The sequence below is a fragment of the Indicator indicator genome, chromosome 23 (genome assembly GCF_027791375.1).
Source record: "Indicator indicator isolate 239-I01 chromosome 23, UM_Iind_1.1, whole genome shotgun sequence".
NCBI lineage: Eukaryota > Metazoa > Chordata > Aves > Piciformes > Indicatoridae > Indicator > Indicator indicator.
Window position 1 is genome coordinate 12,436,810 of NC_072032.1, and position 285,280 is coordinate 12,722,089.

Here is a 285,280-nt window from a genome sequence, read left to right on the forward strand (position 1 = left end):
GCATTCACCTTCAGGGAATGGCTTGATTAGATTCCTGCTGCCTACCTCGGACAGACGGTTTTAATGTCAACTACTTCATTTAAAAATAAATAAAATGGAAAGATAAAACAGTTACTTTTTCCCCCCAACCTCTTTTCTTGTTAGCTGCTGCTACCACCACGTGTTTCCATTCTGCTCTCCCAAAAACTCAAGTTTATTTTTTGTGGGCCTTTTCTTGACCTCACAATTTCTACCAGAAGCATTATTATTATTATTATTATTATTATTATTATTATTATTATTATTATTATTATTATTATTATCTGCTTATATCAGAATCCAGGATTTTCCTGGATTTCCCACAGCCTGGCCTTAGTACCAGCCTACCATAGTTGTGAGACCAAAAGAAACCAAAGTCAGACTTAGAATTTCACAGGATCCCAGCATGATGGGGTTGGAAGGGACCTTTGGAGATCATCTAGTCCAACTCCTTGCTAAATCAGGGGCACCCACAGCAGGCTGCACAAATAATTTCATTCATTTCAAAAGCAATTGATGTGAAATGTGCTGTCTAGCTTGAACAATAATGTGCTTTCTCAGCTTTATTTAGGCAGATTTTAGGTACACAAGTCTCTATTTTCCCTGTTTAAAACTGCAGCATGTAATGGAGGACACCAACTACACCCCCTTAAAAAGCATCACCTGAGAAAACGAACTGCATTTGTGGAGTGATGGACCATGAAGATGCAGCAAAGACCAGCAGCTTGAGTGCAATTGTTCTGACATCAACCATTCTCCACTGAGACAAGGCAGGCACCTGGGACATCAGCAGCAATCAGAAGTTCATCTGCAGTGCCTTCAGACTAAATTCATTTTCAGACCCCACTACTAGCCTAGAACTGCTGCAGTCACAAAGCCAGATGCTTTGCCTTCAGTTCAATCTGTATCATAGAATCATAGCATGACAGAAAAGTTTAGGTTGGAAAGGATCATCTAGTTCCAACCCCCCTGCCATGGGCAGGGACATCTTGCACTAGACAATATTACTTGAATGCTTCCAAGCATAGGGTATGCACAACATCTGTGGACAACCTGGGCCAGTTCCTCATTACCCTCACAGTAAAGAATTTCTTCCTTCCATCTAATCTAAATCTCCCTCTTTTACTTCAAAACCATCAGCCCTTGTACTCTCACTACACTCTCTGATAAAAAGTCCCTCCCCGTCTTTCCTGTAGGTATATAAAAGCTGCAATAAAGTCTCCCTGGAGCCTTCTCCTCTCCAGGCTGAACAACCCCAACTCTCTCAGTCTGTTCTCAGAGAGGAGCTTTCCCAGCCCACTGATCATCTTTGTGGCCCTTTGAGAACAATGACAAATGCAAGACTTCAGCTGAAGCTCCATGGGCAGCCAAGTGAGCCCAAGAGCTCTGCTTCTCTCCTTGGCAACGTTTTCTTCTCAAGCCCTTCTTCCACCTCTCTCGTTCTATCAACCATACAGTCCTACATTCCCCTCCTAACTCTGGCCACAACAGACAGAGCCCTGGAGCAGGCTGCTCAGAGAGGTGGTAGAGTCTCCTATTCTGGAAGGACCCAAAATCCACCTGGATGTGATCCTGGGCAAGCTGCTGTGGGTGCCCCTGCCTTAGCAGAGGGGGTTGGAGGAGATGATCTCCAGAGATCCCTTCCAACCCTCCCCATGCTGTGATTCTCTGATTCTACACCACCTTACTTCCCTAACATGGTAGGAACCCATCAATATGCAAAGAACAAGATTTTCTTTCTCTTTATCTCTTATACTATAGCAATTTAAATCATATCTCTCTCTGCAATCCTTAAAAAAAGGTCTGTCAAATACTGCTATTACAAAATCCTGGGCCTCAGCACAATGACATAAGAAACACATGGATACAGACTGTTAATCTTTCAACACAGATTGAGAATCTTTCAACTGGTTGGGAAACCACAACTCCTTTGTCCCTGTACCACCGTGCTCCTGAACACCCCACCAAGTGTTCCTCTGAAGCCACAGGGGAAAAAAAAAGCCATGTACTTAACCACTGTGTGATTAAAACCAGAGTGGTTGAGAGGATAATATTAGACACACAGGCAGAGACAGCACAAAAATGAACCCAAGTAGCCATCTCCCTACATAGACACATGGTGAGAACTGATCTGAAGAATGTTATCTACATGGGTCATAAATAATGAGGATTTGCCTACTCTGTTTTACATAAAGGCAGCGAAAACTGGGTGGGTCTAGAGCTCTACCAAATAGAACAAATTTGCAATGGACTTAAATGGTGATAGTAATAAAAAAAAAAATGAAAAAAAAAGTTAAATTTTGTTTAGAAATGCCCTGCCTAATAGGAGACACTCATCCACCACTAAACACACACACAAAACATGACATCACCTTCTAAAGAGGCATACCCCTTTTTTGGCAATAGCATCTCTTTGTTCAGGGCTTTTTTTCTTTTTATTCACAAACCCTCTAACTCTGTAAACCTGCAAACCATTTTATTTACAAACCCCCTTCTTTACTTGCTTCCCTGGTGAGCACCAGCTCCAAACACACCACAGAGCAGACGAAAACTCTGAAGTATGTGGAAGAACTCCAAGAATTATCTCTGGCCCTTTCCTATTCTTTATATAGTCTTGAGAATTTTTCCATTCCTGTTTGGGACTGGGGGCAGAGGAGGAGGGAAAGGGATTGTTTTGTTTTAAGTTATTTTTAATGAACTGCCTGGTATCTGCTGACTGCTTGGGAAATTTATTGCAAACACTGGCCTCCCTGCCTCCATCTGGGCTGAAATAAAACCGGCACGAGAACGAACCCTGAGCAGAGAAAAAAATGAACGGATGCCATGCCGGGTTACAGATGCTGTCTGCATCTCCCAGTGGAGCTCAGAAGCTTGCAGATGTTCACAGAGAGTCTGAAATGTTCTCATGACAACTCTCAAACAGGATCTCAGATTACAAAAATCACTCATGAAGAGAGAAGCTTCAGTGGAAACCATTTTCTCTTCCAACGTTTTGTTTTGGGGTTTTTTTTTTGCATTTTGTTACTGATCCTGAATTCTTAGCTACTTCCCAGCTATAAACAAACACCAAGCTCTTTCTAAACAAACAAGATTAGTTTATTCAAATGTTTATTACCTGAAAAGGTCATTTTCCCTTCCTTCTTATGATGTTTCGTTCCTAACTGCAGGCAGGGAGGGATCATGGCCATCACAGAACAGCCATGTTCATGTATTCCAAGCAAACACAACGACCTCCATTTCTCTCTCTCCGTGCAGAATTTCCTATTTCCTATTTCTCAGGCATGCTGTCTGAGAAGTAAAAATGCTTTTCTGCCCTCCTCAAACAAAACATCCCAGCCATTTTGTTTTTTTCAAACACAGAAGCCATAGCAAAGCACTGTTAACAGCCGGGCAGCTTGCTTATGTGAAATTTACATGCAGCGTCCCAGACACCCCATTACCGACTCCAGGCTAGTGAATGCTTCCATGTATTGTGTTTTAACTATTGAAAGCATCAAGCACTTCAGTTCCTGGCTTGTTCTTTGTAATTTTCAGGCATTTCAGATAATACACTGTAGCTTAACACACGCACACGGGTGCACCTTAAGATGCTAAAAGGAAATAGAGCTCTAACAACCTAAGGATACCTGAGCTGACACCCGAGCTGCCATCGAGCCATAGCTACCACCTAACACATCCCCACACCACATCTCCTCACATGCTTTTCTCCATCTTTTTGAAGCTCAGAGAATGTTGTTGCCTCAAGCAGCTCTCCAGAAGCCACCCAGCAGGTGCCCGCACAAACACACAATCTCCTTTCTCTCCATAATCCCTCAACCTCTCCCAAACCTCTGCTCTCCCTACCCTAATTCGGCTTTCCCACCTTTCACAAGCCCTTTTTCCCTACTTCCAAGGTGAGATAGTTGTGGGACTCCACATCTATCCCTTCCCAAAGCCAGGCTTAGCTCCCCACAATCAGATCACCAGACCTGCCTGCCTCTGAGGCCCCCGAACAGCTCTTTCTATCCATTGCAGCCTCCCACACATCCTCTCCCGGTGGGATTCAGGATTCACCAGTAAGGCCAAGCCAGGCCTTTGCCTGCCATGCTGTCAAGGCCACCAGCACTTCTCTCCCAGGAGCCACACACAAAACAAACCTGCCCTCAGAACACCTCAGCCCTTTTCCCACAACCCCAGCCCCTCCAATGATGCTCTTAATGCTCCAGTCTGCCACAACCACTCCAACCACCTTCACCACCCCAAATCCTCCTGCAACATTACCAAAAGCGCTCAAAGGCCCCTGCACACCAGAAAACCTCTCCTTCGTGTCCCCAACCCCCTAATCTAACCTGCCCCTGCACCTCCCAAGCCCCTAAGGCCCCATCCTCCTCACCCCAATGCAACTGACAACCTGTTTTCTTCCCCATCACCACCGTGAGTGCTCCAAACACCCCTCTGAACACCCCACCAAGCCCCTTAACGCCCCCAACCCCTTCCCATCAGCTGCCCCAAAACGCACAGCATCCTCCCCGCTCAGTAGCGCCCCCAGCTCCCTTAATAACCCTGCTCCTCTGTGAATATCCTTAACGCCCCCAGCCTCCCTCACACTGCCCCCCAGCATCCTGCCCGCAGCCCCCGCAGCGCAGAGCCCCCAAAGCTCGGCCCCTCCCTGTCAGCTCCCCAGCGCTCCCTCAACGCCATATCCTCGACAGCTCTCCCCTCCAGCCCCATTTCCTCCCGGCCCCTCCGTTACCTGACGAAGGCCTCGGCGGCGCGGGGGCGGCGCGGCGAGGGGCGCGGAGCCGGCGGGAGGAGCGCGGAGCGGCCGCACAGCGCCATGGCGACGGCGAAGCGGCGACAGCGGCAGCAGGCAACCGACAGCTCCCCGGCCTCCGCCCCGTCTCGCCTCGCTCCGCACGTACCACCGCGTTCCCTGCCGCGGGGGGAGTGAACGGAACTGCGAGACGGCCGCGGCACTGCCGCTCTCACCGCCTGCCCCGCCGCGCAGCCTTCAGCCTGGGCTTCTCCTCTCGGCAGAGGGAGCACGGCTGGAAAGGCGTCGACCGGCGGCAGCAGCCGGGCAAACACAGCGCGCAGTACGGCTGCCTCCCCTATCCGCCAGGCATGGGTTCGACCAAGTCCTACCCCCCTTTCCCCCGCGTACACACCTCCTCGCTCTGCACACCCCCGCCGACCATGGCTGCGTTCAAACGGTCCCGTTCTGCCCACCCCCCACCCCGCCCACTTTCCCCACCCGGCACGCCGTGGCGTGGACTCGACCGGCCCGACGGAGCCCCGCGGGGCGGTGTGCCATGGGCCCTGTCAGACCCCAGTGGGACGAGCTGGCACGGACCCTTCAGACCCCCGCGGGACACGGACCGCCCCGAGCACTCCAGATACCCACGGGACGGTGTGACATGGACCTCCCAGACTCTCCCCGGAGCCTCGCCGGACGCTGTGCCACCAATTCCCCGGCTCCTACCTCCCGGCGCTCCACGGGCCGGTGTGACACAGACCCCCGGCCGCTCCCTTTCTCAACCCTGCAGGACAGTGTGTCCTGAAGTCCCCCAGAGCTCTGCGAGACGATGTGACACGGACCCCCGGCACCTTCCAGACCTCCTCCTCACGCCGCCTAAAGCTCCAAGGATGCGCTGGAGCCACGACACCTCCACCCCCAACACTGCCCCCCAAACTCCTTACACCACGTGGAATGCCCTGGCTGCCCGTGTACCCCCCAGCACCGCACTGCCCATCTAAACCCCTCCTGAATTGCCATTCACCACAGAGCCATGCCCTGAAACGTAGGCAGCCGTGTCCAGGCACCCCGCTGGGGTGAGTCACCAGCACTTCCACCATGTCTTATTAACTCTCTCTCCAAAAGAGCCCCTCTGTCCAAGCAGGACCCATCTGGTACCAGCACAACCACCTTCGGCAGCACCTTTTCTTTGCTTTGCATCCGAAATTCGGGATGCAAGGAGAGCAAAGCCCCGGCACCTCCTGCATCCTGCCCTGTCCTGCCCAGCTTGCAAGTGCCAACCCCACCACAGCCTCGAGCCTTCACCCCTCCCTCTTCCCCATTTTATTGTTGCTGTCTTTCCACCATCCCCCGGGGCCTGCATGTTGCATCACTGCCCAAAAATGTGAGCCAGAACACCCAGTTTTCAACTCAGTAATGCTAGAGCAGGGATTTTAGGTCCTGCACATGAACACCTCCAAGTATCCACCATTAAAGGACTGAGCTCAACAGAGTGAGAGGAAGGATCTGGAGACAGGGTTTAATGAACCATGCAGGGACACCGGGAATCTAATAACCACGGGATCCCAGCGTGGCAGGGGCTGGAAGGCACACCTCTGGAGATCATTTAATCCAACCCACCCACTAACACAGGGTCACCCATAGCAGTTTGCCCAGGATCACAAGATCCAGGAGGGTTTGGAATCTCTCCAGAGGAGAAGACTCCACAACCTCTCTGGGCCACCTGCTCCAGGCCTCCAGCACCCTCACACCAAAGAACATTTTTCTCTTTGCAGATGGAACCTCCTGAGTTCCAGTTTGTGCCTATTACCCCTTGTGCTGTCAATGGGCACCACTGAAACTCTAACCCCATCCTCTTGTCTTCTTCCCTTTAGCTCTTGCTGAGCATCACACAGATCCCCTCTGAGGCTGCTCTTCTCCAGGCTCAGCAGCACCAGGGCTCTCAGCCTTTCCTCCTCCCAGAGGTGCTCCAGTCCCCTCAGCACCTTTGCAGCCTCTGCTGGATTCTCCCCAGTAGTTCTCTGTCTCTCTGCTGTGGGGAACCCATCCTTCTCTTCCTGCCTCATCATCATAGCCTGCAGGAAAGGAAACCTCAAAACAAGCTGTTAAGTAAGCTTTAAGGAAATTCAGATTTGCTGTCACTACTGTCATCCCCCCATGCAGTGCTTTACCCTCCCAGAAAGCTCCACATTAATTTGTGATGGTCAAGCTCTCCACACTCATTGCAGCTCCCATTAGTCACCCTGGCTCCTCATCCATGGTGGAGAGCAAGATAAGATGACTTATCTGCATCATATTTTACTGCCACTACTGCCCAGAGCTCTACATCTGCAGCTACTGGGTGTGATGCACACATGGGCTGCTCAGAGCAACCTCCTCTGCTCTACAATGGATCCCAACACAAAGGGGGGGGCACAGGAGGAGTGACAGAGGGCTCTGCACCCCATGCACACCTCACTCATTTCACTGCAGGTGATAACATGTTCTAAAGTGTTCTCTATTCTCCCCCCCACCCCACCCCCCCCAAATCAAACTGGACTTTGCTCACTGCCATGGTGCAGAGAAAATAAATACAGCGGGCCATGACCCAGCTACCCTGGGGCAACCAGGATGCATTTGAGCTGGACCACTGGTAAAGTTCAGTTGGTTTTGATGGACAGGTGTCCTGAGGTGACACCACCCAGCCCTGTCTCCTGTGCTGACAGGGTGTTGGCACCGTCTCCATCCTGAGCTCTCCCTGTTCTTGAAGCCCCTGGACATGCTTTGAAGTGAGCTTGCTAGGGCAACATCAGGAACCGAAGCATTGAAAGGAAACCAGACCCCTTGGTGTTGGTCAGCACTGCTAGAACACCTTGGCTTCCCTCCACAAAGTCCCTAAAACCTGTCCCTCCTGTCTCTATCCATATGCTGAATGGGGCAGTCTGCTGCAGAACTTCAGCCAGTTGCCCCTGTCCTAGCTCATGAACCTCCAGCCTCTGAAAGGCTTCTGCCAGGCTTCCTCTGATTCCTTCCAAGGGGCAATGTCCTACCAATGTGTTCTTATCCCTGCACTGTCTTTAAAATTTGGGTGCTGTGTGAAGTCCCTTCCATCTTCTCCTTGGCATGCAACCATGACCCTGATGGCCATGATCCATCACCACAGGGGCATTCATGTGTTTGTTCAGGGGTGTGCAGAGCTACAAATCCCCCTCCCTCCCAAAAAATAAAATCAAGACCATGGTGAGAGGAGAAAGGGATCTCCCCAGGACAGGATCTTGTGCAATTTTACCTCCAAGGCTTTTCTTTCAGCCAACAAGGGAAGACATCTTGCATCACTGGAGCACTTCACTAGGCTGCCACCTGTAGCCTTGCCCTTGGGTGCAGGGCAATGCAAAAACAGATTGACAAACACCCAACAGAGAGCTCAGGCTTCCTGGAGGAGGAGTGATGTGGAAGGGAAGAGGTGTCTGGCAGCACAGCAGGGAAAGGACACAACACCAACTATTGTTCCTGCTTCCTGAGCTTTTGCTGTCCCACCATTGTTCCACATTTTGAAGGCTGCAAAAGCTGAATGAAATCCATAAAAATGGCCAATGAAAGGAAGAGGAAAAGCAGAGTGCTTTGGAAAGGGAGGAAAGCTACTGCTGGTATTTCTTGATGGTCTTCCTGAACTAGAAGTTGTCCAACAGTAGACCACTAAAATCTGGGTACCTAAGTACAACACAGGGCTACGGAGATGCTGAAGGGCCTGGAGCATCTCTGGAGAAGGAAAGGCTGAGAGCCCTGGGACTGTTGAGCCTGGAGAAGAGCAGCCCCAGAGGGGATCTGTAAAATTCTCAGCAAGAGCTAAAGGGCAAGGGGCAAGAGGCTAGGACTAGACTCTTGTCAGTGGTGCCCAGTGACAGGACAAGGGGCAATGGGCACAAACTGGAACCCAGGAGGTTCCATCTGAACAGGAGGAAAAAATTCTTTGCTGTGAGGGTGTTGGAGCCCTGTAGCAGGCTGCCCAGAGAGGTTGTGGAGTCTCCTCCTCTGGAGAGATTCCAAACCCACCTGGACATTGACATTTAGATCCTGGGCAAGCTGCTGTGCATGACCCTTCTTTCACAGGGGTTGGATTAGATGATCTCCAGAGGTCCCTTCCAACCACCCCATGCTGGGATTCTTTGTGATTCCCACTGTCAGCTTGCAGATTCCTATGAACCAAAAATCCATCTTGTGCTGCTTTCAAGTTCTTTTTCCTGATCCCTACGTAGCATCAAAATACAAGGAGCCCTTTCCCCACCATAACAGAGCTTGTCAGGAAATCAGAATTCATGGAGAGAAAAAATGAGATGGGCTGTACTTGGATGGTAAGCAAACAAGACAGTCCTCCCCTTCTGTGCCTCCTAAGAATTGGGTTCTCTCCCTTTTATGAGATCCTGTTGAATTTATGAGATCCCATAAAGGTTTTAAAAAGAGTCCATCCTCCAGGCACTGTCCCAAGAGCTGCAGATGTTCATGCCAGGAAGAAACTTGCTGCCTGCAGAGCTGTTCATGACAAATTTATGGGTAGCACCAGACAGGGATAAAACAAGACTGTAACAAAATTTCCCACTTGTTACCTCAGGAGTCAAAATTAACTGAATTATGATGATGATAGAAAAACCTCCTACTCCATTTATCCAAGTTCCTCTGGCTAAGAGATCTAAGTCTTTCTCAAGTGCTATTTTGAGAGGAGAGAGATTAAGATTTCCTCTACCCTTAAATGATTGTTTAATTCTGATTGCAGAAGGCAGCCCCCAAGTCAAAGAAAACAAAAGGCAGAGTTCTTTCTCCAGCAAGCTGACATCTGCAGGTTTATACCACCATGAATCTGGCACTGTGCACCCATCAAACACAGGGTGGAGATGCAGGAGATCATGGAGACATGACACACTGAGATCCTGTGAGCACAGGAAATGTACCACAAACATAGCAGAACTGACCCAGAGTTACCCAAAGTCTTTTTTCTTACAGCCCCTGCTCTTTGTAAACGAGGAGTCCAGCAAAGAGAGAGATGAGGATGACTCTGAACTGGAAGGGATTTAGAATCACTAACTTACACAAGCACAAACTGGTTTGGATCAGAAGGGACCTTTAAAGCTAACCCAGTCCAACCCCCTGCAGTCAGCAGGGACATCTGCAACTAGAGCAGGTTGCTCAGAGACCCAAACAAACTGACCTGGCATGAATCCAGGATGGGGCATCTACCACCTCTCTGGGCAACCTGGGCCAGGGTCTCATCACCCTCAGGGTAAAAAAAAAAACAAAACAAAACAAAACAAAAACAAAAACACCCAAACCAAACCAAAACACACACACACAAACACACCCCCAAACACTTCCTGACCTTTATTCTGAATCTTCCTCTTTCAGTTTCAGAACATCATCCCTTTTCTTGCCACGACCAACCCTGTTAAAAGTCTGTCCCCAGCTTTCTTATCAGAAAGCCTCCCTGGAGCCTTCTCCAGGATGAACATCCCCAACTCTCTCAGCTTGGCCTCACAGCAGAGGGCTTCCAGCGCCCCCAGCATTGCTATGTCCTCCCCTGGCCCTGCTCCAACAAGTGCCTGTCTGTGCTGAGGACTCCAGAGCTGGCCCCAGCACTGCAGGTAGAGTCTGAGCAGAGCAGAGGGACAGAATCCCCTCCCTGCCCCTGCTGCCCACACTGCTGGGGATCAGCCCAGGACAGGCTGGGGCTGGGCTGTGAGCACTCAGTGCCAGCTCATGTCCTGCCTTTCACCCAGCAGCACCCTGGGACCTACTCCTCTCTTATAGCCACCCCCTACCCACCCATCCTCAGCTTGACTGATGTCCTCCCTCTGGGTGGCCAGCAGCTCTCTGCAGCAACCAGCCCTACACCCATCTTCTTTTCCCCTCCTTTTGATTTACTCATTTCAGCCTGAGATGAGTAGAGGAAGCCAGGAACTGCAATGCTTGCTGTGTGGCCTCCCCTGCATCTTGTTATCTCCAGGAGCAACTTCCATCTCTCCCATCCCACTTCCTCTGGGGTTCAGATCCCTCCCCTCACTGTGCTTCTCCCTTCCAGGAGCCTCCTCTGCATGCTGCCTGGGGATACACACCTTCAAGCCAGCATCATCTGATTGCACAGCTCTCCAGCTCAAGTCTCTGCCTGTTGGCCTCGACCATCAGGCTGGGGAGGGGCTGCAACTTCAGGCAATATAAAGTCTTCAAAAGCTGAATATGTAAGTGAAAAGCATCTCAGATATGTCACAGCTCCTCAGCTGATGGTCCTAGAGATCTCTGGACTCCTCCAAAGGGGCCCACAGAAGGGGACTAAGAAAGCCAACTTGCCCTAACACTTCACAACCCTTTCCATGAAGAAATTGTTCCTAATGTCCAACCTAAACCTCCCCTGGTGCAATTGAAGGGCATTTCTTTTGTCCTATGATTTATTACCTGGGAGAAGAGACCAACCCTCACTTGGTTCCAACTTCCTTTCAGGGACTGGTAGAGAGTGAGGAGGTCTTCCCTGATCTTCCTTTTCTCCAGGCTGAACAACCCCAGTTCCCTCACCAGACCCTTCATCAGCTTTGTTGCCCTTCTATGGACACATTCCAGCTCCTCAATGTCCTTCTTGGAGTGAGGGACCCAAAATGGAAGCCAGTATTCAAGTTGCAGCCTCACCAGTACCAAGTACAGGAGACAATTCCTGGCCACACTATTTCTGATCCAGGCCAGGATGCTGTTTGCCTCCTTGACCACCTGAGCACACCTCAATCAATCTCCTTTTGAACCTCTTTCATGGCAAAATGCAGTTCCTGACCAGGTTCTCTGCAGAGTTTCCTGGATCTCCAATGAATCCATACCTTGGTGACCAACTTCATTGCCCACCCTGCTGTTGGATCCAGGGGAAGGAAACAGCAATGAGATCACTTGGAAAGCTGTTTGGTTTCTGATTTGCTTGCCCAGTGGAAAGCTGAGAGTCTGCTCAGGAAACACTGAGCAGCTATTGCCTTCACCCACAGCAACACCTTACTCATCTGCACTCATCTGTGAAATGAAGATTAGGATTATCAAACCCAGCATCACTCCATCCTTTTCTTCCATCCACAGCAGGAAGGCTGACCTCACAGGGAGAGCTTCTGGTGGCCTTTCAGTGCTTGAATGAGTAGATGGAAAAACTGAGGAGAGACCTTGTATCAGGGCTTGTTGTGACAGGACAAGGGCTGATGGTTTGAAACTGAAAGGGGGAAGATTCAGACTGGAGAGAAGGAAGAAATGTTGTACAGTGAGGGTTGTGAGACCCTGGCCCAGATTGGCCAGAGAGGTGGTAGATGTCCCATCCCTGGAACCATTCCAGGTCAGGTTGTTTGGGGCTGTGAGCAACCTGCTGTAGTAGCAGATGCCCCTGCTGACTGCAGGGGGTTGGGCTGGATGAGCTTTACAGGATCCTCCCAACTATAATCATTCTATGATTATTTCAGATTATTTCCCCTGTGCCAACCTCACCACTTTGGGGCACACAGCAGGGGGCAAGCTCAAAGATGAAGCCCATGCCTTCCACAAGGAAAAAAAAAAAAAAAAATCTTGATTCAGTAGGGACAGCAGCCCTGATTCCTCCTTTCTGGGCACAGGCAGGAACTGTGTCACTCCAAGCTGCAGCACAAAAGCCTTTGTGGGCTCTTTGTTCCTTGCACTAAACCAGCACCAGCCCCTACAAGGCCATGATTTACAACTCTATCTACCCCAGAGCCTGCCCCAGCCCAGGCAGTGATCTGAGCAGGAATTGCTTTCTCAGCAGGTGTTTGTAATGCACTCAGCACAAGGGAGCTGCATCTCAGTGGGGAATCCCTTAGGCATTTAATTTATTGATTAGCATTAGCAGTGCTAATCCCAGTGCAGCAGAGCCAGTAAAGCACCCAGTGCACAGGCACAGAAAGCCTCCTGCAGCTCAGTCAACTGGCTGAGGAGCCTGCTGGGAGGAGGTGCCACCAGGTCTTTAACCACAAGGTGATGTCTTTCGGCACTGCAGCCCAAAGACTGCATTCATCTCCTCTCCACGTGTGGTCTGGGAGGAGTCTTTCAATTCCACAGAGCCCATGTGCTTGTGGCTGTCACCTCAGGTCACTTAGAAACACAGAATTGTCAGGGTTGGAAGGGACCTCAAGGATCAGCCAGTTCCAACCCCCCTGCCATGGGCAGGGACACCTCACCCTAGAGCAGGTTGCTCAGAGCCACATCCAGCCTGGCTGCAAAAACCTCCAGGGATGAGGCTTCCACCACCTCCCTGGGCAACCTCTGCCAGTCTCTCACCACCCTCATGGGGAAGAACTTCTTCCTAACATCCAATCTGAATCTCCCCATTTCTAGTTTTGTTCCATTCCCCCCAGTCCTATCACTCCCTGACACCCTGAAAAGTCCCTCCCCAGCTTTCTTGTAGCCCCCTTCAGATCCTTGGTGTGATGGGCAGCACAGAAGGGAGGCAGCTGGCTTGCTGCTTCCCTGAGGAGCACAGCGCAGAGCCAGCTGCACAGCCTCTTCCCAGGGGCTTTTCCCACCACTTGGGATCACATTTGCCAGCTTTCCTCGAGGAAGGGGCATTGTCAGCCCTTTCCTGGAAAGTCGTGGGTGACACCCGGCAGTAGCAGCTGGGTTATTTGTGTAGGTCAGCTGGTCGGCTGGGAATGCAATTGACAAAGCGGGCTCCAGGGGCTGCTCACGCAGGGCTGAGGGCACACAAGCAAAACTGAAGTCACAGCTCTCGTTTTCTGCACAGGCTCTGTGTGTCTCCAAATAGGAGACAGAAGCCCCCAAACAAACAAACAAACAAACAAAAAAACCCACCAAAAAAAAAAAGTCAAACAAACAAAAAACCCCAAACAAACAAGAAACCTCCCAAACAAACCTATCTGAAAGTCAAATGCTATCCTTCCCAGCACCTTACAAACCTCCTTCAGTGGGAAGGTGCAGTGAGTCAGGGGCAGCTGTTATCCAGTCTTCCCCTCACACAGAGGCTTTAACTCCTGCAGGTATTTTAAAAGAAAACACAAAATTACCCTACCAGACTCTGTTCCTCACCATACAACGCAGCATGGGGATGCAAAATGCCAGCCTGAGTCCACCAGTGCCAAAGTCCTCCAAAACACAGCCCTTACTAGCTGCTGAGAGCAACCCTGGGGAGAAGGACTTTGGGATGCTGGTGGCTGAAGAGCAGGACATGAGCCAGCACTGAGCACTCACAGCCCAGAGCCAACCTGAAACCTCTCTACTGTGGGGAAGACAGAGTTGGGGAGAAGGCTGCAGGGAGACCTTCTGGTGGACTTTCAGGACTTTTCAGGGCTAAGAAAGCTGGGGACAGACATTTCAGCAGGGCCTGTTGTGACAGGACAAGGGGTGATGGTTTGAAACAGAAGAGGGAGATTCAGACTAGAGAGAAAGAAGAAATGGTTGTACTGAAGGAGGTGAGAGCCTGGCCCAGCTTGCCCAGAAAGGTAGGAGATGCCCCATCCCTGGATCCATTCCAGGTCAGGTTGTTTGGGGCTCTGAGGAATCTGCTCCAGCTGCAGATGTGCCTGCTGGCTGAAGGGGCTTGGACTGGATGACCTTCAAAAAGTCCCTTCCAACCCAAACCATTCTATAGTTCTATGATTCTCACCTAGGCTTAGAGCCCCCTGTGTAAATACTGAGCACATAAGGGGGATTGGTGGTGCCAAAGCACCTCCTGATATGACCCTGCACTGATCTGGGGAAAAACCTGACCAAGATTGCATGGAGATGTGAAAGTCAGGCTGGGAGGATAGAATGGAGGAAGAAGACCATGTGCCAGTACACTCCCAGGTGGGTAAGGAGGCAAACCCCATTGCTGCAGGCTCCTGAGAGCACAGCAGGGATTTGAGTGCTGATGCTTCTGTGCTCAAGCAGAGTGACTGGTAACAGATTCTAGGTGGAAGCCAGCACCATATAGGCTACATCTCCCTGTTAGACCTCTATGCTTTGCTTCCTTGTGCCAAAACCAGCTTTTCACAGCCCCTGTCTTTCTAGGGGCAGTTCTGCTGCCAGCTCCCCTGGTGATAAAGCTTCTTGCTGACAGCCCTCAGGAGGCAGCACATGGGTGTTAAGTCCATAATCCTGTTAAATATGTAATGAAATTTCTTAGAATCAGGGAATCACAGAATCATTTCACTTGGAAAAGACCTTTAAGACCATCCAGTGCAACCATTAACCCACAGTGCCAGGTCACCACTAAACCATGCCCCTCAGCATCATACCTACTTGGCTTTGAAACCCCTCCAGAGATGGGGACTCCACCACTGCCCTGGGCAGGGAAGTTTCACTGTGCTGTAGTTTTTCCTCCTCCTTCACTCACAAGGGGTAGAGCACAAGCCCCAGGAGAGTGTCTGTTGGTTCCAAGACCCAAGGAGAGGTAGGGCAGCAGCTACAATGCACAGAGCTATCAGCAAACCATGTCCCATGCCCTCTTCCTTCTAAGCTGGACTTCTTTGCTTTGACACACAGCACGAGACAGGAGTTGCAGCCAAGGTGGCTGTGTCCCAGTGTTTCAGGAAGAGAGGATAACCAAAGTAGCAGGCCTAACCCATCTTTGTGCTTCCCCAAGAAATCAACTGCCCTTCTTGGCTCTTACTGGCACCATGGTGGCACCTGGAAGCCATGAGAGAGACAGACATGGACTTGTTGGAGAGGGCCAGAGGAGGTCACAAAGATGATCAGAGCACCTCTGCTATGGAGACAGGCTGAGAGAATTGGAGCTGTTCATCCTGGAGAAGAGAGGGCTCCAGGGAGACCTTACAGCAGCCTTCCAGTACCTGAAGGGGGCTACAGGAGAACTGTGGAGGCATCTTTTATAATGGCCTGTGGGGATCAGATGAGGGGCAATGGCTCTGAACTAAAGCAGGGCAGATTTAAATTGGACTTTAGGAAGAAGTTATTCACTATGAGAGTGGTGAGACACTGGAACAGGTTGCCCAGAGAAGTTGTGGATGCCTGATCCCTGGAAGTGTTTAAGACCAGGCTGGATGAGGCTTTGGGCAACCTGCTGTAGTGGGAGGTGTCCCTGCCCATGGCAGGGGGGGTGGAATCAGATGGTCTTTAAGGTCTCTTCCAACTGAAGCCATTCTGTGAGTCTATATGGGATGGAGATGGATACCTGCACATTGCAGTTGGTGTGAGGATGCAGCTCCCAGTATCAATAGCAAGGATCACAAGGACAGGGCTCAGCCAGGCTGGGATCTCCATTTTAGGGGTTAGGAGATGGGCACTGCAGAGGTGATCTGAGACAGAGCTGTGGCACATTCCTGGAAAAGCAATCAGTTACACAAACCCACATCCAGGTCCCTGTCTCATCTTGTGTGAGCCCCCAGCACTTTGTTCTGAGCTGTGAGGGTGCAGCACAGGCTGCACAAAACATGTGGGGAAAGAAAAGCAACCTCAAGTGTCATTAACTGGGAAAATAAATCCACAGTAGGGGTCTCAGCTCCCTCGTCCAGTTCTATATCTGGAACTAATTTTGTCATCGTTCTGCTGAGTGATGGGATAATTGCTGCAGCTGGGCCATTCAGCTGAGCCCAGAGAAACCCTTTCTCATCAATTCAGGCACTGATTACACACTCAGAGCCAAATTTCTCCTGCCTGTAACCCCACCAAGGCAGTGCCTTTACCCTGGGGATGGGCTCAGCCCTCCCTCTTTAACCAGGCTGTTGGAATCTCTTTGTTCTGCTGGAGACAAAGGAGCAGCTCTCTTCCTATACAAGAAATTAAGGAAGTCTGCTGTCTTCCTGCCCAGCACAGGACACTTAGGATGCAATCACAGGCAATCAGAACTGATCCATCCTTGCCCCAGCATCAGGAAAGTGGCCAAGTTCACATCTCCAGAATAGCTTTCTGGAGAGGGGGAGGAGGAGCCTGCTGCTCGCCTGGCAGGGCTGCCGTGCTGCGTTTGCATGACAGACCTGGGAACAATGACCAGAAATTGCTCCCCAACCAGCTGGGAGAGATTTCAGGTCTTGGAGTGCTTTACTCTGGGGAGGGGACTGCATAAGAGTGAGATGAGAGATGAAAAGGGAGGAGGAGGGTAAAATGCCTGGGATAAGGACTGGGATTGCATCTGTGGAAATAGCCTCAAAGCCCTTGCTGGTGATGCTCTGTGCTGTTCTCCATGCAGACACTGTTGCTCCTCTGTGCCAAGCAATATAAGAAAACATGAGAAGGTCTGAGGTCTAGTGGTACAACATGAGCTCTCAGCACTGCTCCTTTTCCTGACTGGAACAGGACTTGAGGAAATAGGATTGTGCATGGAATAGGAAGTACCTGCAAAAGCCAAGTGGGGGTTGTGTGAACACAATCACTGTTTAGAATAAGACACAATCACAAATCTGATGAGAAGCAGCTGAGGGAGCTGGGGTTGTTCAGCCTGGAGATAAAGTAGCTGAGAGGAGACCTTTTGGCTCTCACTACTCCCTGAAAGCAGACTGGAGCCAAGGGGGGTCTCTACTCTCAAGGAACAAGCAATAGGACAAGAGGAAACAACCTCAACTTGTGTTAGGAGAGGTTTAGGTTGAACATGAGGAACAATTTATTTCCCAAAAGGGCTGTCAAAGACTGGACCAGGCTGCCCAGGGCAGTGGTGAAGTCCTCATCCTTGGATGGGTTTAAAAGTTGTGGAGATGTAGTGCTGAGGGACATGGTTTAGTGGTGTCCTGACAGTGCTGGGTTAAGGGTTAGAAAGGAGCCTCAAAGTTCATCTTGTCCAAAACCCCTGCAGCAAGCAGGGACACAGAGAGCCAGACTGATGATCTTAAAGGTCTTTTGTGCCCAAACCAATTCTGTAACTCTGATTCAGTTCAGGCAGCACAATCATATTCACTGTTTACCAGCTAAAAGGAAGCTAAAATTAGGATACCAAAGCATCCTGCCCCAAAACCACAGAAATAAAATGACCCTGTTGTTAAGAGCAGGGCATGAGGAGTCTTCTGTCTTTGACCTTGACCTTGTTTGCCTTCTCCCTTCTATCACCCTCAGCTTTTCATCTAGCCCTTTGCCTTGCTTGATCCTTAAAGAGGGAACAATAAGAAATGAGCTCTCAAGTTAAATTGCAGTTTATAGCTGTCCCCTACATGAAAACAAAGGAGTGGAGCTTCTACCTAAGAGCCTTCTGGCAACTCCAAGCACAGCCCTTCAAAGCAATCCTCTCTTGCAGCCCGTTCAATGAGGAAGAGCCACTGAGCTCATTAGCAAAGGTGCTGGAAAGGCACAGCCCTTGGGCTGCTGCTGCCTCTGGGTGGCTCTGAAGGCAAGCACCACAAAACCATAGTAAAGCCAAATATTTTTTGTCAGAATAAGTATTTTTACAATCAGAAGGCTCATTTGAGATAGATGCTATCTCAAATGAGGTGAGGAAGGGCAAATGCTTCCTTCCTGCTGCTACACAGTGTGGAGGTGCCTACCTCTCCTGCCTGCCTCTGCCCTGTCTCCACTGGGAGCTGATCTCTATTTCCAGTGCAAACAGAACTATTTTTTTCCATTCCATTAAAACCATGATGACATCTTGGACATTGGTCAGAACCCCCAACAGCTCAAAACTTGCTATGAAACAAACACACAAGCAAACACCACTGCAAAAGGTACCTTCAGCTAAGAGCTTGAGAATGAAGACATTCGTGGTGAAATTCATACCACAAATCACAGACTCCCATCATGGTGGGGCTGGAAGGGAACTCTGGAGGTCATCCAGTCCAACCCCCCTGCTAAAGCAGGGTCACCCACAGCAGCTTGCCCAGGACCACAATGTCCAGAGGGGTTTGGAATCTCCAGAGAAGGAGACTCCACAACCTCTCTGGGCAGCCTGCTCCAGCAGCCTCATAGTAATGAATGTTCCCTTTTGTCTTCAGGTGGGCCCTCCTGGGTCCCAGCTTGTGCCCATTGCCCCTTGTCCTGTCACTGGGCTGACAACAGCCTGGCCCCAGCCTCTTGCCCCCCACCCATTAGCTACTGATCAGCACTGGGAAGATCCCCTCAGGCTGCTCTTCCCTGGAGCTGCACCTGCTTGCACCTCTGTGGATAGAGCTTAGAGATAGGCACCCTCCTGGTTTCTAAAAGCATCAACAACAAAGGATGCCCCAAATTTGCTATTAAACAGCATAAAAGGGTAGAACCACAGAATGCTTTCGTTGGGAGGGACCTCTGAAGTTTATCTAGTCCAACCAGCTATTTGAAGCTGGAAGTGTCAGGTCAGGAGCTGACGTTTCCATACCTGCAGCAGCTTCATGTCTCTCAACTTTGCCGTGCTGGTGCCAGCTCTGCCGGCACAGCTGTGCTGCTCCAGCTCCTTCCTTCGCAGGCACCAGGAGGCAGCAGATACACAATAAAGGTGCCAAGACAAACTCTATCCCGGCTGTTGCTGTGCCTCTGCCTGTATCCGGGGCAAACTCCAGCAGCTGCTCTATCACCCAGTGACCCCTCCCCAGCAGGGAAAAGGAACTAGGATAAGGAGAGAAGCTCCACAAATGCAAATGGGTTTGATGAGGTAGCCAAACGAATACCAACATCAATACAAGACAGATAAAGGTATACTTAGCAAAGGGGCAGCAGTCCCAACATCCAGGATCACTCCACTTGAGCAAGAAAGGGGTAAGAAAGAGTAGGAGGAGGAACCCAAGCAGGAATTTCTAGCAGAACCTTCCCTCCCCACCCCTTTTATGCTGAGTGTGATGCTGATGGTGTGAGACACACCTGTAACCAACTCCAGTCAGCTGTCCTGGCTGACTCAGACTCCTGATGGCCTCAGCCCTTTGATGGCCTGGGGACTCAGTTCCTGCAAAACCAGGACAGCCACCTCTGGTTGCTTCTTGCCTTCTGTTCCTGTTAGGTAGCTGAGGAAGTAGCAGAATGTGCCATCATGTTCCTGGGTTTAATTGCAGCAGGTTCTTCCTTCTGGGTCAGCAGAGTTTTGCTGGCTTGCCCCATCCCTCTCCTGCACCTCCAGGCAAAACCTGACATTGGCTTTCACCTGCAGCATGAGATCCAGTTGGATCCTGAAAGGTGCCATGGTGCCAGGGCTGGAAGCTGCAGGAAAGTAATTGCCCTGCTGTCCTCTGCATGCTTGCTTCTGAGAGCAGAAAATAAAGTGGCTGTTGTGTCACTGAGTGCCTTCAGATTTGGTAATTTGGTGTGATGTTTAAGCCTGTCTCCCAGAACATCCCCACAGTGAAACCTGGGAAGTGTGGGTAAGATGAGTGAACTGGCTGAAGGACACAGCTCAGAGGGTTGTGATCAGTGCTGCAGAATCTAGTTGGGGGCCTGTAGCTCATGGTGCTCCCCAGGGGTCAGGACTAGGTGCTGAACCTCCCTTGGCACAACCTGAGTGCTGGGAGGTTTGCTCTGAGCAGAGGATCAAATCTTCTCTCCATCTGTCTCCCTAGGGATGTGCTTTAACAGTTATCGACTCAGGAAAGCACAAAATGAACTCAGTGGCAGCTCAGTGACACACTGATTCTCCTTCTATTTACTCTTTGCTCTCACTGTGGACCTTGAGTGATGCCAGTTGCAAATAGCAGGATGGAAATAATGTTTGCTCGCTCCCCTGAGCTCCCTGCAGCATGTGCAAAAAGCCCCGAGGACCCAATCCCTTTTTTGTTCCTAATTTATATCAGGGGAAAAAAAAAAAAAAAGTATTTCATCCTCCCTGTGAAAATTATTGTCCCTCCCTGGTGGGAGTGATGCCATCAGGCTGGCTGACTCTGTGATCAGAGTTAAGTGGGATGGAAAGGTGAAAACTCTTTAGGATTCTGCCCAGATTCTCCTGCTGACAGAGGATAATACAAGTTTCACTAACCTGATGAATGTCTCAGATCATCTGCAGACTGAACAGATGCTGTGCTGAATAAATACACCTAGAACATACCCATGGTCGTGTGCTGCATGGCATCCTTACTGCAGCTAGGCATGAGGACAGAGGGTACCCTCCCTAGCACATGCTGCTTGAATAGGACTGCTCTGATTTTGGTGCTGTTGATGTTATCATGACCTAAACTTCCAGGGTTTTTTTTTGTTGTGGATTTTTGGTTGTTTGTTTGGGTGGGTTTCTTATTTGTTTGTTTGGGTGGGTTTTTTATTTGTTTGTTTGGGTGGGGTTTTTATTTGTTTGTTTGGGTGGGGGTTTTATTTGTTTGTTTGGGGTTTGGGGGTGGTGACTTTGTTGTTGTTGGGGTTTTTAGTATTTAAGCCCTGTTTCCAAAACGCAAAGACCTCTGTGAAATAGATCACTGCAGGAGGCAGAATTCAGAACTAGAAGTGCAGTGAAGCACAGAATCCCAGCATGGCAGAGGTTGGAAGGGATCTCTGGAGCTCATCCAGTCCAACCCCTTGCTAAATCAGGGACACCCACAGCAGCTTGCCCAGGATCACAATGTCCAGGTGGGTTTGGGATCCCGTCAGAGAAGGAGACTCCACAACCTCTCTGGGCAGCCTGCTCCAGGGCTCCAGCACCCTCACAGCAAACAATTTTCTCCTCCTGTTCAGATGGAACCTCCTGGGTTCCAGTTTGTGCCCATTGTCCCTTGTCCTGTCACTGGGCACCACTGAGAAGAGTCTGGCCCCAGCCTCTTGCCCCCTGCCTTTTAGCTCTTGCTGAGCATTGCTCAGATCCCCTCTGGGGCTGCTCTTCTCCAGGTTCAGCAGCCCCAGGGCTCTCAGCCTTTCCTCCTCACAGAGATGTTCCAGGCCCCTCAGCATCCTTGTAGCCTCTGCTGGACTCTCTCCAGTAGCTCCCTGTCTCTCTTGAACTGGGGAGCTCAGAACTAGACACAATACTTCAGACATGGCCTCACTAGGGGGTGAGGAGAACCTCCCTCTACCTGCTGGTCACACTTCTCTTAATGCACCCCAGGAGACTAACCATTGGCCCTTCTTGCCCCCGAGGGCACATTGCTGGCTCATGGTGAAGAGAGGAGACTCCACAACCTCTCTGGGCAGCCTGGTGCAGTGCTCTGGCACCTTCAGAGGGAAAAAGAACAGTGAAGAATGACTCAGATCCATGACTCTTTCCTGAAGTCCTGACACCATGCTGCCTGTGTCCTCCCAGCACAGATGCAGCAGATGTGCTGTCATCCCTGTCTTACAGAGCTGGCTCAAAGGTGTTTGAAACAAATACCAGATTTATTTAGGCTTGAACCTTTCAGGCATTCCCTTAGAGAATTTGTACCCAAACAGTTTAAGGGATTAGTGCTGGTGACCTGCTGCAGCTGGGTGGAACTGAGCTTTCATTGCTACATGGGTTGAAGGCTCAAATCATCTGTGCTGGAGCCATACCTCTGCAGGAGCTTTGCAGGGATTGAAAATCCAATTTCAAGTTATTCAACCTCTGTGAAGCCTTTAATGCTTCTAAGATTCAAGGCAAAGAAAAAAAATAAAATAAGAAAGGGAAAGAAACAAGAACACATCAACTTCTCTCCTGGCATGGCAGGCTAAACACACCCAGCAAGGTAAAGCAATCAGGTATGTGTCTGACAGGCACCACGTGTCAAAAGGACTCAGAAACTCACTCCTGGCATCGACCTCCTGCAATTCCTTTGGGATTAGAGAAGCTTTCCCCCATCCTTGAATCAGAAGCAGCAGCACAGAGACCCTTGCAGAGCGCAGAGGAGGTGGAATGGATTTTGCTCCAGGACAGAATCCCTCATGCTGTGAACTGGATGTGGATTTCAGTTCTGAGGGGTGGACTCTCAGCTGTAGCAGCAAAAGAGAGCAGTAAGGACTTGTGCCCAACAGCCACTGTGTCCACAGGTCCATACTGGGACTGGTGCTGTTTAATACCTTCATCAGTGACATGGAGAGTGGGGCTGAGTGTACCCTCAGCAAGTCTGAACATGACACCATGCTGAGTAATGCAGCTGACACACCTGAGGGACAGGATGCTGTCCAGGGGGACCTGAACAGGCTGGAGGAGTGGGACTGTGTTAACATCAGGAGGTTCAACAAGGTTCAGTGCAAGGTCCTGCACTTGGACTGGGGCAATCCCTGGTTATCAGCACTGGCTGGGAGATAAAGGATTGGGGAGCAGCCCTGTGGAAAAGGACCAGGGTGTGCTGCTGGGTGAAAAGCTGGACATGAGCTGGCACCAAATGCTCAGAGCCCAGAGCCTGTCCTGGGCTGATCCCCAGCAGTGTGGGCAGCAGGGGCAGGGAGGGGATTCTGCCCCTCTGCTCTGCTCTGCTCTGTTCTGCTCTGTTCTGCTCAGACCTCCCCTGCAGTGCTGTTGGAGCAGGGCCAGGGGAGGCCACAGCCATGCTGGGGGGGCTGGAAGCCCTCTGCTGTGGGGCCATGCTGACAGAGTTGGGGTTGTTCAGCCTGGAGAAGGGAAGGCTCCAGGGAGACCTTCTGGAAAGGAGACTTTCAGTACTTTTCAGGGTCGATCAGAAACCTGGGGACAGAATTTTTAGCGGGGCCTCTTTTGACAGGACAAGGGGTGGTGGTTTGAAACTAAAAAGGGAGATTCAGACTAGATAGAGGGAAGATATTTTTTACCCTGAGGGTGGTGAGGCACTGCCTCAGGTTGTCCAGAGAGGTGGTAGATGGCCCATCCCTGAAATCATTCCAAGTCAGGTTGTTTGGGGCTGTGAGCAGCCTGCTCTACTTGCAGATGTCCCTGCTGACTGCAGGGGGGTTTGACTGGATGACTTTTAAATGTCCCTTCCAACCTTAACCCTTCTGTGATTTTGTGATCAAATAGGGGTGGGAGGAGAAGAACAGATGGAGGAGGCAGTTTTGGAGGTCCTGGCTCTTTGCAGGACGACAGAAGAAACAACATGAATCAAATCTCCTTTCCAGGCTGGGCAAGTTTTTTTTAAGTTATTGTTTGGAGAGGGTAAAAAAGATGTATTGTTTGGGTTGACTCACAGCAGGACCATCTGGGATCTGAGCACATCATCCTGAACCACCACCACCACCACCACCCCCTGCTTTGTACCGGCAGTGCCCACGGCTTTGTGAGATGCTCTGGTAACTTTGGAGACAGGTTGTTCCTGTGAGGATAAAGCACTGGTAAACTGGGACAGCAGCTGAGCAGCCTGCACCTATTCTTCAGAGCAAAAAAATGACCTGAAGCAGGCACAGTCCTAGTGGGTGAGAGAGGAAAATGAAAGGAAAAATGAGTTTTCCAGGCACGGAAGGCAAAGGGAGGTGAGCACCAGTGCTGCTTTCCCAAAGGATGTTGGAAAAGGTCTTGCACACCACACCTACTCTCCTGCACACCACACCTACTCTCCTGCAAGATATTTCTTATCAATTTACAAGTAAAACTGCTCCCCCACACCATTTCCCCCTCCTCTGCTCCTTCCCATCCCTCAAAGCCTCTGTGCAATTTTGCTGGGTGGGCAGCATCTTGCTCACTGTGGTCTGAGGAGGTTTGAGCGAGCGTGGAGCTGCTGGGCAGCTGTAGTGAGGAGCAGCTATTCACCACTCTCCTGGCTTCTGGGACATGCAGCCAAATCCATCCTCCAGCTGGGTTTATTTGTAGCCTTTTATGTTGTGTTTTGGATTGTGTTGTTCTGTGCATTTTTTTCACAGTAAGCAGAAAGAACAAGCTTTAAGGAATTGTCCTTACCACCATCTCTGCTGATACTACTGACTGGGGCAGTGGTGGAGTCCCCATCCCTGGAGGGATTTAAAAGCCATGTAGATGTGGTGCTGAGGGACATGGCTTAGTGGTGACCTGGCAGTGCTGGGTTAATGGTTGGACTTGATGATCTCATAGCAGCCTTCCAGTACCTGAAAGGGACCTACAAGAAAGCCAGGAAGGGATTTTTCACAAGGGCTTATTGTGATAGGAGAAGAGGAAATGGATTGAAGCTCAAGGAGAGTAGATTTAGACAGAAGATTAGAAATAAATTCTTGACAGTGAGGGTAGGCAGACACTGGAACAGGTTGCCTGGAGAGGTTGGATAAGGCCTCGAGTGACCTGGACTAGTGGGAGGTGTTTGTACCCATGGCACGGGGGTTGAAACTGCATGATGTTCAAGGTCCCTTCCAACCCAACCCATTCTATGAATCTAGGAATCTTAAAGGTCTCTTCCACCTGACACCTACAAACCCTATCATTTTTGGTGAGCAGTACCACAAGAGACAGTTTTCTGGTCAAATATTTTAAGCAAAACCTCTGGAAGTGGAAGTCAATGGTGAAATAAAGGAGGCTGTGCCTCTTTGAAGGTGGTGGTTTCAGGAGAGTTGCTGTTTTGGTAAACAAGCCCCAGCCACCAAACAAGGTGACATAAATAAACATTCTTCCTCTTTCATCTCCTGTGCTCCACGCCTCTTCACGAGCTGGCATCTGCGAAAGCAAAAGTGCAGCTAGGAGGGTTTTATTCTCCCATTAACAACACAGCATAAAACAGAAGGGAAAAATAACTCCAGTACCAGCTGGGGACAGAGGGCCTGGTGCCAGGGGTGGAATCTGGGCTGATTGATGTGTGCTGGGATTTTTAAATGACAGATTAATTGGTTTGATAATAATTGACTGAGAGCATGAAGAGCTGGAGGTGTCACACTCCTCATACTCCTCCCTTTGCATGTGAGAGCCAAGGGCTATTCTGCTCACTCTGCTCAGATGCTTTCTAGGGTTGTCCCAGCAGCTTTGGTGTTCTCATACTGCCTTCTGAGCATCCAACACCTTTCCAAGCCAGTTAGATACAGGAGTGCAGCTGTCTCCAAGAGCAAGTCCCCTTCCAAACTGCAGAGAAGAAATGCTGGCTACAATTAGACAAAGCAAACTGCACAGGAAAGCAGTGAAGGAACTGTGAAATGGAAGGCAGCTTTGCTTTTTGGATCTACATTTGCACAGGCCAAAGCAAAAAATAGCCTCTGGTTAAGAACATGCAAGCAGAGATCCATCACAGAGCTACCATCATTCATGTGTGATGTTGAAACACAGTTCTGATGATGACAGCAGCAAGAAAAGTGGAACAAGAATAATGCTGTGCCCTATAACTAACCTGCAGGAAGAGTGCTTCCCCATTTCCACTGGAGCTGCAGAGAGGAGATCTACTCCAACCAAAGAACCAGGGAGGCTGCTCTGGCTGGGGCAGACATTGACTTGTGGCACAGCAGGTGCCAGCCTTGGCTGTTGCCCAAGCAGATTTGGATGAAAGGTGGATTTGGGTGAGTAGGGCACGGACAGGAGGCACAAGGATGAGGTCTACAGCCCCCATGCTGAGTAAAGCACAATGTGTCCACTGCAGGCAGGCTGGTGGCTCTCATGGAAAATGAGCATTGACAACTTTGCAGTGAGGTGTGACTTGAAAACACACTGATGGGGAACCACAGAGCCTGGCCTTCCCAGTTAGTGTGTGGGACCTTCAGGTAAGTCGAGCATAGTGGGATGGGTTTCTCTTCAGATCCCCACCTTTTGGCTGAGTCTCTGATTTCTGTTTATAGTGGAGCTCTACCACATCTGCCTTGAGAGGAGGGATTCCAGCAGAGCTTAGTGGTAAGCCCTTCCCTAGGCCCTCCAAGGGGGGAGGCACAAAGGTGCACACAAGATGTGGAGCCTTTTGCTGCTGCAGTGCCTGTAGATATCAGCTCCTAGGCACCACACAGCTGAAGATGCCCTTCTGTGCTGAATTGTCTCCATCCATTCCTTACTGGGGGAGGGGTGTTTCTTGTCCACATGAAGCAACATCTTCTTCAGTCCCTTTCTTAGACCTTTAGATACCAGAGATCCCAAATTACCTCCCCAGCCCTCTTTCTGAGGTGCCTCCCCACCATGGATTTTCCCATGATCACCCTGACAAGAGATCCCTGGCCTCCTTCAGCTGCACAATCATGCTTCAACAACAACAAAAATAATTAACACCCCCCCCACACACACCAAAACCCAACCCATCTTTTTAATTTCCTTTGATGCCAGCTCCACAGATCTCATTTGCTCTGAGAGATCAATATCCAAATGTCTGCATGATTATTGCAGCTTCATGAGTCTACAGCTGGAGGTCACCTTCAGGCTTGCTCATAAATAAATCACAAAATGCTGTTATTTATGTAGTGTCAACAGTGTGATAAGTGCAACAGAAGGCAAATTCACTGTGGCAGCCAACTTCCAATCTGTTTTGCTCCTGCAGATTTCTGATCCAGTTAACCAGAACACTCTCAGTGCAACTGCGCAGCTCCTCCACGAGGGGAGGTTTCACCCCGAGCAGTCAGCGTGGTCTCAACATCCATTTCCATTGCAGGTGCACCCTCTGTGTCTCATCTCCCACAGGAAGGGGCTGGGAGCACCTCTGGAATCTTGTTTTCCCCACTTCAACCATCCAACCTGAGTACTGATGGCTACAAAGGTGGTGCTGGTCAGTTTGCCACCACGCTGCAGCCATGAGCATGGGGCAGTGATGGGACTCAGAGATTCATGGAATATTTGGGCTGGGAAGACACTTTAGAGGTCTTCCAGTCCTAATACCCTCCAGTCAGCAGGGACATCTGCAGCTAGAGCAGGTTGCTCAGAGCCCAAACAGCCTGATCTGGAGTGTTGCAGGAATGGGGCATCTCCTCCCTCTCTGGGTGACCTGGGCCAGAGTCTCACCAGCCTCAGGGTAAAAAAATTTCTTCCCTCTCCCCAGCCTGCATCTCCCTCTTCTAGTTTCAAACCAGCACCCCTTGTGCTCTCACAAAAGCCCCTGCTAAAAAACTGTCCCCAGCTTTCTGATCAACCCTTTAAGCACTGAAAGGCCACCAGAAGGTCTCCCTGGAGCCTTCTCCTCTCCAGACTGCCCAAGGCCAACTCTCTCAGCCTGGCCTCACAGCAGAGGGCTTCCAGCCCTGCCAGCATTGCTGTGGCCTCCCCTGGTCCCACTCCAACAGGTCCCTGTCTGTGCTGTGCTGAGGACTCCAGAGCTGGTCCCAGCACTACAGGGGGGTCTCATCAGAGCAGAACAGAGGGGCAGAATCCCCTTCTTTGACCTGTTGGCTACAGGGTAGGTTAGAAATAGCTTCAGACAGAGAGAGGTTTTCCATTTCTCACCAGTCTGCTCAGAAATGAAGGCTGCAGGCAGCTTCTTGCCTCCAGCATTGCCTGGGAACATGCAAACCCTCTGAGTCTGCACAGGGAATGACGAAGAGCCAGGTTCAGAAGAACATTTTGGTCCCAATGCATCAGAAATGTGAGAGCAAACAGAGGTTCCCATAAGGTAGAGCTTCATCTGGCCAACCAGACACTTCCAAGGAGCTTTTCCCCCTGAGGAAGTTATTTCTGCTGCTGGGACAGTCTCCTGTGAGAGATAACAGCAGCAGATTGGTTCTTTTAATTGCTTCATTTAGACTGTGTAAACATTATCAGAAGGTGACCTTTAGCATCTACAACCATGGTGTGAAACCTGTCCCTGCCCAAAAACCTGTTTCACAGAGCTCTGAAACCTTTACCTTACATTGAAACCACCCAGGAGATATTTCACTCTGAGAGGGCAAACTGGGCAGAGGAAAGCCTGCAGTTAACTGGAGAGGCAGCCAGGCTGCAGCCAGGCTCCTCCTCTGGCCTCTGTTTGCACCACCAAGGGATGAACCCAAAGACAGGCTGCAGCCCAGATGTCCTGACGTTGGAGAAGGACTTGGGGGTGCTGCTGGGTGAAAAGCTGGACAAGAGCCAGCACCAAGCATTCCCAACCCAGAGCCAGCCCTGTCCTGGGTTGATCCCCAGCAGTGTGGGCAGCAGGGGCAGGGAGGGGATTCTGCTCCTCTGCTCTGCTCTGCTCTGCTCTGTTCTTCTCAGACCCCCCCTGCAGTGCTGGGGTCAGCTCTGGAGTACTCAGCACAGCACAGACAGGGACCTCCAGGGAGATCTTCTGGTGGCCTTTCAGGGCTTAAAAGGCTGATCAGAAAGCTGGGGCCAGACTTTTTATCAGGGCCAGTTATGACAGGACAAGGGGTGATGGTTTGAAACCAAAAGGGGAGATTCAGACTGGAGAGAAGGAAGAGATGTTTGACACTGAGGGTGATGAGACCCTGGCCCAGGTTGCCCAGACTGGTGGTAGATGTCCCACCCCTGGAACCATTCCAGGTCAGGTTGTTTGGGGCTGTGAGCAACCTGCTCTAGTTGCAAATGTCCCTGCTGAGTGCAGGGGGGCTGGACTGGATGACCTTCAAAAGGTCCCTCCCAGCCCCAACCATTCTGTGGCTCTGTGATGCTGTGAAGCTGAGGACTGGATGGTGTGACAGCACTGGCAGATCTCCACATTGTTTGCAAAAGCTGCAGATGAGAAGCCAAATTTTCCAGCCCGCTTCCCAGTCCATCATTGTCTCGGTCAGATCAGATATTCTTAGTTTCCTGCCCTCAATGGCTGGGTGCTGCTCCTGCATGTGTTCCTCTGCAGCCCAGTGTATAAATCATCTCTAATCACCAGCTGGTTACAGGGAGGGCACAACCTCAGCAGGGAAAAAAAATGCCACACTTCCAAAGCAGGTTCTTGCTCTGAGTCAGAGAAAACATTGCAACCTTTCCTGGAGAAAAATCCCCCAAACCTTCTGGTCACTCAATGTGGTGTTTCTATTTTGACAGTTTCTCAGTATGTAAGACACTAAAATAAAAATCCCTTCTGAAATGAGGAAGGAAAAGGCTTCTCTCCTCAATGGGAAGATGTTCTGCTCTGATACCTCCCAAACACTTGTGAGCTGTAAGATGTTTTGTTTTTCAAGCTGTGCTTTAATTAAATCTTCACTCTCCAGGTAACTGAACCCCTTTGATTGGCCTCTGCAAACGTTTCCACCTGATCCAGTTGTAGAAAATACAGATCTGAAAGGTTTGTTTCCTATCAGGGAGATACAGGTTGCCTCTTGATCCCTCCAAACTGAGGGCCAGGCTACAGCAGGCAGAGGTTCTCTGCACAGACCTGTCCTTCCTCCAAAGCCAACAGGACCAAAGCGAGCTCTGCCCCACAGCTGATCTCATCCTACCGAAGCTTGCAAGCCCTGGTATCTTCAGATCACTTTGCCTTCAAATACAAGGAGGCAGGCAGAGCTCTAAGTGAACAGCCACCCAGGGAGGCAGCACTCAGTCCCCTGGCAGCTGAAGCATGTGGAGCACTGGGCTGGCTGTTGGACAAGTCTGATGGAGTCAAATCATCATAGAATGGTTTGGGTTGGAAGGGACTTTCATGGTTATCTATCTTCAACCCATGTCAGATGTCTCTGCTATGGGCAGGGACATCTTCCACCAGACCAGCTCACTCAAAACCCTGTCCAACCTGGTCTTGAACACCTCCAGGGATGGAGCATCCACAGCTTCTCCAGGCAACCTGGGCCAGGGTCTCACCACCTTCAGAGTGAAGAATTTCTTCCTTACATCCAATCAAAATCTCCCTCTTTCAATTTAAAGCCATTTTCACTTATCCTGCCACTACCTGCTTATGTGAAAACTCCCTTCCCATCTTTCCTGCAGACCCCCTTTAAGTTCTGAAAGGCCACCAGAAGGTCTCCCTGGAGCCTCCCTGCCCCTGCTGCCCACTCTGTGGGGGATCAGCCCAGGACAGGCTGGCTCTGGGCTGTGAGTGCTCAGTGCCAGCTCATGTCCTGCTCTTCACCCAGCAGCACCCCCAAGTCCTTCTCCAGAGGGCTGCTCTCCAGCCCTTCATCCCCCAGCCTGTGTTGATGTTGGGGTTTGTGCTGACCCAGGTGCAATGCATCCCACCACACCCCCCAACTGAAGGGCAAGGTGATGGTCCAGTACAGGCAGGGAACACAGTGCAAAAACCCCAGTATCCCAGACTGGGTTAATGGGGCAAGGTGTTTCCTCCCCTCTTCTCTCCATCAATGTGCTCCTAGGGCTGTGGGCAGCCAGAAGATGGTCCCTGTGTGTTTGCTTCCTTTTAGACTGAGCTGGAAAGAAAAACAGTTCTCCAGCCCTGACAGCTTTTATTGACCAAGCTTGATGCTCTTGATGCTGCAGCTCTGCAAATCAGTCCTGTGGCTGCTGGAATACAGACAGAGACCTGGAGCAGGCTGCACATGAAAGTAAAGTCAGCATGGAGAGGGGCTGAGTCACTGCTGGTGGAGAGGTAGGCTCAGGGGGGTGGAAATACAGCCAGAGAGATCGATGTGCTCCAGTCAGGGTATCAAAAGCACTGCAGAGAACCCCATCAATAAGACACAAATCAGCCCACAGAACACCTCCCTCCCCCCTCAAACATTTGATCTGTGACTATAAAAGTGCACAAAGGTCAGGGGAAGCCAAGCAGCTGTAGAAGGTGTTTGGCATCTCTGTGTGGTTGGCAGCATGGAAGAGGAGACGCAGAGAATGCAGCAAAGGGGAACAAAGCAGGGATGTCAACAGGCCTTCAGATGAAAGAGGAGATCTTTGGCATCCCAGGTAAGTTGGTGGGACCTACACCCATGGATGGCAACTAGCACCTTCATCACTGGTGCCTCAGCTTTGTGTCTCCTATTCAGCAGGGACATCGTCTTTCCAAAATGTGGGTGCCACGGAGGGGCCATGAAGCTGGGGGTGTGACCTGCAAGGGGGGCAGAGGAGGAAAAGCAAAGGTTCATTTTCTAAACTAAAGGACTATAAGTGAGCTTTCTTATAACCCTGTGAGGGGTCAGGGCTGGGCCAGCCACTAGAGGAGTGTCAGATGCCCCTTATGAACCCCTCTGCCTTCCCACTGCTTCTCCCTGCTGGGAGCAGCCCCTGGCTGTGCAACCCTGTCCTGAGCTGCAGGAAGTGCCTCAGCGAGCAGAGACTAAGCTGAGAAGCCAAATCCCTGAGCAGAGCTGGTTCTGCTCCAGCTCAGAGCAGGACAAGGCTCCCAGAACAGTTGTGTTGGAGTCTGCCTGTCAAGTTCTCCCTGCCTGCAGAGCAGATAGCAGCCAATAGCAGGTAAAATTCAATTACTTCGCATCGTGGGTGCTGCTCCTCTGCTGCTCCCCACGTCCGTCAGCAGGGACAGCAAAAAGACACAGGACAGGAGTTTGTGAGCCCCCTTGCTTCTTCATTGGTGCTAGCAGGATGTTTTGAGTCAAGGCCACGACTCTTTGGATCAGGTTTAACGTGGAGGAGAGCCCTTGGATGTCACTAGTAAAGTTCACATTGACTGAGAGTGGACAATGAGCTGAGGAGTGACAGGTGGCAAAGAAGGAGTCCTGAAAGATTTGGTCCTGAAAGATGAGGAGAAATATCAAAAGTGATAAACAAAGAAGCAGAAAGCTGACAAACTGGGTGACATATCTGGGTGAAAACCACCACAGCAAACCCTGTCTGCGTGTCAGGCATCAGACCCTCTAGGTGAGAAAAAAGGGATGGAAATGGAATTTGAACCAAGTAATTGCATATTTCATCTCCTGTTTTCAGTCTTGCTAGTTCAAAGAGAGAGAAAAAAAAAATCACCAAAAAGCCACAACAAGCTCCTTTGTCTTATTGTGCTAAACATTTTGCCTTCCCAGATCAATGGAAATGAAATTCCTCTTTCTCCCTCAGTCCTCTACCAGCTGTTTTGTCTCCTGTGCAAGAAAGGGCTGTGAATACATTAACATATAGATGCACCTGATCTGAGCTAAAGACAAGGAGCTCTCTCTGGAGCAGACTGAATGCTGCAGCTGGAGGAATTATCACTTCACCGATCTTGGAGACAGCAAAATTGGTCTGGGACATCAAAAAAGAAGAAGGAAAACAAAAGAGAGATTCATGTCTTGGATTTAATTAGGTGATGGCTTCTCAATTCACACAGATGAAAGTTTCCTTGTGATTCCAGCTTTATCCTTCACACCTCTGCAAGCAGAGAGGGAGCAGATCAGAAGAGAGGAATTCAAGACAAACACTTGTCCAGCTGCTTTCCCTTCCTCTTGGATGCTTGAGACTGGGGAGGGTTTTTACCCAGGCAGTTAATGAAGGACATCTCACATTTGGCTGAACTTTATACCAAGATGTCTCATGTCCATGGCTCATTTCCCCACTGGACTGTCCTGGTAGGACCATGGTTACCTCAGTGTCACAGATGCTGCACTAAGGCATCGATGCTGTGACTGTTTGGGCACTACTCCAGCACTGGGCTGAAGGCTGGAGGCAGTTGCCCACAATGCAGATTTAATGAAGACTTAGTGATCCTCTAATGCAAGGGATTGGACCTGGTTTGCAGTCAAGCAGGCAGGAATGAAACCAAATTTGGCATCATGCTTTGGTGCATCCTGCGTGGACATTGAATAAGAATATTCTCAGGTGGAATAGATTCCTGTGCATTTTGGGAGACCTTCTGGTGGCCTTTCAGAATTTAGAGGTGCTGATAAGAAAGATAGGGACATCATTTTTAGCAGGGCCTGTTGTGACAGGGCAAGGAGTAATAGTTCTAAGCCAAAAGAGGGAGATTTACACTTGAGAGAAGGAAGAAATGTTTGACACTGAGGGTGGTGAGACCCTGGCCCAGGTTGCCCAGAGAGGTGGGAGCTGCCCCATCCCTGGAACCGTTCCAGGTCAGGTTGTTTGGGGCTGTGAGCAACCTGCTCTAGTTGCAGATGTCCCTGCTGGCTGCAGGGAGTTGGATGACCTTAAAGGTCCCTCCCAACCTCAAACATTCTGTGATTCCATGATGCTCATGCCCAAGGCAGGCACCAGCCAGGCTGTATGAAGGCAGCAGGGAGGAAGCCCCCTCCCTTCCCCTGTGGGGGAATTTGGCAGCCTGGGTGGGTTGTCAACACCAGTATCTGTCACTGACTCATTGTTTATATCTCTTAAAAGCCACTAAAGCTGCTACCCTGAATGAAAGCCACCCCGTGCACGGCTGGGGCCATGTGGCTCCTCAGCCACATCCAGAGCCACAGCTGATGGTGCATCACATCTGCTGGGGTCAGGGCCAGAGGAGCAGGGAGGCCATGGGGACCTCTGCCTTGTGCCCCTGCCCCCTCCCCCTATCCTTTCCCCTCCTAGGGTCAGGAGGGCTTCTTCCACAGCCAGTGGCCCAAAGGTGATCCAGCATCCTCCTAATGCCCTTGCTGGACAGTTTCTTTTCAGTGGTGCTCAGTAACAGGACAAGGGACAATGGCACAAACTGGAACACAGGAAGCTTCACCTGAAATTCTAGGAGGAGAAATTTCTAAGCTGTGAGCCCTGGAGCAGGCTGCCCAGAAAGGTTGTGGAGTCTCCTTCTCTGGAGAGCTTCCAAACCCACCTGGACACTGTGATCCTGGGCAGGCTGCTGTGGGTGACCCTGCTTAGCAGGGGGTTGGACTGAATGAGCTCCAGAGGTCCCTTTCCAACCCCCACCATGCTGGGATCCTGTGAACAACCTCTGTTCTAATGAATAAGCTTCAGCAATAGTGCAGAATCTGACTAATTAATCAAGTTAATTAAATGGCTGCAAGCTAGACCAGGGGCATGGCTCAGTGGAAGGAAGGGGAAGAGAGGAGACGCCGGGAATTGTGTGTCCTCTTTCTCCAAAGACGCTGGATTTAGGTTCTCCTGCCTGGGTTCAGTCAGGCAGGACCTGCTCAAACTCAGTCAGAAATCTTTGTTGTTTTGCAGAGCCAGCAGCCCAGCTTTTTACCCAGGAATTTCTGCACTACACAAAGTCTTTGGGCAAAGCCTTCCCTAGGATTTAAGTTTTATTTTGATTGGGTGTCTCTATGCAGGCTGGAGAGAAATCATCTTGACTCTGCCCTTCCCTTGTGGGAACAAGCAAGGCAGTGTGTCATAAATTGATTCCTTTTCCCTCACAAAGGGGACATTCACTATTACCTGTCCCTGCTAATATCTTGTGCTGCCTGGTAATGAAATATTTAATGCCAAGGTCTTTATGGCACCCTTTGACTTGCCAGGACCAGAGGATGTGCCTGACGATAATAATTGCAGCAGAAGAAAGAAAAGGCCTGGAGAGGTCAGGGAGGTGTCTCAGGAGGAGCTCAGGAGCAGCAGTAGTAAAACATTTGTGATGAAGATGTTATTTCCATGGAAATGAGGAGGCTCACTGGAATAGTGAGCAGTTGCATAGCCCAGCTTTACTTGCAAGCTCTTGCTTTGCTGGGGATGGGGGATGTGCTGTGACCTGGGCACTTCATCCTTCCCTGGGGGACATCATAGAATCATAGAATGGTTTGGGTTGGAAGGGAACTTAAAGATCATCCAAGCCCAGCCCCCCTGCCATGGGCAAGGACACCTTCCACTAGCCCAGGTTGCTCAAGGCTTCATCCAGCCTGGCCTTGAACACCTCCAGGGGGAGGGCATCCATGACTGCCCTGAGCAACCTGTTCCAGGGTCTCACCACCCTTGGAGAGGAGACATTTCCACAACTAGCTCAGTGATGTCCGTTGATGCTTCATGGCAATTTGGCCACAACTTGGCAAGAGATTTTCTGCAGCCCAGCCCTTGGCAGGGACTTTCCCCACCAACTTCTCCCTGCTAGGAGCAGCCCCTGGCTGTGCAGCCCTGCCCTGAACCGCAGAGTGCCTCAGTGAGCAGAGCCTGAGCTGAGAAGTCAAATCCCTGAGCAGAATGAGTTCTGCTCAGCAGGACAAAGCTCCAAGGCAACTTTCCTGGCTCCAAAGGTAGAGTAGTCAAGGAAGGGATGATCTTTGGGTCTTGCTCTGCCTTCCAGCACTTAGAGCATTAGTGTGGACAAAGCTATGCTTAAACAGGCTGCATGTAGGTGCAAAGCTAAGGATTGCTTTTCCTCTGGGTTTCTGCCCAGGGAAGGGATGCTAGTAAATTTCCTTCTCTTGATCTAATCCTTCTGGTTTTTCCCTCAGTCAGCTGAGCTCATGAGTCACTCCTAGCTCAGAAAAGGCAGTCATGGCAAGTCATGCCAGCCCAAGCCCACCCTCTAACTGAATCCAACTTGACCCTCCTTCCAGAGACTTCAGCCCCTCCTTCGAGTGAGAGGCTCTTCTGGTCTCCCATGGCTGATTACCAGGTTTATGGCTGTAAACAAAAGGGGTTGTAATGAAGAGACCAAATGTCCTGTTGCGGGAACGGCCTGTGAGGCACTGACATCCACAGGGATAACTCCAGAGAGATGTCCATCCTTCTCCCTGCCAAGGGATGTGGTGCTCCTTAGCAAAGGAGAGTCCTGCAGCACTGCACGAGGCAGCAGTTTGGGCTCTGTTTCATAAGACCACTTAGGTACATGCTTAACTTTAAGGATGTGCTTAACTCCTGGGTTGGACTGGATGACCTTTGAAGGTCCATTCCAACCCAACCCATTCTATGACTCTTTCTGCAGGGAGAGCCAAGGCAAACACCATCTTCCATTTCCAGGGTATTCATCTGGAATTTTTCAGGAGCCCTGAGCTCAATAAAAGTGCTTTTAATTTCTTACCAGGAAACAAGTTTCTCTGGTTAATAAAACATGACTCCACCTAGAAGGATTCGAGGCACCTTTGATTTGCTTCTTGAGTAGGAACTGAGCTGCCTTGAGTTGTCCTTGAAGAGAAGCAGTGGAAGGGGATGGAATAACTTTATACAGCTGCTGGCAATAAATTATTAAACCCTTTATGAATACAACATATTATCTGTCCCAGTGCCTTCAGGCATTTTCTGTTCCTTTTGTGCTTTCAAAGCAATTAATCTCCCAACTGCTCCTCACTTTCCAGGCCAGTCTCCCAAGCCTGGAGAACATCTGAAAATGGAAGAGACTGCAGCCGACGAGTGGCGCTGAGCTCAGGCGGCCAGCGTGGGTCTGCAGCGGGGGACCAGCCTCAGCAGGATGCTGTCTGGGCTGCTACCTATCAGAAATTGCAAGTTCCCCATGCTGGGACTCTCATCCTTTTCTTGGAGAGCTGCTGCTGGCTGTTAGGAAATGCATCTTCCTTGCCAGCCTGTTCCTCCTTCTTATATTAATCACGTTTCTCTCAGCTCTCTCATCTCTGCGACCCCTGAGTCACTTGTTTCTTGCTGGCAGTGCTTGTCTGCTTCCCAAGTGCCAAGGAGAAAATTGAGTTGTTGGGTTTTTTTTTTTCCATTCCTTGTCATAACCCCCCTCAAATCAAACTCTTCATTTATATCTCCACTTGTCAGGATTGTTTCCCTTGATGTGAAACTATGTGAAACCACACAGCAGGCAAACAGCTCAGCTCTTCATAGCCTCCCTGCCTAGGCAGCTTCTGCTGCTGGGGACATGGTGCTACTCTAAAGCCCTGTCCAGGGAGATCCCAGGCTCCCAGACAGAGGTCAGAGCTGAAGGAGGCTCTTCACTCTCTGCTGACAATGGGCAATTTTGTGTGAGTAATGAAAGAGAAAAGAGAAGGATGCTTCCATTTTCTCTTTTCTGGAAGAATGTGCTAGAGATGTTCCCAGCATCGTTTTGGTGAATGCTTCAGTGCTTCACCCTTGGCTGAGCAGCTTGATCAGGACAGACCATGAGAGAGCCCTGAGCCATGTCTGTTGCCAGCCAGCCCTCTTCTTATGGCAAAGGAGAAGTGGTTGAAATGTTAAGCATTGCTGCATAGCCTATAGGGGCCCTCAGGCTGTCCCTTTAGACTGCAGTGTGGGGTCGAGGACATCCCACAGACCTGCAGGGTCAGTCCCAAGGGCAGGTTGGTGCAACCACCACTGCCTTCACTTGTTGCTCCAGCAACCTCTCTGCCCAGATTCTGCAGGGGTTTTGCCTGCCAAAAATGATCTGGCTTGAATTTGTAAATAGTCTGAGCTCCTCACTTCAGCAAATGTATCCTCCTTAAGAAAGCTTCTCCTGGCTACAGCACAGCTGCTGCAGGCTGGACACCTCCAAACTCTGTCATGGTGGGTTGCAAAGCCTCCTCTCAGCCACAAAAGGGAAAAGCTCCCTGGCTTGGGCAGGGCTTCTTACCACAGGGAAGTTGGAGCCATCAGCCAAATCCCCTGGAGAGCTGAGGACTGACTCAGCTGGAAGGTGCTACAGATCCAACCTGCAGGCTGAAGTATGAAGTGATTCTACTCAGCTCCAAAAGGAAGGTCAGAATAGGACACAATGGAGCTCCTTGGTTTGCAACAGGAGCACATCCTGGGGAAACCCCTGGCAAGTGGGATGTGATTCAACAGCTCTTTAGGAACAGGTGGCTGCACAGCACAGCTGCACAGCACAGCTGCACAAAGGAGTGTCCAGGAGGGATCAGAGAAGGAGGAGGTGGCAGTGGCTGCCCAGCTGGTGTTGCCCTTGCTGGGAACTGGACTGTGCTCAGCAGCAGGGTCGGGGGTGTTGGCTTTGCAGAGCAGCCAGGAGATGGAGCCCACATACAAGGCTCCAGGGATGGAGCTTACTCTCACCCCTGCCAGAGCAGGGTGAATGGAGACCAGCAGCTGGCCTGGAAGTGCTCTGTTGAGAGGTGGCCATTGGGCACCCTCACATAAGGGGCTTGCAGAATGGTTCATGCCACCTCCCCATCTGCTCAAGAGTCCTCCAGGTACAAGTGAAGAGCCACCAAAGGCTTCTTCTTGTTCACAGTCTCAACGCCCCTGACTGTCACATGCATCAAATGCCCCAAATGTAACCCCCTGCACAGTGTCCCAGGGACATGCCAGGTCATGGATGGGCTCAGTCTGCATGTCCCAAGACAGGTGAGCAGCTCCTGTGTCTAAACAGGACTCATGCTGCAAAGTGACCAATGAAGGAAAAGCCTTTCCAGAGCCCAAGGACCTGCTCTGGAGTTAGGGTATGGTGACTGAGATCCCATGAAACAAGAAGGACTGGATTTCACCACCTGATCTCTTCCCATTTTCCCAGGAAAGCAGGATTTTCTTGGTCTGGGACATCTGAGCACTGGTGCTCATCAGATGTTCTGCAGCAGAGCAGCCCAGGACCCAACCTCCTTCAGCCTCATTCCAGCCATCACATGGTTCCTGTGTGATGGGTGTCAGTGAAGCTGCTCAAGTCACATTGCCCACCTCAATTGCCCAGCTTCCCAAAGAGCTTCTCTACTGACTGGGAGGACGTTCTGAGCAGGCAAGTGAGAGCAATGATCCCAGCACACAGGAGCCTGGATCCAGAGTGGCTCCAGTAGAAAACATCCCCTGGAGATTCCTGCTTCCCGCAGCTCCCTGTGGGAGAGCCTCCCTGGCACATCCTGCCTGCCCGTGGGGCCCCTGCTCATAATGCCCTTTTATAAGGCCTCACAAAGCCCTCCTTGGTTCCTGTCCAGGCTGCTAAGAAAGGTTGCCAAGGGTGTCTCTGCAAACAATAAGGGGCCTCTGTTTGCAAGGCGGCTGTGGCCACAAACGCTTTTTTTGTGACCTCCAAATGAAAATAGCTTCTTCTTTCCCAGCAGATCTCCTTCTCCTGTGTCTTCCAGTCACATCTGATTGCTGAAGCACACAGGGGCCTCTGTGCCAGCAGCATGGCACAGTGATGCTGCCTGGGGGAAGCCAGCTCTCTCCCTTTGCTCACATCCTCGCCAGCCGAGTTCTCCTTGCAAGCTTCTTGATCTTTCATGGTGCCCAAGAGCCTCCAAGCACAGCTGGCATCACCTGCTAATGCTCTTCACAAGTGACCCAGGAGGCTAGATGCAAATCCTGCTGGACTTGTGATGTGGCTCCTCCCCAAGCATGCCACCAGACCAGGCTGCTTGTGTGTCAGGAGAGGACCCGGTTGAAGGCTCCCAAGGGTGCTCAGATAAAGCTGCCAGCTGAGGCTGTGGCTGCCCAGGCACATGGCACTCTGAGTTTCTGCTGGGTGCAGCTCCTGAAATCATCCAGACACTCAGCTGCAGCAAGTCAATGCCACCAAAATGATACTGAGTCTCCAAGCCTCTGGTAGTGCTGGGAGGAGATGATGGTGCTTGCAAGATGATTTACCATGCAAAGGAACTTTAGTTGTGTTCAATACATTAAAGATTTGCCAGGAAATTCTTCACTGTGAGTGTGATGAGACACTGGAAGAGGTTGCCCACAGAAGTTGTGGATGTTCCATCTCTGGAAGTGTTCAAGGCCAGTTTGGATGGGGCTCTGAGCAACCTAATCTAGTGGAAGATGTCCCTCCTCTCTGCAGAGGGGTTGAAACCCTTGGATGATCCTGGACATAGCCCCTTCCAACCCAGTTCTATGATTCTATGTCTAGAAGTTGTATAGAAATACATTTCAAAAGGATTTTGCAAAGACTTCTACTGTCTTGGTGGTGGGATGAATGACAGAGAAGACAGAGAGACTGAGAGAGACACTTCCTAGAGATATAGAGCAAAGGGACAAGATACAAGTGCCAGGAAAAAGATCCCCAGGCCAAGAGAGACAGACAACTGCTGGAGAGAGGCTACAAAGATGCTGAGGGGCCTGGAGCATCTCTGTGAGGAGGAAAAGCTGAGAGCCCTGGGGCTGTTGAGCCTGGAGAAGAGCAGCCCCAGAGGGGATCTGAGCAATGCTCAGCAACAGCTAAAGGGTGGGGGGCAAGAGGATGGAGCCAGACTCTTGCCAGTGGTGCACAGTGACAGGGCAAGGGGCAATGGACACAAACTGGAACCCAGGAGGTTCCACCTAAACATGATGAAAAACAACCTCCCTATGAGTGTGCCAGAGCCCTGGAGCAGGCTGCCCACAGAGGTTGTGGAGTCTCTTTCTCTGGAGAGATTCCAACCCCCCTGGCCATTGTGATCCTGGGCAAGCTGCTGTGGGTGGCTAGCTGGATTAGATGATCTCCAGAGGTCCTTTGCAAGCCCCAGCACTCTGTGATTCTGTGAAATCCCAGCGCTGCAGCAGGGATGGATTTCCTGGGAAGAGGGAAGGGTTTCACCCCGGGCTTTGAGGGAGGTGTAGCAGGGAAGGCTGCTCAGACATTGCAAAGGGACCGCTCGGAGCAGGAGGCTGTGCAGCTACCTGCTGCTCTGCAGCATTGCCTCTCTGCCAGCACACAGACTCACACCCTGGGTTTGAGACAGGCTCAGGCTTTGGCTTCTTCAGTTGAACTGCTAAAGCCCAGGAGGGCTGGGAACACTGCAGAGAGATGGGGGGATGTAAAATTCATGAGCACATGTTGCTGCACACTCGCCTGACCCAGGCTCTCAGCCTGCTTCCTGCTTTTCCCCCTTGCTCCCTGAAGAGCATCATCCTCTGGTAATTAACCTCAATGGCTGGACACTGTGCTTTCCACTCCCTGCACAACAGCCACAACCAGAGGAGCCACAGACAGAGAGTCAGGTGGTGACATGAGCAACGCTGTCCCATGACAAAGAGCTACCCTCATGGCAGGGTGGATTGTCCTGTGAGAAAAATCCAGACCAGGAAGGATGGACTTGGCTTGCAGACCTAGCCCTGATATGGGCTTCAATAAATAACTGCAAGCAACCACCAGGGCTGGGATTGGGCCAGAATCCACAGTGGCTGGGCAGTGACCCAGCAGGTGACCATTAGCTCTGAGTGAGGAGTTTAGTGGCCTCCCTGCACTGGCCAGGCTGCTTGAGCAAAGCTGCTAATGTCCAGAGGATTTGGTGACAGAGAACAAGCCCCTCCCTCCACATAAAGTGCAGAGCCCTGTTAGAAAGGTCAGATATGAGATGATCTGCTCAGACAGAGACTTGTTCTGCTGGATAGACCTTCAGGGACTCATCTCTAAGTAACATAAACTCATTTATATTGGGAATACTCCCTCCTGACCCAGAGCTAAGGATGGCTGGGTTTGAGCATGGAGAAGAGCTCTGAGGCACAGCAGCCCATGCTGGGAGCTCTATGCCATAAATTCATAACCCTCTACCTCAAGCCAGTCTGCTGTGGAGAACTTGCAGAGGAATTGGAAAGATTTGTCTTCAGATCATGCTAAATGCATCATTTCACTCCATTACTTTGTTAATTGCTCTACCTGAAGGCTGTGAAGGAAAAAGGCTTCATGCTCCAGTACTGCTGCAGACATGCCAGTCTTTCCCTCCTTGCTCTCAGTAGTTACTGGAGACATGAATATTTGGCTCAGGGTTCCTGATATGCCTTTGATGGATCAGCAGCAGGATGGTGTGACTGCTGGTCCTGAGCTTTGAGCCACCTCTGACCCAGGCTGGGAGACTGTGGCTGACCACAGGGACCCAGAATGCTCAGTTTGCTTTATCAGCCTCCTTCCAGCAGCCCCATGGGAGGGACTTCTTCTGTTCTCTGTGGTTGTAGCCTCAGATGCTGCTGCAAAGCCAGTTAATATTATTATTATTACTAATAACCAGTGAGAGGGACCAAGCTGTGCTCACAGAGAGAACCATCTCCCAGGGTAAATGTCCTCCTCCAGGATAAATTATAACCCTTTGCTTTCACACTGACAGTCCCCTCTGGCCACCTTGCTAGCAGGAAGGGCATTACCAGCCCCCTGAAAACCTCAGCCCCTGGCTCCTGCATCATTCTTTGCAGCCATGTCCTAAATGTGGACTCTCCAGCTAGAGCTCTGGAGGTCCGTGCAGCTCAGCTGGAGGCAGGATGAACAGCCCAGCATTTCCATCCCATTTCAGAGCCCCCAGGGATGAGACTGAGCCATTAGAGATAATGCTCAGAAAGAGGAAGCAAGAGAAAAAGAAGTGCTGCCTCAGGGAGGTACAGAGGGTAATGAGGGGACATGGGGAGGTGTCTGCAACACAGCATCCTGCTGGCACTGTCAGTCCAAATTTAGGCATCAATAGAATCATAGAGCCATAGAGTCATGGAATTGCTTCAGTTGGAAAAGACCTCCAAGATCACCCAGTCCAACCACCAACCCAACCCCACCATGGCCACTAAACCATGGCCCCAATGCCCACAGGTTTCTTGAACACCTTCAGGGATGGGGACTCCACCTCCTCCCTGGGCAGCCTGTTCCAATCCCTGGCCACTCTGGCAGCAAAGAAATTTTTCCTCATCTCCAACCTAACCCTCCCCTGGCACAATTTGAGGCCATTTCCTCTCATCCTATCCCCTGATAGGGAGAGAAGACCAACCCCTGCCTCACTCCAACCTCCTTTCAGGCAGTTGCAGAGAGCCAGAAGGTCTCCCCTCAGCTCCCCAAACTGATCCCAGTATTCAAGCTGTGGCCTCACAAGTGCCCAGTACAGAGGGACAACCCCTGCCCTGCTCCTGCTGGCCACACCATTGCTGATCCAGGCTAGGAGAATGTCTGCCTTCTTGCCCACCTGGGCACAGTGCTGGCTCATGGTCAACCAGAACCTCCAGGTCCTTTTCTGCCAGAGAACCTTCCTTCCACTCTGCCCCAAGCCTGGAGTGTTTGTGGGGTTGTTGTGACCCAAGTGCAGGAGCCAGGACTTGGCTTTGTTAAACCTCCTTCAACTGACTCAGGTGCATTGACCCAGCCGGGCCAGATCCCTTTGCAGAGCCTTCCTACACCCAAGGACACAACAGATGCACAGATCCTGTATTAGTCCTGCAGGTAAGTTTTGGAAATTCCCAGCTCTGGGTAGGAGAGGGTTAAGAGAAAGCTCTGAGGCAGAGCTGCACTCTGACTACACGGGATGCTCTGAGGGAGAGCTGAAATCTCCCTGAAAGGCCTCCTGCCCTTTTGATGAGGCTCAAAAGAGAATGTCTCTCATCATTAAAGTCAGTTCTTCCAGGATGGTGAGGAGGGGCATTTTCATGGCTGATTAGCTCTGCACAGCTCAGGCCAGTTCCTCTCTCATGGGGAGACAGATCCTGTTCCTGCCTCCCAACAGCCTTCCCATCAGCCCTGCTCAGTGTGAGCATGAGCAGGAGCCACTGCACCAAAAATGCTGCACCAGGCACTAAAGAACCTAGCAAAGCTTCCAAGCCAGATTCGAAGCCCTGAGGTCTGCTGCTTGTTGTCCTGGCCATGGCTGCCTGGTAATTGTCTGTGTGCAACTAAAGCTGAGGCCAGAGCTGAGAGAAAAAGTGAGGTCCTGAGGTGTTGTGCTCTGGGAAGCAAACTATGATTCCAGGTCAGGTTGTCTGGGGCTGTGAGCAACCTGCTCTAGTTGCAGATGTCCCTGCTGGCTGCAGGGGTTTGGACTGGATGACCTTTAGAGATCCCTCCTAGCCCAAAGCAGTCTGTGATTCCATGATTTCAGTGAGCTTTCCCTTTTCATTCCCTTCCTTTTCCCCTTCCTTCCAGCAATGCCAGAGGGAACTAAATCCCATATGACAGATTTCCACGTGGCCTCCCCACAGTACCTCCCATTCAGAAGCAGCTGAACTGTGCTTTAAAGAAGACAAGGGCTCTGCCAGATGCCTGGAGGCTGCAAAGGTGGTGGGAGCTGATGTCTTCTCCCAGGGCATTTCCTGCTGTTCCCAGCTACCCATGCACCTGAATCAAAGGCTGCAGGAAAACCTCCTCCTCCAGCCCATGCAAAGAGGATGGATATTAGAAGAAAATCTTTACTGAAAGAGTTCTCAAACCAGCAATAGGCTCCCCAGGGAGGTGGTTGAATCCCCATCCCTGGAGGTGTTTGCAGTGTGCAGAGATGTGGTGCTGAGGGACATGGTTTAGCACCAGCCTTGGTAGAGTTAGAAAGTGGTTGGACTCAATGATCACAGAATCACAGAAAGGTAGGGGTTGGAAAGGACCTCTGGAGATCATTGACCCCAACCCCCCTGCTAAAGCAGGGCACCCACAGCAGCTTGCCCAGGATCACAGTGTCCAGCTGGGTTTGGAATCTCTCCAGAGAAGGAGGCTCCACAACCTCTTTGGGCAGCCTGCTCCAGGGCTCTGGCACACTCAGGAAAGAACTTTGTCCTGATGTTTAGGTGAAACTTTCTGTATTTCAGTTTGCACCCCTTGGCCCTTGTCCTATCACTGGACACCACTGAAAAGAGCCCAACCCCCTCTGTGTCATGGAGATCTTAAAGGTCTTTTCCATCCCAAACCATTTTGTGTATCTGTGATTCTATGAATTTAAGTCTGCATTTACCCTGCTGGCTGTGGCACAGAGGACTGTTTCTCTCTGGGGACAAGTGGTGGCCAGTGATCCATGACATCTCATGGCTTCTCACCCCAGGAACCTTGCCCTTTCCTGTCTCCTCAGTGGGCTCACATAAACAGAAGCAATTCCTGGATGACACATATTAAAATCAGGTTTTTATCTCAGTGCCTACAAAGAGAGTTCATTTCCCTGAGAGCACCTGGCTCCTGAGTCACCCTCACCCAACCTCCTGCCTCTCCCCTCTGTCAGCCACCAGCACTTTCTAGGCAGCTGAGTGACTTCTGCAGCACCACCTCCCAGCAGGTGGGGTTTAAGTGCAGTCAGGGAGCATCTCATCACCGTCTCCAAAGCCATGCTCCTCCAGCCAGCTCCCTTCCCTAAGCCTTTTTAATCCTTATGCCTCTAACAGGAGATCTCAGCCCTCCCTGTTCTGTGCAGAAGCAGAAGAAGGTATTGTCACATCAGGGAAAAATAAAAAGAATATAGAAATGGGAACCCTGTATTGCTGTGCCTCCCAGAACAGCTCCTGCAGAAATAGAATCACAGCACCAGGGAGGTGGCTGGGGCTCCAGCCCCGGGGGATTCAAGGTGAGGGCTCTGGGTGACCTGATCCAGTGGAGGACACTCCTGCTTACTGCAGAGGGGGTTGGACTGGATGACCTTCAGAGGTCCCTTCCAACCCAAACTATTCTGTGATTTTGTGATAACTTTTTGGGTGGGAAAAGCCCTTTGAGATCATTGAGTCTAGCTATCAACCCAACCCCACCCTGGCCACTAATCCATTGCCCCAAGTGCCATGGCTGCACGTTTCTTGAACACCCCCAGGGATGGGGACTGCACCATCTCCCTGGGCAGCCTGTTCTACTCCCTGACCACTCTTGTAGCAAAGAAATTTTTCCTCATCTCTAACCTAACCATCACCTGGCACAGTTTCAGGCCATTTCCTCTCATCCTATCACCTGACACTAGGAAGAAGAGACCTGCCCCACCTCCCTCCAACCTCCTTTCCACTCTCCAGGGCAGAGGGCTCCCTAAAATTAAGTCACTGATCACATTGTGAGCAAATGAAGGAGTTTGGAGTGTTAAAGCTATGGCAGAAGATGAGCAAAAGAAGTCTGCACCTGGCTCTTTGCTGTGAAACCCTTCCCCTTCACCTGCATTCTGATGGTTTGATGAGACAGTGTGAACAATTTGCTCTTCCAGGCTGCCATTTGCTGTTTGTTTAAGTAACAGCAGCTGAGCTGGGAGGCATTTCCTGAAGATAACCTTCTGGAGAGGAGTTCTGGTGTTTTAACTCCTCATTAATCCCCCAGTGAATATCCTGTTTTGACACCAGTATCAAGACTGTGAGGCGTTGGTTGCTGGGTCTATAATGCAACCACTTAATGAGAGGTTGTTATTTTTCAGCACTTAATTACAGCAGGGTGCTTGTTGCATGTCATTAAAATTCCTCCACAGTGGAACCCCTGATCCTAGCCTTGCATTCCCACTTGTAACTCCTGTGTCACCTGCTGAGTTAGTTCCACCTTCTGCTCCTCACTCTGTAGCTCCAGATCTGTGTGGAATCATCTGGGTTTTGCTATTTTTTCTTTTTTTGTCCCAAAGCAAATCCATTTATTTCTGACCATGAGGCTGCACTGCAAATATTGGGTTCAGTTTTGGGCTCCTCACTGCAAGAAGGACATCGAGGTGCTGGAGCAGGTCGAGAGAAAGGTAGTGATCCAAGAAAATCCTATGCTGAGACATCTACAGATCTCTGCTGACTACAGAGAACACATCTGGGACCAGCTCAGGTAGAGACATTTGTGCTGTCAGTGTCTCAGGCCAGCTGAGAGGAGTCCCCCCCTTTGAGACAGAGGCAAAGCTGTTGAAGCAATAGCAAATACCCTGGAGCCGACGCAGCACTTTTTGGCTGGAGCAAGGACCACGTTCATGGCTTTGCAAAGGCCACCACCTCCTCTCCTGCCTGGAACACAGTTCAGCCAAGGAATGCATTTTCTTGGCTCTCCCTGCCTGCTGAGGGCTGAAGCACAGCAGCTCCTAAGGCTGGTGTCTGCACGCCGTGAGCAGACGTGCTGCCCATATCGATTGCCCGGCTCTCAAAGCTGCTCCTTCGAGATGGGTCTCATCCTGTGTGTTTCAAGAGCACATTTATCTGCAGTACCAACCATCAGCTGATTCACAGATCCCCAGATAATGCCCCTCTCCAATGCTGTTTCCCAAACACACAGCACTGCTCTGAAGACACCTCCTGGGAGCATCCTGCTGCTGAGGCGCCTGCTCTGTTTGCCAGCTGCACTCACACACAGCCACAGCAGCAGCAGCAGCCACCTCTGTGTGCAGCAAGGCCATCCTTGCAGCAAACAGCTCTGCACAAGGCAGGTCCTCTCTTTCCCAACCCACACTCCTGGCTTCAGCAGGTGTCACTGCACCTCCCAGTAGTCTGGAGCCTGCCTTGAGCATCAAGGGGAACGTGGTGCCCATCAACCACCTCCAAGCCTGCTGCCCTCACTGGCAGAGTGTCCCTGCAGCAGCCCTCTGTATGACAAGCCACGTCCTGAATGAGGGGTGGGTTTTTCCCCACTCCCCTGCCCCACTTTGCCTTCTCTGCTGCCTTTGCTCACACTGGATGGTGCTGAAGAGAGCTCAAAGGAGCAGAGAGAACAGACCAGAAGCCTTTATTTTGTGCTGCTTTCATAAATCACCACACAATTTACATTGCAATATTAGTGTAAACTGAAAATAAATAAATAAGACAAACCTAACCCAGCCCCCTCCCAGACCTTCTTGGACTGTAATGAGACACTGCTTCCTCCCAAGAAGCCCAAGGGATTCCATAGCAATATTCTTCTTGAGCCAAACGTTACGCTCCCTTGAACAGCTGCACAGGGCTCACGTGGCAGTGGCAGTCACCCCAAACTGTGCCACAGCACTCAGCTTTTGCAGCAGCAACTGGGAGCATGGAGCTGAGAGGCCTTTTGGGACTGTAGATGGAGTGGGAATACAATCTGCAGCTCAGGCAGGGGCAACAGGATGGAGCCACATAGCTGAGGATGCAGGAAGTCAGCCTCGGTGATCTAATGGTCCCTCCTTGCCTCTGACTCCATGAACTGTATCCCATAAATCCTACACAAAGCACAGCCCTGTGCTTCCACCTGTTTCCTTTTCCCTTTCCCTTCCCATGCAACCCCTCTGCCCTTGCACCCCAGGTTTTACAGTGCCTCACCCCACTGAGCAAAAGCCACTGCAGGCCTGCTCCCAGCAAGGTATTCCTCCTTCCCATGCCTCCCCAAACCCATGCCTGGTGTTACTCTTCTGAATGGAATTCTAGAGATTTAAACAAGTGAGGAGCAAACATTCCTCCTTCCAAGTGTTGTTTTTTTTTTTTTTCATTCCTAAAATTGGTTCAATCCTTTGTTAAGCCCTATAATATGCAGGTGTCTGTGGCTGTACTGCACTTAAGTAGCATAAAACTACTAATCTTGCATTAGTGGTCAGAGGTGTTGATGAGCCATTTAATTTTCAACCCCTAAATATGGTGCTGAGGTGGATTGAGCTGCTCAGAGGAAGGGGGGAGGGTTGAACAAAGTGATGTCTTCCAGGTGAAGTTTGTCTGTGATTCCACATTTCCATTTTCTCTGTGATTCCACATTTCCATTTTCTCTGTGCACAAGACAATTCATCCCTGCAGTCTGCGTTTGCTCTGCATCTAATCCTGCATCCTCCTTTTTATGACATTTTGCACAATCACAGGATGGTAGGAGCTGGAAGGGACCTCTGGAGATCATCCAGTCCAACCCCTTGCTGAAACAGGGTCATCTACAGCAGCTTGCCCAGGATCACGATGTCCAGGTGGGTTTGGAATCTCTCCAGAGAAGGAGACTCCACAACTTCTCTGGGCAGCTTGCTCCAGCACCCTCAAAAGAAAGAGGGTTTTCCTTACATTTAGGTGGAACTTCCTTATATTTAGGTGGAACTTCCTTGTATTTAGGTGGAACCTCCTGGGTTCCAGTTTGTGCCCATTACTCCTTGTCCTGTCACTGGGATCCACTAAGAAGAGTCTGCTCTCTAGTGTTGTTCATGTAACCTCTAGCAAAATACCTGCTCCAACACCAGGATTATCCTGGGCTTTATCATCCCAATTACACTTTGCACAACTATCTAGCACTGGGGTGCAAGAGGCCTTTAGAGAACTGGTGTCAGTCTAAAATCAGTAAGTCCTTACTGGTTTGGCCTGCCATGATAGAAAGAAGCAAAACCTGTTGATGTAATCTTGGAAATGAAGTTCCTTACATGCTGTGGGGCAGTTTCACTCCTGTGAGCTGCAGGCACAGGTTTAATGGCAGCCACTCCTGTGGGTGTCAGCTGGACCACTCACCCTCTTAATTACAAGGCCACGTGTAAAAGTTTGGATGAAGTGGAGTTTAATGAACTTTGTATAAATGGTTGGCTCCGGATCCCAGGGGACCTATGTTTGCTGAAACCAAATTAGCCTGAGGTGGCTAAACCACAGGGTTTACATCTGCTCTGCAAACACAGTCCCCAGTCAATTATTAAATTGATTTAAACCAGTATAATCTCACCCAGGGAAGGCAACAGCCCAGCCCTTGTCATACTTAGCACAGAATGAACAGTCCCAGTTCTCTTTTTGCTGAGACTGTGGAAAGAGGAGCAGCTTTCCCATGGCTGATGGTGTTAGACTGGTGTGAGACAGGAGCTCTCTTCAGGCAGGCTCTTCCAAAGCTGAGCAGGCAAAGCCCTGAAGCCCAAAGCCTGGCTAGTGCTGGCGTGTTGTGCAGTTTGCAAGAGGCAGAGCTATGAAACTCAAGCCAATATAATTTAACCCACAATTCACACATGAATGTACAGACCCAGTGCACCTCTGCTGTCACAGCCTCCTGTGTAAATCTGGCTGAGGTGCAAGAAACTTCAGGGGCATCACCACTAAGGGGGCACTATTAAAAAAAAAGATACTAAGGCTTTGAGAAGAAAGCTCAAGGAGAGCCCAAATGCTAGACTCCTGCATTTGTCCTCTCATAAAAGTCAGGATGAGGGACTTTAAGCTTTCAGAGACTATTTTTTTAATGATCTCTCTTCCCTCCTGCATGAAGCCAAATTCATGCTTCTACCAGAGCTGCTGCCAGCTCAGCATGAGAGCTGACACAGACCTCATGGACCAGCAGCCCAGCACAGTACAGGAAGGCCACTGGGCTGAGCACAGTGAGCTGGAGATGTGGAGCCCCAAGACTGTTTTTGCTAGGAATACTAAGGAGGCAGCTGTGGAAAGGACTTTGCACTGACTGGCTTGTTTAGCAGGGTGTTTTTGTGTACAGCCACAACAGGTCAGACAGAGGGTCACCAAACCAGCCCTGAAGCCCAAAGCTGGTGTCTCCTGCTGCTGCTTTCCTGGTCATAGCCAGGGAAGGTGGTTGTGGCTTCAAGCAGCTGTGAAAATGGAGATTAGCATCTTCTCCTAGATGATGAATAACATACAGTCGTCTTTCCCATGATGGAACCAACTCAGTGTGTGAGCCAGAGGAGGAAAGGGAGGAAAGGAAACTGCTAGCAGAGCTAAGAGGCAGAAATAAATCTAACTGGTGTCTATAGGTATGTTTATGCATCAGCCCCTCAATTAATTACTGCCTGTTGGTGGCAACACACCCGGCAGAGGCTGTGTCACACAGGGGCTGTCTGTGCAGCAGCCAGAAATGCATCTGAGCCTGACCTCCCTGGAATCCCTCTGATGGCGTGACTGGTTCCTGGCTGGTGAAAGCTGCTCCAGGGATGTCAGTGCCAGGGGCTGACTGAGGAAAGTGTTTCCATGCTGGGTACCTGAGTCAGCCAGAGCCATGCTGCGTGTCAAGGGCAGCGTCTGTTTCCTTGTAGCAGCATCGGTGAGGGTTGGGCAGCACTGTTCCACTCTCTCCAGAAAGGGCAAAGGGGAGGAAGTATCATAGAAGTAGCGTGCTTGCAAATGAGCTGGGGAAGAGGAGAGGGTGGGGAGGCACAAATGCTACAGCATCTCGTTGCCTTAATCCTTTTCCTCACCAATCTGATCTCTCTACGGGAGGTGAGACCTCCTCAAACATACCCAGCACCATCTGCCTGCCTGTCTGCCAGGGCTCCCTTGGGACGCCATGGCTAGCAGGGTAAAAGTCTGGCACCCATGGCAGGGCTGCCAGGGCTCTTGCTCTACCAAGCCACCAGGAGCACCAGCTGCTCTCCCAGCCCTGACATCAGGGGAGAGTCGCCGAGGTCAGACATAGCAGAGATGCTTCTCTGTGCAAAAGGCAGAGTGTCTGGCGCAGCCCCTAACAATGCGCAGCCTGTCTGCCGTCTTGTTGGGGGTTTTGTTTTGAACACACAAAACTGCCCTGCCTCCCTTTATCCCTCCCAAGAATGCCCCACACAATGGCAGCAGCTCCTCTCTTTTCAGCCCCTTCCCTCCAGCTGAATGTGCAGAGGGTCACATTCTACTGGGCTTTGGCAGCAGCTCTGAATGCCCTTCGCTACCCTCTCCTTTGGGAAGGAAGGAGGGAAAACAGAGCTATTTTTATAGCACCCAGGCTCTCCCCAGACTGCATGCATCTAACTTGCTATTGTTGGTCAATGATCTTTCAATTACTTGCTACACTTGGGACTTTGCTCTGTTCTTGCAAAAAAGGGCTGCTGTATTCCACACACTCCTTCCAAAGAGCAGGCTGGAGCTGGACGGTCAGGCTGCACCGAAGAGCTGCTTGCAGACAAAGCCTCTCTTTTAACAAGTGGCTGAGTTTAAAAGTGCACTTGGCTCTCTCTTTTTTTTTTTTCTTTTTTTTCCTCCCCCCCTGCAGCAAATTTACCATTCTGTGGTAGTTTTCACAAACTATCTGTCAGAGATGGCAGGCTGAAGTGGTTTTTCTGTTCCCATGAGGTACAAATCATCGGTTTCCTTTGACTTTTTCTTTTTCTTTTTCCTCCTTACTCTTTACACTATCCTCTGATTTTCATTAGGAAGCTGGAGGTTATCTCAGAATACCCCAGGACTGCAAAGGAGTGGCTTTACAGAGAGTATGCCTCTGGGCTGGGAGCCACACTTTCCAGGTTTGGATCTAACTTTGGTCCCCAGTCTGTACAAATCAATACTCTCCCAAAGAGATACTCTGTTTTCATAGTTACCCTACTCGGGGCAACCAGATGCTGGTCTCCAGAGCCTACACATCTTCCCACTAAAATCAAATGGAGATCTATGGATCTTGCCATAAAACCCTTTCAAGGCATGACCTGAAAACAGAAAATCTACAAGAAAACCAGAAGCAGAGCAGGTACAGTGAGAGTAACTCAGCCACTGTGTTTTTTTGCTGAACCTTTGTGGTGCCACTGAATTGCAGAGCATGAGATACTGCTGCTTCTGAATTAGACACAAAGCCAAAGGCCTGAGATTTGTAATCACCAGAGCTCTTACAGGGCTCTGCACAGAGAGAGCTGAGATAACCCAGGGCCATGGGGGTTGTTACCATCTTGCTAGCCCCCATTCCAGCAACAGCTTTGGAGGGGTGCAGTGTTTATTTTCTCTCCTAATTCCTACAGTTTCATGAAGTTTGACTCCTGTTTTCCCCCTACCAAAACAATGAAAGATCTACAGCCACTGGGCAGTGCATTTTTCTGCTCTCTGTCATTACCATGCCTGCAAATCCATCAGACCTTTGTTCCCAGCAGCACTTACAGTTACTATATTTCATTCCTTATTAAGCGCATTTTTGGAAGACCCTTGGCCATTACATCCACATCTAAATGATGAAAAAAAAAGAGGTCAGACCAGACCTCCAGCAAACTCTGAGTTTCTGCCTAAATGCACTTAATAATTGTGTGTTGTCAAACATGCTCCTGGCAGGATTTCCAGGTGGGTGGGTAGGAAATAGAGGGTTTCTGCTTACTCCTGCTGCTCTGACACTTGTATCGGGTGAGGAATTGGATGGAAAAGCTCTTGATTTGCACAGGAGAAGGAGAACTTGTGCCAGTGTGAGGTCTGGGACATGATCACAGAAAGCGAAAGAAAACAAGGGTGAGTTGTTTGCAGCAAATCTGAATTCTGGAGAGGCAAAAAATAACTGAAGCAAGCCCTTCAAACGCCCCAGAGAGTGCTCTGAATGAAGATGATGTGGCAGTTGTTGAGTGCAGCGTTTGCCCCCACACCTCCCCTCACAGACAGTGAACACACAGCTCAGGTGATGTATTTTGGTCTGGGCCTGATCCTGCTGAGACTTGAGACTGCACTGGTGCTGCAGAGGAGAAGCACCAAGAGAAGAGGGACTTTGGGGAAAGGGGATTTTGTGTGAGTCATCTCAGCTGCTTGGTCTGAGGTGGAATTTAATGAGGAAGGCTTTAGTGCTACGTGTGAGCTGCTTTCTGCAATGCCAGGGATTTCTTTCTTGCTGTTTCCACTGGAAAGGTGTGGAGTTCTGGGTGCAAGAGGTGATCTCAGTGCTGGATAGCAGGATAGCCTGGTCGTTTCTCCTGCTGTTCGTACAGCAAGAAGGATGCATGGGATAGGGAACAAGGACACGCTCCTGGAGCCAGACTGCCCTGTGTCATCTGGATACAAGCAGGGCAGCTGGAAAGACCTTCAACAGAAGGGATGGGGCTGGGAGATGCTTAAGATTTGGGAATCATAGAGTAGCTTGGGTTAGAAGGGACTTCTAAAGGTCATCCAATCCAACCCCCCTGCAGTCAGCAGGTTGTTCACATCCCCAAACAATCTGATCTGGAATGGTTCCAGGGATCGGGCATCTACCACCTCTGGGCACCCTGGGCCAGCATCTCACAACCCTCATTGTAAAACATTTCTTCCTTCTCTTGAGTCTGAATTTCCCTTTTTTGGCTTAAAACTATTACCTCTCATCCTGTCACAACAGGCCCTGATGAAAAGGAACATGGGCAGAGGATGCAGTGGGTGGAAAGAGCAGGTCAGGTGAGGAACACAAAAACTAATGATGCTGGGTTATGAGCTAATTGGAAATAGCTGGTTCCAGGCCCTTGGGAAGGGAGTTCTTTCTGGAATACAGCTGATCTTACTGGAAAGGGAAAAATATGTACAAAACAGCATTATAGTTAGGGCTTCATGGGGTTTTTTGACCCCAAATATCCCCATGAGTTGATCCATTTTGAATTGTGCAGCTCAACAGATCAAGCAACCACCTTCCCAGGGCAGCTCCAGTGTTTACATGTCTGTGCTGCCCAGCTCAGCCCTGACTCAGCCATCAGCAATGATGTTCTGCCTTTATTAATATCAATGGGAGTCTCCTTAACGAGGACCTAATTTCACCCCAGAGGCCAATTCATTAATTAGCATCTCCAGCTAGCCTGTCATTGAGCATATGAAGAGGGTAGTAACTCGACTTATATACTGAGCAAATATGTGCTGAGTAAACATGCACCTAATTGCACGTGTAACAGCAGCACACAGGGCCACAAATGCTTGGCAGCCAGAGCAAACAGAGCCCAGGGTAGCTCCTCACTCCAAACAGAACCCACTGCTGCCTGTACTTGCTCACTGCAGAGTCCTGTCTGTAATTCATGTCTGAAAAAGTGCTTGCTTAATAATTAATTCTTGGTTCCACGTGCTGCATGAAGCTGTGTGAGTTATTTAAGTGCTCTTCTGAGGATATTATTGTTTTAGCTGTGATACCCAGGACTCTTCCATCCTCAGTGTGGTTTGCAAAAACCCCATTGTCTTGTTGTGCCTGCTGCCAGGGAAAGCTGCTTTAATCATTCTAGTATGCCTATTATGAAATATTTCTGTTTTGTGAAATAAAAATAGCCTAGTGTGCACTCTGGGCTAACCTAACTCCTCCCCTTCCCAACCACATTTTCGTGTCAGAAAGATGCCTGCTAATAAATTACAGAAGAAGCGTTTCTGAATGTTCTTTGCATGTTAAAATTGAACAGATTAAACTTAATTTAGCAACAATGATCTCCCACAGTTAATGTTTCATGCAGACAGCAACAGGGTACAGTGTGATGACTAAGAAGGTCAGGGAAGGATTTCTTCTGTTGTGCAACAGTGACGGATGTTAGCTGTCTCCAAAGAATTTCAGACTGGCCACTGGCAGCTGGTGAATTCTCCAGTAACTGGACTACTGGATTGTCATGATGTCAGAACTCTTCCTCCCCACTCTCACTTGCTGGATGATCTTTCTTAACTCCTTCTTTAAGAGAGTTTATGGTTTTTTTTGATGGAAAACAACCACCAACCACTGCACAGATTGGATTCTTTTAGTTATTTGGTAGAAAACCTTTCCATTTACTGATTTTAATGAACTACTACAGAAAAAAAAAAAAAGGTAGGGAAATACATAAGGAGAAATGGCATCTTGTGGTTTTCCACATTGCTGGGAAAAAATCCCATGCCAATTGTTGAGGACACAAGCAGTTCTTCAAGAATGGCACTGATGCAAAGAAGTTCAACTGAAGTTCGGCATGGGACCAATTTCTCCAAGTTTCTTCTCACCACAACTACCAATGTTTTCACTCACAGTCTGTTGTGCAAGAAGTAGCTATGTTTGGCAAGGAAGAGGGGAGCAGGTGTTGTGAAAATGTGAGTATTGTTATCTCTGAGAACTGCAAGTGAATACAAACAGATGTGGAAAGAGACAAAGTAGAGGATGGAGGTGATGTTTAACAGCAGATGCCAACCCCAGGCCTGAGCTGGTAACACCTAACTGACCCATGTGGGACAGAAGCTGTGCCAGAGCAGTTTCCACTGGCAGGAGCCTTTTGGCTTCAGCTGCGGGTAGCAAGTTGTGCTGGCAGCACCTGTGTGACACAGAGAGGACAATCCCAAAGCAGTGCCACGTGCTGGCTTTACCCTGTGCTGGGTGAGTCTCCAATCCCGACTGGCTGCTGCTGGCAACACCTTGGCTAATGGCAGTGAATGGTATCTGAATCTGTAGATTCAGGGCATGCTGGCAGTGATTTGTGTCCCAGCAATACCTCTGTATACAGAAATAACCTCTCTGTGCCTCCATGTCCAGAAGGTATTCATTCATAGACTGTTTCTGACCTTTCACACCTTTTTGGCTCTGTGTGTCCTCTGGGTTCCAGCCCAGCAGTTTTAAATCCAAGCCACCATTCCATTCTCCTTCCTGAAGCCATGAGCAGAGAAGGCAAAATATATGAACAATGGTTTAGTTAGACAGATACTTGACTGACAAGACACAAACTGGTCTTTAAACTGTTTTCTTTCCTACCTGCTCAACACCTTTCATTATCAGCGTAACTCACTTAGAAATTACTGAGGCTCCTACTGAAGAACCTCCTTCAGCTCAGACAGGTAACTAATATTTTGATTTCTAAATACAAATGGATTATTTAAACACAGTGAGCTGACTATTTCCATCCAGCCTGTTGCCAGTCTTTGCATTACTGTGCCTAAACCCCAGTCCCCCTTTTTTTATAGGGAAAAATGGGAATTGCATCCCTCTTTGCCTTTCATTTAATAAACAAATAAATTTCGCAGCTGATCCCGTCTTTCCAAATTTGAAACAAGGTATTCAATTAACTACCTGAGTAACTCCAGGCAGAATGAATGGAAACAGACCAAAGGTAACATTTATCCAAGAATTCCAACATCATCAATCTTCCCAGTCCTTCTTCATCCTGCTGAAAATGAAGGTCTGAAAATTTCGATTATCACCTCTGTTTCTGCTCCACCCTTCCTGTTGCAAATGGCATCCTTGCTAGTGTGTACACAAAGGAGTTGACTGCTTTGCCTGTGAACTCAGGAGAGGACCAGAGACTGAACTGCTTTACTTCTTCCTCCCTCAAAGTCCTTGGCTCCTATAAATTATAGCCTAGAAATCACTGGAGAGCATTAGCTTAGCTTGTTTTGCAGGGCAGAAAGATCTTTGCAGATCCCCATTTTCTTGTTCAAGCAATCAAATAAGAAGACAAATGCATCTTCCCAATTTTAAGCAGGAAACCTAACTGATGACAAATGTTCCATGCTGCTGAGTCTGGTTTTTTTTTTTGTGTGTGTGCCACTTCAATTCTTGCTTGAACAGCAGAATGTTTATTTTGCTTAAACCAGACCTGATGAGGGTGAATCTCAGCACTAACCAAACTGCCACTTGGAAATCCCCAAAGCATAACCTGAGCACAGATCCAGCTTGAACTGCTCCTACTTCCAGCTGCACAACACAGCACCCCATCCCTCCACCCAAATCTCTGCAGCAAACCAAGCTTGGCATCCTGTCAGTCTGGCAAGGCAATCACTGCCTCAGAGCTGTGTGGAGATCCCAGGGATGGCCCACACCTCACTGCATGTACACTTTCTCCACATAGTACAACAAAGACATGGACCTGTCTGCTGTGAGGCCAGGCTGGGACAGTTGGGGTTGTTCAGCCTGGAGAAGAGAAGGCTTCAGGGAAACCTTCTGGTGGCCATCCAGTACTTAAAGGGCTGATCAAAAAGCTGGGGACAGACTTTTTAACAGGTCCTCTTGCAACAGAACAAGGGGTGATGGCTTAAAAGTGCAAGGAGATTCAGAGTAGATAGAAGACACTTTTTATACTGAGTATGGTAAGACATTGGCCCAGGTTGCCCAGAGGGGTGGTAGATGCCCCATTCATGGAACCATTCCAGCTTTTTCGGGGTGGTCAGCAACCTGCTCTAGATGCAGATGTCCCTGCTGACTGCAGCACGGTTGGACTGGATGATCTTTAAAGGTCTCTTCCAACCCAAAGCACTCTATGCTTCACTCGGAGCCCAGGTGTGAGGAGCTGGGAGTTTGCAGTGCCCACGGCCACGGGTGAAAGCTCCTGGCAGCAAACGATGCAAGAGCGATAATTCAAGCCCCCCCAGCTCTTTTCTACCTTTCCTGTTCCCTTCAGCCAGGAGGCCTCCTACACGCCTCAGTGACACACTCACCGGGGCCACCACGCTCTACTTTGGGGGCCGAATTTCGCGCGGGGACTGGGGAAGTAGGCGCGGTTGGAACGCACCCAGCCTCTGAGGGGCCACTGGCAGTAACAGCCGTGGCAGGGTACTCAGGAACCCCACGGCACTGCGGACCGCCGACGTCCCTGCTCTTCCCAGCCGCCAGAGGTGGCCGGTGTGGGGCCGCTCTGTCCCCGCCCCCGCGGCCCCACTGGCTGGCAGGAGGGAGAACCCCGCTGCCAGTGGCCGGCTTCATGGTGACGTCATCGGCCGCGGCCTCGGCGGCGCCGCCTGGCTGCTGCTGCGCGTTCGCCCGGCGCGTTCTCGCCGCTCCCCCCTGGCCCCCCCTCCCGCCTTCGCGGCCACCGTAGCGGGAGCGGCGGAAGCCCCCTCGCCGGCCACCGTCCCGGGAGGCGCCGCGGCGGATGGTCCGCGTTGTCCCGCCGCCCCCCGCCCGCCCCTCTCGGAGTCGGCGGCGTCGGCGGTGGCAGATGGAGCGGGGGGGCCCGGGCTGGCGGGGCGGGAGGCCGCCGCCGCGGAGGTTACTGTTGGCGTTACTGCTCTTGTTGATGCCGGCGCTGCCGGGCTTGGGGCCCGCGGCCGCTGCTGCTGCTTCGGCCGCCGAGGAGACGGCGGCAGCGAAGGAATGCGACAAGCCGTGCGCCAACGGCGGGCGGTGCCAGCCGGCCAGCGGGCAGTGCGAGTGCCAGCCCGGCTGGGTGGGCGACCAGTGCCAGCACTGTGGGGGCCGCTTCAGGTGAGTCCCCTGATGGTGAGGGGGGCGGGCTGCGGGTGTCCCCGGTCGTGGCTCGGCGACGTTTAGGGACAATATGGCCGTGGGTGTGAGAGGCGGGTGAAGGAGGTTTTGGGTACGTGGGCAGCTCTGAGGGTACCGGGGGACAGGTGGGAGTTGTTGAGGGGCAGGGCTGCAGGGTGGCTAGGGGACAACAGGGGCTTGGTGGTCCAGCTCTAATCTGCCGAAGAGGGGCACTTGAGAAAGGGAGGTGGGTGTGAGAAGCAGTTTGGGGGGGTCTCAGGATGGGTGGGAGCTCCTGCATCTGAGGCTGTCCAGGGCATGAGGGCAGTGAGTGCGGTGGACAGACGCAGGTGACAAGGGTGCAGCGGTAAGGGCTGGGTAGGAGCGTGTAGGGGGCAACAGGACTGTGGGTGTCCCTATTTGAGTCTGCGCAGGAGCAAGTTTGAGGGCATCAGGGGTGTGGGCATGAGGGGCCGAGCCGGGGGACTGTGGTGTGAAGGTCTGGGTGGGAGGCAGGTGCGGGGACAAGAAGGATTTGGGTGGGTGCAGGAGGGCAGGTCTTGGAGCATGTGGCTGCGAGGGGTGACAAAGGGTCACAGGAGCGTGTGTGGGATGGGCTGAGAGCGTACAGCGCTAGGGTGGTGTCCCGCAGTGGGTGCAGGCGTTCGGGAGCTACGTGGGGGAGTTCTGGGAGTAAGGGGGTGTGGGGTGCCCCACCGAACAGCAGCTGGTGAGTACAGGGTATTGGTTCTGCAAATAGGCGCCTCTGAGGGGACAGAATTTGATTGCTGGGATTGTACAGGGGTAGCTGGAGGTCAGTGGTGGAGCCTTAGCTGTGTTAAGAGAAGGGATGTGGGTGTAGAGCGCTGGGTAAGTGTGAGCTGGGCACAGTGGACTGTGCAGGCCAGAGCCTAGGAGGGGGTGAGGTGTAAATGTTAGTCATTTGGTTTGTATTGTAGTAGGTCTGGAGAGAAAGTAACACTGGAGGGGGGGAATGTGTGGGGGGACATATCTGGGGCAGCAGGGGTAGGTTTGGGGGCTGTGTAAGGCTGAAGGATAGTGGATGAATGAGGACTGTTTTTGTGTATGATGGTGGCTGGTGTTGGAGGCAGATGGGAGCAGTGAGGAGTAGGTTCAGTGGGCTGGAGAACAGCGTGGGTGTGGGGCCAGTTCCTGGGTGGGGGCAGGACTGATGTGCAGATGAGGGACTGGGTCTGACTGGGAGCAGGTTGGAGTGGGAGAGGAAGGGCATGCAAGCGGGTGTGAGGGTTGGGTGGAGGCAATAGAGGTATTTGGAGGGGGGTTTAAGGAAGCAGATCTTGGCAGACAGCTTAAGTAGGTGTTAGTTTTGGTTAAGGGTGAATTTGGAAGAGGTATGTGTCGGGGAGAGCAGCAGCGTCTTAAAGGGGGTAGTGTCAAAGGAGGGAGCTGGCATGTGAGGAGGCTCAGCTCTTGGGGCAGAGGGAGTGTGTGGAGGAGTGGTGCTGGCTCTCCAGGGGGACACTGGGAATAATGGCCTGGTGGAAAGAAGCTCTCACATTTGCTAGGAGACAAAGCCAGAGATGGGGGATTGAACAGAACAGGACTGGTGTGAGGGTCCTCCCTCTGGCTAGAGCTTTTTTTAAAAAATATTTATTTATTAGGAAAAAAGGTTAAATGGTGGCTCTGGGCAGGCTGGTGGTGACCCCCTGGCTCTATGCTTGTCCTGGCAATGTGCGTGTGTGTGGGAGTGAGGGGTGACTGCACAGTGGAACCATGATCTTTGGGCTTTGCCATACTGAAAAGTGCATTGTCTGCAGTGTCAAGACCAGTTCTGGTGGTATGGGATGCTCAGGCTATGTGTTTAAAGTTCCTTCTATAGGATAAGAAAGTGGAAATGGGAGTAGGTTGGAAATGGACCCTGGCTTCTCAATCAACTTGGTGTTTTCTGAGGCAGGAGTTTCTGTAAGATGGTTACCTGCTGTGGTTTTATCAGCTGTGGCAGTGAGAGACAGTGTGTATGTGCATGTGTTAGGTGAATTCCCTGGGCAGAGCTGATTCTTGGAAAAGAAGGGAATGACAAGAAAAAGAAAAGAGGATTATTGTAGACAGCAATTGCTTTCTCGGGGAACTCCTGACAGAGAATACCAATCACCCTTTGCTGATGCTTGCTGTAGGTTTGGAGGAAGGGGAGCTGCCTGTATAAGACCAGCTCCTGGAGGAAAAACCCTTTGTGTGGCTTTTTTGCCAGTCTGTATCTGGGTGTGTGGTGCAGCAAATTTTGTGTGGAAAACAATGCCAGGCAAACCCTTGAAGTCGGAAGCTTCCCTTTTCATGTTGTTTTGCCACTATCATGTTAAGAATTTTCTTTTAGGTGAGAAAGAACATTGTGAAAGAGCCACTTACCTGCTACTTTCCTCAGCCAGTTTAGGATGTTGGTCATTTCAATGGGACTAGATTTGAATAAAGGCAGAGTTGTCTTGTCTTTTCTGAATAGCAAAACTGGTGCTCCTGAGTGAAGCAAAGAAATATCCACTGCTAACAGCCTTTTTTTTGTCTTTAACCTTTAACTGTATTGATAAAGCTTCTTGTTTCTCTTTCACACGTAAGATCCAGTCTAAAAATTCAACTGGAAGCATAATGCTTGCTTTTCTTTTGGAATGTTTTATTTAGCACTTTATTTATTTGTTCACAAGTTGCAGTTTCCAGTAATGTTTTTAAACTTTGAGCGCTGAAAACAGTGCAGAATTCTTCAGCAATGTTTAGAGCTTTGCAATCACAACCTTCACATGCTTTGGGTTACTCAGTCTCCTGTGAGAAGTGGCATTGGAGGGGGGGTTTTGGTGTGTGATTGTCAAGAGCTTGGCTTGGAAAAGCTTTGACTTTGTTGTTAGATGCTGTAGGTGCAAAAGGGAAGTAGAAGGACAGGTGGAAATTGTTTTCAGCCTGTGGTATATTCCACATGCTTATCTGCTTGGAGGAGAGATGAATTACACTTGGCAGGTTCATCTTCCTGTCCTTATCTGGATGTATATGATGACTGTATTTGTGGTCTTGACTTGTTTTGTGTCTGTGGAGCACTGGGGTTGTCACGCTACAAGTTGTGCTTTGCTGCCCTACTGATCCCTGGCGTTTTCCTTTGTTAGCAGGGAAGGAGGAATATGGTAGCTTCCTGTTGCAGGCTGAAAACGTTCTGCTTGCCTCCTGCCTTGGGAAAGTCTGTTTAAGACATAGGGGTTAACAAACCTGGGGCAGGCCATTCTCTGTCTTGTTTCACCCCAGCTGCAAAAGGGGAGCAGTGTGCTCCTGTGCTGATGCAGCTCTGTGGGGTGTTTGGAAGCCTGTGTGGCTGCTCTGACTTGCTGACAAACAACAGGGCACAGCAGAAGTGTACCTGTGTGTGGTTTCCTTAGCAATCAGTGCTGGTTGTAGGAGTGGCTTCTGAAGAGAACCACTGACCTCTGCACAGAGCACTTGTGCTCTTGTTGGGGTAGAAAACCAAGGTAGGAAGGACTTCAAGTGACTATTTTTTGAGATGTGGAACCAGCCACTCAGATTCTTTAGAGATAAAGATCTTGCTTTCAAAGGAAGCTGAAAGAGAAAAATATAGGACGTACCTGATGTGCTTGTGTTTTCTATTTCTGTACAAGCCTCCAGCGGCTTTCTCTGCTGGCTGGAGGCTGCTGCAGGCCTCTGGCTTCAAGCTGCTGTAGTCTGGGCAGGAGAGGACTACTGCTGTGAGGCTGTCTTCTGGGAAGGATTAGAAATCTCCCAGTCACAGAGCTGTGGCAGCATGCTGGAGGTAATAGTTTTGAGCAGTGGGAGCTTACCACCACCAAACTGAGGAGCAAAGTTGGCAGCACTGGGTGCTGTACAGTCAGAAGGATGCTGCAAGCTTTCAGGCCACAAACTCTTCAAAGCACTTTCACAGATCAGTGACATAACCTCTTGTTCTGCTCCCACTGGATTGTTTGAGCTGTCTGCCTGACCAGGGCTGCTGAGGGGGAGGTAAAACACAGGTTAAGAAATGACCACTGTTTGACATGCATTTATTGGGCAGAGATTGTAGAGGACTGGACTGACAAATTCAGGAGAGTCCCTGGCTTCTGGAGCAGTCACTGCATGGGAACTGTGCACAGAGGCACACTGACACAGACTGTTTTGGACTGTACAATGAAATCCCAAACCATTTCAGAACATGGGGGGTTGTGTAAGGGTGCTGCTCCCTCTTTCCTACTGAGACTTTTTTTTTGGAGGTGGGAGATGGAAAATGCTGAGCAGTGCTTAACATTGCAGCATTATGACATTTGGAGAATAAAAAGAAGAGATTAGAGTGTATCTTTTAAACTACCTTTTTATTAATTTAATGGAGGCACTTACGAGTTGCTGATTGAATGTTATTAAGGAGGCTGTGGTAATACAGTGTCCTTGGCCAAAGAATATTACAGCAAAGAGGAACTGTATCTCTAGAAGATTTGAGTGTATCAGCTGGAGTGAGTTGCTAGCTGGCAAAGAACCGTCACACTTTCTGTTCTTAAATGGGAACTTTTGGGAGGCGGTTGAGTCACCAACCCTGGATGTGTTTAAAGGTGGTTTGGATGTGGTGTTTGGGGATATGGTTTAGGGGTGAACTTTGTGGAGCAGGGTTATTGGTTGAACTTGATGATCCTGAGGGTCTTTTCCAACCTGAATGTTTCTGTGATTCTGTGAAAAGCAGGTACACAACCCCCTTGTCTTTAGGAAGCTACCTGAGGCAGTTCAAAGCTTTGGGAAAGTCAGGCAACTGCTTAATGTTGAGGATGCTGGCAATTGGAATCAAATCAGTTTAAGTGCTCGGATTAGATTTGAGTGCTGCGTTTGTGCCTGCTCCCCATTCTGTTTCTCTCTTTTCATTAGAACATGATCATGCTTTAAAATGATGTTCTGTTCCCTGATGCTGTGTGAAAGGCTCGCTCAGATGCTGGGCGGTGCAATAAACGAATCGGCTGTTCAAGTAAGAAACACTTAAGCATTATCAAGTTTAAAGAATACACTGTGGGGGGAAAAAGAGCCTTTATATGCTTTTATTCAATTCTTGGAGGCATTACTTCCAACCCTGGAGCTAGCATTTTGCTAGGAGCTGTGTGTATATCTGTCTACATGTGCATAATCTGTACATTTGTCTGTACATATATTTAAATGATCTGTTCATTGAGAAGGAAACTCAGGGCTACTATTTCACCTCAATTCTCTGTTTTAGTGTTTCATCTGAACACTTTTAGTGTTACTCTTGCTGTTTTATTGGACAGGCTGATATTTTACTAGGGCTGTTTTGAGGAGAAACATCCAACCGTGAGATAATTCAGTATTTGTGAAATGTATCTTGTACACTTTCTGCCTTGTACTGAACAGCCAGCATAAATATTTGACTTGTGTGAGGTTTTGTTAATGTTTGCAATAAGCTCACTTCTTGCCATTGCTTTCCAGTCTGCTTTAGAGCAAGGAGTTGATAGCTGACAATTTGGAACAGTGAGACAATGCAGCACACGTTAGCTCCTTCCTGTCATCTCTGCTTCGTGTACATCAAGCATCTCCACTGCTGCAGCATTAGTTTTTGGAATTACTGAGCTCCTCCTGGTTTCAGCCTGGGAGAGAGGAGGAAGCAGTGTCCAGCTGTTGTCTTCTAGCTAAGCACGTCTGAGCACTGAGACCTCCTGGAACAGTGCAGGTAGAGGATGAGGTTTCTCTGCCTGCCAATTCCAGGAACACTTCACCGCCTCAGCCCTCCCTGCAAACGCCTCTTTTCCTGCAGTGGTCAACACGAGAGGCACTTCTGTCTCATTTCTGTGTCTGCTTGAATATCAGGGAAGAGCTGCCTGAGTCAGCTTAGCAGACATTGTCTGGCTAGATTTTTCTGTTATTTCATGGTCTCAGCTGCTTCTTTCATTATGGATCCCAAATAAGCTCGTGTCCAACTGGCTGTTCGTTACCATCTCAATGAATTTAATGTTTAACATAAGTGGCTTCTATTGAAATACCAACAAATGACTGAGGTGTTAGCACTATTTTCACAGAAACTGCTTTTGTGCTTGGGTTTTTTTTGGTACTTCTATGCTTTCAAAAGAAGTAGGACCAGCAATGCTTTTATTATGTGTCCTGTAAAGTTAAATACCATTTGGAATGACAGATCTCACTTCCCTGGCTTGTTCTTCTGAAGCTTTCATGAGCAGTTGAATTTAACACTGTGAGCTTATCGTGCCTCATGTCTTTGAGGATCCATGCTGAAAATCCTCTATATGAGCTAATGCTGACCAAACTGTTGTATTAGTGCATTAATTTATGATACCCCTGGTGCTCTTTTCTTACAGAGCTGATTTCCTCGAAGAATTTCTTTCCAATTTGAAGTTCCATGTGCAGGGCTTGGAATTAGCTTCTCGATCTGGTAGAGCTTTGTGTTTTCTCCCTGCACTCAAAATGTGCTCAGCAAGTGGTTCTTTAGGAACTCTTAAATCACAGCTTTGAAAGCATAGTGAAAAGATAGAGCAAAAAATAGAAAAGATGGGATTGTGAAGGATGTGGGTTCTTCTTGTGTAGGTAAAGTGGTTTGGTGGAGGAGGAGTAAGCCGCTGCAAAGTGGAGCTCACCCTAAGAAGGACCACACCAATTTTATTGCAGTACTTTGTTCTTGTACAGCCACGTGTCAGCATCTGCCTGTGGAACCACTGCAGGGTCTTGGAAGCTGGGCTGGAAAATTTGATAATCAATTTTACAGTACAGGACAGGGATGATAATTTGCCTTTGTGCATGAATGTGCTTTGAATCAAATGCTCATTTAGTCCCTGAAACACTGAACCAGTAATGATGTTTGCCTTTTGTTTCCTGCTTTTGTTCTCTGGCTTGTGTTGTGGCTTCATCACATGGGGTTAGAGCTTACCTAAGACTGTCACTAATGCCCTTCCCTCTCTTTGCTTAAAAAAAAAAAATATTATTTGGTAGAGATGCAGGTTGCTGCTGTCATGAAAAGTCCCTCGCCAGCCTTCCTGTAGGATCCCTTCAGGTACTGGAAGGCAGCTCTGAGGTGCCCTTGGACTCCTGTTGAGGTTGAACAACCCCAGCTCCCTCAGCCTGTCCCCATAGTGGTGCTCCAGCCCTTGGATCATCTTTGTGGCTGTCATCTGGACTCTCTCCAGCAGCTCTGTGTCCTTCTTATGCTGGGGACACCAGCACTGGAGGCAGGATTGGAGGTGGGGGTCTCAGCAGAGCAGAGTCAAGGGGCAGAATCCCCTCTCTTGCCCTGCTGCCCACACTCCTCTGGATGCAGTCCAGGATGCATAGGACTTGTTGCTTGGTGTGTGTGCTTGGAGTGATCCACATCTTGTTAGGGAGGGAAATGCTCTCTCATGTCTTCTACCTTTAGCCAGTGCCGCTCAGCCTTCTGCAGGCTACTGCAGGATGCACAAACACAGCTGTGAAAATCCCAGTGTTCATGTTATTTCTCTTTTGGTTTCCTCTTGCTTTTCTCTTTGCTAGCTTCTATTATCTGAAAGGACACAAAATAAGGAGGGCTGCTATAGGAAAACACCCTTGTGCAGACTTTTTTTATTAGTCAGTGTTTGTACTGCGTGAAAAATTTAACACCCGTCTCCAAGGTGGTGCTTGGCTGCTCAGAGTATAAGAAGCTTGGCATGGATAAATTAGCCTTTTTTGTAAACTCCTCCTCTGAACTCAAATACAGAAAGGTGAGAAGTACTTTTTTTTTTTCCATTCAGAAAAATTAGGTTGAATTTAATACTATTTCATTGTGAAGGGAAAGAATAACTCTGACTTCAATTATTCTGCTTTGAAAGCCCTTGGTAGTTTTTCTCCCTGCTGGTTTTTTTTTTTGTTATTAGTATTGCTATGGTAAAGAAAAAAAATTACTCCTCCAGTGTGTGTAGCTTTGAGTTGCTACTGGTGTTGCTGTGTAGCTGTGTGTTGTGTGGGTTTGGAGTTTTTTTGTCTCCTCAGTGTCTTTGTGCATGTGTTGTTCTGTCCTTCCCTTCACAGGTTGGTGCTGCTCAGTGTTGGTTTTCTGGCCCTGTTACCAGATATTTTCATAGAATTACAGAATGGTTTGGGTTGGAAGGGACCTTAAAGATCTTCTAGTTCCAACCACCCTGTCATGGGCAGGGACACCCTCCACTAGCCCAGGTTGCTTGAGGCCTCATCCAACCTGGCCTTGAACACCTTCATGGAGGGGGCATCCACAATCTCCCTGGGCAACCTGTTCCAGTGTCTCCCCACCCTCCCTGTCAAGAGTTTGGAGTGCACGTGTTTTGGATTTTATTCCTTGTTGCCATCAAGCACAGGTTTGAGTTCTTCTAAAATGAACTGTTCAAGATGGCTTTGCCAAGGGGTTTTGTAGCCGTGTGCAGCACGTTTCCTGCCTAAGTTGTGCACCTGCCTGATTAATGATTAATTGGCACAACTGATACTCTGTGAATGCTTGGTGCAGAGTGTCACATGAATTTTATATGATTTCAGAGCTTAGTGTCTCCAGTATCTGGCTTTGTTGCATACTTTGATCTTGTGTGGAATCAGCAAAGGCGGTGCCAAGAAAAGAATTTCCAGCCAGTGCAGGACTTCAGATGGAAAGTAGTGAGGGACTGAAGTGCTGACTCTGCAGGACTGCACTACAAGAAAAAAAATCAGGGAAAGCTCCCGTGTTATGTCCCATCAAGGACTTGTGTGCTGCTAGGAAAGAATACTCTATTGTATCTGAATTGTGAACAGAGATATTGGTTCTCTGGAAGAAAAGTATTGAATTCCAAACAGTATAGAATCAGAGAATGATAGCATTCTCTATCATCAGCAGCAACTAGAGCAGGTTGCTCAGAGCCCCAACCAGCCTGACCTGGCATGGATCCAGGGATGGGTTATCTTCCACCTTTCCTGGCAACATGGGCCAGGGTCTCACCACCCTCAGTGTGAAACATTTCTTCTTTCTCTCCAGTCTGAATCTCCCTCTTTTAGTTTCAAACCATCAGCCCCTGTCCTGTCACAACAGCCCCTGCTAAAAAGTCTGTCCCCAGACAGCCCCTTTAAGTACTGAAAGGCCACCAGAAGGTCTCCCTGGAGTCTCCTCTATGAACAACCCCAACTCTCTCAGCCTGGCCTCACAGCAGAGGGTTTCCAGCCCTCCCAGCATTGCTGTGACCTCCTCTGACTCCTCTCCAACAGGTCTCTGTGCTGAGGACTCCAGAGCTGGCCCCAGCACTGCAGGGGGGAGGTCAGAGCAGAGCAGACGGACAGAATCCCCTCCCTGCCCACACTGCTGGGGATCAGCCCAGGACAGGCTGGGGCTGGGCTCTGAGCACTCAGTGCTGGCTCATGTCCTGCTCTTCACCTACCAGCACCCCCAAGTCCTTCTCCACAGGGCTGCTCTCCAGCCCTTCGTCCTCCAGCCTGTGTTGATACCCAAAAATACCCTGACCCGGGTGCAGGACCTTGCGCTTGGCCTTGAACCTCATGAGGTTCACACAGGCCCACTTCTCAGGCTGGTCCAGGTCCCTCTGGATGACCTCCCATCCTTAGGCGTGTCAGTGGGGGAGAGAGTTTCTTTTGAGGTCACTGATGGTGCTGTCATTTTTATGCTTCTGAAGCGGAGACCAGGAACAGGCAGAATTCCAGCCAGTTGCTTTTATTTTTGTTGGCAAATGTGGCACTAAACCTCCTGTTGTAGAAGATCCTCTCAATTTGCAGATGTAGGTGCTTATAGTCGCTGCCTGCTCGCAGCTGCCAGCATGTTGATGCCCTTTTGTTACCTGATTGATTTATTGCAGTCAAACACCTCAGCAGCAGAGCCTGAAATCTGGGTCAGTTGGTGGCTGCTCCTCACAAGCACAGGGTGCAGCCATTCTTTCATTTTGGGAATGGTGATGGGTGTTTGAATGTGCCCTCCTTCGACTTTTGGAGTATGAATCATCTTGAGGAGGTGTTGAAGCACTTCACAGACTTCCCACCTATGCACTTTGTGTTTTTAACATCCATTATATTGATGTGGAAAATATTTGTTTGTATTTTTTTTTCTAGTGCCCATCACTGTTATTTGCCTTTCTCCCCCCACCCCGACCCCGAATTCCTGTGATGGTCCTAAGGAAAACTCAAAGCTGTATAAAACATAACCTTCAAACAGTAGTTCCTGGATCATTTGCAGCTCTTCCCAAAAACCCAAACTGTTGGAGAGTTTGGAGGGAGCATGCAAATGTTTCAGTATGTGCCTACTTTCCTAATGCAAATGGCACAGCAGCAATTTCTGTGCAAGTTGGCTGCTTGAATGTGAAAGGATGGGGATTAGGATTTCTGGTGGGAAAACAGGCATGTGTGATGATGTGATGAAAAAAGATGGAGGGAATTTGCAGCCTGTATCCTTTTTAACAGCACCTAAAGAAGAACCGGGAAAGGGGTAAAGGGGAAAGCCAGCCCTGAGAAGGGGAAGGGAATGAGTAAAGGAAGAACTGTCCAAGGTTTGCTGATTGCTTTTATGAAATGCTCAAAGTTATTTCATCTGAAATGTGCCTGAAGCTGACACCAAAGATTGTTGATTTCTATTCTCCAGTTCTGCTTTCAAGCCCTGTAGCTGGGTGGCTGTGGCATTCTCATGGCAGACATGACCATGTCATAGAATTGGGACTTTGGATTTGAACCAAGGCTAAATCATGGGATCTCAGCATGGTGGGGGTTAGAAAGGACCTCTGTGGATCATCTCCTCCAACCCCTCTGCTAAAGCAGAGTCACCCACAGCAGGCTGCCCAGGATCACAATGGCCAGGCAGGTTTGGGATCTTTCCAGAGGAGACTTCACAACCTCTCTGGGCAGCCTGTTCCAGCACCCTCACAGCAAAGTTTCTCTTCATGTTCAGATGTAGCCTCCTGGGTTCCAGTTAGTGCCTGTTGCTCCTTGTGCTATTGCTGGGCACCCCTGACAAGAGTCTGGCCACAACCTCTTGCCCCCCACCCTTTAGCTATTGTCCAGCATTGAGCAGATCCCCTCTCAGGCTGCTCTTCTCCAGGCTGAACAGCTCCAGGTCTCTAAGCCTATCCTTCTCACAGAGATGCTCCAAGCCCCTCAGCATCTCTGGAGGTTTAGAGGCATATTTTAATGGCAGTTTTACATGGCAACTGGTATCTTGTCTGTTCTGAAAGTAATACTATCCTACAGAAGAAATGTGGCTAATGTTTCTATAAATATCCCTAAATCATCCTCACTGAGGCTTATGGAAAAGGATCTTGTGTGTTAAAAGTGATGAAGTTTAAATGTGATCATAATTTCTCTTTTCAGTGCTGACAGGAACTTGTCCTGTGGAATTTAAAGGGAAAAAAAAAACCAAAACACTGTGAAAGTGGTGTTACCAAAGCTGCTCAAGGCATCAGGACATCTCTTGTCCCTGAGGTTTGCTTGGTTTTGGTGCAAGATGTGTATGTGTGAGAGTGTGTGTGCCATGAGATGTCCTGCTGAAGAAGACATCCTTTGCCATGCTCCCCATCTCCTTGAGCTCACTGATCTTTCAGCATCTTGAGGCAGGCAGGACACAAACATGGTGCAGTGTGAGTGCAGACACAAAAGCCTAGAGGCTTACCTTCTTAGATTTGTACTTGGCCTCCTCCAGCAGGGAACTGTGCCTGGCTGTGTTTCACCACAAGGCTCTCCAGAGCTGGTGAGATCTTGCAGGATGTGGACTGCTGGTGATGCTGCCTTGTGGAGGTGCTGTGCTGGAGAACAAGCAGCATCCTCTAGAGCCAGTCAGTGTGGCTGGGCTGGAGGCTGTTCCAGGGAGTGTGGAGGGAGATCTTCCCAGGTTGCTTTTTTTGTAGGCTGCTGTCACTTCAGGCATCTTGTTTGGGGTAAGAGCAGAGGTGGTGCCTGGGACTCGGGGCACGCACAACTGCCATGACCCAAACACATTTCCTCTTCCCACCTTATGCTGACTATTGTGTTCCTTCTCAGTCCCCAGGTCTTCTACCCCCTTCCAGGAAGGAATTATGTTTCTTTAATCTCTTGGAGAAGGATTTGAGATCTTCTCTTTATACCATGTGTGAGGAGGAGGGAAGAATGCTTTGTACCCTGTTGCTTTGCAAGCCTGCTGCAGTTTGGCAGCAGCAGTAGAGTGACCTTCCTGCCCTTCTCTTAGACCCTGACTCTAGCATTACCTGAGAAAGAGATTTTGCTTTGACCTCTCTGGAGGCTAACAGGAGGAGCTAGCTCTTGGGAAGTGGTTCCTTGCTTTTACCTGTGAAGCCTGAAGAAGTAATTCTGTAGGAAACAACTGTGTGTGCGCCCTTGGATTTCTGTTTGCACTTGAATTTCTTGTACATTTCCTATTGATTTAAAGTTCTGATGGAGTCACAGACCTCAAATTCTGCAAAAGCCTCAGCACTTCACAGCTGGGCTTCATGGGGTCCTCCTTTGGGCTTCAAGGCAGTTTTGCTTTCCTGTAGCAAAGCCAATAAATAGTAAGTGAAGTCCTGTTGTTCACTGAAGGAAATCTTACTGTTCAGGTTTACAAAGACTTACAAGCTGCTATAAGCACAACTGGAATTGCTGATTGCTGTGGTGTCTGGTAGCATAACAGTTTTGTGAGTGGTGTGGCCAAAAGCAACAAATTTCACACTGAAAATTTAGGAGTGTCTGGGTGAAGGCCACGATCCATGAATATTGGAGGAGATAAACCGCTAGGAGTGATTTCTGTGTTATCTTTATCATATCTGAAGAAGAAAAGCCACTCCAGGAAATACTGTGGAGAATTTTTAGGCTCACCGAATTTACACATGGTGATAAGAGTAGTACAAGGGGCTGTGGCTGATGAACAGGCTGAGCATTGGAAGCCCTTTGGGATCCTGGGCTGTTGATGGGCTAAAGATTAATAGCAGGTCAGGACTGATTTGACATAAAATGCTTTCCCTTTAATCTCCAATTAAATAAACCACTCCTGATAGCTGTAATTTTAATGGGGTTAAATACGCACACAGACATAAATACATGGATCTCTTTACAATGGCTGTCTGGCATTTTGACAGGGGCTCTCCTTTCTGCTAATGACTTAGAGTGGAAATCACTCTGTACCTAACAGTCTTTCTGTGAGCTTTTTCCCTGGGTCCTACATGGTCATTATTAGCTCTGCAGTATGTAGGCAGAGTCTGCAAAAACTAACTCTGGTAAAACGTGGCCCTGATTTGTTTTACAGAATCCCAGCATGGTGGGGGTGGTAAGGGACCTCTGGAGATCACCCATTCCAACCCCCTGCTCAAGCAGGGTACTCACAGCAGGTTGCTGCCCAGGATCACAGTGTCCAGGTGGGTTTGGAACCTCTGCAGAGAAGGAGACTCCACAACCTCTCTAGGCAGCCTGCTCCAGGGCTCCAGCACCCTTACAGCAAAGTTGGTTTTCTTCCTGTTCAGATGGAACCTCCTAGTTCCAGTTTGTGCCCATTGCCCCTTGTTTGAACTGGGCACCACTGAAAAGCATCTGGCCCCATCCTCTTGCCCCTCACCCTTTAGCCATTGATGAGCTTTGATCAGATCCCCTCTCTCTTCTGCTGCTCTTCTCCAGGCTCTCAGCCCCAGGTCTCTCAGCCTTTCCTCCTCACAAAGATTCTCCAGGCCCTTCAGCATCCCTGTAGCCTCCCCTGGACTCCCTCCAGTAGCTCCCTGTCTCTCTTGAACTGGGGAGCCCAGAACTGGAGTCAGTACTCCAGATGTGGCCTCCCTAGTGCAGAGGGTGAAGAGAACCTCCCTTGACCTCCTGGCCACATTCTTAATGCATCCCTGTCCATTAATGGCTTTCTGTAACTTTTGGGCAGAAGGAAAATAGTAGGAGTGGCAAATTTGTACATTTCCTTGTCAGGATAGTCTTTTTCTGGTAGTTAACTCTGTGCCTCTTAAGTGTATAACCATTGTAGTGTAGGTAAAGCTGTATAATTACCTAGGCGTGGAATTAAAATAATTATTGTGCAGGCCACTTGATGTTCTTTAATGTATAATGTTGTGATTAAGTGATGGAGCTAAGGAGGAAAGGAGGCCAGGTCAGCAGCGTGAGAGAGATGTCCAAAGTAGTTTTGATGCATAACATAATTCACATTATATAAGAATTATCATCCTGACCTCTCCTTGTCAGCTAAGGGCTACCTGATTGCACAGTAAAACACCTTGAAGATGCATTTGCTGGCACTTACACATAGAGTAAACCCAAACTCTCCATCCATGTGTGGTGCTTTGTGACCCGAAAATGGAATGAAATGTGCTGAGCTGCCTTCTGAGGAGCACTGTCCATAGACTGCATGGGAGGTGACCATGCTGATGTAGGCACTGAGTAATGTAGGTGACTAAAGTTAGGTGATCTGCCACCTTCAGCATTATTCCAGGGTGGCTTTAGAGGTACTTGTGCAGGAGCTTAGCAGGTGTAGATGAAGCTGAAGAGGATGCAGCCTGCTGTGCTTCCTGGTGATGTCAATAGCAAACCCATGGCAGCAAATGGCAACAGGGTTGAATATGGGGCAAGGAAATTGCTGTGCATCACTTGATCTATTTTTGTTGTTGTTGTTTCTTTTTTCATAGTCCTGGTTTGTCCCTTGACTTCTTCCCTGGAAGGTTCAGTTCCAAAGGGTGCAGCAGGCTTCCCTTTGCGAGTGAATTAATGCAGGGTGGAATTACAGGATTGATTTATGAACTGGTTAACTGCTTTGATGCTTAATTGATTCAGTACAAGTAGGTACTTTGTGGCCCTTGTAGACTGAGGCTGGAGTGTTCTCAGACTTGTGATGCAAATCAGAGACTTAGCTGTCAATCTAAAACTGGTCTTAAGGAGCCTTTTTGCACACAGCAGTGTTGTGGAGAATGCCAAAGTCCTTTCCCAAGTGCAGAGCTCATCCTGAGCCCTGGAAAGGCAAGCCTGGCACACATGGATGCATCTCATATTACTTGTGCTGAGGGATGGTGTAGGAGCCCTACTCACAACGTTTGGATTGTGTTCCCCCTAAAATAGTCCATGCTGAATGTTGTCTTGAGGATGTGTACTGCTGGGATTCCTGTTCACTGGGCCAAACCACATTTGCTGCCTCCATCATTGCTACTCTTCTTATCTTAATGCTTTGGTTAGGTTTTTGGCAGTTGGGTTATATCCTCCGTATTCTGAATTCACTTTTAAAATCCTTTCTCCATGTAATTATAATTGAATTTTGCCCTTGGGCAGGTGTCTCATAATCTTTTAAGAGGAGTTTTAAAAATAGTGAGGGTGAAGAGCTGGTCATAGAAAGTAACATTAGTGGAGTCTTTGGACTGTGGAATAGTGATGTGAAGAGTCTATTTAGGAGAAAAAAAAAAGGTATGGGAAAGATGATCTGTGTACCTACAGGGACACCAACCTGACCTTGAGAGCAAAGGCTAAAGAAATGATGATTGGAGACACAAATTACCAGGTGGGTTAGCTGTTTGTAAGGGATGCTATTTTAAGCAAAATAGCACAGGATCCCATTAGGTATTTTTCCTTATGTTCAGATGGAACTTCCTGGGTTCCAGTTTGTGCCCATTGCCCTTTGCTTGTCACTGGGCACCACTGAAAAGACTCTAGCTTTATTCTCTTGGTCCTTACCTTTTAGCTATTGATAAGTTTTGTCTGCTCTTCTCCAGGCTAAACAGTCCCAGGTCTCTCAGCCTTTCTTCCTCAGAAATCAAAGGCAGAAGGGACAGAGTCCTCCTCAGACATCAGCCATTAGAGAAGAAGCTTGACTCTGGTGATCCCTCAGCTTTCTCCTGAGGGTGATGTCCATGGGCTGCAATCCCTTGTTAGCCCGTTGAGGGTCATCTGTTCTGTTTACTCCTCCCTGCAGGTATCACCTGTGTCTCCCTGCACCCCAAGGTGACACACAAGATGTGGCAGTGCCCTTGGTGTGCCCAGGAGCAAGTCTCAGCCAGAGCCTTTCTGCAGCCCAGCTCTTGGCAGGAGCTCTCCCTGTCAGCTTCTCCCTGCTAGGAGCAGCCCCTGGCTGTGCAACCCTGCCCTGAACTGCAGAAAGTGCCTCAGTGAGCAGAGCCTGAGCTGAGAAATCAAATCCCTGGGCAGAAAATGTTCTGTTCTAGCTCAGACCTTGACCCAAAGGCATCAGTTGATGAGGTGTTAGAACAGGTGGAGTTTAGGGGAGTGTTTGTTGAGTGAGAAGTTGGAGCTGGAACTTGATTTAATATTTTGATTCGTGGCCTGGGCAGAGTGCCCAGATGTGCAGTGTGTGTCACTTGTGACGTGGTCTCTGGGCACAGAGATCACACTGCTGTCCTGGAAAAGCAGGGTGGATGAAGTGACAGATTGGGGCTGAAAGAGCCTCCAGCAGTGTGGTGTTCTGCTCACAGCCTGCTACAGAAGAAGCTCAGTAAGATGCAGTTACACAGAAAAGACCCAGAAGCAGTAATTGGTCTTTGGATAGTTGTTGTTTGTCAAAATGATGCATTTCAGAAGACAGAGTGAAAAGGCAGTGAGGAGAAGGAAGGAAAATGATATTGTAATTCAGAGCACTGGGAAGAACATCTCCTGGGTAATATCATCCTCCTCTGATGAAGTGTTCTTCCTTTTAATCACCTGTTAGCAAAGAGGGCTCTTCTAGTCTTGTCTTTAGGGGGGTCTGGCTGTTATTTATGCTTAACTTCTTTATGTCTATTGATTAGCAAATGCTCTTGCCTGCAGCTCTTCCTTATCAGCATAAGAAGCAGGGAATATTCCTTCAGCAGTGCTTCACAGAAACTATTGTTTCAATTACTGAAGGTGCACTTTGCCAAGTGTGTAACACTCGGCCTGTGGTGGGGGAAAATGGAACAAATAACAAATCTGGAAATGGAACAAGGCCTGATGTTTGTCCAGAGAGCCTGAGGATTCCCTTCAGTGCCAGCCCCCTGCTGATCCTGTGCCTTGCTTGCTGTACAGCCCAGTGATGTCTGCTCAGTGCCTTACAGACTGGGACCAGTAATTGCAGAACGTTTTGCCAGGCAATCTTCCCTTTCAGAGCTCTCCAGCTCCCAGCTCCCATACAGGTAGTTTGTTCTCTTATGGTTGCTACAAAACTGAGAGCAGCCCTGCAGAAGAGGACTTGAGTGGTGCTGGTGGTTGAGAATCACAGAATCACTGAGCATTAAGGGTTGGAAGGGACCTCGAGAGATCATCCAGTCCAACCCCCCTGGCAAGGGCAGAAGCTGGACGTGAGGCAGCAATGTGCACTTGCTGCCCAGAAAGCCAATGGCATCCTGGGCTGCCTCAAAAGAAGTGTGTGGCTGGCAGATGGAGAGAGGGGATTCTGCCCCTCTGCTCTGCTTTCTATCAGCTACCAGTCAGACCTTTTTGCACATGACTCCCTTTCTTCCCTACATGTATAAAGCATGAGAAATGATCTTTCAGTTGTTGCAGCCTTCCTCTTGAGGTCACAAAATGTTTGTTTTTACTCCAGTTTGTAATGAGCCCGTGGGTAACCCTGCCCTGGCTCTGCACTGGCACACGGTGTTTATGTAATGCTGCCCTCCGCCGAGGCGCTCGGCTGCTCCTCTGCCAGTGCCCCCACCCCTGGGACATGTGGGGATGGGATGGGGGCAAGGAGGGGACTAAATGTTCTGCAGCAAATTAGTGGCTGGAGGAGGTTCTGGTGTATCAGGGCTCCTTTGGCAGAGCAGTATATGCTTGTTGACAAGTCACAGCACTGCTCGTGTGGCAATAATTCTGTCTCCAGAGGACAAAGAGCCATGGGATAGAAGGTCTGCTTTTTAGTGGAGTATGAAGTGGTGAGGATGGCAGGCAGAGGACAGCTCTGAACCAAACCCAGGATAAATGAATCTCCCGCAGCTTTTACTACCTGCTCTCCATGCCTGGATTACTTATTGATTTTTATTCCACCCAACATTAACAGTGTGAAATCCTCTCTGGCTGAGGTGGGGAACCTGCCATGCAAATAGTAACTAAATTGTTTGGATTTGGAAGCAACAACAAACACCTAGGCACAAACCTTGTGGAAGTAGCCTGTTTGCTCTCTGATGTTACCAGGGGCTGTTGTCAAAGGTCTTGCCCTGCACTGGGTGGGTTAGTTTAGTAATTGTCTTTGGCCAGAGGCCTGTCTGCTTTCAAGGATTGTGTGTTGTTTACTGTTCATGAAATGCTTTGGAGTCTTTTTTGGCCACACAGAGCAGAAAATGGTGGCTCGAACCAGGGTTTTACATTAGTGGTCCAGCTTTTCAAAATGCTGAGCATTCGAGGTTTATCAGTTCTTGATTTTTTTTTTTTTCTTTAAAACACCTGCCCTCTCATTTAGAAAGTGATATAATTCATTGTTTGGCTGATGGGAAGAGTTTAAATGCTGCTGATCCTTGCTGCTTTTGGGGTTTTATTGCCTCTGAAATGAGTGGCAGCTGCTGCTTTCTCCCCTCTAATATTTAACTAATGCCCAGCAGTCAATGTGCTTTCAATTCTATAGCTAGAATGGCAGCATTTGCTGGGGAATGTCATTTCATGAGGTGAGAATTGTTTGGTGCAGTTCTGCTTGTTGAACTGGCTGAGATGAGAAATACACCCCCAGAGTAAAGAGTTCTGGAGCTGGAGAATCTACCTGAATTCTTCCCCTTTCTCTAAAATAGAGTTTGTAATTAGTGGAACAATGTGACCAGCAGCCACTTTGAACAGCCTGCCCTAATCTAAACACAGCTCACATTCTTCCAGCAGGTTTTGTCTCTTTCCCAAATCAGGCTGTAATAAATAAATTAAATACTGAGATGCAAAAAGCTCAAAATAGCACCACAGGGCTCTTGGCAGGCAGGAAAGCATCTGTTTGTGCAGGTGGGATGAAGGGGGAAAACAGGTTGGGTCTCTATCCTCATCTTGCTTGGCCTCATGGTGGTGTCTGTCTTGATAGCTCCCCTTCATTCCAGGGCTCCTAAGAGCTGGGCACCACCTTGCTCTCTGCTTTCCCGTGAGTTAGGAAGGGTGTTCCTGGAATCCCTCTCTTATGAAGACAGGCTGAGAGAGTTGGAGTTTTTCAGCCTGGAGAAGAAGGCTCCAGGGAGACTTTCTGGTGGCCTTTCAGTGCTTCATGGGGTGGATCAGAAAGCTGGGGACAGACTTTTTAGCAGGGCCTGGTGTGACAGGACAAAGGGTGATGGTTTGAAACTAAAAGAAGGAGATTCAGGCCAGAGAGAAGAAATGTTTTACAGTGATGGTAGAGATACACAGGTCCAGGTTGTCCAGAGAGGTGGTAGATGCCCCACCCTTAGAACCATTCCAGGTCAGGTTGTTTGGGGCTGTGAGCAACCTGCTCTAGTTGCAGATGTCTGTGCTTTCTGCAGGGGTTTTGGACTGGATGATCTCTGAAGGTACCTTCCAACCTGTGATTAGTTTTCAGGGTTGCAGTTTTGTGCACTCAAGTTTAAAGAGTCCTAACATAATCCAGGCTGTGGGGACCGCACCCAGCCATGTGCCTGTGGTTCTGCTAGCTGGGATGCTCAGAGGGGCTCTGGAATTGGATGTGTGATGCCTCAGGTTTCTGAGGAAGCATTGTGCAGCTGTTTTAGGTTTTGTCTTTGAAACCACAGCGTGCAAACGTTTTGAACTTCATAGGTAAGAGAATCATAGAATCACAGAATGCTTTGGGTTTGAAGGGACCTTTAAAGGTCATCTAATCCAACCCCAAAGAACTCTGTAGAGTTCCACTGTGCAACTTCTCCACTGTCACAGCAGTGGATTCAACCCGACTGGATGTGCCTGGCTGCCTTTAAAGTGACAAAGGCAGCAGCAGGAGGTTTGATTTAAACCTGTGCATAGATAATTTTAGCAGAACAACAAAATGGTTCCTGAAAACTCTTGTCCAGGGACTGGTACCTTTGTATTTTTCATGTGTCAAGAGAGGAATTTATTGCCATGATTGTTTCACTTCTCATTCCCTGTTCTATAAATTATCTCTGGCAGTTTAATTTAAAGTACAGGAGAAGAGAGGAACTTACTGACCTTATGATGCAGTGAGACGTTTGTGGTTAGCTCTGGGAAGTGTTCAGCTTGAAATTTCCTCCACTGAATGATCTGAAGCTTGGTATTTATTGTGCTGAATAGCAGAAATGCATCCTAAGGCACCAAGACTGCCCTCAATGCTATGCCTGTGTGCATTCATCAGCCCAGCAGCAGGGCAGAGAGCTGCTTTGGGCCAGGAACAAAAGTCCAGTGAGGAAGAAAGCAGTGCTGTAGGCACACAAGTCACACCAGCACCTTGAAATCCTTCCTGTGGACACAGCGTGGCCGGGCAGACAATGCAGCAGTGTTGGAGCGTGCTGGAGGGAAGCACTCGACATGGAGTGGCTTATTGCTTTTTGCTCCAGAGGACTCTGCAGAAGTGGTGCTCCTGATAGGGTACATGGAAGTATGCATCTTAATTTCAGCCATTTTAAGGCATGAGTGAACTTTTTCTTGCAGGGTTTAAGGGTGCTTCCAGTAGGTGTGCAGTCATGCTCTTATAAGTAATCATAGAAACACAGAATGGTTTGGGTTGGAAGGGACCTTTAAAGTTCAAACCTCCCTGCAGTCAGCAGGGACATCTGCAACTAGAGCAGGTTGCTCAGAGCCCCAAACAACCTGACCTGGAATGGTTCCAGGGATGGGGCATCTACTGCTTCTCCAAGCAACCTGTGCCAGGGTCTCACCTCTCTCACAGTTAACAATTTCTCTCTTCTCTCTAGTCTAAATCTGCCCTCTTTCAGTTTAAACCCCTCAGCCCTTGTCCTGTCAGTGATTCAATCAAGATGTGCAGTGCTGGAAAGAGGCAAAACCTTTTCCTTTTCCTTTTTTTCTTACCAGTGTGAACAGAGCAACATTTTATGCCCCATTCCTTGTTAGTGCAAACATGCTTTTCCTAGGGATGTTAGCAGAAGGAAAGAATCCTTATTTAGGCTGAACCCTAAATAAGGAGGTGGGAGTTTTACTTAGAGACAGTTAGTTGAGCTGTGGCCTGTGAATCCTGCCCAGCTTGGCAGTGCAGTGAGAGGTTATTTCAAAACTGCCTGAGCAGTGTTGAGCCACCGGCTTTGTGTTTGGTGCTACAAATCTGTTGGGAGCAGATGGAATTTCAGGTTGTTTTTTTTTTCTCTCCTGCCACTGTCCAAGAATAACTTCTTTCTAAGTCATTTTAGAAGCAAAAGGAAAGGTGCATATGGAGATGGAAGCAATCATTTTTGCAGCTACACCTTCCCTCGGGGACTGCAAGCTGTGCAGTCCTGCCCCTCCGGAGCTCCTGCATGGGAGGACACCCACAGTTGTGTTCCCTTCTAGACTGCCCCCAGTGCTCATCAAATAGTCTGTCTGCTGGAGTTGTTTGGTTTATTATTTATTTGTTTTTCAAGGGAGGCTTTCTTTGCTCTGTAGTGATTAGCAAGAGAGCTGCCTTACTACTAGAAAAGAAGTAAAAAAAAAAACCCCAAACATCTGTGCCTCTGCAGCAGAGCATTTGGCCAAGTGCTGGTTGTGACCTTCCCTGCACTACTGAGCTAGTTCACAGGCAAACACTCCAGAGCTATTTAGCCTATAAAGAAATGCTAACACATCTTGGATTAGAGATAAGGTAAGGAGTCTGCTGTTGAGGCTGCCCTGAGACAAACCATAAAAGCTGTTAGGTGCCAATGAGTGCATTGTGTCCAAATCTTCAACCATTGTTCCAGACAGAAAAATGGTTTATCGTGGTCTTTGCTTGATTAAAATGCACTTTAAAAGTCTCCTCTTCAGAAGGATTCCCTTCTTTTTTTAATAGTGTTTTTTGTTTGGTTTGGGTTGTCTTTTTTTTTCCTGCTTCTTCCATCCCAGTAAGGAATCCAGGCTTGGTGTTCTAATAGCCAAGAATCTGTCTCAGTGGGTTAGGAATTATTTGATAGAGATTGTAAAATTTATTGAGCAGACAGATTTAATAAAGCATAGGAGTTTAGAGTGGCTAAAGCCATCCTTTTTCCTACAGGATTTATGCTTGCTGCTCACAGTGAGGCTGACAAATACACTCAGGACTTGAAAACCATTCCAGCTCTTCACCTATTTCAGTTACTGGATATCTTTCCTGTTTTTCTTAATAAACTCATGTGAAAAGGGCAATGTTTTCACGTTTGGTTTATTTTTCTTGGCTCTTTAAACAAGTTCAAGTGGCATGGGTTTACTTCATTCCTTCAAGAAGCTGGTAGAACAGCTTAGTCTGGCTGGTGGAGTAAGCGGAGTGTGGTTGAAGTGATCTGTGCCAGCAGCAGAAAGTTTTCATTTAAGGGATTAAGATGATTCAAACCAAATCTACGTCAAGTCTGGCCTTTCCTCTCTTAGCATTTGATGTCCACTGAGCCTACAGCTGTATTGCAGTGGCCTCCTGAAGCATCAACATTCCTGGTGCTGAGCCAAACATCCAGGCTTTTGTTAGTTTAGAGATGTGCAGGAGCTGTGTTTGAATAGTGTCCTGTTCTGAGCTAGAACAGAACCAGTTCTGCTCAGGGATTTGACTTCCCAGCTCAGGCTCTGCTCACTGAGGCACTTTCTGCAGTTCAGGGCAGGGCTGCACAGCCAGAGGCTGCTCCTAGCAGGGAGAAGCTGCTGGGGAGAGCTCCTGCCAAGGGCTGGGCTGCAGAAAGGCTCTGGCTGAGACTTGCTCCTGGGCACACCAAGGGCATTGCCACATCTTGTGTGTCACCTTGGGGTGCAGGAAGTCAGAGGTGGCATCTGCAGGGAGGAGTAAACAGAACAGATGACCCTCAACTGGCTAACAAGGGATTGCAGCTCATGGACATCACCTTCAGGAGGAAGCTGAGGGATCACCAGAGTCAAGCTTCTTTTCTAGTGGCTGATGTCCCAGAGGGACTTGGTCCCTTCTGCCTTTGACTCCCACCTGTGTGTTCCTGGATCCAGTTTCAGAATCCATCTCTTGAATCTGATTCCCATCTGCTGCTGAATCCAGTCTGGGACTTCCCCAGTGCCTTCCCCCAGAATCTGGTGACAGTGGTGCCATCAGAGGTTGGGCTGGATGTTGGTTTGCATCTCTTTATCTCTGTTTCATTGGATTGTTCTCATTTCCATCCCAGCTGGTTTAGTTTCTTTCCCACCCCATCGCTCTCTTGCCCTTATTCCTTTTCTCTTCCCACTGGGAAGTCAGAGGGGTTCATGGGGAGCCTCTGGCACTCCCCTGGTGGCCAGCCTTGCTTTAACTTCTGACAGATAGTAAATGAATTCTTGAGGAGCCCTAGAGATCAATAGAAGTTTCCCCCTTCCTCCCTGACCCATTTCCCACCTTACTGGCAGTTTTTTCCCCTCAGGGCTGTAAGCTATGTCAGCAGCAGTGTGGCTGTTGGGTGGGGGCTGGAGTAGATGAGCACCAGAGGAGTGAGAAGAGGCAGCTGGAGGAATGCTCAGTGTTTGCATCTCTGGGGTGTCAACCTTGTCCTGCCTGAATTTGCCTGATCTGGATTATTCTCTGTTTTTGAGGTTTGCTCTACTGAACAAAGAGGAACTTCTCAAGGAAGCTCCCTGTGTCCATCTGCCATGGTTCAATACTTGAGGCATTCTATACTTAGCTCCCTTTTCTGCTTTTTGGGGTGAAATTGCTTTCATTAAAAATGAGTCATTTGGGGAAAATACCAGTGGGGCTTTTCTGCAGGGGGTTACAAATCATTCTGTTTCTTGCTGCAGTTCAGAATTTAGTCCAGCAGGCCATAGGATAGAGGAACAGCTGGCTGGAACTGGGAAATGTAAGGGGAGGGAAGGAGGAGTGATTGCTGTTCTGTCCCAATATGTATGTAGAAATGAGAACTTGGCTGTGAAAGCAGAAATTATCACAATTTAGATTTGATATTGGGAAGAAATTCTGCCTCATGAGGGTGGTGATAAACACACACACATTGCCCAAGGAAATTACGGAGGTTCTGAGCCTGGAATTGTTCAGATCCAGGATGGAGCATTAAAAAAGCTGCTCTGATAGAAGGTGTTCAAGTCCATGGCTGGGGGATTGGAAATAGATGACCTTTAAGTTCCCTTCCAACTCAAACCATTTTATGATTCTCTACTTTGTTTCCAGGGGACCAAACTTGTAGTTTCAAGTTTAAATGTGGTGTTGGGAGCTTATGAGGGCTGCTATGGAGGTTGCTTTGTCGGTGCTGGTGGCATCCTTGAGAGCAGTTTCCTCATTAGTAAGCTTATCAAGGTGTCATTAGATCAGTATTTTAGCTGAAACTTGTTTTATAAATGAAACAACATTTTTCTTCCAAGTTCATTTCTGGCTGGTTAGTTGTCATTGTGACATTGATAGGTCCCAGGTGTCCAGAAGCAGCAGCAAAACCTGTGCCACCTGTGGTGTTGTACTGGGTGTAGGAGCTCTTGTGAATATTCAGTACAAACTGTTGCAGCAACAAATCGATGTAAACAAACCCAGGCTGCCACAAACACACCTGCCAGCCTGGATCCCTCCTCCTCTATTGATTCCCTGCTCTTTACATGACCTTCTCCATGTCACTTCATTCAGAAACCTGCTTTAAAATGCTAAAGATTGTCATTCTGTAGGTTCACTAAAGCCACTCTGGATCTTGGGACATACTTTATCATTCCAATGATCTTCACTTGAGGAAGTGATTCTTTTCCTTTACTCTGGTGAGACTCCACCCAGAGCATTGCATCCAGTTCTGATGCAAGAAGGACATGGAACTGCTGGAGCAGCTCCAGAGGAGGCCATGAAGATGATCAGAGGGCTAGAGAACCTCCTGTGTGGTCACAGGCTGGGAGAGTTAGGGCTCTTCAGCCTGGAGAAGAGAAGGCTCCAGGGAGACCTTAGAGTAGCCTTCCAGTACCTGAAGGGGGTTACAGGAAAGCTGGGGAGGGACTTCTGACAAGGACTGGGAGTGACAGGATGAGGGACAGTGGTTTCAAAGGAGATCAGGGCAGATGTAGACTGGAGATTAGGAAGAAATTCTTTGTAGTGAGGGTGGTGAGACTGAGACACTGGAACAGATTGTCCAGGAAGGTCATGGATGTCCCCTCCTTGGAGATGCTCAAGGCCAGGACCTTGAGCCACCTGTTCTAGTGGGAGGTGTCCTTGTCAATGCCATCAGGGAGGATGGAACTGGATCATCTTTAAGGTCCCTTCCAACCCAACCCATTGTAGGAATCTATGAATCTGTGTCAAAATCCATTTTTCAGGTCAGACCTAATGGAGGTTAACCCTCACACCAAGCTGCTTCTTACCTTTTTTTCTTTCCCAGGGAACAGTTTTCCCAGCAGGTAGCACTGATATGTAGTAGCTCTGAAATGTTTTGAATGTCAGGCAGGAAGTAAAAGGAATTATTTCTGTCCCTGTTAGGAAAGTGGGTCACGCTGTGATACTTATTTATAGCAAGTCTCAGTATTTTCATTTTCCCTTTTTCTAATTTTTTTTTTTTGCTATAAAAGTGACTGATCCTTGGCTTGAGTTTTTCTCTAAATGCTGCTACCAGGTACTGTGCTCTGCCTGTGGCCTGGAGATCAGCAGTGGTGGAGGGGAGCAAGGGTGCAGCTAAACCAGAGTTCAGACCTGCTTCTTCAGGGTTCAGAGGGAGCAGTTTGGGTGGTTTGAGACCCCACCTGCAGTCCAACCATCAACCCAAACCCACCATGGCCACTAAACCATGTCCCCAAGTGCCATGTCCACATGTTTCTTGAACCTTCCAGGGATGGGGACTCTACCACCTCCCTGGGTAGCTTGTTCCAGTCCCTGACCACTCTTGCAGCAAACAACTTTTCCTAATCTCCAACCTAGTCCTCCCCTGGCACAATTTCAGGCCATTGCCTCTCATCCTATCCCCTGATACTAGGGAGGAGAGACCCACCACACTAGTAAGATCTTGAAAGACATTGCTTAGGTGTGTGCTAAATTGGTTTAAGGCTCTGTGTAGAGCAAAGATGTGCATAGACTCTCTCTTGTTGAAGCTGCACTGAACGTGTCCCAAGTTACCTTGTTTTACCTTCAAATGAGTTGGAAAGCTTGCAGGTATGAGTACAGATGTTAGAAACAGAAATGATTAAACTTAAATGTTTTGTAGAAGTTCTTCTGGATTTGGTTTCTAACCAGAATTTCTTCCGGTTTAGATTTCTAGTCGGGCTTTCAGTAGTGCAACCCTTTCAGGAGACTCCGACCCTCCAGAATTGATTGATGGATTTAACTAATAAAGGATTCTGCCTTCATCCCCCTTTAGAAAACTGAACAAAAACTCCATGGTTAGAGCCAAGGTTTGAGAACTGCAAACTGGAACTGGGATGCAGATTAAGAAAACAATAAGTGAGATTTGGGGTTGGTAGTGGTTGTGAGTACACTCAGGAGCAGGATTCTTTCTCAGCAGACACACTTTGTTTAAGCACAGGTTATAGTGTTTGTTTTGTACATTGCCTGAAGTCAGGCTGCATCATCTAATGCAGTGAATTGGTTTTGATCTTCCAGTGTAGACCTTGATGGAAACTGTCTGGCTCTGGAGAACTTTCCTCCTTAGCCTTTGATGGTTCTCTGGCAACCACAATGATGTGCTTTCTCCTTCCTTTGGTCTTGCAGGAAGTTTGAACTTGGGGCGATGCTGAGGCAGTTTGTGTGGGGTGAGACTGTTTGTAAGGGCTCTTGGCCAAAGGTTGTAAGGATTCATTGTGTGCAGGGGAAGGATAGGGGTTGTTATATTCCTTTTTCTGCTGCAAAGCTGATGGTGTGTGAGCTTTGTATGCTTCTGCTCTGCACTGTTGCCTCCTCCTGCCTGGCATGAAGCAGATACCACTATAAACTACAAGAGCGTTTCAGGACCACCAGTGAGGATGAGAGCTGAGTTTTTCAAGGCATTCCAAACACTTGCAGATAATTTATCTTCCTTTCTAAGAACTAGGCCAAGATCCAATAAATGGATTTGTGAACAGATGGGGAAACCATAATGCAACAGTTAGATCAGCTTCATGGACAACTGTCCTAGTTGACACCATCTGCCTGCCCATCGGCTCAGGTATGGGCACTGGGCGGAGGTGGGCTTCAGGGGGACATGCTGAAGTGGCCTGACATCATGGGAACGTTTCTGCAGATCTTACAAGCACTGGGGGAAGTGTTTGGAAGGAAAAAAAAAAACCTGATAATGAAGCTTGGAGTTGTTGTGGTGTGGAGGCAGAGATCAGTGGTAATATAGCAGAGCAAAGCCATGGAGGTCTGCTCCTGGAGCATGGTGCCAGTGTGAAAAGATGCTCCTGGGGTGTAATGCTGGTAATGACAGCTTGTATTCTTTGTTTGCCCCAGTAAATTGGAATGGAGGGAAGAATTTACAGAAGTGGAGCTACACAATGTTTGCATTTCCACTGCAGTCTGTAGGTTTGGCTGGAGAGAGATAAAACGAGGTTATGAAACAGCTCTGCTGTCTTGTGGTCTCTGAAATGGGGCTGGAAAGAAAGAAATAGGATAGGCAGGGGTCTAGCTTTAGGATATTTTCAATTTGAGTTTAATAGCTGGAGAAGCTTGGAAGCAAGAACATCATGTGGAGCTACTGTTTCTGGTGTGTCCAAACAGAGGTGTAATTACCAGGCAGTGTCTCTTAACAGGTGGTTGTGAAATGACTGAAGTCACAGAATGGTTTGGGTTGGAAGGGACCTTCAAGGTCACCTAGTTCTGACCTTCCATTAGACCAGGTTGCTCATAAGCCCTGTCCAGCCTGGCCTTGAACACTCCCAGGGACATCCACAACCTCTCTGAGCAACCTGTTCCAGTGCCTCACCATGCTCACAGTGAAGGATTTCTTTATATCTAATCTAAATGTTGCTGTCTTTTGGGATCCAGCACAGGGTTTTTTTTTCCCAGTGCTTCTGGCATGAGGAAATGGGATTGGAGAAGGGAAACTGGCTTTTCCTTCACTGCTCCTGTTGCCTGAGTGTTGGGTAATTTGGTGTCCTGTCAAAAGATTGCTCCCTGGATATAATGCACTTCCGGTTACAGCTTTCAGGCAGACAGAAGGCAAACCTCTTCTGTACAGAGGAGCTGGAGTGCGTTTTTAGATTCCATGTCTTTGAAATTCCTCTCCTTCCCCAGCAGCAGAGCTGGGTGAGCAAGTGGAGCTGTGAAGGAGTGAGGAAGGAGTGTGAAGGAGCAAGGAAGACTTACTCCTGTGAAGGAGTAAGGAAGACAACTGGGAAGAGCTCCAGGCGTGGCCCAGCTGACTTAAGCTGAGGCCAGGACACTTTTGGGGTCAGCTCTGCTGATGGTGCTGAAGGCAGCTGGCAGCTCCAGCAGGATGATGGCAGAGGCAGCAGCCAGCCCCGAGACAACTTTGGTGGCATTTAATTTTGGTGACAGCAGAAGAGCAGGAGCTGGGACAGTGTGTCAAGATAGGCAGTGTGACGGAGGAACTGGTGGCCAGCTGGACTGAGGCAACATTTGTTCCTTCTGAGTTCTCTCAGGCTGTCCTTGGTCATGCAGGGGAGCACACAAGACCTCTCTCTGAGGAGCACAGAGGGGTTTGGCAGGTTTGGAAACGTTGGTGCTGCAGGTCGTGAGTCAGACAGGAGAGGCTGTGCTGAGAGGTTTTACCTGCTGCAGTTTCTCAGACCTCCAGGGGCTTTCCAGGCTCTGCCTTTATCTCTGATCAGCAGCCAGGAAATCACTTTCCATATTTTTACATATCTCACACAGAAGGGCAAAGCTAATCTCTTGCTCTGAAGCAGCAACCTTTCCCATAGCAAATCCAGTGTCAATCATTCCATCTTTGTTCTGAACCAAAGCTGCTCTTCAGAATCACTTCAGGCTGTACCATGGAAAGGGGGATGAAAAGAGAAGCCATTAACCATAGACAGTGATCAGCACTCCTCTCTGACCTCTTTGCCATGGTGAGGCTGACAAAGTGGTGCAGAGTGACCTTGAAATCCCTGATTCCCTCTGGAGGAAAGGCCTGGTGCAGAGGGTGGGTTTGCAAGCACTGGAGTAGCACAGGTCTGTCCCTCTCTGCTCAGCACTGGGGAAGCCACACTTGAAGTGCTGGGTTCAGTCTTGGAGCCCTCACTACAGGAGGGACATTGAGGTTCTGGAATGTGTCCAGAGAAGGGCAACAAAACTGGGGAAGGGTCCAGAGCACAAGTCCTGTGAAGGAGCAGCTGAGGGATGCTCACAGTCTTTGGGCAGGTACCTGATGCTACATAGCTTAAATCCTTCTCAGACTTGATTTGGCAGTAGTGTCACTGCCTTCCTCGCTCTGAGACCTGGCATGTCATTAATTCTGCCCCCAGCTGTACCTGTGGGGTGGCAGAAGAGGGGATTTAGCTGTTTGAAATTCATGCCATAGATGCCTAGATGTTGTTAATCTTTCTTTCATCCCCTCTGTGGCTGATCACTATTCCATGCCTATAAATTAGGGCTTTTGCTTCTAGCAAACCCTAGAAGGATGGAGCCTTTAACCTCGGAGAAATTGAACAAAGCAAAATTGTCAATCAATTTAGGCCAGAATGGCCTTGTTCTGGTAATAGGCTGTAACAGCCCTCAGCTTCAAATTTGCCCTAAACAATGGCTTTTAATTGTGCTGTGCTTGAGCCTGAAGGAAGGGAAGAGCAGAGAGGAGGAAGACTCACTGTTTGCCTCAGTCTCTCCATTTAGCAACCTGAGAATAAGGATGAGTTTGGGGTTGGTTTGGGCTTTTTCTTCTCTTTTGTGGTGGTTTGTGGGGTTTTGGCTTTTGTTTCGTTTTTCGGTTTGGGGTTTTGTTTGTTTGTTTGTTTGTTTTGTGTGTGTGAAAAGGTTGTGCCAGAAGATCTTGCTGGCAAGTCACCAGTGATGCTGTACATGACAGTCTACTAATGCTTACACATCACTGCCTCCAAAACAATTCTGAGATCTCTTGAAGATCTAGTCTAGCCCCCCTGTGGTGGGCAGGGACACCTTCCACTAGATCAAGCTGATCAAAGGTCTGTCCAACCTGGCCTTCCAGGGAGAGGATATCCACAACTTCTCTAGGCACCCTGGTCCAGTGCAGGCTGCCCAGAGAGGTTGTGGAGTCTCCTTCTCTGAGATTCCAAAGCCTCCTGGACATTGTGATCCTGGGAAACCTGTTGTGGGTGCCCCTGCTTTTTCAGGGGGTTGGACTGGATGATCTCCAGAGGTGTCTTCCAACCCCGCCCCATGCTGGGATTCTCTAAGTTTTAAGCTGCTCTTGTCTTGGGTTTATGATTTTTTTTTTTTTTGCACTCTGCTATTAGTGAGAGGATTGCTTTATCTTTGTGAGGTGGTGATTAGATAAGGGCTTTGAGGCTGTGTCTGGTTGTGCAGTTCATGTCTCTGCAGGAACTTTGTCACTGTCTACTAATTTGTACTGAAAAATCCCCACTGCTGGTATTGCTCCTGTTGTTATTGAAAACATGGATTTATCTGCTGTGCTCCAGTACTCAGATGTGGCTTTTTACCCAGGAGATGCTGCTGCTTACTTCTGATTTTCTTGTGTTGCTGTGCTTTTTGGGGGCTCCCAGATCTAGAGGGGAGCTGCTAAATACACAGAATTCTTTTACATACAATACTTCTCTTTGAAGCAGGCTCTCTGAGATCTTCATCCTTTTCATTGCTTCCCTTTTCTCTTTGTCAGTAAGCAGCACTCAGGTTTGGAGCCCTTTGAATGGGTGTGTTGTAGGTTCAGTTCCTTAGCTCCCTTTTTTTTCCCCTTTGATTCCTAAATATTTCAGTCCACTTGAAGAGCAGTGAAATACTGACACCAGGCCCAGCAGAACACTGTTTGCACTCCTAGTGAGGCTGGAAACAAACCTCCAGTGGTGTGTATGTGTGTGTGTTTTTGCATCTGGAGTTTTGTATACAAACCCCTGGGATTGTTTTTCCACCCTGGAGGTTTAAAGTCAATATTGTAGCTTTTGCAGGTGCTAACCGTGTGACCTATGCCTTGTGTACGTTCTTCCACCTTGCTGTGTGTTAGACAATGTCCTGCCTTGAACTGCTTCATTCCTGGAGTGTCCCCTGCCCCAGTGATTCCTGCATTCCCTTCCTAAACCTCTGCTCACAAAGCCAAAGCTTTGTGCAGGACATGTCCCCACTTCTCAGTGCCCCCCAGTCCCAATGTCACCTGCATTGCCAGCAGGACAGAGCTGGAAAGATCACAAGGGGTTTTGTTGGCTTTTTCTCCTAGCACCTGAGAGCAGTTTGGGTTTTGCTATTGAATGTCAAGATAAGATTTCAGCTTCAGACTGCTTTCTGTGCTTAGTATTTATTTCTCTCTGTCTTGCAGAGTGTCCCTGGGAGAGTGTTTAGAGAGTAGTGTGGAGCTGCTAATGCCCTGCCAGGCACCCACATGGGAGAAGAAATTACCTCTGTGTCTTTTGCTCTTGGAGACATCAACTGATTATTTTTTTTTTTATAATATCCTGTGTGTGTTTGTAGTGGCAGCAGTTGCTGAAGCTTAGTAAGAAATCTCAGTCACTTACAGGTCATGGAATCACAGGATGGTGGGGGTTGGAAGGGACATAGGAGGATCATCTAACCCAACCCTCCCTGCTAAAGCAGCGTCACCCACAGCAGGTTGTCCAGGATCACCTTGGCCACGTAGGTTTAGAAAGTCTTCAGAGAAGGAGACTCTGTAACCTTTCTGGGCAGCCTGCTTCAAGGCTCCATCACCCTCACAGCAGAGAATTTTTTCCTCCTGTTCAGGTGGAACCTCCTGGGTACCAGTTTGTGCCCATTGCCCCTTGCTAGGCACCACTGAAGAATCTGGCCCCAGCCTCTTGCCCACTGTCCTTAAATTCTTGCTGAGCACTGATCAGATCCCCTCTGGGGCTGCTCCTTCTCAATGCTCAACAGCCCCAGGGCTCTCAGCCTTTCCTCCTCACAGAGATGCTCCAGGCCTCTCAGCATCTTTGTAGCCTCTGCTGAACCCTCTCCAGTAGTTCCCTGTCTCTCTTGAACTGGGGAGGCCAGGACTAGACACAGGACTCCAACTATGGTCTCACCAGGTCAGAGTAGAGGGAGAGGAGAACCTTCCTCAATCTGCTGGTCACACTTCTCAGTGCACTCCAAGATCCCTTTGGCCTTCTTGGCCACAAGAGCACGTTGCTGACTCATGGCGAACTTGTCCAGCAGCATTCCCTGGTCCTTTGCATATCAAAGAAATTGAATGTTGATTATTTGGGTTTAACTAAATCCTGTGTTTTGTTTTTGCCTTGCTGAAGTGTGATTAAATTACACTGATGTTGAAATGCTCTTTTTCCTTCCCCCTGATAGGTGACATGGCAGCAGCACTGATGGGTTTATTATTTTTTTTTGTTTCCATTACCCTTGATAGCATTTCTGTGGTGAATGATTTAGTAATTGTTTCCAGAGAAAATTGTTCACATAGCGTTTTTTTGAGCAGAGTCTCTTTAAGATCTTGGCAGGTTGTAGAAGGTTGTCAGAGTTGCTCAGGTTTCCAGAGTCTGTTTACTTTTGGTTGCCTGCAAAGTGCTGTCAGTGTTGAAGCCTTGGTCCAGTCTGATTCCCTTTGTATTTTCAAAGGGATAAGGTTTTAGACAAAAAAAAAAAAAAAGGCAAAAAACACCCTAGATGTTGTTGCCTACAACTTGGCATTTCATAGATTCGTAGAATGGTTTGGGTTGGAAGGGACCTTAAAGATCATCCAGTTCCATCCCCCTGCCATGGGCAGGGACACTTCCCATCAGCCCAGGTTGCTCAAGGCCTCATCTAACCTGGCCTTGAACACCTCCAGGGAGGAGGCATCCACAGCCTCCCTGGGCAACCTGTGCCAGTGTCTCACTACCCTCACTGAAAGAATCTCTTCCTAATCTCCAGGCTAAATCTGCCCTCCTCAAGCTTTAGTCCATTTCCTCTACTCCTGTTGCTATAGGTCCTTGTGAAAAGTCCCTCACCAGCTCTCCTGTAACCCTCTTCAGGTACTGGAAGGCTGCTCTAAGGTCTATATCTGGTTTTGCATTATTTCTGGTCAATAGAGTTTGCAAAGATTTTGAAACCTTAAGTTATCTCTCTGTGTTTGTGTTTGTTTATTCATCTACATCTGTAGCTGCATCTACTCCATAAAAGGTTCAGATGCTTCCTGTGCTCTTGAAAATTTGAGCTGATTTTTCATTTCCTTAAATGCAGATCCTCAGAACATCAGTAACTAAGTTTCTGTGGTTGAAAACTAAGATGAGAAATTAGCACAGAGGAACCTACAAAGTCTATAGGTTTTGCCTTTTGAATTTGGGTTAGAGATGAACTTTAAAAAATGGAAAGGAGTCTGGAAAAACCATTTTGACTCAGTCAAAATATTTTCAAAAGATCAGATGATAGCATTAACAGATCACTAGGGAAAGACACAGCAAAAGGTTCCAAAATCCTGGCTTTGGGAAACTCTGATCTTACTTCCTTCTCCTTTCTGCCAAGTTTGATTTTTGGAGAGTGCTTTTGTTTACTGAAATTGTTTTTTAAGTAGGACAATTTAATTTTGCCAGCAGGCTGTGAGTTGCTCCAGCCACGTGCCAGCAGTGGAGTTTATAACCTCCCTAGTCTGGAATCCTGCTCCAGGTGCCAAGGTGTGCTCTGCCTGGTGTTTGGGCATCTTCAGATACTTCCATCTGAGCTCATCCTTCCCTGGTAATTTATTTTCAACTGTTTCTGCTATTTGTAAAACCCAGCCTGAAGTATTTGGTAGATGAAAAGCTGGACATGAGCTGGCACTGAGTGCTCACAGCCCAGACGTGGCCCTGCTCTGGACTGATCCCAGCAGTGTAAGCAACAGGGGCAGGGAGGGGACTCTGCCTCTCTGCTCTGCTGGGACCAGCTCTGGAGTCCTCAGCACATTACAGACAGGGACCTGTTGGAGCAGCTGAAAAAAGCTGGGGACAGACTTCTTAGCAGGGCTTGTTGTGACCAGACAAGGGGTGATGGTTTGAGGCTAAAAGAGGGAGATTCATGCTGGAGAGAAGGAAGAAGTTCTTCACACTGTGAGGGTGGTGAGACCCTGTACTTTCTGCTGCTGTCACCTCCTGTTTATAGGCACAATGGAGAAGGGGTGTTTGTAGGGTTGTCCTGGCAGTGGGACCATCCATCTCTTTGATCACTTGATATGAAATGACATGGGGATAGGAACATGCTACTGAAGGTGGGGGTTGTGTGGAACTTTGATGTTACAGAATCACGGAATTGTCAGGGTTGGAAGGGATCTCAAAGATCATCCAGTTCCAACCTCCCCACTGTGGGCAGGGACACCTCACACTAATTCAGGTGTCTGTTCTGAGTTATGATGCAGCCCTTGATGCAGGAGGAATTAAGGTTTTGCACTGGAGGGTTGTGGGGATCAGTCTTTTGCTCAAGGACTTTGTGAAGTGTCAGATACAGACCAGGAAAGAGGTTGTGCCGTGGGCTTCACCTGGACTTCTTGCAAGAGTTGTGTGATTTGCCTAAATAAATAGTTTAGGAATAACTTCAGCTTCTCTGCCTGGGAGTCCCTCTTGCTGGCTGGCTGGTGCTAGTCTGTGTGTTTGTCTTTGTGGAGGAAGGTCATTTTATTCCTAGGGTGCATCAGTCTGACAGAGAAACCGTCACTCTCAGCTGTCCTTCCTTAAGGACAGCAACTGAGAGCACGTCCAGAGTTCACCAGGAGAATCCCAATTGCCTGATTGTTTTGTGTTGAGTTGTTGGTTTGTTTGTAGTGGCTCTTAAGGAAATGAAAACCTGATGATGGATCTTCTAAATGCAGGGACTCTTTGTATGAATGTTTAATACCATTTGAGGCTAATGCTTGTCTTTATTTCTGTTTATTTACAGGCTCACTGGGCCTTCAGGGTATGTAACGGATGGGCCTGGGAATTACAAATACAAAACAAAATGCACCTGGCTCATTGAAGGAAGGTGAGTGTAGTAAACATCTTTTTAGTGCTCCTTTATTGGGACTTTCAGAACTACAGACTCCTAGAATCTTTAAGGTTGGAAAAGACCTTTAAGATTATCCATCCCAGCTGTTACCCAGCTACCATGACCACTAAGCTGTATCCTGAAGCACCACATCTACAGCTTCTTGAACACCTCTAGGGGTGATGACTCCACCACCTCCCTGGGCAGCCTGTTCCAATGCCTGACCACTCTTTCAGTAAAGAGATTTTCCCTCATATCCAATCTAAACCTCTCCTGGCACATCTTAAGCCCCTAAGTTAGGTGAGGTTTATCTCCACTGAGTATTTTCACATCTTGGGTTTCCTTTTTCTTTTTTTTTTTTTTTTCCTTTTAAAGCAAGATAGGGCAGCACTTAGGTATTAAATAATGGTTCTCTGAGCATCTGAGGCCTTCAAAGTGACATCTGAAGTGGAGGTTTGCTGTGCAGAGTACCCTTCATGTTGAAACCACACATGGAAAGAGAGAGTGAAAGAATAAAGAAATAAAGCACTGAAAGTGTTTAACTGTTCCCACAGTGGGTCAGTGGGTGTTTGGGGTTCACTATCTAGGGGCTTCTTGGCAGTATGAAAAAGAAGTGGAGCAAACTCTGTTAAAGCCCTTATTCATGAAGAGCTGGTCTGTAATGATGTCCTTCAGACACTTATTTACTCATTAGGCCATGAGGACTTCAGAGAGACCATTGACCATTTTTGGCAGAGATCTTCTAAACCATGAGAAGCCCCTTAGGCTTCTTCCTCTCTCTTCTTTACCCTTCCCCTGTGTGATCTTTCTGTTGCTCCTGGGGGTTTCTTGCAGCTGTGAGGAGCAGCCTGTCCAGGTGCATACCCTCTGACTGTCACCTGATTGGTGGCACAGCACTCCAGAGCCCCTGACTGGTCTCAGTGTTTTTCATAGCACCAAGCTGGCGCCAGGAGTGTGAAATCAATTCGTTTAGGCTGGAGAACTCTGCATGGTCAGTTCTGAGGCTGTGTGATAACAGCTCCGGGTTAGGGCACATTCTGTGCAGGTCCCTCAGTCTGGAAGTAGGGAGGTTTGTGACTGGGAACAGTCATGTGAGAGCAGGAATGACTTCACTTGCATGGAGTGCTCCTAAGCTGAGGTCTCTGGGCGTCTTTGGGGTTGTTCAGCCTGGAGGAGAGAAGACTCCAGGGAGACCTTATTGAAACCTTTCAGTACTCAGAGGGGCTGATTAGAAAGCTGGGGACTGACTTGTTAGCAGGACCTGTTGTGCCAGGACAAGGGGTAATGGATTTAAACTGAAAGAGGGAGATTTAGACTAGAGAGAAGGGAGACATTGTTTTACTCTCAGGGTGGCACTCAGGCACACTGGCCCAGAGTGCCCAGAGAGGTGATAGATGCCCCATCCCTGGAGCCATTCCAGGTCAGATTGCTTGGGGCTGTGAGCAATCTGCTCTGGTTGCAGATGTCCCTGCTGACTGCAGGAGGGTTGGACTAAATGACCTTTAGAGGTCCCTTCCAATCTAAACTATTCAATGATTTCTCTGATTCTGTGATCCTGGAGGGACAGAACCTGCTCCAAGGCCAGGGCATGCTTTTGTTATGTTGCTCTTCCCTCCATGATTGGGATGTCTGGTGGGGAAATTGGTATTCACTTCACCTACTTCAGACATTTATTTTGGATCAGTAACTTCAATACCTAAGCTCCCAAGATGTTGAAAGGTGAGGACTGAGCTCTTCCAAAGAGCCCCATATAATGCTGAAACTGGGAGCCTGCCACTCACTATTAACTATGGAAGGAGCCCAGTTCCTTAATGTGGTTAAGATCAAAAGTTAGATGCTGTGAGTGGCAACTCCTCTTAATTTTTGTAGGCAATAAAAATACAACTGCAGCCAGTTTGGAATTACAAGTAATTAAAGATTATTTTGCAAGGAAGTTATTACAGCCAGACAGCCTGAGCAGTTCTACTTCAGTCACTTTAACCTTCACAGCTTCAGCTTTCTTTTCCAAAGGATGATCTGACTCATGTTTTTATCAGAAGTGATGTGCTGCTCATGGGACTCTGTTAATGTCACGATTACTGCTCCTTCAGCCTTTGGTTGCTGCTGCTGAGAGGCTTCCTAGAGAACTCTCACTTCTTGGGGTTTGAAGTCAGATCTTACATGCTGTAAAGAGGTGGACAAAAATGTTCCTCCTTGTTTGATAACCAGTTTAAGTGGATGTCCTTTTCCTGCTTCTGCTTGTGCCCCTCTGTCAGAGCATGGTGGCAGAAGGAGGACATAATCATGCTGATTAAAGCTGCTGAGGTATGCACCCTTGTGAAAACAGCCCAACCTCTCTGCCAAACGTGGAGTTCCCAGAGGTCTGGACTTAGAAAGCAGCATTGGCAAAGCTGTTGCATGCTGCTGAGTATCCTCAGCTCGTTGCAAGCATAGCAGGGTGTGGAGGGCAGCAGGTAAAGGGACAATCCACATGTGCAGCTGAGCCTGCTGGATAAATCAGATGTTTAAAAGCCATATGTGCTGCACTCTTTCCTTTTTGCACCATTCCTGACTCTTCTTGACTGATGCCTGTGCTGTGTCCTCATCCTGGAGGAGTCCTTTTCATTTTTCCCCAGGAGCATGAGAGAAGGCAGATGAGATCCATCCAGCCTGAGGATCCCATCTGAGGCAGAGCCTGCAGCCTTGTGATTCACAAATGGGTGCTGTCTGTTAATGACTTGTGAGCTGTAGCAAAGATAATCTTTTTGTTCTTGGTCTAAAGCTTTTATCCATTAAATATTTCTTTCTGCTCTACAGCTGTCAGACCACTAAAATGGAAGCAAGCCCCTTCCAATTTCCTAGGCTGCTGTTTTGAAATGCTGAGACCTTTTTGTGCTTTGTCTTTAAGCAAGACATTATCCTTGAGGTACAGCTGGCTGCTCCCTTCTCCAAAGGCCTGGAGCAGGTTGCTGTCCCTGTCTCAGATTATTCTTTTGCAGAACAACTCCCTAAGGAATTCCCCTTCTGTGGGAAGGAAGGACTCCATGGCAAGCTGACATCTTATTAATTTATTTGATTAGGATGAACAAGGATTTAATCTGAACTCAAGGGCACTGCTGTTGGAAATCTAATCACTTGCATCTACCCCTTCAGCAGCTGCAACTGTGGGCACAGGAAGAAGTGCTACTGCAGATGGACTTTGTTTTTATCTTGAGGTCCAAGCACAATGTCAGTGGTGTTTTCACCCTCCTGGAGCTGAACTCTAAACTGTTACCTGCTGTGGCTTCTGTGTGATTCTCTTTAGGTAGTAAACCATGAAACTAATGGTATCTAAGTCTGCTTTACTTGGCTAGGGCTTAGTGGGCAGCTTCTGTGTATGGAGTGAAAGGATTGTTGATATGTTGTGGTGTCTGAGTTACTGTTTCCATTCTCATATCAACTCAAAAAACTTTTTTCCTGCTCAGAAGATGAGGGCCCTGGATGCTCTTCTCTTGACTTAGGAAGTCAACAGAGGAGCCTCTTCTTGACCAGTGGTGTGAACATCAGGGTGTGCTGCTAGGCCTGCTGCATTCCACTGGTAGAAGGCACCAAGTGTCTTCCCAGGACTTCTAGCTCATCTATCCTCAGCTGGTCCCAGTGTTTTTTGTGACACATCACCAGCAGAAATCAACCTGGTTAGCATTCATAAGGAATGAGGGGCAGTGAGTGGTTATTACATTGGAGCAGTCCAAGCAATAACCAGAAATCTTGCTTCTGGAAGAAGGTAAAGCTCCAGGACCTCTCATGCTGCAGAAGACAAGTCTCTGCATTCTCTTGACCTGTTTTGTCCAGCTCCCAGAATGTGGTGAGCAAGACTGAGAATCTCTTTAATCAGTATCCATTGAGGCATATTTCCAGTTTCCAGCTTGGAGGGGCTTCCCTCAGGAGGGCCATCCTGCAGTCCTGCACAAGTTATACAGTAAGAGAAGAAGGACTTCTGCCAACTTCTGGGCAATTAAATCATCTCAGTTCATCGTAATCACATTGGTCTGCAGAAGATCCCTTGAACAAGAAAAATATCTCTCATTAGCTTCCTGATGGTAGCTGTGATCCTTTATAGAATCATTTAGGTTGGAAAAGACCTTTAAGATCATTGTGACCAACCTGAAACCTAACACTGCCAAGTCCACCCCTAAGCCATTCCCAAAGTACCACATCTGCACGAGAGCATGTTGTCCATGTGGATTTTCCATGCTTACCCCTGCAAAGCCCTGTCATTAGGACTGGTAAAGAGCGGAGGGCTGGCAGTGCCTGCTCTTCAGATCCTGCTGGTGGTGGTGAGAAGAGGTTTAAGGACACATTTTCTCTGACCATAAAGAATCTGCTGCTTAATACCAGAGGAGTGTGTGCACCAGAAAGAAGCTCAGTGTGTTTGAGGCATCCACAGCTACACTAAACCACTCTGCCTGAATCTTGTTTAGAGAGGAGCTTCACACCAGAGGAGTTTGTTAGGGGACTTGGTGTGTCAAGTGGCTTATTACAAATATTCTCTTTATTATTGTTTTTTTTGGATTTTTTTTTTTTTTTTTTGCAGGCCAAACACAATCCTCAGGCTTCGATTCAATCACTTTGCCACAGAGTGCAGCTGGGACCACTTGTATGTGTATGATGGAGACTCGATTTATGCTCCCTTACTGGCAGCTTTCAGGTGAGTTCCCTTTGGTGGCAATGGAGCTGTGCACAGTGAGAGCTCTGTCAGATACTCTGAATCAAATGTGGCTTCTGGCAGTGTAAATGCATTGCACTCATCTCAACGTGTAAGGCAGCAAATACAGCACATACAGCAAGTGGCCTTCTGTGCAGCCATCCTCAGCAGGAACAATGAAGGAGCTGTTTTGCCTTTACAATGAGCAGCTCATGTAAGTATTATGGTTTCATTTCCAAATCCTGGTTATTTGAGAGACAACAAAATGATTGTCATCTGCTTGAGCTTGAGATGATTCCGTATGCAGGCTCCTTCTGAAGGAGGAGAGTGTCCCATCTATCATTTGTGAGCACAACTCAAGTTTAACTCTCAGTATGCCCGTGCTGACACAAGGCCTCCCCAAGTTAAGAGAGACAGGGATCTGTGGAGAGCTAGGAGGATGACTGTGGGACTTGAACATCTCTGCTGTGGAGAAAGACTGAGAGCCCTGGGGCTGTTTAGTCTGGAGAGGAGCAGGCTGAAAGCGGATCTGATCCATGTTTATAAATAGCTGAGGGGTGGGTGTCAAGAAAGCTGCCAGGTTCTTTTTGATGGTGCCCAGTGACAGGACAAGGAACAATGGGGACAAGCTGGAACACAAGAGGTGCCACCTCAACATGAGGAGAAATTTGTTTGGTATGAGGGTGCTGGAGCCCTGGAGCAGGCTGCCCAGAGAGGTTGTGGAGTCTTCTTCTCTGGAGACTTTCAAGCCCCACCTGGATGTGTTCCTGTGCAGCCTGCCCGAGGTGACCCTGCTTTTGGCAGGGGGATTGGACTTGATGATCTCTAGAGGTCCCTTCCAACCTCTCTCATTGTATGAAAAGCCAAGTAACTGACACTGACAGCGTACACATCTCATGGAACTATCTATAGCCTTATGGACCTTTACGTTTTAAACCCTTTGAACGTGTTCAGAAACAAGAAGGAGGGGTCAAACAGCCTTGTGGAGATGTGTGTAAAATGAAGCTGTTGGTGTGCTAGGTGCCTGCTGTGTGGCTCCTCTGTCTGTGGTGGGAGACTGATGTGTGTTTGCTGGTTAGCAGTCGGCATTTCACGAAGAGGCCTAAATATAACTCCTGCATTTATGTACTTCAGTCTTGCAGTGACAAGCACCACCTTATGTTTTCTGTTCTTTTAGCTGAAATCAGAAAAAATAATCCCAGGTGGCTTCTGGACAAAACTAAAGGTTCCCTTTGGACTCTGCTCGTTCCAAGTGGCTGATTAACTCTTTCCAGAATCAACCTTCTGCTGTGCTTTCTTTCACTTGTGAAATGAACTTCTAAAAATACTTGATATTTGTTCCAAAACAAGCCTTGTAGTCTCTGTGAGAGGAGATCAGCATAGGAACAAAAGGTTGATTAAAAAATGAAAGCACCACATGTGTTTGGTTTGTTTTTTTTCTTTGTTTTGATCTTCAGCTGAAAGTGCAGAGTTGTTTTGTAGGGAGAGAATGCTGTTTGTAAACCTTCAGACCAACTTGAGGTCAAAACAAGCCACACAAATGAGTTGTTCTGGTAATCTTGACTGCATCTCTACATTCTCACTGCCACTCGATTCTGCTCTGGTGAGACCTCACCTGGAGTACTGCATCCAGCTCTGGGCTCCCCAGCATGAGAGGCACATGGACCTGCTGGAGGAGGTCTAGAGGAGGGCCACGAGGATGATCAGAGGGCTGGAGAACCTGCCCTGTGAGGACAGGCTGAGAGAATTGGGGTTGCTCAGCCTGGAGATGAGAAGGTGCTAGGGAGACCTTATAACTACATTTCAGTATCTGAAGGGGACCTACAGGAAGGCTGGGGAGGGACTGTTTAGAAGGGCCTGTGGGGATAGGATGCTGGGTGATGGTTTGAAACTGGAGCAGGGGAGATTTAGGTTGGACATCAGGAGGCAGTTCTGCACAATGAGGGTGGTGAAATACTGGAATAGGTTGCTCAGGGATGTGGTTGAAGCCCCATCCCTGGAGACATTCAAGATCAGACTTGATTTAGCTCTAGGCAGCTTGATCTAGTTGAGGATGCTCCTGCTGATCGCAGGGGGCTTAGACAAGATGACCTCTGAGGGTCCCTTCCAACCCAATGCAATCTGTTAGTCTAAAGAAGAAAATAATCACCTCTCTTGTAAAAACCTCCAAAAAACCTGGAAGCGCATCCTGGAAGCACTCTCCTGGTATCCCAGAGTGAATTGCTATTCAGGAGGAGGAAGGAATGTCATCTTATCTCAGAGTCATTTTGCTTTAATCGAGCTAATTCTTCATAGGCTGCTGAAAAGGTGAAATGATCATGATTTGTGCCTGCAGTTTCTTGTGTGTTTTCCAAAAATTAATAGGCTTTTTAAATGGAAGTTATAAGCAGTTCATAGCATTAACAATTATGGTTCAGACTTTAGAACCATCTGTAAATCACTGGGAAGCCTGTGCCTGAGGACAAGCAAGCGTGAGCTTAATACAGTAACATTTTTGAGGTGTGTGTGGGGGGAAATATCAATTATTTCTTTAATTGCTTTTTTTAGATGACATTTGAATTTCATCTTCATTAGTAGAGAGCTGTGTTGTTCAGGTAACCAAGTTCAGCCAGTAGCAGATGCTTCTCATTTCGATGAGGTGCAGGAAAGCATCTGTTTGAGAAATACTTCTCTCTGATACACCAATAAATGCACCAGAATTTTTCAGGAGCAGTGTTCAAGTTTTTTCTCTTTTCTTGGCTTATGTTAAATCTTCACATGAAATGTGCCCATGTTTCACTCCTGGCTATTTTTGGACCATGGCAGGGGATTTGCAAGATGAAGCTCTGTACAGCTGGACGCTGTCAACTTTCAGACTTTGTTGATAAACACTGTAAATTCCTCCCTCTTGAAAGCTTGGGTTCTGTTATCCCCCTGCTGGATTTTTTACAGCAGCTGCCTGAACCCTCGCTTCCTTCACTTTTCTCATCTTGCTTTCCTGACCTTCTGATGCTCTCTTATGTTTGTCCACAATATGGTTTTTCACCCTGAATGTGAGGTGGTCATGGAAATCCTCAGCACTGCTTTACGGAGAAACTTTAAATTGGTTTTAGCAATTTTTAACTGCCAGAAATATTGGCATAATGCAAACATTTACACAGAGCAAGTGTCTGCATAAACTGTTTACTAAACTCCATGTGGTCTGGAGCAGTCCAGTCCTGTGCTAAGCAGGGTTAAAAATAACTCTGCTGGTTTCTATTTGTGATTGTAGGCAACGTGAGACCGTGCAAATGTGCTGCTTCAAAGTGCAGTGCAAGAATGTGGGGAAAGAGGAATGCAGTGTGTTCATCTGCACAGAGGGCAGAACTCTGGAGCAAACTCCACTCATCTGCTGGGGACTGTGTTGGGTTTGTGTTGAACTGCACTCTGCGTTGAACATTCCCTGGAGCTGCTTTTGCACCTCTGTTTCTGTTCTGTGCTGATTGACAGGAGGTATTTCTTCCTTCTCGCCCAACAGCTCTTGTGCAAGCCCCTTGGCCATGCCTCTGCACTTGGCACTGGGAGGTGAGACCACTCAGAAGCCCCTGGTGGCTGCTGTCAGGTGCCAGTGCTGACAGATGGCAGCGGTTTCCCCAGGGTCACTTGCTGAGCTGGTGCTCTGCACAGTGCCTCCGTGTGAGCTTTTCTCCCCTCAGAAAACAGGAGCAGCTCACCTTCCTTTCATGGCTGGCAGGTGAACATTGGCACTTGTACACCCAAATCTGAGGCAAGGCACAGAATGTGGGGGCACTTGGGTTGGAAGGGACCCTGGTCTGATCCCTCACTCAAAGCAGGGCCAGCTCATAGTGGGTTCAAGCACTTGCTGAAGAGTTTGTCTTGCAAAGTTGTGACTTTCTCTGAAGGATAGAGATTTTGTTGATCCTCTGGGCCAGTGCTTGGTCACCCTCCTATTAAAAAATAATGATAGTAAAAAATGAATCTTACACTGTGTAATCAGAGCAGCTTGTGGCTGTTTTCAGTGAACCTCTGGTGCTACCTGCTCTGTAATCTCTCCTTAGGGAGTTGAAGGCAGCAGCTGGGTTTTACCCCATCTCTCCTCCATGCTAAGCAAACCTTGCTTCTTCCACCTATCCTTTTATGTCATATGGGTGTCCCTCTTCTATTTTGGTTTTCTTTTTATTCCTTCAATTCTGTGCCAGAAATGGTAACCCAGGCAGCTGCCATGGGCACACTCAGATGCTCTGTCCTCAGTGCCCTTCCTGAACTAACCTGCAAACCCAGCTTACCCTTAGAGCAAATCATCAGCTAATAACAGCAGGGGGGTTGCTAACGAGGATTAATTTTGCTGGGAAAGGCACAAACTGTGTGAGTCAGTACTATCTGTGTTCCAAGAGTATCCAGAGGAGCTAATCAACTTAGAGCTGATGTTAGACAGACTTGGAGGAGGAAGTGATCCTCACCTGCAGGATGTGTAGGCAGAGAGCAAGCTGTGGGTGTACGTGCTCTGGGTGAGGAAGATGAAAGGAGGTTGTTGCTCTGTTTGCTGCAAAGCATGAGTTGGATGCCCTTTGCTCATGTGTATAACCCAAGATTTTCCTTGTCAGGTTCTCACCCTTCTGTGATGGAGCTGGCACTCAGCACATCATCAACCATCACCTCCCAGATCAGTTTTTATCCTGCTCCCTAAGATAGGGCATGGAGATGTATTCTATTACAGCCTGTGCTGGGCTGTGCTGCAGTATGGTCGTTGTGCTCACACTCAGTTCATGGAGCAGAATAGCACAGCATTGGGGGGGGGGGGGGGGGGGTTGGAAAGGGCCTCTAAAGATCATCTAATACAACCCCCTGCTAAGGAAGGGCACCCAGAGTGGGTTGCCCGGGATCACAATATCCAAGAGGGTTTGGGATCTCTCCAGAGAAGGAGACTCCACAAACTCTCTGGCAGCCTGCTCTAGGGCTCCAGCACCCTAACAACAAAGATTTTGCTCCTGGAAGTTCTGCTGGAGCTTAATCTGTTCCAGTTTGTGCACATTGTCCCTTTTCCTGTTCCTGGGCCCCCTACCTTTTATCAGCATAGAGCAGATCCCTTCTCAGGCTGCTCTTCTCCAGACTGAACAGCCCCAGGTCTCTCAGCCTTTCCTTGTCAGAGAGCTGCTGCAGCAGCCTGTTCTCTGTTTCTTATGTTGCTCTGTTTTAGTTTTTCTTCATATTCACAACTTCCAGAGTATTGATTTAAAAAGGAGAAAAAAAAAAAAAAGGACTGGTATAAGATGCCAGATGCACATGCCTTTGGGGGTTTGCTAGAAATGTACCTGTTGAATGAGGCTCCTGGGTGAGGCAGCCGATCCCCGGATTGCATGAGGATTGATAAATCAAAATGCTTCTGGGGTAGAAAGGCAGATTACTGCATTGTATCAAACCTGCTGTTGTTCACTAAACCTGCAGTCCCCTTCAACCCCACCATTTTGGCAAGGTGGACAAAGACAGCTCCTATTCTAGGGTTTTGAAAAGAGAAATCCTCTGAGTTAAATTGAGGAAGTCCAGAGCAGAAAGTTTCCTCACTTCTTCACTGTCTCACTTCTTTTCTTTTACACTGTTCCTGATGGAGTGAAGAATGTCATTTTCTTCTCACTCATTCAGATATCCTGTACCAAGCTTTCATGAGCATTGAATGCTAACAACAGTCTTCAGGTTCTAAAAAGGAAAAGCCATTTGCACCAAGGCTGATGGCCTGGTCTGTCTCTCCAGGACTTGGGTATTCAAATAATTTTTTAGCTGTTAAAATAGTTCCTCACTGTAATGGCAAAAAGGCTTTATTTCTCCTGAGGCTTCTCAGCCCATGTTCTCTTGAAATAAGGCTTTTACAATCACATAGTGCTTAAAAATCACTGAATGGCTCATCACAGATGGTTTAATGTCCTAATGGTTTGTTCTATGGTTTCTGGAAGGAAGAGCATCAGGTAAGAGCTGAGGAGGTTCTTGGGAAGCCCCTTGATGGGGAGGGCTCTGTGGGAAAGGCAGCCCTGTGCTGGTGGTGCAGCAACTGGATCTGCTGTACTGCAAAAAGGGAAGATGGGGTCAAGAAAAACTGCACTTTGGGGTACTGCCAGCTCTCAATAATCAGTCTGAGTTTTGTATTTTTTTTTGGTGGTTTTTTTAGTAAGTGGCATTGTAATTAATTCCTTGAAAGTCCTTGTTTGGGAGTCATCTTACTGTATAAGAATTATAGCTTTTCCTTTAAGAAAGTGGATTGGATATGTCTCCTTACTTACATGGGGTCTGGGTTGGAAAGGACCTTAAAGATCATCTCAGGCACCCACCCTGTGCCATCGGCAGGGATATTTTCAACTACAGAAAGCTGCTTACAGCCCCCTCCAACCTGACCTGAAATGGTTCCAGGGATGGGACAACTACCACCTCTCTGGGCCAGGATCTCACCACCCTTACCATAAAATATTTCTTTCTTCTCTCCAGTCTAAATCTCCCTCTTTTAGTTTAAACCCATCACCCTCAAGTCCTGTCACAACAGACCCTGATAAAAGGTCTCTCCCCATCTTTCTTACCGTTCCCTTTAAGCACTGAAAGGCCACCAGAAAGTCTCCCTGGAGCCTTCTCTTCTTCAGGCTGAACAACCCCAAGCCTCACAGCAGAGCTGTTCCAGCCCTCCCAGCATTACTGTGGCCTCCTCTGGCCCCACTCCAGCAGGTCCCTGTCTGTGCTGAGTACTCCAGACCTGGCCCCAGTACTGCAGGGGGGGTCTCAGCAGAGCAGAGGGGCAGAATCCCCTCCCTGCCTCTGCTGCCCACACTGCTGGGGATCAGCCCAGGACACAGCTGGCTCTGGGCTGTGAGTGCTCGGTGCTGGCTCATGTCCATCATCACCATGATGCTTGCATAGCAAATTGAGGAGAAGTAATGAAAGTTTGAAATAATTCCCATTTCTCTCTGTTGCAGAGAGAACAAGGCAGGCTGTGTCAGCAGCAGGATGGGAATTAAGTCTCCTTGATGCTGTTTTTCACTCTGCCACTGACCCTCGGAATGCAGTGCATGGAAAATCGAAGCTGTTTCAGGGCTAACCAGGGGTTTGCCTTTCAGTGTTTCAGGAAGAGTGTCAGTGGACATCTTAGCTGAGTGGGAGTGTTTATTTGCTTTGGAGTAGTGATGATTGTGAAATGTTTTGAAACCCTATGAAAGGAACCAGAAGCGGCACATTGTGAAACAGGCTAATCTTGGCCTCAGCCTGGGCTCTGAAGAGATTCTGGATTTTAGTTTAAAGGAAGTTTTGTGTAATCCTTTATCATTCCCATTCTGCTGTGGGAGCTGTTTTATGGCAGATAGCAGAAGTCTTGTTTGTGCTGGTTTGTTCAGAACCACGCTGTGCACTCAGCAGTTCAGGTTCAACCTTTCAAGGACCCGATGGCTATCGTCGTCTTGTGTTCTCTGCAAGCAGTTCCTATTTATCTATGGAATTCCATCAGGCTGTTTTAAACTCCTGTAGGTGGGGAAATGTCTTCTTTACTGTATTGACATGCGAGTCATCAGGGAAGGATGGAAGAAAGCAGCAAGTGGGAGACGTGGTGAGAGCCTCCACTGCAGAGGTGCCTGCACTCTTCCCAGGCAAAGCCCCCAGCTAGGGTGCCTGGGAGACAGCAAAGAGCTGTCCTGTGCTAGCCCTGTTAGGAGGAAAGGTTACTGAGGGGGAGGGTGGTTTTTCTTCTCTCACTGCTGCTGTTCACTCCGTGCTTTTCTTGTTTGCTACCATTCTCCAGTCTCCAGAGCCTTGCAGTTAGATTGCTCTGTAATATCATTGATAAGTGCTGCAAGAATAAGACTGAAGAAGAATAAACCAGAACAAAAGAATTTTCTCTTCTCCCTGAGCTCTAATTTGCCTTCCCCTGAATTACATTCAGATGTCTGTTTTCCTGTGGAGCAGTACCCTCCTTTATTTTGCATTACAAAGGAAACCTATGATCCAAATAGCAAGGAGTTTATTAGGGTTTTTTGTCCTCTGGTGTTGTGGGAGGTGGTCTTTTGGGAGAGGTGATCTTCAGATCAGAAGTCTCAAACTGTACAATGAAAGAGGCACCTCTTACACACGGAGAACAGGCAGGGAATTTTGCCTTTTAATCTCATATCCTTGAGATCTGAAAGAAGAAAAAAATAATTGGCTTTCTCCCAAGGAAGTGTTTACTGAGCTAGATATCTGGAAATGAACTGGAGCTGTTCAGCCAAAGCATGGGATCAGGTTTCAGTGGTGATAAAATGAAGAGTAGCTTTTGTCCGGACAGGACTTGTTGTGCACAGCTTGCAGACCTACCAGGACTGGTACCTGCAGGTATCAAAGCTCCCTTACTACTCTTGATGCAAACACCTCCAACTTGTATAGCAAAACTTGTGGAAGTTGTGCTTTTTGGGAGTGTGTGTGTCTGTGATGTTGCGTGCTGGGGACAGGGAAGTTCAAGTGGTGCAGTGCTGCTTTGCCCTGGACCCATCCAGTGTGACTGGGTCTCTGGGAGTCTTTCCTTCGGCTGGAGAAACTCATTTACCCTGGCCTAGGGAACTGTCTTCACATGCATTTGCCTTCTGTTCTGGACAGAGCTGGGCAGAGGAGAAGTGAGTTCTTCTCAGGGGAAAAAAATCTTTTCATTGTTGCTTTTCAGTCGATGGTGCTCTTGGAATATTCAGAAGTCTCAGGGCATGAAACCAGGCTCAGCTGCACTCCCAGGAGAGCTGCTGCTGGAGCTGCCTTTGCTTCCCTGCCCAACATGCTCAGCTCTGGGGTTTGGAGTCTCTGCTGGTCAAAAAGCTTCCACTTAGCCTTTGGGAATAAGGCTGAGGCTGGGGGAAGGATGGTTCTCTACAAGAAAACAACAGCTGGCTATGAATTGGTGGTGGCAGACAGTGCTCCTTGCTTAGTAAAAGGCTTTTAAAAAAATAATAATTCATAGGCTCCAAGTTTATACTTGCTCTGATGTCTTTTGTGTGAGAGAGGAATTGACTTCATTGTTTCTGTTGTTGTCAGGCTCTGTTGAAAGAAGAATAAACATTCTCTTTCAGATCAAATCTGGGCTGTGCAGTAGGTAAAGAGGTAGCAGTTACTCTTGAAAAGAGACATTTATTCTCCTTGTCAGCTTGCTCCAATTTTGGCAGACTCTGTTCAAGTCTGTCCTGTGTCCAGTCCTGAGCTCTGTAAATAGCTTTCACGCAATCCCAGCATGGTGGGGGTTGGAAGGGACCTCTAGAGATCATCCAGACCACCCCCCTCTAAAGCAGGGCACCCACAGCAGCCTGCCCAGGATCACAGTGTCCAGGTGGATTTGGAATCTATCTAGAGAAGGAGACTCCACAAACTCTCTGGGCAGCCTGCTCCAGGGCTGAGAGACGAATTTGTCACCAGTGTCTTTTCTACCTTTCTCCATTCTCTGCATTACCTTTGTAAAACTAAAAGGCTGGAGGATCTTGCTGAAGCTGGAAGCAGCCAGAGGTGACCACAAGTTTGAAACAAGGAGGTGGGAGCAGTGAGTGTGACAGCCTTTTAGGACAGAAAAGACAACAGATGAGCGTGTGATGAGTTGGGTGGAACTTTATGAAAGAGTGAAGGGCAGGAAGATTGTGAGTAAGGAAAATTTTACTGATTTCTCATGGAGGAAAAGCCCAAGAGGCAGTGCTGAATGATCAGATGTAAAGCAAGCATAAGAAATCCTTTCTCCTCTACCATTGCAGAGTTGAATTGTTGAGCTCCCTGCTGCAGGTTTTCTAGGTGCAATGGGCATAAATGGTTGAGAAAGGAATTAGAAACATGGGTAAATGATATATTTAGATATGCCAACTTCGATCATTCTGCAGGTCAAAGCACCTGAACTGTGATGTTTTCATCACCAAAATGCTCCATCCTTGCTCCATTTTCAGTCTTCACAAACCATTTCCTGTAGGCTGTAGTCAGGAGGATGTGGTGGGCTTGGCAGACCTGTGGTTTGTCTGGGAACTGCTGTTTTTATGCTTCTGGGACACTGGTTTCTATTTTCAAACATGCCACCTTGCTTTAGGAGTGGATCCTGCTTAAATTCAGAATAAAAAAGGAAGGAAAAGAGGGTTTTAGTAATAGTAGCTGGAATTCTAGACAGCTTCAGGTTTACTCAAGTGAAACACTTTCCATGTACATTTATCTTTCCAAAGAGCCAAGCTGATTACTTCAAGGTTTTCTATTTAGATTGCTTTCTGCAGCCATTCCTTCTTGTGGTGCCCATGGAGGGAAGCAATACTGTTGCTCTCAGTGTCCTGATTTGTCTGCTCCTTGGTCAGTAACATGGCCATTGTGTTGCAGATTATGAAGCCAAGCAAGAGGGCTTGGTAAGCCCATCCTTGAAGAATGTGATCTTACCTTTCTGGGGAGGTCTTGAGGGCTCTTATGCCTTTGAGAATGGAGCTGTCTGTCTTGAGTACAGGTACTCAGTCTTGAGAGGTTTTCTTTTCAATGTGGAAGGAGTTCTGTTGAAGAAAACCAATCTGATAGCAGCCAAAATGATGGTTACACAAAGTCTTAAGGCTTCAGATAGATGCAAACTGAGTTTCAATTGTTAATTAATACTGCTGCAATTGCCATTGTTGCTTTGCCTCCTTTTATTTCACATGTAACACTGGTTTGTTGTTTCTCCTTTTCTCTCTTCCAGTGGTCTTATTGTTCCTGAGAAAGATAGCAATGAAACAGTGCCAGAAGTTGTAGCTACTTCTGGATATGCCCTTCTGCATTTCTTCAGTGATGCTGCCTATAATTTAACAGGGTTCAACATCACGTACAAGTAAGTAGTACTCCACTCACTCCAAAGTCATGTAACAGCTTGAGCAAAAGGAAGTTTTGTGTTCTCTTAGTTTTCCCTTGCAATAAGTGATTGCCATCCAGGCATGTAATTAGGAGAAAATCCTTGAATTTAGAGTTTTTATTACACCCTTGCCACGACTGATAACTGTGATGTGCTCGACTTTAACTCCAGTTGTCAGTTGTAAGTGTGGGGAAATTGTTTGCTCAAGAAGACATCATCCTATTTATTTTGTGTTATTACAGTGAGTTGATCATACTCAGCCAACCAGAACTGCTGGATTTGGTGCATGTTCTGCAGAGCTGCTGCTGCACAGACACACTTTTGTGGAAGCACAAAGGTGTCACTTGGACTGTACATGCTGTTGAGGATCCAGAAGATTTCCTTGGGATGCTCTTTCTTACTCAGTCTTAGAATTATAGAATGGCTGAGGTTGGAAGGGACTTTTAAAGGTCATCTAGTCCAACCCACTTGCAGTGGACAGGGACATCTGGGGTACTGTGTCCAGCTATGGGACCCCCAGCACAAGAGGGATAGGGACCTGCTCCAAGGAGGGCCACAAAGACGATCAGAGGGCTGGAGAACCTCCCCTATGAGGACAGGCTGAGTTGAGGCTGTTCAGCCTGGAGATGAGAAGGCTCTGGGGAGACCTTAGAACTACATTTCACTATCTGAAGGGGTCCTACAGGAAGGCTGTGGAGGGACTGTTTAGAAGGGCCTGTGGGGATAGGACTAGGGGAGCAGGGCAGATTTAGGTTGGACATCAGGAGGAAGTTCTTTACTGTGAGAGTGGTGAAATACTGGAACAGGCTGCCCAGGAATGTGGTTGAGGCTCCAACCCTGGAAACATTCAAGATCAGACTTGATGTGGCTCTGGGCAGCCTGATCTAGCTGGAGGTGTCCCTGCTCACTGTAGGAGTTTAGACAAGATGACCTTTGGAGGTCCCATTCAGAACATTCTATGATTCCATTGTATGATTATTAAAATGAGGTGCTTAGGTTTTTGACTGGCAGCCTTGGTGCTTTCATCCTTATGAAGCACTTCAATATATTGTGGATTCTTTGAAGAATGTGGGGCACCCCTTTGACTGCTGCAGAAGATGAGGAGGAGTCTTTTGCAAAGTTAAAGGTTCAGCCCAAGCAGTAGCATTGCAAGTCTGGCTGATCCCATGAACCATGTCACCATCTACTGCCAGCTGACCATATTGCAGCACTGCAAGATGCTCTCCTCAGGCATCACCTGCTTTGCTAAATGCCTTGGAAGATATTTGAATTTATTTATTTTTTTTTAACACTTCACTTTCTTAATCTTTTCAAATAGTATTCCAGGACCGTTTTGAGTTTTGCTGCTTCTCTGTGTTCTGGTTGTTAGGCTTCCACCTGACACACATGCAGAGAGTAGGTAAAAGGGTGTGTTTGTTTCTTTTCCATTTGACAGTCTTAAGGGTTACTGCTGAACAGGTACTTGATAGACACTTGTGAAATTAGGGTCTGGCAGCTGGTGACTCCTCCTGTCACGTAAGAGTGAGAATATTGGGTGGTAATCCCCATCTATGAGTTGTAGTGGTTGATAGGCCAGCAGGCACTGGAACTGGAAGTCAATAAGGTCTCTGAATTTGACTCAGCAGCAAGAATGTATCTGGTTTAGCCTCAGCTCCATTGCAGATATTATAAAATCAGAGATCATAGAATAGTTTGGGTTGGAAGGGACCTTAAGTCCCAGTTCCAGCCACACACCGTGGGCAGGGACACCTCCCATCAGCCCAGGTTGTTCAAGGTTTCATCCAACCTGATCTTGAACACTTCCAGGGATGGGGCATGTGCAACCTGTTCCACTGTCTCTCCACCCTCACTGTCAAGAATTTCTTCCTATTCTCCAGTCTCTACCTCCCCTCTTCCAGCTCAGAGCCACTGCCCCTCATCCTATCACTGCAAGCCCTTTTTGGTGCTGGGGCACCAGAACTGGATGCTGGCTCTTGTTGAGTTTTCTGTCAGCTGACACACCCCCAAGTCCTTCTTGTCAAGACTGCTCTTGAGCCATTCCTTGCCCAGCCTATATTTGTGCTTGGGATTGCCCTGAGCAGGGTGTAGGACACTTGCCCTTGTTACACTTGGTGATTCAGAAGAGGCACATCTTCAGCTGGGGGTTGGTCTCTGCTGTGTTCCTGTGGTAGCAGAGCCCAGAATAGCAGGTGATTGGGAGTACTTTAAGTATAAATTGCACAGCCACCACAGAAGCTTTAAGCTCTGATTACATCCTTGGCTTACAGCTGGGTGTTCTGAGGCAGTTCATTTGCATTACAAATGGCTACAAATCACGTTGATAATTTTTTGGAGGAGCTGTGAAGTGTAACTGCTGATGTGAGGTAGCTCTGTAGGATACCAGAGCAAATCTCTGCGGGTCCTTCACATCAGCTTCTAGACGAGCAGCTGTGGTTGGTTTGTGTGTTAACAAAAAGCTGTGTGGACTTCTGTTCAGCATCACTCTGGTGCTCATGAGCAAGGGGGACAGCTTGGCCAACTGTTCCAGCCCTCACCAACCTCCTCTCCTTCATCTTCACAGTTTCAATATGTGTCCCAATAACTGCTCCGGCCGAGGAGAATGCAAACTCAACAGCAGCAGCAATGCTCTGGAATGTGACTGTGCCAAATACTGGAAGGGAGAAGCCTGTGATATCCCCTACTGCACTGAGGATTGTGGGGCACCTGAGAGAGGCCACTGCAGCTTTAATGAGACTAAGGCATGTTTGTGCTCTGCGGGCTGGCAAGGTGAGTCTCCTGAGGAGTATGGAGCTGCTCTTGGATACCTTTTCTGTAGGGCTCTTGCAGTTTGATTGAGAGCATTTGAAAATGTTCTGCTTGACGAGTAGCAGCATTGTGACTAGCAACAGGATATCACAAAATTCCAGCATGGTGGGGGTTGGAAGGGACCTCTGAAGATCATCTAATACAATACCCCTGCTAAAGCAGGGCACCCACAGCAGCTTGCCCAGGATCACAGTGGTCAGGTGTGTTTGGAATGTCTCCAGAGGAGACTCCACAACCTCTCGCAGGGCTCCAGCACCCTCACAGCAAAGTTTTTCTCCTTTACACTCAGATGGAACCTCCTGGATTCCAGTTTGTGTCCATTGCCTGTCACTGGGCACCACTGACAAGAGTCAGATACTTCAGGGCTGGAAGACCACATCCCTTTATGCAGTGAGGTGCCCCCTAGTGCTTTTCTGGAGTCTTGTCTGTGCTCTGACAGCAAAGCTGGGCTTAGGTTTGCTCTGTTTTTAGCCTACTCTCTTCTTTCCTTTTCATTTCTGTAATAGATTTGTGCGTAAAGGGAAAAAAAACAAACAGCAACCCCAAACCAAAACAACGCCTGAGAAAATCCAACCCAAAAAGCCCCAGGACAAGCTACAGCAGAATGAAATACAGCTGCTCTCCCCTTTCTTATTTTGAAGCTTCTTCACATCTGGAAATAGTCTCTCTTCCTCAGAAACCAGGAGTTTTTCAAGAGTGATAAACCATATTCCAGTCTGCTTTCCTGAACTGCATATTACTGCTGGTAGAAGCTTGGCAGATGCTGTCTCTGGCAGTGGAGACCATAACTCTGTTACGTGGTGATTCACTTTTATGACTGCCTAAAGCTGTCCTGATAAACCTATTCCCTTTTCAAAGCTGGAGCCTCTCCAGCAGGTTCTGTGCTCTCTGTTGTCTGTAGTAACCCTGTGTGTGTGGATGGCTGCTGCTGCGGTGAAGGGGTAGCATCTATCTGGCTTTTTAATTTGCTGAGACCTTGCTGTTTGCTGCTCATCTTCTGCCATGCCATACAATCGTTTAGGTTGGAAAAGACCTTCAAGATTATCAAGTCCAACCATTAATCCTACTCTACCAAGTCCACCATATCCCCAAGCACCACATCTGCATGGCTTTTAAACACATCCAGGGATGGTGACTCAACCACCTCCCTGGGCAGCCTGCTCCAGTGCCATGGAGGGGAACTGTGGAGGGTAACCTGGCACTGAAGAAGTTGCTCTAAGAACAGCAAAACTAGAAGAAAAAAATAAGAAGTGAGCAAATCACAACAATGTCTTGCTGAGGAGAGGAGTGAGAAGAGCTGTAGACACTTGGGGTTTTCTAGCATGCTGCAGAGGAGGTCTCCTGAAGCTTTTGCAGGTTGTGTTGGGGATTCTGTGGGCATGTGGCAGGTAGATGAGTGCTGGAAGGTACTTTCATCATGGGCAGGAGGGAGGGGTCTGTGCTGTGCCCCCCTGTAATCACAGCTAGGGAGAACAGTGCAGTGTTTGCTTTGCTGCATCGTGGAGTCATCTGTTCTGGAACTGCTTTTTTTGTTCTGAACACAAGTTTGAAATGGAAGTGTGTGGTTATGGCTGGGAGGTTGCACAGCAGCTCCAGCACAGATTGCTGGTGTGGGCAAGGACATGCAGGTCACAGCTCTCATCTCACCCGGCCAGGGGACTCTCTTTGTCACCTGAGGTGCAGGATGTTGATCTCTAGGTGCAACACAAGGCTTGGATAAAATCAGCCTAACTTTTAAACCTGCTTTTCCTCAGGTCCTGGCTGTTCAATTCCTGTTCCTGCAAACCAGTCGTTTTGGACCCGGGAGGAATACTCTCTTCCAAAACTTCCCAGAGCATCTCACAAAACTGTGATCCATGACAATAAGATGTGGATTGTTGGAGGCTATGTCTTCAATCATTCTGATTCTCAGAAGGTTCTAGCGTGAGTATGAACCAAGATAATAAAATCTAAGCAGAGGAACTTGGGTTAGAGAGTTATTTTTAGAAGGGGCTGTCTGACAGGCTCTGCTCTTGGCATGTGCTCCATCTCCAGGGGAAACCAGCACTGATTAAAAACAAACTCACGTGTGAGGTGTGGGAAAATGCTGCTGAGGGCTGCTGAGTTTGGAAAGGAAAAAGTGGAAGGTTCCTGCTACTCAGAGAGTTTTTGATTCATCTGCTTCTGATAGCATTTAACTATTTACTGTAGTTTCTAGATGAGTTCAGGTCTCATCTTCCAAGGGAGGAGTTTTGCTTCAGTGTTATTAGCCCTTCCTTCTGTCTGTGTGACTTCAGGGTGCCTGGCTCCTTAATGCATCCTGGTCACTGTGGATATTAGTGCATAGTGGGTGGGATAGCAGCTGGAAGTGGCATTTAGGATGATGAACATTTATGCAACTAGTTGAGGGGATTTAACAGTAACTAAAGTGCCAGACAATAATTGTCTCCCCCATGGAAATCCCCCCTAAAAAAGAAACCAAACCCAAGCAACATTTCAGGCTTCTTCTTGAGCTCAATAGTATGGGGGCAGATTTAGGTAAGAGCTGGAGTTTTCCTCAGGGATACCTGCACACCTCAGTTTGATGGACCAGAGTGAGGGCTGTGAATTCTGCCTTCACATCCATAGGTAATAGTTCTTGTAGGGGGAAGTCAGGAGGAGCTGAGAATCCAGACTTACTTGTAGACTGGTTGCTGATTACATCCCCAATTCACCCTTTCAAAGTCATGCCTGATTTTTCATCAGATACCCCGTGGCTTCTTTCTCAGAGATTATTTTGTCTTCTAAAGCTGTAAGCCTGGTGAGGATAGTTCATCCTTCTATCTATAAAGCCACAGGCCATTTTCAGGGCAGAGGCTCTATCTTATTTCAAGTTCACAGGAAAAATAGGTTTGAGTGGCAAAGACATAATTAAAAAATGTCTTTTAAACACTGGCAGGTAGGTGGAACTTCTGTGAGCTTAGTGTGAAGTTTTTCTGCTCTTTTGGGTGGATCACATGGTGTAAATTGTCACAGCTGAGCAGGCAGTGCTCTGGGTTTGCTCAGGGAAGAATACTCCCTGCAAATCAATGCAGGGATGTTAAGTAGCAGAGCAGGCTACTTGGGAAAATCAAATACTTTCCCACAAATCCTGCAGAGGGCCAGCAATAAACTTCTTAACCTCATTATCTACTTCTCAGATAATTAATTCCATCTTTATTGCACAGGTATGATCTTATTTCTGAGGAGTGGCTTCCACTGAATAGCTCTGTGAACTTGGTAGAGATGAGATATGGCCACTCACTGGCCTTGCATAAGGTAAGTGCAGTGCTCCTGACCCTGCCCTTCAGGTCTTTGTCATCAGGAATGAAGGCAACAAAACTGCTCAGGGGTCTGGAACACAAACCCTGTGAGGAGCAGCTGAGGGAGCTGGGGGTGTTTAGCCTGGAGGAGTGGAAGCTCAGGGGAGACCTTATTGCTGAAGGGAGGTTGTAGCCAGTTGGGGGTTGGTCTCTTCTCCCAGGCAACCAGCAACAGAACAAGAGGACTGAGTTTCAAGCTGCACAGGGGAAAGTTTAGGCTTGACCTTAGAAAGAAGTTCTTCCCAGAAAGAGTGGTTGGCCATTAGAACAGGCTGCCCAGGGAGGTGGTGGGGTCAGCATCCCTGGAGGTGTTTAAGAGACTGGATGAGGCACCTGGTGCCATGGTGGTTGATTAGATAGTGTTGGGTGATCAGTTGGACTTGCTGATCTTGGAGGTCTCTTCAACCTGGCTGATTCTGTGATTGTGTGCTCCAAGCTGGAGAGCCCCAGCCCCCTCAGCCTGTCCTCACAGGGAGCTGTTCACTCCTTGGCCAAGCTCCTGGGCCTCGTTTCAACTCTGACACCTTTCAGGATGACATCTACATGTATGGTGGGAAGATTGATGGGACGGGGAACGTCAGCAGCCAGCTGTGGGTGTTCCACATCCCCAGCCAGAGCTGGGCCCAGGCCATGCCGACAGCCAAGGAGCAGTACGCTGTGGTGGGGCACTCGGCTCACATCGTCACCCTGAGGGACAACAGCACCGTCATGCTCGTCATCTTTGGCCACTGCCCTCTCTATGGCTACATCAGCAACGTCCAGGAGTACAACTTGGGTGAGTGGAGCCCCTTCCTTACCTTTCTCTTCAATTTTAACAGCTGGTTTGGAGGTGATATGAGTGATCACCGTTCACACGGCAAAACCAGGCCAGGCAGCGCCTTCTGCTCCTGTTTGTGTTTGGGAGGAGTTCAGTGTAGCTTCCTGTCTTTGTGTAGCACAAACAGCCAGCAGACAGGCACCTGCCTCCAGCTTTAGACAGCTGGTTAGGTCCCAGAGATAAAGAAGCTGTAATTCAGAGACAGAGCAGCATAACTGTAGGACAGTTTAGATTAATTGTCCCCTCTCCCTTTGACAAAGAAAACACTTTTCAAATTGCTTCTGTATCCTGCAGATACAAGGATGGCTGTAAGAATTCAGCCCAAGTAAGCCACTTAAGTCCCCTGCTCTCCAGTAGTGCTGATGAGCCACTGCTTAGGGGAACAGGAAGTGAATTTCTAGACTCCCATATTTCTGATATGATCTGGTGTCCATATCTCTGGGAATAGTCCATACTCTGATGTTAGCATCCAGAGATTTCCAGTGTCACCAGCTCTCCACATGACCTGTACTGCCACCTAACTGAGCTGCTCTGGAATGGCTCTCTGGTGGCATATCTCTTGCTCTTGGGTGATTGGCTGGACTTGATAATCTTGAAGGTCTTTTCCAACCTGGTTGATTCTGTGATTCTCCACAGACCAGGCAGAGAACACAGTTAAGCAGAGGAAGTTCACACTGTCCATGTGGTGGTGCTTGTCAGAAATAGCTGCCCTAACTGCCCTATTGACCTGTTATCCTTGTCCTTGGGTCATTCTGACCCAGAGGATCTCCTGCAGCCTCCTCTGGTCCACTGGTGTCCACATGAGTGAGGTTTGTTCCTGCAGGAGCAGGCTAGAGACACCCAGGCTGTGTAGGGCAGAGACATGGTTCCATACTCCTCTGTTTCCCATGTGGGGCCTTGCAGACCCTTAAATTCCTTTGCCTGTCCTGTGCCTGATCTACCCTGGAGTTAGGAAGCCTGTGCAGGGCTTTGTCCTACACTTGCTGCAGAGACCTGGTGTCATTTGGCACTTTTGTTTCAGTTGCCGTTCTATTATGTCTAGAGTGCTTCAACCCAATGTTATTTTAGTGAGGGAGATCCAGGACCATTAATCACATATTAGTTTTTAACTGCAGTGTTCTTCACAGTCACACTCAGCTTGGTTTCAGTGCTCTCTGGCTTTATATATGTGTAAAATAAAAGTGCTCTTGGGTCCCATTCCAAGTGAAGCCTTGGTGCTGGCGTTTGCATGTCATTGAAATGCAATAAATTATTTCTGTGCTTTTTATGTCTCATTTATTCTCTGCAAAACGTAATAAAGGGCTGTGGGAGGGAAGGTTCTGCTCTAATTAAAAGTACTCTGCAACGCTTCTTGACAACAGACTCCTTGAAGGAGAATATTTTTGGCTATGAAGTGATAGAGACAACATCTAGATCTGAGCCAAGGGAAGCCCAATTTGTTTCCCCAGCAGATCTGTTGATAAGTTGTTAATGGAGATGAATTCACCACGTTCTGTCGCTTTCATTCCTCAGCCACAAACACGTGGAGCATTCTGCAGACCAGCGGAGCTTTGGTGCAAGGAGGCTATGGCCACAGTAGTGTTTATGATCCAAGTACAAGATCAATTTACATCCATGGAGGTTACAAAGCCTTCAGTGCCAACAAGTACAGGCTAGCAGATGACTTGTACAAATATGAAGTTGATACTCGTATGTGGTAAGTCTCTCCACCACCCTCTTGTTGTTGTTTGTAGTGGACAAGAAGCTGAGGTGTTGGGTAAGGGGTGTACAGCAGGACAGAGTTCCCTGTGTTCAGGATAGATAGTGTGCTTCTGTATCTCTAATTTTTATGTCCCTTTATGAATAGAGAGTCGTATTATCACACAGTCAAAGCTGTGAATGAGCCAAGAAATCCATTTGAATCTATTGTTGTATTAAAGCTGAAAAGAAAAATATTTGATGGGATTTTCTTGCCAGCAGTCCAGGCTGTGCGTATGAGTGCAGTTACTGCAGGCAAGTGAGTGATCATTCATTCTGCAGTTAAGAACACAGAAGATTTTCTATTATAACCCCATTTTCTTCTGGCTCTGTAACTGCTTGAAACACTCATTTCTTAAGCTGAAATCTGCTGTGATTTCTTTCTGCCCAAAGCTGTGTTTTAGTAAAGAGCTGGAGCAAAACTTCACAACTCTGAGCTATGCAGACAAAAAGGCATTTTTCTCACTTTTGTCTTTTCCTTGAAGTTGTTTTTAAAGGCTTCCGACAAAAAGGAGACCACCTTTGGAATGAATACATGTAAATTTGAGCCACCCTATCTTTTTTTTTTTCCTAGTTGAAAATAGCTTGTGTTTTTGTTTGTGAGGCTGTACTGATGAGTACAGTAACCAGTGATTACTTTCCAAACCCTTCCTGCCTGCTCTCTTGTGGACAAAGTAATAACCATACATCCTTTCTCACTTCATTTCATCTTCCACTACAGCCATGAATGGGCAAATGTGGTTGAATAGACAGAAAATGTCCCCAAGGTAACAATACTCTCCCAGACTGCTGCAGCACCAGCTTCCCTTTGTTCTGTGACTCTCATGAGGGCTGCCAGGGCAGGGATGCAGGCACCTTGCAGCGAGGCACACAGGAGTGTGCATCTTGGTGGCTCTGTGCTGGCCTCTTTCAAGCAGTTCCCTGAGGTCCTTCTTGAACTGAGAGGCCCAGAACTGGACACAATATTCAAGCAGGGCAGAGTAGAGGTAGAGGTGGAGGAGAACCTCTCTCACCCTACTAACCACACCACTTCTAATCCACCCCAGGATGCCCTTGGCCATCATGACCACAAGGGCAGATCGGTGACTCATGGGCATCCTTCTGTCCACCCAGACTCCCAGGTCCTTTTTCCCAGAGCTGCTCTCCAGCAGATCAGCCCCCAGCCTATACTGGTACTGCCTGAAACCTGCTTCATCCTGGATTTCGGGCTTGTTTTGTCTGTGCCAGGTATGAATCAGTGATGGCTTTGTTTCTGTTTCTGAAGGACAATTCTGAAAGACAGCCGATTCTTCCGCTACCTGCACGCGGCGGTGATCACGAGCGGGACCATGCTGGTGTTTGGAGGCAACACGCACAACGACACCTCCATGAGCTATGGTGCCAAGTGCTTCTCTTCTGATTTTATGGCCTATGACATTGGTGAGTTCTTGCAGAAATAAACATCACAACAGAAACTCTTGGATGTTCAAGAGGAGCTGTCTTCGGCATGAGTGATTCCCGTGCTGAGCGTTATTACACCGAACGCTGCTGAGCCTGCTGCAGGAGAATGTGCAGTCAGGAGGGGCTCGTTTAGCTTGCTGCACATTACCAAGCAAACGAGCTGCTGCAGTGATTTCTAGGCAAATACAACAGCAGTTATTTGGTCAACAGTTTGTACACAAGCTTGGGTGTTAAAAATTATTTCTTACACAGAGAGCATATTGTTACCATCTCGGGTATAAAGCTGTCCTGGGCTAATCCCCAGCACTGTGGGCAGCAGGGGTAGGGAGGGGATTCTGCTCCTCTGCTCTGCTGAGATCCCACCTGCAGTGCTGGGGCCTGCTCTGGAGTCCTCAGCATAGCACAGACAGGGACCTGTTCGGAGCAGGGCCAGAGGAAGCCACAGTAATGCTGGGAGGACTGAAAGCCTTCTGCTGTGAGGCCAGGCTGAGGGAGTTGGGGTTGTTCAGCCTGGAGAAGAGAAGGCTCCAGGGAGACCTTCTGGTGGCCATTCAGTGCTTAAAGGGGCTGATCAGAAAGCTGGGAAGAGACATTTTAGCAGAGCCTGTTGTGACAGGACAGGGGGTGATGGTTTGAAAGTAAAAGAGGGAGATTTGTACTGGAGAGAAGGAAATGTTTTTTCACACTCTGAGGGCAGTGAGACACTGTCCCAGGGTTCCCCAAGGTGGTAGATGTCCCATCTCTTGAATAATTCCAGGTCAGGTCGTTTGGGGCTCTGAGCAACCTGCTCTAGGTGTAGATGTCCCTGCTGACTGCAGGGGGTTGGACTAAATGACCTTTAAAGGTCCCTTCCAACCCTGTGATTCTCTGATTGAGTGTGCTTTTATCTGTCTGTGAGCTATCAGAAATGCAGGCTGTTAGGAAAGTTCCCAGCACTGGAGTCTGCTGCCACTCAGCTCGTAGGTTGTACGCTCTCATTTGAGCTGCAGGCTGGCTGACTTGTTTGGCTGTGCTCTTTGTAGGATCAGTTTGTTTCTGTCTATGCTTTATAAGCATAAAGGTCTCCCTAAGCACTATTTAACAGGGAAGCCAAATGACTGAATGTTACTGGGAGGAGGGTTTGGAGGTGTTGGAGGAGCCAGGAGAGGGCAGCATTTATTTGTGAATTGGAGACCAGAGACATTGTGGAGGAACAGAAAAAGAGATGGAATTACATTAAAGGAGGTGCATGCACATCCAGATAATTCAGGCTGGCGACAAACACAGGTCTGTGCTCATACCACATTCTACCTTCTGCTCTCAGAATTCCTTAAATGTGGGCTCTGCTGATCTGATTCCCTGAAATCATCCTGTAAGCCTGCATTCTCTGTCCACTGCACTCCTGCTTTGTGACAGCAGTGTGCAGGTGAACGGATTGCTGCCAGCAGCAGGGTTTGGCACCTTGTGCCATTTTGCTCTTTGTTAGACCATTCCCTTTGCTCCCTGTGATTTCAAGTTGTGCCCCTGTGGAATTAATTCAATTAAATGAATTAAAACAATGTGTTTTGACACTCCTGGCCCGAGTAGTTTGCTTTGATAGCAGGAGGGAGAGATGTTTCTTGCTACATTTTGCTATCGTCCCTGAACTATTTAGATGCAAACCCCAAGCTGCATTGATGCCAAATACAGAACCAGGCTGGCTGTTGTCATAATCTTTGTATTGAATTTGAACAGTGCCTTTAACAAGTTCTGTGCATTGTAAGCTTTAGGCTTGGCTTAACTCCTAGGCCAGGAAGGATTCTTTTTAGTTTCAGAATTAGGCATCTTTTCCAATACTTGATCTTCAGCTGAAGATGGCAAAGAAGCTTAGAAAGCAAAACATTTCAAGCCTTCTATTAATCTAGAAAAATATATTTCTTGGCCTTGCATAACTCACAACTTGATAGAGAAAAAAATTGCCACTTGCTGCTCAGTTTTGCTGGAGTCTCCTGTTAGGAATGGGAACCATGCAGGCTTGTCTCAGGGAGGGGATGCTGGGCTGCCTTAAATTCCTTGAAAATCCAGCAGATGACATTTAAAAATCCACTTCAAAATCACAATCCATCGAAATATGAAATCCAGCCAGCTGGGTCCTGTGGCTTTTATTCAGCAGCACTCCTGAACATGAGTTTCTGCTGGAGTATAGTTTGGGATCAATTCTTTTAATCAATAATTCTCCAGTTAGATAAAAAAATCTGTAAGCTTTGGGGTTGTTGGGTTTTCTTGCCCTCTCAGTTTATCTACATAGTAGTTTGGGCTTGTGAGCTCTTTCTTTCAGAGGTTCAGTTAGTGGCACAGCAGTTTTCTCTTTCATTAAGGAATCTTCCAGTATTGGAGGGCTCTGTAGATCTTTACAGCAGATTGACTTTGCTGTCTTAATTGCATAAATTGCATACAGCTGCCTGAGGGATGCTAGCCCCCAAGGTGATCCCCTTCACTTTACCAGCTTTAAGTGATATGGATTGGGCTGCCTTTCCCTGCTTTTGTTCCTTTGATTGCTCAGTGGGTTAGATGTTTCTGAGGTTGTTGGTTGGTTATTTTTTGTTTTGGTTTGGTTTGTTGTTTTTTTCATGCTGCCTAAAGGAAGAAATTACCTGAGAAACTGAATAAAAAATGAAGCATAACTTCTAAATGTTATGCTAATAGAAAAGAGATGGAATAATCCCACATTTTATTAAAAGAGAAAAACAACCACAAATCCTTCAGCTATGATGAGTGAAAAATGTTTTTTTTGCAAGCATGAATATCTACCCTCTAGGAGCATAATTGCAAAGGAAAAGGGGGAGAAAAATAAAAAAGAAGTTAAGTCTGTGTTCTCAGTGATACTGGTTTGGAGCAAAACTGCATCTAATTCACATCTAAACAGATCAAACCTGAACTTGTTGTGCAGTGGGAAATGCCACTAGTAAAGGAGAAAAGGCAGCTCAAGCCACTGCCATTTAATTACACATGATTACAAAAAATAAACCTGAACTCCTTCCACAACAGTGCCCTGAAACTTTACTTTTTCACATGGGCTGTTCATTCACAGATTCACAGAATGGTTTGTGTTGGAAGGGACCTTAAAGATCATCCAGTTCCAACCCCGTGCCATGGGCAGGGACACCTTCCACTCGCCCAGGCTGCTCAAGGCCCTGTCCAGCCTGGTCTTGAACACCTCCAGGGAGGGGGTATCCACGACCTCTGTGGGCAACATCACATCCACCCTTTTCCTTTTTCTCATCCCATGGCAACTGAGGTGAAGAATGAGTCTTCAGCAGTGCCTAAGGAGATAATGCAGCACTTCCATGAGCTGCCCTGTTTCACTCGAGAAGTTTTGGTGGTGGGTGCAATGGGCTCCCTGTAATTATTGAAGTACTTGGGGGTCTTCCAGGAAGAAATGTGCTAAGGTGAATTGTTAATGCTGTGAAGCTTTTCTGACATGAGCTTTCCTTAATCCTAGCCTGTGATCGGTGGTCTGTCCTTCCACGCCCCGGTCTCCATCACGATGTCAACAGGTTTGGACACTCTGCTGTGCTCTACAACAGGTAAGGCTACAAACACTGGGGACTGTTGATGTTTCTCATGGAGTCACAGAATGGTTTGGGTTGGAATGGACCTGACCTAGTTCCAACCCCCTGCTGTGGGCAGGGACACCTTCACTAGACCAGGAGTTCCTGCAGAGTGACAAGTTCATACCTTGGTGAACTGGCACAGCTGTGTGTATCAGTGCCCCTGTGTGGTGGTACTTGTAGATCAATAACACTGAGACCAGAGGCTTGGGGATCTGTTGCAAACCTTTCAAACTTCTCAGATCTTCACTCTTGTAATGACCTTACAGCCTACCTGTCCTTCTCAGCCTTTCCTCACTGGACTAAGCTGTCTCAGCTCAGTTCTTCCAAAGATTAGGTTTTTTTTTTTTCATCTTTGTGTTTATCTTTCATGTATGTATACACATTTCTATCTCTTATTTATTTCATGTTTCATCTATTTTGCATTTCTCTTTCTTATGAAGTTGCTCTGAAAACTTCTATCTCCAAACCTTGCTGTCCCTCAAGGTTTCTAAACTCGTCTGTGTTTCACTTTACACAGCTGTGTGCTGCTTCTTCATACAGTGTTTAGGTGAACTCATAGATGAGATTCCTCCTCTTAGGCATTATAGCACTGTAATAATGTCTGTGCTTTCAGGTGAACATCTGTTATTGTATTTGAGTCTGCAGAACTGAGTTTGGAAGTGATATTTCTTAGGAGCTTTTCCTTCCAGTTCCTTTATCCTTTGAGGATACTTGCTGTAGATCAGTAATGTGATTTAAAGCTCTGGTTAAGGCAGGCAGATAACTCTTGCTGCCTTGAAGAGGAAAGTGCTTCCAGATACTCCTTTTGTCTGTAAAGAATCACTTCCTACTCCTGCCCTTCTGAGGCCACATCTGGAATATTGTGTCCAGTTCTGGGCCCCTCGGTTCAAGAAGGACCTCAGGGAACTGCTTGAAAGAGTCCAGCACAGAGCCATGAAGCTGCTGAAGGCAGTGCAACCTGCCTGGATGCATTCCTGTGTGACCTGCCCTGGGTGATCCTGCTCTGGCAGAGTTGTTGGGCTCAATGGTCTCTGGAGGTCTCTTCCAACCCCTAACATTCTGTGATTCTGTGATGCTTGTTTCAGTGTGGTCTGAATACCAGCTGAGCATTTGCTCCCATGAAGGGCAACTAATCCTGGGCAGTAGTCCTTTTCATCTTAAAACAGGATGAAAATCACATTGAAGATGCTAACTATCCAATCAAAACTTTAATTTTTCAGTTGCATTGAGTCTTCTTCCCTATCTTTTTGAATGTGCACTTGCAAACAGGGATGCACAAGGGGTTTTGGGTGGCTTTTTAATGTAAACTGTTTATATTTCATATCTGCCTGAAGCAACTGTGACAGTAAAGAAGGTTCAAAACAGAAACACCTTCCCTTTCCCCCAGGTATTTTGGGGTTTTTTTGTTTAGGTGGTACAGTGACTCTTTGCTCAGCTGCTAACAGCCGTGAAGATAAGTGTGGGTTTGTCATAGCCATGTAGCAAGATGTGACAACACTGAATTGTTTTGTTACAGTTCCAGAGCGCTGCTTTGATGGTGTGATGCTGTGTCCCTGATTTCTTAGCCTCTCTCTCTTGCTCACATTCTTTGCAGGAGGATCCCACATTGCTGCAGCATTTCACATGCAGTCACCTTGACTGGGTGTCCCCCAGAGCTTTGGCTGAGGGGGAAGGTTGGTCCATGACCTCAGATAGGTGAGAGACTGTTTCAACACCCAGGTGCTGAGACTCTCTGGCTTCTCTGAAACAGTGGAACAGTGGCTGCCCTTCCCTTTAGTGCCTACCTTAACCAGGAGCTATTGATTTGGGTTTCTACATGCTAAACCACTTTGTTCACACCTTGAATCACAGTAACTTGCAGCAGTCCATGGTTCCTAAACACAGGCACAAATATGGATGTCTTTCCTTCCACTTTGTCTAGCACTATGTATATCTTTGGAGGCTTCAACAGCCTCCTCCTGAGTGACATCCTGAAGTACACCCCTGAGAGATGTGAAGCTTTTGCCAATGAGACAGCCTGCCTGCGAGCAGGCCCTGGTGTCAGGTGTGTGTGGTCTACCTCCCCTCCTGGCTGCATCCCCTGGGAGAATGCAACAGTAGAGCAGCAGCAAAAGATCTTGGAAGACTGTCCTCCCAGGCCAGGTATGTGTCACCTTCATTCCATTGCCCTTTGCCCTTTCCAAAAGGTGCCTAGCATCTTGTTCTTGTTTCCTGTAAGCGGGATGCCACTCTCAGATCAGCTTTCAAATGGGGGCTATAGTTCTGTTTCCATGTGTGCCTGGGGAGACCTTCCTCTGGCCAAGTGCCTGCAGCAACATGGAGATGTTTCCACCTCCATCTCCCTGAGCTTACTTGCTCACTGAATTTTTTAATTTATTTTTTTGTACTACTGTACTGCTTGTACTTACTTTCCTATCCCAAAGAGATGTCACCAGTGAGGAATCAAGACCATGGCTCTGTAGATACTTGCTCCAAGAACTGACCTTGTGAGAGCCAGCAATTTGCTGATGAGCACCACAGGGCAGTGGGGTCTTGCAGCATTACCCTGGGCTCTCCAACAGAGACAGCAGGAAGAGTGTTTTAAGAAAAGTTGCTTTAATTCTCCTTCTGCAGTGCTATATAGAGAGGGACATAGAGAAAGAGCATTTGTTTGAAGGTCTGATTCTGTGTTTTCCTTTCTTTGCACACAGCTTCTCAGCTCTTTATCCCACTGCATCGGAATTGAATTACACGAACCTTGATTCTGTAATAGATGGCAGCCTTTAATTATTTAAAAGAAATTGATGTAAAGGGACATTGCTTTGATGGGCTCTCAATGTACAATAAATTTTCTCAAAACACAGGCAATAAGCAATTGAAAAGATGAAGTGGAAAGCTGAAGCTTTGCATGAGAATGCTCCATGTAATTGAAGGCCAGGCTTGCAGCAGAACCAGGCTGCAGTGGGACATGGTCCTTGCCCTTGTGGAGTGTCCTCTGCACTGACTGAACATGCCTGCTTTAACTCCATGTGCTGCCCTGTCTTGGTGCATTTTCTGGTGGTGTGTTTTCAGTTCCTTGGGCACTAAGAATTGGTTATTCCTGCAAATGAATGCAATTTTCTCCCAGTTCCATCCCACGAAAGGAGCTGATTTGCTAAGCGGTCCGTAGTGGCAAGTCTCCAGGTGCTGCTGTTTGGTTCTGTCTGTTGCTGTATATAATCAAGTTCTTAGAGCTCTGTCAGGAAATGCCTGTTTTTGGTCATGCAGGTTTTTTTCTTTAATAGCTGTAGACAATGAAAAATGTGATCAGATTACAGACTGCTATAGCTGTACTGCAAATACCAACAACTGCCAGTGGTGCACTGACCAGTGTGTCTCCGTGCATAGCAACTGCACAGAGGAACAGGTACATTTTCTCTGATAGCCTTTGAAATGTCAAATGTCCAAATGCCTTCAGCTGCCAGGCTTATGACCCCTGGTGTTTCTTTATTTACAGTGCATTTAGCTTTTAAGCTCTTGGCATGCTGGAATCGTTTTCAAATTGGTCTGAGGGATTTCCCTTGAGTTAAGAGGATGACTGTGGGCAGGGGAGGAGGTGGAAGTTTCACCCTGGTGGGATTAGGCTGTAAAACGCATAGACATTTGGGGCTGCCCAAATAGAGCCTTCCCTAGGTAAAATCCTAACCCTTTTGTAAAAGCTCTAGTAAGGAAAATGTGTCAGCTGGTGGCTTGGGGCAATATCTTGAATACAGGACAGGCTGTGTTGGTTGTCACAGCTTGTGGAGTTACTTTGTAGGTCTGAACTGGGAAGTGTAGTGTGGTAGTTGGGGCTTTTATAAGCTGGCATTGGTTGGATGGAGAAAAAGCCTCATCTTTGCTCTTTGTTTTAGGTTCCTATTACTCTGTATGAAAATTGTCCAAAGGATAACCCTGCCTATTACTGTAGCAAAAAGACAAGCTGTAAAAGCTGTGCCATGGATCAAAACTGTCAGTGGGAACCCAGGAATCAGGAGTGCATCGCCTTACCAGGTAGGCAGTGGATGTGATTGTGTAAGAAAAGACCCCAAACTCACCCAGCCCAGAAGCTGTGGGGGTTCTTCTGTTTGGTTTGGGGCTTTTTTTACCCCCAAATCTGTAATCTTTCAGTGCTGAGCTGGAGTAAATAATGCTGTTTAATGACAACCAGCTCTGATAGGAAACTTCATTTCTAGTAAATTCAGGAAGTCTGATGGGAATATTTTTTCAGTCCCAATTGACTGAAGAGGAGTCTGGTCATTCGTGTAATTATTAGACTGTATTTCATCTCTCTCTTTTCATTTGATAGAAGCAGTACTGTTGATATAATAGGTTTCTGCAAGACATTAGATTTAATAATGCATGCTATTTAATTTCAGGAGCTAAAATTGTGCCAGAGTGTAATGGCACATACTGGACGAATTAGGCAAATAGCACCTAAAGTGTAGAGGGGAAGTTCTCTTATTAGACTGTTTCCAGGGGGAGCTCACAGGAGTTGATTATTAGTCCCTCTCAAGTAACATTTTGTTTGTTTGTTTGCTTCCCAGAGACTGGGAGAGAAATCTGAGACCTTCAGTGAATAATATTTACAGTTAATAAAATACAGAGAAAGGGAATAAACCAACATAGGCAGGACCTTTTAATGGGCATGGAAAACCTTCCCCTAGTAATTCTGATGTGTTTGCTAGTCTGGAGGAGTGAAATAATGAAGAGACTTGGAAGAAGAGCCACGAGAGCAAGAAAAGCGTATTTTAATGAGATAAAGAGCTTGATCTGTTTAATTTGTTGTAGGAAAAGAGGTGACCTGATCATGTGTGTAAAAAGCCCACCTGAGACACCGACACTTCAGGGTTTTCAATCTGTTAGATAAATCTAAGCTGAGATGCTGGAGCAGAAATTCACACTGAAGGTGTCCAGCAGGTTTTGTTGTGAGGGAAGTAGTTAGCCACAAAGTGTGAGGAGATCTTCAGCAGGTGGGCCTGGCTGTGCTCAAGGTGAAACAGGGGATTATTAATCCTGGAAGTTTGCTGCTGTGAACAGGATTAGCACAACCCCCCTCTTTTCTCAAAAGCTGCCCTAACAGGGGGGGTTGAATAAGTGGCTGTAAGCAATCAGCCAAGTTCTCACTTGCTTCTCATTGCTCTCTTTCTACAGTGATTTTTCTATTTGATGCTGTAGTGCTTTGAGTACCTCCCGCAGATAAGTGAATGCTGAGGCCTCACTTCAGCTCCCCCAGGCAGCTTTCCTTCTCCCCTGGTGTTGTCCTGCACAGACACTTCTGAGCACACTGAATCCTGCTGCTTTGGGATGGGGCTGTGGGGTTTTGCTTTGGTGGGAGGACTCTTTCACCACGTAGAACACTATGAAGGCCACTTGCATCTCTGAGTTTACCTTACTTCATCTTCCCCCCTCCAGAAAATATCTGTGGAACAAACTGGCATTTGGTTGGCAACTCCTGCTTGAAAATTACGAATGCCAAGGAGAACTATGACCATGCCAAACTGTCCTGCAGATCCAACGGGGCTTTGCTGGCTTCTCTCACCACCCAGAAAAAGGTGGAATTTGTTCTCAAGGAGCTGCAGAAGATGCAGTCTTCGGTGAGTGCTTGTCTTTTATGTCCCTGGAGTAATTAAGCTCTGACTGTGGAGAAGTCCTTGCTGTGGTATTGTGTGCTCTGTACAGAACAGACATGCCTCTTAACTGAAAAGGACTTGATTTTTCTTTTGAAATTCCACATCCCCTATAGGTGCTTTTGAACTGAAATTGGAGAGAATGTAAATGGGAAAGATAAATACAAACATAGACGATGCCTCCAAGGTATCACTTTCCATAATGAAATCACCCCTGCCTTTCTCTGGTGGGATACATGACTGCAGCAGGAGGCCTCTCCTGACTTGTACACAATATTTTCTAAATAAAGGTCCCTTTGGGGCACCAGAGGTGTTTAATGTAAAGCATTTAAAGTTATTTATTCCACTAAGAAAAGAGGCTGTTTAAAATGTCGCCTTCTTCTTCTGTGGAGCTGCTTGGCTTATTTGGAGTTATTTATGTTTGATTTAGTGGCAGGTGCTTTTCTGTCAGAGCCAGTGAGAAGGGAATTGGAATCTGTCCCTCCTTGTGCATCAATAAAATAAACAGATATTTCTTTCCAGGCCCTGGCAGAAGCACAGAGGTATTCAGGGCAGGTTGTGTAGGTGGTGCTAAAGCCCTAACAAAAACCCATGCTGTGCAGCTTTGCTGAAATCCTGGGTTAGGCTTCAGAGCTGCTGTGGCTTGATGGAATATCAGAGGAACTCCTCTTGGGTCCCGGAGGCTACTGTGGGCAGGGCTGGCAATCAGGAAGAGTTTTATCTAGGAAGAATGAGACTGGAGGCAGTAGGATTACTGCTGCTCAGAGGGAAATGTACCTCAGTACTAAAGAAAAATATTCCCCTGTTGGAACAAGAACATTCCCTGCTTTGATTCCCAATTTTAAAGTGGCAGTTTTAGAATTAAGGGCTTTTAGAGGAGATTCAATTTATCCATAGAAGGCAAGGTGCAATTCAAGCAGTATTGATTGCTAAATCTTTTGTAGAGAGGGGAAGCCAAGCCTGGGCTGTTGTGAAAGGTACCTACATTTACAGCTCCAGGTGTGCCTCCACATCCCAGTGGGGGAGTGTAGTGTAAAGCCTTAAGAGGCATGGCAACCCTTCCCTAATGGTGCTTGAACCTTTACATTGGGGGCCAAAATTTTGTTAATTTACAGGGGTTTATTTGTCTACACTGTCCTTTAAAAAGTGAACCTTAGGAATCTGAATTAGCCCTTTTAATGGATGTTAGCACAGAGTGATGTAATGTGGGGAAAAGCCATGGCTAAAAAGCCAGCTGGTATCTCGGCTTTGAAGTACTGCCCTTTGCTGGCACACTGCTGGTGCTGCTGGGCTGAGGGAGGCTGGCCTGTGTGCTTCACTCCTTTTTGAAGTAAGTTGTGCATGAAGGATTTGTAATGATGAGAAAGCATTTTGGTGTTGGTATGCAGTGCTGTCTAACCCACTTGCTGTTAGTCACAGAATCATAGAATCCTTCTGGTCAGAACTGATTCTTAAGATCATTGTGTCCAGTCCTTAACCCAGCACTACCAGGTCCCCACCAAGCCATGTCCCTCAGCACCACATCGACACAGCTTTGGAAGCCCACCAGTGATGGGGACTCCACCACTGCCCTGGGCAGCCTGTGCCAGAGAAAATTGCACCTCATATCTAGCATTGCACCTCCAAGGTTTAAGAGTGCATAAAATCAGCTTGATGTAGGTGATGGTTACCTGCAGTTGGAAGGGAAGCCCTGTGGTCTGAAGCTCCCCTAGGACAGCTGTGCCACCAAAGCACTTTGATGGAGAAAACATTTTAACAAAAAATAACCTCTTGTGCCACCACAGTTAAAATGCCTCTCCTCAAGCAGAAGCATGCCAAAAATTCAATTGCCAGCAGAGATAACCATGTTATGGGTTCTTCATGTGGAGAAGTTTATTGCCAGCAGTACTAATTTAGATTTGACCTGCTCTGTTTCTCCACCTCTTCATACACACACACCCTCTTAAACAGCAGAGGTTTTCTAGCCAGACAGTAGAGTAAGTAGATTGTATCAGTTACATTGTCTAGGGACTTCCCTAGTTTCCTTCCTCATATCAAACTCTAGCTCCAGAAGTATTTTTTTCCTGTGTCTACCCATTTACAGGAGACACAAACATGCAAAGAGACCCTTGCAGGTAATGTCAGTCAGCCAGCGTGAATGTGTGACTCATTCTCCTCCAGCTTTAGATAACAGGACATGCAGTTGGGAAAAGAAAAATAAATCAAATCATTGATGTTTCCTGAAGGATTTCTCTATCTCTGTGACATTTAATTCTGATGGAAACAAATATTTCCCTTATTGCAGTTTTGCAGCCTCTCACCTGGCCAAGAGGTTCTGAGCTTTATCCGGTGATGTGTGTTTGCTTTTCATACCTACAGTAATAAACCTCCTTATTGAATCTTATCATTTTCCTTTATTTCTAGCCCAAAACTCTGACTCCGTGGGTAGGACTGAGGAAAATCAACGTGTCCTATTGGTGCTGGGAAGACATGTCTCCCTTCACCAACACCCTTGTGCAGTGGCTGCCCGAGGAGCCCAGCGACGCCGGCTTCTGTGGCTACCTGGCGGCGCCCTTCCAGCAGGGGCTGAAGGCAGCCACCTGCATCAATGAGGTCAATGGCAGTGTCTGCGAGAGGCCAGGTGACAAAACCTACCTGCTGTGTCTCCTGGCAGCGTGTGACACAGAATCCCAGCACAGTGGGGGTTGGGAGGGACCTCTGGAGATCATCTAGTCCAATGCACCTACAAAAACAGGGTCACCTCCAGCAGACTGCCCAGGATCACAATGTCCAGGGCAGGCTGGAATCTCTCCAGAGCAGGAGACTCCACCTCTCTGGGCAGCCTGCTTCAGGGCACCCTCACAGCAAAGTTTTCCCTTGTGTTCAGATGGAACCTCCTGTGTTGCAATTTGTGCCCATTGTCCCTTTTCCTGTCCCTGGGCACCACTGAAGAGTCTGGCCCCAAGTCAGCTCATAAGTATTTGTATTCCCTGGAGAGTAAAGAGGATCCTGTTCATTGCAGTTAAATTTACCTGCATCCTGACTTTGCCAAAGACAAGTAGTTGTGAAACAGTATCTGCTGCAGTGGGAGACTTTAAAAAGAGCTCTACACTTAGGCTGTTAACTGTAAAATGTTGGAACTACATTATAGTTTAATTATTTCTCTCTAAATTGCATACCTGAGTGTGACATTTAGGTTAATTATGGTATGGAGCAATATCCCATTAAAATAAATTAAAAAAAAGAAAAGTCACTCTCCAATTGAATTCCCCTTCCTCCCCTCCCCTGCTCTGTGGCCAGAGGAGGATTTTATCAAAGTTTGGAATTAATTTGGCAGGACACTTTGGAGATATGAGAACTCTGAAAAAGAAGCTATTTGCTTTGGGGAAAAGTCTTCTAGCTGTGTTGGAAGCTCAGATCTCCTCCAATGGCCTGGTCTGTTAGCTCTCCACTGCAGCTGATGCCAGCTGACTCACGTCCAGGTTTCCAGCTACCAGCACCTCCAAGGGCTGCCCTCCAGCCCTTCATCCCCCAGCTTGTGTTGATGCTGTGAGTTGCCCTGACCTATGTGCAGGACCTTGCAGTGCAAGGCCTTGTTGAACCTCTTGAGGTTCACACATGCCCACTTCTCAACCAGCACAATCGTTTCAGGTCCTTTCTGCCTCCCAACTCCATCCAGTGACACCAAACCACAGTGCTGAACAGTTTTCCAGCCTGAATCATAGAATCATAGGCAGGACTTGTCTATCTTTTGCCTTTCTACCTGGGGGCTGGCTAGCTGCTTGTTTGTGGGAGGAAGCTGACCCCTGTCCTCCTGCCCGCAGCAAACCACAGCGCCAAGCAGTGCCGGACGCCCTGCGCGCTGCGCAGCCTCTGCGGGGAGTGCACCAGCGGCAGCTCCGAGTGCATGTGGTGCAGCAACATGAAGCAGTGCGTGGACTCCAATGCCTACGTGGCTTCCTTCCCCTACGGGCAGTGCATGGAGTGGTACACCATGAGCAGCTGCCCACGTGAGTAAGGGATGGGGGGGCTGTGGTCTCCTGTCGATGACTTCATTGAGGGCACTCTGCGCAGCAGTTATGCTGAAAATCCCCTGGGTGCAGGTACCTGACCCCAGGAGCTTGGTGTCTGCAGCTCAGTCCTCAGGCATGAGAGTTAACCAGGATTATCAGAGAGTCATCCAGTTATCCAATTGGAAAAGACCTGAAGATCATCAATTCCAACCATAACCTAACATCTCCTGTACACAGCTGTTTAGACCATGTTCCTAATCTCCTCATCCAAGCATCTTTTAAATATCTCCAGGGATGGTGATTCCACCACTTCCCTGGGCAGCCTGGTCCAGTGCCCAATGACCTTTTCAGTGAAGAAATTTTTTCTGATGTCCAGCCTAAACACCCCTTTGGTGCAACCTGAGGCTGTTTCCTTTTGTCCTATCACCTGGGAGAAGAGACTGACCCCACCTCATTCCAACCTTTCAGGGAGTTGGAGAGAGCCAGAAGGTCTCTCATGAGCCTCCTCTTCTCCAGGCTGTACCACCCTGGTTCCCTTATGTACTCCTCACCAGACTTGTGCTCTGGACCCATCCCCAGCTTCCTTGCCCTTCCCTGGACACACTCCAGCCCCTCAATGTCCTTCTTAGAGTCAGGGGCTCAAAACTGAACCCAGGATTTGAGGTGCAGCCTCACTAGTGCCAAGTACAGGGACATCATCACTTCACTACTCCTGCTGGCCACACTATTGCTGATCCAGGCCAGGATGCTGGTGGCCTTCATGGCCACCAGGGCACACTGCTGGCTCATGTTCAGCCAGCTGTCAACCAGCACCATCAGGTCCTTTTCCACTTGGCAGTTTCCAGCCACCCTTCCTCAAACGTGGACTGTTCACAGGGTTGTTATGACCGAGGTGCAGGACCTGACACTTGACCTTGTTTCGCTGCATGCTGTTGGCCAGAGCCAGTTGTTGCAGCCTGCCTATATACATATGTCTGAACAAATCTGTGTGTGGCTGTTCCTCTGCATATCAGAGTCAATATTTACCGAGTTGTGTTGACAGAACTGGTGAGGTAAATACTGAAGGTCACAGAAGACTTCCGCTTTGTTGTCTCCTGTGTTGTGGAACGTTGATTTACTCTATTATTATTATTATTTGATGTTTTGTGGGGGTTTTTTTTGTAGCTGAAAACTGCTCAGGCTACTGCACATGTGCTCACTGCCTGGAGCAGCCTGGCTGTGGCTGGTGCACTGACCCCAGCAACACTGGCAAGGGGAAGTGCATCGAAGGCTCCTTCAGAGGCCCTGTCAAGATGCCAGCGCCATCGGCAAGCGGGAAGCACAGCTTGGAGCCCGTCCTTAATGTCAGCATGTGTCCTGTGGAGAACAGCTATAACTGGTCCTTTATTCAGTGTCCAGGTAAATGAGCAATGTTGAACTGTTCAAACGTTTCAGCTGGTGGCAGCAGTTAAATGCAAGAGGGGAGAGTTCTAAAGGCTGTGGTGATGTTTGTGTTGCCTTCGGTTAATGGCAGAAGGAAAAGAGCTTGGAAGGTAAACAAGGACCTTTAAAGTCCCTTCCAACTCAACCCAGTTCCTGAAGGGATCCTACAGGAAGGCTGCAGAGGGACTTGTCATAAAGGTGTCTAGTTACAAGACAAGGGCAAGTGCTTTTGCACTGAGGGAAAGTAGGTTTAAACTGGATCTTAGGAAGAAGTTCTGCAGTAGGAGGGTGGTGAGGCTCTGGAGTGGGCTACCCAGGGAGGTTGTGGGTGATTCCTATCTGGGGGTGTTCAAGGCCAGGTTGGATGAGGCCTTGAGGAGTCAAGTCTAGTTGAGAGGTGTGCCTGCCCATGGCAGGGAGGCTGGCGTAGATGATCTCTGAGGTCCTTTCCAACCTAAGCCATTCCATGATTCCATGAAACTGGGCTTCTGTAATTCCACACCCCTCTTGGAGTTCATGGAGCACTGGCACAACTGCCAGAGCTGCTTGGGAAGTTGCATGAGGTGGTTTCACTCAGCTCTGCATTACCAGGCCTCTGAGGCTTTACACTATGGGCAATGTTTGAGCACAGATCCTCATCTTTTTCTGTTCCCTTCAGCCTGCCAGTGTAATGGGCACAGTAAGTGTGTAAATGAGAGCATCTGTGAGAAGTGTGAGAACCTGACAACTGGCAAGCACTGTGAAACCTGCATCTCAGGCTACTATGGGGACCCCACTAATGGAGGAACGTGTCAGCGTAAGTGATGCCTTCAGCCTTCCTGCACCTTGCCTGCTTGTTGCTCTTGACTCATTCCTCTGCTGTCTTAGCTGAAATCATATCCTGAGAATCCATTTTTTCTTCCCTCCAAGCAAGGCACAGTCCTTGTTTCTTCAAAGATACAGAAACTGCTTCTCTAAAGTCTGTCTTTCATTGCACAAGATAAAGGTGATTTTTTTTTTTAACCCTCCTTTGTAAACTTTAAATGACCACAGTGAAAAATGTTTGCATTTTAGTGTCCTGACAATCCTGTTTTGAGAAGGAACAAAGTTAATCCCAATGTCTTGGACAAATTTCTGCTTATCTAAATTCCATTTTCTATTGCATTTAGTTAATATGTCGTGGGGTTGTTGTTGTAATTGTCTGCTTCATAAAAGGCTTGCTGCCACATTTCACTGAGGAGTTGGCTGGATTTCAATTGAGGATTAGGTGATCCTTGTTAAAATTGCATTTTAAGTTTGTAAAGTGCTTTGGGACTCTTTGGCACAAAGAACTTTTTTCCGTTGTGCAAGATCCAGTTAACAAACTGGGAACAAAAAGTAATCTTTCTGAAAGCCCAGCACAAGCAAGAGTCAGGAATGAGCACGTAAGGGTTGGAGTTTTGCCCTTGAGCCTTGCAACATTTTGTAGTGTTATAGGACAGGGAGACCAGAATCCAGCTGTGGGAGGTGATACATAGATGTAAGGGAAGGTGTTTTTTCCTCCAAAGAGCTTTGATGGATTAAAGTTACATGGAGTGATATAATTTGGTACAGGCAGAACAGCAGTAACATTGCTCAGTGGCAGAGTAGAATCAGTAACTGCATGAAATCAGTGTGGCTGGTTTGAAGGCATGAAACAGGTCCAGAGAAGGCCACAAAAATGGAACCTCTCTGCTGTGAGGCCAGGCTGAGAGAGTTGGGGTTATTCAGACTGCAGAAGAGAAGGCTCCAGGGAGACCTTCTGGGTGGCCTTCCACTATTAAAAGGGGCCTATGAGAAATCTAAGGACAGACTTTTTAGCAGGGCTTGCTGTGACAGGACAAGGGGTGATGATTTGAACTGTAAGAGGGAGATTTAGACTAGAGAGGAGGGAATTTTTTACACTGAGAGTGGTGGAACAGTGGCCCAGGCTGCCCAGAGAGGTGGTAGATCCCCCATCCCTGGCACCATTCCATGTCAGGTTGTTTGGGGCTCTGAGCAACCTGCTCCAGTTGCAGATGTCCCTCCTGATTGCAGGGGGGGTGAACTAGATGATCTTTAAATGCCCCTTCTAACCCAACCCAGTCTAGGTTTCTGTGATCTGAGAAGAAATACGTGAAGTGATTAATGACAGTCATGACTTGGAGTTGCTTCCTCTAAGTGTGGAGACAACCCAGCAGAAAATGCCTGGCAATTCATGTGGTGTGTTTACTGGAAGCAGCATTGACCTGTTGGATGAAGATCAGAGTCAGTAGCTGGAGCATGATTGCCCTAATTCCTGAAGGAAGAGCAAGTTTGAGGTTGTGAAGAACAAATTCCCAGTGGACAGGTTTGAGGAAGGAGGGAGAAAGATTGCAGACAGTAACAGGGCTGCCTTGTGTAGAATCAGAGAAGGGTCCAGGCCAGAAGGGACCTCCAAAGGTCATCCAGTCTGACCTCACTGTAGTCAGCAGGGACATCCCCAACTAGATCAGGCTGTCCAGGACCTTGTTAAGCCTCACCTGGAATATGTCCAGGGAAGGGGCCTCAACCACCTTCTTGGGCAACCTGTTCCAGTGTTCCACTACCCTGAGTAAAGATGTAGAGACAAGGGTGCTGGAGTAGCTGAGCCATAATGCAGTTAGGGCAGGCAGCACAGCAGCACAAAGAGAAAGGTGCATCTCTGACATGGTATTTCAGGACAGTGTCTGGAACTGAAATACTTCTACTAGCCATAAACCCATTTCATGTCAGCATCATTTGAAGCGTAGGAATGAGTAAATGGAGGCTGTGTTGGCCTGAGAAAACAGACAGTTGTGCTGTGAGCATTCAGGTTTGATCACTGCATCACAACCTGCCCTCTGATGTTTGCTGCTGTTCTGCATGTGTGGAAACCGTGAGGCAGTTCCTTTGGACTCTTTCATGGGAGGGTTGTCCAAGAATAGTTTGTTGTTGTTGAGATAATGAATGATAGACTTGAGTCATCCAGATGCCTGAAAAAGAAAGTAGGAAATGTACTGAGAGACTGTGGAGCAGCATTCACTCCTTATCTGATGAAGCCAGTAGCTCATGTCAAAAGTGCTTTGCTCTCAAGTGCTTTGGGCCCAGGTTTTTAATTTGCTGTGATTTAACACTATGTGCTGGGATGTCAGGAAAATGTGGGAAGCAGGAAGCTGGGCAGAAAGACTGAGGTGGATTGGGAGAGAGAAAGTGAGAGGAAATCATCCTGATGCAGCCATTAGTAACTTCTGTTGTGAGGAAAGGCTTCCGAAGGGGGATTTTTAAGATGAGGATCTCCTGACAGGAAACAAAGCCAACTTCTGGTTTTTTCTTCCTCTGAGCCATGGTCCCTCCTCCTTTTCCCGTTAATGATGTGCAGATTCCACTCTTTTTTGTGCATTTATGTGCAGTGTTGTATGCTGCTCTGTTTTTAAAGCCCACAGTCCCATCCCTGCTGCAGATGGCTGCTGGCACGCTCCATCCTGATGCACTAGTGTCCATGTGTTTGCACATTTAGTGCCTGCTGGCAGCCCTGGGGCTGTTTAGCCTGGAGAAGAGCAGCCTGAGAAGGAATCTGATCAGTGCTCAGCAAGAACTAAAGGGTGGGGGACAGGAGGATGATGGGGTCAGACTCTTTTCAGTGGTGCCCAGTGATAGCACAACAGGCAGTGGGCACAAACTGGAACCCAGGAAGTTCCACCTAAATAAAGAAAAATTTGTTGTTGTGAGGGTGTCAGAGCACTACACCAAGCTGCTCAGGGTCTCCTTCTGGTGTCCTTCTCTGGAGAGATTCCAAACCCACCTGGACATTGTGATCCTGGGCAGCCTGTGCTGGGTGATCCTGCTTTAGCATTAGGGTTGGACTGAATGATCTCCAGAGATCCCTTCCAACCCCTGCCATTCTCTGTGATTCTTGTGATCTGCAGCACTAGCCCAATATCCTCTCAGCACTGGGGCATACATATCCTCAAAATGGGAAATGCTCAGTCCTGGAAATGGTGTTTGGTATTTCCCATTCTACTGAGCTTGGGGATAACAGTAGCAGGTAAGGCTGTGCAGAGCTGGAAGTGGTAGTGATGGGGTTCAAAAGCCAGAGAGGAACAAGAAGAGTGGATGAAATGAGATGCCTTTTCCTGCTGCTCTGTGCCACCAGGGCAAGTGAACTTTGCTACATTGCTTGTGTTGGGGAAAAAAAAAAAAAAAGGACGAAGTGCAGTTATTTCTCTGAAAGAATTGTTTGCATATCAGCCCAGGGATTGGTGTTGGTGGAGCTGGGCAGATAATGACTAACTGGTAGGTAAATCACTCCTCAGCAGTTGCTTTTAGGAAGCGTCCAACGTGGAGGAGAGTTAATCGGGAAGGGCAGGGACTGCAGCACATCAAATGTAAAAATAGCTGCAAGGTGCTTTCTCTGCATTCAGGATTTTCTGAATGTTCTGATTAAAGTTTCCCATGGAAATCTGTTAGTGGTAGATAAGGAAGTTATTTGCAAGAGAACGGAAAGCTCTATTATGCCTGGAATCAGATTGCTGCTGCGGCAGCGCTGCCGAACGCCTCCATGGAGCATTTGCTGGTGGCCCAAGATGAGCTGTGCTGGTACCATGGTCCTGCCAGCTACCCCCCTCCCCTTCCCAGAGCTGCCCAATTTCTTGGAGTACTGCTAAAGCTCTTGGTATGCTGGGCAGGTGGGTCGTGCTGCTGCTGTTGGTATGCTGAACCATCACAGTGCAGGAGGAGGAGCAGTGATCCCAGTGACCATCTCTGAATAAGGCTGTGACCCATGGTGTGTGAAGGAGGTGGAAGGAGCCTCACTGTAACTCTTCACCATCAGACTGTGACCATGCCTCACACTCAAAAAGCCATTTCCAGGAATTTTTGTCTTTCTGCTCTGGCATCAGACTCTAGAGGGAAACTTTAAGCCTCCAGTGAGGGTGTCTAGTACATTTGGTCAATAATTTGTTTCCAAGTTTCTTAGTTCCCTGCAAAGCCATGAGAATGTTTTTCTTTTATGTGTATCTTCCAGGCCTTTAGTGAATGAGTTCCAGTTATGGGGTTGGTAGGAAAACAGATAAATAAATTCAGGGTCAGACTGGATGGGGCTCTGAGCAGCCTGCTCCAGTTGGGGATGTCCCTGCTGAATGCAGGGGGTTGGACTGGATGAGCTTTAAAAGTCCCTTCCAAGCCAAACCATTCTGTGATGCTGTCCTATGAACCAGGACTGTTCTCAGGAAAGATATTTGAGCATTCAGGCTTGGTAAGCATTGGGCTGCAGAGCAGGGTGGGGAAGCATTAACGGTAGAGCTGAAGATACTGGGATCTAAACAACATGAAATAGGAAGTGTCTCCTAATATTTATGGGTATTAGTGCTGAATATTGATGGAGGTGCACTTGGCTTAGCTTTTGCAAAGCACAGGGAAGGCAGCATGGGGCAATCTCAGTAGTATTAAGAATTATACTTTTTTCAAGTGCCACTAATGAGAAGTGTGTTGGCTTCACAGAATGCAATTATTTTGTCAAGTCTTCATTCAGTCTGCTTGTCCCCACAATGAGCCTTCATATTTTGTTCCGTGTTGCTGCTAGGAAACCACTCATCCACATCTGAGAAGCACAATTAAGTGTCCCTGATACAATGCACCTTCCATTGCATGCCAATGTAAAGTAGTCATCAAAAGGGTTCATAAAAGAGGATGCAAGGTTGGCAAGGATATTCAGAATGGGAACTTCATGTCTAGGAATGGGTGCATGGAATGGGACATGTCTGCTGAAGGAGGAGGCTTATGATTGCCTACGAGGAGGCACCAGCCCTCAAAGCATTCTGGTTCCAGCAAGCTCTGGGACCTCTGTGTACATTGTGCACTCTGCTATGCACAGCTCCAGGTGAATGCACCTTCCAGCTCGTTGCTGGAACTTCTGAAAGGCACCTACCCTCTGGGCAGAGCTGTTAGATCTATTCTCCTAGTTACAGTGGCCATTGGATCAAAGCTAACTGCTCATGTTGTTTTGGTTATTGATTTGCTTTGAGGTTTCTTTTACATGTACCTCCTCTACTTCTTTATGAACAAAGGTCTCACAGTGTGTCAGCATTAGCATTTAAATTTGAATCAGGAGAAAGAGATTTTGGAGTAAATCTCTTGTCTGTCCCCGCTGTCATACCTTGGTTTGCATCTCAAGCAGATTCAGAGTCTAGGAGCTGCTCTCTTTTGGGCATGCCACAAACCTGATGTAGTCAGGAGGACCACAGCAGTGATGGCAGGGCTGGAGGTATTCTGCTGTGAGACCAGGATGAGGGAGCTGGGGTTGTTCATTCTGGAGAAGAGCAGGCTCCAGACAAGACTTTTCAGTGCTGAAAGAGGCCAATCAGAAAGCTGGGGACAGACTTTTTATCAAGGCCTGTTGGGACAGGCAAGGGGTGACAGTTTGAAACAAAGAGTGAGATTCAGACTAGATAGAGGGAAGACATTTTTCACACTGTGAGGCTGGTAAGACTTGCTGTGTTTTGACGCATGATTCTATTTCTGGCTGCCTTCTGTATCACAAAGAAGCCAAAGAGTACCAAATTTCATAGGCACTCTGATTGTTGATGTATCTCAATTTGGCAACCAAAGGACTTAATTACTATCAAAGCTCTTGCTCTTACTTCATTCAACATTGCATTTTGTTCCCTCCTCTGCTCAACAGCTTGCAAGTGCAACGGCCACGCATCCGTCTGCAACACAAACACAGGGAAGTGTTTCTGCACCACCAAGGGGATAAAAGGAGACGAATGTCAACTGTGAGTTCCTTTCTTTTGGTGATTTGAAATCAAAAGGCCAAGCCCATACCAGCATGGAACCCTGACTTCTTCTAATGAATGTATTTAGGATGTCTCTGCTCATCTCTTCCTGCTGACAGTTGACTAACTTCATTGCCGGGGCAGCCAGCCGTGCTTCCCCCGGGGAGGAGATAAGCAAAACAACAAGTTCCAAAAGATTTCCAGTTTTAAGAACGTTTCAAATGGGCATGTCATGCAGAAGGGATGGAGTGAAAAAAATGACACCCAACCCCCCCTGAACTACAGATACCTCTTTGCTTTATCCCTCTGCAGTTTGTTTTTAATTGGTAGGTTTGTACTGTCCGTGCGATAGCTGCTGCTGCTGCTCTGGGGGAGTGCAGATAGCTCTGAAAGCAGACTTTGACATTGCAGTGGTTTAATGGAGCAGCTTCAGAGCAACCAATTTGCTGGAGGTGTCTCTGTAGCATAACAGAAATGCTTTTAGTGCAATGTTAGTGGAAATAACCTCATTCCAAAGAATCTCATGGCCAGGCTTATTTTTAAAGCATTGCTCACGTGAGTAACCATTTATAGGCCCTAGATCCTGGAATAGCCACAAATGTAAATGGGAACTTCAGCTTTTCACTGTAGTAAACCAGTTCCTTCAGTTCTGCAGAGCTAATAAACAACATTCCAAGTGGATGCAAAGGTTAATATCCTGAGTTTTATTTTTGCTGCCTACCAGTTAGACTTGCAGGGATCATGGAATTTCTACAGCAGGCCGCTATAGTTCAGACTTACATCTTTTATTTTTAATTTTGCACTGCTATCAGCACAGGAGGTGTTTCCTGATTTTTAGAGCCTGGAAATAAATACATCTGGGAGAAAAAAGTTTCCATTGATTAAAAAAAAAAAAATGTGTGTTCTTTTCAGGTGTGAAGTTGAAAATAGGTATCAGGGAAATCCACTCAAAGGAACGTGTTACTGTGAGTACTCCTGGGGTTTTGTTTGGAGATAAAAAAATGTGAAGTTTAAAATAAGTTCTTCAAATGTTATTTTTATGTTATGGTTAGGTTAAGAAGATTGTGATTCTATGAATATGTATTGGATTATGACTCTGTGATTAAGAAGAGTGTTGCTAGCAGGTCAAGGGAGGTTTTTCTGTCCCTCTGCTCTGCCCTAGTGAGGCCACATCTGGAGTTCTGGGGTCCAGTTCTGCGCTCCCCAGTTCAAGAGAGACAGGGAACTGCTGGAGAGAGTCCAGCAGAGGCTACAAGGATGCTGAGGGGCCTGGAGCATCTCTGTGAGGAGGCAATGCTGAGAGCTCTGGGGCTGTTGAGCCTGGAGAATAGAATAGAATAGAATCAAGAAGGTTGGAAGAGACCGCAAGGATCATCGAGTCCAACCTGTCACCCTACACCTCATGCCTATCTAAACCATGGCACCAAGTGCCACGTCCAATCCCCTCTTGAACACCTCCAGGGATGGTGACTCCACCACCTCCCTGGGCAGCACATTCCAATGGCCAACCACTCTCTCTGTGAAGAACTTTCTCCTCACCTCCAGCCTAAACCTCCCCTGGTGCAGCTTGAGACTGTGTCCTAGAGTTCTGCTGCTGGTTGCCTGGGAGAAGAGACCAACCCCCACCTGGCTACAACCTCCCTTCAGGGAGTTGTAGACAGCAATGAGGTCTCCCCTGAGCCTCCTCTTCTCCAGGCTAAACAGTCCCAGCTCCCTCAGCCTCTCCTCATAGGGCTTGTGCTCAAGGCCTCTCCCCAGCCTCGTTGCCCTTCTCTGGACATGCTCCAGCAATTCAACATCTTTCCTAAACTGAGGGGCCCAGAACTGGACACAGTACTGAAGGTGTGGCCTAACCAGTGCTGTGTACAGGGGTACAATGACCTCCCTGCTCCTGCTGGCAAGAAGAGCAGCCCCAGAGGGGATCTGAGCAATGCTCAGCAAGAGATGAAGAGCAGGGTCAAGAGGATAGGGCCTGACTCTCTTCAGTGGTGCCAATGACAGGACAAGGGCCAATGGGCACAAACTGGAACCCAGGAGGTTCCATCTGAACAGGAGGAGAAAATTCTTTGTTGTGAGGGTGCTGGGGTGCTGGAGCCCTGGAGCAGGCTGCCCAGAGAGGTTGTGGGGTCTCCTTCTCTGCAGAGATTCCAAACCCACCTTGACATTGTGATCCTGGGCAAGCTGTTATGGGTGCCCTGCTTTAGGAGAGGGGTTGGACTGGATGATTTCCAGAGGTCCCTTCCAACCCTTACAATGTTTGGGTTCTGTTAAAACTAGCTTTATGTGCCTCAGCATCTGTTCAAAATGTAGAGGATTAAGGGAAGGACTAAAAAAGATCTTTAAAACTGGGAATTCTTTCAGAAGTATTGTTTAAAGGGAATGAGAAAAGCCTTCATGATAAGGTCTGTGATGATTGGATCTTTCAGAACAAACCTTCAGATGTTTTTCATGTGTCTTTGAAATGAGATCTTGTCTTTTAGAGAATACTCTAAAGTCTGTACCTAGTAAGTCAGAACTGAAAGCTGTCTTCAGAGCTTTTGTACATGCAGAATGCTGGTTTTGTAAGTTTCTATTCCTTATTGAAATGGATGAGACTACAACATCTCCACATGTCCTCTGAAATGAACAGTTGTATTCCCCTGCAGTTGGAGGAGATCCTTTGCCAAGATTCAAATGATTTCATGGAAACTCTCCAGCTTCTATTTACAAATATCAGCAACCAGAACACTAGCAGGCCTGGGTAGATCTGATCATAAAGTACACAAAGTTGGGAGTCTCAAAGAGTGGTTTTGTGCAACACAGAAATTACCAACGTGTTCTATTTAGTGAAGCTGCATTCTGCTTGTCCAGCCAGACAAGGTCCCTGATGGCTTCTCATGGCAATCTCTTTGCAAGGGTGACCTAACTTATTGCTGCCAGTGGCAGGGGTAGTAAACTAGGCAAAAAGAAGGAAAGCCAAAACTTTACAGCTCTTCCAGGAACAACTTCATGCAAGAGGAACAGCCTTGTGCCAAGTCTCACTTGGCTTTCTTCCATGAAAATTTCTTATTGCTTCATAGGAGTTGTGGGTAGATGTCAAAAGGATGTCCAGCTTGTGACCATCCACCAAGGGGTCTCCAGGAGCCAACAAGTCAAAAATAACAGCTAGTCTGTAGCTTCATAGTTGTTACTGCTTGGCACATCTCTGCATGGCTTTGGAAATATGTGTCAGTCATGAGACTGTCTTTTAATAACAGGGTGCTGAGGTTGGTGGATGTGTCCCCAAAACTGACTGTTGATGAGCAGAGGGGTGGTAACGCTGCCCTAGGCAGACATGGGCATGCTGGTAGACCAAAACCTGGTCCTGGGATGCTTGGCCATGAAGTGACCCAGAGTAGAATGTCAGCTGTGTTAAGAAGCAGCTGTTCTGTAGAGATCCTCCCAGACATACAGAAACTTGCCATGTGAGGAGCTCCACCCTCTCCCCAGTGGGGATTCCACAGCTATTGCATTTAGACTAGATAAAAGGAAACAAGCTCTTGCTCTGAGGGTGGGGAAACACTGGCCCAGGTTGCCCAGAGAGGTGGTAGATGCCCAGTCCCTGGAGACATCCCAGGTCTGCTCTGCAGAAGTTTGCTTTATTGCAGGTTAACTTTCTCCATTCATTCATCCCTTACAGACACTCTGCTCATTGACTATCAGTTCACCTTTAGCCTGTCTCAAGAGGATGATCGCTATTACACAGCCATCAATTTTGTGGCAACACCTGAGGAGGTAAATTTTCTCCTTTCCTTTTCAACTTCATCCTTTGGGTACATGTTCATTGCATCTTGGCCATGGAGGCAAGGAATTGTTACAGTTTGTGAGTCTCTAGATGCAGTCTCTTTAACGTGGCACAGTTGTGCAGCTCTACTGAGCAAACAGAACCACCTGAGCTTGTTTTGGCCATGCAGCTTCAAATCTTAAGGTAGAATTTCATGAGCAGCCTGAGCTGGTTCTTTATGGTTGTTTGGACAACTACTGGGTAGCTCTAGTCTTGCTTGTTGTTCACCCAGGATGTTGTCTCTGTTCTTCCTGACTTATTCTATACATGTGAATTGGTTTGTTCTTTATTATCCTCTTCTTGGGGAGGAGAATGCTGCTTTCAGAAAATGTAAATAGTGTTTTGCTTGCTGTGTTTGCTTCATGGAAATTACAAATTCCAAGATCATGTTTTTTCAGTGAAGATTTGCTAGGAAACAGCACAGTAAAATTCTTGCCCTGAAAATGTATTTTCTTTTTTTCTTTTTTTTTTTTTTTCCCCCCAAGCAAAACAGAGACCTGGACATGTTTATCAATGCATCCAAAAACTTCAACCTCAACATCACTTGGTCTACAAGCTTTGCAGGTAAAATGAGCATGATCTACATGCAGATTTAATTGGAGAAACCTGGGGGGTTAACTTGTGAGCTTGTTCTGTAATGGCTTTAGATGTTAGGCTTGGGGGGGCAGAAGTAAAATACGACAAGGAGCTATGATTTTCTGTCTTAATAGTATGTTTTGGAAACACAGAGGGGGCAAATTGGTTTCTTTGTAATGCAGTGTTTTGGCACACAGTGATTTTGATAATGCAGTGTAGCTTAAAATAGTTGTGTTCAGATGGAGAAGTCGATTGTGGAACATTAAAATTCATCTTGCTTCACCCTTTGTGTTTGCCTCTTAAAAAGTGCATTGAAATGTCTTCTCTTGCTCCTTTAAACCAGCTGGCACACAGGCTGGAGAGGAGATCCCAGTTGTTTCCAGAACCAATATCAAGGAGTACAAGGACAGCTTCTCCAATGAGAAATTCGATTTCCGCAACAATCCCAACATCACTTTCTTCGTTTACGTCAGCAACTTCACCTGGCCAATAAAGATACAGGTAGGGGCTGCTAATGTCTGCAACTCATTGCCCTCCTGGCTGCCACTCAAGCAATGTGGCACTTTGGTGTTGTCCATACTGAACCAGCTCTCAGCATAATCCTGCAGCAGGCAAAGGGTTTGGTGTTCCTCCTTCAGAGCAGAAAGGTTCATCGTGTTCTGATGTTGCCTCAGCCCAGTGGATCTGAACATGTGCTGTGCCATAAAGCTGGACACTTGCTTATTTACTGGGCTGTGTTCAAGGCCAGCTTGGGTGAGGCCTTGACCAGCCTGGTCTAGTGCAAGGTATCCCTGGGGGGGTTGGAACTAGATGATCTTACAGTCCCTTCCAACCCAAACTGTTGTATGAATCTGGCTTCAAATGTATAGATACTGTTGTTGGACTAAACAAAGACTCACAATATTGGTAACCATTTTCCAGCTGCAGAGTTTTTTCTTTGTGAATTGGCAAAGTTTTAGTTCATTGTCTAGTCCTAATTATAAGTTGTGAAGGAGTTTGCTAGAGCTGCAAGTTCCTGTCACTGGGCACTCAGCAGGTCCTAAGCTTCGTTATTTTCATTGAGATAAGCACTGCTTGCAAGGCGAAAGGTGCTGCCTACAGAGGTGGGCACCTGTGTAATGATTTGTTTAGCACCTCTGTAATGATTTATTCAGGCTTCTCTTTTATCAAAACAGTAATCACAGGAGTCAGAATAAAATCAGGTTTTATTTAATTTACAGGTTAGATTGGTTGATAGTTGACTTTCCATAATCAGTGCTGGACTGCGCCTCAACCTGGTTTGTTTATTTGCTATTTCTTGGTGCAGAAGTGTGTTAATACCTCAGATTAAGAGCAGTGCTGCCTTCTATCCCCTAAGCTCTCCTGTGCTTACTCCAGTCCCCACTCTACCTGTACGTATGGTGAATTTCCACTTTTCCTATGTCAGTGTCATCCTTGAGCTTAAAGGTCCCATTCATCATCTTGCTTTGCTGCTGAGATTCCTGCTTTCCCTGGATGAATTCGTACAGGTCATATCCTCTATCAGCCTTTAGTGTTTGTCTGTTGGCTTTAAGCAGCACAAACCCTTATCATCTTGTCCTGTGAAACAGGTTATTCAGGTGCAGTAGCCTCATTTGTTTTTCCTCTGTGCTCTCTTGTATTAATCTCACTTGTACAGTTTTGGTCGGGCATTGCTTTCTACAGGATATCTCTGCTGTCTCTATGAACCTTCCTAGGTCCTTTTATGGCACTGTTTCACTTTGCTCATCCTTATGGCTACATCTGCAACTGGGGCAGGCTGCTCAGAGCCCCGTCCAGCCTGACCAGGAATGTTTCCAGGGATGGGAAACATCCCCTCTGTAGGGAACCTGGGCCAGTGTCTCACCATCCTCAGTGTAAAAAAAACCTTTCTTTCTTCGCTCTCTTCTGAATCTCCCACTTTTAGTTTAAACCCATCTCCCCTTGCCCTGTCACAAGAGGTCCTGAACAAGAGACAGCCTTGCTACCAGAGATATTATTTCATATGCCATATCTCTTGCTTTTACTGGCTTTGAATGCATCAGAACATTTAAGTTTTGTCTCCTCTTTGGCTGTATCCTTTCATAGTCATGTTCCCATTAGATGCTTTGCCTTGCACCTATGTTCAGTATCCTTGTCCTCCATTAAGGACTCCAGTGTAGTTTGTAGGATGCATCTGATGGGTTTAATCTCTTGCCCACCCTTACAGCACACCTGCTTTTCTTTCCCTTTCTGATCTCCTTCAGCTGTGTGGCTGAAGTATCTCTTGCTATTTTGTTTATTGTGTGCTGAGGTCTGGCACAGCTTGACATTTGGCAGTTCTTAGTTTATCTCTCAACTGCTTGCTGGCTTTGTGCTAATGAATCCCTTTCCCCTCCGTAATACATAGATTCCTTTAATTGTCCCTAATGTCCTTTTGAGGTTAGTTCTGAGGCTGCAGCTTTCAAACAGTTTTGCATCTTTGACCTGAGAGGACTGCTTAGATGGCTGCTTTCCCATTCCTTATCTCCTTAGTTCACTTTATTTTACAGTATTATGTCATTTTGCATAGTTGAAAAGAGTGAACTGTGGTTCTCTTACACCACTTCCCTTGTTTTATCTTTCATTTAATATGAATGTGCTTGTGTGCTCTCCATCCAAGCTCATTTTCTATCACCAGCTCTTCTGAATGCCCTTGTTACTTGCCAAAGCAAAGTCTAAAATAGCAGCAGCTCGTACTGATTGAGAGACCCTTATCATGGAGAAGTCTGGCAGCAATATCACATCCAGGAATATGTGGTCTGTATGATTTCCATTAGTTTGCTCTTCAGTTCATAAGCAACAAAAGCATTTTTTCCCCAAATTAAAGCTTTTCTGCCATCTTTCTCCCAATACCTATTGTTGCTAAGTGTCTCAGGCCTAGCAGTTCCTTTGTTACTTGGTGATGGGCTGCCCCAGGAAGCTCACCTGCACCTCCTTTTCACAGAACCACAGAATCATTCAGGTTGGAAAAGACCCTTGGCAGCATCAAGTCCAACCATTAACCCTGCTCTACAAGATTCACCCCTGAACCATAACCCCAAGCACCACATCTAAATGACCTTTAAACACATCCAGGGCTGGTGACTCAACCACCTCCCTGGGCAGCACATTCCAATGCCTGACCGCTCTTGCTGTGAAATTTTTTTGCTGATGTCCAGCCTAAAGCTACCCTGTTGCAGCTTGAGGCCATTCCTTCTTGTTCTGTTGTTAACTACCTGCATATTTCACTGGATAAAAGTTGCTTTCTGCAGCTACAGAACGTGTTTCAATTTCCCTTTTGGAATGGGAGTGTTTTTAATATAAGAAGGATGATGAAGTCAGTGAAACTCAGCTGCTGCCAGACTGCTGGAAAATATTCTCTGCTAGTGTGTCTGCGTCACCTGGCAGCTCACACGTGTTTGGTCTGTTCCTGTGCAGTGTGCCATGGCCAGCTGATATTTGGGGTGGATTTTTGTGGTTGGTTGAGTATCACAATAATCAGCCAGCGCAGAGTCTCTTTTCCTGGCTTGTTTTCAATATTAGAAACTTTATTCTGAAGTCCTTGATTGAAGTCTCTCTCTCTTTCCCTCTCTGGCCTGTGAAAATTTGGCCTTGGAGAGCATAAATGCTCTTTTGTGTCAGAGATAGCTGTGTCCCTGCCAACCCTGCATTCTGGCTTGTGGGTTTTTTCACTTTTTGCTCCACCTCTCTTCAAAACCACTTCAGCTCAGGGTTGGTTTTTTTTTGTTGTTGTTGAGTATATTGGTTTAAGATGTCGTTCCCTGCCTGCTTCAAGGATTTACAGTGATTATTTGGTAGAAGGACTAAAGCTGTGGAGTGCAGAAATGCTTCAGAACGCAGCAATCTGCTCCCTAACATCTCTGAGAGGTTTCTGACTATGAAGGCTTCGCTGAGGAGGTCACTCAAAACCTTGGCTTGCCAAGCTCTCTTGAAAACCCAGGTAAGGTCTTGTCAAAAACATCTTGGTGCTTCCTTTCTCTCTGCCTTGTGGCTCTTCTCTGCTAACAAACTTTCCCTGGCACTGCCGCGGTGACTTTCTAAGTGTTGTGCAAACCTTTCACAGCTCTTTACCTTTGTCCTGCTTGGAAGGAGCTGCCCTAAGTATTCCTGATCTTCCATTGAAGGGAGAATGCCCCCTTCAGAAGAGGATATGAGTGGATGTTTTAGGGTTGATTTTTGTCAGGTGAATGTAATATGGTCTTTTTCCCTCACTATTTTTTCTGTTTTCTTCATCTGTTGTAGATTTGCTTTGCTGGTTTCTCAGTATGTATCTCAGTAGAAAGATCTGTAGAACATAAATAATAGCACAAATATGGGATGCAAATGATCAGATCTACAACGTTACAGTAAGAAGCAAGCAAGTTTGGTGCAGAAACTTCCGGGGGACTTCTTCTCATGGGTTTCAATCCAGACAAAAGTCATCTCACTCAGAGGCAAAATTTCAGTTCTGGAGCTGAGAAGTAGTTGGTCGTGAGAGCTGGAAATTCCCTTCAATTCTGGTGTAAGTGTCAGCAGTTTTTAAGGACGTTTACACTAGCACTGATCTGCCTGGAGCAGATTCCAGTGAGCCAGTCACTCTCCTGAACGCAGAGGGGGTGAAATTCAGAGCTGCTAATACAGCAAATTTCCACCTTGTGTAATGGCTGTAAGCTTTCTGCTCCATTATAGCTGGCTGCTGTCCGTGTTTTCTGCCCCTCACTAAACAAAAACTTGTGTTCTCCTCTTGTTCCATACCCAAACCCTTGTTTTCATTAACTTTCTGTCCCATTTGATTCTAGATCTTTGTTCTCCTAGACTCAGAGCCCTTGCCACAAAAGCCTTTCGCATTGATCTCTACTTTCAGAGTGTGTGGAAGGCGCCTAGCAGCTGATTAAGGACAAAGCAGAGTTTGTAATTGTGTCATTAACTGGCAATTGCCTCCTCTCTTTCTCCTGAGTTGCTTGAAGTATTTCAATCTGAATGCGCTTAAACGTTAATTATCAGCCAAATGCTTCAAGGAGCAAAAAGAGGCAAAAGGATTTTTGCAGCCTCTTGCATACAGAGTATACCAGTTGTAGAGTCTCACTGTGTGTTGTTTGCTTGGCACTTCATCACCATGGTTGGCTTCAGAAAAGTGCCACCCCAGCTCCTCAGCGTTGCTGTGCATGCCGCTGATGGAGGAGCGGTGGACGGTGCTGCTGCTGCTGTGTGAGGACTGGAAGTGTTTGACAGCTAGTGGGAAATCTTGAAGTCACTTAAACTGCTGCCTGCCACTTGGCTTTTACAGTGTCACAGTATGGCAGGGCTTGGAAGGAGCCTCAGGAGAAGATCAAGTCCAATCCTCCTGCCCAGGGAGGTTCACTTAAAGAAGGTCCAAGGATGGGGCATCTACCACCTATGTGGACCAGGGTCTCACCACCCTCAGTGTAAAACATTTCTTCCTTCTCTCTAGTCTAAATCTCCCTCTTATAGTTTCAAACCATCACCTCTTGTTCTGTCACAACAGGCCCTGACAAAAAGTCTGTCCCCAGCTTTCCAATCACCACTTTAAGCACTGAAAAGCTACCAGAAGGTCTCCCTGAAGCCTTTTCTTCTCCACGATGAACAACCTCAACTCTCTCAGCCTGGCCTCATAGCCTGGCCTCATAGCAGAGCCTCCCAGAATTGCTGTGGCCTCCCCTGGTCCCACTCTCAACAGGTCTTTGTCTGTGCTGTGCTGAGGACTCCAGAGCTGGCCCCAGCACTGCAGGAGCAGAATCCCCTCCCTACCCCTGCTGCCCACACTGCTGGTGATCAGCCCAGGACAGGCTGGCTCTGGCCTGTGAGTACTTGGTGCTGGCTCATGTCCTGCTCTTCACCCAGCCACATTCCCAAGTCCTTCTCCACAGGGCTGCCTCTCTTCATCCCCCATCCTGTGTTGATACCAGGATTGCCCTGATCTGGGTGCAGGTCCTTGAACTTGGCCTTGTTGAACCTCAGGAACCTGACACAGGACCGCTTCTCAAGCTTGTGCAGATCAAGAGCTGTGATTATGAACTTTGATACGCTGTTGTGACCTTTCCTTCTTTTCATTAGTTGTTAGTTTAAAGTAACAGCCTAAGCTCTGTTTATTCCTGTGCATCAGAAGACTTCTGCTCTGCTCTCCTTGCAGCTGAAGGCTTTGCTCTGGGTTTGTGTAAATTTCACTGATGACTTCCTGTAGGAAGTTCCTTCTGGTTTACAGCGATCAGCTGAAAACGTATGGAAGGATCTGCAAGAGAGCAGATTCTCTTCCCATCTCCTTGGCTATGCAGAGCTGGCAGTAGCTCTGGAGAGGTGTCCTTTGCTTAAGCCAGTAGATACTGCTAGCTTTAGCATGTAGGCGAAGTTCACGTGGGGCCATGTGCTGCTGGTGTCAGCTGGATCTCAGAGCAGAGATGAGTTATAAACTAGACTGAGACTCCCCTAAAGAGTGGCTGTCTGGCTGATTAAAGCAGGCTCATTTTTTCTTGTGCTGAACGTGGCTTTGTAAGTGGGGAAGAGTAGCCAATATTTCATAAAGTGCCAGGAATTACATTCCTACAAAGTCTTCACAATCCTCAGACAAAGCTCTTGCTCTGATCTTTATCATCATTACTTTAATGTTTCATGGTTCCTGTGTCCAGCAGTATGCAAATACCAAAATCTTCTCAAGTTCTCATTTTTCAAAGGAAGTCTCCATCATTAAAGCAGTTTTGGATTAAATTTCTTCTTCTGATGCTCTTTCCCCATCCTGCTATTTTTATTGCCAACGTTACCCATAAAACAGGTGGTCTCCATTAGCAGGAATCTTAACACCAGTTTCAATTAAGCTTTCATTTTGCTTGCCAGTCCATGTTTAATGTGGCTGGGGAAGCATTTGTCTTCTTGCAGAGAGAAGTGATGGATGACACTTTGCTACAGCCAGCTAAAGCTTTGGGGTACCCTTAGCTCCTGCCAGCTGAGGAAGACAGTAGCCCTCAGCTTCAAAACGGAGCTGGGGGAATGCTGGATCCCACACTTCCACCTTCCTTTTATTTAAGGCTTTTGAACTCTGTGAGGTGATGTGAATGTTGCTGGTGGTGCTGCTCTCTAGGGTTACCTCTTTGAGGTTTGCAGCCTCACTGAAAGGCTTTGATAATGCACAGGGTAAGACAGAGAGAAGAAACTGAAGTGCTGTTAAAGAGCAGGGGCTGTGACAGACTCTTGAGCCCCTGGTTAGTATCTGGAGGAAACACTGGATATTTGATACAGGACATAAATATCCCCAAGGAATGGACATGGCCCTGCAGAGTTCCAGCCTTTCTCTGAATTAACATCGTTCTCTAATCAAAAGCCACAGGCTAATTGACTGAAAGCTCTCGGTGAGGGGCAAGCAGAGGGAAACTTCTTGTTGGCCAAAGAGAATAAAATATTCTGCTGTGGTAAAATAATTATGTAGGCTTGAGACCCTACTGAGAAGGGTGGGCTTCATCTCTTCCCTGCCAGGTCCTCAGCGTGCCTCACGCACCTCTAACGAGGAACAGAGCTAGGTGTGGAGATCTAAGCACCCCTAGCTCGCTGGGACGACTCTTCTCCAAAACGGTGCTGTTTGCTTTGCTTCTGAATGCCAAAGTCGTTTGCTAATGATGTCCCTTGCCTTTGTTTACAGCTGGCTGCAGGTGCTTTGGAGCCTCTCTCGCTCCATCCCTTTCGCTGCGGTGAGAGGTTCCCTTTAAAGCGAACAATGAAACGTAAATCAATTTGTTAATCTGATGAAATTTGCTGTTGAATGTAATTACTTTTGGAGACATGCAATTACATGCTGATTTTTTTTTTTTATTTTTTTTTTTTTTTTGGTCAGAGCAGGCAAACTGACATCTTCTGCTGGGGATGGAAAGATTTAAAACAGAACAGTTAAATGATACTTTAAAACATGGAACAGCTGCTTCCTTTTTATCTGCTCCTGTCGCCTGACTTTTGGCATCCACTGGTGACATTTTCCTCCTTTTAGAAGTTGGGCCCTTTCATATTGAGTAACATTTTTGTTAGTAGCTTCTTAAAGCCTTCAGATCTAGGGTTTCTCTCAAAGGCAGTTAACCCTTGCTGGGATGTGTGGCCACTTTTTGCTGTGGTGGTGGTGGCTTCAGCAACCTCAACGGTTGCTCAAGTGCTGTTGTGCTTTTTGTCCTTTTCCCCAACTGCTGAAATCTTGGGGTTTTCTGTCTCCAGCTTGAGCTGCACTGGGGATGAACTGCACTGACTCAACGTTGGCAGGGTTTATTGTCCTATCTGCACACAGCATTGGGAGTCTGCTCGTGTGGCTGCTGCACAACTGTAGCTGCATAAATAAGCAAAGTTATAGGAGAGCGGAGAGACATAGACTGAGATTCAGATTTAATAACACCAGGAGGATTTCTTAGGATGAGGGTTTTTTGGATAGGAGAGGAAGATATGTATGGATTGCCTTACTTTTAAGGAAGCTGATCTATTTTTTTTTTTCCTTTTCAGATGCAGGGCTGGGAAGCATAATATCTAAACCATGCAAAATTAATTTTCTATGGAAGCAAAGTCCATATTAGGCAATTAACTTCTCCTGGGTGAGGCCCAGGGTGATGCTGTGCTTATACTTGCTGCACTTCTGTGTTGAATAGCTCTTGAACATAGACTGTGCCACCACTGAATGTAAATGGAAACCTCAAGCTCAAATATATCTCAGGGAACGAGTGATGTGGGCCAGAGCTGTGAAGCTTTTACAGCTACCAAAAGAGCTGGATGTATTTCCTGGTGGGAAAGCTGGTTTAAAGAGGCAGAGAATAGCAAGCAGAGTTAATGAAGAGAAGACAAGTGCACTGCCAATAAAATACAAGAAGCCAGGGTGCTCCAGTGCTGCAGTACATAAGCCTGGCTAAACCACCAGGGGAAAATATATCCCCTGCTAACAGAGGGTGACAAACCAGAAAGCCTCTGGCTTGTTGAGCTGCCAGACATGAAGACAGAGCCCCCAGCACGCAAATAACAGCTCTCAGACAGCTCTGTGGGGCTGCTTTTGTTGAAAACAAACCATTTCTGGAGTGTCACTGAGACTTCTTTTGCTCTCACTTATTTTCCTGGCTTCATATTTTTAGGGATTGTATTTCTTTTTTTTTTTTTTTTTTTTTTAAACCATATTGGCAAATGTTGCTCATAGCAGCACTGACCAGCAGGGTGGAGAGCTAGCCCAGAAGAATACAGTTTGGGGACAATTTTGTGGTTGTTTTTTTTTCTCCTTTTTGTTTTTCCTCCCCTTTTTTTTCTTCTTTTTTTTTTCTCCTCCTTTTTTGTTGTTGTTTGTTTGTTTGTTTATTCTTTTTTTTCCCCCCCTCAATGCCGTGTGTCATGTGTGGTTATTTCTTAAAACAGTTTCTTTTGCATGCAGCATGCAGGACGAGCACTGTCCTGGTTCCTACACCTTGACCCAAAGTGTCTTCAAACTACCTGAATATTTTGTCTGTGGGGGTTGAAGCTCTCCCTGGAACCTTCTCTTCTCCAGGCTGAACAACCCCAGCTCCCTCAACCTGTCCTTGTAGCAGAGTTGCTCCAGCTCCCTGATCATTATTATAATAATATATAGATATAATAATATGTGAATATATACTTTGAACTATATATAGTTGATTTATATGTCATATAAATATATTTACTTCTTTTACTACTTTATTGAGGGTATAAAATGTTGAAAGTTTCTGTAGAGACTTTTTGGCTGGAATATTGCAAACCTTTTGTAGTGCAGATTAATAAATGTTTTAAATCTCTCATCCCATATGATCCTTAGCAATCACAGCTTCTTCAGGGAAGAGGTGGAGTTTTTCCTCCATTAAAACCACCACCACACCAGTCTCTGTCTTGTATAGATTTCCAGTGTCTGGTCTGGTCAGAAGTGGTTCCAGACATAAGGTTGTGCCTGTTTCCATCTGGCAGCTATTTTGCAGCCTGAAAAAAAAGAAAAAGAAAAGGCTGATAGGGCTTTAGCTGCTTTACTCTCCTTCTTACTCTTGAATCCCACTGGTGTATTTACACTGCAAGTGCATTAAGAAAACAACTTTTATTCCTCCTAAGCTTGTGGCACACAAGTGCTTGTAGACCATAAAGCTCACCATTTAACTGGGCTTTCAGGGTTTGAGAGGATGTCTGAGCTCTTCTGCACTTCAGTTTTAATACTTTCCATGTTGAAACTCTCCAGAAACAGTTGGTTTGCTGAGGAAAGTAACTTACCCTGCATGCAGGTGGTGTCAGAGCTGTGCTGGGCACAAAGCCAAGGAACAGGATCCTTCACTAATACCTCTAAACAGCAGTGTCTGGTACTTGGGGAAGATGTACAGTGGGTTTGGGGTAGAGTGGCTGGAAAGATGCTCTGTGAGGTGGTGGTGTTCTTTTCTCCCCAGTGCCAAGTATTGGGATGAGAGAAAAGGGCCTCAAGTTGCACCACAGAAGGCTCCGGTTGGATATTGGGAACAATTTCTTCCCCAAAAGAGTTGTCTAGGCCTTAGGCTGCCCAGGGTATGGTGGAGTCCCCATCCCTGAAGGGGTTTCAAAGCCATGGAGATGTGGTGCTGAGGGACATGGTTTAGTGGTGGCCTGGTGGTGCTGGGTTAATGGTTGGACTTGATGATCTTGAAGGTCTCTTCCAAGCAAAGTGATTTTATGATTCTAACTCTTTTCTTGCATGATCATTGCCACCTTCAGTGCACAGACAGGATAGAGATTGGATGCAGCAGAGGTCTGTGGGTCTTTAGTTCTAAGGTATTTGCCTGGTATTCATAGGATCGCAGAATGGTTTGAGTTGGAAGGGACCTTAAAGATCATAGAATAGACCCACAGGATGCACTGGGTCAGAAGGGATGCTGGAAGGTCATCTTGACCAACCTCTCTGCAGTGAGCAGGGGTCCCATCAAGTTTGACCATAAATGTCTGCAGGGATAGGGCCTCCACCACCTCTCTGGGAAACCTATCCCAGTGTTTCACCACACCTATTTTGAAGAACTTCCTCTTTATGGCCAACCTAAATTTCCAGTTTAAAGCCATTGCCATCATCTAGTTCCAACCCCTATGCTGTGGGCCAGGACGCCTTCCACTAGACCACATTCCTTGTTCAGAAGACCTGCTTTTCTTCTGGCCTTGCTTCAGGTTTCCTGTGGCATTTGCTGATGTGTTACTGTGCTGAGGAGGTGTGCAGGGTCTGATCTGAGATTGCTCTTCCAATTATGGGACTTTGCAGAACATTGTTTGCTAGTGCTCTTTAAATTGAGATGAGCATCACTATTCAGCACCTGGCTGTTTATTGAGCAAATACTTCCCCTTTGTCAGATTTGTGTGGTAATTTTTCTGATGCAGAGAGTTGGGGGTGGGGGGGAACTAAATCTTAAGCCCTGTTTGTAATTTAGAGGCAGCTCTGGCCCCGTTTGCTCTGCACAGCAATCTGAGAGTTCGCATGGGGAGACAAAGCTCAGATAATTGGCATTTCTGAGCCAGCTGCTGACTGCAGCCAATTAGCTGAAAAGTGACAATTTGTGACTGCTGCAGTAAGGAGGCACAGTATTGGAATATAAATCGATTTCCAGCCCGGTCTGAGTTCAGAAGTGAACTGGTTTTTATATTTGCACAGTATCAAGTGTTTGTGCCGTAAAGCTCAATGGCTTGGTTAGTGTTGCAGCAAAGTGAGGAGTAAGTCGTTTATCTCTTTCATTGGGCCTTCACCCAGCAGCAGCCTGCCTTGTATTAGTAGGTGTGAAAATCAAATTTTAGTGGAGATTTTATTTTCATCTGTTGTAGAATGTAAATCTGAGCAGGTGCACCAAGTTGGCCACAAGTTTTTCTTCTGTGTAATACGAAGCAGCAGTCTGTTGTGGGTGCTTGGGTGGGGTTTGAGCTTCTCATGAGCAATGAGTAACTCTCTCACTGCAAGCAGGAGCAGATCAACCTGGGCTTAGGTCTGGGACTTCTCTGCTTTCTGTGATCCAGCTCTGCTGGACCCTTAGCTGTCAGATCAGTTGATGCTGCAGCTGTGGGTAGTTATCCCCTACCCAAATTTGTCAGCTTTCACCTGAGTGTCACAACTCCTCCTCCTCCTCCTCATGTCCACACCTACACCATCAGGTGTCTTACGAGCTGTCTGAGATCTCCCACCTCTGAATCATGCTGCACTTCAAGTTGTTGTGTGTCAGAGTTTTGGAAGTTACAATTAATTGCTGTGAGACCTTTTCTTCTCTCTTTGTGGTTAAACTTTCCTGTCTACAGATTCTTTTCCTGTGCAACAAGTTGTTCTTGCAGCTTTTGAAGACTTACAGAGATCAAGTTACCTGAAATGTTCCTCCTAACCTCAAAATGTAGTTTTGCTGTTCATTTAAAATGGATCCTTAGGGCTTCTGACAGGAAATGTCCTTCTGCCTTCATGGTGTGAAGTGGTGCCAAGTGACTGTGACCAGGCTAGGGATGCACCTCAAAGCTAGCTCAGCAAAGATGAGTTTTCAGCTGCAGTGGGCTGTGGGATCTGATTTGCTCTGCTGCTGCAAATACACCGTACACTCCTGATGGGGTTTGGGAAGTATGGGAAGAAACGCTTACAGGGGGCAGCATTTATGGAAGGGTTAAGATGGTGATGAAATCTTGGTCTGTAACAAGCTTTGCTTCTTCCTTAGGGATGCAAATATCTTTTGTTTTTTTTCAGAGTAGGTTTTGCTTTGCACTTAACTGAGCATTAACCCTGCCCCGAGGTGAGGAGCTGTAGTGCTTCTCTTCCCTTTTGGAGACCCAACATCCACCTTTCACTGTCAAATGTCTTCACTCAGTGAAATTTGTATTCCATTATCCCTTTGTGAAAAAGCCAAAGTGTACTTGGTGCATCTCAATGCAAACAGTTTGGGTCTTGAGGAGACTGACCTGCTCAATCTTTTCCAGATGAAAGAGGACCAAGGGCAGTTGATCCCCTGGCATCCAAAAATAAACTTTCAGCATACCATGACACAAAGCTACCCAAGCAAAGCTGGAGTATGTTCTCCTAGAGCACCAACGGTTAGAACAGGCTTTGTGAGGTTGTTTTAAGAAGTTCATGGTTTCTTAGACTGTGGAATTTCCTTCTAGGTTGTGGAGTCTTCTTCTCTGGAGAGGTTCCAAACTCACCTGGCTACTGTGATCTCCCTTGGGTTGCTGCTGAGTTTGTCTCATCCCTTAGTGAGCATAGTCAGCTCAAAAATACCAGCAAAAAGTCCTGCATTCCTATGGTTATCCCTCTGCTGTCTTAAAGGCTTGCCTAGGGTCAGGAAAGATGTTGACAGAATGTGTGAAACAGGAGCAGCGTGTGGCAGAGCCAAGGCCACCTTTCAGGTGGTGCAGCTGGGTTGCCAGATTGGCTCAGGCTTTCTTGGAGTCTCAGTGCTGAGACTGCTGGAGTTGGCTGGTTGCTGCTGTTGAGTGGAGAACACCAAGAGCAAGCTGTGTGTTCTGCCACGTGTGTCACCACAGCTCCTTCTATTAGTGCCTAAATGAGAACTGAAGCAGGCAACACTGTTCCTCTTGAGCAGAAGGGCAATCTTTCCACATTGCTGTCATAGGGGGCAGAGTGACAGTTTTGATGACTTTGGCTGTGCTCAAGAATACCTAAAAACTGTTTGTGTTTCAGCTGGTCCTTTGGCAGAAGCACAGGCACTCAGCATTCAGACCACAGCATTCTCTTACTGTTGTCTGTATTCTCCAAGGTCAGATTAAATCCTTGCCTCTAACCATGAAAAGAAGAGACAGTGGAGGTACTGAGGAGGAAAGAGAGGGAGCTGTACATAAATGTCACCTGCAGCTTGTTTGGCTGGTGGCTTTGTCTCCATGGAAGCCCTTGGAGCTCCTTCCCCCTCAGTCTTATGTACCTGCTTTTTTGCTCATTAGCTTTGGTGCTGGTACTGTCTTTAAATAAAAAAATCTCTGCATTTCTGTGGGTTTCAGTGCTGTGTGGTCCCACAGACTTTGAGAACATGAGTGCTGTGGCGTTCTCCCACCTGCTAGGTGAGGTTAATGGATCTAGCAGTAGGGACCTTATGATACCTTCTCAATTCACAGCAAGCACCATGCTCCAGTAGCCTGCTTCACGTTGTGCCTTCTCTGTTGCACTTTTCTGGTTTCAGAAGTTAATTGGACTTTTGTTTTTCTTTCCTTTACAATTCTATCCTAGGAGTGTGTCCTGTTCAAAATATCATTGCCAATTTCCCCTTTACTCACATCTCATATGAAGTAGCATGAGAGAAGACAGGCTGTGCTGGTGTGAATTGAGTCACTTTGTACCTCAGTGGAGACAGAGAAGAACATGGCATGTAAATAATCCTGAATTGTTGGCAGGGGAAGAACAGGTGCAGAAACAGGGCTGCCAGTCTTAGGTCCTGTTTTCATCGAATGGGTTGGGTTGGAAGGGACCTTAAAGATCACCTAGTCCAACCCCCCTGCCATGGACAGGGACACCTTCCTCTAGATCACACCGAACCTGGCCTTGGAACACTTCCAGGGATAGGACATCCACAACTTCTCTGGGCAGCCTGTACCAGTCTCTCACCACTTCCACAGTGAAGGCTAAGTCTACCTTCTTTCAATTTAAAGTCATTACCCCTTGTCCTATCACTATTCTCTTGTAAAAAGTCAGTCGCCATCCTTCCTGTAGACCCTTTAAATACTGCAAGGCCAGAGACGGTCTCCCTGGAGCCTTCTCTTCTCCAGGCTGAACAACCCCAACTCTCTCAGCCTGGCCTCACAGCAGAGGGCTTCCAGCCCTCCCAGCATTGCTGTGGCCTCCTCTGGCTCTGCTCCAACAGGTCCCTGTCTGTGCTGTGCTGAGCACTCCAGGGCAGGGCTCAGCAGAGTAGAGCAGAGGTGCTGAATCCCCTCCCTGCCCCTGCTCACCAGGCTGCTGGGGATCAGCCCAGGACAGGCTGGCTCTGGGCTGTGAGCCCTCAGTGCTGGCTCCTGTCATGCTTCTGTCAACCAGTACCCCCAAGTCCTTCTCAGGAGGGGAGTTATCAAGCTCAATCAGTTCGAAATTCCTTTTGTTACTGAAAGGTCAGCAGAGTTCAAATTGCCTTTCCTTTACTCAGGATATTTTGTGGCCAAGTACTTGGCCATTACCTCCTTTGACATGTGCCTTTTGAGATGTTGTTGGCTAGTTAGAGGTAGCCAAATGTCCTTCTTTGCTGAATATTTTATGCTAAGGAAATGATAAAGAAAACAAAGCTCTTAATTATACATTTTTAATCAGTCCATATAGCCAGCTAGTTTTGTTCATCTGGAAAGCAGCCAGATTGTTTTGATCTTTCAATTGATGTGGCATTAGAGGAAGCCTGATAGCTGGTGTGCTGTTTTCAGGTACCTTTTCAGATCAGATAAACACAAGCTTTAGAATATTATCTGGAATTAACCTAATTAATGTTCTGATCTGTTTTGATGTGCACTACTTAAGGGTACATCATTATTCCTAAGAACGTAGTAGCAAACATCTCTGAAGGACATGGATGCTATCAAAGTGGCAGTTGGGTTTTGCAGCTGAGCTGAAGTTCTGCTTGGCACTTGGAAGAGACTTTCCCAGTCCTCACCATGAGATAGATGTTGATTCCTGTGGTTGCCCTGCTGATTCCTTCAGTGCACAATTAGCTTTTTGGCAAATGGATAAATGAATCTCCTACTGTCATTTAAACTTAATTAAAAATCTGTACTGCTAAGAAATGTGTAGCATATTTTCCTGTATCCAGAATGAACAGTCTCTTTTAACAGCTATTTCTAACCAAATTTTTTTTAATGTAACTGAATTAATTAAGTCCTAGGAACAGATTACATTAGGGAAAATTAAGCTCTAAGTAAGCAAACTATTAACAATTATGATCCTAAATTGTCTGTGACATAAATTGGTCAGGTTTAATAGCAGAAAGTGTTTCTAGCTTGTGAGAAGTAAATTGCAGAAAACAACCTGGGTGTTTATTTTACTGTGTGTAAGGAACAGATCCTTAGTTGGTCTTTGCAACAGGTAGCAAAAGCAGCACCACTGGTGAAGATTTTGTAGTGCCTTGGTGGGAAACAGGACAAAACTTTCCTCCTCTGTTTTATTTTGTTCCTGCACTTGTATCACCAAACAAAGTCCTCCTCTGGTAAAGGCTGAGAGATGAGTTTGCAACCTCATTAATCTGCCACAGAATCTGTCCTTTTTTTAAAAAGAGCAGAGTGTCTTCTCATTGTTTTCCATCACAGAATCTGGTCCTAATGGTTGCCTGCAGTGGTCTGGCCCAGTGAAAACTGCATGAAGTTCAACAAGTCCAAGTGCAAGGTCCAGCATCTGGGTTGGGCCAATCCCAGGCATAAATCCAGGCTGGGTGCTGGGTATTTTTAGCCAGAAACCTCTTTGCCTTAAAGACATTCCAGAATCATAGAATCAGTCAGGGTTGGAAGGGACCTCGAGGATCATCCAGTTCCAACCCCCCTGCCATGGGCAGGGACACCTCACACGACCAATCATAGAATGGTAGGGGTTGGAAGGGACCTCCAGAGACCTTTGAGTCCAACCCCCCTGCCAAAGCAGAGTCACCTAAGGCAGGTCACAAAGGAATGCATCCATATGGATCTTGACAGTCCCTAGAGGAGACTCCACAGCGTCTGTGGGCAGTCTGCTGCAGTGCTCCAGCACCCTCGCACTGAAAGAGTTTTTCCTCATGTTGAGGTGGAGCAGTTCTGTGAATATAAAGCCACCTCAGTTACCATACACTGAGTTAAAATAAAAAGTGAAGTCCTACTCAGTGACTTTTTCTAATCAAAAAGCTATTGGGAAACACTTTACAAGGAAAAAATCAGCAAGGAACTGTGTTCTCTTGTCTTTTGCAGGCATCACAAGCATCTGGTCTGCAGGTTTCAAGTCAGCTTTTCAGTGAAGCAGGAGTTATGTGCTGTAAAGGGGCTTTCAACTTCAGAACATTGCAATATATTTACAAGAAAATTAGTTTGTTCAGCTTCTGTAGCAAGTTACAATGAATATTAAAAGCAAATATGATAATGGAAGGTGCTTTTGAGCAACAGAAATCCAAGCAATAACTTGTTATGCCTCTATTCATGATCTGTGGAATGTGACTGTTGCTGGGAGGGGAGATTTGTGTTTGTGCTAAAGGCAGCACAACGTGCAGTTTATTAAGGAAAAGAAAAAGAGCAAATCATGCCTTAAGTGAATTGTATAGCCCTGAAATCTTTTGTAAGTGACATTTTGAAATCAATTCTGTTACTTCATGAAAGAGTTAATAGCCTGTTGTGGTGCTGTGATTGATAGTCAGGGGAAATAGGAGGTACCTGGAAAGAAACTCCTGATCCCTGCTCTTGCAGAAGTTGCTCTGCTGTTGACTTGCCTCCCTCTGCTCCCTTATTTTTAACTTAATCTTTCCTTCTCTCTCTAACCACCTCCCAGCTTCGTTGACTTCTTCCCTCTGATTTCTTCATTGTCTGAAATACTCACTTGTTTTTCACTTTCCCCTAAAGTTTGAGGGGATTGCAGGGAAGGGAGGTAGGGTGAATGCCATAGCTGTTTTTACAGCATCTATTACCTTCTGCCTTTCATGCCTCTTTGCTACTCTTCCTGTAAGTTGGTTACCCAAGGAGATGTTGGTGTGTAAATCATGAGGAGGAGCATGCATTCTGAGCCTTGAAATGCTGTATTTGGGTTGCTGTGTGGACACAATAATTAGAGGTGCTCCAATCTGATCTTTATGAAATGTCTTGTGTTCTGACTTTTTGAATTTGGGTTTTGTGGTTTTTTGGTTTTTTTTCCTCCAAGGTAGTTAAAATACACCGAAGGCAATTCCTTAAACGTTGTTGGGAGAGATGTTCCCTGTTCAGATATTTTTTTGGGTCTATGATTTTATCATTTAACATGATAGAACATAAGGTTATGGTTTGTTTTCTTTCCCCTCACAGTATTTCAGAGCTTTTTCAAAGCAGTGTTTGATAATGTTCATTGAGTAAAGATCCATTTCATTGTACTTTTTTGATCCCAACAGCATCCTGAGTGCAGTTTACTGAGCAGTGAGTAATAGAAAGCATTTGTTTTTCTTTTGCAGATTGCATTCTCACAGCACAGCAACTTTATGGACCTGGTGCAGTTCTTTGTGACATTTTTCAGGTACTTTCCATTTCAGATAATTAAATGTTTCTTCTTTGGGTTTTGTTCTTCGCTGTAGCCTTTGGGTTTTTAACTTTAATGTCTTGCATCATAGCCTAGAAAATGGAAATCTCTGCTATGTTTAAAGTATTTTGGTAGGGAATATGTTAAGAAAACTCTCTGTCCATCTTTGCAAATGAATCTTGTGCTGTGCATGAAGGGAAGAGGAGGTTGGAGGTGGGGGAGGCTTTTTGAAATGGAGAAGCTGCTTTTAAAATGATGTAGAAGACATCATCTGAGTTACCACATCATGGATCGAATGGATGACTTACAGCCAGTGCAGATAATCACACACCATCAGCCACAAATCAGCCAAGAGCTAAACATGGGCTCATTGCAGACTGAGTGAAGCTTGGACTGATATCAGACTCCCCAGGTAGCACCTTTTGGTTTTAGATTGAGCTCTGAAAACATGTCAAGTTGAACACATACACACACTTCAACACAATTGAAGCCAAATGCCCTTTTTGGCCTTCAGGAACTACTTGGGAAAGTTCATTTCTTAGTGTGAAACGACCTGATGATTTCAGTACTTGTTTTCTCTTCCATCCTCCAAGAAAGCATAGCCCTAACAAAGAAATTAAATGTCTCCCCCCAGCATCACAGGCCAGTTTTCAGCTTTCAAATCTTGTGTGTCAGCCTCTGTTTCAGGAGCTGTTAATACTCCACAAATATAAACCAATACTTGATTGATAAGAACTCCCTCAGGAGGGATATACCTGGAGTAAACAGCACTGCAGATCCTCCATCCTCTTTTAAAGCAGGCAGTGTTGTATCCATTTTAACATGAGCAATGGGAATAATATCTTGCTTTAGATTCCATGCTGAATTTAATTAAAGCAAGGAGTTCCAGATGGGTCCTTCAAACAAGTGGTTTAGATAATTTATTTAAGTGTGTGGCAGTACCAGAGTGGAGTGTGCTTTAATATAATCCCATGTAAACAACATGCTTGAACCACCACCTTGCTGCCATTGATGCAAATTAAGTGTTTACTCCAGGGTCAGACTTAAGCATTTGTTAGGCTGAATCCAGTGTGGTCAACGTCTGCCCTAAAGATCTTTGTGGCAGGATAATTACTTAAAAGGAGAATGAGTAGGGAGGCACTTGGTTCTTCAGTTCCTTTTTGATGGCACAAGAGTAATCTGGGCCTTAAAAGCTATTCATCAGTTCTTTACTGACCCAGATCCACCTGCATATGAGAGTTTGAAACTGCAATATGAGGGATTCCTCCAGCTCTATGACTGGAAGAGAATCACAGGTTGAAGCAGAAGATACGTGCATGATAGATGAGTGAGCACATACAGCTGAAAATGCAAGCCCAAAATAGAGGAGACTGAGAGGGGATCTTCTCAGTGCTTTTAAGTTTATAAAGAGTCAACAGGATGGGGCCAAGCTCTTTTCAGTGGTGCCCAGTGGTAGGACAAGGGGCAATGGGCACAAACTGGAACCCAGGAGGTTCCATCCGAACAGAGGAGAAACTCCAGGGTGCTGGAGCCCTTGAGCAGGCCGCCCAGAGAGATTGTGGAGTCTCCTCTGGAGAGATTCTAAACCCACCTGGGTATTATGATCTTGGGCAGCCTCCTGTGGGTGACCTGCTTTAGCAGTGGGTTGGACTGGATGATCCCCAAAGGTCCTTTCTAATCCCCACCACACTTAGATTTTGTGAATAGTTAGGCAGATGGAAGATAGCCAACAGCAGTTTTCCTTCACTCCTTCGCTGCTATCCCATGGATCTCCTTGAGAAGTTAATGTTGCTGTGTTGTTTAACATGCCAGAGCAATAAGAAGATGTGTATTTAGGAGAAGACAGTTTATTGGTGTTTGCCAAGTAAGCATTTATAATGCATAAAAAATTCTCCCATTCTTTAGCTGTAACTACTGCTGAGTTCCTCTCCCAGTGTTTCCATCTGCAGTCACTGTAACTCACTCAGCAACCAGTGGGTTGGAACAGCAGGATCCATCTCTGCTGCTTGTAGGGGCAACGATCGAAACGTTTGCATTTCTAGTGCTCTAGGGTGCCTTTCTTCATTCCAGTTGGATCCAATTTAGGCCATAAATAAGTGATGTCTGATAGCCCCCTGTGATGTTAATGAGATAGGATTGGCTGAAAAGTTTCACATCAAACTGAGGCGATGAAAATGCTTTCTGCAAAGCCTGAAGACCGTTGGTAAAGCCACCTTGGAGATGCAGGCCACCTTTCACTCAAAAATGTCCTTTGAATCTCTCCACCACTGCCCTGGGCAGCCTATTCCAGGGCTTGACAAACCTTTGGGGGAAAAAAATTGTTCCTCATGGCCAACATAAACCTCCTCTGGTACAACTTGTTCCTTGGGAGAAGAGACCAACCCTCACCTGGCTCCAACCTCCTTTCAGGGAGTTGTAGAGAGTGAGGAGGTCTCCCCTCAGTCTCCTTTTCTGAACAACCCCACTTCCCTCAGCTGCTCCTCACAAGACTTCTGCTCCCAGACCCTTCACCAGCTTTGTTGTCCTTCTTTGGTCACACTCCAGCACCCCAATGTCCTTCTTTGGAGTGAGTGGCCCAAAACTGTGGCCTCACCAGTGCTGAGTACGGGGTACAATCCCTGCCCTGGTCCTGCTGGCCACACTGTTGTACAGGCCAGGATGCTCCTGCAGCTCCTTCAAGAGTCAGTGTTGAGCAGGAAGGCAGGTGTGGGGCTGTATGTTAGCATTATTTTATCTAACAACACGTTAAGGGTTTATTTTAAGCTAAGCAAATGTCAGTGGGTAACGGTTAGGTGGAAGGGTGAAGTTATGGTGTCATTAATGCTGCATTAGCATTGCAGCTGCAGCTGAAATGATTTTCTGACCATTGTTAACCTTTGCAGAGCTGAATCGACTGTAAGCAAATTGTGGCTTGCTTTTTGTTTCCTCCTCTGCTTTTTGTAGCAGATCTCTTTAATTTACACACCTTGCTGTTGCCTTTCAGGAGGTGATTTGACCTATTTTGGCAGTCAGTAGTAAACATTTTGTTAGTATCTCTGCTTCCTTGTCTTCCAAACAAAAAAAAAAAAAAAATTGAGAATGCCACCACACCTGCTGACAAAGGGCATTTCACCAGTGTGCTTTTGCACGCAGAAGATATGAAAATATCTGCTGGTTTGAATATTTGGCTTGCTAAACTGGTACTGCTCACCAGTGATCCTTACATTGAAAAGCAGAAAGTACATCTGTATTTCTTCTAAGCTTTTCTGGTTTACTGGTTGGCTCTGGAGGGGTTTCTAACAGAACTGTTAAGAGCAGTTTGAAGGAAATAAAGATGTGTAAGGACATTAAGCAAGAGCAAAACAAGAGCTGAAAGCATGGCTTGTGTCCTGGCTGGCTGTAAAGCAGTTGTCATGCAGCTAGCCAGGAGAAGACCTAGTGGCAGCAAGGTCACAGCACATCACTGCTGCCATTCCTCTTCCTTAGAGGAACAACCCAAAATGAGCAGGTGGAGGTAGCGACCAACAAACTTCCCTAAAACATCAGAAGTGTGAATTGACCACAACTGAAGCCAGAGCTTCCTGCCAAAGAAGCTGTGGAGCCCTACAGGGTGTAAAAGACTTACAGAAAGGCAGGTTGGCTGGCTGCAGGCAGGATGTTAGGGCCTTCTTCCAATTATTTTGAGGTTTAATGCCTCGAGTACTTACAAAACGTTGCCCTATAACTCTCCCAGCATATTAAAATTTACTTCCAAATAGCGCTTTAGATAGCTTCCAATTCATCAAAATAATTTGGGATGTGTTTCTAGTAATCATCACAGTGCTTTCTGAAATCATTAACTGACCTATATGTGTTAAAACATATTAGTATTGAGGCTGCTGTATATTCTGGCCCTTAAAAGTGCCATTTTTTTACTAGCAATTCTGATGTTGACAAACGTGATAGGAGAGTTTAATAATTGGGCCCTAGTGCAGGAGATGGATGCCTCATATCAAAGTGCTGATGGAGGTTTCCAGCCATTTAAAAATGAAAAAAAGAGCTTTTAAGGATAGCTGGAGTGGTATTGTAGTGTGGTGGGCTGAAATTCCCCTGCCACAGTACCAACTCCAGATTAGCTCAGTTCAGAAGCAAATGAGGCTGTATTTTACAAGCAAAGCTGCAATCTATAATGAAATGCAGTGTCCAGTTCTGGGCCCCTCAATTCAAGGGAGATGTTGAGGTACTGGAACGTGTCCAGGGAAGGGCACTGAAGCTGGGGAGGGGCCTGGAACACAAACCCTATGAGGAGCAGCTGAGGGAGCTGGGACTGTTTAGCCTGGAGAAGAGGAGGCTCAGGGGAGACCTCATTGCTGTCTACAACTACCTGAAGGGAGGTTGTAGACAGGTGGGGGTTGGGCTCTTCTCTCAGGCAACCAGCAGCAGAACAAGAGGACACAGTCTCAAGCTGTGCCAGGGGAGGTATAGGCTGGGTGTTAGAAGGAAGTTGTTCCCAGAGAGAGAGATTGCCCATTGGAATGTGCAGCCCAGGGAGGTGGTGGAGTCACCATCCCTGGAGATGTTCAAGAGAAGCCTGGATGAGGCGCTTGGTGCCATGGTCTAGCTGGTTGGATAGGGCTGGGTGATAGGAGATTTGAATGACCAGTGGATCTGAGGAATAAAGGAGGCTCTTCGTAAGGTCATATTTTTAGAGGAGAAAGAAGGAAAAGGAGAAGGTAAAACTAGTCCTGAAGCGAAGGTTTATTTTTAAAGCCATTTGGAGATGGATATTCATCACTGACAGAGAGGTCACTGAGGCTGTTCTGGAGAAAGCAGGGCAGAGTATGGCATTTGCCCAGGACTCTACCAACCATGGACTTCCCCTCCAAATCATTTTCCAACACAGCTCTCGTTCCGCACAGCTGTTTCTTTCCTCCACTTCCATACTTAGAGTTGCTTTCCAAGAGAAGGTATGGAAAAAAAGCTTCTTTAAAGCTACCAACGTGAGGACAGGTCCTTTTAGCTTATTTCAGGGTGTTTTAGGCTGAGCAAACCCAGCAGATAGATCTTGACTTTGCTCTGCCCCCAGGGCTCTTGCAGCAGGTGGGAACCCCAGCCCAGCAAGCAGGCACTGTCCTTTATTGCTCCCCAGGTGCTGCCAAGGGGTTATAGTGAGAGGGGGAGAAGAGATTTCCTCAGTGGTTTTCCAGCTTTTGTGGGTATTTGCTGCCTCCTTGTGACAGTCCAAAGATGTATGGTGCTGTTCCTCTGAGACACAGGGGACTGTGGTGAGCTCTTAAGATGAGTTTTTACTGGTCCTTAATTGTTAATTTCTCTCTGCACTCCCTTTGGGAGGGCTTGGCTGAGGTGCCAGAAGTGGGACATGGTAGAGAAACCCTTGAAAGACTCTTGGTGTGCACAGACATGTACAATGTTGCCTTTTGGAAAGGGGATTTAATATAAGGATGAGCATGATCCTCTTGGTTCTCTCCTCTAAGCTTCTCAAGGGAGTGAATGAATATGTGGGGAGATGCTGTTTTTAAATTAACCAAAACAGAAGAGGTCCAGACCTGACTTTCACAACTCCTTGGGGTCAAATGTCCTGCAGTGAAGCCATTTTCATCAGCATGTTTTGACACATGTCTTCATTTCAGTGTGTGTGTTTCTGGTGCTCTTTGATGGATCCATGGAGCACACATGTCCTGTAAGGGTGACCTCCAGAAAGGAGGAGATTGCACTGACTTTGCTGGTTGTGCACAGCACAAAGCAGCTTTCATCTGTGTGCTTGACCTCCTGAGAAGCTCCTCCTGAAGGCAAATCTCTGACATGGGTGCTGGAGATTGATGAAGCATCTGACCTTTTACTTTTGCCCTCTGATTTCCATCTCCTTTCCCCAAACAAAGGGGTGTTGAGGAGTTAGTCTAGGATAAGCCATGGCAGTAGCTGCTGCCCATGACTTGCATCTAAAAAGCTTTATCCTCAGATGAAACTTCTCACTGGAGTCATGACGTCAAGGCAATTGCCTGGCAGGTGTTGTGCTTTGGCAGCATGTCCTGGGGACTCCTGCAGATGTTTTGAATATTGTTGTTTTCATGGTTACATTAAATGTGGAGCCAGGAACACTTCTCCTGCTGCCCTCAAGGTTTTGTTTTATTTCCACCTTGGATTTGTATGGTGATGTGAAAATGCTACTGCAAACAAAGCAGAGCACAGATGTAGCTCATGTTTGGCTGTGCTGGTTTTGCATGCATAGATTCATAGATGTGTAGAATGGTTTGGGTTGGAAGAGACCTTAAAGACCACCTAGTTCCAACACCCCTAGCATTGGCAGGGACACCTTTCACTAGACCAGATTGCTCAAGGCCTCTTCCAACCTCTCCTTAAACACCTCCAGGGAGGGAGCATCCACGACCTCCCTGGACAAGCTGTTAGTGTCTGCCCACCCTGACTGTAAAGGTTATTGTTTCATTTGCTCTTTGGGGAGCACAGTGCTCTTTGCATCTCAGTGACAAAGCAAATGTTGATTTAGGCTTCTTTAAGGGGAAAAAAAAAAAAGGAGCTTAAAAGAAGAAAAAGAGCTTACCAAAGCCATTGAGTGAGTGTGGTAGCATTCATGCCCTGGGGAAGCCCCAAGACAAATGTGGGCACTCAAAATTTCTGCTAGTCCATCATTCACTCGTGCCTGTTCAAGTGTGGCCTGAACAAAAATCCATCTAATCTAAACGTGACCCTGTCCAGGAGAGGGATTCTCTTTCCAGGTGCTATGGTTAGTCTGCTATCACTTAATGCAGCAGCTAGGAGCTTCAGGAAAGGAAGGGAAAGCTGAAGGTATGAAATCCTCAATAATGCATGTTCCTTACCAAAACAGGCACTAAAGATTTAATGTATACTCTTTACCTTAATAGGGACACAGTGGATTTTTTACTGCAAAAGTCAGTAATAATCCAGTACCTCTCAAAAAGGAAAATAAACCAGCCATTAAAAATGCTTGTCTGAACTATTAGTGTTTGCAGAAGAATGGGCAGGCTCTGGCAGTGAAATAATGGCAGATTTTAATATTTAGAGGAAGCGTGGGGGAAGTGATTTGGAATATGGACCTCTTAAAAATGCAAAAGGCCAAACAAATCTCCCTGTGATCCTGCTCGAATTTATCAAGAAATAAGCACTGTAGGAGCCTTCAAAAGCTGTGCAGATGTTTTAATGCTGAAGTCAGGCAAGTGCACATCTTTTAATAGCATCTACTACAGGATAGTAAAACACATTTCTGTACATATCTGAGCTTGAAGAATAATTAGGGTGCATCACATGGTGCCCATGTGTCACCACCAGACAGTGTCCTTCAGCATCACATCTGCATGGCTTTTCAGTCCCTGCAGGGATGGGGACTCCACCAGTGCCCTGGGCAGCCTTCACACAATCCCAGCATGGAAGGGATCTCTGGAGATCATCCAGTCCAACCCCCCTGCTAAAGCAAGGTCACCAGATCAGCTTGCCCAGGGTCACAGTGTCCAGGTGGGTTTGGAATCTCTCCAGAGAAGGAGACTCCACAACCTCTCTGGGCAACCTGCTCCAGGGCTCCAGCACCCTCCCAGCAAAGAGGTTTTTCCTCATGTTAGGAAATAAATCATCTATTCTGGTTCATCTTCCTTTAAGCACTCTCTTTAAATATCCTCTAGAGCATGGGAAGGGAGGTTTGGAGACTTTCTCCTACACATCAGTGCAGCACTTGAGAAGAGAGGCTTTCACTGAGGTTCAGATGTACAAAAGGGAAATTCTTCATCTTGGAAAGCCTGTGTGCCTTGAAGTTACTCATTAAGTATTCAACATGATAAGATCATAACTGTTGATAAAAGTTGACTTTTATTATTCTTTTTATTATTCTAACTGCTTTTTTGTTAAATCTGCTGCTTTGCATTCTCTCTAGTGTTGATAAATCTGCTCAGCTTTTTCTGCTCTTCAGAATTAAGGAAAGCAATGTAGATTTGGGGAAATCAAGAAATGCCTACAGTTCTGCAACAGCCAGCTATAAAGAATCCTCTACACTTTATCTTATTTTTGTCATTGGGGAAGAGAAAAAAATCATCTATTTTTCTCTCCTCTCAAGGCTTTCACTCTTTCAGGTTATCCTCTCACCTGAAATACCACCCAAGATAGTCAATGCTGGCTTTTCCAATTTGATTAAATCTTTTGACCTTACTGTTCTGATTTCCTGGTGAAAATTGGGGGATGGATAAAGAGGTCAGAGAGCTACCTGTGGCAGGGTTTGCTCTGCAGACAGAGGTGCATGGCTCCTCCCGGGGTGTCACAAGCACTGAACTGCGCCAGACGCTTTGCTCTGCTCTATTATCTCTCCTCAAAGTACCTCTAAGAATTCTAGGAACTTTCAGTTGAGGTTTTTTATTTGCTTGAGTTTCTCAGCTGCTGTTATGTTATGAACAAGGACAATAAGATTTTTCTCTTTCTTTTTCCTTTTGCAGTTGTTTCCTGTCTTTGCTCCTGGTGGCAGCTGTGGTTTGGAAGATTAAACAAAGTTGCTGGGCATCGCGACGCAGAGAGGTTGAAATGGCAGAGTTGAATGCTGGCTCTTAAATGACTTTTTTATAGTTGTATTTATTCACAAATGCATAGCATTAACCTTCAGTTGAGGATAAGCTCCACTAATCTATAAATGCCTCTGTTTGGGGATTTATAATAGTGTACTTTCCATTACAGTTTCAGTGACAAATGATGCTATTTTAGTATCCTGATGCTGCAGTTCCTGTGAAGGACAAAAAAATGGGGGTTAAAGTCCTGAGTTGTCAGAACTCAGGTTCTAGGCAGGCACAAATACAACCTCCCCCCAATGAGGGGATTCTTTACATCTGCTTCGAAAGAGAGCGGTTCAGCACTGAACCTCTGAATAGCATTAGCTCCCCTTTTAATCTGTTAAAAAAAGGCTAATCCTCATTTTCAAATTAAAAGCTTTGGGAGAGGTTGTTTTTTAATTCCCTGGAACACAGTAGCATAAGAGAAAGGTGGGAGAAGGCACCCACAATTTGAAGAGCTGTAGTGTACTGCTTAAAAAGGCAACTTTCAGTGCCACAGCTTTCTCCTTCAACTAACCACAGACCATACCAGCTTCTAGACTTTCTTGTTTGCAGCACGGGAGAAGAGACCAGCCCTACCTGGCTCCAACCTCCTATCAGGGAGTTATAGAGAGCCAGAAGCTCTACCCTCAGCCTCCTTTTTTCCAGGCTGAGCAACCCCAGTTTCCTCCTCACCAGACTTGTGCTCTAGACCCTTCACCAGCTTTGCTCCTCTTCTTTGTCCATGCCCCAGCACCTATAATATTGTACCAATATCTAGTAGAGCTGTGTTTATGTAGAGAACCAAGTCCTGTGTGCCACAGGGCAGATGACCACACATTCCTGGGGTTCTCTTGCTGTAGTAACTGCTAAAACCATGGAAGGCAGAGCCCTGTATAAGGCAAAGACAGAGCAAAGGTTGGGCTGAGCTGCACCTGGGATTATTGTTAGGAACTTTGTCTTGTGCAGTTGCTCTTGCATACAAAATGAGAGCAATCAGACTAGAATCAAGTGAGGCCATGTGCATGTTCTGTATTTAAGTATATTAAGGTATTTTTCTCTAAGGATTGAGTTGGATTTCTCCCCTGCTTTTGAATTTTAGGGTGAAGTCTGCCCATTCCCATAGATTTTCCTTCCAGCTCTCCTGCTGGGATAAAGCTCTTGGCAGCCATAGGCACCCCAGCTGTGTAACTGTTGTGTTCAAGGGTGGTTTATTCCTGTGTTGTAGCTGATCACCACTGTTCTGGGGATTAATTTTTACAGTGCTGCAATTCTGTGCAAGTGCCAGTTTCTGGCATATCCAAAAATTTCTGTCTGGGTGTACTTCCCAGTGCAGAAATGGGAATAGTATCAGTGTGCTCTATCTGAGGATCACCTTTCTTGTAATAAAGCAGGCTGATGCCTGATAACTCTTCTCCTCTTCATCCTCTCTCTGCTTCAGATGTTTTTGCTCTTACTTGTGAATTCAAATGCATAATCTAATCAGTAGTTTTCAAGCAGATAACCCTTAATCTTTGAAATAATGTAAGTCTTTGAAGTTTTCTGTATTATCTGAAGGTAGATAAATTTTTATTAGGGTGGCTGGTTGTTTTCCTTCTCACCTTTCTGGCAAGAAAGTAAGCTGGAGTCAGCATAACATTCCCTGGTGGCTTCTGGGGTGCAAGTTATCTAGGAATGTATAAGGAATATAGACTGAGAAGTAAATACTGTGCTTTGGAGCTCAGGTAAAATACTTCAGCAGCAGTGACCTAAATGAAAAATAGCTCTATCTATTCAATTACTTTCAGTCTTGATGCATGTTTCAAGGTAAAAAAACAACCAACTTGGAGTTCTAGCAAGCCACTGGCATGTCGTGGTCCAAATTCAGTTTACATGTGTGGCTGTTAGTCAGGCAGTTCATCAGTGTGTTCTTTTCCTGCCCAATTCCTGGCTTTTGCCAGAGATGCTCCAGGCCCCTTAGTATCTTTACACACTGCCTTGAAACCACCTCCTCCACCTCCTTCCACCACATGACAATTCAGAGGCAGGATGGAAGGAAAAATGATTAAGCAGCAGTGACAAGACACCCGATTCAGACAACATATTGTGAGGTTTACATTAATGTATGCTGAGCCCAGGAGGAAGATATTTTTCTGGTTTGGGCTGCTTTTAGGAGTAGTCAAGTTAGAGTTGCCTGTCTCCTATGTGTTGTGCTGTAGTCATTCTGTGCCTGTTCTCTAATCATAACCCAAAAGTAAGTAAAATATAACGCAATCTGCTGGTAATTCCCAGCTATCCATCACTGCTGCTTCCAATAGAAGCACGGCAAGTGCCTGACTTCTTATCACAGTGCAGGGTGAAAAGTTGATAGCTGAAGCTTAATGTGAGATATGTGTTGGACAGAAAAAGGGAGTGTGTCGAAAGGTCTGGTAGTCAAAATTATTCAGACAGTATTGCTTGGAAAATGTGCTGGGAGAAGTTGTACAGCTGTGCTTGGGGTATCAGGTTAAGGGAACAGCAGCAGCATACGTTTGCATTGCACCTTCCCAGGAAAGCAGTGTGCCATAGGTCCAGAACTTCCATCAGCATCTCCTGACTCCTTTTTTCCTTTCTGACCAACTGCTTGCCACATGTCAGTGCTGATGTTCCTCAGCCTTAAGGCTAAGAAGGTCTTTTGGGTATGCAAACTTGGTGTAGCAAATGTGTGGTTGTAGGAAAATGCATTTGGAGCACTAAGCAAAAGTTCAGGACTCACAGAGTATAAAACTTGACCTGAAGTAATAATGGGAACAATTTGTGTCATATCAGGCATGGAGGAGATGGGATTGTAAATTGTCTGTTTATTCCCCCTCCAGTGAGCACAAAGTTTAAGTATCTTCAGACATCTTAAAGAGGGATAATAGAAATAAAAAGGCAGTTTTTATAGGAGGCTTAGGATGAGGTGAATGATATTAGGAAACAGGGATAGGAAACCGTTCTGTCTTGTCTTGAGAAAATGACATGTTAAATGTGTCAAGGTGATAACAGAGAGTAATGCAGAGAGGACGAGGGTGGCATTAGAAATTCAGTGTGCTCATCTGCTGGTGTGAATTTCCTCTCCTATTGTTTTGTTCTAGCATCCAAATCCCTGTTCTCTTCACCCTCAACTAGCTGCTGCTTTACCACTTGGACCAAGGAATAGCTGCTGTTAACCTTTCCAGCACATAGCATGGGCAGTGATTTGGCCAACCAGGTGTAACTGTCTACATGAGGGTCAGCTGGATCACTCTCCAGGCTCCATTGGCATGCCTTGGGAGCATCAAGACCAAGCACTTAGAGATAACTGAACCTGGGTGTCTAGAGCTCAATTCCACCCTCAACATACAGACAACTGTCTGTGTTTTGCATCCTTTCTTGCCAAGACTATCCAGCACTGAACATTTTTCCTCAGTGCACTGCCTAGCTTATTTAGGATGAGTTTTGTGTATTGATTTACTGCAGGGATTATCCTTCTCCTTCCTGACCTCACTGCTGAAACCTTTCTTTCCTACCAAGTGTATTCTAAATGTAGTAGTCCTTTTTTTTTTTTTTTTTTCCACTGGCATCTTCCCCTGTAACATCCATGGCCACTGAATACTGTTTAGGCAGGTGGCTTTCTGTGTTCATTTGTACAACAAAGACTTTCCAAGAGATGTGAGCTGAGAATTATTTATTGCCCTGCCTTGGTTTGCTTCCCCTTGCAGCTCTCACCTGTTAGGATTTAATTAATCTCTCGTACCTTCTCTCTCAGACTGTGATGAAGGTGCTCTGGTGAGTGGAGTAGTGAAATAAGTGCATAGTGTTGTCGGTAAGCATTAGAGAGTCACAGAATCCCAGTGTGCTGGGGGTTGGAAGGAACCTCTGCACATCATCTAGTCCAGGTTGCCCAGGATCACAATGGCCAGGTGGGTTTGGAATCTCTCCAGAGAAGGAGATTCCACAACCTCTCTGGGCAGCCTGCTCCAGGGCTCTGTCATCCTCAAAAGAAAGAATATTTTCCTTGTGTTCAGATGGAACTTCCTGCATTTCAGTTTGTGCCCATTGCCCCTTGTCTTGTCACTGGGCACCACTGGAAAGAGTCTGGCCCCATCCTTTTGCCTCTGACTCTTCAGCTCTTGCTGAGCGTTGATCAGATCTCCTCTCGGGCTGCTCATCTCCAGGCTAAACAGCCTCAGAGCTCTCAGCCTTTCCTCCTCACAGAGATGCTCCAATCCCTTCACTACCTTCATAGCCTCTGTTGGACTCTCTTCAGTAGTTCCTTGTCCCTGTTGAACTGGGGAGCCCAGAACTGTGCCCAGTGCTCCAGATGTCACCTCACCAGGGCAGACCAGAGTTGGGAGGAGAACCTCCCTCAACCTGCTGGTCACAGTCTTCTTGCTGTACCCCAAGATACCATTTGCCTTTTTGGCCATGAGGGCACATTGCTAGCTCTTTGACATCTTACTGTCCACAGGGACTCTTTGGTCCTTCTCCTCAGAGCTCCTTTCCAGCAGGTCAAGCCCTGACCTGTCCTGTACTCATGTAGCCCACACCTCCTAATCTCCCCTGCGTGATGTTCTGGGAGACAGTGTCAGAAGCCTCGCTGAAGTGCTGTGGCCGCTGTGTCTTGGGTGTTGCAGATGGTACAGAAAAACTCTGCAAGATTAATTTGTTATCTGGAAGATAAGCTGCAGACTAAAGCATCACAAATTACTCATTTTAATCCAGGGAAGAACATATTGAGATCTGATGATGTAAATTAGTGTCTATTGAAAGGAATCATAGAAGATGCATGATGGGATGAAGGTCTTCTAAATGATCAGCCAACGGCAGAACACCCAGTGTCTGCAACTGGAAGGGAAAGAAAGTCAAAAGCTGTTTTGTTTTTCTCTGTTTAATGGTGAGAGCAGCAATGCCAACAATAGTTATTTTATTGTTTTTAGAAACAGTGCTCTCAGAATTTGAGTGCTTTTGGCAGGATCTTTTCTAGGTCAGTCACATGGTGCAGTTCAGCGGCTCAAACGATGCAGGAGGTCAGATCCAATAATCGTTAACTTTCCACTATCCCTACATTTAAAATCTATGAATGGGAACCAACTCATGGTGCCTGTAGGCTTTTTCCAAAATACAGACACTGCATTGCTCTCTGCAGTGATTTGTGTGGCTTTGGTCACCAACTGAAGAATTTGTAGCAGAAAGAAGAGATGCCCTGAAAAGGAAAACCACCCCCGAATATTAATGTTGACAAGAGATTACAGCCTAGGGGGACACCGATGGGCCAGTTTGGTTTGAGCATGCTGCTGTCACTTTGTGCCTAATTGAGCTCATCTCTGGGAGGATGTGCAGATGGCCTGTTAGAACTGACATTTGTAGCTTCAGGAAGTCCATGTAGGATACCATCATCTTGTAGTCCCAAAGGAAAAGGGTCCGTTGTTTGACACAAATGAGTTTCTGTAGGTCCTGAAGAAATGGGTGCTGGGCAATAAATCCCAAATCCAGCCTCTGTGAGCTCAAACAGCAGCAGCTTAGATACAGAACCAATAACAAATAAACTGTATGATTGGTTACATGATTTTACATCACAGAATGTTAGGGGTTGGAAGGGACCTCTAGGGATCATCCAGTCCAACCTTTCTGCAGAGCAGCATCACCTTGAGCAGGTCACACAGGAACACATCCAGGTGGGTTTTGAATGTCTGCACTGAAGGAGACTCCATAACCTCTCTGAGCAGCCTGTTCTAGTTCTCCAGCACCCTCACAGGTTGTTTAGTCTGGAGAAGAGGAAGCTGAAGGGAGACCTCATTGCTCTCTACAACTACTTGAAAAGAGGTTGTAGTGAGGTGGGGGTTGGTCTCCTCTCCCTAGTATCAAGTGGTGGAATGAGAGGAAATGGCCTCAAGCTGCACCAGCGGAAGGTTAGATTGGATATTAGGAAAAATTTCCTTTCAGAAGGAGTGGTCAGGCATTGGATCAGGCTGCCCAGGGAGGCAGTGGAATCATCATCACTATAGATGTTCAAAAAACATGTGGACATGGCACTTTGGGTGATGGCTTAATGGCCATGGTGGTGTAGGGCAACAGTTGGAGTCTCTGATCTTAGAGGTCTTTTCCAGCTGAAATGATTCTATCAGGCTGTCCAGATGGAACCTCCTGGGTTCCCCACTGGGCACCACTGAAAAGAGTCTGGCCCCATCCTCTTGCCCCCTGCCCTTTAGATATAGGTAAGCATTGAGAAGAACCCTGTGTCTGAAAGCTACTCTTGTTTTGGACTCAGGTCTGTCCCTTCATGATAGGAATTGGTGGTGGAGGTATCTAATTTAGCTATTTGGGAAAATGGAGGAGAGAAGCAGTGTTGTGTAATTATGCTAGCAGAGCTCCAGTCAATCAAAGGTGTGCTCTGCTATTGTGTAATTATCTGGTACCAGTGTTATGTTTTTGGCTGCGTGGGCTGGATACTTCTGGTCCTTTAAAACAAAATGATATCTTACTCTTCTTACTAAAGGTCAGCTTTGCTGTGCCCTCCTGCTGGGCATGATTATGATGAATACCTTACCTATCTTAATCAGCCCTGAATTAAATATCTTCTGTCGTTTCAGCATGAGGCAACTTCCCAGCAGCTTTGCTTTCTGTTATGTTATAGTTTTGAAGTGTGGAAATGCCTGTTGAGAAGCATTTGAACATTAATTCTCTCCTCCTCTCTCTTTCAACATCGCCTGCAAAGTCAGTTACAAAACTAATTAGCTAACATTAATATGTGCACTGCTCTAGGGGCTTAAAAACTTAATTTTCAGTGATGATGGAAGTGTCAGAGAAAATTGTTTGTTTGTTGACTTACATGGCAGTTAATGTAATTGTAGCTAAATGCTCTAAATCACTTCTTTCTGAGACAATGGGGCTCATCTTGATGCAGGATTCATGCCTCGGATGTTTATTTCCTTGCTGTGCCCCTTTTTGTTTTGTAGGTAACTGTGTTGTCTTCTCCCCTTTCCCCCAAGGTCACCAAGCAAGTCTGACATAAGGCAGCGGTTCCCACACCAAGATATACGTGTGTTACTTCCAAGTCATGCACAGGGATGCCTCAGGACCCATCAGTGCTGGCTCCATCCAGCTGCCATTGCCACGGGGAAGGGCACCTTCTCCAAAGGCCCTTGGGGACCCCAGGAGGTGGTGGCCCTTTCCCGTGCTGGCTGTCAGCAGCCTTCAAGCTGCAGTTTGGGCAGATGTCATTCCAGGAGAGCTCTGGGACAAGTTCTCCAGACAGTTCTAAGTCAGTCATGCCTGAAGTAGGTAGTTGGCACTTCATGTGCATACACAAATATGTACCTGTGCACAAGTGCTGTGAGCTGCCTGCTGAATTCAAACGGAGCCCTTAGAGCAGTTCAGGATCTGCAGGAACGAGCTCAGAATGCCTGCCTACTAGTTCAGCCAGTCTGCCCAGTATGGTTTGGATGGACAGGAGTGCTCTCCATCCTCTGACCTCAACAGAATCACTGAGACTTCAGTTAGCAAGTGGCCAAGTCGGAGCTAATAAGCTTTGCTGGGAGGATTTTGTTGCCTTTGCTTGGTGTACACAGCAAGACCTTTAGGTGTTTGATTAGATTGTGTGTTCTGTGCTCCTTGGAGGGATCATGGAAGAGGACTAACTTTGCAGAACTGATGCTATTTAAAAGACTGGTTAGGAAGAAGGAGACATCTTTGTTCTGCCCCAAAATGCTTCTTTTTTTTTCTTAAGTATCTTGAACCTTTTGTACTCTGGTTGATTGTTTCCTTATCCTATTTTATCTTTCTCCTCTTTCCATGAGACTGGAGCTGTTGCTTTCTTTGACCTCACTGTTGGTTTTGAGGTCTGTGGGTTCTGGCCCATTGGACCAGTTTATCTTTGCACTACAGAGAGAGTAGTGGTTCAAAACACAGAGCTGATTTTGTAGTCTCCTGGTTGGCTGTGGACACCATGGAGGACACAGCAGATAGCTTTGCTTGGTTTTGTGAAGCTTGCCTTTTTTTTTCCATGGTGGTCCAGAAATACAGCAACTGGGACCCAGTTCAGCAGGAGGTTGATCACAGCCTTGGCTGTGGAGTGCCATTCCAAATTCCTTGCAGCCTTGAAGGCTGTAGTGTGGCTCCTCAAAGGATGACCTTTAGCTGTACTTGTCTCATCAAAGCCAAGGAGCCGTGGCTCTTGCTCTGTTGAAGTACCTTCAGCAAAAGTTCTTCTAAAAGCAAACTGTTATTTCCTGAGGATGCCCAGAGCAGCTGGACTTCTGAAAACAACAACCCATGGGTCCAGAAAGCTCTGAATTTCAGAAATACTTTGAAGGATTAGATCTACAAACTTCCTGTAAAGAGAGCCTGTTGATAAGACTATTGCTCATTTCTGGCTCCCCTTACTAAAGTTCACCCCCTTCAGCCACAGACTGGTGTCATGGAACCAGACGTTCCTGCTGTGATACCCACCTGAATATGTCCTGGCTGCTTTGTCTTTTTCTTGTGAGACCCTGCTTGCTTCTCTTTGCCTTAAAATGGAAGCTCACCCATGCCCCTTTTTCACTTAGCACACCCATGGCTTTTTCCTGCTTGAGCTTCTACTTTTTTCCTTTTCCCTTCTGTTGAAAATTGAGATGAAATACTCCTGTTAAAGCTGGAGTTTATTACGAGTTGGTTGAGTTGGCTTTTTATGAAGCCATTCTTTATAATGGCTGTGATATTTCTATTGAGCTCTGGATGTCATCTCTCTGGACTTCTGTAAAGCCTTTGACTCAATCCCCCACAGCATTACTCTGTTTAAATTGGAAAGGTATGGATCTGATGGGTAGACTCTTCGATGGATAAGGAATTGGTTGTGTGGTTGCATCCAGAGGGTAGGGGTCAACAGCTCAAGATCCAGATGGAACTCAGTGACAAATAGTGTCACTCAGGGATCTGTACTGGCACCAGTGCTGTTTAACATCTTCATCAATGACAAAGTGGAATCCAGGGCACCCTCAGCGAGTTTGCAGGTGACACCAAGCTGACTGGTGCAGTTGACATGCCTGAGAGATAGGATGCCACCCAGAGGGACTTAGACAAGATTGAGAAGTGGGCCCATGTGAGTCTCATGGGATTCAATGAGCCAAGCACAAGGTCCTGCACTTAGGACAGGGTAAACCCCAGTACCAACACAGGCTGAGGGATGAAGGTCTGGAGAGCAGCCCTGTGGAGAAGGACTTAGGGGTGCTGGTGGTGAAAAGCTAGACATGAACCAGCACTGAGCACTCACAGCCCAGAGCCTGTCCTGGGCTGATCCCCTGAAGTGTGGGCAGCAGGGGTGGGGAGGGGATTCTGCCCCTCTGCTCTGCTCTGCTCAGACCCCCCTGCAGTGCTGGGGCCAGCTCTGGAGTTCTCAGCACAGCACAGACAGGGACCTGTTGGAGCAGACCAGGGGAGGCCACAGCCATGCTGGGAGGGCTGGAAGCCCTCTGCTGTGAGGCCAGGCTGAGAGAGTGGGGATGTTCAGCCTGGAGAAGAGAAGGCTCCAAGGAGACCTTCTGGTGGACTTTCAGTGCTTGAAGAGGATGATGAAAAAGCTGGGGACAGACTTTTTATCAGGACCTGTTGTGACAGGGCAGGGAATGATGGTTTGAAACTAAAAGAGGGAGATTCAGACTGGAGAGAAGGAAGAAATGTTTGAGGATGAGGATTGTGAGATCCTGGTCCAAGATGCCCCAAGAGGTGGTAGATGCCCCATCCCTGGAACCATTCTAGGACAGGTTGTTTGGGGCTCTGAGCAACCTGCTCTAGTTGCAGATGCCCCTGCTGACTGCAAGGGGGTTGGACTGGATGACTTTTAAAGGTCCCTTCTAACACAAGCTGTTCTGTGATTCTGTGATTCTATTATGAGCACATAAAGTCCCAAATGTGTGGCTTTCTTTTGGAAAACCCAGCATTGTTTCATGACGGAAAATACCAGAGCCCCTAAAGGTCCCGTGGCCTTGAGCTCATAAAAGAGACTCTGCAGGGGGTAGTTGCTGAGATGGATGGGAGCAGGATGGTTACACAGAGACTGGTGACTGCTTTATTATCAGGAATAAAACGCTAGGCCTTCCCTTGTCACAAGCACAGCATAGGTTATATTAGTCAATTAACCTGCTAACCCCAACCGCTGTTTTTCTTCTGCGTGAGAGCCGCTGCTACTGCATGAAAAGTTTCCCCTCGCTTCCTCTGGCGGTTTTTCTCCCATCAGTAACACACTTTTCATTTTGGATGATCCATTACTCAAGACATATGAATTTCAACAACCAGCGGGGTGAAACGCTGCATTTCTGCACCCTTCCCTCCTGGATCTGCAGCTCTGGGCCTGGCTGCTCTCAGGTGAATCCAGCAGGCTGCTAGAAAAGACCTCTGAGGATCATCCAGTCCAAGCCCAATGCTCAAGCAGGGTCACCCACAGCAGGTTGCTCAGGATCACAATGGCCAGGCAGGTTTGGAGTCTCTCCAGAGAGGAAGCCTGTTCCAGGGCTCCAGCACCCTCACACCAAAGGTTTTTTTCATGTTCAGATGGAACCTTCTGGGTTCCAGTTTGTGCCTATTCTCCCTTGTCCTGTCTCTGGGCACCACTGAGAAGAGTCTGGCCACATCCTCTTGCCCCCCACCCTTTAGCTCTTGCTGAGCATTGATCAGATCCCTTCTGGAGCTGCTCTGGAGCTGCTCTTCTCCAGGCTCAACAGCCCCAGGGCTCTCAGCCTTTCCTCCTCACAGAGATGCTCCAGTAACCTCACCATATTTGTAGCCTCTGCTGAACTCTCTTTAGTAGTCCCCTGTCTCTCTTGAACTGGGGAGCCTGAACTGGGCCCAATACTCCAGATGTGACCTCTTTTAGGGCAGACTAGAGGGGGAGAAGAACCTTCCTTGACCTGCTGGCCACATTCTTCGTAATGCACCCCAGGATACCATTGGCCTTGGCCACAAAAGCACGACTGGCTCATGGTGAACTTCTTGTCCACCAGCACTCCCAGGTCCTTCCCTCTGGTGCTGCTTTCCAGGAGGTCAGTTCCTCACCTGTACTGCTGCAGGGGGTTGTTCCTCTTCAGGTGCAGCAGCCTACACTTGCCCTTGTTGAAATTCATGAGTTCCCCACCTCCCTCCTCTTCTCCTCTACTGTACGCTGTTGAGTTTGTTTCTTGTCAGGTTCTCATAGTGTCTAGTTTCACCAGAACCTTCAGATGTGGTTTCAACAGTCTCCATTCTGCACTTAAGCTTTAAGTTGGGATTTTTCTTGGAAGGAGTTTTTTTGCTGATAATGGAAAAAAACAGACAGGAAAAAAAAAAAAAAAAAGGCAAAGTGGTGCAGGTTCTGCCAGTCTGTGGTTGCTTAAATATTAAAGGCCAGCAGTGTGTTCCAGTCCACACTTTTGGATGTGTTTTGTTGTGAGCCTGTCAAACGTTTTGCCTTTTCAGACCTAAGTGATTTCAAATATTCCCAGGCTGTCCTATTAATTGTGTGATCTGGAAGGCACAGGGTTGCTTGAAAGAGAGTTGAGGTTCATTATATTAAACCTCAGAAAGCCAATCATTCTGAGTGAGGGTGAGCCAGGTTCCGGGGTGTCTTGATGTTAACTGCTGCTGATTTCTAATGACATACTCAACGTCTTGGCTGGGGAAATGCCACAGTTTCTCCTTCACAACACAGCTAAACCTTTTAATTAAAGTTTTGACACACCAAACAAATGCTGAAGGTTATAGACATGCACAGATTAAGCACGCACAGTGCCTGCCTTGAGGGGAAAAGTGACATTCTGGCACAGAACAACTATTCCTCAGATTTAGTCTTCGTATTTTTGGGGGGGATCTTTGTACCATGACTTGTGCCACACAAGAAACTGACTCTAGGAAAAGGCTGCTCTCCCTTAGGTGTTTGGTTTTACCTGGTTTGGCCACTTATGTTGTCTTTGGGACAAGCACGAGAGTGATGGCTTTCCATGGGCAGGTCAGGAAATGAAGACGATAACGCTGCTGTCAGCGCTGCATTTCCTACTGTTCATCTTGTAGCACGTCTCTGTGCCTCAGGGGCTTGTTTCTTGAAGCTACTATTGACTTCCCTAGGAGTCATGATGCCAAATTGCCCATTTTCTTTAGTAAACTCAACTTCCTTCAAAGAGCTAATAGCTTTCAGTTCGTAAGTCTCTTGGACATCTTCATCAGGACAGCTTGTTCTTTGATTTTATAGCTATTAAACAAAGCTCTTTATGATAGCTGAAGGGGACAACTGCAGGAACAACAACCCAGCAATCTGTTTCACACTTGCTCTCGTCTGCAATCTGCTGGTGTGCTTTAAATATATGAACACTCCTCATGTTCTTGGACCCAAGTGTGAGTTGCACACAGGTTTGCTTAGTACAGCTCTGTCTGTGTGAATCCGTTGGGTTGTGTTGCTGTGTGACTGTCTACAATCTGCTCTCAAATGCCTCTTTTTCTTCCTTCCCTTCCTTCCCTTCCTTCCCTTCCTTCCCTTCCTTCCCTTCCTTCCCTTCCTTCCCTTCCTTCCCTTCCTTCCCTTCCTCCTTCCTTCCCTTCCTTCCCTTCCTTCCCTTCCTTCCCTTCCTTCCCTTCCTTCCCTTCCTTCCCTTCCTTCCCTTCCTTCCCTTCCTTCCCTTCCTTCCCTTCCTTCCCACTTTTCTTTTCCTTTCCTCTTTTTCTTTGTTTCCCCCTTCAGCAAGGAAGTGAAACTTTGCCACTTGCCTTTTGTGTATTTCATTATTAGACTGACAGCCACAGAGACTTAGATATCCCCCTTAGCTGCACTGGTCCCGTCACACCTTCCTGCCACCTTGTCTGTACCCCAAGCTTACAGAGACAGTCTTCCATTTGTCCCAGCACAACAACCCTCCAAAACTGGAAGATGGCTGAGCAAAGAACAGACTATAGAAGGTTTTTCTGAGGTCAAGAAAACCATGATGTGATTGATTTGGTCCAAATGAGTTATGCACTGGACAGCAGCATCTTCTTTCTGCTGTGTCCTGGGTGTGGGCAATGTATTCTCCTGGGTTATTTGGGGCATTTTGTGGTGTTTGCTTCAGCACTTTTTGAGTGCTGTAAATGATCAGTTAGGGCTTGGGGTGTCAAACTGCCCAGCCTTAATGGGAATATGTAGGTGGTAATGGTGGGAAGTACAGAGGGCAGTTGGTGGTGCCTCAATCTAGCTTAAAACCAGAGCACAACTACTACTGCTGCAGCTAAGTGGCACCACTAAACATGTAAAGCTACGTTCAGCAAGTGGTTTTAGGCACTTAGGGCTAAGACTGCTGGTTTGCACATGCTGTACAAAGTGTTTGCCTCTTCCTGTATTAAATAGGGGTGCCAAGTCACATCAGACCCATTGCTCCTGGGAGTTAGGGTTGTGGCTTCTGCATCCACTTGAAGGTTGCTGTTCATATTAGAGATTAACCACTGGAGACACAAAGCAGCTCAGCTAAAACTGAAGGGCTCTTTCCAGCCCAGCCATATAGGAAATGTCTTTTGTTTGTGCTAAAAAAGGGAGCAGCATCATAACACTTAAAAGTACTTAAGAGCGCAATAAACTTAAGAGAGTAATAAACTTGAGTACAATAAGCTTAAGAGTACAATAAATAAGCTTAAGAGCACAATAAACTTAAGAGCACAATAAAAAGATCTCTTGTGCCCTGAAGGCTTGCAGAGATTTACCCAGGAAAAGGTTTTCTGTTTCCATAAAGCATATCACAACAAGGCTGGGTTGTGCCATTTCATACATTTGCTGTATTCAGAACAGAAACAATACCAAAAGATGATTGTTCAATATGTGCCTGACAACATTTTGCTGCTGCTGTTATAAAAAACCCCAATTTTACAGTAGTTACAGCCCGCTGCCAGTTTAATTTTCAAATGGTCCCCACAAATCCTGTCATGCTCCAGACAGGTGGTGACAAATAAATAGGATATCAGAGCTTAAAGAGTAAGTAACTGCTTTCTGGAGACTGAAGCAGATGCATTTTCCCTCCCAAATGGGTCAGTGCACGTAGCTCTGCTCGCAGTGACTTATTAAGTTGTAGTAACAGGAATATTTACAGCTCTCTCTCTGCACCCTTAAGGCCATTACATCACCAGGAAGGTTATTTTTTCCCTATTCATTGATATCCTATCAGATCTGGTAAAACCTCTCAGATAGAAGGGGCTTGTTCATCTCTGTGTTGGAACAATCTGATGATAATATTTTTCTGTTTATTGAATTAGCAACTGCTCCGTGAGATGCAACAGATGGCAAGTCGCCCCTTCGCCTCCATCAACGTTGCCTTAGAAACAGATGAAGAGCCACCAGATCTCATCGGGGGAAGCATAAAGGTGAGAGCTGCTGCTTTAGGATGGTGCTTGCCACAATTAAGCATGGATGCTTTGTTTTAAACTGTGATTAATGCAAGAATCCCAAATCCTTTTTTATTTTGTATACCGGCAAGAAACTCTTAGGTCCAGGAGGGCAAACAGATTCCAGCATTCATGGACTTGTTTTGGTTGGAAATAGTTTTGATAGAATCATAGAATGGTTTGGGTTGGAAGGGACCTTAAAGCTATCCAGTTCCAAGCCTCCTGCTATGGGCAGGGACACCTTCCACTGCTTGAGGCCTCCAGCCTGGCCTTGAACACATGGAATATGTGTCCAGTTTGGGGCTCCCCAGTTCAAGAGAGACAGAGACCTGCTGGAGAGAATCCAACAGAGAGCCACGAGGATGATTAGGGGACTTAAGCATCTCCCCTGTGAAGAGAGACTGAGAGACCTGGGGCTGTTTAGTCTGGAGAAGAGAAGGCTGAGAGGGGATCTGATCAATGTGTATAGGTATCTGAGGGGTGGGTGTCAAGTGGAGGGGGCCAGGCTCTTTTTGGTGGTACACAGTGATAAGACAAGGAACAACAGGTTCAAACTTGAACATAAGATTTCACCTCAAGATGAGGAGAAACTTCTTTACAGTGAGGGTGACAGAGCACTGGAGCAGGCTGCCCAGGGGGGTTGTGGAGTCTCCTTCTCTGGAAACATTCAAAACCCACCTGGATGCATTCCTGTGCAGACTGACCTAAGTGATCCTGCTGTGGCAGGGAGGTTGGACCTGATGATCTCTTGAGGGTCTCTTCCAGCCTCTGATACACTGTGAGACTGTGAGAGATACCTCCAGGGAGGGGGCATTTGCACCCTCCCCAGGCAGCCCCTTCCAGTGTCTCACCACCCTCACTGTAAAAGTTACACTCTAGGGTCTGACATTTTCTGTTTGCCTTGTTAGTTTTTATGCCTTGTGATAGAGAAGAATGCAGCCCCACACAGTGGAACATTTGGCTGCAGGTGCTGCAAATAGAAACCATTTTGCTGTGCTACCTCAGAGCAAGCAGGGCTACAGTCACGTCTGTGCTGCAATAGCGTTAACGTATCTGTGACTGTAACTCTGTGTTCAAACACCTCTTGTGATGCACACAAAGGAGTGCAGAGAGATCCTTGTCTGGCATGTTCTGAGACACAACACGTTGTATTTTTAGGCAAAGCATATTTAAAAGGAGACTAATGAATTCAAAGACCTTTTTAATGTGGTGCTTTGACTTAGCAGACTTGTACACCAGAAGAAGAAATTGAGCACCTGAGAGCACCGCTTGTTTGTGTTTCCTGTCTGAGGCAGCTGCTTTGTTTTATTTCATATTCACTTTCTTGGAAGTCTTTCTCATTAGTTCAAGCACAGAGTTTCTCACTTTCTGTTACTGTGGCAAGGGAGAAAGATCTGTTCTTCTATAAAAAACCTCTGTGTATTTCAATTATTGTAAAGCAGAGGAAAACAGTCTGAGCCCAGAACTTCTGTTTGGTGAGAAATGTTTTCTAAGTCATGGCTTTAGGAGCAATAAATGCCGTAATTAAGCCTGTATAGCTTTAACTCTTCCATAATTACTTGTCAATATAGTTTCTCATGGCAAGTTGTGACATTTTTTCCACTTGGTTGGTGTCTTGCAGCATGTTCTGGATGGGCACTGTGTAGAAGATGGCACTCTGTGTCATCCAGACCTTTAGTCCCGAGCTTGGATGATGCCTGTGACTGATCCATGTGAATTAGTTGTTACCTTTCTCTGAAGTCAGGGGTGGTTGTTCCAGTAAAGTGAAATTTGCAAAGGCACTCAGCAGTTTATGGTAATTGAATGACTGGGCAGCCAAGCTGACCTGTCTCTGGGACCTCTTTTTGGAGGCTTTCCGTGGTTCTGTTCCCTGTGGACTTTCTTCTGACTCCAGGTAATTTGGGGTTTCAGAGTTTTTATGATTTCTGTACTTCTGCTACAGGGGTGGTAGGCACTAGAAGTCATTAGCTGCTAATAGCTCACCAGGACTTTGAAATACATGCTTGTGAAATTGGCTTGTCACCCAGCAAATTAGAATGAACCTCTTGTTCACTGCTTCATCAGAGAAGCTGTGGGATGGGCATGCATGTTGCCCTTGGGCTGGAGGCAGATTTGAGACTGGCTGCTGCTAGTTTTGGGTTGTGGTCTGTCTAGGGGCACTACCCTTCTCCTCTTGCCGTTTTCTGGAACTCAGCTAACAAAAAGCTTAATGCCACATCCCTGGCAACACTCCAGGTCAGGTTGTTTAGGGCTCTGAGCAATCTGCTCTAGTTGCAGATGTCCCTGCTGACTGTAAGGGGGTTGGACTAGCTGGTCCCTGAAAGGTTCCTTCTAGCCCAAACCAGTCTGTGATTCCATGAAAAGCCCCTCTCCTGTAGGGTCAGACCAGCACAAAGCTGTCCCAGGCTTTTTGATCTCTGATGAATTTGCACTCAAAAGCTATAGAGGAGCTCCTTGGCTCTCCCACATTCTAATTAGTGTGGTGTTCTTCCTCTTGTTCAGCTGCCACTGCTTTTTTCTTCTTCACTTGGGCACCCCTCTGCTGCTTATTTTCTGCTCAGTTTTTTTCTTTGATCATAGGAATTTTGACTCTTCTCTCTTGAAGTGCTTCCACAGCCAGCACCACAGACAGGATTTCATCTCTCTCTCACTCTTTCTTGCATATCCCACTTGTCTGACCCCCTTGGGTTACTCAGGAATGGGTTTTAAACATAAGCAAGACTGTGGACAGATGTCCTTTTCCAGACCCAGAAATTGTTACCAACTGCTAATTGCCCTCTGTGCTGATAACTCACAGAAATGTTTCTTAATCTACTTTAAGCATAAATGAGAGTGTCTGGTTCAGCACAAAGCCTGTACAGTAACTTGAAGCCAAGTAGGGAATGTGGACATGTATGCTTGTGCCAGCAGGTAACTCCATCTGCTGGAAGGTCTGGTTGCAGAATCCTTGCCATACTTTTCCATGGCAAGGAGAGTTGCTGAATTTTGGGGAGCTATTTGTGGGCTTTTATCATCTTGAAGAATTTGGACTGAAGGATGTTAGTCTGCATAGAAGTGTGAAATGGTTCAGCAAAGTTGGATGTGCGTGGAGAGGAGACCAGGGTAGATTTGGGTTGGACATTAGGAAGAAGCTCTTTACAATGAGAGTGGTAAAATACTGAAAGAGGTTGCCCAGGGATGTGGTTGAGACCCCACCCCTGGGAACATTCAAGATCAGACTGGATGTAGCTCTGGGCAGCCTGATCAAGATGCCCCTGCTGACTGCAGGAGGGTTGGGCAAGATGACCTTTGAAGGTCCCTTCCAGCACAATGCCATCTGTCAATCTGAGAGGGGTTTCAGGAAGTTTGTGGGTTGTAAGAATGATCGTTCTGAGATAGTCTGACCTGTTGGATGCTGTATGTGAATGAACTTCAACAGAAGTGAAAAAGCAATTTCAGTATCTGTGGGGTCAGCTTCCTTTGGCACCTGCAAGGGAAAAATCTCTTAGCAGGAGAGAGCTGCAGGAAGATGGGCTGGGACTGCATTTTTCTTTGTGTTTTGTCTGTTCTTAATAATGAAATATTACTAGGCTGTTGGACTGAGAGCTGTTCTCCAGTTACTCTGCCATTTGCTGTGTCAGAATTTGTGAGCTTTCCTTTGAATGCAAGAACCCTTGACTTGTGTTACCATAAATGCATTGATGGTTTTTTTTCCCCTCATGTGAATCAAAGCCTTTGGTTAATAATGAGTTTATTTGAGGGTTACAATGGAGAAGTGGAAAATGGGACATCTTGTCTGCAAAGGATTAATTTCCTTTTCCATTGTGCATAGCCAATTGGCAGCCAGTGTCAGGCTAGTTCCATCCTAAGCTGATGTTTTCCAGCTGGACACTATTAGAACAGTATTTTCAATTAGTATTTTTCCTGGGGTACTTAGAAGTGATAGAAAGTGATTTACCTGCAGGGAAACTATTCATATTGGAGTCTGCAGCTAAGCAACACATAACTACCTGCTTGGGTTTATTTCCCACTCAGCAGATACCCACTGGATCACAAATCTACCACTAAATTTGCTTAGTTATTACAAAATCCATTGGCTTTTCTCTGCAGCTTTTTGTGTGTTCAGAGGTGCTGCATATCACAATTTTATTTTTTTTTTCTAAGAGTATTTAACATCCTTGGATATCTGGGACTCATCCAAGTGTGGGAAATGGTGTTGCTGTAGTCCCAGGTCTCTTGAAGTCTGTAATCTCATTAATCAAAGGCCTGTAGTGCTCTGCAGTCATTTTTGGAAGAAACTTCCTTGAAATAATTTGAAGAGTTTCTAATTTTGACATTGATAACTGCAGTGCTGGGGCCAGCTATGGAGTCCTCAGCACAGCACAGACAGGGACCTGTTGGAGCAGGGCCAGAGGAGGCCACAGCAGTGCTGGCAGGGCTGTGAGGTCAGGCTGAGAGAGTTGGGGTTGTTGAGCCTGGAGAGGAGAAGGCTCCAGGGGGACCTTCTGATGGCCTTTCAGGCTGTAAAGGGGCTGATAAGAAAGCTGGGGACAGACTTTTCAGCAGGACATACAGTGCTAGGACAAGAGGTGAAAGCTTTAAAGTGAATAAGGGGAGATTTAGATTAGATGCAAGGAAGAAATTTGTCACTGTGATAGTGTTGAAACACTGAACAGGTTGCCCAGAGGAGGTATTTATGCCCTGTCTCTGGAAGTGTTCAAGGCCAGGTGGGATGGGCTTCTGAGCAAACTGGTCTAGTGGAAGATGTCCCTGCCTGTGGCAGAGGAGTTTGGAACTAGATGATCTTTAAGGCCCCTTCCAAGCTACTGTATGATTTCCAGGTATCTTGAGGTGGGTAAAAACCATGAAGTCAACCACTTGTAGGTTCTTGGGAAAAGCACATGCACAGTGTAGCAAGCAAATGCTCAACTTGAGCAAAACACCTGCAGGATGAAGGAGAAGACTGTTGCATTAGGAGAAAATGATCCTTAAGTTGGAAAAATAATGTCTTGAAAGCTTTTGGAGGATTTGAAAAGCACTCTTGTAAAATGGACTATGTGCCTGTTAGAGCTGGTGCAGAGAGCAGCCTCTGCTGTGTTGTGTTTGGGGATCACAGAGGGGGTTGGGTGGAGAAGGAGCTTTAAAGGTCATCTAGTCCAACCCCCTGCAGTGAGCAGGGACACCTCTGGATCTGATGTGCAGAGCGAGTGCTGAGGGATGATTGTCTTTGCATTTGTGATTGACAAGCTGTCCACGTCTCTGGTTGCCTAAGTGGAGTGAGAGAAGTGTTTGGTGAGCACAATCCTCCTTCATGTAGCATGTTCTGTACCTTCATGCTGACGTGCATGTAGTTGTGCTGGGCAGATCAGCTTCACTGCAAATCCTTCAGCAGCCATCAGCTCCCCGAGCTGGCCAGCTCCTTAAAAATAGCAGGAAAACTGATGAAAAATAGCATCTCACTCCAGTAATTAGTTTGCTTTGTTATAGGAGAAAGTGCTGTTGAATGGTTTAAAGACTGCCAGAAGGTCCCATCTGTTCCAGAAGTACAGAGATGAAGTGGTGGGGCTGATTTAGGAGTGGGCAAGGGATATCACAGATTTATCTTTGCAGTTGACTCGGATTTCGCATCTGAGCGGTGCCCTTGTGAAATTCCTCTCACAAGGCAATGAAGTTGCAACCGTCAGTAATGAGCAGGGAAGTGAGAAGTCCTGTGCCACGGGGTGGTGGGTTTGGGGGAAGCTGCAGGAGGAGTGATTTGAAATGAAGTGAGGAATGATTTGAAATGAAGCATTGTCCAGCTCCAGCACTTCCGCAGGGCGACTTCATCTTAATTCGGCCATGTAGCTCTGAGCCCTGCTATGCTGGGCTGGTTCGTGCCATGGGAGATCAGTGAGGAACAGCTAAGGGCCAAGGCACTGATCATTTCTAGGACTGTTGCCCTGTTCTGGTTTTCTCTCTTGGTGACTCATTTCCCTTTCAGTGCATTTGTTACTGACCTATTATTAGTTCATCAAATTTGCTTCTGTCACCCCTTCCCAACTCACTTCACTTCAAGGGAAGTTAGGGGTTAGGGCAAGCAAGACAAGCGTGAAGTCTCCCACTTCACTGTGCCACCAAACTGACATTGGGGGTCCTGTGCAAGCAGGTGGCTTTGGAAGGGCAGACTTGTGCTGGGGTACCTCCTTGGACATCAGCCACTGAAGAAGAGCCTTGACCCTGGTGATCCATCAGTTTTCTCCTGAAGATGACACCCACGGGCTACAATCCCTTGTTGGTCAGTTGAGGGTCACCTGTCCTGTCCAATCCTCCCTGCATGTGCCACCTCTGACTTCCTGCACCCCAAGGTGCCACACAAGCTGTGGCAGTGCCCTTGCTGTGCCCAGGAGCAAGTCTCAGACAGAGCCTTTCTGCAGCCCAGCCCTTGGCAGGAGCTCTCCCCAGCAGCTTCTCACTGCTAGGAGCATCCCCTGGCTGTGCAACCCTACCCTGAACTGCAGAAAGTGCCTCAGTGAGCAGAGCCTGAGCTGAGAAGTCAAATCCCTGAGCAGAATGAGTTCTGGCCTAGCTCAAACCAGGACACACTGGTAAGGAGAAGGTGTTGTCTGGGCAGGTGAGGTGTGTAAAGCTGGAGTGGCTACACTACAGGTGTCTATAGTCTGGCTGTGATCTGTACTGCAAAAGCAACACCAACAGCACCTGGCAGAACCTTCTCCTAATGCAATATTTCCAGTTAACCAGTGCCAGGTGTCTGTTCTGATTTCTGTTGCAAAATTTAGGGACATGAGGGGAAAACTTTTGCCACTTTCATGGTATAATGCAGAATATAAATATTTGGAAGGGAGTTATCATGGGATGAGCAGAGACATCTGTCAAGTCTGCCTTGTGTTTAGGGAATATTTGGCTCATCATTGAGATTTAACTGCTTTAGGATTTGAATACTGTAAATTTTGGGGCAGGATGGACCCTGATTTTAGCTGATAAGGAGGAATTTGCTGGAGGGAGAGGAAGGAGTGCAAAGCTTCCTGCAGGAGAGGGTTTTTCTGAGCTCTTTTTCCCCTCTAGTGCAAATGAGTGTCTCTTCTGATTGAAGCACTAATAACACCAACAGCTTCTCAGAAATGTTATCAGGGCCCCCTTTGCATTCTTTTATGCCACGTAGTTGTTTTGTGCTTCTGGCGTTTGCAGTCTTCATCCTGCTGTCCTGTTTTGCTAGGGTTTATTTTACTTACACTTTTTCATGTGTGAAAACCAGCCAAGTGGTCAAAAAGAACCAGAAAAATCCTCTCTCTCCACCTGGACAAAAGCAAAATAAATACCCACCATTGACCATATGTGGTTTGCTACCCATGGCCTTGTCCATCCCATCCCCTCCCTGGGGCATCAGCAGGGAATTGGAAAAGAGTTTTAGCTTATGTGAGTGGCAGTGCTCAGAGCTGTGACAGAGGTTTTGTCGTTTCAGGGTGACTGCTTTTGAAATGCAAACTTGCTGAGTGCAATCCTTCCCTTCAGCCAGAGCTGCTCTCTGTGTTGTGCTGGGCTGACAGCAAGCACTTGAAAAGAGAAAGCTGTTGTTAAAGGTGGCAGGATCAGGCTCGCTGCCCCGTGGAGGCTGGTTTGCCTGCCTGCTCCGGAGGCTGGGATCTGTGCTTGCAATTGCAGGCTGTTAGCATTCCCCTGAAGGCTTGCATATGAGTTTTGTTTGGTTGCTGACAGGCAGGGATGCAGTGTGGGGCAATTCATTCCCCAGCCTCCATGTCACTGCCAAGGTAGGTAGCAGGGACAAGGTAAATGTAAATTGTTAATCTAAACTCATTTACAGCAAATTATTGCTGCAGGTTCATTCATCTCTATCTTGGAAGACATGTACATTACCCTGAGAATATGATTTTTTTTTTTAAACTTAATACTCTGTTTTTTCACAGAAAAAAAATTGCTTGTGAGTGATTGTACAAACGTGCAGTCAGCTTTTAATGGCACCATTTAGAGACTTGCAAATGGCATCTGACCCTTTTCCTGCGCGAGTGAAATCATCAGGCGAGGTGGAATCAAAATCACAAAGTTGAACTGTTTCAATAATGTTCCTCTCTTCCCCCACCTCTAAGATATATCATTATTATTATTATTATTATTATTTCTTTTTATTTTAATTTCCTTGCTGGAAATTGAAAACCACATCAGAGTTCTTTGCTCAAAGCACACAAATATATTTTCTTGTCAAGAGGAAACACAAAAACCCAAACCCAAACCAATAAACTTCTCAACAGCTTTTACAGTCCCACGTTCTGCAAGGCACTGTGCTGGCAGTGCATTCCAGAATTTAACTACAGTTGATGCTGTTTTCTCAGGGTGCACAGAATGTTTATTGTCCTGGCCATTAGCTCGATGTGCCACGCTGTTAACCTCTCAAATTTGTCGACTAGAAGCAGTGTAGATGGAAACCAGGAGAGCAAGAGAGGAGGAAATGCTCAGGGTTGAACGTGGTGTGGTTCGACTTGATTGAGGAAGGCATTTGGCTGTGAAATTGTCTCCCAAGGGAATTGGTGCTGCACATCACACCTGGGTCACCTAGAAAGAGCCCAGACAGACTCCTGGAAAATGCTCTCTTCGTGTAGAAATTCCTGCTGGAGAAGGCAGACTTAATGAGGTGACCTAATAGGTCTCCTACTGCTTTTAACTCCTGTAACTGTTGAAGCTTTACACATATAAAGTACATATCAAAACTCATCAACAGCTGAAACTACTTGGCTTCTCAGTGCTGGCTGTGGCCACTGAAGTCATCTGTGGAAAACAGCTGTGGATGGATTTTGCTGCCTCCAGGAACAAAGGGATCATGTCACTGCTTAGTAAAATACCACTGGCTTTGTATTTTCATCCAAGAAGGATAAATCCCCATTTCCAAACAGTTCTTAACACAAAGCACAGGATAGGGTTTCCCAGGTGAAAACCAGGTGCTGCAGTGCACTTCCTGATGGTCCACATCTGCCAGCGCAGTGTGCTGACATCAGTGCACCAGGCTGAGAGGACTTGGCTGGGTTGTTGGCATTCATCTGCTGTTTGCACTGTCCTGATTCCTACTTGTTGGCTTTTTCCCACCATTTCTGTTGACTGCAGCTTTGCTGGTGTGGAGAAGCAGTCAAAGTACATTGCAGGAGAAAGGTTCAGGCTATTACTGGCCAGCAGGGGCAGGAGGGGATTCTGGCTAGCAGGGGCAGGAGGGGATTCTGCCCCTCTGCTCTGCTGAGACTTCTCCCACTGCAATGCTGGGGCTAGCTCTGGAGTCCTCAGCACAGCACAGACAGGGACCTGTTGGAGCAGGGCCAGGGGAGGCCACAGCAATGCTGGGAGGGCTGGAAGCCCTCTGCTGTGAGGCCAGGCTGAGAGAGTTGGGATTGTTCAGTCTGGAGAAGAGAAGGCTTCAAGGAGACCTTCTGGTGGCCTTTCAGGATGTAAAGGGGCTGCTAAGAAAGCTGGGGACAGAGTTTTGAGCAGGGCCTCTTGTGACAGGACAAGGGGTGGTGGTTTGAGACTAGCAGATGAAGATTTAGATTAGACAGAAGGAAGAAATTTTTTACCCTGAGGGTGGTGAGGCACTGCCTCAGGTTGCCCAGAGAGGTGGGAGATGCCCCATCCCTGGAGCCATTCCAGGTCAGGTTGTTTGGGGCTGTGAGCAACCTGCTCTGGTTGCAGTTGTCCCTGCTGACTGCAGGGGGTTGGACTGCATGACCTTCAAAGATCCCTTCCAACCCAAACCAGTCTGATCAGCTGTGTAAAATTGTCACTCCAGCTCACTCACAACACGTTGCTGAGGACAGGCTGTGGCTGTAGGGAAGGGTGTCTGACAGGTAGGCCAACTGCAGTTGTCTGTTCAGGCACAGAGACAGCCTGGGTGCTGCAGCATCCCCTTCACTGACCTCCATCCTGCTTGCAGCCAGAAGGGACACAGACTTGTGGCTCCACATTTCTCACTGCTGCTGTGCCTGCTGGCTGGGGACAAGTGTGCTCTGTGTTTGTCAAGGGCACAGCTCATTCTGATGGGCTGTTGGATGGCAATTTGGGACTGACCCACCACCAAAGGGGAGGTCTTATGCCATTAACTGTGCTCTTCCTCCACATGCTCCAGCAGCTGGGCTCCACTCTCTTTTCTGTGCCCCCCTCCCAGTGTGGGACTCTGCGTCCAGGCACCACGTGAAGCAGTCATCATGTGCCAAGTGTCTGAGTGAGGCACCTTATTTGCATAGATTTGAATAATGTCTACTTTATTGTGCTATTAAGCCTTCAGTAAAAAGGAATTGCTTCTATAATTCAACAATGGGTTTATCAAAACACTCCACATGAAAGTCTCTGGCAGAGGCTGGTTTTAACCATCTGATGAAAGGTGGTACAAAGTTGGGAGATCTATGTAGTTCAAAGTGGACCATTAAAAGCCACCTGTCAGACTGAAGCACAGTCCACTCCAAACCTTCTTGCAGAAAAGCTGCTTGCATCTGTAACAGCATCCAAAAACCATGCAGGAGGCAGATAGAATGCAGAGGTAGGGAAAGAAAGGCAACGTGCTGGCTTCTTAGGGTTCCCCACAAAAACTCAACTCTGTGAAGCCAGCCAGCTCCTCCTTAGTGGATTTGTGCTGTGGCAGCACCTACATAGTTCACATCAAAACACAGCAGAGTCATGGCAGGGCCAGATGTGGATGAGATCCACAATCAAGATGGCCATTAAGAATGACCAGCAGGACAACAGACATTCTCCTCCACCCCTGCTCTGCCCTAGGGAGGCCACATCTGGAGTACTGGGTCCAGGTCTGAGCTCCCCAGTTCAAGAGAGACAGGGAACTACTAAAGAGAGTCCAGCAGAGGCTACAAATATGGTGAGGTTACTGGAGCATCTCTGTGAGGAGGAAAGGCTGAGAGCCCTGGGGTTGTTGAGCCTGGAGAAGAGCAGCCCCAGAGGGGATCTGAACAATGCTCAGCAAGAGATAAAGGGCAGGGGTCAAGATGATGTGGTCAAACTCTTTTCAGTGGTGCCCAGTGACAGGACAAGGGACAATGGGCACAAACTGGAACCCAGGAGGTTCCATCTGAAGAGAAGGAAGAAATTCTTTGGTGTGAGGGTGCTGGAGCCCTGGAGCAGGCTGCCCAGAGAGGTTGTGAAGTCTCCTTCACTAGAGAGATTCCAAATACCCCTGAACATTGTGATCTTGGGCAGCCTCCTATGGGTGACCCTGCCTGAGCAGGGGGGTTGGACTGGGTGATCTCCAGAGGTCCCTTCCAACCCACGCCAGGCTGCAATTCTGTGATCAAGTTGCTGGTTGAACTCCCCGTGTGTTTTCCTCCATGTCTGCAGAGCAGGGTCCCTGAGCTCCACAGCTGTGTCCCTCGCAGGGGGCAGGCTGTGCCCTTCACTCCCAGCTGACCTCTTGCTTGCATCACATTCCCCTTCCTGTCACTGGCCTGTGAGTCACTGCAGCAGGCTGCGCTTTGTCTCTTGGCCTGGTGAGCACAGGCTTGGAGCTGGGATGTTGGATGAGTCACAGGGCAAAAAGCAGGTGCCTGAACTGCTGCTGTCAGAAATAAATGTGCAGGACTGGATTCTTTATGCTGGGTTTTGCTGTTGTTCACAGCAGCTTGTCACAGGAAAACAGCTGGGTTTGGTGGACAGTAGAGCATTTTTCTCCTTTTAGATTTGAGCTCGAGATGCAGCAGGATGATCTTGTGCTTAATTCCTTCTAAATGAGCTTGCAACTGCCTGGGAGATCTTGGATGCATCATTACAGAAAGTGTGTTTCCTTGCTTGCATGGTTCATAGAGAGAAAGTTCCTCATGTGGTGAAATCTCACACAGTTTTGTCTAGCTCTCAGCTTCTCTGAGTGGGTTGACAAGGGAAGGAAGGAGGCTCAGAGATGTGTCCTCAGCTGTCCATGGCACTTGTTCCTTCACTGGAAGGGCTAGACCAATAACAAGAGAGGCTGTTTAGCTACTGGACTGCTTTCTCCCTAGATGTATAGTCCAGGAAGACTTGCTGATGTTTTCTTCCCCTCTGCTGCTAGGTAGCACCCCAATAGATTTAACACTTGCTTATGACAGTCAAAGGGCTGTCAAGTGTTGGAACAGGCTACCCAGGACAGTGGTGGAGTCCTCATCCCTGTAGGGATTTAAAAGCCATGGAAATGTGGTTCTGAGGACATGGTTTAGTGGTGACCTGGTAGAGCTGGGTTAACAGTAGTACTTGATGATCTTAAAGGTGTCTTCTAACCTAAACGATTCAGTGACTCTGATTCTGTACGTGACAGAGACTAAACATTCACTGCAGTGTGAGGGTCAGACTCAGCCCCATGAAATGACACTGAATTGTAGGTATCTGCATGGTCTGTTCGCACTGGCTGCCTCTTTAGGACTCTTTTGGCACCAGTGACACCTTGTGCTTCAGGCTGGGATCAGGAGACTAGGGATGAGGAAGATGTGTGACCTTGGAAATGAAATGAAAATCCCATGGAAAGGGGTCTGCTGCTCCTTCTACTCCCTGCTGAGGATGAGTGTGCCGCACTCAACATGGGGCACTCAGCAGGCCTTGGTTTGCTAGCAGGGGGCTGGTGAGGTCCTTGGCTCTCTCCACAAGCCCACAGATGCAGAGCTCAGTCCATGCTGCTGCTCATACACCCCAAGGCCATGGGCTGTGTTTCTGCAATTGCTTTCCTTGTGCTCTCTCCATTACCTCTGATAATTGAGTTGCCTGTGGGCTGCAGCACCAGGGGATGCTTGGCTGCTCGGTGGGGAAAAGCCTTCTCCTGAGTGTGATCCCTGTGCTGGGGGTGGGGAGCAGGTGAAGAGCTGTGCAGCCGTGACGCCGGCAGACGGCAGCGCTGGCCGGGCCAGCCCCTGGAATCTGCCTTTATCTACCTCGTGCAGGCTGGCAAATTGTTGCTGCAGTCATGGCAGCAAACAGGAGAGATGAGAGCAGCGTTCAGCTGCATTTTGCTCCCTGTCATCTTTCTTTTTCTTTTTTATTGAGCAGCAGTAATTTAACGGCATTGTTTGACTGCGTTCTTTCAGTGCCTGGCATTGTATTGAGTTTCTGTTGAACACTGAAGTACAGCAGCACAGTTTTATGCCTAATGGAAAAAGCAATAATTATTTTATTAACACCAGGGTAGAATTTGTCCATAGTAAACGAGAGATGAGAAAGCAGTGAATGTGTCAGGTAAAATAGTGGTTCTCAGCTCTTTTTGCTTATGTGGAACAAAAGCAGTCACTCTGTACTCCTAGGTGTAAGGCTCACAGGAGCATCTGATGTGCTACCACACAACAGCACTCACCATGAGTGGGATTGGGCCCAACTAAGGACATCTTTCAGTTTCTGGGTTCTGCTCTTGCTTTTTGCCTTTCTAGGGACATACTGAAAGAGCTGTTGATCAAGTGGCCAAGAAGGAAAGCATTCCTGGCCTGTATCCAGGAATGGTGTGGCCACCAGGAGTCAGGAAGTGATTCTGCCCCTCTGCTCCACTCTGCTGAGACCTCAGCTGTGGTGCTGGGGTTACATCTGGAGTCCTCAGCACAGGACAAATGTGGACCTATGGGAGCAGGACCAGAGGAAGCCACAACTGGGCTGGAAGCCCTCTGCTGTGAAGCCAGGCTGAGAAAGTTGGGGTTGTTCAGCCTAGAGACCTTCTGGTGGCCTTTTGGTACTTAAAGGGCTAATCAGACTTTTTTCATCAGGGCCTGTTGTGACAGGACAAAGGGAGATGATTTGAAACTAAAAGAGAGAGATTCAGACTAGAGAGAAGGAAGAAATGTTTTACACTGAGGGTGTTGAGACGCTGGGCCAGGTTGCTCAGAGAGGTGGTAGATGTCCCATCCCTGGATCCATTCCAGGTAAGGTTGTTCAGGGCTCTGAGCAACCTGCTCTAGTTGCAGATGTCCCTGCTGACTGCAGGCTTGTTGGGACTAGATGAGCTTTAAAGGCCCCTTCCAACCCAAACCATTCTATGATTCTGTGAGCATGGTCCAGAGCAATCTAGAAGACTGGTAGGAAATGAACACAGCCCCTTGGGGAAGAACAGAAATTAAAGACAGAACTGGGGGAACACAGCTGAAAGCAGCCAGCAGTGAAATAGTGGCTTGAGGGTAGATGTCCTGCACCATGTTACCACGCAGGGTGCTGTGAAGGTGGTAGTGGAGCTGAGCTCTGGGAACAGCAGCTGAGCAGCCAGGTCTGAGTGGTCAGGTGTGCTGATGGATATTTGTGCTGTGTTGCTGGTGGGTTTGAGGGATAAGGACCTCAGTGCTCTTGTTTTAGCATGACCTGCTGCTTTGCCTTCAGGGAGAAGCCCAAGCCTGGCTGTTTAATAGCTGGGTTATGGTGAAGTGTGGATCCTTTTACCTTGACTGGGGTTTGGATTGCTGCTAACATTGGGCTTAGCTGCGCCAGCTACGTGCTGGAACTATGCCAAGCACAGCAACGTGGCTCATGCCCTGAAGCTTGTACGATCTGAAAGAGTGGAGGCAGGGGGAAGAGGAAGGGTTGAGCACTGCCTAATTAACGTTTGTGTTCTCCTCTTCCTGCCCTGGCTGCAGACCGTACCAAAGCCGATCGCGCTGGAGCCCTGCTTCGGCAACAAAGCGGCCGTCCTCTCCGTGTTCGTCAGGCTGCCTCGAGGGGTGGGAGGTATCCCACCACCAGGACAGTCAGGTGAGACGTGTGCCTCGGGATTAACTCTTTGATTGTCAACTCCTTAGCTGTTAACTCCTTCCCCAGCAGTACGGATCCCCGTACAGTTGCAGACTTGTTCCCGCAGCAGTTGCTGTGCCCACACCTCAGCAGAGGATGTGCTCTGGTTGTTTTAAGCCTGGGCTCTGCCAGCTTCTGACCTGAGGTTTGATTCAATTTCTTGGGTCAGTTGATGGATGAAGAGACAGTTTTGCAGTAGTTAACCAGCAAAGAAACCTGTCTCCCACCCTGCTCCCTCTGTTCCCACCTCCATTTGGAGAGAGACATCAAGTCCTCTCAAAGCATCCATGCCCTCCTAGGAGCTCTGGACAAAGAAGTTTTCTCCATCCGGCTTAAGATTTCCTTGTTCCCAGCCCTTTCTCACTTAAGCCTGCTTGCGGAGCACTGAGACAATCTCCTGAGTGATTTAACTGGGGATTCCTCCAGTGCCCAGGGAGTGTGGCAAAGCAGAGGGTCTTAAAAGAGTATTTGCTGGGTTTGAGGTGGGGTGGTTTGGTTGTGAGCTGCATTGAGCTAAATCCCAGATGGCCAGTGGTGGCTTGTCTGTGGATCAGCCAGGAGGGTGTTAGAGGCAGAGAATCATGGAATCATTTTGGATGATGAAGACCTTTAAGGTCATCAAGTGCAACAATTAATCCAACACTGCCAGGTCTCCACTAAACCATGGCCCTCAGCACCAAATCCACACAACTTTTAAGCCCCTCCAGGGATGGGGACTCCACCACTGCTCTGGGCAGCCTAGTCCAGGCCTTGAGAATCATTTCAGGGGAGAAATTGTTCTTCACGTCCAACCTAAACTTCCACTGGTGCAACTCGAGGCTGTTTCCTCACAAGTCTTGTGCTCTAGACCCTTCACCAGCTTTTGTGCCCTTCTCTGGACACACTTCAGCACCTCAGTGTCCTTCTTGGAGTGAGGGGCTCAAAACTGAACCCAGAATTCAAGTGCTGAGTGCAGATCCCTGCCCTGGTCCTGCTGGCCACGCTATTGTTGATCCAAGCCAGGATTCTTTTGGCCTTCTTGGCCAACAGAGTTGCATCAATGATGGATGCCCGGGAAGTACAGTGACCCCTCCATGCACTGTGCTTTGAGGATTTATTCTAGCACACGTGCTGGTGCAGAGAAGGACACCTCCCTGCAATGTTATGGGTTTCACATCCACTAAACCCCCCACACTTCTTATTTCCACCTTTTCCTGCTGCAGATGCTTTCAGCAAAGCATGCAGTGTTTAAAAGCTGCTTTTAGAATAGCTGCTGAAGTTTAATCTCTTAAGCCCAAATGCTTTTCTAGTTCTTTTTTTTTTTTCTTTTAAGAACTCCAAAAATTATATTGATTTTTTGGCTTGAAGGGTTTTTTTAGCTCAGCAGTGGTGGAAGGATTTGTTTCTGTGGCTGTTGTGTTCTGTGACTGCTGTTGTTTTGTTGCCTCAGGTCTGGCGGTGGCCAGCGCTCTGGTGGACATTTCACAACAGATGCCAATCGCCTACAAAGAGAAATCTGGCGCGGTACGGAACCGGAAACAGCAGCCCCCTGCACAGCCAGGAACCTGTATTTGATGCATGGACATCAGAAACTGTTTTAAACAAAATGGAAAAAGAACACCCAAGAGGAGGAAGAGGAGAAGAGATTTCCCAAGTTGCGTCGCAAGAGACTTAGAAGCACTCAAAAAAAACCCCAACAAAAACCCTCCACAAAAACCAACACCACAACTTCCTCGAACCCCAACTTTTTCTCTCCTCTCCGTGATAGTTGGCTTGATTTGACAGCTGCTCCACTTAAGTTTTACTGACACGTGGCTTCAGATTGCTCCTTTGTTTTCTTCGAGTTCCAAGTCCAGTGGTTTCATTGCAGGCCCAGTAACGTCCGGTCGGCAGCGCTTGGTGGTCAGTGTAAATAGACCGGCAGTCCGAGGGGAAGGAGCCTCAGGTTTATACATTGGAAGTGCTTTGTAGTTCCTGTATTTATCAAACTGTACAAAAAAAAAAAAAGGCAAATGATGCAGTGTTTACAGGTATCAGCTCTCAGCACATAAACACTACTATTAATCTCCCCAGCATCTCTCCATCCTTTGTTTTCATTTCGCGTCAGGTGTTTGTCCCCTGCGCTCTCTAAGTGGAACTCTCTTCCAGATGCAGCGGTTTTGGAGTCGCCATGGTCCAGAACGTCAGCAATGCAAAAGCTGGGATGGTTCAGAGGTTGCTATCTCACATTGCTCAGACCAGGCAATGCCTGGAGAAGCTGGAGGCTGCTTTTGAAGGACTCAGTGTTTACACAGTCTTAACCTGCTTGGAGTACACCACACACAAGTGCCTAGACTTGAACAGATCTAGGGAGTGAGGAGCCTGCTGCACACATCGATGGTTAACATCCTTCTCTTCCTTTTACGTGTCTGTATGCACACATGCAGAGAGCCACCCAGGGCAGTCTGGGTTCTTTATGGTGTGTCACATGCAGTCAGGGGAAAATGACATTTTCCTGACCAACAAATGACTCAACTGGAGGGAAGTACCTGAGGGGAAAGCAGGGTTTCATTATCTCTTGAGAAAACTCCTGCTTTCTCCAGTGTTTTTAATAGAAGCAGTCTGTGTTGCAGGTCAGGTACATGGTATTTCTTCTGATTTTCCCTGCCCTTTTTCCCTCTTCCTTCCCTCCTGCCATTCCTCTACATGCTAGCTGTGCTGTGCTGGAGCTCAGAGCCATCTCTCCTCAGCAGCATAATTTGCTCCATCTCCTTACAGGGTGTAAAAGGCAACACTTCAGGTGCCAGATTATTTGAGGATGACTTTAAAAACCACTTTAAATAAAAAGCAAGCAGAGCAGCTGCACTTAGCCCCAGGTTTGAGTTCCTGATGTTTCCCATTAGGGTTGAGCTCTCCTAGATGTTGAAGGTGGTTTGGTGGTGAAAGAAAGGGACTTGCAAACACCAAAGAGGCAACTTGGCTCCTGGGGCATGTGTCTGACTATCTGACCTACTCTCACTAGTTGGGATTATGTTTGGAAGTTCGAGGCTGGGCTTGACCCATCAGTCTGTGCATGCTGGTGTCCCTAGTGTCTCCCTTGGCTCTGGAATGTGGAACAGTGCCAGGGCTGCAGGAAGCTGTGATGTGGAAGCTGGTAGGAAGATGTTAGGTGAAGGTGCCCAACGAGGCGTGTAAGCGTTGCTTAATCACAGCAAGGATGGCTTCATCCAGGTCACTGAGCTGCTGGCTTCTGCTGGGGCATCTGCTGGTTATGAAATGGAGACCTAGCAAAGCAAGGAGGGGGTGAAGGGAAGGTGCTCTCAAGCCTTCTGGCCAGGTGGCACCATTTGCAGAACAAACCACTGCAGCTTTGTGTGTGTGTGTGCATGTTTTGGTGATCAGCAACTCAGTCTGCTCTGGGGGGGGGTTAACCACACAGTTTGGAGCAGCTCTGTGGAGCACAAAGGTGGCATCACAAAAGAGGCCTGAACTGCTGTGTGTGTCAAGAGAGCAGTGATGGGAGACAGCCTGCTGGTGTAGAGACTGTGGTGGGGTTTAACTGTGATTTAATGTGTCAGCTCACAAATACAGCAGGACTGCAGCAAAAGTATTGGGGGGAAATGCATTTTATAGATAGACAGATAGATTATGTTTGTGGGTCTGTAGAGATAGAGATACATAGAGAGAGATATCTAAGACATCTGTTTCTGAACTAAAATTTAAATGCCCTCTGGGGAAAAGAAATGATGGGAGGGAAAGGAGTGTGCTTTGTCTTTTCAAATGAAGGGATTTAGGCCAAGTTTAACCTGATGCACAGATTACCTCAGACAGCTTCATCTCCTGAAAATCTGTTCTAACTTCCTGTGTGTGTAGAGCTAACCTGCCCTAGAGAAATAACACTGGACTGAAATCCCTCCCCTGTGCTTGCTTTGTGTTCATGGTGTCCCTCCTTATCTTCAGAGATGGCTTCTTGCTTCTCCAGCACTTCTTTGGGAGAGCTGCCAACCCCAGTCGAGAAAGCTCTTGTGCTGAAGTCTCCATATTCAGGACAGCACTTAAGCAGGTGCTTAAAGTTGTTGCTTAGGTTTGCCTGAACAGAAATAGCTTTCAGAACAGCAGGCCTGGAGGGGTGATACATTTTTACATTAACAAAAAGAGAGAAATGTGAGTTTTTAGGGTTTTTACCTCCTCCCTGCCCCCAGAGAGCTGAGTTGTCTCATCTCAGACCTGGAATGTGGCCAGCAGTTTAGCCACAGAGTTACATGTCAGGTAGGATAGAATAAACAAATTAAAGATGTTGGAAAGCTGAGCAAAAAATGACCAAATGTTGAGGTTTAGCAGAACCAGAAGCTAAAGAGGGGGACAAGAGTTGTTTATATGAAGAAAAGGAAAGAGCTCCTGTAGGATGTAGCTCTGCTCTGCATCTTCTCTCCACACTGATGAGGGAAAAAGAGAATTCTCATACATTTTTCTGCTGCAAAGAGTTTCATCCCAACTGGAAAGTAAAATTAGAGGCAAAGGTGGGAATGGATGGGCGGGGAGGAGGAAGAACTGCTGGTGGGTTATCACCAGGTCAGGATCAAAACTGAAGGATTTGTGGGTTTCTTTCTTTGGGAAGGTGATGGGGTGGGGGAAGAACAACCTTATTTCATGGGAGAACCTGTAAATAAATGACAGCACACCAGTTTTGCACTTGTACATAAACTATACAGTAGTGTGCAGAAGGTGGAAAGATTTCCAGTGTATATAAACCAGAAAAAAATATTGAATGTATTTTTTGATGCATTTTCAATGATGTATGAGTTTTGTCTTAATAACTTCTTCATATGATGAGTATTAGCTTAACTTTTTTTCCAGAGCTTTAAAGAAACATCAAATGATCTTGGTGATCTCTTGCAGTATAAAGCAGGGAAGGCATAGCTTGACTTTTATGTATTCAAATGCATTTCACTGAGCTGTGTAAGCCAAGGGGGAATGTGGCTCTTCCATTTCAAAGAGGGGGGAAAAAACCCAACACTTGAGGACAAGTAATAAATGTACTTAAAGCAGTCATTACTTGGAGGATTAGGTCAGCAGTTTAAGCCTCTACCATTAAGATTGTGTCAGTGATTTCCATTCAAAATCACTGTTTGCAAGCTTGTAACTGGCTGAAACTCAGCATTTCAAGGTTTCAACCCTCAGAGCATTTTTATTCTTTGAGAGTAGCCTTTAAAAAAAAAAACGGACTGAAAACTCAGAAATGTTGTAGCCCTTTGGTTCTAGGAAGCAGCAGTGCCACTGGATCTCCAAATAACATCCTTCTTTCTGCTTCACCATTTCTCCATTCTTTTTAGCCCAGGACTTTCTCTGGACTGTTGTAGCTGTGGGTGACAGGAGCCCTTGCCATGGCATGGGTCAGGAGGGTTTGTAGGGCACAACTTCCTTGGGTTTGAAATGCACTGTATTGAAATTGCCAAAATAAAGCTGTGCACAACAGGGTAGTGCCTGTGATTGAATCAGAGACTGCTTTGGGGTGGAAGGGACCTTGAAAGCTCATCCAGTCCAACCCCCCTGCAGTCAGCAGGGACATCAGCAACTAGAGCAGGTTGCTCAGAGTCCCAAGCAACCTGACCTGGAATGGTTCCAGGGATGGGGCATCTCCCACTTCTCTGGGCAACCTGGGCCAGGGTCTCAGCACCCTCAGTAAAAAATTTTTTCCTTCTCTCCAGTCTGGATCTCCCTCTTTTGTTTCCAACCCTCACCCCTTGCCCTGTCACATAAGGTCATAGCACACCACACACCAAGCTGTGCTGACTTGGTGCCACCAAAGCCTGACAGGCCCTGTTGGCACTTTATAAAGTACCTACTTCTCAGAAACATCACTTCCTCTGCAGTCAGCATTTAGCAAAATGCAGTCAGTGGGGTTGCTGCATGGGTTTAAAATGGCAGCTCAGCTTGCTTGGCCCTCATCAAGCTGAAACAAGCTTTTGATGAAACCCCCTCAGTCAAGAGGCTGAAATCCAACTTCAGCCTTTCCCATAGCCCACTGCAACTCCAGTGCCACAAAGATGAGGCTGATTCTCCATCCTTGACTGCTCCTGATGGCAGCAGCTGTGTTTTCTTTTCCATGAGAACCCTGAGTTAGGGGCAGAGCATCAGCTGCATGTCTGACCCTGGCAAACCCTGTGCCCTGCAAACAGTGCCAGGAGCGCCTTTTACACCTCACAGGAAGCTGTGAGGATCTCTGCTTTTCCAGCTTTCATCCTCATTTGGGAATACCACAGGGGAAGGGGGAGGGGGTTGGGTTTTTGCAGCCTCCTGAGCTAAACTGCAAGAGCAGGTTGGGAGAAGGAGCTGTGCATTGAAAGGTGTCCCTGGGACGTGTGGTGGGGGATGCAGGAGCAAAGGGAAGGGAGGGCTGGGGGGGTGTCTGTGTCTCCTTTCTGAATGTGGAGTTGGCAATTTCAGCCAAATTCATGCTTTTTCTGTCAATAGCTGCTTAAATGAGATGAGTTCTCCATGCTAGGAATGCTGTGGTGGTGTGTATGTGCTGGGGTTAATGCTTCTGCAGCAGGGCAGGTTGTGGTCAGTTTCTGCACAGGCAGGTTTTGTTCATCTTCCAGCTCCTGGAGTTCTTTAGGCATTTCCTCTGCATTCATCTTTGACTCCACCAACCTCTACCAGAAGGTAAAAAAGAAAAAAAAAAAAACCCAAACCATGAGAATTTTGGAGGAGTGTGACAAACGTTAGTCCATTATTGGTTGTTTTGGGTTGGTTTGTTTCTTTAAAAAAAAAAAAAAAAAAGAAAAGAAAACCAAGAAAAAGAAAAACAAAAAGAGAATAAACCCAGAGTTTTCTGTTACTCTGAAATTTGTGCACAATAAATGTTCTTGAAGATCCTTGGATTAATTCTAGTCTGGATTCTTCTTTTTTTTTGTTGTTGTTGTTGCTGTTGTTCTTTGTCCTGTAATTGTTTTCCCTCTTCTTACCTGTGTTCAGACCTGAGCTTAGTTTGTTCATATGTATAATTCAGCATTTCCTGCATTCATCTGTAAATAGGAGCCAGTATTGTAAACTATTTCATTGCTGGGAGGGAAAGGGAGGGTGGGGAGGAGGGGGGTTGTGGGTGGCATCCACAGACATTCAGGACTGCAGGGCCTGGGATAATTCTTTTGTATTGTACAATAACAGCTCATTTCAAGCCAGAAGGGAGGACATTCTTGGGAGCTCTGTGCATTTTAAATACAAATGTGAAGTACATGTATATAAACACAAGTAAATAATGCAGACCTTTCCTCTGAAATAAAACGTAGATGATCTGGTTAACCTTTCATTCTCCCACTTGGTTGGTTGGTTGGGGTTGGGTTGGGGTTTTTGTTTGGGTTTTCTGTTTGTTTGATTGTTTGGCTTTGGTTTGGTTTGCCTTTTTTTTTTTTTTTTCCTCCTTCCCTTTCTTAAAATAGAGCAAAGAAATAGCTCAAACTCCTGGCTGGGATTAGGGGGAGTTTCTGCCATGCTGGTGGTTGATCTCAAGGTGTTTGTGAGATCATGTTTGGAGTACTGGGTACAGTTCTGTGGACAGGGAACTGCTGGAAAGAGGCCAGCAGAGGCTGCAAATATGTTAAGGGGCCTGGGAGCATCTCTGTGAGGAGGAAAGGCTGAGAGCCCTGGGGCTGTTGAGCCTGGAGAAGAGCAGCCCCAGAGGGGATCTGAGCAATGCTCAGCAAGACCTGAAGATCAGAGTCAAGGGGATAGGGCCTGACTCTTTTCAGTGGTGCACAGCAACAGGAAAAGGGCAATGGACACAAACTGGAACCCAGGAGGTTCCATCTGAACAGGAGGAAGAAATTCTTTGGTGTGAGGGTGCTGGAGCCCTGGAGCAGGCTGCCCAGAGAGGTTGTGGAGTCTCCTTCTCTGGAGAGATTTCAAACCTGCTTGGATATTGTGATCCTGGGCTACCTGCTCTGGGTGCCCCTGCTTGAGCAGGAGGGATTGGACTGTCAAGGAGTCCTTTCCAACCCCCTGCGCAGGCTGTGTCCACCCTGTGCCAGGTGCTGCATTTGGAAAGAGTAAAAGTGGTTGTGTCCTCCACCAAAGCACAGGGATAGCTGCTGTGTCCATGCTGCCTTGCAGTCTCCCAAGCACATCACCCTCCCACTAAGGTGCCTTTGGAAAGCTCTTGTCCCTCATCTTCTCCACAGCTGCCTCTGAAGGCTGGTGGAAGGGAGGAGCATCCTCAAGTGGTGTCCAAGACTTCATTGTTGAGAGAAAGGGACTTGCCAGGCTGAGGGCTGAAGAGGGTTTTCATCTGCTCCAGCCTCCTGAGTGCTGGGGGCATGAGTCCTTGCTGGTCTTACTTTGATTGGGCCACTGCATTAGCCCCAAAGCTCAGGGCTTCCACACTCAGGGTTTAAATAATCCCAACAGGAACAGAAAATCTCAGCCTCTTCCCTTCCTTGCTCTCAGTGCTCATTCTCCCACTAAACCACTCCTTCCTCTCAGGCAGAAGGCGAGAATCTGACATCCCTGCAGACTGCAGCATCCAAAGAGTTTCCCCAGTGATTTCTGCAGCCTTCTCAAACCTTGCTGCCAGCTGGTGTTCCAGGTGCAGACAAAAGCTAGGAGAGCAGAATCAGAGGTGACCTCTCCTCTCCCACCCCTTGGAAGCCTGCGTGCAGCACTCCCTGCATCCAGCAGCCGCCTCCTGCCGCCGCGCACTCCGTTGTTCTCCATTTATTTTTATGTCACTCTTCAGCTCTGAAATTAAGCACTGCTGAGACGAAGCAGAGTTGAACCTGGCATTTATGAGCCATGAAGGTTTCGGTCACCACCATCTCCTCAGACCATTGTGCTGCCTCTTCCCATGGCATTAAGCTTGGCTGCCGAAGCCCAGTGCGCAGAAATTGCTGCCGAGCTGAGCGGAGCAGCGCTCCGAACGCACAGCGTGGTGTGCCCAGCCTTGAAATGAAGTGGGCAGGGGGTGGTGGTTTTAAAGCTTGTTGGAGCTCATTTTGGACAGCAGGATAAAATGTAGGGATATGGGGCTCTATTTTATCCCTACTCTGATTTTTTTCTTTTTTTTTTTTTTTTTTTTTTTTCTTTTCTTCTCGTGCTGTAGCAAAAAAGGAGGAGTGGAAGAGAAGATGGAGGTTTTCCAAGGCTCTGCATCTGGCCAGGAGGATGCTCTTGGCTGTGTCACCTGTCAACATAGGTGGGTAAGGGACCAGAAGTGTTTGCCATGCAGCCCTTCTTTCCACAAGTCCTAAATATCCAGGCAAAGCGGGGGAATTTTAAGTCCTGTGCCACCTGTGAACACAGTTGGGTAAGGGACCAGAGGTGTTTGCCATGCAGCCCTTCCTTCCACAAGTCCTAAATATCCAGGCACAGGGGGAGAATTTTAAGTCCTTTTCCAAAGCAACCAGATTAAACTCAACCACCTGACAGCCCCAGCTGCAGAAAGCTTGGGCTTTGGGTGGGGACTGCCTGATGTGCCTCTTTTCCCAGGTAAAAGCTGGGGTTTGGGGCAGGTCTTGGCTGTGTTGGTGGTAAAAGCTCCTGGTGGTGTGGTGGAAGCATAAACACTTGAGGTTTTTTCCCCTCATTAATGGGAAAAGCAGAGGAAAGAGAAGTGTCCAAATGACCCAGAGCTCCACAGCTGGCAGAGAAATCATGCTGGAAAAAAACAGTTTGGAGAAGTTTTTGTGTTTCTCCTTAGGGGGGGGGGGTGGTGTTTGGTTTCTGAACTGATCAAGTAGCAGCAGAGCAGGGGAGTGAGCGACAAAATGAAAACCCCAGAGACATTTTCAGAGGCATAAGGTAAGTGGAAGGGGGATACTTTAATGTGATCACTGATGGGAATTGCTGATGAGTTTGTGGGCTGCTGATGGTGCTTCAGGACCCAGGTAGCACCAGCAGTTAGAGGTGGGCTGAGCTCCCAGTGTTCCCCATTGCAGGGGATCAGTGACACCTTCCCAAAGCACAGGTAGCCCCTGTGGGGCTTGGCATGGACCTCAGTCATCACTCTGTGATGACACTGAGACAGGGCACCAGGCCACAATGCCCTTAAAGGGCTGTTTTCAGTGACTCTAGAGTGACAACTTTGGGTTTAGGGATCTGCTCAGGGGAGGTCAAATCTCCTCCCAGGTGTAAAAAGCAAGATGTGATGGTTCAAGGCAGGTTGTAGCAAGGCTGGGGTTGATCTCACAAAATGCAAGTGATAGGGCAAAAGGAAACAGCCTCAGGTTGTGCCAGGGGAGGTTTAGGTTGAACATTAGGAAACATTTCTTCCCCAAAAGGGTTGTCAAGCTCTGGACCAGGCTGCTCAGGGCAGTAGTGGAGACCCCGTCCCTGGTGGGGTTTCAGAGCTGTGTGGATGTGGTGCTGAGGGCCATGGTTTAGTAGTGAGCTGGCAGTGCTGGGGGAATGGTTGGACTTGGTGATCTGAAAGGTCTTTTCCATCCTAAACACTTCTATGAGATGATGAACTCATGGACTCTGCTTTCCTTCTCCAGTTCCCTGTGTTCCTAAGTCCTCACTCAGACCCTCCCACATCTACAGGGAATTTAGCCAAAGAACCACTGCCAAAAGCTGGCTTTAACAGGAAGGATAACAACTTGCCCCTCTGCTGCCCTGCCACTGGTGAGAAGCTTCAGGAGCCCACAGCCTGCAAGTCCAGGGCTGTTTCTGATCTCACCCCTCTGGTGGTTGCCAGTGATGCCATGGGAGGGTGGGATTGAATCTCTCCTGATCCAGCCCCTGAACTTAGTTTGGAAGCCAAGGCTCAGCAAGGAGGTCTGGACTGTGACAGCTGATCAAAAAGTATCTTTGTGCTGGGGAATGAAAGCAGCCCAGGGAGGTAGCTCTGATGCCCACATTCCTCCAGCCACCCCACCAGCAGCTCGCTGGCTGCCTTATCAGCTCTGCTTTCCAGGCTGCAGCCACAACGTGCCTCCAGCAGCCTGGCTGGCAGGGTTGCCATTCACATGGTCCCTGGCATCCCTGCTGCACCAGAAATCATTTCCCCTTCTCCTTAGGAAAGAAAGAACTCGAGGTGCTTTGAAGGTTTTTCATGTCAGAGCTGATTCTGCAGCACTTCCCTTTGGCCAGCATCCACTGCTGCCTGCTTAGCAGGGGGAGGCAGCATTTTAACCACCAAAGCAAGAGGCTTCCACCCCTGTCGGCAGTGTTTGCACTGAGATAAGGGAGGGAGAATTGTCACCTCTGCTTTGAACGTCCCCTTGCAGCGCTTGGACCTTGCCTGCAGGCTTTCCTTCTGCAGTGTCTGCCGTGGGCATCCTTGGTCCTGCCTGCAAGGTTCTCCTCTGAACCTCCAAGGATGCCCCAGGCTCATCTCTGCCCTGAGGGCTCCAGAGGTTGTAGGAACTGTGGAAAATCATTGCACCTGCTCTTGCTTCAGAGATGTCCCTGTCTGTTGTCCCTGGCCAGAGAAGGGAGTGGGGCTCAGTTTTGGTGTGGGCACAACCAGTGCCTGCCCCCAGCCATACCCAGACCTGTTTATGACAGAAGTGAGGGTCAGACAAAGCCCCCTCCAGCCATTAGTGATTCTCCTGCTCTAAAATCTTTTCACCCTGAATTTAGGGTGAATTCCAGGCTTGCCTGAAGCCAGCTGCTGTGACCCAGAGCAAGGATGTGGTACCCAGCCCCACGCTTCACCCTGTCAATCAGAACAGCACATCCCATCCTCTCTGGAGTCCTCTGGTTCCCTGCCAGGTCCCCACTGGCACCCAGTGCCCATCTGGCCCTGGTGGGGCTCTGGTGATTGTCCCCATGCCACAGCCCAGGCTGCTGAGCTTGGGTGAGTGGCCACCTGCCAAGAAAAAAATGGAAAATAAACCAAACCTGCAACATTTCCACAGCACATTTCAGGTCCAACCAGCTGGAACTTTCCCAGGGAATTTTCTTTGTGTCCAAAGAAAACTCCAGCTGATGAAACAGCCCAGATGTGATGGGGAAGGAAACTGCTTTGAGGAGGCTCCCAAGTCTAGTCTGACTCTAAGAACCATGCAAAAGCAGAGTGAAAGGGGTTGGAAGGGGCCTCTGGAGATCACTCAGTCCAACCCCCTGCTCAAGCAGGGCCCCCACAGCAGCTTGCCCAGGATCACAATGGCCAGGTGGGTTTGGAATCTCTCCAGAGAAGGAGCCTCCACAACCTCTCTGGGCAACCTGTTCCAGGGCTCCAGCACCCTCACAGCAAAGAAGTTTTCCTCCTGTTCAGATGGAACCTCCTAGTTCCAGTTTGTGCCCACTGCAACTTGTCCTGACCCTGGGCACCGCTGACAAGAGTCTGGCTCCATCCTCTTGACCCTCATCCTTCAGTTCTTGCTGAGCATTGATCAGATCTCCTCTGGGGCTGTTCTTTTCCAGGCTCTCAGCCCCAGGGCTCTCAGCCTTTCCTCCTCACAGAGATGCTCCAGGCCCCTCAGCATCTTTGGAGCCTCTGCTGGCCTCTCCACAGCAGTTCTCTGTCTCTCTTGAACTGGGAAGCCCAGAACTGGACCCAGTAGTCTTTGTCCCCCCTCTGCATCCTCAGCTGCTTTGCAGAGGCATGAAGACAACTGTGATTTTCAGGAAGAAAAGGGCAGCATTCCTGGGTGCAGCCCTGAACTCTCTTTGTGTTTAGGAACTGACTTGAATTTCAGTTGGTATTTTCATGTAGATTTTTTTTTATATACATTTGTTTTCTAGAAAATCTTTTCCACCCAGAGCTGGCAAGAAAACATTCAATTTGCTTCTAATCAATTTCTCTGTGATCTCTTTTTTTTTTTTTCAAGATGCCAAAAATAACTCACAGATGTTCATGGCATGGTGTAGAAGTCTCCTCAGTTGGCATGAGCCACCACCCTTCCTCCTCCTCATCTCCCTTCCCACTGTGCCCACAGGGAGGGTGCAGCACCAGCCACCCCCCAGTAATTTCACCCCCCAGGGTAACCAGCAGCACCTCAGGATGTGCCTCCATGTGCCATTGCCTGTGGGTGCAACTATTCCCATCCCTGCTCCATCCTGCAATGGTTTCCTCTTCCTCTGCTGGCACCAGCCTTGAGCTAAGTCTTCCCAAATTGCCCCCAGATCTCTTCATGCATCACCCCCACTTGCAGCAGAAGCAGCCCCAGGACTTGTGTGGGTTTGTGCCCTCTTCTCAGCTGGCACTGATGTCTCCATCTCAGCAGAGTTGGTTTTTCACCTTTGTGCTGCATAAGCTGGATTCCAGCCAAGCCAGGGGCTTCTGAGCCCCACTGCTCTGCCAATCCCCCCCAGACACCCTCCCCTCCTTTTCACAGAACCCCAGCGTGGTGGGGTGGGAAGGGACCTCTGGAGATCATCCAGTCCAACCCCCTGCTAAAGCAGGGCACCCACAGCAGCTTGCCCAGGAGCACAATGCCATGGGGGGTTTGGAATCTCCCCAGAGGAGGAGACTCCACAACCTCTCTGCTCCAGGGCTCCAGCAAAGTTTTTCCTCCTGCTCAGGTGGAACCTCCTGTGTTCCAGTTTGTGCCCACTGCCCCTTGGCCTGTTACTGGGCACCACTGAGAGGACTCTGGCTCCAACCAGTCTGCTCAGCTCTTGCTGAGCATTGCTCAGATCCCCTCTGGGGTTGCTCTTCCCCAGGCTCAACAGCCCCAGGGCTCTCAGCCTTTGCTCCTCACAGAGATGCTCCAGGCCCCTCAGCATTTTCAGAGCCCATTTCTTCCAGCTGCCCTTACAGCACAGGAGCAGTGAGCACAGCACCAGCCTGGCATCAGACAGGAGCAGGAGGGTCAGGAAAATGCATGTGTGCTTTATTCATGGATATGTTTGACCACTGAATGTACAGAAGAGAGAAGCACAGGTTACACCCCAGCAGGCACCAGCCCTCCTCCCCTACGTGCAAGCAGCCCTCACCACCCCCTGCTGCCCTCCAGGTTATTGCTCTAGCACCAGCTCCACACTGCAGCACCTCCCACCCTGCTCACACTCCTGCTTTGACAGCCAGGTGCTGTTTGCACAGACACAACAGTTCCTGGGCCTTCAGGACTCCAAAACACTGGGAACAGTGCTGAGCTGCCAAAAAAAAATAAGAGTTCAGTGGCTACAGAAAGTTTGGCTGGTGTTTTCCTGGTTTGTTTGTTTTTTTGTTTTTGTTTTTTTTTTGCCTCCCATGACTCTTCTTTGTGCTTATGGAAGTCCTTCAGGTATGGAGCATCTCCTTAAAAAACAGCTTGGTCAGTCCTTTGCCTTTGGAATCAGCTGCTTGCAGTGGTGAGTCAAGAGGCTTGAAAATGAAGATTCACAGGGCTCAACAAAAGTCAGATCTCCTCCAAAGAAATTCCTGATTTTTCACAAGGGAAAAGAAAGTGTCCAAAGAAGGTGGCCAAAGAAGGTGGCCACTCCACACCTGGGGGGTGGTGGTGGCTGGGGAGGGCTGTAACTGGGTTTGCCTTCTCCCAGAGGGCTCAAAGCCATCTGTTTTGTTGGCAAAGCTTGATTTGTGAGCAGGCTTGGAGGGAGGTTTGCTATTAAACCTTGGCCAAAGGGGTGAACTGAGCAGGCAAAAGTCATGCAGGTTTGGGGGCTGCTGCTGGTCTGAGTTCTATGGGGGGTGGCTGGCTGCCCATCCCAGCCCCCTTGCTCTGTGCCACACTTGCTTCAGGTTGAAGCATGCCCAGCCCATGGGGACCCCATGGCAGTGGAGGACCTGGCCCAGGACAGTGTCTGGAGGATGCTGGAGCCTGGAGCCAAATTCACAGCACAGGACAAAGGCTGAAGGCCAGGAGTGCATTTTCAGACCTGCAGTTTCAACCCTGTAGATGCTTTTGAGGTCCCTCAACCAAGGGTGTGAGGAGGAAACCCCTCCAGCAGACACCCATGCACACCAACCCATTGAGGGCTCTGCAGGGACCTTGGCAAACCTTTGCCATGGGTTTTGAGCTTCTCATGCAATGCCTCTGTGATAATGATCCATGGGAGTTGGCCATCACCTTCCACAGCCTTGGGGCACTTCTAGCTGTTGAGCAGTCATCCTTCCATAATTAAGGGCTTGAGAAGATGCCACAGCAGGAACTGAGGGTCTCATTGGCCTGTGATGCTTAGAGGCAGCACCCTAAGGAGTCTTTAATGCAAGATATAAATCCAGGGGAGATGATCATGATAGTTCTGACTGAAGTTGTTAAAAATCGTTTGAGATAAATCTGCCAGAAAGTGCAAATGGAGCATTGGTCCTGCTCAGGAAGCTGAAGGGGGACTGGCAGTCATGCTGACCACCTAGAGAAAGCCTGTCTCTGCTGGCTGGCCATCAGAGAAGGAAACAGAAGAGTGGTCCCTCAGCATCACCACCAGAGAGTTGTAAGAGATACAGGAGTAGAGCCAGGAGAGACTGCAGGACTGGGTGCTCCTGGAAAGCAGCTGACACTTGCATGTGGACAGGAGTCCAGCTGAAAACAGGAGAGGTTTAAACATTGGACCAAACCCCAAGAGAGTTGCTGCAGTCTCTCCACAAAACCTGAAGCAGTAAGCAATGGGAGGTGCTCTGCAGGGAATGGGAACACAAAGAGATGGACTTTGCTGTGCCAGCTGCTGCCAAGCCTGTCTGGGGATCCACCCACTGAGGAGACAGCAAGGTTCCTGGAGGAGCACAGATAAATGAGCTGCTGCCAAGCCTGGACCTAAACTTGGAGGGAGAATCAGGAGCTGTGCCATGCCTCCTGTGGTGGTCATCCTGGGTAAGCATTTATCCTGGGAAACCTGCTCCTGCTCCCTTACCATCACCTTGCTTGGCTTGATCTAGTGAAGGGTTCAGTCCCCCAAGAGGGCTCTGAGAGTCCTCAGCTCCCCTCCTTGAGGGAAGCCACCAAATGCTCAGACAGCCCAAGGCCACACATCTGCCTTCCCAAGGACATTTGTCCTCAGGCTCCAGTGGGGCTCTGGTTGAAGCTCAGCAGACTGAGCCTCTCCAGCAGCCACTGCTTGACCTGAGCAGACAGCAGTGTCCCTCACATGCTGCCCTGGGCACAGGGACTGCCCGAGCCAGCTCCTCACGGAGGGCAAACCCATGCCATGGCTCAGGACTTGGTCCTTCCACAAACTGGCTGGATGTGTCTGTCCCCAGGGTGCTATGAAGCAAACCTTTTCTATCCTGTCTCTTCCTAGGAAATCTAAAGAACTCCTCTGACTGAAGACCCTCTGCCCCCTGCCAGAGTGGTGGGTGCACAGGTGGCACACGAGAGGGGTCGTGCTGGGTTCCTGCCCACAGGCTCACACTTTCACCCCTCATGGAGGAGAAAGGTCAGCTTGGAGTGGGACAGTCTTGGCCTCTGGTTGTTTGGATGGAACAACAAAACACCTACCTCAAGGATTTTACAGGACCAGTGAAGAGAGGTGCCAGGGCTGGGACACCGAGAAAGCCAACCACAAAGAGAGCACCACAGAGGGGGTTCTGCCTGAGCACCACCAGCACATGGCACACATTTCTCTAAAGGGAGGACCCAAGGAGCAGGTGAGAGCTGGGAGATTCAAACTGGTTGCATGCTGGCCATGGTCTCAAGTGGGGGGATAATCCCTGCCAGCCAGCTTGCAGCGTGGTTGCTTAGTCCACCCCAAAGGTGCTGCAGGATTTTTCTGGTGAACAGAACCAGCCACCTTCCCACCACTGCTGCCTCAATCTGAGCCAGGTGGGCAACCCTTCAGGTCCTGAGCAACTCTGGAGACAGTCTGAACTCCACATCACTTGAAATGTCCTGTCAAGAGTCCCACAACATGAGTCAGGGCTTCAGGAAACCTCCTGACAGCTCATCTTTCAAAAGACTTTCCCCTTTTGGTTGGGGCAGGAAAAATCATTTCCTCTGCAGCTCTCATTTCTTGGCTCAATTTTCTCCTTCACCTTTTCCAAGGGAATTGTCCATGGCTCTGACCCTGTCCACAGAGAGCTGCAGAGACAACAACCAAGCTGTGAGGTGGAAAGGTGTCCAGGACCAAGAATGAGGTGGTTGTCGATGATGCTGGTTGTATAAAATCAAATCAGTTGGCAGATGGAGGAGGAGGAAGGGATGTCCACGATCTCACCTCTCCTTCCATCCCCTCCCTCCTCCCCAAAACAGTTTCTGCTCTGCTTGTTCTGTGAAGAAACCAACACAAAGAGAGTCTCTGCCTGGTGTGTGCCCACCCTGCCTCACATCACAGAGGGGCTCAGCACAGCAAGAGAGAGGAGAAGCCACATCTGCAGCGAGGAGGCTGCCCAGCGGGAGGGAGCTGCTGGGCTGGAGGTCCCTGATGCCAGACGAGTGGAGCCCCGCAGGAGCCTCTCCTCTCCAGCCACCTGCAAGAGAAAGGCAGCACAGGGTGAGTGGTGTAGCTGTTCCCCACCTTGGTCCCTCTGAGGAACCTTCTGGGACTGTGCAGCCTTCCCATGTGTGTGTGTGCAGAGGGAGGCAGGGCTGGGCCCAACACCCCACCTAGGCTAAAGGTAAGGTCAGCTCAGCTCTGTTGGAGGTGGTGGTGAAGGTAGGTGGTAGCCTCGTGGCACACAGCAGGGTCACCCTGTGGACACAGCTCTGGGTGTGCAGCCCACAGGTCTGAGCTCTGGTTGGAGAGGTCGTTATGGGAAGTGGGTGCCTGGATGCCTACTCTGGTCAGTGGAGATCCATGCAGCCTATGGAAACACTGCTGGCCAGCATCTTGACCTGGTGGCCTCTTCAGCTGGAGATGTTCCCTGGGTGGAGGACGTGCTCCAGCCCCTCAGTGTCCTTCTTGAAGTGAGGGGCTGAAAACTGGACCCAGTATTGGACATGCAGCCTCACCAGTGCTGAGTACAGAGGGACAAACCCTGCTCTGGTCCTGCTGGCCACACTATTGCAGATCTGAGCCAGGAAGCCTCAGGAAGTCAGTCAGGCCTTTATGTTATGATCTCCAGGATCCTCCTCTAACAATGGAGAACCTGTGCTCCAGGCAGCTGAAACGTTTGGCTGAAGCCATGCAGCTGCTCTGCAGGAGGGTGAGGAGCCAAACCGATGGTCCTGCCTGCCCTTCTACACTTCTGAACACCCCATGGGTTTCCCAGTACTTCTACATAAACCACGCCACTGTAGCACCCATGAAAGAAAAGAGAAGGTGGCCAAAGGCAGGAGAGCAGATTCAGCCCTGTGCTTGATGTTGGGGAAGAGTATGTGAGGGCATGAAGAAGAGGGTGAATCAGGAACTCCAGAAGGTGGAGGGGAGGTTGGATGTCTGCTCGTAGCTGAAAAGACAGAGATGGAAGAGGGAGTTGAGGTGAGAAGGGCATGGAGGAGGTAAAGACACAGCCAAGCATCTCTTAGGACCAGATCAGCCTCCTCCTACCTTGGTGGGCTGGAGGTGCTCAAAGATGTTCTCTCTGAGGGTTGCCACGGCTCTGTTGGCATTTCGCTCCTGCTTGTACATCTGTGTGGTGGGGGGGATGGATGGGGCCACAGCTGCATTCAGGTAGGTCCCATTGCCAAAGGCCAGGATGGCATTTTCTTGGTGTGGGGAAGAGATGGGAAAAAGTGTGGTCAGGGCAACATTTCCTAGGGAAAGCACACACAGCCCTGCTCCTGCCTCCCTTGCTGCACCACCCAAGCACAGCCCTAGGGGCTTCAGAACTCCTTTGCTGAAAGCACAGGGAGCTGGGCACCTGTGGGCTGTTGAGAAGCAGGGTACCCTCATGCCCTCATGCGCAAGAAGCCTCCCCAGCCTGCGGGAGGCGCTGCGGAGCAGGTGACACTTACGGAGGCAGACGTTGTCGGTGAAGAGGCGCAGGAAGCTCTCGCACTCCTCCTGCCGGTTGCCGCTGGCGTTGCAGGTGCACCAGGGAGCTATGCTGGACGTGGAGTTGTCAATGTAGTTGGGAGTGATGGGGCTGCCTGCCAGGAAGCAGGGAGAAGTGTTACTACGAGGCTGCTGCTTCAAGAAGGGACACTGATCTCCCTCCTTGCTGCTCTCCTGGGTTGCTTGCAACTCAGCTGAGCCCCTTCTTGATGGAGCATAAGAAAACCCTTCCAGTACTGGTGGCTTGGGTCTAGTAGGAGAGGGAGAGGAGAGGGAGAGGAGAGGGAGAGGAGAGGAGAGGAGAGGAAGGGCAGTCAAAGGGCATCTCCCAGGAGATTCCCAGGAGACATTCAAACTCAGCATGTGAATGTGCATAAAGGTTTCGGTGCTGCATTGGAAAAGCCAAACTCAGCCTCCAGAATGCTCAGAGGTAACAATGGAAGGACTAAGCCAGAATGAAATCTTGACTCCAAAACCTGTCAGTTCTGTCCTCCTGATCAGGGTGGGCCAAGCCCAGCAGTCATTGATGCTTCTCTTTCCACTCTGGGTGTGCTTGTGCTCACAGTAGCCAGCTGGGTTTCTGCAGCATCTGAAAATCCAGTGTGACATCCTCAGCTACCTCCCTGAGCAACCTGTTGCAGTGTTCCAGCACCTTTGCAGTGTTTCAGCACCTTCACAGTGCAGAACTTGTTGCTAACATCCAATTTTCATCTTTTTTAGTTTTGAGACATTGTCCCTCATCCTATCGCTCCAGGCCTTAGACCAGATGCCCTGGAGCAGCCCACATTGTTCCATCTGAGAGAGAAGCCAGGACCATGCAGCTCCTCATGGTCTCTCCTTCCACTGCAGCCAGCCTAATGTTACCCCATGCTCACGGCTGGGACTTCTCCTCTAGTCGCTGCAGAGCAAAGCCCAGCATCTCCCTGAGATCAGACCCAGCTTTCCACCTTGCAGAGTCAGAGGAGATATTTCCCACCCAGAGGAGCTGTTTCCCACCCAGAGAGTGGGAGATAGCTGCTGAAGGACACAGCCTGTGGCCTTACCTATGATGCCTGTGTAGGCCAGCAGACAGGCAGCGTAGCTGTCCCTGCGGCAGCCGCTGGCAGCCTGCAGGGAGGGCTGGCAGTTGAACTGGAACTCGGCGTAGCGTGACCTGGGCAGGGGAGAGCACAGAAGGGGACATGTCAGCACAGATATCCAGGGCAAAAAGCTCTGGGGCCACAAGGTTAGGAAAGACATGGATCTGTCTGAGTGGGTCAGGAGGAGGCCATGCAGATGATGATAGAATTATAGAATAGTTTTTGTTGGAAAAGACCTCTAAGGTCATAGAGTCCAGGAGCACCTCTCCTGTGAGGATGTGCTGAGAGTTGGGGTTGCTCAGCCTGGAGAAGAGAAGGCTCTGGGGAGACCTTACATCAGACTTCCAGTAGTAAAAGTGGGCTACAGGAAAGGTGGGGAGGGCATTTTAACAGGGTGCAGTGGTAGGACAAGGAGTGCTGGTTCAGAGTAAAGCAGGGGAGATCTACAGAGAGTCATGGAACGGTGGGGCCTGGGAGGCACCTCTGCAGATCATCTGCTTCAACAGCCTGCTAAAGCAGGGGCACCCACAGGCTCACAACGTCCAGGTGGGGTTGGTTTGCTGCAAGAAAGAATCACTCTGCTCCACTTCCTCTCTCTTCAGTGGTGATCCTTTAAACGTAGATGAGGCCAGCTTCAGGGAGATGCCCAAAGACTCAGATACAAAATGTTCTAACCATCACCAGGGCTGCTGCCACGTTCCCTGCTGTAGGCATCCACTCAGGAGAAGGTTGGATGCTGAAGCCTGTGGAGCAAGATGTGTATGACTGACCACACACAACTGTGCCTCAGTCTGCAATCTGCAGCCAAATCCCTTAGCACAAAGCAGCTCTGAGTCTCACACTGGGCTTCTTGGGACTCTCTGGGCCATGCTGGAAGCTGGTGCATCATTCAGACATTGCCAGGCTGCTCTTGGCACGTGGCTCTCTTGCTAGCTTGGTTGGGTAAACTCTGTAAATCCTGCTGCCAGCTACATATTTGCCAGCTAATCCTTTAGGGGTAAGTCAGTTGTTAGCACACAGGCATCCTGTTTGGGCATTGCTGGACATCTAAGATACCCACATGGGGCTTTCAGGTAGGACACAGGACCTACTGGAGATTCAGATCTATCTAAACAGGCAGCCCATGGCTAGGCAAGAAAGCATCTCACAGGGCATTTGAGGTGCTTAGGAAACTCAAGCAAGCACTAGCACTGCTGCCACTTGAAAGCAGTTCTTCCATGTGTCTGTTTCACCCTTGACAGCCTGCAGTGTCTGAACTGTGAACCCCAAATGCTGGCTCTGCCTGGGCAATCTCAGGAAAACTGAGCATGTTGCTCTTCCCAGGCTGCTTGTATCTTCCAGACATTGTGTTGGTGCTGCTGGTCAGTGTTAGCACTCTGATTTGAGCTTTCCTGCTCACTTCTCTCCCCCAGTCCTCTTTCTTCCTCTTTGTTTCCACGTTTGCCCCATACCAATCTTTCTCCCAAACCATGTCCAGGCAAACTCTTCTCATCCTATTTTTTTCCTGCATTATTGAAGGGAGGAAGGCACTGATGGGTTTGTGCTATTCATGTCAGCAGAGCCCTCCCCTCTGGATGGGAAATTCAAGAGGTTACAGCTGTGGAGAAGCTGCAGGAGGACTAAGCAGTGCAGGCAGGGTCAGCCCTGGAGTATTTTACTCCATTTCTTTTGAGTGCTATGATTTGTTACTGCCTCTTCTCCTGGTTTCTGCACTGCTAGCTTTGACCGGGTCACACATCAACCCCTTGCTCCCGCAGTGTCTCCAGAGGATCTTTTCTGTTATATATTCAGAGACCAAAGAACCAGATAATTAACAGCTGTGCTGCTCACAGGAAACAGCTTCCAGCCTCCTGGGAAGCAGCTCTCACCCCTTTGATTCCCTTCTTCCCTGCTGTGCCCTCTTGTCTTGTTAGGGAGAGGCCAGTATCCCTCTGTTTCTGGTTGTCTGGGCAGCCAGGGGAAACCTGAGCAAGAGCTGGTGTGGCTCAGGGGCTTTGCATCCTGCAGAGTCAGCCTCAGATGTGTGGCTCTGTTGTTCTCCTTCATCCGTGTTTCTGGGGTGCAGAGGGGATGAGGATATGGTCAGACTTTGGAATGGATTGCCCAGGTAGGTGGTGGAGTCCCCATCCTGGGAGGTGTTCAAGAAACATGTGTCCATGGCACTTTGGGACATGGGTTAATGGCCATGGTGGTGTTGGGTTGATGGTTGGACTGGAAGACCTTAGAGGTCTTTTCCAACCAAAACAGTCCAGTGATTCTGTGATTCTATCTGTGCCAGGCTGTTCTTCCAAGAGGGTATTTAAAGAATAATTTGTGTAGATTGTAATCTGAAGCTGCTGTGCTGGTAGGGAAAGGTTGCTGGAATGTCAGCTCAGGAACTGGGACAATACTGTGTCCTACCCTGGCTCTTGTGCTCTTCTCCAGGTGTCTGCTCATGTCCATAGGTGCACACAGAACACTGAGCTGGGACCACCATGTTTGGGGTTTTTATGGGCTGGGACCACCACAGAACAGCTGCTGCTATGGTTAAGGCCATAGTAATGTAAGTATCTCCTACTGACAGATGGGCTCCACACCTTGGAGCTGCACTGGGACTACACTTCTTGAATATCAAGGACTTTTTGAGAAACAGAGGGGTGAAAATGGTATGGCTGAGGGAAAACCACAGAAAGGACATGCCTGTGAGTGTGGTCACTGGGATGGGCCTGTCCATGAGTGCCTGCATGGGGCTTAAATGGAAACAGGAGAGTAAACCACCCCAAACATGGACTGCTTGGAGGGCCTGTAGTGAGAAGTATGACTCTGAGACCTTCTTGCAATCACTAGACCCCTGGCCTTACAGCAGAAGGATGTATTTGTATGTATATGACTCATTTTTCTAAGCCAAAAGAAGAAAGCCATGGCTTTGTGGTATGCAGACCTGCCTGTGACTGTCAGCACAGCTTGGGTGCTTCTGTAGAGTGTTCTGGGCTAGAGGAGATAGAGTGAAGAGACAGACTGTGGGCTGCAAGCACCCCACCCCTCCTCCTTGTTTAGCTTGCACCTTGCAGGAGCTATTTCCACAGAAGGTTTTGCTTTAAGCACCAAAGCCAAACCCCATAAGCACAAACTTCTCACATCTTCTGACTGTTAACACCTTCTGTACAGAGCATGAAGCAAGGACATGGGGCATGCAAAAGATCCTGTGTCAGTGATGGTGGTGGGATGGGTGCCTCCAGACAGGACCCTCCAGGTGAGTGCACTGCCACTGAGCTGTCCCTGCTGGATGAACCCCAGGCTCGCCCAAGCCTCCACGGCCAAGTCTCCATGCCAAGATGTGGGACATGCAAAAGAGCCACTCAGGCAACTGTGTCAGTGGGTGGTGGTGGGATGGGAGCCTCCAGGTGAGTGCACTGCTTCTGGCCACCGAGCTGTCCCTGCTGCATGAACGCCAGGCTTGCCCAAGCCTCTACTCCAAGACATGGGACATGCAAAAGAACTATTCAGGCAATGGCCTGTGTCAGTGGGATGGGAGACTTCAGACAGGACCCTCCAGGTGAGTGCACTGCCACTGAGCTGTCCCTGCTGGATGAACCCCAGGCTCGCCCAAGCCTCCACACCAAGAGATGAGACATGCAGAAGAACTATTCAGGCAATGGCCTGTGTCAGTGGGATGGGTGCCTCCAGACAGGACCCTCCAGCTGAGTGCACTGCCACTGAGCTGTCCCTGCTGGATGAACTCCAGGCTCGCCCAAGCCTCCATGGCCAAATCTCCATGGCAAGACATGGGACATGCAAAAGAACCATTCAGACAATGGCCTCTGTCAGTGGGATGGGAGCCTCCAGGTGAGTGCACTGCTTCTGGTCACTGAGCTGTCCCTGCTGGATGAACCCCAGGCTTGCCCAAGCCTCCACTCCAAGATGTGGGACATGCAAAAGAACTATTCAGGCAACAGCCTGTGTCAGTGGTGGTGGTGGGATGGGAACCTCCAGACAGGACCCTTCAGCTGAGTGCACTGCCACTGAGCTGTCCCTGCTGGATGAACGCCAGGCTTGCCCAAGCCTCCACACCAAGATGTGGGACATGCAAAAGAGCCACTCAGGCAACAGCCTGTGTCAGTGGTGGTGGTGGGATGGGAGCCTCCAGACGGGACCCTCCAGCTGAGTGCACTGCCACCGAGCTGTCCCTGCTGGATGAAGCCCAGGCTCTCCCGAGCCTCCTGGCCGGCCACCCGTCTGCGTGCAGGCTACCTGCAGACGTAGTTCTCGCGGCAGGCGTCCAGAGGCGCCAGGCAGTTGGGCTTCTCCTTGGACTCGTAGGAGCAGGCGGGGACGATGGTCTGGCGCCGGCGCTCGGCGCAGGCGGTGTCGTCGCAGGGGCAGAAGAGCAGCTCGTGGGTGTACTCGGGCGGCACGCGGTCGAAGAACTTGCGCAGCGCCTTGTGGCACTTGGAGCGGTTGCAGCTGTCGGCCCGCGCCAGGCGCCGGATGCAGAAGGAGACGTACTCGGTCCGCAGCCGCTGGCACATCTCGTCCACGTTGCAGGCCTTGGCGGCGTCCAGGCAGCGGTTCACCTGCGTCACCTCGTTCTCAGCTCCTGGGGGGACGGAGGGAGATGGTGATGGGGCCCTGCGCCGGCCTCCCCGACAGCAGAACCACCCTGCGCTAGGACTGTCCTCCTCACCCTGCTCCCACCCATGGCTGCCCCAGGGAGACCCCTGCCTGCCCAGGCAGGGCAGTGTCCAGGGTGAAGCCCACATCTTCCCTCTGTGGCCTGGCAGGACCAAATACTCCTCTCTCTGCTTGCCTTTCCCAAGAGATGCTACAGCTGCCCAGCAAACTTCACACCCCAGAGCCTGCTCCACCAAGCTCCATTAAGCTCCACCAAGCTCCTACATTGAATGAAAGTTTTCTCTATCCTGGACATCTCAGAACACTTTACCAAGCTGAACGAACCAAGCCCAGGCCAAGGAAGACAGCAGTCATCAGAAAAGACATCTACTTATGACCATAACTGGATCCACTGGAGCACAATGAGATCTCTTCTGATGGACCTCCCTTTTCCAAAGCATTGCTCAGGGACTGGGTCAGTGGCTGTGCCAGGCCTCCTGGTGGGTGATCTGCACTAATTCTTGCACCTCAGACACTCTACCTCGTGCAATGAATTTTCTCAGATTTCTGGAGGGTCAAGTCTGGCTTCGACAGCAGCTTTGCTATGTTCATCCCAGAACCTGCCCAGTCAAGCAAGAGCTGTCTTGGGTCACAAAACACCTCACCAGTGCCCTGACATGCCTTCTTCAGCCCAGTTCTGCCCAGTATGCCATGTCCTAAGAGCAACAGTGCCTTCACAGGGTGAAGATCAGAGCTGCCATCCAACTTGATGGACCAACCTGGGACCTTGATGCTGCCTGCCTGTGAGTGTATGTGGGTCTCTCCCCACACCCTTAGCAAGGTCATCCCATGAGCAACCTGGGGGGGAGAGCAGGGCTTGCTGTGGGGAGGCAGGGAGGGGAATGAAAACTTACAGCAAGGAGGACAATCAAGAAAACAGAGCAAAGCCTGTGGTGATGGATGAGAAATGCACTGCCCTTAGTAGGCACACAAGGGTCTCTTGAGTTTATGTGCCAAAGGCCTCCTCTGCACGTGTTGGGGACAGGTGAGAGGGAAAGGTATTTGTGGAACATTGGTTCTAGGGCTCATCCAAAGATGGATGAGGATGTTTCATGCAGCAGGGAAATGCTACAGCATCCCTAGCAGGAGTCAATGGAGACATTAGGCTCTATCTGATCAGAGAGATATGGTGAGGATTCTCCAAGCGTGAGGGAGAAAATGAATCTGAAGCCATTTTTCACCTCTCTGAATTAAACTCATGACCTGAGGCACACTAGAAGAAATTTCTCCCCGGCAGAGCAGGATATTTTCATAGAGGAAAAATCCCCTGGGTGATAAATTTCCAGTGCAGAATCAAGCCCTGTCTTTGGCCAGGATAAAACCAGCCAGTCCCTGCTGGCAAGTGTTAAGACATGGGCAGCCTCTCTGAGCACCTCAGAACTGGCTGCCTGCCTTCCTTTTCATTGATGTTATCACATAACTATGTGCTTTTGCTTGGAAAAGTTCTTTAAGATCATTGAGTCCAAACCTTAACCCAGCACTGCCAGGTCACCCCTAAACCACATCCCTCAGCGCCGAATCTCCACGGTTTTGAAACCCCTCCAGGGGTGGGGACTCTACCACTGCCCTGAGCAGCCTGGTCCAGGGCTTAACAACCCTTTAAGGGAAGAAATTGTTCCTCAAGTCCAACCTAAACCTCCCCTGGTGCAACTTGAGCCTTTTTCCTCACCAGGCACTTCTTCCACTCCTCCTCTGAACACCTCCAGGGAGGGAGGCATCCACATCCTCCCTGTCCCAGTGTCTCAGCACCCTCATTGTAAAGAATTTCTTCCTAATCTCCAGTCTAAATCTGCCCTCTTCCATCTTAATCTACCATCTCCCAATTATAATATAATTAAATCGTAAATAGGGAATAAACCAAAAAGGTTAAACCAAGAGACTTCATGTCCCTAGATGGATGCTGAGTCCTCTGGTACCTTCTCCTGCTGCTCTGAGCCCATTTGCTTTGCTGTCCAGTGGGTTTCAGTCTGCTTTAAAAACCTGACAATGCTTTAACCAGGCATAAACGTCCCCATCCCTAGAATTCACCATGCTCTGAAAGCCCTGTGGGGCTTTAGTGAAAGGGGAAAAGCTGTAGCAAAGGTGGCCATGAGGCGGCAAACAGCTTTGTGCACACTTCACTTCCCATGCTCAAATCAGTCAAGTGGAGTCGATAAGAAGATGTGAGGTCAGGGAGCAGCCCCCTTCCCCTTGCTGCTCATATTGTTGAGGGCTGATGGGTTCATTTGCTCCTGGACATTTTCACCTAACAAGTGCCTCACCATTGTGTGGACTGCAGGCGTCTATTGGCTGCAGGGACCTGCTACTGTTTACTTGCTTGGGTGCACTCCAGCTGTGGATGGCAGCCAGCATCAGGGCCATGTTTGGGAGGAGCTGCAACAGCAACCACTGTTCTGGCACAGCTGCCAGAGACACACAAGGACTACATCATCTGCTCCCAGATGGGATAGTTTGGTATCAAAAATCACCCTCAGGAAAGCTTCCCCATGGCTCTGGTGCATAAGCAAACACCGGTTGTGGTGACAGCTGTGATGTTTGTGATGGATGGCTTAGCAGCTACTGCACTGACCTTTTAACTGCTGAGCCAGGGGTTCATGCCCCTGAGGGGGTTAAAAGGTGTCAGGCATCTCTGCTTACATTATTAAGTGGATTGCATGATGCAGAGCAGAACATAGGTCTGAGTCCTGAGGTTGCCCTTGGGGAATAGGGTTAAAGGCTGTGGCTGAGATCAGCCTATAGGTTGGGTTATCGACCTTTTTGCCTGCAGAGTGTGACCCTGTGACTGACGTGGAAGTACATTCTCATACCTAACCATAGCCAAGCATCCCAGCTTGGCAGGATGCTTGTGTGGTGGATGCCCCATCCTTGGAGACATTCAAGGTTGGGTTGGATGGAGCTCTGAGAAGCCTGCTCTGGTGGAAGATCTCCCTATTCACTGCAGATGATTGGACAACATAGCCTTTAAAGGTCCCTTCCAATCCAAACCATTCTGTGATTCTATGGCACAGGTCATCTACTTGCTATGGAGAATCAGCCCATGGTTTATTGTCCCTCAATCCCAGCCCAGAATGAAAAAGCCATATAAAGCAAATCTCCAGTGCTTCTTCCTAGGACTTGCCCTTCTACCAACAGTTTAGCACAAGAATGAGAAGCAGCTCCTTGGAAAAATGACTGCAAGATCTCAGCAATGATTTGTGAGACCACAAAGGACTGCCTTATCCACAGCATTTGATCCCATAGCCAGCTGCCCCCTTTTGAACCCACCAGTGCAAAGGCATCTTCCCCCCCTGCCACCTACCTGCAGTGATGGATGCCAGCCGGACGTAATCGAAGCCTCTGATGAAGGGCTCATAGGGGGAGCTCTCCAGGACATTCATGCCTGTGTTGAAAAGAGAAGGCAGTGAGAAGCCAGCTGAGGCTCTTGAGGGATGTCTGCCATGTCTGAGGTTCAGCAGGTGCAGCGCAGGTTTGCTTGGGGGGGTCCCAAACAAGGGGACATGTGCTCTAAAGGCTGGGAGTAAATGGCTACTCAGGGTCACAGGAGCCAGCAGATGGAACTTTTGCATACAGATGGATACTTTTGCAAGTATCTCACAGCTCTGCAGCAACTCTTGGGGAACTGATGAGCTGCAACCCTCTGTAGCTCAGGTCTTGGCCTCTTTACAGAGGTTGCGACTGAGGGCACCAAACTGTAGCACAGGCTCTTGCTGATGGACACTCCCTCCATACATGGGGTTTCCATCACCATTCTTGCTGTTCCCTACACATCCCTCCCTGGGTCAATGGCCCTCACCTGTTTCTAGAACAGCTCCATGTGTGGCAACGTGCACACCTTTATATTTATTAACCTCTCTCCCCTTCTCCTTGCCACCAGCCCTTTCCTACTTGGCACAGACCTAATGACCCTTGGCTCCCACAGAAACTTCCCCTCTTCATTTTGAAGTTGCCAGGGAGCTCATTTTCCTCCGTCAGTGCTTCCCTTCCCTGCACTCAATGGGCTGTAGTGCCCTGCCAGCCTGATGGATACCAGGGGATATTATTGAAGCAAACAGCTTGCCATCATTTTTTTATTTTATTATCCATTTAGATGGAACAGGACAGCAGCAGCAGATGCACTCTCTGGGATAAAAGGACTATCAAACCTCCTGCTCCAGGCATATGCTGATCACCAGCTGTGGTCAGGAGGAAACAGCTCCCAGGGTACGGAGCCCCCTGCAATTACCACAGGTGCATTACAAGGCAGCTTTACACCTTCATTGAAATATCTTGCATCGTTGCTGGCTGGAGAGGGGCCCATTTGTATGTTCCAGCATAGCAGTTTTATGTCCTGATGATATAGCACCTTATCAGAGGATTGTTATCTGGCTGTCATCACGTTATTGTGCCTCCAAATGGGAAGGTGGCTAAACATAGGCAAGCTCAAGAGGAGCTGAGTAAATAGTGTGCTTTGTAAATTCCCTGAGCACACACTTCCACAATTGATTTTATGAGAGGGCTTCTAGGAAGCTTTTTACAGCCTCTTGGGTAGGTGTGACTGAGAGACAAAGCTCTACACGGAGCATGTGGGTTGGCTTCCTTGCTCAGTCGATTAAACATCTGTAAGGACTCTGTGGCATGTGAAAGGTAGGAAATACATCTCCCCAGGGAAATTAAGGCAAGGAACCCTAAGGTTTGGGAGTGTCAATCTGTACTGCAAGTGAACTCCATACATGAAAAATGTGGGACTCAGGACATGAGAGCAGAAGAGAAATAGAGCAGTCTTGGAAATCTCCCCTAACAGCCCTATCGACAGTCATGCCCAAGGTGGAGGTCCTAAACTGCTGGGCAGGAAGCCCATCCAACCTCCAGCACTATCCACCACTCATCTGCTATTCTACATCTGGAGACCCACACCTGGACCCTGCCTGCTCCTAGTACTCCCTGCCATCCTCTCACTGCTCTTCTAGCTGTGGTCCCAGAGCTGGAAGTCCTCCTGATACCATTGCCCTGGTAAGATAATGGGAGAGATTGTCACCTCTTCCCCAGGCTTCACCTCAATGTAAACAAATTCACCTGGTACATAATTATGGGAAAGATGGGATCCTGGGGGATGCTGAGGAGTCAGTTCATAGCACCATACTCTGGACCCTGCAAGCTGTGTCACCTGAAAGCTTTCTGGGAGGGTGACCAAGAAGCTGCCACTCTGGCAAGCCTGTGCATCCCAGCTTCCATCCTCTGTCTTGCTTGGCCTTTTGGCCTGTGTTACCACCCCTGCACTTTCCCTTTCAGCTTTCAGCCAGCAGTGTTTTATTAATCTGTTTCGCAGCCCATGGCTGGAAGGTTCTGTTTTATTCCCTGTTTTAATTTTCATGGTGCATAAACTACTCACCAGCCTGACAAGGAAGAGTTATGATCACTGAGGTGCACTTTTACGATGACTCCTAAAAAATGTCAAAATGCAAACTTACTAAATGCTGGCTCTGGGAACACTTTGCACTCCAACTTGATGTCACCAGCCCCAAATCTTCACTAACCCAGACACTGGGGCGTTTGAGAGCCTCCAAGAGAGTGAGTTTATTACTTTTTTTATTTTTTTGAGTTCATGCTGGCTTCTCCTCGATGCCCATAATTTACCATGAGGGTGGTTGAACATTGGAACAGGTTGCCCAGGGAGGTAGTTGAGGTCCCATCCCTGAAGATGTTCAAGGTGAGGCTTGACAGAGCTCTGGGCAGCCTGATCTAGTTGAAGGTGTCCCTGCTGACTGCAGAGGGGCCTGGACTGGATGACCCTTGGAGGTCCCTTCCAACCCAAACCTTTCTAGGATTCTATGAATTTGTGTCATCTTTCTGTAAAGTCCATGGTCGTGGCTGGCATCCTTAGATGCAAACCATACCATGAGTTTCCCCAGCAGAAGATCTCAAGGTATATTGGAAACACCATAAAAAAGACACCAGCGTAACAACAAAAGGAAGGAGATGTCTCAGGCTTTCACAGAATCACAGAATCAGCCAGGTTGGAAAAGATCTCAGAGATCATCAAGTTCAACCTATTCCCTAATACCTAACACCTCCTGACAACTAAACCATGGCTCCAAGTGCCACATCCAATCCTTTTTTGAACACCTCCAGTGACAGTGACTCCACCACCTCCCTGGGCAGCACATTCCAATGGCCAGTTACTCTTTCTGGGAAGAACCTCGAGCCTAAACTTCCCCTGGCACAGCTTGAGACTGTGTCTTCTTGTTCTGCCACTGGTTGCCTGGGAGAAGAGACCAACCCCCTCCTGGCTACAACCTCCCTTCAGGTAGTTGTAGACAGCAATGAGGTCTCCCCTGAGCCTCCTCTTCTCCAGGCTAAACACCCCCAGCTCCCTCAACCTCTTCTCAGGACTGCTTTCCCCAGACTGGCATTACCATGGGGGTCAGTAGGTCTGAGAGGGGACAGAATACAGCAGGAGTGACCTTGCTGGTGGCCACTCTGGTGCCGGGGAGCTCTGTGGACCGCCCCAGCAGTGACTGTCAGAAATGAGCACAGCAGAAGTGAGTGCCTTGCTGACTGACCTTCCATCAAGGTGTGGTGGATGCTCCAGTAGACGCTGAGGCAGTGCTTCTCCTTTTTCATGCCCCTCTTGCACTTGCAGCCGTAGAGCTGGCTGGAGAGCAGGGCCGTGACGGTGCTGCGGCACTGGCTCTTGGCGTCGGGGCCCAGCTTGTTGGCACCGTTGCCTGCGATGCACTGCCGCAGGGTCCTGAATTTGGCGCTGCAGATGGGGTCGTTGGTACAGGACTCGCCTGCTTGAAGGCAGTCCCTGCTGGAGCTGACAGCTTCTGCCATACCTTCTGCAAGGAAAACAGACAACGGTGAGAAGGTGACGGAGCAGCCTCAGGCGGTGAATGGAACAAGTTCTGCACCAGGAGGGTGGGGGAGCACTGGAGCAGGTTGCCCAGAGAGGTAGTTGAAGCCCTATCCCTGTAGCTATTCAAGGTCAGGCTCAACAAAACTCTGAGCAATCTGATCTTGTGGAGGATGCCTCTACTTACTGCAGGAGGGTTCGACTAGATGACCTTTCGAGGTCCCTTCCAACCCAAACCATTCTAACCATTCTATGAGCTGGACCAGGCTGGGACGTTCCCCTTTATGCACAGAGATGGAAACCCCTGTGTCAGTGCGAGCTGAAATTACCCCCCCACACTGACAATCACCAGGCTAGCTCAGTCTGGAAGCAAATGAAAGCTGTATTTACAAAGCAGAATCTACAATCTACGATGAAATGCAATGAATATGTACAAATATACAAAATTCACAACATTTACAAATATATACAATCAACAGAAAAGCACAACCGATCTCCCTTTGCTTCCCCCCAAAGGGGACCCTTCCCAAAGGGGCCTCCCTCTCCCAGGAGCTTCCCCTCCAGACCCCTCTTGGACAGAAAGCAGAGTTAGTTAAAGCAGAAAGTTGTTAACTTAGCTGCCAAGGTCAGTGTGTGTTATCTTCAGCCAGAAGAGAAGAAGAAACAGCAGCCAGACAGCCCAGCAACTGCCCCCACTGCAGAACACAGAATGTGCAGAGTGCCCACTTTGTTTTGGGTAATAGTTCTTAAACATTTCTATCTATCCAATGGAAGTGTTTAGAACAATCAGCATTTTGCTTTCTTACACCCAATAGTGACTTATTTACATTCTTTCACTTTCTCTGTTCTGAACTTTGCAAGGAAAAATTAAAAAGACAGTTTCAAACCATCACAACCCCTCTCCTCACCATCCACTCTACAAGCAACAACCCTTCTTCTGAGGTCTTTAAGTGGGCAGATCTCTGCCCAACAGGTCAGCTGAAGGATTTCAGTGTCCAAGCTTGCTACTCCTAGGTATGGATTGCCCACAGAATGGGAAGCACTGGCCACTCAAAAGTGCTTGCAGCATGGCTCAGAAGCATTGCAGGGAACAGGAATGGGTGAAAAGAAGATGGAGCAATTTTAAGGCGTTAAGATGCAACCTGGTATTCAACACCTCCCTCTCTCTCATATTGCTGGGCCACCATCAGCACTGAGATGTATGTGACATCCAGCTGAGGAGGCAAGAGAGGTCAATTCTCTTCAGGAGACCAGATTCTTCCTGATTTCAGAGTGGAAATCCACAGTATGGAATCAGGATTATATGTGGCAGAGACTCAATCAGTTCCTGGTGCTTACTCTTTCCTGCTTGGAGCACCAAAACCTCTCCAATGTCTTTGCTCTGCCAGCTCTTTATCTCATTTCTCCTACCTGATGTTAGACCAATGCTGTGGACACCCCAGCCTCTCTGCCTTGCAAACAGTTTAATGCTGCCTACACCTCCCTGAAGCTATGAATGACTCTGTGTGGGGTGTCTGCACATGGAGTCAGCCCACATATGTCCCAGGAGTTGGCCCTTCTTCATTGTCACCACATCCCCAGGTCTCCCACTGTTTTGATTTGGCTTTTTTCCAAGCTCCTGTAGATTCTGATCAGATTTACTTGTAAAAATACCTGAAGTTCTCTGTTCCCCATGATAGCACAAGAGGAAGACATCACTGCTGCATGTACACCGAGAGTTTTCATCTGGTGCTTAGTGGTGGTGTGCCCCCATGGCCTGGAGCAGACCTAGTCAATAAAGCAGGTTGGCCACATCCAGAGTGACCCCTGGGGATTTGCTCATGGCTACATAGCTGTGCCCCAACAATGGCAGGATCAGAGGCTCAGCCAGGCACAGTGGCACCTAGGTGATGGAGAGTCTGGGATCAAGACAAGGCAAATTGTGCTCCTTCCTATTGGTGTGACGATCTGGAGAGTGTTGACATAGGCTGGGCATGACTGCACCACAGTTTGGGGGAGAAATGAAGAGGGAGACCTGGTTTATGGAAGGAGAGAATTGGTCTTCATACCTGTAAGGTAATTTTGGATCCTGCTGTACTATAAAAGTGGAAACTGCTGTCATGACCTTGAAGGAGGACTTCTCAAAGAAACTCCTTGTCCCCAGTAGAAATTGTCTTCCCTCTGGATATCAGCCAGAAGGATAAGGACAGTTTACCCTTCACAAGATAGATAAGGTGGGGCCACCTTCCAGTTTTTGAACCCCTCCAGGATCCATTCCTGCTGAGACCCAACTGTGACAGCATCAGAAAATCCTCTCATGAGGAAAATGTGGAGCCTTGATTTCTATCTGTGAAGGTTTCATGAGATCTTCCCTCTCTCCAAGAATACTGATTTCTCCATAAAATCCTTTCTTCCTCCTTCCACCTGCTACCTCTCCTGTCCTGAATTTCTGCACCTGCCTCTGCTCCCCTCCTAGTCTAGTGCTTGAACCCAGCCAATCCATTTCCTTTCCCATAGCAGTCACAGAGTGTTTGCTAAGAAGGAGCTGCTTCTGCTGCTCTTGATTAGAGTAGGAGGCAGCAGCTGGAGTTCAGATACTTCAATTACCTTTATTACAAACTTTGGGCAAACCCACCAGGAGGTTTCCTCCCAAAATATCTCCATGGCATCTCAAATGCCAACTCTTTCATCGAGCCCCAGCCTCTTTCAAAGTGCCTCCTGGCCCATGTTGAGCCTTCCGTTACTTCTGCTCTCGCAACACCTCGACTTTGAGCTCTCCTCCCCCTGATTTATTCATAAACCTGGTTTATTTAGCTCTCAAGGCTTGTTTGGATCTGCCAAACGTGGAGAGAGGAATTATTTCCAACACGTACAGAACTCTGCCTTGGGCTGTCATCTCTTGAAGAGCTCCGAACACAAGGAATGAGTTTCCTTGAAATATCATTTGGGCTGCAGTTTCACTGAGACCCATGAATGAGCTGGGGCTGCTGAGAGCCTCTGCTTCCAGACAGTGCTGGCTTCTCCACACACAAATGTGAGCAGAACACAGAATGTGTGTAGGGGAATAAAAAGGATGCTTGACTTATTTTGTCCTGCCTTTCTCCAAAGGTTCTTCCCTGGATGAATATAAAGCACGGAAGGTTTTCTTTCAGGAGAGACGACTTTGTCAGTGTCATGTCAGCTGCTAGAAAAGTAGGTTAAAATAGAAATTATGACCCTCCTTCCCTCTCTCTGCTACAGGAATTGCAGAAGATACTCCCCAGGTTGGTTATAAACACAGCCAGCCTGTAAAAGCTGTAAACCACTTTGGGATCCCAGTTGAAATAAATCAAGGAGATTGACCAGCTGAGAAATTTCCCTGCAAAAATTGTAAGTAAATATGTCCTGGAACCGAGACTTGCCTAGTAGAACAAAGACCAGGGGTGAATATTTACAGCCCAAGCCCAAAGCATAAACCATTCTCATTCAGACTTTATGGCAGAGGTGCTTGAAGCAACGTGAAGTGGAACGTCACAGATGACCTGTTCCATAATCATGTCACTTAAAAACCAAATCATTGAGGGCCTTTCATTGTTGGCAGTGTCTCTGCCACTGAGACAACACAGCACCGTGTTTTCCTTCTCACACTACCCCTGAGAGAGTAATTTTATGCAACATTAAGAGAATGCCTCTTAGGGAACAAGAAAACAAAAAATGATCTCTGTGACTTATAAAATAAATGGTGCTTCCTAACAGGCAGTGACAAAAGCAAAATCAGCTCTTCTGTCCTGAAGATCAGAGGATAAAAGAATCATGGAACGCTTCGGGTTGAAAGGACCTTTAAAGCTCACCCAGTCCAACCCCCCTGCAGCCAGCAGGTTGCACCTAGAGCAGGTTGCTCAGAGCCCCAAACAACCTGACCTGGAATGGTTCCAGGGATGGGACATCTACCATCTCTCTGGACCCTCTGAGTACTGAAAAGGCACCAGAAGGGCTTCCTGGAGCCTTGTCTTCTCCAGGCTGAAAACCCCTAACTCTCTCAGCCAGCTCATGTCCAGCTTTTCACCCACCAGCACCCCCAGGCCCTTCTCCACAGGGCTGCTCTCCAGCCCTTCATCCTGCACCCTGTGTTGATACTGGGGGTAGCCCCAGCCCAGGTACAAGGCCTTGCACTTATCCCTGTTAAGCTGGAGTGGCCTTTCTGGCTTTGCCTTCAAAAATAGCCTATTGCTGACTCTCCCCAGTGGGATTGTCCTCTGCCACTGCCCCTGATTGATGCAGGCACTCAAGGTATGCAGCAGGTTGTGCATGACTTGAGCTTTCCATATCCCTGCTTTTCTAAGAGCAGACCTTTCAGCTCCCCCTGCTCTCTTTAAAAGGCATTTGTCTGAGTTTTTATTCCTCACTTGCTGCTAATTTCACACTGTTTACAGTAGGCAGAAGGAGGAATGAGTTTATTTTCTCATCCTGTTTGTAGTTGTGCTCCACATCTGCTTCTGCTCTTGCTTACCCCAGTGGCACTTACATGAAGTTAATCCTAATGTGCAGGAGGAATTAACAAACCTGACTCTTCCCATTGCCTTAACAGACCCCTGGTCCTTCTTGTACAGGTATCTCAAAGTGCATTTTGCTGAACAAGAAGGTTTGACTCTTCTCTAAGGAGGCCATTTCCTAGGTGAAGATCATTTCCAGGCAGCCACTTCATGTGCCTGCTGCACCTCAGAGGTCTTCTGCTGACCAGACATATCACCTGCAGCACACCATGTTGAGTGGGAGGCTGTCCCTCTGCAAGCCTTGTTTTGCCTGCAAGGGTGGATGACTCTCTTCATGCCACAGTCAGTCCTCCAGCCAGCACACAAACCATGGGAACAGCTGGGAGAGACCACTGCAGTGTATTTGCACCTTGTGTGAACAGATGCAGATGCAGAGTCTGAACCTGAGGTGGGCACCAAACCATCTCCCTGTGTTCAGCTGGGAGAAGTGGCCATGCTTGGGAAATCCTGATAGGCTTGGGTCAAATTAAATCTGCAGGACAGATGCTGGGGCTTGCTAATAGGCAATTGCCTGAGATCCAGAAACGACCAACCTAGCCTGAGCTGTCAGAAATAAATTGTTACACACAGCTGGAATGAAAAATGATGAGAAAGGGAGTCTGGAAGAACCATTCCTAGTATTTCCCAAATGTTCACAAGCCAAGAGTGATGCATGAATGGGGCCAGGTGGCCAATGCAGGTGGTCTCTGCTAAAGCTTCCTTAGACTATGTTTTCATCTCATTCTTTTACAGCCAAGTGCTCAGCATCACCTCAGGAATAAGCTTCTGTATAAAGCTCAAATTTCTTTTCCCATTTAACATGGAAATAGCTGCAGAGGGTAGAGAGCTGCCCCAGGAAACACCTCTGCCATCCACCAAACCTACTTGAGAACAACCCTCCCAGGAGCTCCCACACACCTTGTCCAGAAGTCACAGCTGTCATGTGGATTTTGTAGTGCCCAGCAGCTCTTCTCCAGGTAAGAGAAAGTTTTTTTTTCCCTTCCATATGACTTGCCCTGAGCTTAGAGCATGCTCTATGCCCCAACACCATGAATGCTTTGGGGGCTGGCTCACTGCTTAAACCAGAGAAGCTCATGTAAGGAGGATGACTCCACTGGTTGGTGTTTGCAGATGCAGATGGGTTTACAAACATAACACAATGAAATCCCACCCTGCATACTGATCTTCTTTTGCTACTGATTCTTCCCAGCCAGCACTGAGGTGTTGGAATCAGGAATGCAGTGGCTGAGGCTGTCAAAGCAGCAGTGTGAAGTGCAGACCAACAAGTTGCTGCCTCTCTCCAGAAGGCATTGGAAGTGTGCTGCCTGACTCTTGGTACCTACAGCTCTGACCTGTCTCCCCTTGCTTTCAGGTTATAAGCAATCTTCTGCCTGTGCTTGCTCAGTGCCTTTGAGCAGGACTTCACAGGCACTGGGGAAATACAAATAAAAGCAATAACACTGACCAAGTGCCTCCTGCTCCTCTGCAGCTGGTCCACTAAGGTAATTTACTCATTGTGTGCAATCAAACCCAGAGGAAACTACATTCCTCTGCTCTGTCTCTCTGCTTGTCATAGACTCATGCAGGACATCTAGACACCTTCTGAGAAGCCTGAAAACTCAAGATGTCCTATAGGTCAAGGCTCACATTGTGAGAGGAATTTATTAAGCAAGGCATCCCACCTGTCCTCTGGCAAGTCAGATGATGTTTCTGCACAAGTCAGATGAGGTATAAATGCTTTTAGTGTGCTGTTCTCTGCCCTGTGAGGGCTTACAATGCAAAGTGAGAGTGAAATGTGGTGGCCACAAGTGTTAAATGCAGGCCAAAGATGGCTCAGTGAGCTGGGTTTTAGACATCTGCTGAGATGAACTCACTAATCTCCAGTTAGTCTTTGACAACCTTTCTCATCTGTAGCTCCCTCAGCCATTTGCCAAGGAGGAAAGTGTCACTCTGACTTTGATGAAGCTTGAAAAGATGAAGCCATTTATTTGCCCTCCACCAAGTCAATGACTAGAACCTGGCTGGAAAAAGAAATAATCATGGACTGAGGCAGGAGTTGTTGGATCGAGTCTGCAAACTTTCAAGTTAGATGAAAATCTGGAGCCCTCTGGGTGTCTGTGGTCTGGTGAAGTTACATCATGTCTCCACTATCCTCAAGGATAAAAGAGTTCTTCATGAAAACTCTCAGGATAACTTGAGATGAAGTCTGCTACCCTAACACATCCTTCTTGACAAGGCTTCAGCCTTTGTTTTCGAAAGATGCCTCTGGAATGCCCTGTCCTGCTGGACTGACTCAGCCTGACTAACCACCAAATCAGCTCCAAACAACACCCTTGTGAAAGGCAGATGCAAATCAGACCATCACCCTTGGTGCATGAGCCAGTTGCAAAGTGTTGTGTACCTCTTCTGAACAAGAATCCACCTGACCAGAAGGGCCTTTGAGCATCCATGAGGCCTCAAACAGAACACAGGCAGTTCTGAAATGTGTACTCTGAAACCCACCCTGTACAACAAGGTACAAGTCCTGGCAGGGCACATCATCCACTGGACACTGAAACCTGGGGACATCAGGATATTGGTATACTGGAGGGGGGGCTTCAGTTTGTGACTCCTGCTGTAACAGAAAGGCAACTCCTAGTGGCACATCCAAACACCCGGGCTGGCAGCAGCTGTTGTAGGAGGGATCAGCACTGCTTCAACCAGCACAGCATTTGGGGGGGCTGAGAGAGAGTTGAAAGGGAGAGCAACCATCAGCAATGCTCCACCAGCAGGTGACTTCCATTTGCCCTGGCCAGTGCTGGGACCTGGTCTCTTCCTCCTCGTTGTCCTTGAGAAAAGTGAGCCACACACATCAGAGCTCTCCACTGCGATGCTGAAGGGGACAGTTCTGGTGAGGCCTTTTTCTAAGGGAGATCTGGCTAGACAAGCCCCAAAGGGAAAAGTCCATCCCCCACTGGAGGGGGAAGGATGATTTTAATCATGTTTTGTGACCATTTGTGGCCAAAAGGGGCAGTTTGGGGAAGATGGAGACTTAAAATTATGGAATCATGGAATGGTTTGGGCTGAAAGGGACCCTTAAGGGTCATTGAGTCCACCTCCCATGCAGTAAGCAAGAACATCTTCAACCTGACCTGGAGTGTTTCGAGAGATAGGGCTTCTACCACCCCTCCCTGTCCCAACAAATGGAGTATTCTGCAGGCAGGTGCAGGGAGCATGGGGCAAGGGTGGCACAATCCTACACAGAGACATGTGAAGACAACTGGGGGGCTCTGTATGGGAGAACTGGGAGACCTAAAGAGTAATGCAACCAAAGCTATCTATCTATCTATCTATCTATCTATCTATCTATCTATCTATCTATCTATCTATCTATATCTATATCTATCTACCTATCTATCTATCTATCCACCCATATCTATCTATCTATCTATCCATCCATATCTATCTATCCATCCATATCTATCTATTTATCCATATCTATCTATCTATATCTATCAAAATCTATCATCTGTCTATCCATCTATCAACATCTATCAATATCTATCTATCCATCCATATCTATCTACCTACCCATATCTATCTATTTATCTATCTATATCTAGCAATGTCTTTCTATCCATCCATATCTATCTATCTATCAATATCTATCTATCCATTCATATCTATCTATCTATCCATCCATATCTATCTATTTATCCATATCTATCTATATCTATCAAAATCTATCATCTATCTATCCATCAATCAACATCTATCTATCTATCAATATCTATCTATCCATCCATATCTATCTATCCAGCCATATCTATCTATCTATCTATATCTATCTATCAATATCTATCAATATCTATCTATCCATTCATATCAATCTATTCATATCTATCTATCTATCCATCCATATCTATCTATCTATCCATCCATATCTATCTATTTATCCATATTTATCTCTCTATATCTATCAAAATCTATCATCTATCCATCAATCAACATCTATCTATCAATATCTATCTATCCATCCATATCTATCTATCTATCCATCCATATCTATCTACCTACCCATATCTATCTATTTATCTATCTATATCTAGCAATGTCTTTCTATCCGTCCATATCTATCTATCAATATATATCTATCCATTCATATCTATCTATCTATCCATCCATATCTATTTATCCATATCTATCTATATCTATCAAAATCTATCATCTATCTATCCATCTATCTATCAATCAACATCTATCTATCAATATCTATCTATCCATCCATATCTATCTATCCATCCATATCTATCTATCTATCTATCAATATCTATCAATATCTATCTATCCATTCATATCTATCTATCTATTCATATCTATCTATCTATCCATCCATATCTATCTATCTATCTATCCATATCTATCAATATCTATCTATCCATCCATATCAATCTGTCTATCTATCCATATCTATCTATCTATCTATCTATCTATCTATCTATCTATCTATCAATATCTGAATAAGCAAGGCAATCTAATTCTCAGCTTTCTGAGCACAGTTTCAGCTGGCAATGATCAGTGCTTTAAAGGCAGTCTTCTTCAGTCCAGCAGAGTGAGATACAGATCTTAATGAGAGCCTGGAATGGCTTTTTACAAATATATAAACATAAATCTATAATCTTTTACCTCCCTTAACTCCACTTTGCTTCAAATTTGAGTGAAGAATTCTGCCATTCAGCAGCTCCTCAAAATCTTGCGAAGTCCTGCCAATTATGTACAGACTGATGTAAAAAAATGACAGGTTTGGGGAGTCTTTATCTGTCAAATAAAGTTTTACTGTTTCCTACAAGATATTGGAAGAAAATTCTTCACTGAAAGGGTTCTCAAACCCTGATAAGGATAGGCTCCCTAGGGAGGTGGTTGGTTGAATCCCCATCATTGGAGGGATTGAAAAGAGGCAGAGGTGTGGTGCTGAGGGACATGGTTTAGCACCAGCCTGGTTAGAGTTGACAGTGGTTGGACTCCATGATCTTAAAGGTCTTTTCCAACTGACCTGGATCTATGATGCTATGATTCTAAGAGTCTCTATGAATGCAGTCTCAGAGCACTGTAGATAACCCAGCAGCTGCACCACTCCTGACCCAGCATCACTGGTTTCAGCCTTTAAGGTAGAAGTTATTGCCATGGTCCATGCATATCCATGTAGCCATTTTCATCTCTTCATCCATTTGTGACAACTGCAATGCATTTTGCAAGATCTCACAGAATCTGCAGAACACCTCAGGGCTGTTGTATTTTTGGCACTACTAATTTTTGCATCTGTACTCTGTGCTATCAATTACAGCAAGCTCTGATCTGGATTGATCTGTAACTCCCAAGCCTCCCTTCAGTGACACTGTTAATCGCTCTCTTCAATGTCTTGTCTTTTCCGTGGCCTCCAGAAGTTTATTTCCTACTGTGCCTGAGATGAGAGAAATCTCTTCTGACAGATTTGCACATCTTATGCTGTTCTCCAAAGAGTCTTCAAGAACAAGCTCCTCAAATACTCTCAGGACTCTGCCTGTTCTTCCAAGGACACTGCTACAGCCTGGGTGCCACCTTGGGGTGTAGGAAGTCAGAGGTGGCACCTGTGGAGAGGAGCAGACAGGACAGGTGACCCTCAACTGACCAACAAAGGATTGCAACCCATGGACATCATCTTCAGGAGAAAGCTGAGGCATCACCAGGGTCAGGTATCTCCTTCAGTGGCCACTGTCTGAGAAGGACTCTGTCCTTCTGCCTTCAATCTCAGTCTGTGTGTTCCTGAATCCAATTCCATAATCCAGCTCCTGAACCTGCCTCCCATCTGCTGCTGAGTCCAGTCTGGGACTTCCCCAGTGCCTGCCCCCAGCATCAGTGGTGACAATGGTGACATCACTGCCATCAGGGGTTGGGTTGGATATTGGTTTGTATCTCTTTATCTGTTTCATTGGATTGTTCTCATTTCCATCCCATCTTGTTTAGTTTCTTCCCCACCCCATCAGTCCCTCTCCCTTATTCCCTTTCTCTCCCCTTTGGGAAGGCAGAGAGGTTCATGGGGAGCCTCTGGCACTCCCTGTTGGCTGGCCCAGTCCTCTCCCTTGCCACTCTGATAACCAGTGCCACCAGGCTGCAAAGCACACAAGTGTTCTGTCAGGCTGTCCCCAGTCTTCTGCAGAGGGGTTTACTGGTCAGGAGGTTCATCTCTGGGTGACACAACTTGCCAGAACCCAGATGCTTGTTTTCTTCTCTCTTTGACTTTCAAACTCCCCTGTCCAAGTTGTCAGCCCCATTTCATTTTGAGTCTTTCTACATAACATCCCAGAAAGAAGACCTGTCATGTCATTTTAATCCAGGAGCCAAGCTCTTCAGATCTTTATTTCCTGTCAAAGCAGCATTCCTGCAATCACCTGGCTGTGGCCAGAGCCTCTGTGTGTGTTGTTTCCCTTGTATTTCCCACCAAATGTCTCACATTTCTGATTTTAAATGAGATCTCTCTTGCCATGCCCCATTTCCTTATCCATTTCTGTAGCCTTTTGCTGTCCTCCCCTTCTGCTGCCCCCTCCCAGCAATCTTTCAGGAGATCATCTATGTGTATTGCAATGCCCTTGTCTCCTTCAAATAATTCTTGCACTTTCCTATCAGAAGCCTCAAGAGCAAGTTAAATTCCAGGGGGAAATTTGTACAAGCAACATTTCCCACTAGGGACATTGGAAACGGAGACTTTCAAAGTCTTCTTGGTCAGAGTAATTTGCAAGGACCCAAGAGGGGCAGCTGATAGCATAAAAGCAAACACATCTCCAACCATTGTCCTGAAAACATCTCCCCTGACAGGCAAAGGCAAATATTTTCTCTGAATATTCCTATTGAGTTCTTTGGGATCTAATCTCTGTCCGAGGGACTCGTCCTCCTTCCCTGCTGTTCCCAGGGGCAGGCTCATTGCAGTTGCTTCTATTTTTAAGCACTATTTGCAGTGTTAGTAGATAGCCCAAACCCTTCCCTTAATTTCTGTCTCCTGAGCAGAGGAGCATTTCTGGAGGCTGAGGCAGTGAGCCTGCAGGATCTGACAGCACAAATTGCTCAGCCTGGCTCAACCAATGCCTCTAAACAAGCTTAACAATGGCTTCCTTTGCCTTTATTATTTACAATTGTTTTGTAAACAATTAAAAGACCTGAACAGCTCTAAATGACCTTATTTAAAATCAAAACCTGCCCTGTGATCCACCCTCACTGCTGCTGAGGTTTACTTTTCAGTTTACTAAGGCTTTAGCTTACTTTAACCCCCCCTTACCCCCAGCACTCCTCTTTCCTGGTCTACCCAGCTCTGCAGAGTATCACTTTCCTGCTCCTGATACCATCTCATCTTTCAGGTTCTTTAGAGATGTAAATATGAAAAAAGGAGTTACACTGGGGACAAATGAAAACAGTAAAAAGCTTCCCATCTGTCTTGGTCTCTGGTTGCAGTCAATTCCTATGAAGGAGCTGCTAACCAGCAAGCAGCTGATGGATTTCCAGGAAGGTCTACCTAACTATAAGGAAAAACTTCTTTGCTGTGAGGGTGATGGAGCTCTGGAATGGGCTGCCCAGAGAGGTTGTGGAGTCTCCCTCTCTGCAGAGATTCCAACCTCACCCTGAACATTGTGATCCTGAGGGCAAGCTGCTTCAAGTGACTCTGCTTTAGCAGGGCGGTGGAATGGATGACCTCCAGAGGTCCTTTCTGACTCCCATCCTTTTGTGATTCTGTGAGAGAGGCTGAGGGTGCAGAGAGGGAAGTTTGTGCTGGTAACCCATTGATGGATAGGTACTGATTCATCAATCAGGAACACAAATGTATCTGGCATGCATGTCATGAGCTTCTCCTCTGACAGAATGAAGTGCAAGACCCTGAACCTTTGCTGCTGTCCAAGCCAGGACATGTGCTGGGTGATGAGATGGTCAGCAGTTCCCAGGAGATGAAGCACCTTGAGGAGCCTTTTGGGCAGGACTTCCAAGCTTGCATCCAGACTGTCATTTCTCCATAGAAGAAGAGATTTTTCCCTTCACATACTGGTTTTAAATCCAAACCCCTCATGTCATAAAACTACTTAGAAAGAAATATCTTCAAAGGTCTTTTCAAACCCCTCCCATTCCATGAGACTATGTGGTAAGTTCTCCCAGGGGTTGCTGGTGTCTGCTAGAATGTCTGTGTAGGTCAGCTCCAGGAAATGGTAGGAAAACATCATTGTAGTTCCAGTCCTCATCAAGAATGAGATCCCAAAGGAGTGGACAAAGCAGTGAGATGTCCTTTCTAAGGAAGCAGAAGAAGGAGCTAGGTGAATACAGACCAAACATGAGGACAATACTGGCCAAGAAAGCAAAGGATGCCATGGTCTGGTTGTACTTCTGCAAGCTGTTTGGCACAGGTCCATGTGATGTGCCCATAAGAGTGGCCTCTGAGCAATCATGAGTGCTCATCAATACTGTGCTCCAAGAAGGGCAGCAATGGCACAGCTTCAGCCTGAGAAGGTCTCCCAGGGTCTGTCCTGAGTCTGGGACTGTTCAAGATTCTCATAATGACTCAGATGATGGAACAGAGAACAGATTTGTGTAATTTGTGGCTGACAGAAGATGAGGAGGGGGTCACAAGCAGTGTGCAGGACAAGACTGGAATTCAAAATTATCCTGACCTGCTAAAGGCAGTGTCTCAAATCAGGAGGGTGACACTGAAGAGAACTGTGGCACTGAGGGATGCAAATGGGAGACGACAGGAAAGAGAAGGAAAACTGGGAAATGGGAGGCTTGCCAGCAGTGTGGGAAAGATGACCATGGTGCGGGAAGTGGTCACAGGCTGAACAAGAGAAAGCAGCAAACCCAAGATGTGGAGGAGTGGTGCATATTTATCACAGGAAGCAATTACCCTGCCCCTTCTCACCTCCAGCCAGGCTTTTGCTGGAGTTCAGGTCCACCTTTTTAATGGGACAACACATACTAAGAAAAAGGCCAAGATCCCAGAGGAATGGTGTTTAAATCACAAGTGGTTTCTTCAGGGTGGGGAAAGGCTGGAAGAAGGCAGCTGCTTGTGCTCAGGAAGAAACAAAGGCAGAGCAGTGCTGTGTGTAAACAAGAGGGCTGAGAAGCAGACAGTGACACATAGCCCCTTGCTGTCCTGGGAGGGCAGATGAGAAGCAATTTGGAGCAAATGTGCAGCAAGGGACAGTCAGATATTAAGAAAACTGTTAGATGGGAAGTTAAAAAGTGGAACAGATTACGGAGGGTCTGTTTAATCCCCAGCCACAGAGCCCTTTACAGAAGCATCTGTCAGGGGCAGCTCCTGCATCCTCCCTTCCCTGCTGGAGCAGCAGGCTTTGTACCTGTGGTCCACTCCTCTCCTCCAGCCCTGCAGCACTGTCCAGTTGCAATTACTGCAGGCCTGGTGACAGCTGTGGACTTGTGAAGTGGGAACAACTGCCAAAACCTCAAAGAAAACACAGTGGTGTCAGACACAAAGGAAAGGTCTGTGTGACATCTGCCCCCCTAGAACAAGACATCTCCCTCTTCTCACAGCTGTCCATCAGCAGTGACTTCACTGAAGCAGTGAATGTGCAGGAGTGTGAAATCAAAGCTCAGAAGGAGGAGGCCTGCTGACATTCTTGTCTTAGCAGCAGCTTTTCCTCCTCTGAGGATAATTCTGCAGGCTGGTGGTTAGGGACTCTCATGGGAAGCAAAGGACATGGGTTTGGAAGCTCTTCCAGGGGGAAAGGACTACCATCACCACACTAACCTGTGAAACACAAGCTCTGAGAATGAATGCAGTGTTGGGCATGTACTGATCTAATTTAGCCATCCAGATCATCCTAGAAGTGAAACACAGTGAGGTAGGTGCCTACTAGCCCAGCACAGAGTTCTCTTGAGGATGGTGGAGATCCCAATCTGTGCCAGGTTGACCAAGCCTCAGACAGCATCCAGATCCCAGGAGAGGTTTTCCCATTTTCATTGAACTTTCAGATCCATGAGTGGCTCTGCCTTCTTCAGGAAACAGATCTGGCCAACATTCCCTCAGCAGTTCTTCCCTGCTTCATTGGGCTCTAAGACAGCTACTGAAGCTCTGTAGCTGTCCATTGGTTACCACCAGACACTGATGCTGGGCTACCAAAGCAGCAGAAAGGCAGCTGGATTGAAATCACAGTTCAGCACTTGCTGGAGGGCTGTGTCCTCCCTTGCCACCCTTGCCAGAGCTGAAGGCACTGCAGCTCAAGGGCAACCTGAGCCCATTTGTTCACTCTGGACCCTCCTTTGTCTCAACACCATCTCTGCAGGCCTGATCTCAAGGCAGAGCACGTAGCACCTTCTTGTCCACTCCTGCCAATAGCAAAATAAGCACAAAGCCTTCAAAGGCAGAGGGAACATGAAGTTCAGCAAGCTCTCTGAGGGAGCTGTGATGCCCACTGCATCAAAGAGTCCTAAGAGCATGTCAACATTGTTGGTGCAGCAGGGGCTGGGACTCATTTTCAGGTTACCATTCTCTCTGTAGAGAAGCAAGAGAAAATTACATTTTCTTTGTTTGATCTCTGGTACTTTCTGGATCAGGAAAGTCCATGGGTGTTGAGTTTGAAGTACTGCCAGATGAGCAGCTGTTAGCAAAAAAAAAAAAAAAAAAAAGGACACTATTTGGATCATACCTCCAGTAGTTTCAACACCCTCTTATCTATCCTACACATCATTAAATACAAACAGGCACTGAAACACCTTCCAGCCCAGCCTGCAAAACACAAGAGCACCCAAGATGGGCCCAGACAACTGTGCAGACCTTGAGCATTCCTTGGTAAGGAGAGGCTCTCACCTGTTCTTAAAGGGTCATTTAGCAGTGAACCCTCTTCTTAATGTCCCTCTTTAAAACACTTCAGTGACAGAGTGTTCTGCACTGCAGTGCTGTGATAGAGAGCCCAGCCATGTGTCAAGCAGGAACTGTGACCCCTTTTTCTGTGATTAAGTTCATTTTTGTTCCATCCATTTTTACAATTTTTTTTAATATATATATATGATTAACTGGTGACTAAAAAGGCTCTCTCTCCTTTTTTTTTTTTTTTTTTTATTCCTCTTTGCAAGGGCTGGAGCAGTTTTAATCATATATAATTCAGCACTTGCTATGTGATTTGCATGCCCTGCTTTAAGATGAATTTGGCACCATATGAGCCCTCAATTATGCTTCTCTCCCCCCACCCCTCAACCCCTTGCCTCTGTTTTCTCTGGAAGTCACAAAATTCATTCCAACAAAAGCTAAACCTCCTTGAAGTTTTATGAAGATGAATGATGATTAAAATCAAAGAACAGAGATCCTTCTCCTGACTTTACAAAGCCCCAGGCTCCCAATATATGTTCTCCACTGGCACTTTTCCAGGCAGTCTTGAGTTCAAAGACAAAAATGTGTTCATGGCTGTACCAACCCAGGTCACTCTGTCTATCTATCATCCCTTCTTCTCATGCCAACCTTTTTTGGCTTCTGACACCAGATATTAAAGGTGAAGGCTGGAGTTTGCAAGCCCAAAGCATGAGTGAGGCTGAATAAGGCAGAAACTGAGATTAGAAAAGGAAACCAGGTTGGCAAAACTGGAGAAGCTTCATGCTGAAGAGGAAAGGAAAAGGCAGTGAGAGATGAATGCTGCTGGAATTTAGATGTAGCTATAGATATGTATTTATATATATATAAATACATATTTTTTATATATCCAGTCTAAATCTCCCTCTCATGGCTGTGGCCTCCTCTGGCCCTACTCCAACAGGTCCCTGTCTCTGCTGTGCTGAAGACTACAGAGCTGGTCCCAGCACTGCAGATGGGGTCTCAGCAGAGTGGAGCAGAGGGGCAGAATCCCCCCCCCTTTGTCCTACTGGTCATGATATCTATAGAGGCAGAGGGTAATGTGCATCACAGCATCACTGCAGAGAGATAATGAACATAGAGGTAATTAAGAGTGAGGCAAACCACAGAGGAACTTAAATTAAGTGCTAGCAGTTGCTCCCTGGGAAGACTTAGATTCCATCAGCAGCTGTAGGAGAGGCTAGAGATCCTGCTTAGCTGTGCTCAGCCCCAGTGAGGCTGATCAGGAGAGACAGGCACAAACATGGGGTGAGAGGTCATGGAAGTGAAAAAGCAGGGGATGTTGGAAGAGCAAAAAGCCAAAATCATGAGGGCTTCCACTGAGATCAAGAGAACTTGACATGGAGACTGTAAATGCAGGGATTCACAGAGTGGGGCCTGCCATGAGGGAGCTGAAATCCACCCTTCTCATCCCAAACTAGCATAATGGTATAGTCTGCAGCAATACAAACAAGACCTCCAGTCCATGCATTAATAGAACTTTACACACAGGAGTGTTTCTTACTATGCATATCTACACTGCCTCAAACATCAGGGGCTGACTGCATAGGTAGACCCAGAGGTGATATTTCAGTCATCAAACTCAGGCTAAAAAATCCACCTTTGGAAGCAAGGCAAGCCTTGCACTTGTGTTTAGAGTGCAGTAAGAAGCAGTGTTGCAAGATCTAAGCAGCTTTGGCAAGGCTTTTCAAATCCATCTCATAAAAGGCAGAGCGAAAGAGAGATTTCATTCAGCTAACTGCTGGTAATAAAAGGCATAAAACCAAGGTGGAGCCCACAGAGCAGGGAAGCACTGTGGAAGGACTGTGAGAGAGAGAGAGAGAAAGAAAGAGTGAAGGGAAACTGACCATGTCTTGGGGTTGTTCTAAAACCACGATGACAGATTGGTTTCCTCTAGAGATGCTGAGTTGACAATGAACCCTGAGGGCAGTATGTTAGAAAAACAAACCAGAAGATCCAGCACAAACCCCACACATTTCATGTGCTGATTCAACAAATTTGAATTGTCTCCCTCAGTAAATCTGTAGGTGACACCAAGCTGAGTGGTGCAAGGGACACGCCTGTTATCCAGAGGGATCCGGACAAGCTTGAGAAGTGGACCTGTGGGAATGTCATGAAGTTCAACAAGGCTAAGTGCAAGGTCCTGCAACTGGGTCAGAGCAATCCCCAGTATTGAACACAGGCTGGAAGATGGAAGAGCTGGAGAGCACCTTGAGGGTGCTGGGAGGTGAAAAGCTGGACATAGAATTATGGAGGGCTGGAAGCCCTCTGCTCTAAGACCAGGCTGAGAGAGTTTGGGTTGTTCAGCCTGGAGAAGAGAAGGCTCCAGGGAGACCTTCTGATGACCTTTCAGTGATTAAAGGGGTGACCAGAAAGCTAGGGACAGACAATGGGGTGATGGTTTGAAACTGAAAGAGGAAGATTTAATATAGAGAGAAGGAAGAAATGTTTCCAGGTCAGGTTGTTTGGGGTTCTGAGCAACCTGCTCTAGTTGCAGATGTCCCTGCTGACTGCAGGGGTTAGGCTGAATGGCCTCAACTCATTCATTGGTTCTTTGAATTATTTGTGATAGAAGAGCTGTGCAGAGGGATTGAGAAGGGAATTGTTTGCATCCATTTAGCTGATCCCATCTGAGCTTGGTATCTATGTTTCTGTATCACCAAAGGAGCCAAGTGCCCACCTGTGCCTGCTTTGTACCAGAGAATCTAAGACATGAACAAGACTGCAGATGCTACACAGTCCCTTGGGAACTCTGCATATTTCTGGAGCAGCAACTGGAAACTGAGCAGCACATTAGGCAGGGCAACCAGCTCAGCTGTAGATAGACAATGCTGTGAAATTAGAGGGATACCACCCTTGGGCCTTAATCCTGGTCACGTAGGAACTGAGATGTTTGCTGAGGGTGCACTGAAACAAAGAGAGATGACAGGGGAAATGTAAGTGCCAGGTGTCAAATGTGGCCACAGCAGGGATCATTAACTCCATTGTCAGGGGAAGCACCAAGCTGATTAAAAAGAAGACCTCTGGCTTGTGTCAGTGATTAAATAAAGCATCTGGAGTCAGAGTTTGCTTGAGATGGGGTGGGATGGGGTGGACTTTCTCAGTGCAACACAGCTGCAAAGTGGCATCTGCTGGAAGCACTGGGTGCCCTGGGAAGCACCACCTCTGAAACACCATCCTAAAGCCATGATGTCTTCACCTGGGCTGGACCTGCATTTATGACAATTACATCCTCCTTCCATCCCAGAGATCCCAGGGGACAGGAGAAAATTAAATAATAATAAGCTATTAAGCAAGGTTTGAACCTTCATGCTGAACCTTCTCCTTATGCCTTCTCTATTTCTGCCCTGGAAATCTGTTTGCAGGCTCAGCTCAAATAACCAAAGAAGAATTTTGCTGTAAGGAATGATTCTGTAATCCAAGACAATTTGATCCATACAGAGGTCTAGCAACTTGCTCGAAGGCTTCTCTTACCCTTCTAAAGCAGCAGCTCACCCAGGAGGAGGAGCAGAATCCTCCACTAGCTGGAATACACAGACAATTATTTATACCACACTTTCAGTGATTATTCACAGCTTTCCTGGGGGGTGGGAGGGAGGTCACCAGGTTGTGAACAAGCCTGACATACAGAATTGCTTGTTGGGGAGAGCTGGGGGAAGGTGATTATAATGGATAATGCAAGAGGAGAGCATAAGGGAAATTGATTATGAAGGGTTACCAGGAACATGTGGACTATTAAAAACTCTATTGCACATCAGTGGATTCCAGACCCTCAAATGGACAGGACCTTTAAAGGGAAATCACATTTTCTATCATCTAATCAAGGCAGGGAACAGTGTGGTTTGTCTCTCTCCCCTGCTCTCCCTCGCCTTCAGTTTCCCAGTTCAGAGAAGTTTAATCTTTAACCTGATATTAAGTGCCATGAAGTTTGAATAGATCAGAGGCAGCTGAAAAAGCCAGAAGCAATAAAGTTCTGCTGTCCTCCTAACTGTCTGTCTAATGCCCAGCTAACCACAGCTCTCCTCAAATGGCATTTGTTGTTTCAAGAACACTTCCCCCTACACACACAGAGGACACATTGAGGCTGCTCTCAGCCCTGTGCTGCTCTGCTGAAGACAAGACAAAATTGTGCCAGCAACTGACTGTGAGGACCCCCTTCCTCCAGCACATAATGAAAAGTAATTCAGAGTTGTTTGAGACCTGGCCAGGGAAAATACTCTGAGCCCAGCCTGGTTCCTCTGCTGCCTTTTACCTTATAGAGTCAATACTCCTGCTCTCAAGTGCTGCTGCAGCAGGGGGCTGGTGCTCCTGGCTCTGTGTGGGGATAAGCAGCAAGGCAGAGAGCTGCAGTGGCTGCTTTTCATCTTCACACTGTTTTTTCAGCTGGGGATGAACTTCAGGTTGCCAGTGCCCAAGGAAGAATTAAGCTCCTACAGTATTTCTTCATGGTGCCCTGGCTCAATAGCAGAAGGCTCCTAGGTGCAGAAGAAGGACTTGAAGGTGCTGGTAGGTGAAGAGCAGGATACGAGCTGGCACTGTGCACTCACAGCCCAGCCCCAGCCTGTCCTGGGCTGATCCCCAGCAGTGTGGGCAGCAGAGGCAGGGAGGGGATGCTGCCCTCTGCTGTGCTCTGCTGAGACCTCCCCTGCATTGCTGGGCCAGCTCTGGAGTGCTCAGCACAGGTAGGAACCTGTTGGAGCAGGGCCAGAGGAAGTCACAGCAATGATGGGAGAGCTGAAAGCCTTCTGCTGTGAGGCCAGGCTGAGAGAGTTGGGGTTGTTCAGCCTGGAGAGGAGAAGGCTCCAGGGAGACCTTCTGGTGGCCTTTCAGTGCTTAAAGAGGCTGATCAGAAGGCTGGGGACAGACTTTTAGCAGAGCCTGTTGTGACAGGACAGGGGGTGATGGATTGAAACTACAAGAGGGAGATCTGAACTGGAGGTAAGGCAAACATGGTTTATGATGAGCATGCTGAGGCACTGCCCCAGGCTGCCCAGAGGTGGTGGATGTCCCATCCCATGACTCGTTCCAGGTCAGGTTGTTTGGGGCTCTGAGCAACCTGCTCTAGTTGCCAATATCCCTGCTCAAGTTGCAGACATCCCTGCTCACTTCAGGGCAGTTGGACTGGATGACCTTTATAGGTCCCTTCAAACCCAAACCATTCTGTGATTTCATGATTTTTACTTTGGGAATCAGGACACAAAGTAGTGACCACTGCTCTTTGGAGGTCAGTATTGCTACACCCATTTTAAATCACATGAACCATGAGGGAGGGAGAGATGACTGCCAGGAGGAAACTGTCATCAGCCTGTCTCCAGACTAGACAGACTCACGAGGAGCTGATACAGCCTCAGAGAAGGATCCTGTTGGAAATGCAGAAGGGTTTTCTGGTGTCTTTTAGACCCTTTCTGGATGTCTGTGTGAGTGCAACCTTGCTTGCCTGTGTGGTCTCATATTGAGTCGACTTTAGCTGTTAACAGAGTAAACGAGGTCAAGGAGGGGCAGCAAATTAGGGCAGGCATTGGGATTGTAGGAATAAAGGATCTGTGTGGGATGAACAGAGGGTGGCTGTGGGTGCTGACCAGACCAGAGCTAATATGCATAGTTAAGAAGTGGGTCAGTGTAAGGTTATTTGGAGCAAAACCCACCCTTGGGTGGAAGAGGGGAAAGGTCTGAAGCACTTGGCTGCTTCCATATCAGATCTGCATTACAGCCAGGATGCACAAGCATCACCATTCTGCTGTGGTCAGCAAGAAGTTGATTAAATCCCTCAGTGTTGCCTGTTTGAGCCCTTTAGAAAGCAAAAGGACTGTCTGATTCACGGGTTCAGAGGACAGGAGGTCAGAGCTGACCTCCTCCCTTGCACAGAGCAAAGGACAGCAGCCCCTGGCAGTGGTGGTAGTCCCTATAGTCAGTCTTTGGCTCAGGCATATTATCCAGGGAAGAGCCCCCACTGACTGCAAGACCTTAACAGAGAAAGAAATATTTTCTCAGCCTGGGTGGTTTGTTACAATAGTTGACCACCCTTCTTTTGGCTCCTTGGGTTGTATTTGGCCCAACTTCTTCCCTCACCTCTTGTTATTATATTCCCTGTGAGATTCATTTTTTTTTTCCCTTTCTCTTGAAAACTGAGTCACTGCACCACTCCTCTGCCTTCTGCAACAACTTCACTCCTTAAAATCTCTGTGGCTGGAAGGTATTTGCAGAATTACAAATTATTTCTGCAGTTCTTTAATCCACTGGAACAGTGGTTCAACATCTGCCCTCCTAGGCATGGGAAAGAGACTTGCCCCACAAGCTGTGCTTGTCTCCTCCAGCATGGAGTTTTCATTTCTCTGTCCATCAGGGCTTTGGGTCCTGCGTGCACCATTTTCTCAGCAAATCCTCAGGACTGCCTCTCTGCCATGGCCCCCAGATCCTCTCTCTGCCATTCTGTGACATGGGGTTGTGATTTCCCTCCCACCCTGGAAACCTGGACCCTGTGTTCAGCCAAAGCAGCAACTCATGGCACCTGTCTCACATACATACCAGTGATGAGGGTTTGTGTCTTCAGCCACCCAGCACCTCCACACTACAGCTTGCTATCTTGCCCAAGAGCAGTATCAATATTTTTAATCATGCAAGTGAAGACCCTAGCAGAACAGATATGCACCAGAGGAAAGGAACTGATTTGCATGGACAGCCTTGGACAGTTGGCTGCTACTGAACAGCACAATCCTCTTGCTAGTGAAGCTGCTTGTAGACTTTGTTGTCTGCTGGCTTTAAGTCATGAACTGGGCACCATTCCTGTCCAACCACCTCCACAATCCCTCTTTGGGTTGCCTTTTGAGCTGGGAATTCTGTACCAGTCTTGTGCTGTGCTTTCCCAGCTCTCTGCAATGCCATTCTGCACAGAGAAATCCCCACTTTCATGAAATTAGAGGCTGGCCCAGCCAAGGGAAGATGTGCCTGACTCAGACGACTGCACTGAGGCACTGAGGCTACACTGATTTACATCAGCCTGGGGGAAAGCCACAATCATTTTTCCTCTCCTTCGACTGAGTAGCCACGGTGACAAGAGACTGAATAGATGACAAAAATCAAACAGATCATGATCTAGAACACGCAGCTGGAACTTCCCCAGCACAATCACAGTGGGAAAGGTCCAAAAAAAAAAAAAAAAAGGCCTGGGAAATATAGATTAATGTAAGGACAGGGTTTTAATCACAGCTACACAACTTGAAAGTCACAGTAATTCCACAGAGCTCAGCCTGGGGACTCTGGGTGTTTGCTGGTATCACAGCTGGCTCTAATGCATCAGGAACAGACCTTGCTCTCATTTTTGGTGGTGTCAGTTCTGCTGTGAAGTCAGTGATGTATAAAAGGATGAGATTAAAGTTAAGTTTCATGAGCTGGATGATTTGCTGGCATGACTGAGCATCTCTGTTTCCTCTTCTGGATACACAAATATCTACACTGGGGACCTTGGCCCTGACAGTGGTCACAGAATCACACAGAATGACAGCATGATGGGGGCTGGAAAGGACCTCTGGGGATCATCTAGTCCAACCTCTCTGCTCAAGTAAGGTCACCCACAGCAGCTTGCTCAGGATCACAGTGTCCAGGTGAGTTTGGAATCTTTGCAGAGAAGGAGACTCCAGAATCTCTCTGGGCAGCCTGCTCCAGAACTCCAGCACCCTCACAGCTATTGACAGCAGCTCTGACCACTGAATTAACTCCTAAGCATAGACTGGAATTGTCTAAGGTCAAGAAAAGACATCTTTTAATGGGAATGAAGAAAGTCTGGAGATAACAGGACTCATTGAGCTGGTAATTTAAGGAAAACTGGAGATAGTGAGACAGAGCCAGCTGCAGCAGCTCTGGGGAGTGAGCCCTGCCTGTCACCTAGAAGGTGACCCTTTTCATCAGCCCACCCTCATTGCACAAACCCAAGATCAGCACAGGAATTTTGGCAGATTCCCTGAGCTCAGGGGATGCAGAAACAGCAGTGGGATACATTTGACCCTCTTTGTCTGGGTGGCTTGAACTGGTTCATTTTCCAGCTGTGGGAAGACTCTCAATAATCTCTCTAAGCACTGTCTCCCAAAGTTCTGTAGGATCAGGCATTTATTTTTACCCACTCAAAGCCTTGCACAGAGCAAATGGAGATGCACAGACCAAGAGAAGATGATAAAGGCTTTTTGCCTTTTAATTGAAAAGCCAAATGTCCCCCAGACTAAGACAAATGTGGCCTTAGATCCATGGCCACGGTGAGTCCTGCAATCTGGCTCACTCCTGCTCTGAGGTTTGCAGCTGGAGTTCATCTCTCTGCATTCACTACAGATTCAGATCAGGATCCAAATCACTTCCCTTTTGGCCAAATTCGTTTCCTCTCTTGCCAAAAATCCAGCAGGCCACTGGGGCTCTCTTTCTTGCCTCTGGTTTTGTCAACATTTCCCACAGAGGGGACACAAAACTCCAAAGGTCCTGCAGCCTGCTCTGCTGGGTTAGAATAACCACCTGCTCAGTGGGGTTTGTTTTCAGGCAGGGTCTGGACTGACTCTCAGCAAGCTCTTGTCTTGTTTTTGAAGTGAGTCCTGAGCTGCCCAGGTGGCCTTTGGATGAAGACTACAAAGGGCTCTTTTATCAGACCAGCCACACAGGGCCAGAGCCAAAGTGCCTTTGGTTGTGCATATGGAGCAATGCAAATGCACTGGAGAACCACAGAATCATTTTGGTTGGAAGAGACCTTTGAGACCATGAAGTCCAATCCTTAGCACTGCAGAGTCCACCACTGAACCATGTCCCTCAGCACCACATCTATACATCCTTTAAATCCTTCCACCACTGCCCTGGGCAGCCTGTTCCAGGGCTTGACAACCCTTTCAGGGAAGAAATTGTTCCTAACATCCAACCTAAACCTCCTCTGGTGCAACTTGAGGCCATCACTTGTTCCTTGGAAGAAGAGACTGACTCCCACCTGGCTTCAACCTCCTCTCAGGGAGCTCTAGAGAGCCAGAAGGTCTCCCCTCAGCCTCCTTTTCTCCAGGCTGAACAACGCCAGGTCCCTCAGCTGTTCCTCACAGGAGTTATGCTCTAGACCCTTCAACAGCTTCGCTGCCCTTCTCCAGACCCTGTCCAGCATCTCAGTGTCCTTCTTTGTGTCCATTCTGTGATTCTTTCAGTGAGGGGCCCCAAACTGAACCCAGTACTTGAGGTGTGGCCTCACCAGTGCCATGTACAGGGGGACAATCACTGCTGTGGGCTGCTGTTTCAAAGCATTGTCCCTTGTTCTGTCACCACAAGCCCTGATGAATAATTCCTCCCCAGCTCTCCTGTAAGCCTCCTTAAGCTACTGGAAGGGTATTATAAGATCTCCCCAGAGCCTTCTCTTCTCCAGGCTGAACAGACCCTGTTCTCTCATCCTGTCCTTGCAAGAGAGGTGCTCCAGCCCTCTGATCATCCTTCTGGCCTCCTCTGGACCCTCTCCAACAGCTCCACATCTCTTGGGTGTTGGAGGCTTCAAGAGTTTGGTGCAGTGCTCCAGGTGAGATCTCACAAGAGCAGAGGAGCAGAATCACCTCCCTTGCCCTGCTGGCCACGCTGCTTTTGATGCAGCCCAGGACACAGTTGACTTTTTGGACTGCTAGGGCTTGTGGCTGTCTCATTAGCCAGCATCCCCAAGCCCTTTTCTGCAGGGCTGCTTTCAATCCAGTCATCACCCGGCCTGTATTTGGACTAGATGACCTTCAAAGACCCCTTCCAACCCAAAGTATTTTGTGATTCTAGCTAGGCTTGGGCAGATCTAGGGCAAGGTCCCTATCTACACAAACCATCTTGCTATTGCTAGCAAACAACTGCTTGCCTGCTCTTGCCTGGTTCTCTTCTGCTCCCCAGCTCTCCTGTAAAAAAAACTATCTACAGGGAGAGCCTTTTACCCAGTGAATCTGGCCAGGTAGGAAGCAACTTGGTGCTCCCTTCCCTGCCTTGGTCATGTACACTTAGTAAACACACTCTTAATCTCATTAGTGCTAGGAAGAAGCAGTAGTGGATGAATCATCTGATGCAAATAGAACAGTTTAGGGAATACATGCATTTTCATTATCCTGACTTCTCCTCCAGTTTTAGGTATCAGCCCAGAATTAACCCATTAATTCTATTGATCCCTATTAATATGTGCATTCCATCAGCACTCAAACCTCCCTGGACTCCCTTCCAGCCATCTATAGGAGCTGCCTTGTTTAATCAACAGAGCAAAGCTAATCAAGGCAACTGGTTGGCTCATGAAGTGAGGAAGAAAATTGTTTCTAATTGAGAGTATGGGAGGGATCTGGGGAGGCAAATTGTTACTGCAGGGCCAGGGCCAGGGCCAGGGCCAGGGCCAGGGCGGCAGTGATCACACTCATGCCAAAATGCCACAGAAGCTGTTGTGAGCACAGCTGGTGGAGGCAGCAACAGATCATTTCACCTGTCCCAAAACCCAGCCAGCACCACACTACTGGGAAACTTCTGCTCTAAAATCCACTGGGATCTTCTCAAACACTTCCTGTCTACCTGGCACAAGCATACATCAACCTCTAGCACTATCACAGAACCATAGAATCATTGAGCTTGGAAAAGACTTTCAAGATCACTGAGTCCAACCCTTAACCCTACTCTGCCAAGTCCCCACTAAGCCATGTCCCCAGACACCACATCTGCATGGCTGTTAAACACATCCAAGGATGGGGACTCAACCACCTCCCTGGGCAGCCTCTTCCAATGCCTGAAACAACCTTTTCAGTGAACCTGTCACCTTATTGCACTCTTCAGATCTATCTTCACAGCACTCTCTCTGCCCTGCTGCACCTTTTCTGGCCACACTCCTCCCTTAATGATGACATTGATGGATGCTGTCTGGGATGGAGTCAACAAAGGTAGCAGTCCCTCATACACAGAGGTGAGGGGAGGTGGTCAAATTGTCATGTTCCCATGTAGGATAAGGAAAACTTCTCTGCAACACCATCTCCCCACTAGTTTAGTGCAGTTACATGAAGGGCTGGCACCATCCAGAGAAGCACAGCAATCAAGGCCTGTGGAGGATCTCTGGAGATTCTCAAAGCCAAAGTAGGGTCACAAGGATGATTCTTTCATGTTTCCAGCTCAAAAGCTGCTGGGTTTTCATTACTGCTCAGGTAGCAGGATGCCTCTGCCTCTTGTAGCCTTTCGCTTGGAGGAGAGGATAAATGAGGTCTTTGATGTTAAAACCCACATGAAAGCAAATATGACAAAGTTGCTCTTTAAACTTGGCTCATTCACCAACATCCAGCTCTGGCAGTCTCCTCCTTGGGCAGTCAGTGCAGTGAGCTTGCCCTCCCATTGACTCTGCATGCTGAGACCATATCCATGGCAATTTTTTACAGCACTCTTCCAGCAATATTTAGTCTCAAATTGCTTTTGCAAAAGGCTCTCTTTACTCCCCTCATCATAAGGCCTGCCTCATTTTCAGCAGCAAGCTGAATCCTATCTCTTCCATCCCAGCCTAATTATTAAACCACCCCCTTGAAGTATCCAGTCGTTTGCTGATATTTTACTCACAATTAGAAGTATGAATGTGCTCCATTAGGACTCTAATCTCCTTTATACTCAGCCTGACATTTGGGGAGCTCTCTTATTACAGCTGGCACTGTGGGAAATGGGGCTGCCATAGTTAGCATCAGTAATGATGTTATTGGCCCCAATTTTCTGAAGGCAGGAGGGGGTCTGTGTGTTGCACACTGAAGTATCTGGAGGGTTCTCACTGTCTCACACCAGTGTTTGCTCTGGGAGCTCACACCCTATCTGTCTGTGAGAGTGTGGTGTGTTGTGTTTTGGTTTGGTTTGGTTTTTTTCCTCACTCTCCTAAAGCTCAGAGAGGCTTTTCTGGTCAAGTACTTAGCAACTAGTTTAACAACCCCAAAAAGTCCATCAAGGTATCGAGGATTAAGGTTGAGTTTCTCCTTGGAAAACCTGTTGGCATGTTGATAAACATCAAAAAACAACTGAGAAGCCTCAGGGTCATTCCCACTTCTGTTACAGGCTGGTGGCACAGTTGTGGGCAAGTTACTTCACTTCTCTTTTATTTCTCTCTGGGTCTGATGCTGGTGGCCTCACAATTTCTCACAGCATCACAGAATGGTTTGGATTGGAAGGGACCAATGGAGATCATCCAGTCCAACATCCCTGCTAAAGCAGGCTCATCCAGAGCAGCCTGCCCAAGATCACAATGTCCAGGTGGGTTTGGAATCATTAAATGGATCTCAGTCAACAGGAGGTGATCATTGGATGTCTCTGGTGCCCATCATGCAGCAATCCCAGAGCAACACCACCCAGAGTCATAATCCCTGGGGGGACTTAAAAGATGTGGAGATGTGGTGTATGGACTGCAACTGGTGGTCTTGGTAGTGCTGAATTAACAGCTGGACTTCATGATCTTAAAGGTCTCTTCCAACCCAAACTATGTTTTCTTTCATGGGCAGTAGCCCATACAGAGGTGCTCCATGCCTTTGGATGCTTTGAATTGACAGATGGGATGCAGGGGCTGTATCATTCTGAGCTCCCATCTCTTCCCAATAAGGAAAGGAAGTTTTAGAGAAAATCACCATCCAAAAATCCACAGCAGCAGTTCTCTTTTTTCCCAGCTGCTCTGCCTCTGGCTGACCACACAGATCCAGATCCAGCCCTGTGTCGCCCAACACTGATGCCAAGCAAAGTTTAAATATTTCCCCTGCTCTCCAGAGCCTCCCCCAACATTCCCTCTCCTCCCCTCCCCCCCTTTCTGCAACAACAAAGCTCCAGCTTCTGCCTCTGAAAATTAAATCTTATCTCCTCAAACCACTCCAGCTCTGCACACCTAGGATCCCATCTCTCCCTCTCATCTGACATAAATAACACCCCCATTCCCACCTCAGAAGGAGGAGGGCAGAGCCCAGATGAAAAGGAGCTGTGTGCCTGACAGCAATATTACCTTCCCCTGCCCTTTGATTTCTGATTTGGGTGGTTGTTGTCACTCTTGCATTTTTTATTGAGCACTGGGGTTGAATGGCTGAATAAAATGGAACTTCCCAGCTGAGAGCACAGATGCTCAGCTGTGCATACCTTAGGGAGAAACTGCTGCAATTTCCATTTGGGCCAATTATTATGCAGGGGAATCTTTTTCTCCTGGTGGGAAAGTGGATAGGAGGAAGAAAAGCCTTTGGTGGCATTGATTATCTTTTAAAGGAGTGCTGGCCATTTAAAACTGTTGAGCCAGAACTTCAGCAGCCATAAATCAGCAGAGATCTTTCATAAATACAGGGATGAAGAGCTAAGAATGAAGCTGGGAATGTGGAGGTTTGGGTGTGGAGATGTCTGTGTTTCATTAGCTATCACTGCAGCCCTCTTTGCTGGGTGCATTTGGGGATTGTATTGCTTAGCTTTCTTTTCTTTTTTTTAATTATTATTATTTTCCCCTGAAAATCAACTGGTTTGCCTGGGATCGTATTTCTGTGAGTGAAATTAATCCCAGGACAGCAAACACTCCTTCCTTCCACCCTTGCCAAGTGTACATAGGTCCTGCACTGCTGCTCTTTGCACCAGCACAGACTCCTGACTCACCAGCCTAGGCCATTTCTTCTTGTTTGTGCTCTGCTAGACTGCCCAGCCCACCTCCCTCACCTGCTTTCCCTCTCACTCTTCCTTACTCTCTTCTCTCACAACTGGGTCTCAGCCTTAGGACCTGTTTGAAGTCCATGGTTTCATCCTGAGGTGAGTTTGTCCCCTGCATATTCAGTGGTTAAAGGAAAGCTTGTCAAACACAACCTGCTGCAATCAGGCAGCTCTGCAAAGCTTTGCAGGGCTCTTGTGAAGTTGCTTTTGTTTCCCCTGTCTGAGTCAGCAAATGCAGATGGCATTTGGGTCCTGAGAATATCTGGGGGTAGGAGCTGGTGCTTTCCATCTCCTGCAAGACCCAAAACCATTTTGAACACTGCAGAAGAAACCAGGAGTAACCTTGTCACAATGCACTTGCTCCCTGTTGGATTTCAAAGGCTTCAGAGGTAGGCTGACGAAGCATTTTGGGAATCAATCTAGGTCCTCATCTAGGGCCAAAACCAAATCAATCCTCCTAACAAAATAATTCTACAGAAGTTTGTAAAAGCTCCTTTAAATCCCCTCCAGTCTCAGCCATTCAAGCACTGTCACACACATGCTAGGAAAAGTCCTCCCTGGTGTAGACATGAGGTCCTGGGGCATCTCTCTACCCCAAACATGCCTGCAGAGCTGAACTCAGCCACTTTTTCACCTCCATTCTTCCACAGACCTGAGACAGCCCAGCAAGGACCAGTCTGGAGACTGAACAGCCAGACTGGGATGGGAGTGGGACAGCATGGGGCTGGTGGATTCAGAGAGCCCTGGAGGAAGGGGTGTCAAGCTTGTCCTTACGTTTGATCAGAGAGACTCAGGAAGTGTTTTGGCTCCAGGTGTATAAATGAGCTCTTTAAGACCTGCCCCTCCAGCCCCAAGCTGTTGACTCAGGGCTCCGTGCTGGGAGCAGCTGCCAAGGACTTCAGGTAGCAGAGCTTTTTCTCCCTCCTTGCTTAGCAAAGATATCACATCCCTTCTTACCCCAGGAGAGAGGCTTATATCTTCCCTCTTCCCTCACCTGCCTGATTAGCATCAGAAAGCACCCTGGGCATGAACAAGCCCAAGGATTAATCCCAGAAGCCCATGACTACTTCTAACATGCTGGCACCCTCCCCTTTGTTTGCATTTTGCTTCTCCCTTCCTCCCCCTCTTCTGAAAATATTTTCTCCTCCTGCTGGGTCTTTCCATCTGTTCTTCGTCCGTTTTCCCTCCCTGCTGGGCTGGGAAGACACAGTAGGGTTGTGGCACAAGACCAGGTTTGTGCTCACACCAAGCCTCCCCTGCCAGCATCACTGATCATCTCTTCCCCAGCACCTGCTCTGGGGAGCGTGGCTGCATTGCTGCTGGCCATTAATTTCTTATAAAGCCACAGTGGAGGCTGCAGAGGAATTAAGAGTCCAAGGAGGAGGATGTTTTCTATTCAGGGGCTTGGGGTTTGTTGTTCCAGCTCTTTCATAACCAAACTACAGCCATGGAGCTTGGGCTGGAAGTGCTCAGAAGGAGAATGGCAAAGTGTGAGTCCTGGATCAGACTCCTGTCCCAGTGGGATGAAGCTGCAGCCTCCCCTGGTGCTGTTAAACAGGAGGGACTGTTTCATGAACAGGCACAAACTGGAACACAAGAGGCTCCATCTGAACTTCCATGAGCTAAAACTTCTCTGCTGTGAGGGTGCTAAAGCCCTGGAGCAGGCTGCCTAGAGAGGATGTGGAATCTCCCTCTCTAGAGAGATTCCAAACCCTCCTGGACATTGTGATCCTGGGCAGCCTGCTGTGGGTGCCCTGCTTGAGCAAGGGGTTGGACAGGATGATCCCCAGAGGTTCCTTCCAACACCTGCTATGCTGGGATTCTGTGACTGGATACAACCTCTGAGTTAGGAAGTTTTTAAGCTGCTGGAGCACAGGGAAGGATTGCTGCTGGATAGGTGTTTGCTGTCTGGTCCTCAAATCACACACTGACCCCACAAAGTGGTGCTTAACTTTCTTTGACCCAGAGTTACACTTTCAGGTTCATATTAAACCCAAGATCATCTCACCCCAGGGCTGTCCCTCTTGAAGGGTTGGTCAGGAGGACCTTTTTAAGATGTGATGCTGGTGGGCATTAGATGCAATGTGCACAACAAGGCTGTGTAATGCAGGGTGCCAAAGCCCCCTTAAAAGATTTTAACTAAAGAATAAGCATGGAAAGGCTGAAAAAGGAAATAATGCTTTGTGATGCCAACAGACTTCTCCAGAGTAAACAAGAAGGGAAAAAAAGAGTTGGATGATTTAATTACTTGGCTTTGGTTATTGGATCTTCTCTGCAAAATTTTGGAACAAAAAATATAAAATAGAAGGGGAAAAAAAAATAACTTAGAGGGGGGAAAAAAAATCAAGAGGCATTTGGAGTGGCCATGTAACAACAGCCCTGGGCCACAGGACAAAGGCAACCATGAGTAAAATGTTTGGTATTATTCTCCCTGCTCTTTGAAGGGAAAAGAGTGAAAATCAGAGTGCAGGCACAAGGGAATGGATTGCAAATATGTAAAATGCAGAATGGTTCTTAGCTGCTGCCTTTGGGATTTGAGGAGAGACAAGCCCAGAGCAACTTCTGATTCCCATCAGGATGTGAAGGACCTGAGGATGAATGGACAAGAAAAGGACCTGGGGAGAAAGACTCCAAACTCGTAGAGCCCTGAGAAAAGCTGCCTGTCGTCACATTTGTGCACTGGCATCATTAAACGGCGACTTGTAAGAGTCCTTCACCCATTTCTGGGTGCATGGAGAAGAGTGTGACCAGCAGGTTGAGGGACCTGCTCCTCTCCCCTCCCAAGTATTCTGCCCTTCCTGAGGCCACATCTGGAGTACTGGGTCCAGGTCTGGGCTCCCCAGTTCAAGAGAGACAGGGAACTGCTGGAGAGAGGCCAGCAGAGGCTGCAAAGATGCTGAGGGGCCTGGAGCAGCTCTGTGAGGAGCAAAGGCTGAGAGCCTTGGGGCTGTAGAGCCTGGAGAAGAGCAGCCCCAGATGGGATTTGTTCAGTGCTCAGCAAGAGCTAAAGGGTGGGACCAAGAGGATGGAGCCAGACTCATTTCAGTGGTGCCCAGTGACAGAGCAAGGGGCAATGGGCACAAACTGGAACCCAGGAGGTTCCATCTGAAGATGGAAGATTGTAGCTGAAGATTTCAGCTACCATGCTGAAATTCTGTGTGAACCTCTCATCTCAGGTTAGAAATCCCAGAGAGTGCTACTCCCACCACCCTGGTCCCCAGTGCAGAGGGGCCAGTAGTATTAAAAAACATTTCCCTTTTGCTGAAGCACAGAGCTATTTCTTTTCCTCTCAACTATCCGTAAGTCCCTAGCCCTTGAGGAAATCTGCATTAAATACATTCTGACAGCCCCCCTGGCCATAACCTTGAAAACAGTGGCTTCTCCCCAACATTTTCTTCCTACTAAAGCAGTTTTGGTGGGGTTGGGTTTTGCTTTGTTTTGTTATGCTTTGTTGCTTTGTTTTGCTTTGTTTTGCTTTGTTTTGCTTTGTTTTGCTTTGTTTTGCTTTGTTTTGCTTTGTTTTGCTTTGCTTTGCTTTGTTTTGCTTTGCTTTGCTTTGCTTTGCTTTGCTTTGCTTTGCTTTGCTTTGTTTTGTTTTGCTTTGTTTTGTTTTGTTTTGCTTTGTTTTGTTTTGTTTGCAGCAAGGGTGGTGGTGCTTTCCCAGATGCAAGGAAATGGGTTAAAGGTGATGGGTGTCTGAGATACCCCTGAAGAACCACAGCTATCCACAGAGCTCAGCCCAAAGGCTGAGGGACCTGGGGCTGTGCAGCCTGGAGAAGAGAAGACTTGAGAGGGGATCTTCTTGATGCTTATCAATAAAGCAAGGTGAGCTCCAGAGGTGCCTTCCAACCCCCACCATGCTTTGATTCCATGCTTCTGTGATTTTTTTTTTTTTTTTTTGCCCATTAACTGGCTTGACTTAGCTTTTCACTTCAGTTTAGTCACTGAGCTTAAAATCCCTGCTTTCAACTCATTTGTCCCTCTGCCTGAGCCCAACCTCCCCAAGTGAATAGCTGCTCCTGCTACAGCTCTGGAATAGCTACAGCCATTATTATAACCCAGTTTGCAAACACAGCACTTGGGTTTTGCATGGATTGCCTCTGCTAACCAAAGTCCCTATCTTTGCTTACAGGGCAGATATAAACCTCCTTCAGCAGTGGCTTACAAGGAACTGCCCATGGCAGCATTTCTCAGACAAAGTGTTTTGGGGTCAGATGAAGAATATTGCAAACCCTTCCAAACCCAAAGAACAACTTCATTGCACATTGTGGTCTGAATACAAGCAAAGCCAGAGGCCACCTGCCTGCCTCAGGTCCTGCAGCAAGAGATAGAGTTCCTACAAACACATCAGGAGTGTGCAAGCTTCCCTCTGCCAGCTGGGGCTTTGGTGGGAGGGAGATGTGTGTTTTAAAGGGAAAAAAAAACCCTTTCCATTTGGTCAGGTTTTATGCTGATAATTTATGTGCTCATTTCAGTTGATTTGGAATGATTCCTCTTTACTGTGAGAGGGACACAGCTTCAAAGAGGAATGCTTCTGGAAGGAAAAGAAAAAATCAAAACAAAAGAAAATCTTTGGTTTCTTTCACATTGATGAAGAAGAGGGGTCTTGTGCAGATGGTGTGAGCACTGCTGGGCCAAAGCAGGTTTTGAGGGTTACAGAATCCAACCCTACCATGGTGGGGAGTGTAAGGGACCTCTAGAGATTTTCCAGTCCAGCTCCCCCTGCTAAATCAGGGTCACCACAGCAGCTTGCCCAGGATCACAATGTCCAGGTGGGTTTGGAATCTCTCCAGAGAAGGAGACTCCACAACCTCTCTGGTAACACATGGGTTTAGTAGCAAGTGGGCTGGGGAAAGTCAAAGACTTTGTGTTGCCCTCCCTGTTTTTTGCCAGTCCATGTTCCTTCTCTCCTCCCACCTTGGTGTCACCTTTGCTGAATGCCACTGCAAGTACTGGGACTGAGCTCTTGCCTGAGTGCAAGGCTCCTGGTGGCTTTGGGTGGTTTGGAGTTTGGCTGGGCAGGAGGAGGAGCAGTTGCCAGTGGTCCAGGATGGGAATTTAGTGATGGCAGTGGGGAGCAGAGTGGGGTAGGACAGGGGGTATGAAACATCATTGTGGGGCTGAGGAGAGCCATGCAGCTGGCTGCTTCTGGGAATCAGGCAGATTTATTTCTTGTGAAAGACCAAAGACACTGACTAAAGAGCTCAGGATGTGGAGAGGGTCTGAAAAATTGCCAACTAAACCACAATAACACTGAAGAGGAGCAGCAAAACTCCTCACAGGGCTGTCAACACCACTGCACCCAGTTATGTCAACAACAGTTTGGCTAAGCCCTTTCAATGTCCAGTTTTTATCCAGCTGAAAGCCATAAGTAGGGCTTGAGAGAAAAGTCAAAGGGAAACAGCATCTATCTGTGACTAAACTCCTGGTGATTAGTGAGGAGAGCCTGTGCTTTGCCATCTTCATCCATCACAAACCCCACCCAGACCTGGTTGCAGGTCCCCTCTCCAAGCCTGGCTGTGGGGGGCTGGCAGGGAGTTGCCTTCCCCAGGGCTTCCTGTAACCAAAGGAATCTCACAGAATCATAAAATGGTTTGGACTGGAAGGGACCTGGAAAGGTCACCTAGTCCAACCCCCCTGCAGTCAGCAGGGACATCTTCAGTAGGAGCAGGCTGCCCAGACCTGGCCTGGAATGTTTGCAGGAATGGGACACCTACCCCCTCTGTTTGTGAGGACCTGTTCCAGTGCCTCACCATCCTCATTGTAAAACATTTCTTCCTTATAGTTCATCTAATTCTCTCCTCTTTTAATTTTAAACCATTGTCCACTGCCCTACTGCTACAGGCCCTACTAAACCTCTGTCCCCATCATTCTTTTAAGCCCCCTTTAAGGACTGAAAGTTGTAAGCAGTGAATGTCGCAATGGTTCAAGTTGAAAGAGTTTAATCTCAGGAGGTTGCTCTTTCTTCTGATGTGACTTCTGGTTGCTCTTCCACACACAGCTGGTTTTACAGCTCCCAGCCTTGCTTTTCAAAGGCTGACAATCTGTTACCCATATCACATTCTCCTGCTCCCAGCCACTAAGAAAATTCCATCTGTAAACATGTGCTCTCAACCTCTCCAAAGATGCCTTTGCTTTCAGACACCCTGATACCTCCTCTGTGCAACAGTCTCTTTGATTTGAAAGGGGTCACCAGCAATGGCCTTCTGTCCCTCCAGGGAGCAGGAGGGTTCACAGCCTGCAGGGAGCAGGTATGGTTGTGTGAAGGCTGATGATAAGCCAGCAGAGCCAAAGTCACTTCAGCTACAAAACACCACTGCATCCTCAGATGTAAAACTTGGGTTTGAGCTTTCTGCAGTTTTCATGGCTGTGTGAGGAAACAAAAGAGCCACTGTGGTGTTTTAATTAGCACCTCAGACTTCCTTCATTTCTTTTGCCAGTTCAGTCTGTAATTTCTGGAGTACCTCTCCTTCCTTAAAATAAAAAAGTCTCAAAGGCTTGAGAGTCTGCAGCTCCTCTTTTGTACAGCTGAAGATCAAGGCTCAGGCATTTCAGACACATTGCTGCTAAAACACACTTAAAATTGCCTCTCTCTGCACATCAGCTGCCATGGTCTCCTCCATCCACATCCAAAACCATAGTTTTGACCTTCTCTCAACATCTTTGACCCAGTTTGTGTGCCCTGCCTTCTGCTCAAGTCCTTAACGTGTTTTTTTTTTGCCTGGTCTTGAAATGCAGCAGGAAAATGTGTGGTTGCTCTGGAGGGCACTGGTGAAGCTGCACCTCTAGTGCTGGGCTCAGCTTTGGGGCCCTCACTCCAAGAAGGACATTGAGGTGCTGGAGAGTGTCCAGAGAAAGGCAACACAGCTGGGGAAGGGTCTAGAGCACAGCTCCTGTGAGGAGCAGCTGAGAGAACTGGGGTTGTTCAGCCTGGAGAAAAGGAGGCTGAGGAGAGACCTTCTGGCTCTCTGCAACTCCCTCTGAGGAAGTTGGAGCTAGGTGGGTATTGATCTCTTCTCCCAAGGAACAAATGACAGGACAAGAGGAAAGAGCCTGAAGTTGCACCAGGGGAGGTTTAGGTTGGACATGAGGAACAATTTCTCCCCTGAAAGGGTGGTGGAGTCCCCATCTCTGGAGGGGTTTAAAAGCTGTGTATATGGGGTGCTGAAGGACACAGCTCAGTGGTGACCTGGCAGTGCTGGGTTAAGGGCTGAACTTGATTGCCTTACAGGTCTCTTCCAACCAAAATGATTCTATAGCCACAACTTTCCCTTTCTCAAAATTGCCTCTTCAACTGCATTTTCTTAGAGTGTAGTAAAAAATCTCTCACCTGAGCTCCCCTACCTCAAAGGAGGTGTAGAAATCTCCTCTCCATGCTTCACTTATTTGGGAAATATATTGAGTTGTACCATGTTTTGGGGGCTTTGAGTGAGGCTTTCTCAATGGCATGCAGCTGAGAGGAGAAGGATCTTCTTATAGGAGAGCAGAGATTCAGTGGGAGAAGCAAAGTCAGCCTGGACATACTTTGAAAGGGGTCAGCACAAGGGAAGGACTGTTTGCATCCTAAAAGGAATGGGAGGACACAGCCTTCTACATCTTCCTTGCTATCATCTCTCCCTGTGCTTGACAGATGCTGCTCAGGGATGAGAAATTCATTTCTGGAAGGAGGTACTTTAGGAGCTGAGATCTTCAAGGAGATGTGCTGAGTCTCAAGGCCAGGTTTGAGAATGGGGGAGCACACTGAGACACTACAGCAGCCCAAGGAACCATGCAGCAGCCTCAGGTGAGGCTTGTGGTGGCCTCTGACCATGAGATGCACAGCAGAGAGTTTCCTGTTCCCTGCTTGGTGGTATTTTGGGGCGGGGGGGGGGGGAGGTGGGTAAAACTGCAGGGAAGCAGGATGGCCCAAAGAAACAGCCTGATGCTTATGAAAGCAAACAGGCAAATCAAGAGCTTTCTGTAATGAAAGGGTTGCTCTGTTGGTAGTCTGTTGTAAATCTGATCAGCCTTAATAACAACCCTGCAGCACTTCTCCTGTTTGCCTCCTGCTCAATCAAGAAGAGGAAAAACTGAGAAGAGAGAGGTTCCTTCTCCCCACACACAAGGGGCTGAGGCATTGCTCCACTTCTCTTTTCAACTCAAACTCCCTCAGCTCCAGGGTGGGACTCATTGCTCCACTTCTCTTTTCAACTCAAACTCCCTCAGCTCCAGGGTGGGACTCAGCCTTTGCCTGGATCACCATGATAGAGCACAGAGCTGCCCTGGGTGCACACTGCTGTGACTCTGGCAGGTACCTCTCCTGGTATTTAGTGGCTGGAAGGAAGAAGACCAATTGCTGTTATCTTCTGGATATCTTTTTAATCCTACCCTGAGCCTGTTTTCCATCATGAGATGGAGTTAGAGGAATTCAGACTCTGCAATCAACAGGGATGAGGGACAGCTGTACTTGACAAGAATTGTGAGGCTCTGAGTGATGTGCTGGGTGGCTAATGAAGCCACCTAGAAAGGCTGACATATTTGCATTCATGTTAAAAGAAAACCATAATAATAACAATGATTTGAGGCTGTTGCAAAGTGCTGCTCTGACAGCCCTGGAGAGTGCCTCTCATTCACCCGCAGGCACAAAGCAGCCTCTGCTCCTGCTGTACCACTGCTGTTTGGACACAGATCAGCCTGGCTTTGGACACTGCTGCTCCTTGCTGAGGATGAACCCCAGAACACCCTCCAGCCCATGTCTCTCTCACCTCCAGCCTCCTTTCCCAGACTCAGGGGCAGCTGCATCTCCTGCAAGCTGTACCCAGACATAGCTACCCCAGCAGCTCGTGGCCATGGCTCGTGCACAGGGCAGCTGTATGGTGGGAGTTGAAGCAAGGAGACCCTTCTTGTCTTGGGCTACCCCAGGCCCTTCCTGCTAAGCTGGGGAGCAAGCTCCAGCTCCAGCACATGCTCTCAATTAATCATAGAACTGTTCAGGTTGGAAGAGAGTTTTGAGATGGTCAAGTTCAACCACTAGTCTAGAGTTCACAAATTTAGCAGTATCTTGCAACAAGAATCTTGGTAGCATTGCCCTGTGCCCCCTCTTCCTTCCTTTCCTTTCCTTTCCTTCCTTGGAGCCTCAGAAGCTCTCAAGTCAAATTTGCAGAGGGCTTTCAGCTCTTCCAGGCTTCAGTGGTCCCCATCACAGAGGCTTTCTGGGTTGCTTTCTCATTTGTCTCACAGAAACAGCTCACTGATATTCCACCAACATCAAGCTTGAGGTGACAGAAGAAGCCTCTGGGAGCCCAATTGCTGTAACATGCTGCTGCCCAGCCTTGGCTGTCTGCATGGTTTCTGACCAAGCTATGCTGAAATCTTCTCAGGAGCCTTGACTGCAGCAAGGCTGTGGGTTAGGAGAAGCATTGAACCTCCACTGCACACTAAAGCAGCTCCCATTCTCCATCAGGCTTTGCCAGGACCTGCTTCACTGGTGAGAAAGGCAGCAGGGAGGAAAGCAACAGGGAGAAACAACAAGGAGAAAAGCAAAGAGAACTAAGGACTGGATAATTTCTGGCCAGCAATTGTCTATAATAAGGTTTGACTGTATTAATTAATTGAGATGTGCCTTGGAGAGCTGGAGCTGCTGCTGCTGGAAGTCAGCCAGGGAGAAAAAAACCCTTCATTTTCTCTGCAAACCTGCTGATTAGACCAGATCTCTGAGGTTCACTGTAGCAGGCTTTGGGGAGATGAGCAGCCTCTCAGGGCCTGTGACACAGCCACAGGTAGAAACTTGTCAGGAGCTGCCAAGAGAGGTGACCAGGGGTAGAGGTGGACAAAGTATTGCAGTGGACAGAGCCAGGTGGTTCCTTCACATACTCTTTTGACTCTTTTCCTTGGTAGAACTAAGGCTACCCTTGAGCCCATCCTGTCAGTCCCACATGGTCCTGTCTGGGAGGCAGAGACATTGGTGGGCTGGATGGACCAGGACCCCAAAAGGGAACCACCTAGTCTCAAACCAGCTCTTCCAAAACACCATGTAGATATCACGGAGCTGTGCTCCAGATGGGTGCTGAGCAGAAATGTGGGGGTAAGGTCCCCAGGGCAGAAAATGCTTCAGTCTGTTCTTGAGCCTGTCCTGCACTTGGCACTGTGGCTGAGTCCTTGAAGGTCACCAAACATTGGTGTTCATGGCTGAGTGTGTGTGGCCAGGCTCGCTCCCTAGGGCAGAGATGTTAGACCAGCGTTGGGATTCCCTTATTTTCCCTTTCCCTTTTGGATCCAATTTTGACACACTTGGAAAGAAACCATCCCAGTTTTCCACAGATTCCTTTCTTTTTTTTTTTTAATCCTAAGAGGGAAACAATAGAGGCTGAAACCACTTCCACTAATTGTGCCACTGTTTTCAGTCTGACATACTGCCAAGGTGCTGCTTGGGGACTGCTCAAACAGCTTTAGTTACCTTTCTCTCTTGCAGACCAGGCTCCCTGGTAGGACTTCTGCACAGCAGGCAGTCACTGTGCACCTCAGGAGATATGGTCTGGTCACACAGTCCAGCCCAGCCCAGCTACAGCCTCAAGTCAGTCCAAGTGATGTTCCCAAGTGCTGCTGTACTCTCTTCTTGTAAAACTCGAGGTCAGTGAGGGCTATTACTTTTTGTTTGGTTGAGTTTTGTTTTTTTTTTTAAACCTCAAAATGAAAGCAAAGCAGCAGGCAGAGGCTTCCTCCCCAAAGACTAATGACACTAAGTGGTTCCAGATGATTGAAAGATATTTTTGCAGAGGAAAAAAAGAGAGAGGAAATGTTTTCAAGGACTTTCCATGAAACTCAGGAGAAAGGCAGCTCTTTGCTGCAGGAGTGGTCAGGAACAGGCTGCCCAGGGAGGTGGTGCAGTCACCCTCCCTGGAGGTGTTCAAAACACATGTGGTCATGGCACCTGGGGACATGGTTTAGTGGCCATGGTAGCCTTAGGTTGATGGTTGGACTTGATGATCTTGCAGGTCTTTTCCAACCAAAACATGTCTATGATTCTACAGACTGGTTTGGGTTGGGAGGGGATTTTAAGCTCATGCAGTCCAACCCCTCTGCAGTCAGCAGGGTCATCTTCAAGTAGAGCAGGTTAAGAGCCCCTTCCAAAGCTGACCTGGAATGTTTGCAGGCATGGGGCATCCACCACCTCTCTGGGCAACCTGTTGCAAGCTGTTCCTATCTCTAGTGACTCTTTCACAAGGACAGATGTGGCTTTTGCCTCTCTTGGTGTGTGCACATGCCTGGCTCCAGTGCTGTGAGCCGTGTGGGTGTGGGAATGTTCTCAGATGAATCCATAGCCATGCACTCAATGTCTATGTGCCCACCACGAGTCTGCCATCCCCACAGGGAACCTGTTTTCTACTAAAAATGGTTTTGCCTTACAGGGTAAATTAAAGTATGACTGCAGTGAGAATCGGGAGGGAGCCCAGGAGAGGAGAGAGCAGATTGAGTATGTGCATATTTTAAGTGCCTTATGTCTGTGAATGTTTATTTGGAAAAGAAGAGCAGAGGAGAAGCACTGACACTACAAATAAAAATAACACAGGGAAATACATCTCTTTTATTATTAAATTATAGATTAAAATAGGAAAGGGAGGGAGGGGGAGGGGGGGAATCGAGAAGCATCCATCTCTTCGTGGAGCCTTTCCATAACAATCAGCATAAAGTCATGTAGCAGTACCTGACAGCTTAAATAAAGATAGGAGCTGAGGCTCCTATCTACACATTTATCTCCTCTGATCCAGACAGGGTAAAGAGGCATAAAAGGCTCAGATAACAGCATCTTTTCTGCACACCAGCTCCCCAACCATAGGCAGATTTCATACTCAGTTGCTTCACATAATGTCAACATTGTTAGAAAACAAAAGCACCATGAAGGAACATTTTTTCCCCCTCCCTCTCCTTCACCTTTTTTTTTTTTTTTAAGTCTCTCTCCTTCACCTTCTTCCCCCCTTCCCCTTCTCCTCCTTCACCTTTTTTTTTCTTTTTCCTTCTGATCTTTCCCCTTGGGATTCCTGTGTGAAACCCTCTGGGGCAGATGTGAAGCTCTGCGCCTCAGGGACCTGAATCCGCAGGGCAGCAGGACATGGGACGAGGGGAAGGAGCAGTGAGGTTCAGGTGGGTGCACACAAATCACAGGCACAGAAGCAGAGAAAGCAGCATCCAGTTCACCCAGTCCCTGCCCCTTCCTTGCTGCAAGCTGTCACCATATCTATTGCAGTCGACAGCTATTGACCACTGCATGCCAAGCCATTAACCTTTGCCACCCAACACATCATGACAGGGACAGAGAAAGCTGTGCCACAGCTGAGCTGAGCTGAGCAGCATGTGGGAGGTGCAAGCAGAGAGCCAGCACACACACTGAACCAGGTGGGGAAGCTGATGAAAAGTTGTGCTACAACCAGGTGCTCCCAACTGTCTGTGTTTTGCTGAGGTGAACTTCAGCTTGGGAGCTTCTGCCCTGGCCCCACAACCACAGTATTTGAGGCACAGTCTCACCAGTGTGTGTGGAGGGATAATCCCTGCCCTCCTGGTTCTGCCAGGGAGCTGCTTCACCACCTGGGCACACACTGGGTCATCTTCAGCTGTCTGTTAACCAACACCCCCAGGTTCTTTTCCTTGGCATGTTCAAGGTGACAGCAAGAAAACTCAAGTGGGGTGAGTTCCTCAAATTTCCATGCTAAGATCCATGCCTCTGGAAAATGTAACCCTCCTCAAAAGGTGTAAATGCCACAGGACCATTGTTCTGGGCATCAGCACATGGCATTAGCATCCAAAGCTGTGCTGCTTTGAGGTGAGTAACATCCACAGGGCCACACTTCTCTGTTCACATTGCTCAACTGCTTTTACCTCCAAGGAGCAGTCCTGAACCCACATAAAGTTCTCACTTTGCCTTTTCTCTCTGTGCTTGCAGGCTGCATGGGCTGCCTTTATGGTCTCAGGAAGCTGTTTCTCTGGCTCTACACAGATCTGCATCAGACACTTGAGTGCTCAGTTGGGAAAAAATAAGTAGCACCATGAAAGAGGCCTGGATTTTTATGTCTGCTTTCCCTTTTCCTGCTATGAACGTCACTAATTTTTCCCCCAGTGGAAGCCAATTTCACAGAATCATAAACTCCCAGAATCATGGAGTTGTTTTGGTTGGAAGAGACCTTTAAGACTGTCAAGTCACAGAAATCCCAGAATCACAGAAATGTTCAGGTTGGAAAAGCCCCTCAGGATCACCAAGTCCAACCATTAACCCTGCTCTACAAGGTTCACTCCTAAACCATATCCCCAAGCACCACATCCAAACCACCTTTAAGCACATCCAGGCTTGGGGACTCCACCACCTCCCTGGGCAGCACGTTCCAATGCCTGACCACTCTTGCTGTGAAATTTTTTCTCCTATTGTCCAGTCTAAACCTACCCAATCATAGCTTGAGGCCATTCCCTCTTGTTCTGTCACTAAGTACCTGTGAGAAGAGACCAGCAGCAGCTTCTGCACAACCTCCTTTCAGGTAGTTGTAGAGAGCAATGAGGTCTCCCCTCAGTCTCCTCTTTTCCAAACTGAACAGTCCCAACTCCTTCAGTCACTCTTCATCAGATTTATTCTCCAGGCCCTTTCCCATCTTCATTGCAATCCTCTGCACTGGTTCCAGCACCTCCACATTTCTCCTGTATTGGGGTGCCCAAGTCCACTATCAGATCACTGACTTCACATCAGCCTAGGGGATCTGAACATCTCCTGAGGCTTCTGTCAAAACTATCTAAGGTGGCCAGTGGGCTCAGAAATCATTTGGGGTGGACAACCTGACCCACATGTACCCAGGATTGATTTTCTCAGGAATGCACAGGCTGCAGAACTACATCATTAGCTTGTGTACCCTGAGTTGAATCAAGTCCTTCATTCTTACTGGCCTGAAGGGGTTTCTCCAGGGACACCTATATTTGGCTAGTTGATTTGTTATGAGAAGGAAAAGTTCTTGGCACTTGCTTGAGGAGACAGGGGAAAAAATCTTGGCAGCAACTACACTTTTTCTTTTTGGGGGGGGAACCTTTATTTTTGAGTGCCAGTGTAATGGAAGGTGACAATAAGAATGATTGTCCAAGCCTGACTTGGAGCCAGTGCCTCAGGGAGTTTGCATCAAAGTTCCTGCCTTCCTCACCTGCCTTTCTAGGGAGGATGGGGCCAGGTCTGAGGGCAGGATGCTTCATGTCCTAGGAGCAGGGAGGGGCTGGGAGGTGGAGGTGGTGAGGCCAGCTCTGGGGCACCAAGGGCAAGGCTGCTCTATTAAAGACGAGGAGGATTCACCTCATCACCTGTTAACAACAGGCAGAGCCCAGGGCTAGCCAAGCCTCTGAGCTGGCTCAGACTCATCATCTATCACTGAGACACCTCCCAGCTCTGCTATCAAGTGACCATTAAGACCCTTGGCTGAGCAGCATCTTCCCATGGCACCTTCACCATCACAGTGGGATATAAGGGCTACAGGAAAAGGGCTGATGAAAAAGCTCTGTCCAGCCCTCAATGCAAAGTGTAATGGACTGCAGGGTGACCCTGTGCCTAATGACATTGTTCCTGTCCTGGAGGCTACACAGGACCCCTTGTTTAGCTCACAGATGCACCTATGGCCTGCAGATCCTACCCATCAATGCACCATTTAATAGTCACAACCTGCACATTGCCTGGGGAAAAAAAAAAATGTATCACCAGGCTCCAAGTCTATCCCAGACTGAGACCCTGCCATTGCTTTTCACAGTGCAAATAAGAAAGAAAAATAACCTAAACATTTTGCTCCTAATACTCAAAACTTTTTCTTTCCCTGCTTGATGCTGTTGCTGCCTCTCCTCTGCTCCCTGTCTTACAGAAGTGTGACTAATCCTCTTCCTTGCCTTGTGCTGTTACCTTGAAGGTATTTATAGAGTGGGATCATGTTCTCTCCTGTGTCTTTCTTGCCTTTTCAACCCTGGATAAACCAAGCTTCCTCAGATTTCTCTCCTGTGTCTTGTCTTGCCTGAGGGAGGAAGCCAGGAAAGCCTTTGCCTGTTGGAGAAGACACTCCAGAGCTGATTCAGCCACTGCACAGGTTGTGCAGGAAACTTAGGAGACAACCATGGAATCATTAAGGTTGGAAAAGACCTCTAAGGTCATCAGGTCCAACCTTCTACTCAACACTCAAACACCTGATGGAGTTGCTCTGCACGTGTTCATCTCCAGCCCCTTACTGGGTCTGTGTCCACCTGGGTTTGCAGGTTCCCAAAGAAATTAACCAGCACTATCCTTTCTTTGATATTATCTCAGGTCAAGCAAACTCAAAGTGCTGGTCCAATAACCCAGAACTGCCTCCACTCATGCTGTTAAATTCTCTTCCCCTACAGAACAGAGCAGCCACTTGCAAACCAACCAGGAATGGTCCTTGGCTTGCTTGTGTTAGCTCTTGACCAATGCCCAGGAGGTAAGAGAATCATAGAGTGGTTTGGGTGGGAAGGGACCTTTAAAGCTCATCCAGTTCAACCCCCTGCAGTCAGCAGGGACATCTACAACTAGAGCAGGCTGCTCAGAGCCCCAGACAGCCTGACCTGGCATGGCTTCAGGGATGGGGCATCTACCACCTCCAAGCAACCTGGAACAGTATCTCACCACCCTCAGGGTAAAACACTTCTTCCTTCTTTCTAGTCTAAATCTCCCTCTTTTAGTTTCAAACCAGTACCCCTTGTCCTGTCACAACAGGTCCTGAGGAAAAAAAAAAAAATCTGTCCCCAGCTTTCTCATCAGTTCCTTTAAGTCCTGAAAGGCCACCAGAAGGTTTCCCTGGAGCCTTTTCTTCTCTAGGCTGAACAGCCCCAACTCCCATAGCCTGTTCTCCCAGCAGAGGGCTTCCAGCACTCCCAGCATTGCTGTGGCCTCCCCTGGCCCTGCTCCTACAGGTCCCTGTCTGTGCTGTGCTGAGGGCTCCAGAGCTGGCCCCAGCACTGCAGGTGGGGTCTCAGCTGAGCAGAGCTGAGCAGAGCTGAGCAGAGCCTCCTCCCTGCCCCTGCTGGTCCTTGGAGACAACATTTTAGAGAACATAAATCTCCTTCTTGACCTCTCAACTCCTCTCTGCTGATTTAAACAAAAAGTTGAGACCAGGTGAAAGCTGGGTGGGGTGAAGCCCATCTCGTGCAGCCTGCTGGGACCATCCCTCTCTGGTGGAAGGCATGGAAGTGAGAAGCAAGGTCCACTTCTTTTCACTCAGGAGCCATCTGGGAAGATGATTTTCTCTTTCCTTAACAAAACCAAGCAAACCAGAACAGAAACATCAGGGGCTTTATGTTAGTCCTTATTTTTCTTGCCCTGGAATTATCCTTAATAAGCATTTTATTTTCCACTCGCTATCTTTTATTGCAGCTTTTACTGTTGCTGATTTGTTGCTGTTGTTCTGAAGCCAAATTGTACCAAAAGCCCAGGATTTTTCTGGGGCAATGACTTTCTTTTTTTTCAAGCCTGTTCTTCTGCTGGAGGCTTTTTGGTTTTGTACCCCAGAGCTGCATATATCTCCGTGGCACATCACTGGACTCAGACCTCTGCCTTCAGCAGCACACATCTCTCACCTCAGCACAAAGCAGACTCCCTGGTCCCTGTGTATGGAGTAGGAAAGATTTTCAGAGCAGATTAGGTAACTACTACACTGGGATTCCATTTGGGATACCAAAATGGGAGCTGGGTAGATGAAGTGCACAGCAGGTGATGCTGTAAGTCACCTTGTTCCTGCTGTGCTGATGAGAAATGTTCATCCCAGCTTTTAGTGACCTGCTTCAGGGGTTCAACAAAACCAAGCGCTGGGTCCTAGACTTGGGTCACAACAATCCCATGAATGCTCCAGGCACAAGGACATGAGGAACAATTTCTTCCCTGAAAGGGCTGTCAAGCCCTGGAGCAGGCTGCCAGGGCAGTGGTGGAGTCCCCTGGAGGGGTAAAGAAAAGCTTCATAGAAGTGGTGCTGAGGACTGTGGTTTAGTGGTGCCCTGGCAGTGCTGGGTCAGCGGTTGGACTTGATCAGAAAGGTCTCTTCCCAACAAAGAGTTCTATGATTCACACAAAAACATCTCAGGACAAGCTCTGCACTGCCACCTGGTTCTGCCTCAGCAGAGTTCCCCTGCCCTGTTTCACACTGATGCCTCATGTTCCAAAACCTGAGAGATACCCAGAAGCAGATCCCATAAATCCTCATCTCTTAGGACAGCATTCACCCAGCAGATTCAGCACTCTGGGAGGAGTTCCCTTGCCTTCTTTTTGTTGTCTGGGGAGAGGTTGTTCATTTGTTTGGTTTGGGGTTTGGTTGTTTTGGGTTTTATTTGTGTTGTTGTTGGTTTGTTTGTTTTGTCTCTGTCTCTTCTGTTTATAATTAAGAGTTATTGTTCATGTGATAGTACATAAAGAACTCGACTAGGGATCTGCAGCCCCTTGAGTCAGGTACTTAATTACTAACAGACTTTCCAGCACACATTAAGGATTGGCCTGGCTGGGTCTGTAGGGAGGAAGAAAGAAGCAGTATCAGGAGAGGGAGATAAATTTCCTTGCATTAGTCCCAGGAGGGTGGTAGCTCTGAACTGCTGTGCATATGGCTCCACACTCCATGCTGAAGGATGGGGCTCAGAGCTGTCACTTCACATATGCTTCCCCTGCTGAGACTCACATCACCTTTTGCAGACAGAGGAATCAAACCCTTTAGGGCTTCACCAGCTCCAAAATGTCTCTCAGACCGTTATGAACCTACACTTGCCTCCTCTCAGTTCCTGGATTCCCTATTAAGCTTCACCTTCATCTTCTGTCCAGCCTATCAGGAGCCCTTTCTCCCCTGCTTCCCACCTCCAGACCAGAATCAGCTCAAGACCTTCTCCACTGTTCCATTTCCACATCTTCTGGCCCTGATGGAGAAGTCCCTGCCCATGGACTAGATGATCTTTAAAGGTCCCTTTCTGTGATTCTGTTCCTGTTCCATGCAGCTCAGGTTTCTCCTCATTCCACCTCCTTGAAAGGCAGACAACTTGTTTACATTACCTTGAAGGCATTTATAAGCTGTGAGCACCACGACCCCCTGAACACTTTTCCCCACACTGGGAGGAAAGCTCAGCCAAGATGACTCTGCCCATGCCTGCTCTCCAAACGATGATGTGGCTGTGACAGGCAGCCCAAGGTGTGCTCTTTGTTTCCCAAGCAGCCTCCCTGGCTTCGGTTCTTTTATTAAGAGGGAGAAACCAAACAAACTGATTGGAAGGGAGGAGGGGGAAAAAAAAAAGCCCTCCCATGAAATTGCTGTAACTGATGTGCCAAATCAAGTAACCCTTGCAGGGAGGAGTGCAATTCCTCACCGTGCAGAGGAACACTTAGGCAAACTCAGCCTTGTCTGGGGCTTTACACAAACAGGTCAAATGGCTTTGATTCATTCCAAGCCCTGCCTAATAACTCAGCATGCTGCTTGGCTCTCCTCTCCATTAGGAGATGGCAAACACATCCTCCTAACCTGCAGCCTTTATTAGGGCAGATTCAGAGTGCAGGGATTTATGTCTCCCCATGCCTTCTGACACCTTTTTAAGGTGCCTTCTGCTCTGCTCACTGAATATCAAAGGCAGCAACACAGGGGGGGGGGGGTGGGGGGGTGGAATGCCTGGTGCTACAGGAGACATCTGCTCCCTATTTCCAGATTGCAGGTAAGCGAGTCAGCTGTGTAATATCTGAGAGAGATTGCTGTCAACGCTGTCATGGGGAGATGCATTTTTCTTCCCATGCATGGAAGTTAAAATCTCAGCAGAAACAGCTAGCCTGTTGTTAGGACTTGTTTATCCAGAGTCACAGAGGCAGCTAGGAGCCAGTCTGCAGATCCTAGACACCAGTTACAGACTCATAGATTCACAGAATGGTTTGGGTGGAAGGGATCTTGAAGATCATCTAGTTCCAATCCCCCTGCCATGGGCAAGGACACCTTTCACTAGCCCAGGTCACTCAAGGCCTCATCCAACCTGGCCTTGGACATCCTCAAGGAAGAGACATTCACAACCTGCCTGGGCAGCCTGTGGAGTGTCTCTTCACCCTCACTACCAAGAATTTCTTCCTAATCCGCAACCTAAGTCTGCCCTCCTCAAGTTTCAATCCATTCCCCCTCATCCTGTCACTCCAAGCCCCTGTGAAAAGTCCCTCCCCAGCATTCCTGTAGCCCCTTCAGGTACTGCAAGGCTGCTCTAAGGTCTCCCTGGAATCTTCTCTTCTCCAGGCTGAACAATCCCAGCTCCCTCAGCCTGTCCCCATAAGGGAGCTGCTCCAGCCCTCTGATCTTCTTTGTGGTCTCTGCTTCAACAGTTCAATTGCCTTCTTATTCTGGGCACCCCAGAGCTGGATGCAATGCATCAGGTGGAGTCTCACAAGAGCAGAGCAGAGGGACAGAATCACCTCCCTCATTCTGCTGGTCACACTGCTTTTGATACAGTTATGGGTGATGCAAATCAATAATGAACAAAAAGAAATTCACAGTGAAGATGATACATATGGAAGGCCCAGTATGGGCAAGAGGAGGAGGAAAAAATAAAGCAAAGAATTTAATAAAGGCTGTCACAATCAAAAGGATAAAAAGAAGAAAAAAAAAGAAAAGGTGACTTGAGAATTTCAAAGCTCTTTATGATTGATTTGACTCTTTATGTAAAATTCTCACAGACAGGACCACATGAACTCTGGGTGACTGGTGGCCCAGACACCAAGTTTGCTCCAGAAAATTCACAGCCATCATCCAAGTGAAGGCTCCCTTCCCAGGAGGCTGTAGCTGCCCTGTGTTTTCTGTGCTCTGATTAATCAAGGATGATAGGATTTCCCAGGTGGCTGCTGCAGAGGCATCAGCCAGCCTCCTTTGATGCAAAGCTTGAAGCAAAGCCTGATTATTTTGCAGAGATCGTGTTCCATTTGCCATCTCTGAAGGCACTCTGGAGCTCTCCCAAGACCTGTCCTGAGCATTTGCTGGGTCCAGCTCACATCTGAGTCTCCAGAGACCTCAAATGATGCAGACAGGGACTCCCAGAGATGCTCCTGTTGCTGCCTATCTGAAGAGTTGAGCACCTCCAGTCCTCCTGAGCTTTGCAGCTGTTAGAGGCTAAACTCAGTTGAGGCAGAAGAGATCTGAAATGTGTGTGCAAACCTCTGCAAGGCAGACTGCAGCATGGGAAGCTCATGGTGAAAAATCTTAGAGTAGAACCATAAAATCATTTTGGTTGAAAAAGACTTTTAAGACCTTCAAGCTCAACCATTAACACGACATTGACAAGTCCACCACTACACCATGTCCCTCAGGACCACACTTATACAGGTTTAAAATCCCTCCAGGGATGGGGACTCCACCACTGCCCTGGGCAGCCTGGTGCAGGGATTGACAAACCTTTTCAGGAGGAAAATGTTCCTCATATCCAAGCCTGTTGCAACTTGAGGCCATTTTCTCTTGTCTGACCTGGCTCCAATCTCCTTTCAGGGAGTTGTAGAGAACAAGAAGGGCTCAGCCTCCTTTTCTCCAGGCTGAACAACCCCAGTTCCCTCAGCTGCTCCTCACAGCACTTGTGTTCTAGACCCTTCACCAGCTTTGTTCCCCTTCATTGGACATGCTCCAGCACCTCAGTGTTTGTCCTGTAGTGAGGGGCGTTCAAGTGAGAAACACTCAAGTTTAGTCTTGGTTTCTTCTTGTCTTGTCTTTTTGTGTTTGACCTTTTCCTTCATTTTACAAGTAACAGGAAGAGAGGAGAGAACAAAAACCCCACCAGGCTCTCAGGTCTTCCCACAGCCCTTTAGCATCTGAACCTGTTTAAAATCCCATCCCAAAGTGGACTGCCATCCCCTGGGCTTAAAGAGTGGACATCACTTAGCCTGGCAGTGTGTGAAAGAGGAGCAATTTGATCCTGCTTTTGGAAGAAGCACCATAAACCCTGCCCTGTTCTCTGCTCCTCAGTAAACTGGAAACCAGCTGCCTGCACTTGTGTGTCGGAACGACCTCCCCAACCCATATGTCAGCAGGAGCGTGGGGAGAGCTGCTAATAACTCTGTCAGAGCACTCAGGGAAAGCAGGTATTGCAGACAGGATTTTCCAGTTGGATTCAATAAATCAAAACCACAGCACAACTGTTTTTATGACATCTTTCATGCAAACTGCTCCCCAGATGGCTTTGGACAGAAAGAGGAACGTGTGCATTGAGGAGCTGCTGGTGGAGGAAGAAGAGGGATTTGCATGAAGGGAGGTGAAAAGAGATCAGACAGGATATGGCCAAGGCAGTTTGGAGCTGGGGAATATTCATCTGAGCCAACAGGATACAGGGAAGCACTTCTTTCCCTACAAGGATAGTCAAGCAGTGGACCAGGCACCCAGAGGTTTATTCAGCTGCTATCTCTGGGGGCCATTCATTCCTTCAAGCCTCTTGCTGCAGACAGATGAATCCCAGTCCCCAAAAAAAGCTCCGGAGAGTACAGGAGATGCCCATGCTCTGAGAACACCCCAGAGGTCTGGCCATGCCCTGTAGCTTGCATGGAAGCCATTCCCAGTGGCAGGGAAAAGTGTTACTGCTGAGTGACTGAAGGACCCCCAAGGCAGATCTGCAGCTGGTGCAGGAATCTTCTCCCTGAATGAGAGGAAATGGACTCAGATTGTGCCAGGGGAGGGTCAGGCTGGATATTAGGAAAAATTTCTTTTCTGAAAGAGTGGTCAGGCACTGGAACAGGCTGCCCAGGGAGGTGATGGAGTCACCACCCCTGGAGGTGTTCAAGAAACATCTTTTGCAGCTGCAACTATTCCATAATTCTATGACTTCTTACCAGCCCAGCTCCAGCAAGCTCCAGGGAGATACTTGGAAATATCCATAAAGGTAACAACCTTTCCTAACACCTATCAAGCTCAGCAAGTCAGCTGTGGTATCACTTGTTATTAGACCCAAATCCTGGAGGAGTCACAGGTGATTTGAATGTGATGTGACCTTAGAAGATACTTATTCTTCCTGAACACTCTTTTTAATTCCCTGTGACAGTGCCAGGTTCTCCTTAGCCACGACAGAGAGTGGCTTCACCTTCTGAAAATCCTTTCTGCTCTCCATAAAAGAGTCCTGGGTTGTTTTACTCCCTCACCTTGACCACCACAATCTCCTCCTGGACACACTGCCCCACCTAGCCATACCAACTTGATTTTCCTCCTTTCCCAATGCCCATCCATGGCTCCACTTTCTATCCACCTCTTCAAACTCATTCCCTCAACCATGATTTTCCACTCGGCTTTCACCGGGAGGCCAGCTCATATCTGAACCTTTAAAGCTGTGATGGCCAAAAGAGATGAAGGCAGTCCATGTGAGGTGGTGGAAACATCTGCCCAGCCCTTTTCCCCCACCCATGATCACGCAGCTCTCTTCATCAGTCCATCCAGGCTTGAAGTTCACTGCCAGGAGGCGTTACCAGAGGGGATTTTGACAGATGTGTTTGAAACAAGGCAGCTGGACTGGACTGAAGATTGACAGGAACAAGCTTTGCACAGCTTTGTTCCTTTGTATTTTTTTAGTGTCCTTCTAAAGGAACTGTTTTAGCAGGAGAACTACCTTTGAATTTGTCCTCTTCCACTGCTGGGTTGAGAAGAAAGAGGTCTTTTTGTATGACTTTTAAAGAAGCCAAAGGAATAGAAAGTCCACTGAAGGTAAAAGGAAATCACAGATAACTTGGTAGTGGAGTATTTTTATCTTAAAGTGGCAAACTTTAGTGACATTAGAAGTCATGCTTAAAAATGACCAAGCAGAAAGTTATAAAAATGAACAAGCCTCCTGCAAAAATGATGAAGGGAATTGCAGGCACGATAGAAATTGTCTGTGAAAATTGCCAGGAGAGCAGAGAAGACATTTCAGTGGTGCCCAGTGACAGGCCAAGGGGCAGTGGGCACAAAATGGAACCCAGGAGGTTCCATCTGAACAGGAGGAAAAGATTCTTTGCTGTGAGGATGCTGGAGCCCTGGAGCAGGCTGCCCACAGAGGTTGTAGAGTCTCTTTCTCTGGAGTGATTCCAAACCCCCCATGGCATTGTGCTCCTGGGCAAGCTGCTGTGGGTGCCCTGCTTTAGCAGGGGGTTGGACTGGATGATCTCCAGAGGTCCCTTCCAACCCCACCACGCTGGGGTTCTGTGAAAAGGAGGGGAGGGTGTCTGGGGAGGATTGGCAGAGCAGTGGGGCTCAGAAGCCCCTGGCTTGGCTGGAATCCAGCTTATGCAGCACAAAGGTGAAAAACCAACTCTGCTGAGATGGAGACATCCAATGACTGTGATTTCTGTCTCCAAAAGGAAACCAAACCTCTGTTCACAGTAATTCATACTAATTATTAGGCTTAAGTAGTACTAATCTTTACCCAGCAGTAATTACTGCTCCAGGCTCCAGAGCTATGGAAGAAAAACACTTCCTGGATGTGGTGAGATCCTTGCAGAGGAATTTGCACAGGGTTTGAGGACAGCCTGTTGAGGGAGAAGTTTTATTTCTCCTCTGCACCGATCCAGAGAGACATAAATATCCCAATCTTATTGATGCAAATAATGGCTCTCTCCTGTCAGAACTGACAGGGCCACTAATTTAAGGAGCTTTTTCCCCTCTCTCAGACACTCCAATGCATTTTAGAAGAGATTTTTGCTCTCCCCCTGGGATCTGAGCTCCCAAACCAGGTGAAAAGCTGCCAGATGATCTCTTGTGTTCGATTGTACCAGTGAAAAACCTCTGGGAAACATATGCCAGAAATTATGCTAATGACCAAGGGCAGATAAACAGAGCAGATGTCAACAGAAGACAGCCCAGATGCCATTTTTGGGATCTTGCCCTCCGTTGTAATGGGGCAGAAATGATTCTTGGTCCTATGGAGCCTTCATCACAAACTCCTGCTTTAAGATCTAGCCTAGATTTTAGTTCTTATCCTTTAATTACTGTTAGGTTAGATTGTCGTTTGAATACTGCACAAGGGATGGGCAGTGCTCTGGGGGCTGCTTACAGGTGTACACCAATGTCCCTGTAAAATTAATTATAATCTTTCTATTTAATTATATCCATGCTTTCTGGAGCCACTAAGTCTTCCTGAATGCCTCACCACTGTCCTGTGGGTGGGACTTCATCGAATACCTTGAACTGGAAGGGACCTCAAAGATGATCCAGTTCCAACCCCCCTGTCATGGGCAGGAACACCTCCCACTACAGCAGGTTGCCCAAAGCCTCATCCAGCCTGGTCTTAAACACTTCCAGGCATCCACAACTTCTCTGGGCTACCCCTTCCAGTGTCTCACCACCCTCATAGTAAAGAACTGTTTCCTAATGTCCAATCTAAATGTTTCCTGCTGTAGTTTAAAATCATTGTCCCTTATCCTACACCTCATGCCATTATAAATAGTCCCTCTCAAGCTCCCCTGTAGTCCCTGTTCAGACACTGGAAGGCCACTATAAAAAATTCCCAGAGCCTTCTCTTCTCCAGGCTGGATAGAGCCATTTCTTTCAGCCTGTCCTCATAGGAGAGCTGCTCTGGCCCTCTGATCATTCTTGTGGCCTTCCTCTGGACCCTTTACAACAATTTCTAGCCAATGCCACACATGCAAGGAAGTATCAGGGGACACAATGGTAGCAATGAACTTCCCCAAGCCATGTCCCTGTCCCCAGCAGTGTGCTCCTGTTCTGTCCTTGCTGCTGGCACTGTATTGATGTGGTTGCTGGTGAGACAGGTCAGGGAGCCAATCTGGCTGAAAAATGGTTGAGGAACATAAAAATTGTGTTCAGCTATATGAGTTGCCTGCCCTAGGTCAACCTGCATGTCTGTGCCAACACAGAGCTGGATATGAAGTAACAGCAGGAGCTCTCCATCTAGACTGGATGATGATGACCACCTTGGAGAGCCTTAATTTCTCCAAGCCCTGTCCCCTTCACACATAATCCTCTTAAAAATGGCAAGGGGCTGACAAACAAAAAGGAAGACTCTCACTGCAGCCAGCATAGAAGAAGCTGGGAATTGTCATGCTGAGGCTGCTGTCTCCCACCCAGAACCCCTGATGCCCATGGTG

At 47.8% G+C, this 285,280-nt stretch overlaps 2 protein-coding genes across 2 annotated transcripts; one reads left to right on the forward strand and one right to left on the reverse strand.

The window, feature by feature from the left end:
* Positions 1–57,791: 57,791 nt before the first annotated feature.
* ATRN (attractin) lies at positions 57,792–201,537 on the forward strand. Its single transcript, XM_054391488.1, has 29 exons — positions 57,792–58,155; positions 92,897–92,980; positions 97,536–97,649; positions 108,295–108,423; positions 111,005–111,210; positions 113,004–113,172; positions 114,435–114,525; positions 115,101–115,344; positions 116,899–117,082; positions 118,388–118,542; positions 122,024–122,108; positions 124,057–124,277; positions 125,399–125,520; positions 126,005–126,143; positions 127,545–127,726; positions 130,163–130,379; positions 131,563–131,748; positions 132,916–133,149; positions 133,832–133,969; positions 139,829–139,922; positions 140,835–140,887; positions 143,581–143,675; positions 144,210–144,288; positions 144,644–144,801; positions 162,372–162,433; positions 170,869–170,947; positions 185,155–185,262; positions 199,830–199,944; positions 201,413–201,537. Exons 1-29 carry the CDS (start codon positions 57,824–57,826, stop codon positions 201,535–201,537), a joined length of 4,200 nt encoding a protein of 1,399 aa, XP_054247463.1. The 5' UTR covers positions 57,792–57,823.
* Positions 201,538–217,081: 15,544 nt separating this feature from the next.
* Positions 217,082–269,043, reverse strand: GFRA4 (GDNF family receptor alpha 4). The gene is made up of 8 exons (XM_054391435.1): positions 268,983–269,043; positions 230,963–231,241; positions 227,722–227,802; positions 224,004–224,349; positions 219,738–219,847; positions 218,655–218,789; positions 218,248–218,405; positions 217,082–217,228 (listed from the first exon to the last, which is right to left on the reverse strand). Exons 1-8 carry the CDS (start codon positions 269,041–269,043, stop codon positions 217,082–217,084), a joined length of 1,317 nt encoding a protein of 438 aa, XP_054247410.1.
* Between the last annotated feature and the right edge of the window lie 16,237 nt (positions 269,044–285,280).

Bases quoted from the DNA above. Each gene is read 5' to 3' on its own strand.
- GFRA4 (XM_054391435.1), bottom strand. From the start codon at position 269,043: ATGTCTGGGTACAGCTTGCAGGAGATGCAGCTGCCCCTGAGTCTGGGA. The intron at 231,242-268,982 runs GTGAGAGAGACA...TTTTCCTTGCAG, and splicing joins TCTGGGAAAGGAGGCTGGAG to AAGGTATGGCAGAAGCTGTC. The intron at 219,848-224,003 runs GTAGCCTGCACG...TCCCCTGCCCAG, and splicing joins CGCGAGAACTACGTCTGCAG to GTCACGCTACGCCGAGTTCC.
- ATRN (XM_054391488.1), top strand. From the start codon at position 57,824: ATGGTCCGCGTTGTCCCGCCGCCCCCCGCCCGCCCCTCTCGGAGTCGG. The intron at 117,083-118,387 runs GTAAGTCTCTCC...CTGTTTCTGAAG, and splicing joins GAAGTTGATACTCGTATGTG to GACAATTCTGAAAGACAGCC. The intron at 143,676-144,209 runs GTAAATTTTCTC...TTTCCCCCCAAG, and splicing joins TTGTGGCAACACCTGAGGAG to CAAAACAGAGACCTGGACAT.